The 275,268-nt window shown below is 43.0% G+C and overlaps 8 protein-coding genes, 5 long non-coding RNA genes and 7 other non-coding genes across 42 annotated transcripts; 12 read left to right on the forward strand and 8 right to left on the reverse strand.

The window, feature by feature from the left end:
- The first annotated feature begins 12,867 nt into the window (after nt 1-12,867).
- On the forward strand, nt 12,868-21,944 carry LOC140577670 (interleukin-21-like). Its single transcript, XM_072697723.1, has 7 exons — nt 12,868-12,948; nt 13,189-13,277; nt 13,417-13,455; nt 14,850-14,960; nt 15,057-15,095; nt 15,292-15,375; nt 19,748-21,944. The coding sequence occupies exons 2-7, from the start codon at nt 13,218-13,220 to the stop codon at nt 19,835-19,837; spliced, it is 423 nt and encodes a 140-aa protein (XP_072553824.1). The 5' UTR covers nt 12,868-12,948; nt 13,189-13,217; the 3' UTR covers nt 19,838-21,944.
- Nucleotides 21,945-23,665: 1,721 nt separating this feature from the next.
- LOC111835520 (uncharacterized) lies at nt 23,666-32,861 on the forward strand. 2 transcript variants are annotated; one of them, XR_002836245.2, is made up of 3 exons: nt 23,666-23,830; nt 24,287-24,363; nt 30,798-32,861. It is a non-coding gene; the product is annotated as an uncharacterized lncRNA (long non-coding RNA). The 2 variants fall into 2 exon arrangements; XR_002836246.2 differs by lacking the exon at nt 30,798-32,861 and adding an exon at nt 25,976-26,808.
- On the reverse strand, nt 28,028-28,101 carry trnat-agu (transfer RNA threonine (anticodon AGU)). Its single transcript has one exon. It is a non-coding gene; the product is annotated as a tRNA-Thr (tRNA).
- Nucleotides 32,862-50,332: 17,471 nt separating the features above from the next.
- On the forward strand, nt 50,333-51,755 carry LOC111835536 (uncharacterized). The gene is made up of 3 exons (XR_002836250.2): nt 50,333-50,502; nt 50,610-51,091; nt 51,241-51,755. It is a non-coding gene; the product is annotated as an uncharacterized lncRNA (long non-coding RNA).
- Nucleotides 51,756-59,900: 8,145 nt separating this feature from the next.
- adad1 (adenosine deaminase domain containing 1 (testis-specific)) lies at nt 59,901-69,454 on the reverse strand. The gene is made up of 12 exons (XM_023795960.2): nt 69,297-69,454; nt 68,875-69,058; nt 68,267-68,401; nt 67,638-67,844; nt 64,757-64,840; nt 64,199-64,321; nt 63,768-63,891; nt 63,471-63,641; nt 63,150-63,382; nt 62,148-62,379; nt 60,967-61,099; nt 59,901-60,143 (listed from the first exon to the last, which is right to left on the reverse strand). The coding sequence occupies exons 2-12, from the start codon at nt 69,047-69,049 to the stop codon at nt 60,030-60,032; spliced, it is 1,731 nt and encodes a 576-aa protein (XP_023651728.1). The 5' UTR covers nt 69,050-69,058; nt 69,297-69,454; the 3' UTR covers nt 59,901-60,029.
- On the forward strand, nt 69,395-71,980 carry LOC111835528 (uncharacterized). The gene is made up of 3 exons (XR_002836247.2): nt 69,395-69,430; nt 70,341-70,516; nt 70,622-71,980. It is a non-coding gene; the product is annotated as an uncharacterized lncRNA (long non-coding RNA).
- Nucleotides 71,981-72,062: 82 nt separating this feature from the next.
- On the reverse strand, nt 72,063-149,995 carry LOC111835526 (bridge-like lipid transfer protein family member 1). 4 transcript variants are annotated; one of them, XM_023795952.2, is made up of 87 exons: nt 149,816-149,995; nt 135,762-135,888; nt 134,822-134,938; nt 133,989-134,067; nt 133,461-133,525; nt 132,046-132,220; nt 130,625-130,706; nt 129,492-129,685; nt 128,670-128,749; nt 128,425-128,569; nt 127,598-127,754; nt 127,295-127,373; nt 126,973-127,064; nt 125,684-125,801; nt 125,050-125,205; nt 124,319-124,416; nt 124,068-124,234; nt 123,703-123,803; nt 121,854-121,999; nt 120,899-121,126; nt 120,038-120,175; nt 118,162-118,338; nt 117,477-117,605; nt 117,055-117,174; nt 115,234-115,514; nt 114,812-115,059; nt 114,303-114,495; nt 113,356-114,193; nt 112,732-112,802; nt 112,469-112,639; nt 112,238-112,358; nt 112,001-112,135; nt 110,489-110,616; nt 110,212-110,414; nt 109,402-109,599; nt 108,220-108,428; nt 107,299-107,447; nt 107,042-107,192; nt 106,089-106,241; nt 105,684-105,918; nt 104,999-105,141; nt 104,175-104,403; nt 102,506-102,667; nt 101,825-102,000; nt 101,400-101,575; nt 100,553-101,250; nt 100,152-100,397; nt 99,641-99,734; nt 98,577-98,627; nt 97,779-97,985; nt 97,143-97,381; nt 96,698-96,939; nt 96,510-96,615; nt 96,316-96,413; nt 94,656-94,841; nt 94,265-94,433; nt 93,816-94,027; nt 93,412-93,610; nt 93,264-93,323; nt 91,715-91,929; nt 91,096-91,284; nt 90,554-90,684; nt 90,205-90,328; nt 90,005-90,114; nt 89,679-89,745; nt 89,133-89,189; nt 87,317-87,561; nt 86,785-86,994; nt 86,455-86,632; nt 86,058-86,247; nt 85,701-85,862; nt 85,366-85,505; nt 84,441-84,603; nt 84,010-84,201; nt 83,394-83,567; nt 82,786-82,923; nt 82,366-82,581; nt 80,619-80,772; nt 79,786-79,943; nt 78,089-78,281; nt 76,699-76,916; nt 76,319-76,573; nt 75,908-76,111; nt 75,376-75,576; nt 73,978-74,112; nt 73,637-73,802; nt 72,063-72,655 (listed from the first exon to the last, which is right to left on the reverse strand). In XM_023795952.2, the coding sequence occupies exons 2-87, from the start codon at nt 135,856-135,858 to the stop codon at nt 72,439-72,441; spliced, it is 14,919 nt and encodes a 4,972-aa protein (XP_023651720.2). In that variant the 5' UTR covers nt 135,859-135,888; nt 149,816-149,995; the 3' UTR covers nt 72,063-72,438. The 4 variants fall into 4 exon arrangements, with proteins under 4 accessions (XP_023651720.2, XP_023651724.2, XP_072553826.1 ...); XM_023795956.2 differs by lacking the exon at nt 89,133-89,189; XM_072697725.1 differs by lacking the exon at nt 98,577-98,627 and having other exon boundaries at nt 125,684-125,816.
- Nucleotides 149,996-150,199: 204 nt separating this feature from the next.
- Nucleotides 150,200-175,570, forward strand: trpc3 (transient receptor potential cation channel, subfamily C, member 3). 13 transcript variants are annotated; one of them, XM_072697731.1, is made up of 15 exons: nt 150,204-150,254; nt 151,730-151,824; nt 152,859-152,964; nt 155,020-155,359; nt 159,498-160,281; nt 163,812-163,997; nt 166,235-166,399; nt 167,053-167,269; nt 171,394-171,627; nt 172,076-172,340; nt 172,960-173,155; nt 173,710-173,919; nt 174,453-174,542; nt 174,642-174,717; nt 174,805-175,570. In XM_072697731.1, the coding sequence occupies exons 4-15, from the start codon at nt 155,205-155,207 to the stop codon at nt 174,945-174,947; spliced, it is 2,721 nt and encodes a 906-aa protein (XP_072553832.1). In that variant the 5' UTR covers nt 150,204-150,254; nt 151,730-151,824; nt 152,859-152,964; nt 155,020-155,204; the 3' UTR covers nt 174,948-175,570. The 13 variants fall into 13 exon arrangements, with proteins under 13 accessions (XP_023651747.1, XP_023651748.1, XP_072553830.1 ...); XM_072697732.1 differs by lacking the exon at nt 150,204-150,254 and adding an exon at nt 150,272-150,289; XM_072697733.1 differs by lacking the exon at nt 150,204-150,254 and adding an exon at nt 150,671-150,687.
- On the reverse strand, nt 173,011-178,700 carry LOC140577671 (uncharacterized). The gene is made up of 2 exons (XR_011981821.1): nt 178,166-178,700; nt 173,011-173,997 (listed from the first exon to the last, which is right to left on the reverse strand). It is a non-coding gene; the product is annotated as an uncharacterized lncRNA (long non-coding RNA).
- trnaa-ugc (transfer RNA alanine (anticodon UGC)) lies at nt 175,727-175,798 on the reverse strand. Its single transcript has one exon. It is a non-coding gene; the product is annotated as a tRNA-Ala (tRNA).
- On the forward strand, nt 176,339-176,410 carry trnad-guc (transfer RNA aspartic acid (anticodon GUC)). The gene has a single exon. It is a non-coding gene; the product is annotated as a tRNA-Asp (tRNA).
- Nucleotides 178,701-180,922: 2,222 nt separating the features above from the next.
- Nucleotides 180,923-180,994, reverse strand: trnad-guc (transfer RNA aspartic acid (anticodon GUC)). Its single transcript has one exon. It is a non-coding gene; the product is annotated as a tRNA-Asp (tRNA).
- Nucleotides 180,995-181,003: 9 nt separating this feature from the next.
- LOC111835514 (uncharacterized) lies at nt 181,004-191,830 on the reverse strand. 7 transcript variants are annotated; one of them, XR_002836240.2, is made up of 4 exons: nt 191,808-191,830; nt 186,832-191,526; nt 185,185-186,051; nt 181,004-185,089 (listed from the first exon to the last, which is right to left on the reverse strand). It is a non-coding gene; the product is annotated as an uncharacterized lncRNA (long non-coding RNA). The 7 variants fall into 7 exon arrangements; XR_011981823.1 differs by having other exon boundaries at nt 185,185-185,349; nt 185,894-191,526; XR_002836244.2 differs by having other exon boundaries at nt 185,185-185,349; nt 185,643-191,526.
- LOC140577672 (uncharacterized) lies at nt 185,084-187,779 on the forward strand. Its single transcript, XM_072697738.1, has 4 exons — nt 185,084-186,091; nt 186,221-187,301; nt 187,404-187,467; nt 187,562-187,779. Exons 1-4 carry the CDS (start codon nt 185,094-185,096, stop codon nt 187,777-187,779), a joined length of 2,361 nt encoding a protein of 786 aa, XP_072553839.1. The 5' UTR covers nt 185,084-185,093.
- Nucleotides 191,831-192,369: 539 nt separating the features above from the next.
- On the reverse strand, nt 192,370-192,441 carry trnad-guc (transfer RNA aspartic acid (anticodon GUC)). The gene has a single exon. It is a non-coding gene; the product is annotated as a tRNA-Asp (tRNA).
- A 437-nt stretch (nt 192,442-192,878) lies between these two features.
- trnad-guc (transfer RNA aspartic acid (anticodon GUC)) lies at nt 192,879-192,950 on the forward strand. The gene has a single exon. It is a non-coding gene; the product is annotated as a tRNA-Asp (tRNA).
- Nucleotides 192,951-194,092: 1,142 nt separating this feature from the next.
- On the forward strand, nt 194,093-194,164 carry trnap-ugg (transfer RNA proline (anticodon UGG)). Its single transcript has one exon. It is a non-coding gene; the product is annotated as a tRNA-Pro (tRNA).
- A 1,074-nt stretch (nt 194,165-195,238) lies between these two features.
- Nucleotides 195,239-198,904, forward strand: gstp1.2 (glutathione S-transferase pi 1.2). The gene is made up of 7 exons (XM_023795818.1): nt 195,239-195,338; nt 196,172-196,207; nt 196,807-196,913; nt 197,194-197,281; nt 197,806-197,909; nt 198,034-198,135; nt 198,563-198,904. Coding segments are annotated over exons 1-7 (627 nt in total). The 5' UTR covers nt 195,239-195,337; the 3' UTR covers nt 198,752-198,904.
- A 1,026-nt stretch (nt 198,905-199,930) lies between these two features.
- On the forward strand, nt 199,931-208,228 carry fnta (farnesyltransferase, CAAX box, subunit alpha). The gene is made up of 9 exons (XM_023795996.2): nt 199,931-200,170; nt 201,032-201,117; nt 201,368-201,482; nt 202,566-202,670; nt 202,996-203,122; nt 203,797-203,945; nt 204,465-204,527; nt 205,792-205,963; nt 207,537-208,228. The coding sequence occupies exons 1-9, from the start codon at nt 200,037-200,039 to the stop codon at nt 207,684-207,686; spliced, it is 1,101 nt and encodes a 366-aa protein (XP_023651764.1). The 5' UTR covers nt 199,931-200,036; the 3' UTR covers nt 207,687-208,228.
- A 17,193-nt stretch (nt 208,229-225,421) lies between these two features.
- LOC140593526 (transmembrane protein 271) lies at nt 225,422-228,368 on the forward strand. Its single transcript, XM_072718451.1, has one exon. The coding sequence runs from the start codon at nt 225,662-225,664 to the stop codon at nt 226,451-226,453; it is 792 nt and encodes a 263-aa protein (XP_072574552.1). The 5' UTR covers nt 225,422-225,661; the 3' UTR covers nt 226,454-228,368.
- Nucleotides 228,369-275,268: the final 46,900 nt, after the last annotated feature.

Genomic DNA, 275,268 nt, shown 5'->3' on the forward strand with positions numbered 1-275,268 from the left:
GGCCCAATATCGGCCAACCCTGTTGTGAGGGGGGGCGTTCTGTAGGATTTTTCAGGGGTCTGGTCATGTCTTGGTGTAGCCCTGAAGACAAATATTATAACACTGAAAGGTTCTTACATTAAAACACATCCTGACACCAACCCAGCATGCCGTCTGGCTGCCCGCATCCACAGATGAGTCGAAAAATCCGTGAATGACTAGATGTCAGTGAAAGTGCCTTATGCTGCATCTGCAGCAACCAGAGGTAATAGTCAGATGGTGCACAATACCCATCTGCTTCAGGTAACCCGCACCATCACCAGCGTACAACAACAGCTTCCACCTATGAGGGAAGTTGCGGTGTAACCAGGACAAATATTCCAGAAAAGGATTTCCTAAACATAATTTCAGATGATACCGAAAGTATTGTCTGTGTGTCCTTTTGAATTCAAGTACAAAGATGGTCTCGCCGTTAAAGCAGGGTGAAAACGCGCTGGAAAATGTGAAGCTTCATACAATGTGCTGTGTGCGTCACAGTATGGAAAGTGCAGCGGTAGACATCAGGCTCAAAAATGTAAACACATACCCACTCAGATATTTCATTTATGCTCGTTAATGACACAGTAGAGTATATCAGACAAATCTGAACTTTTAGTCAAAATGTGAGTAGTATATATGTATATGCACCAATTAACCATTACATTAAAATCATCAACCTAATATTGTGTAGATCCCACTTGTGCTGCCAAAACAGCTCTGACACATCAAGTCATGGACTCCACAACCTCGCATCATCCTGCTGAAAGAGGCCACTATCATCGTGGGAATGTTGCCATGAAGGGGTGTACTTGGTACCATGAGTCTTGGGTGCCCATGACCCCATTGCCGGTTCACCAGTTGACCACTTTTGGTAGGTACTGACCACTGCATACTGGGAACACCCCACAAGACCTGCCATTTTGAAGATGCTCTAACCCAGTTATCTAACCAACACAATTTGGCCTTTGTCAGAGTTGCTCAGATCCTAATACTTGGCCATTTTTCCTGCTTCCAACACATCAACTTAAAAAATGTACTGTTCATTTGCCTAATGTTTAATGGCACCCTTGAGAGGTGTGATTGAAATGACATAATCAGTGTCATTCACCTGTCAGTGATTTTAATGTTATGCCTGATTGTTGTATATCAGTGCTTGTGTTACAAATATATAATTATACGCATGATGGGATAAGGAGTGAGGATGGCAGGTTTGTCCAAGAATTGTCCAAGTTTTGTCCAAGGTCGACTGAGGGTCCTCAGAATTTGACGTCCAAACCGGGGATATTACAGAATGAGTTCAAAAGGAGAATCATCTGTACTTAGTCAAAGCTAGTTTCTTTCTTTGATGAGCACAAGATAAATAAAGGAAGGACAGAGGGTTGGCTATGCAGAAACAAATATGTGAAGTATGCAAATAGTAGGCACATGGAAAGGGAACTCCCTAATCAATGTTATTCACTTCACCTGTCAGTGGTTTTAATGTGATGGCTGATCCGTGTATATATAACATAAGCAGAGACACTAGTCAAAAGTGTGAGTGTATCTTGGGTGCGCAAAAGTATACACACACACACACACACACACACACATATATATATATATATATATATATATATATAGATAGATAGATAGATAGATAGATACACACTCAATTTATTAGGTATGCATGTTTTTTAAATAGCAAATCATGTACTACAACACAATACATACAAAATGTAGGCAACTTGGTGTTCGACTTGGGAGTAGAACGACTAAGACGCCTGATACAAGCCTTTATGAATGTGGTATGATTGTACGTGATTGGCGGAATCTCAAAAATAGTCGAAGGCCTGGGATTTTGACGCAGTAAAGTGTACAAAAACATCAATTAGCCTAACTGCATGCTCTTGGACTGCAGTTACGTGGCATATGATATATTGTATATAGACAGTGCATGCATGAAGCTCTCCCTGCAATGACATTAAAACTATGTGTATGAGTGTTACTGACACACCCAAGGATCCTAATGAGTCATGTGTGGCTGAAGCCACTTTCTCTGAGGTCACAGCTGGTAAACAAATAGGAAACAAGAAAAGTGAGGCACTTTACCACAAGACCCCTTGACATCATTATCATTAATCTGCTCTAAAGATTGTACTTAAAGGGGCTGATTAGCTATTTTAATAGTTAATGCTCCCTTTTTCCCACACAGGTATGATAGATAAGATGTTGACTAAGCGCTGATGTGTGACGTAAATGTTTCCTGTTCAGATAACAGATACAAGCAGAAGCTTTACAGCTGCATAAATACTTAATCTACATTGGAAATATTTACCCCTACAAGTGGGTACAAGATTTCTCTCTCACACACACGCACAGGTTTGTAATTATATCTTTGTGGGGACTCTCCATTCAACATGATGACCTTAACCTCCACCCAGCCCTAACCTTAATACGAGACTTTTGGCATTGTGCCAGAAAAGTGATACAGTGTTGCATCAAATGACCTGGCTGCCTGACCTAAACACAGCAGAAATGGTTTTAAAAGAGTTGGACCAGATAGTGAAGGAAAAGCGGCCAATGGGTGCTCAGCATATATGTGGGACCTCCTTCAGGACAGCTGGAAAAGCATCCCAGGAGGCCACCTCATGAAGCTGGTGTAGAGAAGAAAGCAGGGTCAGCCAACACCTGGAGCTGATGGGGTTAAGGGCCTTGCTCAAAGGCAAATTGGTGGCATCACTTTGCTGACCCAGGGATTTGAACCAGCAACCTTCTGAGTTCCAACCCACAGAGCTGCACCCCCCTTTTTTGCGGATGAATAGTCCTAGATATGTTGTTTTATAGTTTTTATATCTTTATAATATTCTGAAATGTAGAAAACAAACCTTTCTATGGGAAGGTGTGTCCAAACTTTTGACTGGAACTGTGTTTGTGTGTGTGTACATTTGTAAGTACTGGTTTAATCCTTGCTTTTGGCAGAAGTCTACGCTAAGCGGCAGATTACTTCCAGGTTCAAATTTGCTACAGAAGAATAAGGTGAATCAGGAGACATTAAAGTTGCTCATGAACCGGAGGTCATTAGATGACCTTGAAAAAGAATTGGAAAAATTAAGTGACGTGAAGTGCATTGCTAGGACAGTTCACAACAGGCTTCTAGAAGCAGAACTAAAGTCCCATAAAGCCAGGAAGAAGCCCTTTATTGATGAGAAACAGAGAAGAACCAGGCTGCAGTTTGCAAAAAAACTGTGTGTGTGTGTGTGTGTGTATGTGTGTATATGTGTGTGTGTGTGTATGCATATAATGAGGCACACGCTCATAAATTGAGAAAAGAGTGAAACAAAAAATGTTGCTGCGGTCTCTTAATTTTTTTCCAGAGCTGTATACCTGGGCAAATATTGGCTTTTGCTGCATTATTATTAGCTGTTGTCTTTTCAGTGACCATATACAGAACATTTTCTCTCTGTCTTTCTGTCAAGGGCTTCTGGCATTCCACTAGCTTGACTGTATTTATGTCACTCAGAATTGTATTTCTGTAATTCACTATTTATGTAATTCAGAAAAACGGGAATCTTGGAGTATTGTCAACAAGCTTGTTCATTATACGATAAGGTTTATCTAGGCATGAAGAAGAAATTTTTCTCAGTGTCATTTTCTGCCTCTGACATGTAGATCCCCACTAACATGCTAATTAGAAAAATAATATATATATATATATGTATATATTTGTTTTTCCTGAGACTTAATGTTCTTTGCTATGTAATGAATCTCTAGATGGCAAACTAGACTCTGTTTTCAGGCTTATTTAAGACATAACAAGAAGACATTTCAAAAACACTACATATGATGCTTCACCACCAATTTCCCTCCTACATAATGGTGTGTAGGTACATGTTGAAAAGTTCATGACATCTAAGCACAGCTTTTGCTAAAATAAATAATTCCAGTTTGTCGGTATGGCCAGAGAAAATGTTCCAAATTTTGGTCATAACGAAACCGGAGCTTCAACTGCAATTTAAAGAAAGAAAAACAGTTACACATGTAATTTGACGTCTCAAACTGTATTGTACACGCAATGTGAAAGTCTGTAAAATACAGTTTTAACTGAATTTTTAGCATACATCATTTTTGCACAGTTAGTGTTTTCACAACATTGTTTTCCAACTGTAGCCAAATGCGTAGAACTTGATGCAGAAAGAGGTTTTCATTCTAAATGAGACAAATGTATTTTCATGGAGTGCTTCATGAACACAGCATAGTTAGCATTTCTATGTTTTAAGTCAGGACATCCAAGGCAAAAGCGATGTGAGAATATCTGTAGTTACCATCATCATTCAATAGGAATGCCCACTCTTTCTTATAATTCTCGTTATAATGCTTGGCTTTAAGAAACCACTTTAATGTAGCCCTTTTCATTAGTCATTTCCCTCTTTTATAAATAACACTAAATTTAAGCCAGGCATCTATAAAGCTACCACAATGAGCTTTTTCTTTGCCCTTTTCTGTTAAAGTTAAGGCACGTCTACTTCTTCTGAAGGAGGACAGTCGTTTAATCCTAAAGGTCAACTGCATAGAAGAAAGGCCACTTTGTTCACATGAAACTTTTGCTCATTGGAAAGCTACTTATATTAGCCCGTCTTGGCATCTCGCTATGGTTTTCTGCAGAAAGAGTCGATGCCAACGGTTTTCGTTTGGCATTATTTTAACACTGCCCAAGAAAGGTAGTTGGATTTGAGGTTAAGTTCATTTTCAAGGTATGTGCTTGATTTCGTTTGCTTGTTTAATGTGATTTTGTGATATATTACTTAAATGGTTACAAAGCAGCAGTGGCATGACAGGGGAAGCTCATTAACCCAAAAGCAGATGATGAAAAATTGATAGGTAGGCAGGTAATGCATTGAAGGTTTATTATTTTTGACTCTCTTTTAGCTGCTACTATTATTATCATTATTCATTATATCAGGTCTAACATACTAGTAATACTATTAATTGTACTACTTTGGAATGAAACAATATGTCCCAGGGATAAAAAATACATTGGTTGACATTTGGGGATTTGTAATTTGCAGAATGAAATGTGGTAAATTGAGATGATTTTTCTGTATTATACCTTCCACTGTATCTTCACACAGAAAATTTCAGAACCATACATGCCACATTCTTATATTTATTACCAGTGATCCTGTGTGAAAGAAGCAGTTGGAATATGGATGGAACGTCCATCTATAATAATGTCCATCCATCCATCCATTGTCTAACTGCCTTTCCTAGTCAGGGTAGCACAGGGCAGTTTAACACAAGTAATATAAACCTTTTTTGTCTGATCTGAATTTGACAATTTATTCAGCCAATATGTGAATATTGGTTAACAATTAAAGGCTCAGCAGGAATGAATGAGTGTGACTGGGAGTTTTCTGCTCCTTTCTGATGAATATATAAAATTAAGTAATTGCACATTTTGCTATGAATTAATCGTGATTAATCACAATTAAAAACTTGTTTTCCTTTTTACGAATAAAGCTTGTTATAATGCATACTTAAATGTAAAATCAATCACCAAATTAATGTAGAATAATCACAAAAGATGAATATTTCAGATAAAACAATGTAGTAGGTGATGAATGACAACAGCACAAAAAGGTGTCTCTTACAATCATTTGTATGGTTTATATGGTTGCCCCATAATGCACTGCGTGATCATGTTAACTGCATTAATCGTGTTAATTGCACTAATTTATTTTAATGCATTAAATATTTTTAATTAATTGCAATGATTAACATGTTCATTTTGACAGCCCTGATATGAAGTAAATTAAATCAGACAATATTTAAAAATAAGTCATGTCACTTTAACTGAACAGATTCATTGGTTGATTACATATAGTTAATTTTTTATTGCACAAATAATAAAAAATGCTTAACATTCATAAACAATCTTGTTATTAGGTGTGCAAACTTGATTCTTAACATAACATTATATTGTATTCATATAAATATAAATATCCTGCAAAATAAAATGGGCATGAAATGTTATCACTGTTACTGGCCAATTAAACTAAGCAAACCAAAATATATTCCGTTAGTTGTGTATTAAAACACTTAGTGGCATGTTGGAGTTCAGACTTTCTAATATCATATTGTACATATAAAAAGTGTGAGAAAATTTCAATGCAATCAGCATAACTGGACTATAATTAAAATGTCATCGAGGAAACTCTTCCAAATTACATTATAAATGCGTTTTCCTCTAATTACTTCTAAAAGGTTATACCTAATTTTATGGTGTTTAATATTTAGTATACGCATTCCAAATATGTATTTCCCCCAAAGGGAAACTGACATGACACCAAAGGTCTAATTGTGTGATTACAAGTTGAATCGTGTTATTACAGGGTGACAGACAAGAATGAAATGAAAAAGATAAAAGTGTGCAAATGATAATACAGTCGGCATTCAATATGAATAGCCACTCTTTGTTATAATTCTTGTTATAATTTTTACATTACGGCCCCTGGAGGATGGGCTTCCCCGCTGAGTCTGGTTCTTCCCAAGGTTTCTTCTTTCCAGGGAGTTTTTCCTTGCCTCTGTCATCTCTAGCTTGCTCACTGGGGGCTTTGGGCAGTAAGGTAATGTAAAGCGCTTTGCAACAATGTAATGTTGTGAAAATGCGCTATTCAAAATAAAATCGATTGACTGATTGACAATGCTAAACTGATTGTATAATGCGAATTATAAGAATTTTCTTGCTAACACAAAGAATGCCCTGTATATGATGACAAAACTAAACACTAATGAAATGATTTGCTGCCATTGATGTAGGCCTTTCATTATAAACAACCTTCGCAGAGCGCTGGTTCAGAATTGACAGGTTTCGTCCTTTTACTTTCATATCTAGGTCAGGTCTGAGCGTCCCGGGGTTCCGCAAACAAATCCTTCCTTAGACTGTTACAGGAGATCACACAGGAGACCTTCATTTATCTGAAGTAAATGCCGAGAGGGGTGACAGCCCTTTGAAACTGGACATTCCCAACAAAAGCTACGCGCACAGGAAGGCTGGGCCATGTAAACACATATGTTGCCATGCGAGCTACTTGCGAGTTGCACCCGCACATTCAGATTCAAATATGGATTCCATCCTTTATTTGTGAAAGTAGGGCAAAATGGATGATACAGAGATAGCCTATATGTTGACACAACATGAAAAGAAAACACTACTGCACGAGCTATGACATCGACAAATCCCATTAGCTACGAACAACCAAGAAGGCCATCCCCCACCTACAATTTCCCTTTTCCTGTACTCTTACCGTAACAACTAGCAATGGTTGTACTTAATTTTTTATTGCTTTGAATAATCCTGAAAGTGTTGCCACCTGACTTATTTATTGAGGTGAGTTATAGGTCCTTTCCAAGCCAAATATATAAGTTGTAAGCACTAATGCAAATATGTTTCTGCAGCAAACTGCAGAAGCTTATCAACGATCGCATGACATGAGAACAGAAGTACGCCTTTACTAGACCTCAGGGTGTCTCACATGCATCTGTCGGATTCCTGCACGACACCGAAAGCTCTTAAAGAGAGAAATCAATTCAAAAATAATATTAAGAACAGCAACCTGACTCACTCCTTACTCAGAAAGTACCTTCGCAGTTTCCTTGTTAAACACTGATGTTCCTGGTTAAAAATGGAAAATTTGTAGCGATTTACTTGGAAGACCAGGGATGCTTCTTTGAAGAAAGTACCAATCTGTTCATTCCATTTATATTTATGGGAGGTAATACATAACTTGCTAAACAAGAAATTGTCTTTTAAATTGTACTTCAATTACCCGCCAAAATTTTAAATTTACCAAATTAACAAAACACCCACTGTCCTTTCATCTGTACCTCCACAAACTTTCATACTGCCATAAATATAGATAAGAAATATTATGATTACTAGCATAATTTGTAATCAAGCGTGGCTGCAATGCAGATAAGTAGTATGGCTTGAATATTTTGTTATATCAGTGCAAAATAAAATAGCAAAACACACACACACACACACATTAAAGTTGACACAAACATGCTTTCTAATGTGGGATCAGTTACACATCACACATCAAAGCAAACCCTCTCCATCACTGTGTCACTTTTGCAATAAATCTATCCTTTCTAGCAGACCACTGTTACCAGGAAGAAAATGAGCGTACTAAATATACAATTTTGTGCCCAAAATGTACTTAGATGGCGGTATGAGTTTACTGACATACTGGTGGATGGAGCTTCAAACTGGCTGCACGCATCTTTCTAACACTCCCTGCAAACATTACCCCTGCAGGTCAGCAAAGGGCACTATCAAAGGCAGCCTTACGCTAAGTAGTAAACAGCTGTGTGCTTTGGGCCACAAAACACCTTTTTTTTTTATTCCTTCCACTTAGATGGCGTACATGTAAAACTGGAAAAAAACCATGACCTAGCATATTGTAAAATGCTAAATAAATTAGGAATTAGCTTATCTTTTTAAAAGACAAATAAAACACTGAATTAAAAACATTTCCAGGACATTCCAGTTGATTCAGTCAGTGTGAAGTGTGTACACTGGTACAAAAACAGAGGCACAAATATGCTGAAGTGGCTGCGGAATCAAACAATATTGAGTTGTTTCTTTTGTGAAAAAAGTGTCAATGAATGGGTCGATTTTCAAGAAAATGGTGACTAACACTTCTGTGCAGTCACCCACACGTTACCCCCTTTCTCACTCCTTAGTCAGTTAGAAACATCACTTTAAGTGTGCTGCCAGTGGATCTGCTGTTTGGGATAAAAGTGCGTTCCCGCAAAACAACATATTTTGCTACATTTTGAAGTAGAATTTCACTTGAAAATATTCAAGATTAAGGAGTTAATTCTGTATTGTCATTGTACATTACAGCACAACAAGACTGACCTCCAAAATCCCTTTTTGAAATGTATATCAGATGATTAAAAGAAAATATATATTTTTCTTCAACAGACCTATTATGTTGTATTGGTACAATGAGGTACAAAGCTATAGGTTTTATTTCAAAAGCATAAACAGTGTAATTTCTATAAATAGGTTAAGTGCCTTACCAGGTACAAGTAGATATAGCCAATATTACTAACATACTGTATATTTTAGCAACATTTATGTTCAGTTTTGATTGATTACTACTGTTATATAAAAAGCTGAGCATTTTTGGCAATGTCTACAAAAATGTTATGGGGGAAAAAAAATTATTGTCATGTATTCTGATCTATGTTTATTACTCGACAACAGACCCCAATGCAACACTTTGCTTTTTGGCTCAATAAAATAGCGCCATCCATCCATCCATCCAACTTTCAACTGTTTATCCAGTATAGAATTCTAGGAGGGTCATAGAGACCATGCCAGGAACAGGAAATACAGGAACACCATTACATGCTAGTCCATCACAGGACATACACATGCACACAGGCACACAGACATACACACACAAGCACAAACTAGATCTGCCCAAGTGTATATTTTTGGACTGCTGGATGAAACCAGAGGTAACCAGAGGAAACCAAAAAGGGGATAAACACACAGCTCCATTATATGATATAATTCTTAAATATGAAATAATTGGCGGTAATTGAGAGGCACAAGCAGGCTGCTGACATCTGGAACCAAACTGAAGATAATATAAAGAAGTCAATGTGGTTAAATTCCAGGAAAGCTAGATTTTACTCTTTTATTCTTTTCTAGAAAGAATAATTCTAATTGTTAATATACTTAGTTTGACTATGCAGTATTCAGTATTGAAAGATGGATAATGGATGTGTGGTGATAGAATGTTCAAAGAAATGCATAACATTTAACATTTCAGTAACATTACAGCAGCCAGTGCAGCATGTTCCTACTATGATGACACCATCCACACGGCACTATAAACTCCTTACGAAGGGAATCCCACGAAAAGTGACTTTTCCCATTTAATGACACCATGGACCAAAAGCAAGTCTACTCACACTGTGCAGTGTAAGAGAAACCTGAGGCCCATTCCCCACCCACTGTTTCCTTTGTACTACGACATAGAAGTCAGCGGGCGGGGGGGGGGGATGGGGATTCTATGGGTGCTGTGACAGACCAGACTTCCACAACTGGCCGATCAGGGCGCTGATAGGGCTTCTTTCAAAGAACTCTTCAGAATGTTTAGAACCACGGGGTTCTCTGAGTTCTCTGAATGGAGGCGGTAAACATCTGATTTACCCCAGGAAGGAAGAAGGTCTGGCCTGAACTATTTCGTTTTTAAAGTGCATTTTTTTTTGTACACTGGGCCGCAATTTTTATCTATATATTCCCCCATGTAAAAACATTATGAGGTGGGGAAAGCTGTCATGGCAAGCCAACGTATCAAAGAACTGTCCTCCACCAAAGATTCTGGGCATATCGGGATGTGACGCACCAAAACCCCCTTTTTCCAGTAAAGAAAAAAGTGTACCTTTTACTTATCAGCCAGACGGGCAATGCTCTCCATTTTCCATCGACTGCTGCAGCTTTGTGTATTAATTTAAGTTTTACCTTTCCCCCACAAAAAGCGCTACCAAAATTCCCCACCAAAGCATGACACTGCAGGAAAAAAATAAGAGAAAAGGGGTTGCCAGATATTCACACAATGTTCCTTTCTGCAGAGGCTGGCTTTCTAGAAAACGGGACTACAGCACACATATTTAGCGCGATCTAGATATCAGCACCCCAGCATACTAAGCTAGGTCTAATTAATTTAATTACTGATACTAATTAATATATCTGGGGGGGTGATCAACAAAGCAGTATTTCTTCATTAGCCAGATACCTTAAGCCAAATATAAGTATTTTCCAATAGGAATGTCACTTACCGTTCTTCTTCAGTTTTCACATTTAGTTTAAGTTATCCAGCTAACTGGGAAATCCTGCTTTGTGGAATAGCCCCCAGTTCTATTGTTGGAAACAGGCAAATATATTTATTATTCAGACTTAAAATGGTTGCCAATCCTCATGTATATACACACACACACGCACACACACATACACATACAGATTAAATAAAACTAACACTGTGCAGAAGTCCGATAGGTCAATACAATCTGTGGCAATGGGAATAAAATGCTGAAAATAAAAATTTGTTATTGCAGCTAGTTTAAAACCTGGCTAACTATTTGAAAAATTTCACCACCTTTCTTACGAAACAAATGCTAGATAGCAAGTTATTAGCCAGACATCATGTGCTATGTATTTAGTATAAATGAACTGACAAAATTTGTTTTCAGCTACTCTATATTGTGAAGTTCGTCAGTTCAGTATGCATTGTATTCATATAAAAGTCGATTGATATAGAAAAATGTATGGAGCATAAAGACAAAAATGTTTATAACCAGTATCAAAGAATGCCACGTTGTAGTCGTAAGATTTCAGCACTTAACATTCTTCACTACAAGCCCTGGGACAGAATAATCGCTCCATTTTTAATATGCATTATATTTTTAATAAAAATGGCCAGGGGGGTTGTTAGGCCTATCTTAGGAGGGCTTTAACCCCCCTAAATTGTTTTTCACCCCCCCCCCCCAATAAATGTCTATCAGACCCCCCTCAGTAAAGACTGAGCTCCTCTATCCGTTCATCTCTAAATACCCTCCTGAAAATGGCAACATATTGTTATTCAACAGATTTGGCTGTTTTTGGTCTTATTGTATTTAATACGTTTGCATTTTGATGGTGTTTTGAATAAACAAACAGGCTGAGAATAATCTTGTATAGATGGAATATGTGTGGTGTTATGGAATTTGTTGTGTTTGGGGGCAAGATTTAGGAGAGCCCTGGGGGAGCCCTGTCAGGTACGGGGGGGGAGGTATTGCATAACATGTAAATGAAACATAACATGTAAATGACACTTAAAAATGCATCAGAATAATGGCCTACCAGTACAAGTAATATCCTTGCATATTAATTCTAACATCCCTGTGAAAATATCAAGATATTCACGGATTGCTTCTTACACCCCTCTTACCTCTCTCTAGCAGTGTATACCTAGTATGTGAAGTTCTGGCAGTAGTATGGTTGTATTGACTCGTGCAATAATTTGAGAAATTTACCTGTACGACGACGCAACATATACCTGCATCCAGATGCACTAAGACATAGTATCTGACAGTGTACTCTGCTGTGCAAAGCACAGAAGTTCAGCCAGCAACCATCTGGCACCTCCCACACTTCGACCAGAGCGCCACACAGTTAGGCCACAGTGCCACTCTCGTACTGTACGGCACATCTCCAGCAGACTTAACACCCTGCTGTATAACCTACTACACCACAAAGTTCCCCTAAATATCTTTTGCCTTTGGGAAAGCCTAAGAGTGCTTTCACCTCATTTTCACACAAAAATATATTTTCCACACTTCTTATTCACATAAATGAATGCACAACTGTGCATGTATAAGAGAAATCATGGGTAATTTCCTTTTGTCTGCATATTTACTTAATTTTAATTTATTTTAAAGAGTGTGTGTATGTGTATATATATATATATATATATATATATATATTGCATATGTATATTGATTATTTTGTAATCAATATATTATTTTCAAATAGTGTGCAAAGCAACAGGGGCCTTTTCTATATGGAATGACACCTAATCTCTGTAGGAATGGAATATAGATCAGGTACAAAGAAAAATTGCACCTGCGAGAAAGTCCTGGGCGCCTTTCTTACTCATTGCGGTAGTGCTCAAATGATTGCATGATGTTTATGTTACATCAGGTAGGAGCTGGGCGGTGTGGGAGGACGCAGAGTAAAAAAAAATGTTTAGATAAACTTCAGGTACGGTACCTTCTTGAATCAGGAAATAGTTGATTAAAACTGAAAAGGGAACTTGCAGCTTTTTTACTTTTCCTGCCCGGTGTGCAGAAAGTTTGTTTCGCTCGGGCGCACCCCACGCCCAAAAAATTACGGTGAGTCGGCCACTGGAAAGAAACATGAAATTACTCATTTACATTTTACGCCGTTTTCCAATGTCGAAGGAGTGTTTTTCCTGTGTCCAGGTGGATACCTATGTATATAAGCAAGGTACTTACCTATGAAAAGTATCGGTAAAGCATTTGAAAGGCATTTCCTGCAAATATCACTTCAAAATCCAGGCTTGAAAATGAAGTTGTTTGTCTGTTGCCTTATTGCTGCTGTGTTCAATGCAGTGACCTGCGCCTCAGTGGAGATCAAATTAATGAAGTTCAAAGTAGAAGAAGTTCTTAAGGAGCTCAACCGGTTGAAGAAGGTAGAACAGGTAGGTTTTGTATCTGTACATTTAATTTAGGCTATTTGGTGCATTTTCAAATTCTTTTTAAATAGTACAATTGAGATTTTTTTTTAATTTGATTGTGATTTTTAAAAATGTAAACTGTTTTTATCCTCTGCCATTGTAGGACACAAAGTTGATTCTGAACGTTCCAAGTGATTATGACGTAAGTTTTTTACCAGTCTTAAATATACACCTGGTTATATTGCTGTTTGGGTAACATACATAGCAGCATTGCTTGCATTTAAATATGTGCACGTGTAAGACTAAAATGTGTTGAATGTTACTGGTGCAGTCTTAGAAAGTCAATGACTCATAGTTTGTTATGCGCCCACATACACTACAAGAATGCAAATTTTTGTATGGGTTATTAAGATATAGTTTAAATGGCTTTGGGATGTGGTATAAATATTTCCATTCAGACATTTTAACTTTAGTCTTTTTTAAAATTATTCAATGATGTGAATAATATTAAATTGTTACAAAATATCATCTGATTGTTGGCAAACATATTTAGGTCGTTCACGATATTTAAAATGATATGTAGTCTGAGCAAAAATCCTGTTTTGTTGCAATTTCCATAAATAACCATAACGGTATAGATACAACTATTCAGATAGTGACTCAAAAAATGCAGCTTGACATTTGAAAACAACTCATTTGTGCATAAATAAGTTAAGGCAGTTACAGTAAATGGATCATACATACTATTGTATCTCGGGAACCTCTTCCAATGTGTCAAACTGAAAAGGAAAGAATGGCAACCTCAGATAATACTGGGCCACTTTCTGATTCCAGAAACTTGATGAGTAATTAAAGAGCTTCGACTTGAGCTTACATGAACATGTTGTCCTTTTCATTGGCCCGGTCCAGAAGCAACCATTTTAAATCTAATATCATGTTTATTGTGGTTATTTTATGCATCCACACCACTGCTGGGGTCATCTAAAGTAATTTGATGCGACTTAAGCAAACTCAGTTACTTCCTTTGCTCCTCCCCTCCCCCTGAAAAAAAACAGCTTATTTTTCTACAACCTCGGTTAACCAGTCATCTGTTTTTTATCAGGATGAGACATATATACATTTTATTAATTCATCTGGAGCTTTTATCCAAAGCAACTTACAGAACAGGGAAGGGTTACGATTTATGTCCCTGGGATTATAAAATAAGTTACACAAGTGTGATACACAAGGGCCTTTGCAAGAGTTTCTGGATTTCATTGCCCTAAAGCTGGCTACATTTGCAATAGATTATAGTGCTTCAGCAAGAGCTTCAATGTTTGAAAAATAAAAACAAGACAAAAAGGTATTTAAATTATATGTAGGTATATATACCATCGACCCTGATAGAAACATATGTTTAGAGGATGGATGGGTGGACGGCTATGTTAGATACATTTTCACAAACATATGGCAGTGTAGTGTCTTCAGACATAGCTACACTCACTCTTACTTCTCGACCAGAGTTGACACTAAGCAGCCACATCCTGAAAACAGGATGCCTCCACTGTGTTACTGCATTGCTGGCGGTTAAATTAACCTTCTTCTCTTTCCACATAGGAAAACTGCTCTCTTTCTGCATTGGACTGTTTCGGGAAGAACCTGACACTTCTGCAAGGCCCGCAAAGACTCATCAGTAAAATCAGTACCAGCCTTAAGAGTACATTGATCGTAAGTCGCTTGGCTGCCTTAAACCACCCCAGACATCTTTGCATGCTGTGCAAATTGTGGTCGGTTTGTTCACACTGTCTTTACGTATCGTTTCAGGTGAAAGCTGTCAATTTCAGACACAAAAAAGATGGGGAGGTGAGCAATTATAGATCGATAGATATTTCATATACTACTTTTTGTAATACTATTTGTGACAGACAAAAATAACGTGTTATTTTTAATAAAAAATTTCCATTTTCTTGTTTTACGTTGCAGACATTACGTTCATAGCTGCTTAAACTTCAACTGAAATTTTCGAAATCAATACATCCATTTTTCGTTTATCCCCTAGGTTGGTATTTGCCCGGACTGTGGCTCTTACCCAAAGAATGACGGCAAGAAGTTTCTAGAAGAGCTTGGATCAGTGCTGCAAAAAGTATGTATTGCTAACATGTCTACAGCATATGTGTATATATCTATGTATATATAGATTGATAGACAGATAGTAATGTAGGTTTGTATATACCTACCTTGTATATACCTATCGTGATAATTCTAAACAATTAGTATGATAATATGAGTGAAAAAGAAAGATAAAGATATGGGACAGAACAGTATAATGCAGTGTGTGGTACAGAATAAGCTTTTCACTCTTTTTGTTTTATCTGAAAACGTCATTTTACACACTGAACGTAACACGCTGCACTTATATAAACTATGTAAGGTAGCACGTGCATGTGTGTCGTTTTTAAAGCAAACTGTTCTTGGCAAATATTTCATTATGGAAATCATTCTTAGGTAAAGAGGGAACGGTAGGTATATACGAATCTACATTACTATATAGGCCATTACTACATATATAGTATAGGCCTATATAGTAATGTAGATTAGTATATACCTACTGTTCGCTCTCATGTACTGTCAGTTTACTATAAAGTGAGAGGAAAACAGTAGTTTGTTACTGCAGCTAAATCAATTTTATTTCTTGATAACTGAATGGAAAATGAATGTGTGTGTGCCATAGTAATGAATCATATAGGTCTATATACTCATTTAAGTCACAAGAGTGTTGATCGTGATAATTATAAACAATTAGTATGATAGTATGAGAGAAAAAGAATGATACAGATACGGAACAGAACAGTATAATTAGCAGTGTACGGTACACAGCAAGCTCGTTTTCATTCTTCTTGTTTGATCAGAAAACGTCATTTTACACACCAATCTACATTGTGTAACACGCTGCACTTATATAAACCATGTGACGTAGCACGTGCATGTGTGCCGTTTTTAAAGCAAACTGTTCTTGGCAAATATTTAATTATGGAAATCATTCTCAGGCAAATTCCCGGTTGATGGAGACAATCTGAACCGTCTAAGAAGGATGATGTCTGACACTACCACGAGACCCCTGGACACAGTTTTCATCTCCAGTGCTATTTATTTATTATTTATTTATAAAAGGCATATTTAGTCGTTTTTAAGCTAAGTTGCAATTTAAAATTATTTTTCTACAGCAGACAATAAGTAAGGATTCTTCAACAGGTCTCAAAGATAATACGGTCTTAGGTCGAATTACGCCTGATCCAGTAGGACGTTAGTGGGCGTGTCGCTTAGTGTAACAGGTGCGGGAGAATGGGCAGTGCTCCCAGCCGCATACTGTAACAGCTCACTCTCCATATCTAACTTGTAATAGAGCATGCTTACAGTAATGTATTTGTGATGGACAGCTACAATATCGAGATTGCTGAAATTGCCCAAATTGACATGCATCCGGTGATCTAGGTCCCAAATGAGAACAGAAGTCGACAAAAGGTTGCATTCACTTTTCAACAATTCAATACATTCACGTATTGAAGGAAGTGAATACATAGTAAAATAAAAGACACAAATTACGGATAAACTTTTACATTTCAAACTCCATTTAACTTCAATAGATACAGAAATGATCAGCTCTGCAAATAAGTTACACCGTTGTATAGCTTCAGCATCATTTATTGTCTGGATTCCTGAGCTCATTTTGCTATAAGATGCTTTAGTGCCATCTACAGGTCATTGTGCGCATTTGCACAGCTTAGACCAGTGGCCTACCACTTCCGCCTTAACGCGCGTCTTTTTACATACAGTATTAAGTTATTTATTGTCGTGGAACTGTTTTCTTTTGACAAGTATGTGCTTCAAAACAGTTTCTCAAGAGTTATTTATTGAAAAATGTCTCATACTGAGATATGTTGTTTGTATCATTATACAAAAAAATGGAATAATATATTTTATAATAATTTATTAATAAATCGCTCTAAAATTTGGAACTGTGTCTTGTGTTGACATTTAAAAATTCTGATTTGAGAATCTTGGTCAGGAGAGAAAGTGAATTGTGTGCAAAAGGTGTTTCTGTCCTTAGAGCAGCTTGTTTTTCGGGCCCGACTGAAAATTCCCCCACCAGCGTAGTGCCTCTTTGTGAACAACAGGGGGCCCCAAAACCTCGAGTACCGTAACGAATGTCTGGTTTGAGTGGTACTGTACTAAACACTATAGTTATCCCAAAAATCTTCACAGACATTTAAACACTATAGTTGGTTGTTTGTTCTTGGTTTGTTCTTTGAAATGAAACTCAGTTTATGCCATAATCCAAAATTATTTAGCATTCATACACCGTCAAAAAAGGGTATCAATTTATATCTTTGCTGTCATGGAGCTATACCCACAAGAGTCAATGTACCTTTTAAGGTACATTAATGGAGTATGAGGAACATGTTTGTACCACTGGGGATACATTGATGTTGTTTGTACCTTGGGGATGTTCCTCATAGTCCATTTCTGTACCTTAAAAGTACATTTACTTACAGCTATAGGGTATAATTGGCAGACCCTTGAGGGTACAGCCCCTGTGACAAGCTAAGGTAGAAATTGGTACTATTTTTTCTGAAACTGTAGGGCTGAACAATATAAACTGACCAATATTCCTGTTGGCCACAAAACAGGGATTTTCCAAAAAGAAAAGATATAATTTCAATTCTGTTCACATCTGAAAATGCCTCGTTAGTGTGTTAAAAACAACATGTTATTTTTTTGAAACACAAATTGAAGTAGTATATGAAATATCTAGAGGGGACATCAATAATACTCACCTTCAAATCTTTACTGCACCTAGAACTGACAGCTTTAACCTGAAATGATGCGTCATGGTGGCGTGACCTACCACAATTAGCATAGCACGCAAAGATGTCTGGGCAGTTTAAGGAGGCTAAGCTACTTGCAATCAGGTCACTCTTAAGACTGTTACAGAATTTATTGATGAGTTTATGCAGGCCATGCAGATATGTCAGGTTTTTGCCAAAACAGTCCAATGCAGACAGAGAGTAGCATTCCAGTGTAGAAACAGAAGAAAGTTACTGTAACTTAACCACTGGCACTGTAGTAACAGTGGAGGCACCCTGTTCACTGCGCACGGTAGGTGAGCATCAACTGCACACTGCCACAGGTTTCTGAATATATATTATATCATTTATATACACTATATGGACAAAAGTATAGGGAAACACCTGTCAATCATTAAATTCGTGTGTTTCATTCATACCCATTGCCACAGGTGTATAAAATCAAGCACCTAACTATGCAGTCAGGATTACAAATATTTGTGATAGAATGGGTTGTTCTGTAGAGCTTAGTGAATTCAAGTGTGGTACTGTCATAGCATGCCACCTTTGAAATAATCAGTTTGTGAAATTTCTTCTCTGTTAGATATTCCATGGTCAACTGCAATGGTATTATTGCAAAATGGAAGCGTTCCCCTCTATGAATCGCCACCTTATTGTGGTGGAGGGGTTTGTGTGCCTCCATGATCCAAGGTGCTATGTTGTTGGGTCTCCCAAGGGAATTTGGTCCTAGGTCAGACTAAGTGAAGTTCAAACAGACTCCCATGAGGGTTAATATATAAGGACCGTGTTTCCCAGCCCGGACTGGGGACTCCAGGGCCTCACCCTGGAGTCAGGGGTGGGAGCTTGAGGGCAAGCACCTGGTGGCCAGGCACAGCCCAAAAAAATAACATGAGTCTGCGCACCTGTGGGATGCGTGGGGGTCGGCTGCAATGTGGATTGGATGGCAGTAGAAGACATGGGCCTCTGTGGACTGATCATCAGCTACCAAAAATAGCTTTTGGCACATGGAATGTAACCTCTCTGGTGGGAAAGCAGCCTGAGCTGCCATGGGAGGTAGAGAGATACAGACTAAATATAGTTGGGCTCACCTCGACGCACAGCTCGGACTCTGGAAGCAAACTCCAGGAGAGGGGCTGGACTCTATTCCACTCTGGAGTTGCCCATGGTGAACGGCGCCAGGCAGGGGTGGGGCTACTTATACTTATATTCATTGGAATTTACCCCAGTAGATGAGAGGGTCATCTCCCTTCGACTTCATGTTGGGGGACGGACTTTGATGATTGTTTGTGCATACACACTGAACACCAGTTTGAAGTGTCTGGCCTACTTGGAGACCTTGAAGGGGGGGCTGGAAGGCACCCTGTCTGGGGACTCCATTATTCTGCTGGGAGACTTTAATGCTCATGTGGGACAGTGAAACCTGGGAAGGTGCGAATGGAAGGAATAGCCTGCCTGATTGTAATCCAAGCGGTGATCTGTTCTTGGACTTCTATGCTAATCATGCATTGTCCATAATGAACACCACGTTCGATAAGGGTGGAAAAGGGTGTTCATAAGTGCAACTGGCACCAGAGCATCCAGGGCCGTAGCTTGATGATCGATTTTGTAATTGTATAGTCGGATCTACATCCATATCTTTTGGACACACAGGTGAAGAGTGGTGCTGAGCTGTCAACTGATCACCACCTGGTGGCGAGTTGGATCCAGCGGCAGGGGAAGATGCCGGATAGACCTGGTTGACCCAGACGCATAGTGAGGATGTGCTGAGAGCATCTGGTGGAGGATCTTCAACTCGCACCTCCAGCAGAACTTCACTTCTCTCCCGAGGGAGTCAAGAGGACATGGAGACTGAATGGGCCATGTTCCGGGACTCCATTGCTGAGGTGGTGGTGTGGAGCTGTGGCCGTAAAGTTGTTGGTATCAGTCGCGGCGGCAATCCCCAATCCCAGTGGTGCACATCTGCGGTAAAGAGAGCTGTCAGGCCGAAGAAGGAGGCCTTCAAGGCTTGGCTAGCTTGTGGGACTCCAAGATCAGCGGACAAGTACCAGCGGGCCAAATGGGAAGTGGCTGTAGCAGTTGCTTAAGCAAAATCTCGTGCGGGCTGTTGACCTCAACTGGGGATATAGTCTGGCGGTGGAAGGAATATTTCAAGGATATCTTAAGTGCCACTGATACACCTTCCTAGGAGGAAGTAGAGCTGGAAGACTCAGAGGGGATCTTGCCCAGCTCAGAGGCTGAGGTCACTGAAGCAGTCAATCAACTACTCGGTGGTAGGGCTCTGGGGGTGGATGAGGTTTGCCCTGAGTTCTTGATAGCTCTTGATGCTGTTGGGCTGTCTTACCTGACATGCCTCTTCAACATTACATGGACATCAGGGACAGTGACTTTGGATTGGCAGACTGGGCTGGTGGTGCCAATCTCTAAGAAAGGGGACCAGAGGATGTTTAGGGGATCACACTCCTCAGCCTCCCTGGGAAGGTCTATGCTGGGGTTCTGAAGAGGAGGGTCCATCTGTTGGTCAAACCTCAGATCCAGGAGGAACAATGTGGATTCCATCCTGGTCACAGTAATGTGGACGCTATACCATTCTGTTTTGATAAAAATGGAGGCTGAGCCAGATGACAAAACTCTCAATTTACCGGTTGATCTAGGTTCTTACCCTCACCTATAGTCATAAGCTCTAGGCAGTGACCAAAAGAATGCGATTACGGATATTAGCGGCCAATATGAGCTTCCTCCACATGGTGGCTGGGCTCAGCCTTAGGGATAGGGTGAAGAGCCTGTACATTCACAAGGGGCTCAAAACCACTGCTCCTCCACATCAAACAGAGTTAGTTGAGGTGGTTCAGGCATCTGTCTCAAACAGTTTCCTCTTGCATCTACAGTTACTCCTCTTGGATGTAGTCCATCCTTCATGGTGGTATGCCAACATTATCCTGGATACCATGGCTCTCGATATACCACAAAGACTTGCTGTCCTAGTCATAGATGTGCCAGCGATATGCGTACCAACAATTTTTCCTCTTTTGAACTCAGATACGTCTCCCATTATGTTGGGTCGATTGCAAAAGTTTACATAAAGTTGTGCTATTGCTGTGCTATTTCAACCTTCACACTCTGCTCTTACTGATGAAATGTGTGCCATCAATGAAGATTGGCCATATATATATGTGTGAAATCTCAAACCCTATATTAGCCAGTGTTTCAGATTCTTTGTCCAACCACTGTACTACATTATTATAAAGTAAATAGCCTTTGTATTTAATAGTCTGGTAGGTCTTAAGAGACACACTCTTATAAGACAAGTTTTTGCATTCCAGAAGTCTCTCCAGAATCAATCAAAAAGTAATTAAGGCAACAATAAATCTATTAGAAAAAGGAAAGTAGAACTCCTTGGTAACCAAGATATGAAAGAAAAACTAAGATTAAGGTCATGGATGAAACAAGCAGCTAGGTCATAACAGCAGGACGAATCCCCTCCCAGCAATGCATTAACTATGTTGTCTGTAGTGCCTATGAACTATACTGCCCAAGCAGAAAGGAACAGAGAACTTAAATTGACATGATCCACCTCCGTTATGACTCCATTTGGCCAGCAGAGGTTGCTGGTCATCCCATAATCACTTAATTGTTCTCAGTCTGATGCCTGATGTTGTTAGTCCTTTGTTAGTTGTGTATATGTGTACTTGCCCTCACTGTGTTCCCCACAGCTCAGACATTGTAGTTGCTAGAGATGGTATTCTGGATGTGTGCCTGTTTCCCCGAGTTGCTCTCTGAGCTGTAATTAGACCCCTCATGGTCCTTTGTTTTCCAGTTTGAGTGCCTAACCATTAAATAAAGCCCATGCTTTCCTCTCATCTGGCTGTATCTCACCTGGATTGTGTTCTTATTGTTTTACTACATATGATTCATAGAGAAGCCCTCACTGCTAAGAAGATGCCCCCAGAACTTGACCAAGTAATGAATGATACCGCTTATACAGTTAAATCCATGACAACAAGCACACAACTTTTCAAGATTCTCTATTAGGAGTAAAGGTTGATTAGTACTTCTACGTCATAGATAGTCACATACCCTGTGCTGTACTTGCACACTTGTACGTGCACCTCCCAAGATTCTTCTATGCAGAAATATAAATCACCCATTAGGAGGTGAGGTACTGAATCACCTTTGCAAGCTTTGGGATGAGGTGAAAACATTTTTATTTGAGAGGAACTCCCAACTAGCCAGTAAATTTTCAGAAGACAAGTGAATTGCACTGGTAGCCTACCTGGCTGATGTGTTCAAACAAGTTGAATGTGAGACTACAAGGGAGAAACACTTCTATGTTCAATCTTTTTGACTAAATTGAAGAAAACTGAAGGATTGGGAAACTACGAGAATGGCAAACATCTGGAAAATGAAAATTTTAAGGCTTTCCTGCACTGAAGGAGTTATCAAACGACAGCACATGCAGTTGGGCTCATGTGAACATGCTTCATCAGGCTCATGTTGGGAATACAACAGCTTCGAGAGTATTTTCAGCAGATTCTTCAGTTTCCTTCCACTGCCCAAACCATGCAACTTAAGTGAATTGGAGTGCCTATGTGTGAGTGTCCACCAATTGCGATGTATATTAAATTATATCATATATATTTGAAACGATTACTAGATAAATCATCAGTATATTATTTGATTATTGATATCGATAATGACAGCCCTATTCCAGACCAAGTGACTCTTTATGTTCAACTGGTTGACTGAAACTAAATTTTGGTCTGGATTTCTATTTTCTGGATTTGAAATGTCCACCTCTGCTCAAAACCAAATACAACACAGGGACCAGGACCAGGATCGCCACCTTTGGTTTGTGAAAGACTAGGATATTCTGAGACTTTTTTTTTTTTGGGGGGGGGGGGGGGTGGTTATTAAATTATATTTGCAAATACACTATGTTAACAGTTTCAGGATTCCCTACTGCCTCTCCCATCTATATTTGCCCTGATGCAGTAGACTCCTTTGTCTCCTTCTGTCCCTTTCTATGTTAAAGACTATTTTTTTACTTTAACTAGTGAACATATAATGTTATATATAATATTAATCCTAATATGTCCAAAGGTATACTCCCTTTAGCAATGAAAACATTACTAGATGTATTATAATACATTATAAACAACAGGGCTCCAGACTAACTTTTCCAGTGGTAGTTCTGCTGCTACCAGCTTTCTCCGTTAGTCACACCCTTCTTTTTGGTGCAGCATGGTATTAATCAATGACCTTGCAAATGAATTGTTGTTCTAATTTGCATTCCTTGGTTTTTATTTTTATGAAAAATTGACAGCGAGTCAGGACTTGATATAATGTTCTTGCAAAATACTTTAATACCCTACCTCTCGTCATCACCTGTTTCTGTCTCGGGACCTCTCTTTGACTCTTCTTCTCCACCAGCCTCTTTCTTCTAATTTTAAAAAAATAATAATAAGCTACAGACCGCTTCCTTTTTTAACACTACAAAGATATCGCTTTGTTTTATCACCAGTGTGCGTATATGTCCTATTCCCGCGTGCAGGAACGCGGGAAAAACATGCTAATGATTATCTGGCACAGATGCGACCAAGTGAAATTAAAAATCGCACACTCTCAATAAAAGGTGGCATATGCCACATTTTTGGTACCAGTCTGGAGCCCTGAACAACATTTGAACAATGAAGTTGGGCAGCCTAACGCTGATATTTCCTACCTCTTCTTCAATGTGTATGTCTCATCCCGTTTTGCTGCCCGCAGAAGTCCCTGCTGTCTCAAAGAATGCTTTAAATTCCCAGCATGATAATTCGAAGTTTAATCTAAGTTGACGTTCTGCTTTGACTAAAAGTAGCAAAGGGAAGATGTTTGCGTTTGCTTAATACAAAACTCTGGTGCTTCTTTGTTCAGGCATGATTTTCCAGCACTGTTTTCCTTAATATTTTAGTTGGACTCCAGGCACAGGTGGCAGAGAATGGGCCTCCATGGGCGGGCCTTACCCTTTCAGAAAAGTTCAATTTTTGCCCAGTCTGAGTTGTACGTTGTAAATCGTTTTTTCCTTCGATTCTGGTAGCTCGTCCTATTTTGTTTTGTCGTCCTCCTCGTCCGTCTCTCTCCTCATTTCACAAAATCTACAATATAAATAAGTTTTATTTTTACCTCTTTTAAACTAACGTTTCCTCTGGTTAGCAACTAAAGTCACGGTGGGACCTTGGATGTGGATGCGCGCGACAGACCGACAGCCCAGGTTGTTGCTAAGCAATAAGGTAAGCTTTTGTGTTTCTGCTACCAATCAAGTATAGACACCGTTTTACCTGTTTTTAACCGACTGGTGAACTTGACGCTGCATATCATATACTGTTGGTTCCGTCTTTGTTTTTTAAGTGTATACCTAAAAAGTTTCTTTGAGTCTGTGCATGTCCGGCACCCTATTTTAAGAAAAAGCGGCTAATTCACGCAATACGAGAAATTGTTGTTATGCCTCATTGCGCGTGTATTTCGATTTTATGGTCAACTGTGTTGGTAGATTAATTCCTTCAAATGGCTCAGCCCCTTTTGCATGAACAAAATACAGCATTTTATGGTCCTGAGTACTCGTTATAAAATTTTGTTTATATGAAACTTAAACAAATTGAAAGAAACATAGAAGATTCTATATCCGGGCAACGTATATCTTCCACATTCCCTAGTAAAATGGCCGCTACACAGAAACTGTGACGTAATACTCATTCCTGTTCCAGGCAAAAATATTGTAGCCCACTAACAGTGCGGACCATGCTGGGACCGGTATAAATAGCCTCTTGTCTGTGTCATGGAAATAGCTGTACTGTGGATCCGATTGTTGCATTTGCCCTTACCTGTGTTGTACTCGGTCCTTGCTGGTTCCTCGTCGGTCTCTGTGTAAATCTCTAGTTATTCACCGTGTGTGCGACCTACTGTGTGCCATGAGACCTCCCTGTGTATCATGGTTGATCGTATTTTGGGGGGCGGGTTATCTCTCTATACCGATTAGCCATTTTTTGTATTACCCCAGCACATGCAAGCAATTTAGTTTAGTTTCATTTATTTGACATGTGTACAACAGATGTTCAACATTACAATGAAAGACAAGAGAAGAAACAAGTCTCTCACCACTGGAGAACAAGAAATAAAGTAAAATTAGAGTTATAAATAAGGTAATGTTAGTGTATGTTGTTGGAGTCACCACTCCGCCGGAGTCCGTTGATGAGAAGATTCACTGCACAGTCGAGGAGTGGTTGCAGGTCACCAGTTTATTCTGATTAATCAGGGAGCAACGATCTGACATACATTCAGCATGTACAGGAAGATGCTCGAACCATAGGTGTCGGCTCTAGGTCTTTATAGGCCTTTTGGGGTGTGGCCCCCCTTTTCTGTACTTTTCCACCTACGTGATTACCACAGATTTTGACTTTTGCTCTAGTTAGTGTGTGTGCCTGTCCCCAGAAAAGAGTAAAAATAAGTGTCAGCTACATGATCGGTTCCTGTTCTCTTACTGTCGGGAACAAGGCCCTCCTGACCTGCTCGGTTCCTGTTCTTTTACTGTCGGGAAGAATTATCAGTTGCATTCTTAAATGATTAACCCCTCAATCTATTTAGGACGAGGTCATCTTGACCTGTTTTCTTGTCTACCAGTTCCCGTTTTCAGTGTCTGCATTATATTAGACACTGTGTTATTAAACATTAGTAAGTTAATATTTGGATTATAGTGAAACTACCCTGATGGCCTGGTGGTAAAATCTGTTCTTGAGTCTGGTAGTCTGAGCAGCCATGCTTCATCACCTTCCAGCCAGTAACAGACTGAACAGCTGGCATGCTTGGGTGGCTGAGGTCTTTGATGATGCTGTCTGCCTTCTGCAGGCACCGTTGGAGGCTGGAGAATGGCAGGCGGACTGTGTTGTGCCGCCTCCACCACTCTCTGTGGTGATTTCCGGCTTTGGGCAGAGGAGCTCCCATACCATACTGCAGTGCAGCCCACCAGCAAGCTCTCAATTCTGCACCTGTAGAAGATTGAGATGATGCTGATGTTCATGCTGAACTTCTTCAGCCTTCTCAGGAAGTAAAACTGTTGGCAATCTTTCCTAACCACAGTGCCGGTGTGTGTTGCCCAGGAGAGGTCCTCTGTGATGTTCACACAGAGGAGCTTGAAGCTGCGGACACTTTTGACCTCAGTATCCCTGATGTAGATGGGCTGGTGTGTCCCCTCTTGCCGTCTCCTGTAGTCCACTATAATCTCCTTCATTTTTCTGGCATTGAGAGAGGTTGTTGTCCTGACACCAGCTGGTTAATGTCTTCACTACCTCTTTGTATTGTACTGTCTGTTATGAGGCCCAAGATGGCTGCATTATCAGCAAACTTGAAGATGATGTTGGAGCTGTGTTTAGGAGTACAGTCCAGAGTGAACGACAAGTATAAGAGAGGACTGAGCACACAGCTCTGTGGAGCGCCCGTGTTCAGGATCCACGAGGAGGAAGCGTGGCAGCCAAATCTCCCCACCTGGGGAAAATCCATCTTCAAACGGACGTCCCCAGTCTGAGTCAGTCGGTTTAAAGTTGGAAGTAGCTGATGATCGCAACTCCAAAAGTGTCGGGCATACCGAACGTGTGTTGTATGTTCAAAAAGAGTCTGTAATAAAAAGTCAACAAACTATTTTACCGGGATGACTTGCAGAGCAACTGGAAATATTCAAATTGTAGCGCAACAATTTTAATTGAATTTTTTTGTAATGTCTTAACAGAACCATATAGCTGTCTGTAGTTACACTGCAGAACATCTTAAATCAGCATAAAATAAGAGATACATCTGATAGGCCTCTATCAGGTTTTGGCAATCAATTTCAATCATGGACCATTTTTTCCCCAACCAGTGCTCAATAAGGGACCAGTACAGTTTTACAGACACATGAAATTGCAGCTCGATGTTTTAAATAAATAATACTCAAACAAAACTTAAGAATGACGTTTTTAAAATAAATCAAATTAAAATATATTATTTTTCCAGCTTCACGATCCCTAGCATGTTATAGACTATTTCTAACTTTTGGGAGATACCATCTTACATTTTGTAGTCCTTTTGCCTGCACCCCCTATTTGAAAGTAGCATTAGCAAATGGACTTTCCCAAAAAAAAAAACACTTAAAACACCCAAACAACTTGCACAAACATGCCCAAACATGTTCTAATTTAAATCGTGATAGAGTCAGGAGATGTTAACCAAACCCAAACTGATTTCTAAAAGCTTTACTTACACAGATAAACAAACCGGAATTGTAAGCAAACCTGCAGTCACAGACATACTAATGTGGGTTTCCTTTGGCATTACAAGCATTTTGGAGACTTCTGTCCCCAGTCAAACACATTATTTTGAAAGGTCAGACCCTTGGGTGGGAAGAATCGATATAAGTCATGTCTCAGTTGGTTTTGGCCACAGTGACATCACCAGCTTTTCCCACGGCACCTGCAGTTTACCCGGTCGTGAAAACAGCAAATGAAAAGTTTCGAAAAGTGCAATGCCTGTATTTAATTGTATTTTTTTCAGCTTAATTCCATTCCTGGCTTTGGATCCTAAGTTTTAAAAGTCATTCTCAGCAAACTGCCATTTGCCAACCTAAGGGCTATATGTTAACAAGAAATCAACATATTCACCCTTTCACATTTGCAAGGGTTAGAATTAGAATTTAGTGATCAGTAATCATTGTTGTCACACGACAGCACAGAATGCACAACAACGAAATGTGTCCTCTGTATTTAACCCATATGTGACATCGTGACATAGCAGGGGGCAGCTAATTCAGCACCCGGGGAGCAGTGCTTGGTTGTGGAACCTTGTTGGTCAGGGATTCAAACCAGCAATCTTTCATTTACAAGTGTGCTTCCCTAACCATTAGGCCACAACTGCCAACAAAAATGCCCAAGGCACCGCTGGGATTCGAACCCAGGATCTCCTGTTTACTAGACAGGCACTTTAACCAACTAAGCCACGGCACCTCTTAGGGGTAGAACATCTCTGGGAATGTGAAAATTTGCAAACGAAGCATGTCCTACACTAACGATTATTACGTATCACTATATTTATGTATTATAGGAATTTGTGTGATCTGAATCGTTTTCAATATCGTTTTTGGCTTGGGTTACTGTATTGTTTGAAAATACTATCAAAATGCCGTATACTGTAGTATAAATGCCTGGATGGTATGAAAAACTAGCGAAACTAAGTGTGACAGAAAACAACAGGAAACTTAAGATGCACCCCAGGGTGGTAAGAGTAAACGCAACATGAACTACATAAAGTAGAGGAGCAGTCTAAGTTGGCTCCCTTTCTTCCTGTTCCTGCAGTGCCTCTCTACCATCCAGCTACCATCCCAGTGAAGGGACGAATCAAAATCACCTATATTTCGGGTTGTCCCGGACAATTCGGGACGGTTGGCAACCCTACATCCGGCACCTCTTGCTGGGCCGGAGGATGTTCCTGTTGTGTCACCTGTTCCTCCGGTGCTGCCTGCTGCCCCAGAGGCTGTTCTTGCTGCACCCCCTGGCTCTGTGGCGCCACCTGTTGCCTTGGAGGACGTCCCCGCTGCGTTGCTTGACCCTTTAAAGGCCACTGGCTGCCCCGGTGGCTGTTCCCATAGCTCTGCCTGGCCTTCCTGTGTCATCTGGTGTAGGGATGCGCTGATCCAATATCCAGTATCGGTATCTGTCTGATCCTGGTGTAAATTACTAGATCAGATATCGGGGACAGATAAAAAAATGTAATCCGATCCATTAAAAATCATTGAAATGCCTAGCAAAACTTGCAACATGCCGTACGCAGATGGATGACTTCCTCACATAGGAGCAGTGTGCGTTATGTCATAAGATATTCCGTTGTGTGTGACACCTGCTGACAGTTCAAACTCCTTCAACTTCAAACTTCCTTCAAACTCAAGGAAGAAAAAGGCAAGACCGCCAAATCTAACTTGTGCGATACAAGTGTTTTACGGGGTGGTAGCAGCATTGAAAACATTCAAGATTCAAAGCTTTTATTGTCATATGTACAGTAGAGAAGTGCATTTCTCTGTGCAATGAAATTCTTTCTTTGCTGTCCACACAAAATTCCAAGGTACAATAAAATAGAAAAAATAGTAAATAAATACTTTGAAGTGTAATATGCAGATGTTGAGAAATATTAACTGTGCATTTGTGCAAATTGAAGATGTGCAAAAGAGTGTAATGTGCAAAAATGTAAGTATGAGGTAGTATGGCATGGTATGGTAGTATGATGTCCATTATTCATACTCCTGTCAACTGTTAAGGAGTCTCATGGCAGTGGGGAAAAAGGAGTTGTTAAGTTGGGAGGTTCTAGATTTCACACTTCTGTACCTCCGTCCTGAGGGCAGAAGTGTGAATAGTCCATGTTAGGGGTATGTGGGGTCTTTGAGTATGGAGGCAGCTCTCCTCTGGACTCTGTGGTGGTAGATGCTCTGCAAAGAGGGCAGCAGAGTCCTGATGATCTTCTCCGCAGTCTTCATCACTCTCTGCAGGCGTTTACAGTCCATAGCAGTAGTGCTGCCGTACCATGCGGTGATGCAGCTGGTCAACACCACAAACCTGAATAAACACACAGAAATACCATGGAAAGGAGTACACCGAATTTATTCACGTCACGAGTGCCCAGAAAAAAAAGTTTCACATCAACACACACTGCTGGAAGCCATTCAGAAGCTTGAGAAACTCTCTCCAGAAAGCAACAAAGCTAAGCTGATACCAGAGAAAAAACTTGTCAAATTTGTTGACTGTTGTTCAGGGTCAGGCAGCTACTGCTATGTCTCATCTTAGAGGACAACTCAAAGCAAATATTTTAGGTAATGTCTATTCATCCGTTGATTCTGGAATTACAATCATACTAATGTTAAGTTTTATACAGATGTTTCATAAAATTCAACAGCAGAGGTTAAATGTGAGAAAAATAGCTTGCAATGACAGCCGTATTAATACCAGTTCTGAGTGCTAAAAGAAACCATGTTCCCAATACTTTGCACTTCTTTCCACTGTATAGTATATAAGTATATAAGGGTATATAAGGGTATATAAGGGTTCTACAACTTTTGTTTTTTGAAAGTTTTTAAATACACACAGTATTTCATGCCGATATTGCAGTTCCTTTGTTTTTCAAAACCAAAGTTGCACTTTGAATTTGATTTTGAATGTTTCTTTAGATACTCAGCTTTAAAGTTTTGCATAATGTTGTACTTAAGATTTCAGGATGATTGGAAGGTGCTGACCAGTCAAATACTGCGAAAAATGATAAAGTTTAAATGAACAGAAGCAGTGTTGCTGAACTGAGTTACGGTTCATGAGGATTATAGTTGTTTTACAGATTTAGAATTAAGCATTTTATATCTGAGGGTTAAGGTATGCAAAATTATCCATTTTTCCAAGGTATCATGTGTTGTTGTTTAAAAAAAAATACCTGCATCGGATATGTATCAGTATAAGCAGATATCAAAATATGATACCCCAGAAGCCATTCCTGTGGTACCATCCATTCCTGCTGTGCTACCTGTCATTCTGGAGGTTGTTCCCGCTGTCCTGCTTCACCCTCTGGTGCCACCTGCTGCATTTAAGTGTACCTCAGAGGACAGAAGAAACCAGGGCTAGAGAAAGGCTGTCGTGCAAATCTGATTTGGTTTGTTTTCTTTTCACAGTATGTAAATAAACAGCAGTTGTGTGCACCCGCCCTTGCATCCGAGTGAGCGTTCCCGAATCTCCGCTAGGCACTCCAGCCAGGGTCCTCAAGCCGCTGCCACATGAGAGGTGACCATGAACCCGACGGCTGAGGTCCAGTGATCCCGTAAGAAGATGGGAGAAACTTCCAGAAGGCCATCCGTCATTGCAACCGATTTGTGCTTCGCAAAAGCCTCAGAAGAAGACTCAAGAAAACCTACGTAGAGTTTGCAACAAGCCACCAAAAAGACTCCCAGACTGTGAGAAGCAAGATTCTCTGGGTTTGATGAAACCAAGATTACAGATTAGTGTGGCCTCAATGCCAAACTTCATGTCTGAAGGAAGTGGCGCACTGCTCATGACCTGTGCAAAACCATCCAGTGGTGAACTGTAGTGGTGACAGCCTCTTACTGTTTGGGACAGGAGCAGAGGAGGGGTCTCACAGCAGGGGGGGGGCTGCTGGGAAGAGGGCTCAGTAATATTTCCAGACCTGGGGAGGAGAGGTTCTCGGTAAATTTCTGCAAATCGTTTGCGATCATCTGTTATAAAAAGGGGCACTTGGTAATATTTGCTGGCTTTGGGGAGGGGGGGTGGAGAAGGAATTAATAAATTTTGAAGAATTTATACTTAAAAAATTTACATGTTTAAGTGTAGTTCTGTATAATAAATTATTTAGATAATGCATAAGTAATGCAAAAACATTATGAAACAGAATTTTTTTTTTCTCGTACAATGCGCCTGGTAGTCAGCATTCATTAAAGATTGGTTCCAAATGGTCAGAGTTTTGAAGGGGGAATCCCCAGATGTTGTTCCTGTCCCTCCCCAAATACCAAAGATACATGGGCTGCATCCTCGCCAAGAGAGACCAATCCCATGATTCACTGCATCCCAAGTTCATTGCTCTTGCCAAGACCACAACTCCGGTCTTTGCATTCTTGGTATTGAAAGTCACCAAACAAAATCAGCATATGTTATGCACGTGCAGAGGCAATAGATACTCGAACATTTTTACCCTCGATGGTCATGATGCTCTTTTTAGGAAGGCCTGCCCATGGCCCTTATCAAACAGAATTTTATCAATGAGTAATATTTAAACTATAACTTAAAATCCCAGTCTGGCTGCCATCCATAAGCTTGAGCGTGAAGCAGCCGGTAGTTGTGGGTATTTTATTTCATCTGTTCGCACGTCGCCCTCTTTGAATGAACGGCCTATTAACCAATAGTAATGAAGCGCACAGTGAACAGCATATGAAAACCATATCAAATGTGCATTTTAAAAATCTACGGAGGGCTGTCGCTGCATTGCGCCATGATCTCTCCGACACAAAACAAATAAACATAACAAATAAATGTACGATATGTTCCCCATTTGAGTACCTTTATTAGCAAGAAAATATATATCTTTGATTGATCAAAATAACCACCTCTAATAGTTATAACAGCAAAGAAAATTCATGGCATTCTTTCTACAAGGGACATTAAACGTTACTGTTTCATTGGATGAAACAGTTAGCTAGTGCATTTAAAGTTATAGGACAGCTTAGAATTTGACTATGCCATCATCACACAACCAGTTAATAGGATGTCAGACATGCACTGTTACATACTCTTCCCATGTTATAAAGGAAATTTGTTTTGACATTTTCAGTTATAGTTGTTCACTCAACTTTTCAATGCTTAAGAAAAAAATCCAGAGTTTATGAAATAAATGTAAAAATGGTAAAAACCTGTGGTATACAAAAGCTTTTGACTGGTATTGTAACTTTAGTTCATACTGGACAGTATTTTACTAAACCTCAGGAATTTTACCATTAAACCGGTAACCATTTCGTCCTTAATGTTGTTGCAATATTTGTCAGATTGTTTCCAGTCCACTAATAAGCATATTGTATCATATGAAACAGTCTGTTTGTTAATGTGATAAAACTACACTAGACTGTCTTCTTTCATCGTTCTATTCAAGCTGTAGATAAACCAGTGAGTGTTGTAATTAGGATTTATTTTGTTGTTTTGTGTCTATTTGAATAAATTACAGTTAAAATATATCATTTTGTGCTGCATTTGCTTCATTATACATTACACACAGTATGCATTCATAAGGGGGGGCAGTGGTTAACACTGCTGCCTCACTCCCCTGGGACCAGGGTTCCAGTCTCTGCCGTGATTCCATGTGTGTGGAGTTTGCATGTTCTCCCCATGTCATTGTGGGGTTTCTTCTGGGTACTCCTGTATCCCTCCCACAGTCCAAAAGCATGTTAAGGTGAGTTGGCATTTCCAAATTGGCCATAGGTGTGAATGATGTGTGCACACCCTGTGATGGATTAGATCCCCATCTTGGGTAGTTCTCTGCTTTGTGTCTGTAGCCTGCAGGATGAACTCCAGACCCTCAAGTGGTTTCAGGAGATGGATGGACATATTAATAACGGAGTAGTCTTGTGCATTCTCAGCCTTACCTAACTTATTTGGAACTGCTCTTTATACAACAGCGCTATCCAACATGCATTTCTGTCTGCTTACAGCCCCAGGAGACACTGACAAGAAAAAAAACCCAGCAATGTCCAGATATACCAACTTATCATGTCCTCTAACAAGCTGAGTAGGCCACAAATAATAGATTTCAATAAATGCCAAACTCTTCTAAGGTGTGATCATGAAGTAAGATTCCATATTACAATCTCTTTGAACTTACAGTGGTGTGAAAAAGTGTTTGCCCCCTTCCTGGTTTCTTATTCTTTTGTATGTTTGTCACACTTAAATGTTTCAGATCATCAAACACATTTAAATATTAGACAAAGATGCCACAAGTAAACACAAAATGCAGTTTTTAAATGAAGGTGTTCATTATTAAGGGGAACGGTGATTGCCCATTAAACCTAATAACTGGCTGGGCCATCCTTAGCAGCAACTGCAATCAAGCGTTTGCGATAACTGGCAGTGAATAACTGGCAGTGAGTCTTTTACAGTGCTGTGGAGGAATTTTGGCCCAGTCATCTTTACAGAATTGTTGTAATTCAGCCACATTGGAGGGTTTTCGAGCATGAACAGCCTATTTAAGGTCGTGCCACAGCATCTCAATCGGATTCAGGTCAGGACTTTGACTGGGCCACTCCAAAGTCTTCATTTTGTTTTTCTTAAGCCATTCAGAGGTGGACTTGCTGGTGTATTTTGGATCATTGTCCTGCTGCAGAACCCAAGTGCGCTTCAGCTTGAGGGCACGAACAGATGTCCCGACATTCTCCTTCAGGATGTTTTGGTAGACAGCAGAATTCATGGTTCCATTTACCACAGCAAGTCTTCCAGGTTCTGCAGCAGCAAAACAGCCCCAGACCATCACATTACCACTACCATATTTTACTGTTGGTATGATGTTCCTTTTCTGAAATGCTGTGTTACTTTTACGCCAGATGTAATGTGACACACACTTTCCAAAAAGTTTCTCTTTTGTCTCATCAGTCCACAGAGCATTTTCCCAAAAGTCTTGGGGATGATTAAAATGATTTCTGGAAAAACTGAGACAAGCCTTTATGTTGCTTTTGCTCAGCAGTGGTTTTCGTCATGGAACTCTGATATGCAGGCCATTTTTGCCCAGTCTCTTTCTTATGGTCATGAACAATGACCTTAACTGAGGCAAGTGAGGCCTGCAGGTCTTTGGGTGTTGTTCTGGGTTCTTTTGTGACCTCTTGGATGAGTCGTCGCTGCGCTCTTGGGGTAATTTTGGTCGGCCGGCCACTCCTGGGAAGGTTCACCACTGTTCCATGTTTTCGCCATTTGTGGATAATGGCTCTCACTGTGGTTCGAGTCCCAAAGCTTTAGAAATGGCTTTATAGCCTTTTCCAGACTGATAGATCTCAATTACTTTGTTTCTCATTTGTTCCTGAATTTCCTTGGATCACGGCATGATGTCTGGCTTTTGAGGATCTTCTAGTCTACTCCACTTTGTTAGTGAATCTGAGCCAGACCTTCATGTCCAACATCAGTGTCTGACCTCACAAATGCACTTCTGGATGAATGGGCAAAAATTCCCACAGACGCACTCCAAAATCTTATGGAAAGGCTTCCCAGAAGAGTGGCAACTATTATAGTACAAAGGATTGATGTCATGACTGTCTAATACACTGTCTACTTGCTGTTGCACCGATATTCTTGGATCCTATATTGTGTCCTATATTACTGTTTGTTTCGTACGGTATTGCTTCTTCTTTAGTCTTTAATTACTTATGGTTGAACCCTATACCCCCATCTTGTACCAGGCTTATAGAGAAACTACAATTTCATTCTCATTACCTTGTGCTTTGCAGAATGAAAATAAAATGTATCATCGTAACTCTTTTAATCGTGTTTGCATCCAGTCCATCAAAAAATAAATAAATCTACCGTGAGATCATTTAGGTTAGAACAATTTGGTTTACCCTCAAACCACACTATGGAAAACACACAAAAAAGCCTCTTTTAAAAAAATCACAGACAGAGGCATTTAAAGTTCTTGACTGTTTCACCGCCTAAACCTTCAAAACAGAGAACAAAAAGTTTGAAACCACACACCTGCATTTATACATTCCACTTGCAGTGGGAGGGTACTGAGTCAGATAAACTGACACACTCTACATTACAATAACACACCCCCCAAATATGCACAGTACTTAAGACTGCATGTGCTTAGTTATACAAGTATCAGGTTGCTTCAAGGCCTCCAAATTCATTTAAATTGTCGTTTGCCGAACACGACTCCCCCACTCCAATCCAAATCACGGTTTCAAAGTATGTGTTTCACAGGTTATACACCCACGAATCATACACGATTACCAAAAAAAGCCAGCATTTCAGGGTTCATTTACAGTTGCATACCTGAGGTGTACTATGCATTTCACATCTACCTGGCCCAATTAAGATGAATAAGACCTCCAAAATCCAACCGGAAATGTAACTTAAACGAATGTTTACAATTGTTCACCAGGACATGCTGCCAGTTAACCGTTACGAAAGAGAGAGAGAGAGAGAAAAAATCACATCATGCTTAGGTAATTCCACCGTTTACATTACAGGGAGATATGTGTAATACATATAAAATAACTGCCACTGCTTAAGTACTTTATTCATATGTTATTTTGCATTTTCAAAACGTCTCAATCATAAACTACAGTATGCTGCAAGTGCCGCTGCGAACGCTCGCCTCTAAGGAAGCTGCGAATAAGTACGTAACTTAAACCTCATCAATAAACGACAAAGATTTTTTTAAATGGCGAAAAGCATTAAGACAGGAACTAAATCAATGAACATCTTAATGTGCGGAATTAATACAAGCAAGTTCCATCAACGCCATTACGGAAAAAAAATAAAATTGTAATGCAATAAGAACTGTATTACTATGTAACTGAAGGGGTTAAGCTTTTTTTTAAAAAAAAAAAAGTTTCCGGTTGGAGCCACGTTGTGGTAGGCCACCTAGCTGCACATAATGGCTAAGCAATCAGCTACAGCCAAGCAAGTGAACGTGTTAAAGACGGAAGGGAAACCCCGTAGCAGCCCGATGTCTGAAACTAATGAAAGCTTCACAAAACGAAAACACACACGCGCACGAGTCTAGATGCACAAGGGCAACCGGCCAGCAGGGACGAGCGCGAGCTGCAGCACGGCGAACCGCAGCGGGAATTCTGCGCGAGACGGAGGGGTTTCCCTGCCTTGAGAGCCCGTGCCAAAGCCGCGTGTGAACGGTGAACCGCAGACACCTGCGCTACAACTGCTGATTAATTAGGTCCGCGCGCGCTGTCCGTGCAGCGGCTTGCGCTTTGAAATGTGCCGTGGATGAAATCACTACTGCTTTAAATACACAACTATTTCATATATATATTACATATATGAGTTTACTGAAACTACAATATGCTTTCACAAAAATAGGCTGTATATCTACTATCAGATAAAAACTTAACATTTGCTACTTACGAAGGCTGCAAGAAATAAGTTTCACCGCCTCAACATTGGTGGCCTTCCTACACAACCTAACACGGTCGTTAGAAATCTTGGTCTTCTAGTTGATTCAGATCTATGTTTTGATGCTCACATAAGAAGTATTACTAGAACTGCGTTTTATCATCTATGGAGGCCAAGCTTCGTAAGACGCTCTCACTTCGTGATGCAGAAAAATTAATACATGCCTTTGTAACTTCTAGACTGGACTACTGTAATGCCCTCCTTTCTGGTTGCCCGTCTGGATCCTTACATAAACTTCAGCTGGTACAGAATGCAGCAGCCAGAGTTCTCACAAACACAAAAAAATTTGATTGCATTACACCGGTCTTATCTTCCCTTCATTGGCTACCAGTTAAGTCTTGGATTGACTATAAAATATAAAATACAATCCTCCGCGCTTGCTTCGTTCTCTAGGCGCGGGATATCTGTTAGGGTAGAAAGAGCTACAGCAGGCTGCAGAGCTTTCTCCTATAGAGCTCCTCAGCTGTGGAATGGTCTTCCACCAGATGTGCGGGTTTCAGGCTCACTTTCAACATTCAAGTCTAGACTAAAAACACACCTATTTAGTTTAGCTTATAGGGACACTAGTTCTAGCTCTAGCTAACTCCTCACTCCCAGTTAGACCTATAGTGTGAGGTGTAGAGCTGGGTGGGGATTGGTGCCACAGGCTTTGGATAAACTGAACTGTCAGTCTGTCACTCTAGCTTCACAATCACTTGTGGGATTGGAGTGCTGACATTTTTCGGACTTCCCATGCCTGCATTCTCACTTGCCTCTCCCTCCTACTTATGCTGCCATAGCCATGTCTGCCGGAGCTTGCACATTGCACTTCATATTGCACTCATCTACCCTTTAGCACTGCCTATAGTCTCCCCTACTTTGCACAAATAAAATTGCACATTTTATTTCCCCTACTCCTCCTGGGGGGTGCTGCCTGGAGACCTCAATCTATCAAGATGTCCAGCACACCCTGCAACATGTGACGTCGCCACTACCAATGACGTCCGTGCATCCAGCTCGCCGTTCTGCCTGTGTCATCTTCCATGTATGACCCGCTCCCTGCCTTCTGGCTGCCTGGAGATTGGAGGGAGCGTCGGCACCGGCTTGTCATCTCCCCCCTGCTCCCCATTTGTGTCTCAAATTTTATGATTCGGACAGTATGACTCTCCAATGTGACTCTCCCTGCCGGCCCCTGGAGGATGGGCTCCCCCTTTGAGTCTGGTCCCTCCCAAGGTTTCTTCCTTCTAGGGAGTTTTTCCTTGCCACTGTCGCCTATGGCTTACTCACTGGGGGCTTTGGGTGGGGATGCTGTAAAGCGCTTTGAGACGATGTAATGTTGTGATAATGCGCTATACAAAAATAAATTTGTTGTTTGTTGTTGAATAAGACGCGGGAAGATAAGCTTTTACAAACCTTATGCATGTCAGTAATTACTTAATTGCATGTATGTAGTACGCGATTAAGTCTCGCTGGTACGTTATACATTTATCTATTTCTAAAATGCTAAGCGATCTGGAATAACCATCCAAGCAAAATCACTATTACAGAACTGAATTAACTTCAACATCGGATATACAACCATATAGATATTACAATTCCTTTGGATATTTACTATTAAGGAGGACGCTATTCCGCTTAATAAAACAGGTTTATCAACAAATCAAACCTGCCTTGACTTACCCTTTGTGACTTGAACATTTTGTCTTAGTATAGTACCATTAAAACTGACCTAATAGTAAAATTCCAACTCCCAAAATGTATTACTACAATTCATTACAATAAATCTAGGTGTATTGAACTATATTAGACCAACAGAAGTGAAATAAGAAAGCTCAGTGTGTGTCCTAACAGTATTATAAAAGCAAAGAGGGGAGAGGATATTTTTCATATCCATTCATGTTCCATAACCAATTGTTTAATACAGTGCTATGCAATGCTGCTCAAGCCATCAGGCGATATACACTATATGAGCAAAAGTATTGGGACGCACCTCGCAATCACTGAATTCCGCTGTTTCATTCAGACCCATTGCCCCACAGTGTATAAAATCACGCAAAGTGACAGACCAGTGGCCTGTACTACGAAGCGGGGTTACTGGCTTATCGGGGTAACTTGTTGGATTTAAGGTAGTCTGGGAAAAATGTAAGTGAGCGAATATGAAGTCCATTTAAACTGTGTTACCTTAAATCTGACAAGTTACCCCGATAAGCCAGTAACCCCGCTTCGTAGTACAGGCCACTGGGTCGCCAAGCGCTGAGCCTGGGCCCTGGATATGATGACAATCCACACAATCATGCACATTGGTAACAATTAATAGACATCATCTCACGTAATTACATGGCCTGTGATGGACTGGCATGTTGTCGATGGTTTTCCTCAGCCTTGTGCTCTGTGTTGTTTAGGATGGGCTCCTAGACTAGTGTAAGGGAAAGGTGGATGGAGTTCATAACAATGATATCATAATTTATTTGTTTGTTTGTTATTTATGTACTGGATAAAATCCCACGAAAACATGCAAAAGACAAAGCAGCTGTACAGAACAAGCAGAGATACGGTTTAAAGATATTGTCAGAAGGTAATATAAACTAATAATATAATAAAGGAGAAAACTGTGTCATGCAAGGAAAAAAAGAAACACTTCACCTAATGAAAAACTTCACCGAACGACTTGTTTTTTGTGTGTAGGAGAAAACTGGGCTACTTGGCGGAGAATCATGTGAGCTGTACACACATTCAAAGAGGGCTTTACTTTCCAGAGAGCTAACCTAAAGTACTCGCACTCAGCAAATTTACTAGCAATGTAAGAGCATTTTTCTAAGCAAATATAGTACATGTATTTTTTTACTCAAGGAAATTCTGACTTTTTTGCCAGTTAAGTGTTGCGTGAACCTGAAGACTAGATTATTAATGCAAACCAGAGACTGATTTATATGAAACAGGCATATTGGTCATTCATGCACAATAAATTACACATATCCATTTTTAATGAATTCTACCTAAGTACTCACACTCTCTGATTTCATGTGCATCTGCATAGATTCCATTAATGAGCCCCCAAATCAGCTTTCACAAATGGCTTAGTACTTGTCACGTCACTTGTGGTGAGGAATGTGGGTGACACAATGACTTTGGAGACAGCCGTGAGAGGCAAGGCAGCACCCGGTCACCCTGACCAGGATAACCTGCTGGAAGACTGAAGGACGATTTATCTATATTTAAACATAATATGTCTGCCATTTTAAGATTTAACATACAGGTGCAGGAAACCGGCAGGGGAGGGGGTGCTCAGGCTGCGTTTTGACAATGCAGACATGTCAGGATCTTTGAAAGTACAGACTTGTGTTTGCAGTTCTTTTGACAATATTATCTTGCCGAACTCTGCACAGTGACCTAATTAATCAGCAATTCTGTGGCATTTCTGTGGTGTTTTGGTGTTCGTATGCGGTCTTGGCAGCAGTGTCAGGGCTGAGGGATTTCCCTCATACCCATGTGCTGAATTCCCACTGTGGTTAAAGATGCTGGTCCCGTGTCTCTATGGTACAGTACTTTAAAAGGTGGTAAAAAAAAATCTGCATGATTATAATGTCTGACACAGAATAAATTCACGTGTTAAAAATAGGTTATCCATCCATCCATGAATCTTCTAACCACTTAGCCTAGTCAGCATCATGGGCTGGGGGGGGGTGGTTAGTGCACATTTTAAAAGGTGATGCACAATTTAAAAAGTCATGAAGCACTAATTAAACAAATTAAATAATGTAATAGTAGTTATGCACCTTAATCAAAATTTCTAAAAGCCGGGATATACCATATACTACCATATATTGCATTTTTTCATAACTGGCAAAAACGAATTACTCAAATGATGTGTAAAATAAAGTCCCTTTTCCGTTTAGATGGTGAACAAGCAAGGAAAACCTGTAGAAAATTTTACACACTCCTCTCCCCAGATCATACTGAAAACACAAAAACATAACCTTTTAGAACACCCACTGAAGTTGGGAAATCTATTCAAGGTATGCTTTTCCTGAAACTAATCTTGACTCTCAAACAAATATTTTCCACTTGCTCCCCAAAGCTCATCCTATTAATAACTGTTAAATACAGTCAGTTTGTGTCTAAAGCTCAACATTTCACGATATGTGGTTTTCGATCCGCTTTTAGTAGGCTGGTCGAAGTGGCATGAAATTAGTAGCTCAGTTTTTCCAGAGCAAAATATCCATTGGGGACAATAAAAAAAGTATAGTGCAAGATTAAATTAAAAATTAGTATTTAGGTACTTTAAATACACTTTGCTTCAGTTACTAAAAGCAAGAATCAATCATTGAATTTATTGTCCATTTTCACATATAGGGACAGATGGGTGTCCACAGGTATCCCATTAGAAAGATTATGTTACATTTTTTTATGGGTCTACATAGCCTCTGTTAAAGGCTTACGTGTCTATGTATTATGTTTTTTTTTTATTTTTATGAATCCCTCCCCCCCACACACTTTTTTGACCTGTTGTCCGAGGCATATTGTGGATATTCACATTAAAAAATTAAATAGTTAATTATTTGTAGTTAAGTTTTTAAAAGACCATGCACCTCATGGCAACTGGACATTAGCCATTGATCAGAACCCAGATGTGGTCAGAATGACCTGCTGACCTCACTTCACCTTTTGTACTGAACTACCAACATTGATAACACCAAAAGATTCATTCTGCTGTTCCCATAATAACTTGTTTTCGACCTCAGCTTTTGTTTCACTGTATTCTTTTCACATGTTAAATGGAAAAAATTAGCAAGTCTCATGCAGATTGACTTCCAGTCAGAGGTGCAGGCAAGGCAGCTGGGAGGGGGCCCATGAGCTGGGAGGGGGCCCACGAGGGCGACTGATTACATAGGACATTGTTTTTTTGTGAAAATGAAAATAAAGGTGTTCATTAAATTCTCTTTGGCAATATTATTAGATTTCACGCTAAAACAGTTGGGAGAGGGTCAGTTGAAGGGCCCCATGGTTTTTGGACGTAGGGCCCCCAAATTCCCTAGAATTGCCTCTTCTAGCAAGTCTACACTGCTTTAGTTCTTTGGTCAAAGCTACTTTAGAAATGTTTTTTTTTCTCAAGACAGTTGTTCTCATAATGATTGTTGATGTCTGTCTGTGATTAAGGAGCGCATCGTGCAAGGGGTTGAACTATTCTCATATCTGTAGGATGTGGTTCCGTACGGATGCAAATTACTCCATGCTAATCACGTGATGATAAAGTGTGGCTTTCTGTTATCGAACATCGACGTGCCCAAAAGCAGCAAGGGATGTTCCACTCCGCCCCCACCCCTGTTTACGTGGCCCAGAGGAGAGGAGGGGGACAAACCACGTTTTGCCATTTTCGGCAAACCACAGATCGGCGTGAGGCACAGGGTGTCATGTAGAACTTAAGAGAACGACTTCAACAGACACATCGTATAGAAAAAAGAAAGAAAAAAATGAAGAATGCTCTTCTGCGAAAGACACACTCTCTAGTATTGTGGTAAGACAGAATTTTGACAGTGGAAAATAATGTTGATCTCTTTTTGTGATCGGACAGAATTGGCATTTTGCATGCGGTGGGTGTCATGGGTACAGATTACTCACAGACAGACTCTTCAGGATTGGAAACTGGCCCAGTCTCTATTAACGCTACGACAAGCACGTCACAGTCAGGAGCGTGAGCCACGAATGAGTCGCACGGAGATTGTCACTGCTAGCCGTTTTTTTTTTTTTTTTAACCGCAATCCCAGCAATTATTTGAATTTCCCAAAGGGCTGCTATCACTGTCTATAAAATATTCGATCTTGCAATTTTGACAATGTGAAGTAAATCATCCACACGCAGCTGATTTTCCCCCCCCATCCATCCGTTTTTTCCACCACGTGTCCTAGTTAGTGTCAAAGGGGGCTGAGACCCCATCCCAGACAGCACTGAGGACGAGACAGGGAAATACCAGTTCATCACATACATGCACTATATATGCAATTTAGAGACATCAGTTAATGGCTACATCCACTTTGCTACATTTTTCGAATCATCAAACAAAAATTATCTCCATCCACATAGGCGTTTTCACACAAAAAATATTTCCATCCACACTGAAATGAGCAAAAACATATATTACTTAGCAATTAGCCTACATTGGGCATGCATGCATTGATAGTCACCCTTAGGTTTCTTTTTGCAAATATGCAGCAGTCACACTGTGTAACACGCTGTTTGCCTGGTAGTGATAGTCATAGATGGCGACAGTGATGTTGAAAGCAGCTCTTCTATATCTGCCATGCTGGAAAACTGGCACTGTAGCTCTGCATTGTAGGGAATGTAGCTCAGTGATAGAGTGCAATCCCAGGTTCAATCCCTTGCTATCTCCATGTAGTTTCCTGTATTTCCTTCAGGATCAATAAAGTGTCTATCTGTTTACCCCTGTGTGGGCTGATCAGGGGTGTGAATTCACATCAGGAACTAGTGTTGTAGTCAAGATCGCCTAAGCCAAGACCAAGACATTGCCGAGACCGGAGGGTGTCAAGACCAAGACACTGCCAAGACTTGAGGGTATCAAGACCAAGACACACTAAGGCGAGACCAAGACCAAGACTGGTCGAGAACAAGACCAAGACCGAAAATAGACTAGGACTAGAATCATCATCACATTACTCAGACCAACTGTAGAGAAAAATGGCATTTCTGTAAAGTGTCATTACTCGTTAAATCAAATTCATGTTATCTTTTCAATTATATTGTCCATATGTCTCTCATTTAAAATTTCACAGATTTGTCATAGTTACGAGGCCTGATGGAAAATAATATTCTCAGCAATCCTCTCCTATAACCATTTTATCAGACCTCATCAAGGGAAAGAGATAGGATGTACCAGAAAGATGTTCATATTAAGTCTCTTATACCAGGGACAGAGGCCTCGGGTAAGCTATGAATACGGCTATGTAATGATCCTTTGCTTTGAATCGAAGAGAATGAGCCTCCAGATTGACTTGCACCTCCAAGACCGTGCTTTCTAATGAATGTAAAATTCCAAATTTATTTGAATTATAATTATGCTATAGACTTCGTGGACATTTTCGGACATTTCTTTGCTGACTTCGCTATGATGTGATGTGCATGATGTGTGTGGACTGTGAAGCACTGGCAGTGTCCGTTAAGAAAATGTATAAAATGTAACATTTTAAAAATAGATGCATCTGACTGGTTGCATTTGAACTGAGGCGCGTAATAAATAATGATACTGTTCTGTGAGGATGTGCTGTTTTCTGTTTTTTTCCCCATCCCATCGAGACCACTATGTCCGAGACCAAGACAAGACCGAGACCAAATAGAGTCGAGACCAAGACAAGACCGAGACCAAATAGAGTCGAGACCAAGACAAGACCGAGACACAAAAAAGTCTCGAGAACTACAGCACTACCAGGAACTCAAAGAACATTCTCATCAGGAGTTGTCTTGCTAACTTGCCTCCCAAGAATCAACTTGGGACATAAAGAGTCATCGGATTGTTCTTGCTGGCGAGAATGCAATTGCTGCATTCTTGATATTCGGGGTGGGGCAAGAGCGATATCCAGCGACTTTCACCGTCCTCTGTACTTCTGTGTTTGAGCATTGGAACTGTACTTCAGCAGTGGAAGGTGATGTTAAAGAGCTATGCAAGAACACAAGAACGGTCAAGTAAACATATTGATAAATACCCCAGTTGACCAGTCTGTACCTTTGCTTGTCACTGGGGCTGTACCCTCAAGGGTCTGCCAATTATACCCTATAGCTGTAGGTCATTGTACCTTTTAAGGTACAGAAATGGACTATGAGGAACATCCCCAAGGTACAAACAACATGAATGTATCCCCAATGGTACAAAAATGTTCCTCATACTCCATCTTAAGACGTATGTTGACCCTTTGAGGGTACAGCCCCATGAGAGCAAAGGTACAAATTCATACCTTTTTTTGACAGTGTATGTATGCTAAATAATTATGGATTATGGGATAAACTGAAAGTTTAAGATATGAATGGTCTTGTAGCTTTTTTTGAGGACGACTACTAGTGTGGGAATGTATGGCGGCACAGTGATTAGCACTGTTGCCCCACATCACCGGGACCTGGGTTCAGGGCTCCATGTCTGGAGTATGTATGTTCTCCCCGTGTTGTCATGGGGTTTCCTCTGGGTGCCCCAGTCTGCCCCCCCCCCCCGAATAGGACAAGTGGTTTTTGAAAATGGATGGATGGATGGATAGATGGAATCCCAGTGAACAGAATACAGTTATTATAACTTGGACCTTTGAATGACAAAAAAAATCAAAATCATTACCCGCTGTATCTTTGTACCACAATGATGACTGTAACTATTATCAAATTTCAAAACTCTATAGAACTGAGTTTTAGTAATAACAATAATCATCACTTTATTAATCCCCGTGGGATTTTACACCTCCCTCAGCTTGATCTTTGTAAGCAAGATGTTCACAAAGGGCAGCCACCCATGGCAGTGCCCAGTGAGTTGGGGGTTAAGGGCCTTGCTCAAGAACCCACAGACATGGGTTTGAACCTGCGACCTTATGGTTACAAGCGCATAGGCTTAGCCCACTGAACCACACGCTGCTTCATCCAAAATTATAACCCAGGAAAATCCTTGTTTCTGGGATACCAGTCCTTTGTGTATTGAAATGTCTCCCATATCTCACTGACTGCATCTGGGCTACTGAACCAGTCTTTAGCAAAGGAATTATTAGCTGTTAGTTTAGCAATTTTTAAAAAAATTGACTTGTCCATAACGAAGGCTATTAATAAGAATTCTAAATATTAACAATTTTATAAAAACCATCTGTTAGCCAACCAGAATGCTGTCCCTGATGTCCTGCCTTGTGCTCTATACCACAGATTCCAAAGTGGGGATCGTAACCCGTCCTAAAAAACTGAAAACGTTCCATTGTAACCCTAACCTGGGGCACCCCCACGATCAGCGAACTCTACCTAGGGGGGCCCTCTGCTGGCAAAATGGGTGTTTTGAGTCTCTGGTACTATTTTGGGATGCTCTAAGACCCATTACACCTTACTCATGATTAGGGGCTTGAAGACACATGGATGGATAGATGTCAAACATCAGCATGTCTCCTTGGAGCGTTCTTACATAATAAGATTGTGGTGGATGTTTTGGCTTTGATTGGTCCTTTCAAGGGAAACACGAAATGAGGTGGTTATTATCTAAAGCCCCTATACCGTGTGAACTAGCTCATCCAAACAGCCGGATGTTTCACTGGGGTATGCTTGTGGTAGCAGTGGTGATATGGAAGGGAAGGCGGGGGGGGCAGGGGAGGGGAGAGGAGAGGGGGGTTTCCCAGGATACCGCCATGTTCCTCTCCACCTACATGGATGGCATGGAAAAGCCAGAAGAGATAAGCATCTTACGTCAGCATCTATAGATTTCACGCCATCGTTGCTGTGGAAACTAGTTTGGTGTTACGGTGCTCGTTTGTACCTGCCATGAAATAAAAATCACAGACATTTCAAAGAGGTATACAGAGATGGTACAGCCACCCCGCGGGGCCTGTTTCAGCTTACTTATGAAGTAAGGCAAGAGCAAAGCGCGACCTGTTGTCATGTTTGTGTCATCTCTGAGTGACAGCAGGTGAAATGGGGAAACCCCTTTAATGGCTCAAAGTAAAAGTGACGCGAGTTACTCCTTCAGTCATGAAACCTCTTTACATTTTCAAAACCACATCTTAAGGAAAATGAAGTTGTACTACAAAACGTACAAATTTCTTGGAGGTTATTCCTTCCGTATCACATGTCATTACATTGACAATGAACTCATTTCCATGTGTATTCCATTCAGTCCATTGTCCATTCAGTCCTTTCAGAACTACACATGGGCATAACTTTGGGTTCAGCATTGGGGGGGGGGGGGCAGGGTTGAGGTCTTTACACATTTAAGAGGTTCAGGGGGTTGAATTGCCTGGATTTCATTATTGTTTGTTGCTTTGGATGAAAGTGTCTGCTAAATGAATAAATACATAAATATTGTGAGTCAGTAGAGCATGTGGTCATTAGCACAATATTCTTGGACCATTGATTTCACTGCTGGAAGTGATGTGGAAATGACTAGATGAACTTGATGGTTTTAATAGAGCCCAGAGTCAATAGAGTTTAGTGCAGATGGTCTTGGGTGCCCCCTGTGGGGGTAAAATAAACCACAAGCTTACGTCATAAAAGTGAGAACAAAATGTGGAACTTACAAGAAACCTTGCCGTCTCATGACACCACAGTCTGCTTACACACCTTTACCACGAACAAAGAGAGTGACCAATACCCTTCCCTTTTCATTTTTTGCTTCAGCAAAAAATAGGCATAGATCACATTAACATTTTCTATGCAGGTTGTAGGTGGAGGATGGAGGATGTCATGTTTCCTCTGCTTTTCCTAACAAGGTTGACCAGTTTGCAGCAGAGTGCTACCCCCTGAAAGTCAAAATGAGATGAAAATGGTGACCTTCTTTGGGGGAGTCTAACCAAAAGTCCCCCTGCTGAGAGTCACTGGGTCATTTTTCCAGTGCAGTTATATACAAGAAATTAAGTTCAGAGGGGGGGGGGGTGCATTAAATGTTGCACATTACTTATATTTTAGGAAAACTCAAATTTATGATGACTTCAGAAATGGGAAATGACCATTAATAATGGGCTCAGTGGTTTAGGGATCTCTACCCCTGTTCAGGAGGTTGTTTGTTCAAACCCTGAATTGTGCCACAGACACTGGCTGAGCCTGCTCTCTACCCCCAAGCTTTCCTCACTTGCATATTACTTTGGACAAATAATTTGCTAAATAAATGAACGGACATCAAATTAGACCCAACACAAGCTAGTAGACCTCCTGACCCAAGTAGTTTTAATCATAATGTATTGTACTGGCACAATCAGATATAATTAACTTCTGAGATAATTTGTAGGGAAAAACAATGGAAGTTAAAAATAGCCAATTAACAAATGAATCCCCTTTTTCAGAACAGACATTATTCAGGGTGAATATGACACTTCAGCCTGGGACTTTCCCAAACTGGACAATCATGTTTGACATCAATGTTCTTTACATTAAGTTACATGAGTCAATCTATCCAGGACCTCAGCACTGCATGATAGCATTTTATGAATTGGCACAGCATGATAATTTGCATATACACAATCAAGACCTGATGCTACCTGGGAAGGATTCCCCCAGCATTACATCAGCCTGTCATCAGACTGTTACTAGTTATTGTATCAATACTTAACTAACTCAAGGAATAGTGATAATCACAAGCCTCTTTACAGCCAACTATACAAAATGTACAATACAGATACAGCCAGAGGAACTTTTTCATCTCAAAGCACATCATCTGTGAATCAGAACCCCTTTCCCTGTTGAAAATCTACAATGTATATAATGTACTTTTTAATAAAAGCAGAAAAAAATCCACCCATCTATCCCTCCATCCATCCATCCAAGGCTGTAATTATAATGGATACATCCCCACCAATATTCAGATGAGTTCACAATGCTCCCCCCCTCCCAATATATACTGTATTATAATCACGGTCTTGGTCCCCCCCAGTATTGACTTCATGGCTATGGCGTCGCATCCTTTTTCCTCGACTACTTATTCAGTGTAAGACCATTGTGAGCCATGTTCTTCATGGGGCACCACTCCCATTCATCAACCAAACTGCTTATCCGGGCCCAGGATGAAGGGTAATTGGTGTATTACATTGAACAAAAGTATTTTCTAACTAAAGAAATAGATGTCAAACAGGGATGCCCAAGTTAGACTTACTTTAGTGGTATAGTCAAATAGCAGTTAGTTTGGGGCACACCCTGGATGGGATGCTGGTGCATCGAAGGACGTGCGCGCACACACACACACGCACACACACACTAGTGCACGCACGCACACACACAAACATACATTTGTATTTATGTCATTGTGGGGACTGTCCATTAATTCCCCAACAATGACGACCTGAACCCCTACCCCACCCTAACCTTAACCATAAGTAACCAAATGAAATACAAGACTTTTGCCATTTTTAGTTTTTTGATTGCAGTCACAGATTTTTATAAATCTGAGTTTCCCCTTGTGGGGACTGAATAAAACAGTGCCCACAACAGCAAGATAACTGGTTTTTATCACATTGTGGGGACCTCCCTTAGGAGGCAGCCTGTGGCTCAATGGGCTAAGTCTCTGCACCTGTGGTCAAAAGGTTGCCAGTTCAAGCCTGACCTTGACTCATCTGCAGGTCCTTGAGCAAGGCCCTTGGGTCCACTTTGGGCGGCTGCCCTTCACAGCCAGCTTGCTCTCATCTACAGAGAGCAAGTTGGGGGAGAGGTAAAGAGAATTTCTTCATGGGGATCAATGAAATATCAATTATTATTTGGTCCCCACAATGTAATATACACATAAAACACACACACTCGTAATCACACATTTAGAGATGCCGATTAACTGCATGTCTTTGGGCAAACACAGCACACACAATTGAGTTGGGGGTTATACCCCTCTCCCAGGAGCTGTGAGGTCACAGTGCTACACATTGTGCTGTATTCCATAAATATTCAGTTACCCCTTATCTTTTTAAAATCACAATGCTGTGGCTTGACCAAGGAAGCACAGGGCATGAAGGAGCAGACAAGGTACCAGGTCACTGCAGAATACGCAAACATCCACTGATAATGCACCGGCTCTCCTGAATGGCATACCTTTGTTAGGCAGAGACCTAGATTCCTTAGAGAAAATCCAGACAAGCGAGAGGCAGCCGCACAATGTGAAAACCAGCTTCTTTAATACACACTAAAGTCGGTCTAGTGTTCTGATCGTCGCTTCCCTGATAATCCTTTCCTGCAAACGACTGTCTCAACTAAAACGATGTCACACTCTAGCTCCCCTTGGCATCAGCTCTGGACCATCACAAACTTAGCTTGAGAAGCAGTTACTAAAAATGGATGGATTACAGTAATAGTAATGTATGAAAAAGTATTCTGACCCAAGGATACATTATTTAACAATTTCTTCCAATAAATATATTTATTTTTTTGCTTGTTTGCTTGACATTTTTAATTACTTTTGATCCTTTAGTGACCACATCCTGGCTCACGAAAGTGACTGAAAGAAGACTCATATGTACTATTTGTGTTTTAGGAAATAATGCATTATCTAATAAATATTGGGCACGTGTTTAAAAAATAAGAGTATAGAAACCAAAAAAGGGCTCTCACTTCATTTTCGCCAGGAACATGGCTGGTTAGTGTCAGGTGGAACAAAGTGAAACCTTACATACAAACCCAGGTGTGGGACACCAGAGGGATTTTACCGATCTCTACACTCTTAAAAATTCCAAAGAGTCATCAAAGAAAAAAAAGGCACAAGGCAACCGTCTCTCTCTCTCTGCATTTGTAATATCTAAACCTTTACCTCTGCCCACCCTGTGATTTTCCACGTAGAACAGTATAAATACCATGTGCATCCAGGATCAGAGCATCTTGTTTTGCCCGTCCTTGACTTTAGAGAAGTATACAGTAGCTGCTTTCTGAGACAACATGAACAGCTGTATCTTGACCATCTCAGGAGTGCTATTCCTTCTGACTTGCGGACTTTCTATGCCGAAGTGTGGTATGAAAACACGTATAAATAAACTTTCAATTATAATGGACAACCTGAAGGAAGACGTGGCATGTGTAAGTAACTGTTCTTTATTTATGATAACTGATAAAACCTATCAATGCACTATATTTCTTCTCAGACTCTCCTAACATGTACCAAAATCTCTTTTTTTTCGTTTTAGGACAATAACACTGCGCTATTCGTCCTACCCCTAGAAAGCACGGTAAGCGTGATTAATTGTATTTGACTGTTTTAAAACATGGCTCTGGATATAATGCTTGCATATAGGGGGGATCAGTGCGAAAAGCTTCATGCACAGTTACGCGCAGCGTCTTGCATGACCTCAGCACTGCATGACAGCAAACGGCACAGGCAGAGCTTCGCTTCTCATTCGTGCGAGCAGCCAAAGCCAAGAACAGACCGCACTGCTGCAGCTGTCACCTGTGCCGATTTTATCTCCACTAAATCTGCCCTGGAGTCGCACTGAAGGACGATCGAAAAATACTAAATCATAATTATGCGGTATTTTTTTTTTAATTTATTTAGAATTGTTCCGAAACTGCGAAGTACTTTCAGAATGAATTGGAAACGATAGAGAGCAAATGCACCGTCAAAAAACCAAGCACCGTTCTTCACGTCAAAGGAATTTTGGAAAAGATAAGAGTAAGTACTGTTACTAATTATTACTAGTACTGCTAATTCTGCACATTACAAAAAAGTAGCTATGTAAGCGGCTGTTAGATCACTATAACTAAATGAATATTCATTTGTTATCCAAGGCAACACTTTTTAAATTTTCTCTCTTTCTTTAGGTCAAGAAGGATGCGAAGTGCATCTTTAAGACCAACGAGACGGTGTCTTACAAGTCCTTTCTCGACAAATTTAAGAATCTCGTAGAGCAATACAACAGCTCTCTCGATAACTGCACCACCTCTTAATCTAGTTTGCTGTACCAGAAAATACAGTTTTACTTTATCATTGGTTGAATAATAATGATAACGATAATAATAATCGCTCGTGCCTTCAAATTATTTTTGTACTTTTTATAAGGTTTACACTGTGCCTTGTATGCTTAAGAACATTATGGACTTTATTTATTTTGTATTGTAAATTAACATGTGTGCGTAAACTTGTTGAATGTTCTACTGCTGATGTGAAATACAAGACAGTTCTCAGGGTTTTACTTGAATGTATGTCATAAGCTCTAAAACATCTTACTAAAATATAATGTATTTATTTATTTAATTCTATTTATTTAAAAGCGTATTTATAAAACTGTAATAATGATTTTGTTTAAATAAACAATTGCACTGAAGGTATTTGCAAATGTGACTCCCATTGGTAGTATTTACTTCTGCAAATGAAAACTTGGCACTAAGGTGCTGTATGCTGTACTAGCGCCTTTTTTCTGTAAATTGTCTGATCAATATCTGAAACAACTGAAATTCTTGATATCTGTCCAAATCAGCCGAATACTGAACTGTAGCAAGATCGTGCAGGTTTTGCGGCTGCTGTCAGAACTGCTGGTCCAGCGAGGCCACGAGAGCCCAAATACCTATTGGTGTCAGGACTGCCTCGTGCGCTGATGAGGGGCATTCCCGTCCTGGCGCGATAAGACCGTGCTTTAATTCAGCGGTTTATGATGAGTGGAAAAATGAAGCTGTTACTCACAGGAGTATTTTCGTTCTGCGCCAGTTCGTTGTCTCCTCGCAAAGACGGCTTTCATTTTAGATGAAAAAAGCTGCTCTGACCACTTTGACCTAGAGCAAGCTAATTTTGGTTTCATTTTCAGACACACCAGAATGAGATGCGATTGTTAGATGTTACATGTTCTATACAGACCAAAAGCCTGCCTTTCACACATGAATTTTCTGTGGCTACTAAATCTACATAAAATCAAATTCTGCAGCATGCATCTTGTTGCTAAACATACCGCAGGAGAGGAAGACTGAACTACCAGGTGTGAAAGTTCATCGGGCCTTCCATCGATGCACGCTGCAGCAAAACAACTCACCAGGCTGCCTTCCAGTAACACAAAGCAAGAAACCACTTCAAAAGCCTGATCTGAGTGAACTTAGAACTGCAGCCCTTTTGTTAGGGCCAATTTTAACGGTGTGTGTTTGGTTTCACATAGCTGTGACCAACTTGAACAGGACCAGGAGATAAATTCACAATCATGATTTGTGTGTGTGCGTGTGTGTGTGTATTTTCAGGTATTTATCATAACTGTATTTCCATGGTAAATTGATATCAGGAAATGCAAAGGGAAAGATTCCCAAAGAGAAATTCGTTTTAACCTCCAGCAGATTAGTTATTGCATCTTCTACGTTAACATGCTATTACAACTGGAGTTACTATAAAGTGCTTTGGCAAAGGAGGTTCTGAAAATGTAGTAATTCAATACTGTTTTACTCTGGCTTCATAAACATCACAAAACATTTTAACCACTCCAACGTGAAACGGATAAGGTCAACGATATTGTAAAAACGCTGCATGTCAATGTCATAACAATTTGGCCCTAATTAAAGTCACTTAAGTCTTTATTCCTGCTCAATTCTTCTACATTCAGCACAATGACAAAGTACCAAATATTAGCTGACCGTCTAATATATCCAAGACCGTGATATGCGTTATTTTTACGAGATAGTTGACATCGTTCGCTTCAAGTGGGAGTGGACAATGCTTTGACTCATCGCTGTAAACAAATACACTTTATATATACCTAGGTAACTACAGTTAACTCTCAATGACCAAATGGATGAGTCTCTGGCGCAATATTTTTTCTGCAGCCTTAGAGGTCCTTTTATTGGACAATCCCATTCAGAAGATGCCAGTGCAATGACCCTGTTACCCAGCCTGCCAAACCCAACCCATCTTTTGGGCATATAATATCACAGAAGTCCCAGCACCACATCGGCCCACTATGTTCCCCACAGACCTTCAGAACCATACCAAGACCTCAGCTGGTCTATGTTCTTGGGTCAAAAAAAAAAAGGCCACTATGCCGAATTCCAGGGCAGTGCCAAGAGAAACCCTGCAGAGCAAAGCCTGAAGATACTCCTCTGTTGCTGGTAATCTTACACTATAACATTATAGCGTAGGCATCACTTGACAAGAGCGGGGAACCAAGAAAATCAGGAAAAATCATTCAAAAAGATATTTGATTTTATTGAGTGAGAGCTTACAGAATTAAACATGCATCTACCATAGTTAGGGCTGGCTATCTCCACTGATTTCCTGAATCGATTCAATTCTGATTCACAAGGTTGCAAGTCAATTCCATTCAACTCAATTCAAATTTGATTTAAGGAGATTTTAGTTACAATACCAATTTGCCGTAAATTTCACAAGGAACCCTTTGACTTGGTGCATTATTAAAAATATTAATATGTACGTTAAGAATTGACCAGAGTGGCTGCATTAACAAACGTTTTATTTAACATGACCAGTACAGTAAGTGCTAAGATTGCACATATTTAGTATGTCTCATTAAATGGTTTTGACTTCGTTTTTGTCCAGTTCCTCACCATCTTCCTATTTATAAAGTCCCAACAAAATACATCCAGACACCTGCCTTTAGGCTTGAAGGTACCTTCCGCGGAGCAGCTCCCACCATGTTTGTTTATTACTGTCTTTCAGATCTCATTGCAGGAGTTCAGCTGCACGAAACTAACAGGGTAAATACACTTTTAAATAAATCTAGTGTTAAGCTCCACACAGCCATGGAAAAACGGTCTTGGCATCGTACAATTCCATATCAAATTATGCAAATGATTGATTGATCAATCTGAATCAGAAAATCAATTTTTTTAAATCCAGCCCTAACCGTGGTTCTCTTTGACATCAAAGTAGCTACTTCACTGAATCAAAAATAGTCAGCTGTAGCAGATCAGACATCTATCTTGGATACCTTCTGGATGCCTCATTGAGGAAGTGCTTTGGGCACGTCCAACAGCATGAGATCCTGGGCCAGACTCAGGACATGTTTGAGAGATTATATCTTTCAGCTGATGGAGGAGTGCAGGGTTATGCCCCTAGAGGAGGGGGTTGGTGAGAGGCAGATTGAGTACCCAGAGGAAACCCCTTGAAAACACGGGGGAGGTTGCAAGCTCCACACACATGGAATTCGAACCCTGGGCCCAGAAGTGTGAGGCAACACTGCTAACCTGCTGCGCCACCATGCCGTCAGAAGAGAACGGCCAGACTTTTTAACGCTAACAGGAAGGGCACTAGTGGAATAACAGCTCAGTCCAAAAGTACTCTATTAAAATTTTAGGACTTAAATTCAAGAATTTAAAATGACTAATTACTAATAAAGACAAAAAGTCACACTATTTACGAAAAGTGTCATAATCACGTAACAAAAAAATGAAAAGCAAAGCGAAATTGTCAACCGGCATCCGTTAAGTATTTAAATAGCATTAAATTAGTATTTCGGGGGGCGTCTGCCTAACATTCCCCTCAAGAAACAGATTTTGAAGCTGTGAATGCCATATGACGGGCTTCCGGGGTGGAATTATTCTAACATATGAGCCAGTTACTTCTCTATTCCTAGATAATCTTAGCATTTCATTGCCTTGGTGTAATTACGTGCACAACAAAGTTTTCGCTTCTTGAACAGTGTTGGATGTTTCTCATAGATTTTTGGCTGCTGATCATGAAAATCACATCCAAATCACATCAGCGTCCATTCGGACTTGTGTGGTGCTGAGGAATCATCTGCCACATGGCTACACTCAGGTTCTCATCCCTGAGGTGGTTTGTCATGTGGGGAGTGCGACACCGCACTGAAATCAGTGCATGCTCCTGACCTCCTCCCCCCTCATCAGGTGATCCACATCTCATAACACAGTCAGAGTTAAATGATCTGGTCAGAGAGAATTGCTGGGTTTGAGACTGCAGGAATGGTGTTTGCGGTCACCAGGTATGAAAATTTCTGCTGACTACTGTTGGACATTGTATTCAATGTCAGGTGCATCACGTTGCCATCAAAAATCAAGAACAAAATACTTCTAATTAAGTTGAACTTTATAGCGTATGAGAATCATAAACGTGATTAAATACGTTATTACCGGTAAACGGTTAACCGTCTATTTCTGAGTTCCTACGTGATGCGGCAAAACCAAAACTACCCACCAGGTACCTGTCACAATCAGCAAAAACTTTTCAGGAAGCAACGCTGTCCATAACGTGACATTTTTAAGCCCATATTATGAGCTCATGGCTGGAAGATGACAGCTTTTACCCAGACACATTCTCCCCCACCCCACATTTCCACCGCAGCTTGACTGACACGTAGGAGCATCCCAGGTTTGCTCTGATAAGCGGTTTTTCACCCAAGCATCTGCTGTGGGCGTGTCGTCCCCCAGGAAGGGCATGTACCTCTCACCGCACGTTATCACTGAAATTAGTCTTAAAACCTTATTCGGCCGCGAAGCTTCCAGCAACGTAGGGTTTTGAGAGGAAAGGAAGAGGTGAAAGAGCTGTGACGAGCACAAACCAATGAAATCTCAAAAAGACAAGCAGAGACAACTAGAAAAAAGTCAAATTCAGAAACAACATGTTTATCCTGATGCAAAAATAAAAAACAAAATCAACCCACACATCATGAAGTGCATACATAAGAGTACTTCTGTTTGATCCCCGTCTCCCATGCTGGAAATTAGCAAACATCTGGTATGATGAGTTAAGGGCTGATACTGAAAAGCACTACAGGTATGCAGAAGTAAATGTAGATGCCATAAACAGAGTAACTTGTACAGGAAACCAACACGCTTCCTGTATGCTGACACTAGATGCAACCAAGCCACAAGCAATACTCTGCCAAAGGGCTACAAGGCGACCAGTCTATATAGACACTCATGATAAACAACTTTTGTAGGAGCGAAATCGGCAAACTAGACTTCAGGACTTGCATGCATCGTGGAAAGCATGTTAAAAACAAGGCAACAGTCCAAAGGATGACTGTCACCATTCCTAGAATCTCTTTGGTTCTATGCCAACTAAAAAGCTTTTCATGCCGTTACCCGAGTCCCTGTTAGAAAGCGCTTAGAAACCGCAGTATGATCTTATCTTTTATTCTGTCTAGATAATTCTGAAAATGAAACTTACATTTGAAGAAAAAAAAAAATCCAGCCAAAACAGTTTATTTGTATTTAAAAATCGCAGCCTAATATATCACTAGTCTTAAAACTTTTGGTAAAGCTTGAACAAAGTCATTTATTTAAGGAGATTAACCCCATTCACTCTTTTCCATCAGGTGAGGCTGCAGGCCCTGATGGGTTTGGTTGTGAATTTTATAAGGCCTTTAGTATAAAACTCCCCCCTCTTAAGAATGATAAATTATTCTTTTAAAAAGGAAAAAAATCCTAAAATCGCTATATGAAGCCAATATTTGTTTAATCCTGAAAAGAGTAAAAGATGAAGTTGTAGCCTGTAGACTAAATAATTATATTTCAACGATTATACATCCTGACCAAACTGGACTTATTCCTGGCCGCTTTTCATTTTGTAATGTGAGATTACTTCTCAATATCTTATATTCAGATTTAACAAAGGGGAACACTGCTGCAATTCTCTCGTTAGATGCTCAAAAGGCTTTCGACCAGATAGAATGGCCATATATGTTTGAAGTGCTCAAAAGGTTTGGATTTGGAGATGAACCTATCACCTGGATTAGATCATCGTATGCACGGTCCACCTCCCATATACTGACTAATACTGAGAGATCACGCCTTTTTGAATTGCATCGTGGTGTGTGTCAAGGAGATCCCAGGGCTATTCAAATCACGGTCCTCAAGGGCCGAGCACTGCTGTTTTTCCAGTTTCCTTTACCTGAGAGCCAGTTGTGAAGCCTCTGGCCAATTAGAGCCAGAAGTTATTAAGCTAACTACCTGGGAGACTAGAAAACAAGGCCTGGATTTGGAATCGAGGGCCAGATTTGAATAGGGGGGCCTTAGAGCCACTAGCTATTGGCATAAGGGAGCCATCCTGATATTCATGGCATTAAAATACAAGATGCTGAATGTCTTGTAAATCTATATGCAGATGATCTGTTGATCAGTGTTACTAATCCTGCTGAAACCCAATCTTTTAAGCTATATTGAAATGTAGTGCAATCTCAGGTTATGCAATTAACTGGAGTAAAAGTGAATTCCTGTCTATTACAAAGAATATATGTCCAACCTTTGTAAACTCCCTACCATTTAAAATTGCTAATGACCATATTACATATCTTGGTATTAATATCCCTAGAAACCCAAAACAGATTTTTAGATTAAACATTTTGAGTTTGATGGGCAAACTTAGGAGGGACATTGAAAAATGGAATTTGCTTTCTCTGTCGATGATAGGTCATATTAATGCGACTAAAATGGATATACTTCCAAGATTTTTGTATATTTTTCAAGATCTTCCTATTTATTTGCCAGCAACATTTTTTAAGCAACTTGATACAATTATGTCATTTATCTGGATCTGCAAGACTCCTCGTCTATCCAAAATGCACCTACAGAAACCTAGGTTGAGAGGAGGCCTCACCCTCCCAGTTTAGACATTTCTATTGGGCTGCAAATCTTAGGATCCTTACTTATTGGCAGTGGGGTAGCCACCCACCCCCCCCCCCCAAGAGATGCAAGACTTAAAACTTCCCCTTTGTGGCTGAGAGCCGAAGCATTATCTGTACAAAATTCCTCACTCCCAGTTTTGCTCTTCTGAAAACCCACGCCTGTGAAAATTTGTGCCAATAACTGGATCTTGAGAAACGCAGTAAGGATTTTAAATCAAATAAGGAGCTCATTTGAGATGCCGAACGTTTCAGTGTACACGCCAATATCATACAATCATTTATTTCAAGCATCTTTTGTTGATGGAGTGTTTACAATTTAGAAACAAAAGGGCCTATGTTGTATTAAAGATTTGTATATAGATGATAAATTTGCTTCTTTTATGCAACTGAAAGTAAAATATGATTTTCAGCAGTCTAACTTCTCAGTATTTACAAGTCAGACATTATGTACAAGCTAATATTCCACAATATTTAACTAAACCAAAGACTAATGTAATTTACGATTTGTTTAATTCCCATCCAGAGTTTAAACACTTGATCTCTCATTTTGTTTCTACATCAAGTCCAGTCAACGATGCCAACTTTAAAGAGGCTTGGGCCAAAGAACGGAATGAAATAGTGACGGACGAAATCTGGCAAAAAGGATTATTCAACATGCGCAAATGCTTGGTTAACTTTAGATACCAGTTGATTCAGTTAATGTTTTACATAGGATCTACTATTCAGAAACTAAACTCAACAAGATATATGACTATTTCTCCTCAATGTAATAAGTGCAACATAGCTTAAGGGACATTGTCACATTTTGGCTCAGCCCTGCTCTATCTGACTTTTGGTCTAAAATATTCGATTGGTTTTCAATAATCTTCAACTGGATCGCGTTTTAGCGATTCTTGGCTTCTGAGAAGTGGTAAAAACTACTGTTTTCAACAACAGGCTCTAATAACTGGTATGGTTGCTGCCAAGATAATATTCCTTCTTAATTGGAAATCCACTGATGCTCCATGTTTTAATCACTGGCTAAATGAGATGCTCTTTATTATTCAAATGAAAAAAATTACATTCACATGAGGTAGATCTTCATGACAGATTTTGGAGAACTTGGGGAGTTTTGTGGGATTTATTGAAAAGGCTTAATGTTGGTGTTTTGTTCTGTGGTGTCCCCTGTGCCATTTGTATATAATGATCAATGCGGTTTGTGACGTACGTTGCGAGCCAATATCTCCCCCCCCCCCCCCCCCATTTTTTTTTTTTATTATATTATTGTTTATCGTTTGTCCTTAACTGCTGAAAATTCAAAATAAATGGAAAAAAAAGGTGAGGTGGGGGGCCTGGGGGACCGCAGAATAAAATAAAATGTTTGACCCCCATGTTCAACAGCACCGGCCGGACCCCTGGGCACCGGTCAGGTCTTCGCTCTCCCTACAATCACATTTGCATCCTCCATAGCGCTCCGGGTTGCATGTTTTAAAACAAACAAACATTCAGGTTCAACCTGTTTTACCACCAAAAGCTTTTGGTTGCTGGCTTGTGTGTAGTTTTTGTTCATAGGTCAGGTTGAACCTTACCAGTGCCCCCCATAATCGGCATGGGAATACTGCTCACTTAACTTGGCCTTTTGTGCTATAAATAAGGATAAATCATTTACCAACTAACAAGGCTGCTCACAATATCTTTAGATGCCATGCCACAGTTCTACATGACATTAAAGTGTTAGAAACAAAAAAGGTTTACAGTTATAAGCTAAGGTCTGTGAGCATTGTAGACCTAAATAGTTGAAAAGTTCTCAGTTCTTCTGTCTCAGTTCAGAAGCAGCAAATGCACCCTGCTGTGTGTATAACTCTGCAAGTGACACAGGCTACGGTTTAAAGTGTGGTCATTTGTGCACGGCCTGAAAGATCAGAATCAAGGCTTGTTTTTTTTTTTAACTTTATGTTTTGATAAGGGAAGGCACTGCCCGTACAAACAAAAGGAGATTGAAAATTGGTTAACCCACAATGTCTAAACTATGACTGAATTTAAATCTTCTCTTATTTAAATACTGAAAGAGTCGCTTATGGGGGACTTCACCACCCAGGACCCATAGCTCTTCTGGGACAGGTAGGACTTCAGCACATTCTTTGCCTCTTGGTATGACTTTGACATCATCTTTAGGAAAAAGAAAAAGAAAAAAAAAAAAAAAAAGGCATTAAGATTGTTCTGCATGATTACCCAAAATTACTAGCAATTTTCTTCAATTGGAACAGGTAAACATTCAGGTGTTAAGTGTTAAATCTTGTACTGGGGCAACGTGTGGTTCTGCAAGTTAGGGCTCCGAGCCCACTACCAGAAGGTCATTAGTTCACATTCCATGACTATTAAGAGTGGTTCCACTGTTGCGGATTTGCGCAAGGCTCTTAAACTCTGGTAAAGGCTCTGGTATTATTTTTATATATCAAATGCATTAATGAATCTTCACTTGCGTCTCCATATTTTGGCCTTGGGGAAAAAAAAAATTAAATCTATAACAGATATATCTTTAGTCCAATATGGCCCAGGCACTCAGAACCAGGAACTTAGTTCCTGAACGGTCAGTGAATAAAGAGTAAGCATAAGTGTAGAGACCGGACCTTCTGTGAATTTGTTTTTCCTCCCCAGGTGTTATTCCGACATTTCTATCCAGCTTCTCACACTTAAAAGGAAGTTGTAGTGCACAAGTTATTGTTGCATGATTTGCTTGCGATTTGCAACCCGTTGCTTCAGTGTGTAAAAGATGTCTTGTCGGATATGCAGCTAAGTATTGTGAATACAGAATTCGTTGCAAAGCATTTGCTTCTCCTGTGGTTTTATTGATGATGATATCAGCAATTAGTCGACACTGACTCAACTTTCATATAAAGTTGAGTTATAAAAATAACAGCTGTTGTACAGGCTTTAACAACAATAAAGGCATTTCCAACGGGGGCTGAATTTAGGCCGGCATGGCAGCTACCTTCGCATCCCTGTACGAGACTGTTGCACACAGATCCGCCCGCTGGGCCTCCTTCACCACCAGATTGAAGCGGCTCAGCATGGCTGCTTTGCAGAGGCGACTCGCCAGGGCGGGGCCACTCTTGAAAGGCGAGCTAAAGGAGCCAATCACCCGAGATTTCAAAACAAGACGACATCCTATAGGCCAATTAAAGAATATACCTTAAAAGGATCAGTAACCCAAGGAAAGATTTCTGATGATCTATGCCAGGGTTCTTCAACTCTGGACCTCGATTCCAAATCCAGACCTTGTTTTCAGTTCTCCCAGGTAGTTAGTTTAATAATTACCGATTCTGATTGGTCAGAGGCTTCACACCTGACTGACAGGTAAAGGAAGACTGGAAAACCAGCAGTGCTCGGACCTCCAGGACCGCAAGTTGAATAACCCTGATCTATGCCATTTGGCTGTCTATTTGAAGACCCGGGGGGTGTTCCACAAAGCAAACTCGTAACTATATCATTCAGTAATACAAATAAAACATACCGTTCACATTGGCCTCAAGAACTAAGTTAGCGCTTGATTCCCCTGCACTTCCTGTTGTGGCTGAGCGTGCACCTGACGTTAGAGGCTGAAAGTGCACGTTCTGCAGCCAGACCCTTAAACTGTTTGCCTAGCTGCAGTCATCACGCAATGGGATTTGTAGTTTTATTACCACGCAGACACCGGCGCAGACCAGAAAACACAACCAACGGATTAGTTTTACAGCGATTTACTATTTTATTTTCTGTGGACAACGCTTTTTGGGAATGAATGGAGGTAAGAATTTTAAGACTTGGGTAAATTAAATTTAAGACCTAGGATGAAAATCTGGGCATTTAAGACCTTTTAAGGCCTTAAATTTAACTTTCTGAATTTTAGACTTTAAGACCCCACGGGAACCCTGCAATAACATGTTTGTTCTTAATGAATGACATCTTATGTAGCAACTATATTTCTTTATAAATTTGTACTTTAGTTAGTTTTTTTTCCTTAGCATTTGTGCCACATCAAGCAGAGTGTTATCAAGGAATGTCTTACTTTGTAACAACGTTCGTTTATCGCGAAAAATAACTGGCTGGCAGTGGGGGGTGGGGGTCACCCCAGTACGCCCCACCCTGGGCAGACAGAAGCACCCAGTTTTACCCAGACGGAACTTCACTTACTCCTCAGAGGCTCGTCCTTCCAGCCCATCCACGACCTCCAGAGACGTGTCGCCCTGCGTCCAGTTTACGCTGAGCGCACGGTACCCCACAAGGCCCTCTGGCCAAATGGCCGGCACCAGGCCCACGCGGGCCCGGTTCACGCAGTAGTACGTGGGCAGTTTGCCGGTGATGCCGTCCACACGCTGGTTCACCGCTATTTCCAATCCTCTCACGCTACTGCAGGTGGCATCTCCTGGCGGACGGGGACACAGACACACCCGGTGTTATACGGAGGTGCGTCCCCCAAAAACAAACCCCGTTTGACAACACATAAACCGTAACTTGAATGTCTTTCTACTCCAAGCTCAGCAACCAAGTGCTTTGGCCGTACTAAAGAAATGTACACTAATTCCTTTAAATTGTGTTTTCATTCATTTTAATAAATAATAAAAAAAATATATCAGATCTCCCCCCCCCCCCCTACAAGTCTTTGGTGATGCTCCTGGGAAGAGCATATCTCAGACTACCAACAAGTGCAGCAAGGTCAGCATTTGCTAATTTAGCACAGATGCACATAAGCCGTATAAACGCAGTATAATGCAGAATTCATATCAATGATGTGAAGCCATAAAACTGACAGCATTAGATATGCAGGTCACTTGATTAAAACATCTGCTCAACAGCAGCAATGGAATGATAGCATAGCGGTTAGCGAACACGACACCCATTTATATATCTAAATGACTGAATACGCAATGTAAGCTGGTCTTAAACCAAGATCCGGGGCTGGTACTATAAAGCAGGGTTTCTTGCTTAGCCAGACAACTAGTCGGATTTAAGAGTCTGGAATAAATGCAAGTGAACGAAGATAAGTTAAACATTAAATCCGACAAGCTAACAAACAAATCTTGCGTTACAATACAGGCCCCTGGGCTGCTCTTGGCATTTGTGATTATAAACCCACGGTCATAAGTCACATGTGATGAAAAACAGCCAATCAGAAGAGGGGGCGGGGCAACCTGCCTATGAGGATGCTGTCGACGTAGATGGGCTCTATGAAGTGACTGAGCAGGGCACCCTGGACACCGAGCACCTGCCACTGGGTCAGCTTGTCGCTGGCGGACATGCTGACCACCCGGGGGGAGGTCTGCTCCATAGTGGAGGAGAAGACAGAGAAGACCTTCCCCTCGATCGTCACATGGAGGCCGATTTGGTTGTTCACCTCCCATGCAGAGATGGAGTGGGGATTCAGACGCCTGGGGGGAGGGAATAGGAGACAGTGGGAAGTCTGGGGCCTCGTCTGCACCATGAAGGGCACCTTACTGGTGGGGGCGGTTATCTTACAGGTGGGAGGGAATCTGGGCAGCTCCTTTGGGCAGCTGGTTCAGGTAAAGGTGAACAGAGGTGTTGTCCTTGAGGTTTACCAGCTTCGTGGTCTCGTCCTGCTTAAATATCGACTCCTCCCTCAGAATGCCGTTCTTGCAGAAAAACATTAGAAGCTGCCTGTACAGATACCTGCAGGTTCCAAGAAGAGCGAGTGATCCCTTTAGCATCTGGTTTAAAGTCTATCCTTGCTGATAAAACGTAAAGTTACAAGCCAAACTGCAGGAAAGCCGTCCACGAAGTGCCTCATCTACATACCGCAAGAGAGACCTCCGGGCGGTCACGACCGCATGGGCATCATGAAGGAGGCGGCCATCAGCGGTGACGGTCTCTTTCGTGTTGAAGTCCCCTGTTCCTATGGCCACCACCTCAAATCCTGAACCTGGAGGGGTGGAAACACTGGTGTTAGTCTCCGCTAGCGTCACTCTCTCCTTGCGTCACCGAGGACGTGACCTAGGGGAAGGAGTGTAGCAAAATATATAATATATATATATATATATATATATATAAAAATAAAAATTGCATCCTGCGACTAACAGTGTACAGTACAAGGTACTTCATTGCCGCTTGCTGAAGAACTACAGGATTGAATCTTCAATGAAAGCAACAGTCATTTATCCATCAATGTATTGAAATAAGGACAGTTACACCACAACATACCCATGACAGCAGTTTGGCGGATGACTCACATGACTGAACAACGAAAGCCGCCAGGCTGCTTCCGCAGGAGAAGAACTGTGGGTAATTTTCCATGAGCTTCTCAAAGCGCTGCCTCACGGCTTCCGGAATCCGCTCATCGACGGGATTCCTCGCTTTTGGGGGGGAAAAACCACAAAAAAAAAAAAAAAGTTTGGTTTTCCACAGCAGTTTTCCGTAGGGCCGCCTTTCAGAATTGGTCAGTCCTCAGCCACGACCGGTTGTGCGAACATTGGGTTTGCAACAAGTAAAATGTAAGAGTTTGAGTGTGAGCCAAATTGATTTAAAGAATGTCACATGTGGGTGGGGGGAATTTTTAAAAATCCTCATTTATTAAGATGCACCAGAACCCTTTTATTCAACAAGCATGAGGATTTCTTTTTGATAGGAGGTAAAATGTAAACATTACCCAAGTGTGAAAAAGGGGTTCCGATTGGTCAGCATTAACAAGCGTACCAACACTGACTGTTACCGAATAGAAATGGCAGGAAATTAAGAAATCCTGTTTAAAATTTAAACTGCATCCCGCTATCAGAGTCAATTAGCCCTACCGTAGAACTTCATCCGTGGCTGAACGTTCTGCAAAGAGAAGCTCATCTCAATCTCAGGAAGGGGTGGAGGACACGCTGGAAGTGCTGAAAAAGGAAAGCAAGCTGATGAAAAAGGAAGTTACCCAGTCCTGGACCACTGGCATATGTTACAGCTGCCATGCTACGTGAACAGCACCCACGATAAGAACCAGGCGCCAAGCTGGTTTAGAAGAAAGAAAAAAAAACCACACACGACTCATTCCTACATTTCAGCACAGAACTGAACAGATTAACCTTTTATGGCATTCTGCAACATCAGCTTCACTATTCTGATGCAATAAACCCTCAAAAGCTAAACAAGTTTCATTCACTTCAAACCGTCAGATGGCACAGAACCCAACTGCCAGCTACAGCACCCACAGAAGCCAGTTCGCCAACTGGGAATTGGGGAGGACCTGCCTCCCGATCTCCACTGTGCTCGAAAGTCTATTTTGCCGCTTTGTGTGACAGACAGAAGTCCCTCAGTTACACAGTGCGCTAGAATAGCAACACGTCTTATTCTGAATGAGGCCTTTTCTACCATTTTAAGGGATAAACCCTGTACGTCTGTTAAGCTGTGGGACTCATTTCTCAACTATCTTGGCCCAGATAAGGCAGGAAAACTGTCCTCTGGGCTGAATCAGCAGAGCGTGGAGAACTCTGGCATTCTCCGCTCTTTTTCATAGGACCCAGCTGTACTGAAGTTGTTTTTCTATACAGACGCTTCCCAGGTGATGGGGTTACGTTCCGATAAACCTATCGTAAAGTGAAAATGCATTTTAAAACAGTACACCTAACAAACATCATAGCCTAGCATACCTTAAACATGCTTAGAACACTTAATTTTGCCTAACTGTCGGCTAATGTAACAAAGCCTATTATGAAAAAAAAAAAGTGTTGAATATCATGTAATTTATTGAATAAACATTTACCCATCATAAAGTCGTAATATTGATGCAACACAGGGAGCATCTGTATTTGATTTTTTCCCCCCCTTTTACAGATGGTTGAGTTTTTAAAGCCATTGCACGAATATATATTCTGTGATTTGCCTGCCCTTTTTCTGCCTCAAACTGCAATACAAGTACCCAGACAGAGCAAAGCAAAACCACGCCATGCATAGCAAACTACACCCAAATTCTCCTACTATATTTAATTCAATGAACATCCATTTAAAAAGTCACAGCACCCTCTATCATAAGAGGAAGTCTGGTAGAAGAAGCATGACAAATCAAATCAGTTACATCAGTCTGTGCAAATGGTCTGTACAGTAACACCCCCATACAGAACTATCAGAGAGACATCACAGGACTGAGCCATCCCACCAAAGCCAGCCCACATGCTGAAAGTCATCTCCAAGAACCCCATGTTAAACTTGACACATTTGAAAAAGAAATTTGGGACAACAGGAAGCAAGGGTGCCTGACCTCAATGGCGAGAATTACAAGTGACTGGCAGTCTACCAAGCCATCCCATAAATTCAGGCCACACACACACACTGGCTGAAAAATGCCGAATTTGTCTCCAAAAACCCAGATCAGTGGAAAGTCCAAGTCAGGAAGGAAGATGCTTCAGGCAAACAAACAAACGTTATAAATAAAAGTTAATTTACTATCATATTGGCACTGAAGACTTTGTAAATAACACACTAGGCATAGGTGGAGTCACTGGGCAGCAACATCAAGCTCGATCCAAACCAGAAGTTATTCTAGAACAGATGAACCAAACAGAAAAAGGTATTTAGGTGAAGGCAGTTGGCGCTTTGGCTAGCAGAGTCCACTGCAAAATCCTCTGGTGTAAATATTTTGCTGCTTCCTTACAAGGTAAAAAGTGAAAGAATGCTTTCCGTTTTGTCCAAAATATCTGGCTTTGTTTGCCATTGTGTGAATATTAAGACTTCAATTGTGACTCAAAAGGGGGGCAAAATGTAAAAAGTAGTGCGACTACGGCCTGCAAGTATGCAAGCGAAAGTGTAGGATGACATCATGCAGTTATTTAAAGACACTGGTACGTTCAGAGGACGCGTATAAAAGCAGTACCAAGATCAAAGGGCGCATATCTTTTGTTCAGATAATGTCAGCACCTGATTTTTGTAGGCGTGAGTCTTTCACTCAGCAGCTATACAACCAAACACCGAAATAAATGAATCAGCTAAGTACTGGCATATGACAAATCAATTCCCCCCCCTCCCCCATCTCAACTGCTACATGACAAAAACAACATTTAGGCACTTTATCAAGTCATTTTCTCAACTAATGGAGTTCTCTGTCCTAAGTAATTGGGGGGGGGGGATTTTTTTCCCCTCAGTCAATGTGCCCAAAAGAGAGTAGTCTCGAGATTATACACACATTTTCAATATAGCGTAATATTGCATGGAGTGATGTGCGTCTGTCGGGGGTGGGGGGGGGGGGGGGTTGCAGTAGCGGCTAAGATTTTGGTTACGCTGTTCGGTACACATGAGCCAAACACTTGCATGATGTGAGATTTCCCTTTAAGTAAAATAATCAATTTTAAGTAAAATAGCCCATATTATTCTAAAGCAGGGGCGTGAAACTGCAGTCCTGGGGGGCCGGAGCTCTGTGTAGCTCCACCACAAATGATTCAGCTCAAGGGCTGTGTGGTAATTAGCAGAATGAGTTGAACCAGATTTGTTAAATGAGAGAAAACATGTGCTGACTCCGGCCCCTCAGGACTGGTGCATGACAAGCCTGTTCTAAAGGGATCCAACTTCTTACACTATAATTTGCATTATTTCCATAAAAGGCTGAAATGGTCAGCAGTGCAGGATGCACCCCTACCGTTCCAGCAGTTTTCCAGATCTCCCACGACCCCATAATAATGCATTTGAGAAGTCTATACTTGCCATACGAAACGGGGTCACCAGTCCCAGCCTCATCCACAGCAGGGGACTGGGGGCCATCTAATGGGGGCTCCAGTGTAGGCAGCAGGTCACCCAGAGCTAGTTGAGCAGCCTGGGACCGCGCTTCCTTCTTCGTGTGGCCCACTCCGGTCCGGTACTCCATGCCGTCAATTACAGCGCAGAAGGCAAAATAAAGCCCCTGTACGTTCGCTGGGGGAGCAAGAGAGCTGAAGGCCTTGCCAATCGCGGTCACTCAGTCAGGCAGGTAAAGGCAGGGTACAGACCCCACAACCACAACACTGAAAGGTGTTCGAATCCATGGAAGGAAACGCTCATGTAATCGTTAACCACTCCACTGAAGGAGCGCGGTACTAACATAGCTGGCTAATAAAACGGGCGAATCTGAATTTCAAAACAGGCGACATAACAGACTTTGAAAATAACTAGCATTCACACAGAGATCTTAAAGAAACAGAGGCAGGTGTTTTCAACTCTTTAGATAAATGGGGAAGACTATTGCAAAATTGTGTACGTACACACACGATATGGGGTTAGACAACGATTATACGATGCAGTTACGGCTCTTCAGCTGGTACAGCGAGGTGCGAGGTGCGAGGTGCCCCCCCCCCCACCTGGTGTTACAGTTTCCTTGAGCTGCAGCTGGAACTGCAGGGCCTGGCAGAGTTGGTACAGGGCTGAGACGGCGTGGATTCCTCCATGTTTGTACGTTTCGATTAACTGCACAGGTATAACCCTAGGTTTGGGCTCTGCAAAAAAAAAAAAAAAAAAACTGTTACATTTTGAAAAGTTACGGATGGCCACAAAATTACACGATGAAGCTGTACCGGTTGAATCCCTATAACAGACTGTACATTATAAATCACTCCGGATAAACGCATCTAAAATAATAAATTAATGATCAATGTCCTTACTGTGCAAAACAAATACTACTGTAACCCTGCACAAGATATACGGTAATTGGGGAGGGCCGCTTATCGTAATTTAAACATTATCAGGGGAAACAACTAAAATATCCTATGACGGCAGTTTGGTGGACATGCAGCAGAAATAGGTACTGGATTGCCGCTATGGTTTGGCGCTTGCGCGTCGCATAACCGCCAGTCAGGGATGCACACAACAGCCATATATATGCTAAATCGTACTTCATATAAATGTTACCACTAATGTGCATCACTACCCATAGTCTTAACTTTCCTTTATCGCATTAATACCCGTTTACCTGTGTCAGTCTTCCGAGCTGCGCAGCCTATGAGCTCCCGTTTGCTGCTAGGAACCACCGAGTAGCCGGGCGACAGAGACCGGCTCTTCGATCCGTAAGGGGCCACAAAGTTGCGACTGAGAATCGGGGCAAGGCTGGTCCCCCTGAAGCCCCGCAAAGACCCCCCTCGGTCCATCGTCGCCAACTAGGGAACACAAACAATCCTTAGAAACTCTGTAGGCCTATCTGTACGCATTTTACAGCTCGGTTTACTCATTGCGCGGTACTCGGCCCGGAACCCACTAAAACTAGATTGAAAATTTGGATAAAGCATGCATGTGCATTGGCAAATTACAAATCACCCTACCATATGAAAACCACCATTTAAAAAGCACCACGCCCGTGCAAAGAAGCATCCAGCGATGTGCTGATTTGATAATTACCTTAAGCTAAGCAGGGAGTTAAGAGAACAGGTGAGAAGTGTGTCGGAACTAGTGTACTGTATAACTGCGTGTTAAAGTTTGACACGCCCAGCCCCCTACGGGCAGCCTTTTATATACCATCCTGTGCATGACGGGTAGGTCTCTGCAGCTCGATAATGCTTATAATCTTTCCCAAACTAACTTTCGTCAATTCGATTTTTATTTTTTCCATTTAGTATGTTGCTTGATGAACGCGAATTGTCATTCCTGCACTTTATTATGTTTATATAGTCTGTCTCACTACAATTTATTTAATAATTTGAGTACCTTTAATTATTGTTCATTTTTGTACGTAATTTACTCCATTTCTATATTGTGTACATCGTTTATGTACTGTTTACATATTTTGTCATTGCATCTGCTTGGGAAGTGGCTGGCTGTGTCCCAGTTCAGGTACTGCATCCTTCAAAAGCAGGTCGGAAAATTGAAGGACTGGACTGCTGACCTACTTCCCTGGTGTAGCATTACACTGATACAGTTGGGTGGGGAGTGTTATGTATGTCTGCATTGAATGCTCCTGGTAAAGCGACAAGTGGCAGAGCAGCAGATCCAGGAGATGGCATTGGTAGAAATCACAGAGCCCTACCAAAGTTTGTAAACGGATCTGGCAGAAGGATGGGTCATGGTGTTTTTGCATTGACTACCGATGACTGAACGCAGTGACGAGGAAGGACTCCTACCTGCTGCCATGCAATGACAATGCACTGGATTACATCACCGGGTTGACGTGGTTCAGCTCCTTAGACCTCCATAGTGGCTACTGGCATGTCAAATTGACCCCAGAAACCTGCCCCAAGACCGCGTTCGCCACTGGTCACGGGCACTTTCGGTTGATGCAGTTTGACCTGGTAACGCCCCGGCGACCTTCAAGAGGCTAATGTAGCACGTCATATATCAGGTCCCCCAGTGCATCGTCTACCTTGACGATCTGCTGGTCCACGCCGGTGATTTTGCCAGGGCATTGTGGAACTTAAAAGACAGTGTTTGTGGCAATCCACTTGGCAGGGTTGCAGCTGAACCTGCGGGAGTGCTCCCGCCACCGAGCGCAGGATGCACTTCCGAGGACACGGCCCCCAACTCCGACAAGACCCCTCCATGGACTGTAGCAGATCTGTGCGGCTTCCTGGGGCTTTAAGGACTTACTCAGCATAGCGAAACTGCTGCACCATCATACAGAGAGGGTAAGTGTTCTTGCGTCGATGGATACCTGCGGCATGACCTTTAACCAGCTCTGTGCGGTGCTTGCATGCTACCGTAACCAGACCCTCATCTCCCATTCATTCTAGACATGGATGCTAGCACTGAGGGACTAGGTGCGATGCCTTGCAGGCAGGATCTAAAGGGGAGCACATGGCTGTGTACTTCAGGCAAACGCTAAGTAAGCAGGAGCATAACTACTGCGTGACCCAACAGGAACTGCTAGTCACGGTGCAGGTCTGTAAGAACTTCCTGCCATACCTCTGTTCCCGTCAGTTCTGGTTGCAGATGAAACAGGCATACCTTGTGTAGTTTCTGAATTTTTGCAACCCAGAGGGACAGCTGCCCCACTGGTTGGAGGTGCTGGTGGAGTTCGAGGTCCAGTGTTGTCTCTATCTCATCGGCCACTCAGCTCTGCCAGCTGCTGGAATTGCTGCCAAGTGGAGGAGCAGGACCAGCTCTCGATGGTAGTAGCCGCCACCCACACGGCGCTGGGGAACCAGGCCCACTAGGAGCTCAATCACCAGCAGCTTGTCGTGGAGCAGAGCAGCTACTCAGTGCTGTCAAGGATGAGGGAATGGGAGGCGATCTCTGTCTTCAACCCGGAGATCTTGGAGACTCCAGACCGCCCCATTTGGAGTACACTGGCAGCCGGAACTAAGGAGGACGATGGGGAACCTGGGGCCCTGAGGTCACAGAGAACTCAGGTGACCTTCCAGGAGGGGGGCAATGTAGTGCTGGGGTTACCCATCGGACAGCAAGGTAGCATGCTGGACCGGTGCCAGCATTGTAAGTGTAAATAGCTCTGTGTATTTATCATGTATTATGTTGTTTTTGTGCCATACATAATGCCATGTGTAGTGTTAATGTTAGTTGTAAATAATGGTGCACGTGAACCCACCATTTGTAGTATGAATAGTCAGGATGTTTGGGATGTCCAGTGAATGTCTGGTCTCTTTCCAAACTATTTCCGTTTATTGAGAGGATTTTCGGCCATTAGAAATAACATTTAGACATGCCCACCTTTCCATACGCCCGCTATTCCGTCCTGCAGAAACTCACGTCACAACATGCAAGTCAGGCAACGACTTTACCGCCAAACCAGAAAGTGCCAAGGAAATTGTGTGTGGCTCCACCCACTTCACCATACTCTCATCCTGTTGTTACGCCCACTTTGAAACACCCACAGACCATTAGACACGCCCACTACTCCAGCCTGCAGAGACCTATACAAATTGGTTAGTAACCCTCCACTTCACGTCGGACCACATAATACAAGTTGCCGTTGATTTCATACAACTTCACAACTCGTCGTGGATTTTCCCTTAGTTGTACTGTATGATCCTCCTCGTTATCCTACTAATTTATTATATTTTCGAACCTAATTTTTCCTAATACAGGCATTTTGGGTTTTTCCACCCCCCATCTAGAAAAGCATACCTGTAAATCCCTTTAAACGTACCCTGAAAACTTGGTTAGATTCCACCAAGTCTACTCTCCAAATGTAAAAGAGGCACTGTAAAGTCAGCATTAGAACAAAAATAACTGATTTCAATTTTAATTACGTTAAGAAATCAACATACTTAGTAAATTCACATTTGATGGAATATAGCAATTTATACACATTATTCTATTGCACATCATAAAAAAAATTATGCTTAAGCATAAATTTAAATGCTTTACCCCAGTTTGATCAAAATATACAGAATGCGGCAGCTTGCTACACTGACGGTTAAAATTTAGTGGCAACATACACTGTAGTAAACATCAATGCCGAGACTCAGCATTACCATTGTGCAGGTCTATTATAAAATACACTTTACACGTTTTAAAAAAAATCTATACAATATGATTTTCACATTGGTAGGCTTTCATAAAGTGACACATGGGGGAGAAGCCCAAAAAGTTAATGTTCCTCTTTGCCTGTTCCGTTCCTCTCCTTCCCATCCTGTAGTGAAGTACCCAGTTTCTTTATCAGGACAGAAAGGACTTTGTCAAGAGGATCCATCACTCCTCTCTGAAGCCACTTTGGAATAGTAGTCCTTGCATGGTGGAATCCCAGTTTCTGCAGAATGTAGTCCACACAGACTGGGTCGATCTTCCGTCCCGTCCAGTCAATCAATCTGGAAGGAAAGATAGGATTGTTGTCAGAACTTAATTCTTCCATCCTATCTCACAATCAGCTTAAGAGCCTGGATTTCAGCTCTACCTCCCTAAATTTCCATAGCCCCTTAATAACTAGGAGTGAAGAACATCACACAGGCTAACACGTGTAGCAGTTTGCTACACACGGAGAAAGACTTTAGTCTCAAGAAACAGAACCTACACTGCACTGCCATCATTGTGGCCTGGCCTGTCACCGCTTCAGACATCAATACTTTGTACCATTTCAACACTTCTTCCTTGGATGGTGACAGTGGTATTCTACCAATGCTGTGCTATTGTCTCAGGTTATCCATTTCAGGTAACTAACAAATATATTCCATTTGCTTGAGGTGGAAGTTTCAGGTCCAGAAAGTAAAAATCCAGACCAAGGTTTTGTTTCAACCCATCAGCGACCCCGGACAAGTGGCATCAGTTGAGTATAAAGAGTCACAGTCAGAGTACTCAACTGGTTGGTTGAAACAAAACCTTGGTCTGGATTTGTACTCTCTCGACCTGAACCTTCCACCTCTACTATATGCATTTAAGCAGTATTCTGATATTATGGGTGCCACAGTGGCTCAGTGGGTAGCACCATTGCCTAACATCTCTGCTCTACACGTGGAGTTCCCCTGCTATTTCTCTGAGTATTACTGCAGCTCAAAGACACAGTAGGGAAGTGGTGTCTTTAAATCATTCACGGTGTGTGATTGGGTGTGTGTTCCCTGTGGTGGGCTGGGTAAGCCCATACCATTTATGAAGAACCTCCCGGCCGCCACGGCACTGTACTGGAAAATTGGTTGCATGAAATATGGATGGCGAGAAGTAAAAAATGATGGTGGATGTAAAGTCTTCCAGCAGATTGAAGTTCAGAGCATCGCTGAAGCATTAGGTCTGAAGTAGATCACCATGTGCTGTACAGGGCTTGTTTGGCATGGACGCTGCCTGTCTGGTGGTCTCACCGTACGGTAGGTTCCAGGTGCCAGGTGTTGCACAGGAATTCCCTCCAGTCCACAGCGGCGTAGTTCATTCCATCTTGCTTCTCCTCTTCACTGGAGATGTTCTCAGGTATGGTTCTGGCAGTCTTTTGTCCTGCCCGCCCTAGAGTGGACCGGGGGCCACGAAGAGCTGTGGACAAGGAGCACGGGCAGGTTACAATGGAGCTTGGAAAATATATGAACTCTCGAGTGACCTTATTGAAACTGCTGTAGTAGTTGAGGTTCCATTCTGGGACACTTGCTGTTGACTTCTCAGAAGAAACGGGCCCAGCGTGGTGGTATCAGAGGGAGTCAGATGTTCTTACCATTCTCCTTCTCCTTCAGGTAAGCAGATACCAGGTCATGCAGGAACATTATAAGCTCAGCATCCATGGTGACACATATGTGGTCGGTGAACTCTGTCACCACACTGCACTCCACCCTCGGCTTGCCGCTGGAGGCTGGAAAAAAAAAAAGCCCACAGAGTAAAACCACAGGGAAACTATTTCCACATGGGCTGGGGGGAAGAGGCACCTTCTGGGTGACCGACAGAACCACAGAACAGGGGAATCTGGAGGGGAAGGAGCAGGAAATTTATGGGTACCCCAGGCAAACAAAACGATATAAAACACCCATTTTCCTGTCAAACCTGGGACAGGCACACTGGATCCCTCTGTCACCTACACTCAGCAACAGGGAAGTACAGGGGGTTTTGTGGGGGCTAAGGGTGTCCGAGCACCAGCCCATTTTTGCCAAATGACTGAAGGTCTGTCAAGATCAAGACCACGTGCCTAAACAGTTGTTTTTCTACAGCAGTAGGCCCCATCAACAGCCAATCATTCTGTCTGCCCCCCCGCCCCTACCCATATAACCACCTGTTGCTACATTAGCTGTGCTATGCACATCACTTTATTTTTTGGCCAACCTGTGGTCTGTGTGGATCCCAATGCCCCAGTGCAGTGATGGGGACACTGTGGGCAACAGGTTAGCCCATCCTGTGGTCTGTGTGGATCCCAATGCCCCACTGCAATGATGAGGACACTGTGACCAACAGGTTAGCCCATCCTGTGGTCTGTGTGGATTCCCAATGCCCCAGTGCAGTGATGGGGACACTGTGACCAACAGGTTAGCCCATCCTGTGGTCTGTGTGGATTCCCAATGCCCCAGTGCAGTGATGGGGACACTGTGACCAACAGGTTAGCCCATCCTGTGGTCTGTGTGGATCCCAATGCCCCAGTGCAGTGATGGGGACACTGTGACCAACAGGTTAGCCCATCCTGTGGTCTGTGTGGATCCCAATGCCCCAGTGTAGTGATGGGGACACTGTGGGCAACTGGTTAGAATTCTCTCCTACCCCTTCACCACCTTAGCTACTGTGTGGTGAGCGTACTGGCACAGAATGGCTGCCGTTGCCTCATCCAGGTGGGGGCTACACAGTGGTGGGGGTTGAAGTGCCCCCCCCCCCATTGGTTCTGTCAAGAGCTTTGGATGTCTTGAAAAGCAGTGTAACATACATACATATTTTTATGTACAAAATTTATTTATTATCGTGATTGTTCTTGCTTGTTTTTCCTTGTATTTAAAAGTACTTGCCAATTAACAAACGATCCCGATTCAAAGTTTGACCCCTGACCCCACCCACCCCAAATAAACACCCAAACTTGTTGTCTTACATATTCTTAGCCCAGCTTTGCTTTTCTGGAACTCTCTACACAACTCATTACCTGTGACATAGGGCTCCTTGGGGTCCTGCACTTGGGTGGACTTGAAGTTCAGCTGCATTCTTGGCAGAGCGAAGATGGTCTCTGTCTCATGGTTATAGCTGGAGGAGCCTTTGCAGGCGTTCCTCTCGCTGGAGACCTTGGACTCCACTCCGCTTTCGGGATCACTGGTATCGGTTTCCACTTCCCTGAGTTTGTTCAGCTCTGAGAAACCAGGGTCACATCAACAAATTACAACTTGGACAGGAGGCTGCATTTATGTCACACCCAAAATGTCTCTGAGAAGTGGGCTCCAGTCCCATTGAATCAAAGGAGGAATGGTCTGTATTCTTTAAATCACTGAACTTAAAGTGCATGTCCTATATAAAATTATTTGTGCAGTCATCTTGATCAGACCACTGGTCAACAACAATGACTTTTTACAATAAGCATTAGTCATAACAGTCATATGGTTAAAGTCAGATCTACCTGAAACAGCTTGCTGAAGTAAAATCAGGACAGTTGTGGTACTTAAGTCACACATAAATATACAAACCTTCATTCCGCATAGCAGTCACATAGCTGAACCATTCTTTCACGGAGGCGAGGCCGTGGGGAGGGTTCTCGTGTCGTCGCCGGGTTATCTTGGTGATGGTCGCCATGGGGCTCTCCAATGCACCACAGGGCCTGGTCACAATGGTGTTGTGACCCAGATTAAAATCCAGCGTTTGAACGACGTATGTTGAGTCATCACAAGACCCTGTGTTAAAAAGTGATTAAAGTGAAATCCTACAAAGACCTTGATAACATCTCATAATTTTCTCATAAGCACTAATTATAATGCAAAAAAGAAGTCTTTATATAAATATGACCTTATTTTAAATAGATGAATAGACTATTTGAACTAATTTTATTTAAAAAATGTCAACGCATCGTGCAATGTATTTTTCCCTAGCTGGGTGTTTACCATCTTCCTCTGCAATCTTCTGGGCCTCGGTCAAGAATGTGATGTTAGGTTCCTCCAGGTGGAACATGGCCCAGGACTTGGAGCGGAAGTTAGGCCCGTGGAAGCAGGCTAGGGTCATGTGGTTGCCGTGGAGACTCATGGAGCCACCCAGCTGCACGGCATCCTCGGGCAGAGGTTTGGGGAACAGGGAGATGTGGCAGCCAGCGATGGCCTTCAGGACGCTGGGCCAGTGGCGGTGATGGTCTGCACCCGTGTCTGAAAGTCAGAACAGGGACACGGGGTGAGAGGAAGGTGGCCAAGACCTGAACAATGAGGTCAGGCATCCCTGAAGGTAGTACTTCAAATATTATAATAAAGAGCGATTTTTAAGAGGTGCCTACGGAGCTCAGCCTTGGCCTTCTCAGCGCTCAGGACTGGAGTTCTCGGTAGCATGTATGAACCCTGGCCCCAGGTGGACAGGACACGCTTGCTGGTGTCGAACTGCTGGGTGAAGAACTCCTGCAGCTTCATGCCGATCTTGATGAGGTCGGGCGTGGTGGAACGAGAGATGATCACCTGGAAGATGTCCCACTGCAGGTCGCCTTGGACAAAGATCACACTGGACGGGTGGGGAGACCCATAAAGCACCGTCAGTCATCTTAGTTTGAAAGAAGCAGCTTCGTTTATTTCAATACAATCCCTCTGGGGAGATATTCTTAGCTGAATTATGCAAGTGAGGTTAGTTCATCAATAAGATTTACCAGTAATAAAATATTACCACATCCAATACATTAAATTAATGAGTAAACTGATAATTAAATCAGTTTTGTTATAATTGTTTATGTACCTATTATTATAACTAGATAATTGATCACGCTATTAGGAGCACTGTATATACTAATGGTGTAGCAGTACACAAAATGCAGATTCGGTACAAATCTTGGTTTTTAGTTCACATTTCGGTGCAGTTTCAGTATAATGGAGGAAATGTAATTAGTTTTTCAACTGACTGTCATTAAAACTGCAAACACAAAATCAGTTGTAAGCCAAACAAAAGGCAACGTGTCTGTCAACGTGTCTTTAAAACAAAACCCAAGAGACGCTTATTTGCATATGTAAAAATCAATATGTGAAATAAATAAACATTCAAATATAGGGTCAAAACAACAAACTAAATCATGTTTTCTCTACTACCGAGTATGGTTGTATACCAAGCAATAGCAATATACACCCCTATAGCCTTAGTTATTTTTTAGCTTGGTCGGAATTTCCTGGCAAAAGAGCCTGTTTCTGCCTTGTTCCGATCATACAAACACTCCGGTGTGATGTCATATAAAAGGACTTGGCAAGCTGGATGTCTTTCCAGCAACAAATCCAAGTTCAGTATAACAGCCAATGGACAGTCTTGGTCTCATCAACTTTGATATTGGTGTTATTTACTAGGAAACCAAAATGTTGCCAAACTACTGATTTAAGTGACAAAGGAGGGTCTTTGAGCTCTATTTTTGCCGTTCTGACTAACCGGCACTAGCCGTACCCAGCTCAAACTGACAATTAGTACAATGTTTTCAGTGTGGAACAACTACTTGTGAATTTAGGTTCCATCCATATAAGGAAATGCATTTATTTCATTATGTGTACCGAAGGGAAAAATTATGCAACCGAACAATACATGATGCATATGTGTACCGTTACAGCCCTAGTATACTGTATATCACTGTTGCATTGTATTAGTTGTAATCTAAGTTTTAGTATGAGGAGGTGGCAAACAATTGGGCTGATGGCAAGAACCTTTTCTCAGACAGGCTGGGGTCCGCCGTCTCACAGAGGCTAACTTTCCACTCATCCTGCAACCGCAGGTCGGCGTTGCTGAAGATGCCCATGAGGATGCTGGAGCCCATGTAATCCACCCGGGCCTCTGTGGACCCCATGGTGACCTGGATCTTGTGTTTAGGTTGCTGGCAAGGATGCTCAGAGATGTGGGCTGCAAAGAGACAGGTAGAGGCTTGCAAACTTTGTCGCTTTGGTGTCCGTGCGAGTGGCACCAACCGTGGGACATTGTCAGTCAGATGCTACACCTCTTCAAACTGAATGAGTGCATTTTCCATCAACTGGGAAGGATTAACCCCATTGCCTGGGTTCCGGAAGTTGGAACAAACACCCACGAGTGATACAGAACTCCGGGAACTCAACCCCCGCAAATCACTGATATACGAGAACAGTGCTACTTATAACACGACGAGTCATTTCAAGAAATTAGACAATTTAAGATCCCTGATACCTGAATGCTAACATGTTTGACTAAAGATTACATATGACTAAAGATCATATGTGACTAAGCACTTACTTTCACTTAACCCTCTGGGGTCTAGGGGTAGGGAACACACTTTCACTGATCACACATTTCTTTCAATATCATAAACTTAATTCATGGCCAAAAAAATATTTCTTATATATTTGTTTTGGCATTAAACTCATCTTAATCTTAGTGTACTTTTTAAATATGTCAGATTTATGTGAAGTTTGTAATTTGACATCAAAGTATAGACATTGCAAAATGCAGTTTGGAACACTTGCAGAAACATTATAAAAGTACATAGTAAGCAATGCTGCCAGTTTGTTTTGATCCCAGATATCTGATCACCAAAGTCTTGGCTACATGAAGATGAATAAATGGTGTAGATGCAACATTCAGTTGGATAAATAAATAAGAAAAACCGAACTCATGTCACTATTTCTGGTCTCCTTCCGTTGAATATGTAGAAGCTCTCATGTGTATGAATGAGCCATTGACACCTGGACACCCCCCCCCCCCCCTTTCATGGCGCTGAAGGGGATGTATCTGGATCGCGTTTCACTGCTGCATTGTTCAAATTACCATGCGAATGCGATCTGATACGCGCTAATGAGGCTATTTAGAATGTGAATAGCGATCTTCGGGTGAGAGCGGTACTACACGCCCCCGATGCAGGTAAAACAAAGAAAGGTGACATGGTTTACTTTTTTGCCTATTTAACCTCATTTTAAAAACATTAATACTTCCGACAATGGATGTTTTGAAAAGACAGATTACGGATTTAGGCAGCATTTTTTCATGTTTGTACAATAAGATTTCAGCGAGTTGCGAACTGAAATACACGAGAAAGATACGTGGCATCGCCGACGATTCCGTCCACCCCAGAGGGTTAAAATAAGGAAAGTGATGTTTAACCATTTCTTTTGAAAACATGAACTACAGGACAATCCCCTACACCCGATATGTCATTAGCCGCAAGTCCACAAAATGTGCAATTGGAGTGATGTGTAAATTATTAGAGAATCACCATATAACAGAATCATAGAATATGCCACCTGCTTCAGGGGAATCAGATAGGAAGAAGCAGTATTCAGTGAATGAATCAAATTGGTAAAAATCTTTGACTAAAACATACATGGGGACAAAAAACATTTAGAGCTGAACAGTGGTTCAGAATGCAAGAGGCACTTACAGACCATCTCCAGTGTATTGACATCAATGGTCCCCCCTACCACGCCACCCTTAGAGTCCAGCTGTGACCTGCCGAGCCCCACGGACATGCTGATCTCCCGGTCGCGATTGCTGCCCACGGAGATCCGGCCCTGACTCTTCAGTCCGCTGGTAGTCCACCTGATCAGACACATCACAGCGGAGTTCATCATGTCTGCTAGCATCCGTTCACGGAACGGTTGCTTTGACACTTAACAATCATTTCGGTTGTCAAGGAAACACCTTCGGTTCTCAAGGGAATAATGGAAAATCCCATTTTCGGACACAAACCTTGTCAGCTACTTCTCAACATCCTTAAAAACTACACTCCCTGCTGCCCCTCAAGAAAACCCGACATTTAATGACCTTTGATTGATTATGAACTGTATTTCCCAAAGCTTTTCATTTATAGATTAAGAAAGGTCAGACTTAACATTGTTGAAGCATGGGGAGAGGGGTGAAATAAACAAAAATCCCCAATCTTTGGAAATGCTTACGCTACCAACTGCCCACCCTCCCAATGCTGTTTTTTTTTTATGGTTATATGACAAATACCAGAACCTGTGCTACTACTGGAGGTCAGTATAGCTCATTTTGATAGAGCTATCAGTGGAATTTCCCAAACCAGAACATCAAAAAATAAATAAATAAAAAAACAAGGAGCTGGTTCATCAGAAGTATAGTGTGTGAAATAGCATTAAAACAGCATTTTTATGGGCATTTACATGTGGTTGGTAAAAACCCACAGGTGTGCTATAAGGTCACATGACCACTGCCACGATGATGCCGACTGGGTTTGCGAGAGTTCAGCCTTACGTGTTGTTGCCCATGACGTTGCTCATGTTCATCTGAACATTCAGCTGTTTGAGGTTGATGGCGAAAACCACCAGCGTCTCCCACGGCGCCCCCTGCTGGCCACCCACTTTGGTACTCCTACTTACTGATGGGGTGGTTGTCCTGGTGACGGAATCTGGAAGGGAAAAAAATAAAAAGAAGTTTCCATTCACAATGGGAACATACCATTCTGTGACCGTTACAAAGGGTGGGGGAGAGGGCAAATGGGGCAAAAAATTAAAAATTAAAAATTAAAAATCAAGGACCGGTTGCACAAAACACCTTAAGTTAAGATTTTCCTTAAGGCCGAGTTAAGGTCTCCTTAAAATAAAGTCGGTAGCACAAAACACCCTTAAGTCTCCTCCTTAAGGTTTCCTTAAATTTTTCTCTTAAGTATTTAAGTTTTTCTCCTTATCTTGGTCTTATACTTAAAGGAATCCCTTAACGGTTGCACAAAAGACCTTAGCAACCAAACTAAGGAATAAAAAATATGAAGGTACCTCTAACCGTACCTTAACTGCAACATGGCCGAGTTTATGATAATAAATAACGAAAATGAATGCATCCCAAAAAGAGTGTTACGCGGAAGAACCTCTTAGTTACGCTTAATAATGAGCAATCGGTTTTGCTTTATAAATTTGCCCGGCAGTCAATTTCTGATTTGATCCGACCGTCTACAGTTGGATCACTCCACAATCCGAAGCCATGCTCTCCCAGCTGCGTTGCAATTAATGATTGCTCTGCGGTTTTAAGCTACGGGCTCGTTCCAGGCTGTAATAGGTGATGTATTTACGTTGTTACCCACCGTTACAGTCTACTTTATATCTATACCTTAAATACTTTAACGTGTAATAATAACTTGTTGAAAGAAGATGAGCAACTTATGTACAGAGATCTATTTCACTGTCAGCAACATAAACTAACGCTAACAGTTCCCTCAAGTCATGTTAGTAATTGATTCTATCTGAAGTTGTAAGTTAAGTTAACGTCAACTGGTAAGAGTTATCTTACCAGTTTTGTCACACTCTCTCCTGTAATTAGTGATCTCTTTTTTGGCCAGAACAGATAAGTTGCCGTATTTTTTTTGGAACTCTTGGATGGACCTTTTCACCAGACTTCTTGAATTAATTTTCATTGCAATTTCCTCCCACATTAGTTGTTTTCTGTTTGCTGTTATTTTTGGATCAAATTTACTTTTTAGTATGTTCTTTCTTTTATTGTATTCCTCCAAAAGTATAATCTTTTCCTCCCCTGACCAATTTGGCTTTCTTGTCTTCTTTTCTCGCATTTTTTTTTACTTTGTGAGGCGATAACGGGTATCACAAGCAGGCGCGAGTGCAAGCATATGAACGGTCTCCATGGAAACGGGACAATTTTACTGCTGTAAAACATCTTTCAATGTTGTAAATCCCTTAATGTTTTTCCTTAACTAAGGAAACCTTTTAAGGGGTTCTGTGCAACACCCTTAAATAAATTCCTTAGCTAAGGAGAAATTAAATCTTAAGTGTCATACTTAAGGGGAAAACTTAAGGTGTTTTGTGCAACCAGCCCCAGATCCTTTGCAAAAATAAAATGGCACAGTACTGTATAACGCTCTATAGATAAAGTGTTCAAACCCACCAAAACACTATGCAGCACAGTCTGTATATAAACATATCAACACAATGTCGGCTTAAAGAGCATGACAAGAAAGCAGACGGGCTATTGAGGAAATGGACCGGCAGCCTACCTATCCCATGGGCCGAAGTGGAGTCAGACGCTGCTTTGGAGCGAGTGGAAGACTTAAGGTGTCCCAGGATGCTGCTGCCAGAGTGATCCCCAAACCTCGAGGGGTGCTGCAGAGGGGGTTGCGGAGAGGCCTGCTTCCAGTGGACCCTCTGTTGGACCTCTGGAGAGAGGTGCTGGTTCATGCCCTCCGAAGACTCTGGAGTTCCGGGGCCAGGAGCTGGACGCATTAGTCGAGACATCAATTTGGTAGCTGTTTAGATAACTAAAGACATTATTCCTGTCATAACAGGTACTCATTCTCTTTTTTACCTTTGGGTTTCAAGTATAATGGATGTTGGAAATACATATAGGTAAATCAGGCTAAACTGAATCGAGTCTGTTCCCGCCAAAGGAGGGGTGTATTGACCATGCGGACTCGTACTGGGAAGGTTGATGGTGTTGTCTCCAAGGAAGAGGCGTCGGGCGATGCTGCGACGGTACCAAGCTCGGGGAAAGGCCAGGATCTCGCTCAGCCTACGCATGTCGTACCGGAATGAGGCCGAGCCGATGTCGCACACAGCTGGACAGAAGGCGAACAGGGTCACTCATGTCGGTCCCTCCACGCCACACAAAGCGATGTTATTTGTCAAGTACGGACCATGAATTATCCATCACGTATTTTAAATTTTGAGTCTTGAGAATTAATCATAGACCATGTGTGAATTAAAATACAACACGCAAGCAGACGTGCCTCGCTTTGCGATGGTTCGGCTCACGATACTTCAACTTAACAACAATGCGATAGTGATGCATTCATTCGGTAGTCACTTTTGATTCTTGATTTGCGCCTGGGCTAGCGATATGTCGTACGATACTTTCTACGGATTCTAGGCCATGGCCTGGTTTTTAAACAGATATTTACTTATTCAGTGACAATACCATCTCTGTTATATTAAAGCACAAACGTGTCAAGACATCCTTTAACGTCCAATTCAGTTTGGCTTTTATCCAGCACGCCCTGTGTGTGTATGTTTCCTGTACAGACCCAACCTGAAATGTTGATCAGGGTGGTGGCCATCTTGCCGCCCTTGGTGGTGACGAAGCTGTCGAAAAGGGACGGCACGCCAGTGCGCCGCATCCTGGACAGGCTGACCTTCACAAACTCGAGGTTGATGCTGAGGGAATCCTTCCGGCCTGTCACCGAGCAGGGCTCCTCATCCGAGCCTGAAGCACAAGAACGGGTGTCACCGCAGAGACCAGGCTCTACGACCTAGTCTCACTGCCGGGTCATAGTGTCACCTTGTTGTATGATCACTGTCACGTGGCAAAGCATGACAAATAAGCACAAATGGTGATTAATCATCCGCTAAAAATTGCTATAAGTAATTAGGGACGAATCAAACACAGTTGTTCCAAGCTCACAAGAGTAGATGGGGGTTAGGGTTAGGCTTAGTTTTAACCCACTTCCCACTGGTTAAACATTATATAGTACATATTAATCCCTCAATGGTTTCCCAGCCCTCTTCTCTAATCACTGGTCATTAGCAATTAGCATTAGCTAATACATCAGCTTAAACGGGTACAGACTATTTACACTATTAAAATCAAGAAAAGACCAAGCACTGCGTGTCGAACGCACGCAGTGGCGCAGAGCTCCGCGCCGTACCCGGGGGGAGGCCACCGCTGGCCGCTTTCTGCTTGCCGGCGCCGTACGGGTGGAAGACGTAGAGCGAGAAGTCAGACATGCAGGCCGTGAAACTGAGGCCGGAAGAGTTGGTGGAGGGTGATGCCGTGAGATCGGACAGGCTGCTGCTGTGCCTGCTTCTGACTGGGGGGCTGCCGTGCCCCGGGGAACAGCCTGGGGGGAGGGGGGAGAAGGGGTGGGAATGATGACATCAGGGTCACCTGCAGCACCTGGGACACTGCATACATACATCGGCATTTCCTTCCAAGGTTAGCATAAAATCCGGCAAAATCCAAATGGCCTTGGAAAAACAATAATACGCTGTGCTGATTTAACATAAGAAGAAATTAATTTATATAAAAAATTAGAAGATGGAAGAACATGATTGAAGCCACTAGAGATGCCTGCAGTACCTTTGCTGGCACTGTTCTTTAGTGTGGAATGGCTGGAAGAGGGACCGGGAAGGGATGGGTCCAGCTCGCCACGGTTTGAGGAGAAGACCAGGTCCAGAGAGGGGAGTTTCAGCATGCACTCAACCCGGGACACGGGCAGGCAGCTGAACCGGATCTGAGATGGCTGAATGAAGCACTCGGTATCAGAGCGAGGTCACCACACCAGACACACACACCTAGCTCTTCCTTAACAACATTTAGGTCGGAAAAAGCCAGTGACATTTTTCAAGTATAGTTCCCCGATGGTGGAATGATATGCCAAGCTGCATTTGGATATCAGACTCCCTTTACATCTTAAAGAAGTGCTTCAAAACCCATTGGCTTCAGGAATACCTCTACTCACCTGGTACCCCTCCATGCTCTCTTAATGCAACAAAGAGTTACTACAGGAATACACTCCAAAACCTACCACCTACCGTGGACTATAACAAACCATCTGCAGCATGACTTTTGTGTACTTATATATGATAATTGATAAATTATGCATATAAGACATTACCAATATTAAAGTAATAAAGTACATTGTACATTATTATACAGGACTGTACATTATTGTACAGTACTTATACAATAAAAGGGATTCTGATGTTTAATTCTCAAGAGATGACAGAGCAACGAAAAAAAATATATCATGTATCAAGGGATGACGGAACAATGAAGATTGTGCTTTTTTTTTACCCCTCAAAGGACGAAGGATCATGGGAGGAAAAGCATCTGCTACCTAATTGTAAATGCAAAGTAAGACAGCTCTTCATTACAAAGACTCGAGTAATTTTACTATTGAAGGGAATGTTATCATTTAGTTACTATGGTGCTTCAACACCGAATGGGAAACGACATATCCAAAGAGCATCAACATTTCAGCTTTTGTTTAAAGAAGATATACCTGCACTCTGACGTAGACCACCACGTCTACCGGGAAGGAGGAATAGGGAGAGCCCGAAGAAGACACCAGTGACATGGTGGACTCCTCAAATGGCTCTACTGGCTCAAACTGGCCCAGGTCGTTGTCCAGGGAGCTGGGTGCTGTGAGGACAAACAGGTGGTGAAGTGGTCAAGAAGTCGAAGCCGGAAAGGATGCGTTTTGCATCCCAGTTTATTGAAGCATACGAGCACATGTGGGGAGAAAGGCTATCGACCCCAATAAATGTAACCGGTAGGAGAGATCAAAGCTCCTGTTCTACATTATGGCCAATCACTAGATGAAGGCCAGACCCCTACCTGGACACGTCCTTTCCACTGGCGTGAGGGGAATAGTCTCAAGAGCCTTCTCCAGGAAGTCCAGCAAGCAGGGGCTGATCACCATCTCCTCAGGCAGTGTCTGCAAGGCTACCCAGGCATAAAGTTTGGCCATCTTCACAGCTCCGGAGCACCTCCCTTTGGCTGCAAGGTGACAGGACACTCGTCACTATCCACCAAGGAACCTTGGACAAGTTTCACAAATCCATCTGGTTTGGGATTTTCAAATGACTAACCATCAATTAAACCCTGCTGGGAGTTCTGGCCTTAGAATCCCTGAATCAGGAAGTGGCATGTCAAAACCCAATGAATGAAAAGGGGATTAAAAAATGGCAGTACCTGATTGGACTGGTACAGGAGTGGAAGAGAGAAGTGTGTCGGCTTTGTCTTGGCCTGGGTTCGGCGTAAGGGCAGAGTCGGCATCGTTCATGTCAAACAGCTTGTACTCCTTGGACAGAACTCGGGAAAGAGAGGAGCCACGGGATGTGCTCGGTGACTCCGTCTTCAGGATTTTGGAGTTGTAATGTAGCTAGGAAACGGTGAAACTCTGTCATTCTACACAATCAGCGACTAGTTGCCCTGAAAACCCGGTATCTATTATATCTGGCTGCAGGTCAGTATGGATAACACTAACTAGCAATTTCAAAAGCTTTGAGGTTTCACAAAAATCAATAGGACTATTCAATAGTATTCCTCTGTAGGGAAGAACCTTCACTGAAGTGAGATATGGACAGACCTTCACATCCACCCCGGGAATGTAGAAAACTGTGGTCTCAGAGTCGCTAGGTTTGGTCTGAAGAGAGGTTGGCACTTTCTTGCCACCCGGTGGGTATGAAGTTTGCAAGACTGAAGGCCTCTCTGGCTTGTTTTCTGGAGACTCCTGGTGCACGTTCTTCAGGATGTGTTCATAACTCCTACACAGGAAAACATCACCGAAAAAGTATTTAAAATGCAGGACTGAAGCATGGTCAGATGGGGGGGGGGGGTTAATTCAGTTCTTGGGATCCTTAAGATAGGTTACTGAGTGCCCCAGAAGCTCGGTGACCCAGGGCACCAGGGGGATCACCTCATGAATGGAGCATCGTCCTGCTCCGTCTGTATGGTGGGGTGCAGCATGCACTTGCCGCTGTCGATCTCCACGCGGACGTCCAACTCAAAGTCGATGTTCCGCTCACTGGAGCCCGCCATGCCCCGTACAGCCGACGTGCCTGTCCAGCTGTTGCCCAACAGCTGGCTCACTGCGGACAGGCCGGACGATTTCTTCTGGGATTCCGAGCTGAAGATGGGAGGCAACGTCTTCATCAATATCAAAAGCTATTCAGATTACCACTTTTTCCTTACATTTAAGCCTAAATCATAATCACGTACTTTCATGCTGTAAATAAACAGGGTAACATTTGTTAGCTGTCCTTCGCCATAAAATGGTTACTCCTATCCTAGCAATATTTCCCCTGGTTGGTTTGGCTACAATCAACAATATGGAAACTCAACAGCCAATAAATTTTCTCTGATGCAGAGTCAGGCCCTGCCTTCAACTCCAGGTGTCTCCCAGCCTTGCCCCGCCCACCTATGGATATCGAGGAAGCGGCGGCACTCACACAGGCTTTGCGAAGCATGGGGGCTGCCTCTTCCGGTTATACTCCTCCTCCCTGTCCGAGTCAACGGAGGACGAGGAGGAGCTGTCGGCCTGCCGGCAGAGCCCAGGGCCAGGTGGGTAGACAGCAGGGGTGGTGGGGGCACTAAACACGGAACTTGGGCTCTCGCTAACGAATGGGAAATGAACTTGTGGGGAAGCTTCATCGGTGGCCATGTTCAGCTGGTCCATTTTGGCCCCCTCTGGGAACTGATGGCGGGATGGGAAGATGAGAGAAGGCAGCATTAGAGAATTAGCAGTGGAGAGTAGCTGACCGTCTAGCAGATACCAGCCAGGCAACGTAATAGGTCTAAAAAAAACAAACAAAAAAAAAGCACATGTATATAGTAACCCCTTCCCATTCGTGCAACTGACATTTGTGGTTTTGATTACTTGCGAGTTGGCAGTGACCAATTAAATGGGAAAATTTTGCCGAAAGGTCGCAGAAATTTGCAAACCACAAAACAATGCCGATATATATGTAATACAGAAAATTTGTTCATGTAAGTGCATGCTATATATATCTCATTAATGTTAAAAGTCTTGGATACGTCACGCATCTTCATCTAAGCAACCAGCCTCAGTCACATGTGGGATCTCATGTTTCTTGCAGTAAGTTTTAAACTTTTCAGTGCCGTTTATTCTGCATTTAAATTTCCAAAACATAGTGCTCCCCGTGCATACAGTAGTAACTTTGTACAGGGGAATAATTTAAATGGTTTGTATATTATATAAAAAGGTCTTGACTGGGAATGGCAAAGCAATTTAACATGCAAAGTGTACCGTACTATGCGTTTAGAAATCGGGAATAGATTTTTCTATGCTATCGTATTCAGCCTAGCAGACTGTTATGAGCTGCCTATTATTCATTAAGCTTGGATGTGATGCGAATACCAGCCATTTTATTCGGTTTACACACTTAGTTGTTGAAGTAAAGTTAGGACTGTACCATTCTGCCAAAGATTGATATTTGATAAATACTATTTATCGTAGATTCCCTGATCATCTTCATTCGTTTGTTTTTTTTTTTTAACAATGCATATTGTCTAGCTAGGGCCTTGGCTGGTAGGTGCCAGACGGTAGGTCACTCTAAACAGGCAGGATCATGCATTTTCCTGCAGCATGAAGAAACAGAAGGAGCAAATCTACTCCACACAGAAGGGAAAACCCCAGGAAAATCAGGCACCAGCTCAAACATTCTGCATTATTGGCTCCCTAATTGTTGTACACATATATACATTTTTTTTCTAAACAAGAACTCCCCTCCGCTCACTTTTTTCCCCCAGAATGCACCTCACCAGAAAAGAGAATGTTACTTTGCTAAGAAAGATATCAGGTTTTCCACCTAAAGCAGGCAACACCAAGAGCCTGTCTCTGCTTTGCTGCACTGATACACAAAGATCAGCTGTGGGCAAAGGCCGCCACCCCTGGAGGACCCCAGAGAGGACAGACCGCCGTAAAAAGATGCATTTGCAGTGAGGACAAGAGTCTCGGGTCAGAGCAGAAATGCAAATCCAATGACTCTAAGCTACCTGAAACTTTTAAACCTGCACAACCAATTAAAGGGGTTAATGACTTACAAAAATAAAATTAATGAATTATTAATTAAATAAATGTATTAATTAATAACTTATTATTATTATTATTATTTGTGTTTCCCAGATGAGCAGAGGAATGCGTCTTGAATTTGCATATTGCTCCCAAAATGAGTCAGATAGCCGTAAAGTAAGGAGAAGCGTTAGGAGAACCGATTCATCTTCCAGAGTCATCTTCATAGATACCTGGAAAAACAAGCCTCCTGGGCTCACAGGGTGATCGGGAACATCCAGATTACTAATCTGTTGTTGTGTTTGAAGAGTAACAAAAATATACCAAAACCAGAACAAAAACGTCAGCAAGCAAAACATCAGTAAACATATTTCTCCCTTTAGTCAGAGCATTCATCTTAATTTTACTTATTTTGTTTTAGATTGTATGTAGCTGAATGGTAAAACAAAAATACTTATCGATGTGAATATTAATGGCTACACTATGATTCAATAACTTCATTACATTGCTTGGGCAAACAAGTGCTTGACAGAGTGTGATGTTTCACCTTCTAACCATGAGCCCAGAGGAAACAATCAAGTACTCTTCAGCTCTAGATAAACAAGCCCTTGGTCCGGGAAAACCATTACACAACAGCTTTAGGGTTTGACCAAGATCCGAGGTCTTATTCAAACCGTCAAGTCCACGTAATGAATCGAAGCACCATGTGAGTGTATCACAGTGGCCACCATCATGGAGAAAGTAAGTTCTTGATAAGGCAGTGACTGGAAAAACTGTACCAGATCATGCGGCCCTGGGGAGACTGCATCTACCCGAATTTCAGGAAGGTCATCTCCATCCCCTGGCCTACAGTCAAAAAGAAAAAAATCTGTATTGACCTTTACAAATCTCCCTGAATTAATCTTACTAAAAGCGACCACATACACACACACAAACACACCCATATAAAAATCAAGCAGAAGTCTGGTATTTTACTTTAAAGCATTGCTCGACTGCAGGGTCGATTTGAAGAATGAATGACTCATCGCCCCCTACAGGGTATTTGGAGAGTACAATGTCTTGCAACCCAACACATTAAGAGAAGGACAGCCAGGTGGATGAGTACCTCAGTCGCTCCATCCTCAGCAAAGGAGCCCTCCCAGGAACTGATATACTCTTAGGTCGGCTATTGCTGGGTTTGTAACTCAGGCCCCACTTGTCTTTTAAAGACGCAGCCTGTTGGGAGAGCAGTGAATGACCTCTGCTTGTTTGTTAACAAATGCCTGAAGTGTTTACATTTTTCGAGCATGTGCACAACCTACACACCCTCATGCTGGACCTCCTGAGCTTCTTCCTGACATCTCTCCTCACATCGTTCACAGCGAAGGACTCCAGCTGCTGGAAACGCTGGATCTCCTGGCTTATCGTCCCTTCACTTGCACCCAGTTTCCTAGAAAAGATGCAGCAAGACCGCATAAATCTGGGATCATAATTTTGGTTTTGGTAACACATTCTCAAGAGATGGTCATGGAGCACTATTACGGATGTGTGGATGCTGTTCAAAATACTATATAATATTGTATACTTCTGCATATGGTCATCCTGTTAGCATAGCTATTAGCTTTTTAAAGATATTATTCAAGATGATATCATCATCAAATCAATCACGACATACTTGAGATCATCAATGAGTTTGGCTTGTTCGTTCAGCTCTCTGATGTCCACTATTCTCTTGGAGAACTTGCGACCTCGTCCATCACTAACCATGTTCCCAGCCACTATTTGACGTTTGTAGTCAATGGGCTCCTGTGTAAAGGTATTAGAATAGTCAGTATTACATCCCAACTAGTCCACAATGTCTTTAGAGGGAAAGCAATTTTCAATGACTGATTTTTCTACAAAAATAACCGCTGCCCACCTAAATCTAAAAAGATCCGTGATTTTTTTAATCAAAAACCAGAGTTCAGACCCATTCATTGTTCCCTGAACACCGATGTGATTCTTAAAGAGTGATTACGGTGCTGTGAAATGATTAGAAAGCAACCTGAAAAAGAAATCTCCTGGCTAGCAATTCCAAAGATCAAAATGTTGGCCGAAACACCGATCGATGCAAGATGACCTAGCCCCATGGAAAGTTCCAAGCCCAGGGGGAAAAAAACACCAGATAAGAGAAGAAGACCGTTTAAACAAGATCCTGAGGGCCAGCCCTGTACGTACGCATCCCCATGAGAGTGGCCGCGGGACCCTGGCCTGGCAGGATCTAAGCAAGACGCGCTCGGGGACAGCTGACGAGCTCAGATATTCCACACGGGATGAGCAATTCTGGGAACTAGGGCTCAGTCCCAGAAGGTGGTTTACGAGGCGTTTCTTGAATGTGGGCTTACAGCTGGCCACTCCATCCGAGTGCTGCGAACAGCGGAGGGCAGAGGTGAAGCTCAGCTAACCTCGCTACTTTCACATGGGTCACAGTAGACACAACTGTATATCTATCAACTCAACAAATTATGTTGAAGTATATTAAACACAACACTAAATGAATGGAAGCAGGAAGCATTCTGTCAAAGGCCAGAAGAGCTGGCATATCCCCATATAAGTGCTGCTATCAGAAAATAACAAAAGCAGGTATTTTGTGAAGCAAAATATGCTGGTATTGGTCAAAACAACAACACGCCACCCACTGTTATTACATCACTTCCCATTTGAAACATGTGTAGACTTATTCTGGAATGTAGAGAAACTAATGCAAAAAAATATAGCAAAAAAGAACTTGTTGAGCTTTGCCCAGAGTGAAATAGAAATGATAGAAAATGTGCTAACAGAAACCGTGAAGCCTGACCGTCAGGATGGAGTCCAGCTCATCCTCATCAGACAGGTCGACCACATTGACGTTGCTGGGATCGGCAGCGTCATCAACATCCTCCTCGCCAGTGAAGGAAGTGAGCGTGCCGCCCAGGGCGCTGAGCCGCTTCCCGATATTGGGATCCATGTGGACGTCGATGCCACACATCTTCCAGAGCACGTTCAACGTCCAGGTCCCCGCACTGTTGCTCTCTGTGTGCGAAACACTGGGATCACAGATCGGTCTTCTAATCACAGAGGGATTCTACAGTATTGTGTGAAAGTCTTTGGCAGTCTAAGAAAATTATTTTTAAGTGATCTTCATGTAGGGGTAAATCTGCAATATTAAGTCTAAGTGTGTCAGCTCAGCGATCTCAACACCTCCCCCTAAAGTCCAACAAGATATCAGTAACTTTTTGGAGAACAAATAAAATTCTTGTTCACTCCATGAAGTTATAATGTGTGAGAGTTTACCATACCTACACTGCCACGCTTACAAACGGTTATATGACAGTTGTTCTGGACCCCGACTGATGTGTAACTTACTTCAGTAAAATCATTTTCAAAATTTTGCCCTAGGCCACGAGCCTATAGCTCGACCCTTGACCGGACACTGCCCAAGAACCAGAGTTTGGGATGATTCAACCCTCACAAGCTGCTGCTCAAACAATCAGCACGTAACTGAGGTTTTTGGACAATTCCTATTTGTAAACCCCCCCCCCCCCAAGGAAGTCATTACAACAACATGTTTGTGACCAGAAGCGGTCTTTCCGGACGGGCGAACAATCTCCTCACTGGTGGGGAGATTGATTTCGGCTCTTTCACGAGGGCTAGCCGACACCGATGACTGGGCCCGTTTCAGAGTATACATTGGGATTCCTTTCATGGGCCGCCTTGGCGCTGCCCGTGGCCCCCGGTGCACAATAGCCGTCTTGTTTGTCGCCGGGACAGAATGGCCCTTGTTCGAGGCGCTTTCCCTTCCTGACTCGAGGACCCAGTCCACAGCGGTGGCCTTCCAAGCGGCCCCTGCCTAAATCCCAGAACTTACATCTAATCCACCTGTAAGCAGCTCTTAATGCGCCGCTGGGAAGTTGCACAGTAGTGGGCTCCTCTGGGGTGCATGTCACACAATTAGATACCTATTAGCCACCCCTCCCGCCCAGACAAAGAGAATGATGTTTAAATTATCATATTGGTATAAACCTGAGGAGGTTTGAGAACTGAAGTGGAGGTCATCGGTAAGATATCGGTAACTTTTAGGATAACAGAAGAATCAATACCCAGATAAATAGGTTTAAACATTGTCTTTGACTGCCTAAGACTTTTACACAGTACTGTACATCATAAGGCTCCTCCCACTTTCATTACATCACTCCAGATTAAATACAAAAGCAATTTTCTCTTCTAAAGGCCCTTATCTTAAAAGCAGAAAGCCAGGGCAAGACAGTTAGGTTTCCCTTACTTTGCTAATTCCTGATTTACTGACAATGCAACCAGTGGGTGTATTTAAATGGCACCTCTGACCAGTCCACCTTTGCTCTACTCACCTGCTGATGCTTGGCCTGTGGTCCTTGAACATACTTCATATGTACCATCTGGGACAACACCTAAGAGGGAGTCCAGATCAAATTCAGTCACTGCACAGTCAAAACCGGCAAGTACCAGTCCATCACGAAGCTTCAGAAAAGTGCTCACAGGCATTCATGATGACGTCCCCCCTCTCTTGCGGCTTCCAGTCGTCCAAGGATATCTCAAAGCCCTCGGCAAAGCGGAGGCAGAAGTTCTTGAAGTGGCCCTTGCTGACCAGTGACTCGGAGGAGCAGGCGGTGATGAGCGTGCTGTCGATGGTCAGCACCAGCGAAGAGCCAATGTCGGAATCCACGTCGGGGGTGGCCTACGGGAAGCAAAACGGACAAGGAATCTAGTCACGGTTATTCATTCGCCTGACGCTTCAATCCAAAGCGACTTACAGTTCATGGAAGGGCTACAATTTCTCTGCGCTCCCTGGGATTTGAACCCACATGAACAGTGTATCATTCTCAGGATAAAGAGGCTTACAGGATTATCACCAACTGATAATATTGGCCTCTGCAGAGTACCTGGAGAGTGCTGGTGATAGGCAGGCATATTCCCAGGTCGTTGACGGTAAGCTGCAGGAACAGAGTGCTAAAGGCCTGGGCCGAGGTCTGCTGGATGCCGGGCAGCTTGTCCACCACCTCCTTGGTAGCCATGTGGATGTCCTTGGTCAGTGCCAACCGCTGCTCATTCCAGTTGTCATACGCGGCCTTGTAGTTCAGCCAGAAGAGCACGGCTGCCAACAGACCAGTCATAGACCGTGATTACGATCGTTCAGTTAACTATGGGCCTGAGGTCGAATGGGGCCAAGTCTTACTGAGGCCATTCCTATTTTTGGAAAACAGCGTAGTCATTTCATGAATCATCTAACAACCAACTGTACAATGAAATCTTTCAAACTCTGGAGATCAGGAGAACATTTCCTACGATCTGCAAAAAGTGGGGGGGGGGGGGGTGATGAGGCTGAGCTCACCTCGGTCGAAGGCGACTGGCTGGGCGAACACAGTGGGCCGATTGAGAGTGATGAGTACAGCCTCTTTGTCCACAGAACCGCTAATTTCTTCCTGCAGGGCGTTGCGAAGGCCGATGCGCGTCCGGAAGTATGCCACCTGGTGAAAGTCCGAGCCAGCCTCCTCGTACACCTACAGACGCACAGCATAGATGGATGGATGGATGAATGAATGGATGACTGCTGATCCCAAAGAAAATTTTGCAACAAGACCCACCACTTTCTGCCCACCACTGACAAAGACCTCGAAAAGTCTACTGATCAACAGAAATGTAGAACACAGACAAGTAAATTCTGACCTGAAAATAAACATTCATTGGGATTGATCTATACTATGCAGAATTTCTATGCTCACCTGGTGCTTGACAATCTGGCCCAAGGCCAGATTCAGCTCCACCTGACACTTCCCAAAAAGCTTCAGATAGCTGCTACTCCCGGGTTTGGCCCTGGTCTGAATCCGATTGGAGAGCCTCAGCTCAATCAAGCCCGTCTCCAGTCGCACGGCCTGCATGGAGGGCGTGGTCGCTGTCACCTGGATGCCCTGTGTTTATTGGACAGAGAGTTGAACGTGACCACCCAATCCTGCTAATGGACTAACAGTGAGAGCCCCTTGGTCACCGCCTACCCAATTGCCATTGGCTATCAGTGAAGTCCATTTCAGAACAGAGAAACATGGAACCCAAATGTATAAGGCAAGAGTTATTGAAAGGGAGAGAGTTGGTAATAACTGATAGTTAACAGCAGAATCACATGCATATACATGAAACCTACATTTAAAACTATATTTAAAAACTACTGTTACAAAATGTATCAAGTGGGGGAAAATATTCAAGATATTTGAGGCAGGGGGAAAAAAAACAGAATTGACATAAATAGATGGAAAAACATTCGATAGATATAGATTTGACAAAAATTAAACTGTATTTTGGAGCCATTATATTCAGCACTGAAGTCACACAGATATATATATAAAAAAGTTAATTCTGTAACACTTTTCTGGTACACAGGACTGAGTTCACAATATAGATAAATGAAAAGTGGGACTAGGAAAGTAGTACTGACGGTATTTGCATTGCTCAACGGAAAACATCATCTGATAAATGGAGAGAGTTTTGCTAGAAGAATATAAAGCCTGGGTCAAACTAGCAAACAGCCGCATATAACCAGCCAGGAACACACCAGCACCCAGGGACTTCCAGGTGAGATATTCTCAGGCTCACATTACACAGACACGCAGAATGTTTCACAGCGTGGTCATTGTGACTCATAACAAGGGGAAGTTTTAAGACTCAAAACATCAGCCATTAGGGGAAAAGGAGAAAGCCACCTTGTACTTCCGTGTAAACAAGTCAAACTGTTCAAAATGAAATTCTGGAGGTGCTAGCAGAGATAGTGGGGGGGTTGATACTGGCCAAGAAATCGCAAAGAATTTGGTGGTTGACTATTTCGTTGCGTTTGTGTTAATGTTCATGTCTTAAAATATAAATTATACTACTTATATGCTTTATATCTAAATATTTCCCTATGTCTGAATATTTCAAAGTCAAAGTCAGCTTTATTGTCAATTCTGCCACATGTACAGAATACACAGAGAATTGAAATTACATTACTCTCAAACCCTTGGTAGATAACAGAAAACATTAAATACAAAATTTTTTTTTAAAAAAATACAAATAAGAAAATATGAATAAGTACAATATACAAGTAAAGGCACATGGGAAATTGTGCAAACCAGACTTTGTCATCCATTTAAATATTTGTCAAGAATTTCCCTATAGAGTCATTGAATCGAATCGAATCGAATTTAACCTTTAACCTAAATGGCCAACATTTTCCGTGAGATAAGAACTGCGACAGACACACCACTGGTATGTAACTAACTACCATGTAATGTCAAACAAACACACATAAACCCCACTGTGATTTTCTTCTGAGATCAAATTTTACTGTTACCTAGGTGGACTTAGACTGTACACACAAGCTCCTGGTATCTGTCAAAAAACGGTAACGAGTACCTTAAATTTAAGGTTGACAGAATAGAGCAGAATCTTGGGTTTGTCTCCATCTGTTGAGATGTCAGGCTCATTCCAGAGTGGGATAGGCTGTTCTCCACCTGAGGGATCAGACACGAGTCAGCTTCACACACCAGAAACTCCTCCCCCCAGACAAAGAACACACGACAACTTTATTCATCTGCTCCAATTCGAACCTGAGACTTTCTGGATGACTTCGTTCACTTCCTTCATGAAGACTTTCTGGAGGAACACCAGGTGGTTCAGCAGATCTGTGGTCAGGCTGTGCTCAAAAGAACCGATCTGCAAATGGAAAGTGTCCAATTAACTCACCCCGAGAGACAGGGAATACATGAGAAAATGAATAGCTGTGCACTTGGTCTACCTCTGCAATGCAGCATAGGTAGTTGCCTTGAAGGTATCCCTGCTTGCTGGGGATGTCGTCAGATGCCCAAGCCTGGTCCGAGTGGCTATCAGCCTCCTCCATGATGTACTCGCCGGACATGGTGATGGGGGGCAAGATCAGGGTGGCACTGGGGGGTGCCGTGGACATATCCACAGGAGACACCTTGGACGTGAAATGCAGCTTGTGGTTGGGCAGTTCGAAAGTGAACCTCGTCTGAGCCCCTGTTGAGATTAGAGAAGGGAAAGAAAAGTTGGGCATCACGTTGACATACCAATAGGATTAACATGACATTGACATCAAAATCAGACAATAGAAAGGGCAGGACCTTACCAACACACCTATATAAAGCCTGTCTATCAACACTACGGAGCTGCACTTAGATACATAAACTGTGGATTTTGATGAGACACCCACAAGGACCTACCAGTCATCCCATGGCTCTTCATGGGTCCCATCTTGTACTCGGCCTTGAGCGATGGCAACAGCGCGGCTCCGATACTGAGGCCGTCCAAGGTGGCACTGAATTTGAGCACGATAGGCTTTTTCTCCAGCCCTTCGGGCAGCTGGGGGAAGTCAGTGGCCTCCACCGGGGTCTGGCTGGCGCTCGAGGACATCTTCTCTGAGGCCTGGGGGGTGGAGGTGTCCTCCCGGTTGGGTGAAGGTCTTGTGGAAGGAAAATTGGACATTGGTAGGCCCGGGTGGGGAGGCATAATGGGTCTGTTATGTCTTAGGCCTTATGCACGAAGAGATTGTTTTGAATACTGCGTGACCTCACTTCGTGTTCTTTGTTACATTAATCATACTAATCATATGTTAACCATGTGTTTGCAGTGATTCAATGACAATACGTCAATGTGTTAATCATTAATCAATGGGACACCCAAACATTAACACTGATTCAATGTCATGTAATCATATCTATATACATATCTCAAGTAGAGTCTATGACAAGTTACGCCCGAAACAGCTTAAGGCAGAACATAGACTGATTCAAGTGTATTATGGTCATTTCCTGCTAGCTGCTAACAGAACGGTCCTACTTCCTGTCCCTCGGACTCACGCTGTAGAGGGCTGGCGAATCATGTCAGAGATCTGCTTGGAGAGCTGATGAGAGCTGCGGACCATCATGCTGTGCAGAGTGGCGGGGTGCTGCGGGATGTCGATGAATATGGCGCCCACGCGCCAGACGGCCGCGTTGTTGGTCTTCAGGCCGCGTTGGGCGCTGTACAGCGCCTGCGACTTGGCGATGTTGCATTTAACCACCATTCTGGGAGAGGGGAGCGAGGCGTCAGAGACGAGAGGTCACCAATACCCGCAGGGGCCCGGAGCGAGCCTCTGCAACTCCGTGTTACTCTGGCAGTCTGCTAAGCGAGCTGGTTAGCAATAAACATAACTGCCGAACCACAGACCAAGTCCGATGCTGCTGACATTCACACAGGATGATCATGTGGCAGAAAACTACAAAACAAGCAGTGGATGTTTCCTGGGTCCTAAAGAGTCATGGAGTGATAAGGAAGCTCAGATGAAGCAAATCACACTGGGATGGTTTAAGAACTTTAAGGAATGGGGCTCAGAAAATGGCATACGGGGTAAGTCACTGAACAAAGTTTCTGCTGACCCCTGAACACTGTAAAGAATTTTCTTCAGAAGACTACAAGATTAAGATTAATCATGCTATTATGGTAATGCCGTGATCAGGAGCTAGCACAGGAAGACAAGCGGAAGACACGTAACGTCAGGTACGTTACGAAGGTTAACGGTGATGGGATGGATGCATACTGAGCCACAGCGCGCCGACACACGCAAACATTTAAACACGCGGTGGCGTGACAAGCGGTCGTGAGGAGTGCGCACATACAGGAATTCCTGTTTGCCCGTGCACGTGGGAGACATGGGGAAATCCTCCAGTCTATCCCGCCAGATGGCAGAAGAAAGCCAGGAAGAGGGAGGGCGTTAAACATAAAGAGAGTAAAAGTGAGGACTGAGCAGCGATGCTGGGGCATCATCACATGGCTTCTACCGGCCAATCACATTTTCCGGTCACCTTTTCAAATACAAATACAGTAAAACCGGTCTAAGTCGACACTCGCGGGACCAACTTAAAAGTGACGACTTAGGTGTCAATTCTCTAAGTCGACACTTTGGCGACTTATGTCTATCTCGCCGTTTTGTCGACTAGTAAATATAACTCGCCGTTTTGCCGACTTATAAAATCGACACTTCGGTGACTTATGTCTATCTCGCCGTTTTGCCGACTAGTAAATATAACACCATACCTCTACTACACCGCACTATACATGCGAGACTTAAGACCAGGGAGCGAGTAGTGCGATAGGTGGGGATTCCCCGTTTCTACGTTGCCGTGGTGACAAGCAGGCGGCGGGAATGCAGCAATTGGGGTGTCGACTTACAGGTAGGAAAATCCATTCATTTGTGTTGTTCGGGACCGGGATTTAGGTGACGACTAAGGGAATTTGACGACTTACAAGCGGCGAGTTACACAAGGAATTTTAAAGGAAACATCATTAGGAAAAATCGGGACTTTTGCTTGAGCGTCGACTTGTGCACATTGACGAGTTACAAGACGGCGACTTAGACCAGTTTTACTGTATGCAAATTGTTTAGAAATATCAAGTTTCTTTTTAAGAATAAGTTACGTGCTCAACTCATTATATAATTTACAATGCTTATTATATGCTCTTCAAAATTTGGCTTTGTTTACTGGGCAATTTGGACACATAATTATATTATACTGTACTGTTACTACATTATACTACTCATTAAGAAAACAGTAAATGAAAGATCGAAATCCAATACATGGCATATGGCAAAAAGGTAATCAAAAGCATGACAGCACAAAAACCAAAAGTCCATGTGAAGACAGCACGGTGAAGAAAGTCAAGGGAAAAATGAAGTACTCACTGAACATTGGGGGTGATCCCCTCCAGCAGGACTATGTTAACTCCCCCTATGTGGGCTGTGGCAGAGGTCTCAGTCATCTTCTGGTGCAGCATGTCTGCACAAAGACAGACACCACACTGAGCAAAGTGGGTTATATCCGCGAGTGGATGCCCTACATATACATGGGTACACTATACTCCCTTTGTGAAAAAGGATAGAACACGTCGATTCAATCTTCAGGAACTTATCAAATCAATTACCCGACTGATCCAGAGTGAAAGGCTAACAGGATGGATATCTTAGGGTGCAACCTGGATGATGGGATAGGAGGACAATCACACACAGCATGCCTTAAGGGTAGAGACGCAGATTATTATGGGGGAAGACATACCAATTGTAAGCTGTGAACCAATACGGGGTGTAGATGGGAATGAACGGGCAATAAAGTGGGTTCTTCAAATGAGAACCATTTTCATGGAAAGATCAGGCTGTGACAGTGTTCTCCATTCAGGGTAGAAGGTGTGGAGCTCACCCTTCATCTTCTCCTTCAGCATGAAGCTGCCATGAACCTTCTTGAGCTCCGTCTGCATCGTGAGCCCGCCAATATCAGCCTCTAGGTGGACGCGGTTGACCATGCCCACGCCGAACAAGACGAAGGTCACGTGCTGCGCGTCTGTGCTGCCCAGGCTACGGCTGCGGCTCAGTCGGGGAGCCGTCGGGGCCTCCTTCTCGTTCTCAAAGACCACCCGACATGAGTGTTCAGATGTGCCCCAGCCACCTACAGCGGAAGGATGCAAAAGAGCCGGTTCATCATGTAACCCATCAAGAAGACCAAGTGGAATGGGGCAAGTCTCACAGAAAAATGAAAAAAAAATGGGAACGGACAAACGTGAGCCTCGGAGGATCCCAGCAGAGGAGAGGTGAAGGACCTACCTGCGAGGTCATTCCCAAGACAGGCTCTCTCCAGGATTCCTCTGGGATCCGAGATTAGGGAGTAGAAGTTGAGTAGCTTGTACATGTCTTGCCAGCACTTGGCGGACGGCTCACTCTGTTCTGAGTCAGAATCGTCCATCTGGATGGTGGTGTGGTCGGTGCCGTCCCGAGAGCCCTTTTGTGAGTGTCTGGAAGTCCTACGGTCAGTCCGGGCCGGCAGGCCCCTGCTCCGAACTTCCTTCCTGGATGGGAGGGTGTCCGAGCCCGAAGCCCGCTTCCCTCGTTGGCTGTTGGTGCGGCGTGGTCCACTGGCGCTGCTACGGGAGCCACGGCTGCTACGGAAGCTGGCAGTGCCGCCGTGGGGCTTGTAGGTGGGCGTGGGCGACGCCGAGCCGGCCGTGTAGCGGTTCAGCTTGATGTCGGTGTGCGTGGCCTTGATATCATCGATCATAGTACTGAACTGATGCATGAGGCGCACCAGGGCCATGTCCACGTGCTGGCTGATGGACTGGCAGGAGATGGTGAAGTTGCAATGGAATGTGTTGGAGTGACGCCGGTTGAGGTCGTGGAAGGACAGGGCGTCGGCGGAGCTCTGGGGCGTCATCACGCATTTCTCCATAACCACGGCGTCTAGGCTGAAGGTCTCGATCTTCAGGGCAGGCTTGAGCTCCAGAGATGGATGCTGCACAGTACCCTGCCTGAAAATCAAACTCTTATTCATTATATCTTACATCACATGTTGGCTTCACTCTCAAGCAGATCAAACTGCAACATGATTAGTGACCGACTCTAAAGTCATGCTGACAGGGATATGGGGGCTGATTCATGAGCCACAGGAGTATCCAACCTTCTCAGTTTCTTGTTCTTGCGCTCTTTAGAAGTGTCGGAGTCCACGATGTCGGCTCGCAGCCGCTCCAGGGTCCCCGAGAGGGACAGGTGCTCGCCGAAGTACATTCTGTAGCTTAGAGGGGTCGTGTCCTGAGGCTGGATGCCAGTGTGGCTCAACAAAGGCTTGAAAACAACCTGAGGAGAAAACTGTGATATTACTAACACAGCAAGACCAAGCGCTGGAGATACTGATTCTCCAGGAGGACTGCGCAAACCAAACTGGGCCAAAGCCTTAAGCACCGAACAAGTCATTCCTTCAGTTTCAGCCCCATGGACCAGAGGGGCTATATATATATTAAAGGACACTATACTATAACAGTGCAAAGACGCTCCCTCATCCATCAGACAAGAGAGAGAGCTGTGCGAGGAATCGCCGGGAAGCACCTGGGCATCAGCCAGCTGCACGGCCACTGGGCACTGCTGGGTCTCCTCCACGTCCATCAGGTCCTCCTGACTGCAGCTCCGCAGCGATGGGTTGCTGTCCAGCGTGTTCTGATCACTGGAGAGCACGGCGTTGACGTCCGACACTGATGGGATGGTCTGGAGGTTCTGCGCCGCTGCTGGGCAGCAGCAGAAGGGTTTAATTAAGGGATTTTATCGGATGTTTAGGCTCTCTGCAGGTACCAAGCAGTTAGAACTAGACTAGTACTAAGTTTATAAGTGATGTAATGTTTGTGTTGGAGCAATTAGAAAAATGACCTAGTCAAGGACTGCGATCCAGCAACTTCTCTTTTACACTGATCTAATATCAGTCCAGATGGAAACTCACACAGTGAATTTACTCGACAGGCAGGCCATTCATATCAATAACCATCTTCAATCCTCCAATGCAGCCCCACCCACCAGGGTCAACTCTTTTAAGATGAGGGAGGGGGCATAAGAGGATCCACTATTCATGCAGAGGGGGGTCAAGCTTATTATTAGCCAATGACGTGGTCTGAATTGCTGATTGACAAGGAGGGAGCACTCTAGGGGCCAGTCAGCTTTCAGCTGGGGCGAGTACCCCTGTGGTCCCACCCCCGGTGGTCCCGCCCCCCGGTATACACCCCTGACGCTTATGCTCACCTCTTTGCAGGCTGCCGTGCTGGGGCTGGTTCATAGCGGGGACCTGTACTGAGGCAGCTCCCCGGTTTCCCACGGCGCTGGACATCCAGTCGTACAAGCTGACCGAAAAGGGCTCTGACAGCACAGGGTTCTCCGTCAGCGGTTCCAGGCCCAGGCTGTTGCCTGTGGGGTAGCCCTCACATTGAAAAGCTTGCTCCCAGAAAACATGCCTTTTTGCTAAATAAAAATGCTAAATGCTCAAGCTAAAAGCTACAATATAGAATGGACCAGGTATTACTGTGAATGAAAGCAAAATAGCTCTGTGACAGTTTCACACCTGTGAAAAGCTGCATACAGTTAGATAAACACGATATTTTCAGCTTACATTCAGACTCGCTCACGTTAAATAGGGGCCAGCTGGTCTGACATTTATTCAGCATTTCTCAGGTGTGGCGCCTGCTTCTGTGATCTCGCACGAGACTTTGCTTTACCCAATATTTGCCTCACTGTGAAGAAGCATTTAATAAAGGATGCACAGACCAAACATCACAAAGCAATTCTCAACGTGCCCATAAATTTCTCCATGAACACAGTACAGAACAGTTTGTATAACGAGCTCTAAATTGGCTTTGACATTTCAGTATTCAAAGAACATAAGAAATAAATTACACACAACAGGCTGGAATGACGTCAAGGGCTCAGGTTCCACTTCTCATTTTCAGTTTGAAGCCGCTGTTATAGTTGAATATCCAAACAGTAGTTTCCCTCTCAAATGGCCCAGTTTAATTACACGCTAAACAGATTGCGGACATCCTAGAGATTAAAGTTCTGTAGTACAGTACATTGCGTTATTCTGTTCTGGACGTACAGAGATCGCCAAATAGCTCGTCCTCAAACAATGCTACTAAACAACAACCGTTAATTTTTAAGTGACTATAATGCGTCAGACATTATTTCCCATTTGTTTTTTTCATTTATGATTAGCAGTAACATTAACTGCAGTTTCACCACCTGCCTTTTCCAGCTCATTAAACAGACATCCGCACAAATTTTAGTCTTTGATCTCAAGTTTGTACATAAAACTGTAATTGTATCATATTACAGTGTTTTCATGGTTTTCCATGTGTTGTTCCACGTGACATGGAAGCCTGACCATTTTTTGGATCTCCTAACTTTTTCACTGCTCTACCAAGACTACTTAGAATCTTCTGTATGACACAACATCCGTTCCACTATTTTGTAAAATAGCTTTTAAATAAAAACCCCATTTTCTCAGTTGTGCTGCTTCACATTTCAGATGCGTCAATTTGTAGCCAAATGTTTTTCAGTTATATTAATTTTTAAACCACAGTGTTTTTGCAGTGTTTTATGAGTTTAAAGGTTTCAAACACAGCCATACCTAACAAATTATTATTTTTTTAAATTACTTAAATACCAATTTTAATGGTTTTCTTACTCTGCTCATTTATTCACCTGACTTTGAGATTTTGAGATAAAAGTCAAAATTGTATCCACTATGTTGAAATTGTATATTATTTGAATGTACTGAAAATATACTCACATTAAAGAGTTTTCAAACAATTTTGGTACATATATATTAAATATATGTATTTTTTTAAATAATAATGGACACAAATTAGGCATGTTATGTCATTCACCCATATACGCACCCACCCACTCTTCCACATACCTGTGCGTGTCAGTGAGCCGGTCTCGCCCGTGGCTCCGCCCCCGCGCTGCGGCACGCCTTCCAGCAGGCTGTGCATGCTGGGTAAGCTGTCCGTTAGGTAGCTGAACAGGCCCTCCTTGTGGGGACTCTCGCTGCCCGCTGCCGGTGCCCCCGCCTGGCTGGTGTGGGCCGGCGATTCGGCCACCGTGTCCCCACTGACGTAGTTCAGGGACTGGTAGGGGTGGGACCCCTGCAGAGAGGCCGGGAGTCACCATTTAGGGGTCACAGTGATGGTTCATGAACGCCATGCTCATCCTCAGGTCTCTCACTTACCAGGCCCAGAGAATCTACAGGGTGCTTTACATTATTAAACTACTAACATCTAAATAAATACATCGTGATTAATTACAGAACCATTGGAAGGACCAGAGCTGAATGGAGGTTCAGAGTGAGTAATGTGGATCTGAACTCGACATTAGCTTGAAAAGAAAGACAAGAAGCAATAAATTGCTTATAATCTGAAATCTCTCACTACCAAGCCTGTTAGAGTGATGACACACAGGGCAACGTTTTGAACGTTATTGCTGATCAATGATACTCAGACACTTTCTACTGATACTGGGCCACAGATTTCTATTTGACAATGAGCAACTTTCCACAGTCATCCAGAGGCAGATAAGTTTCCGTTCGTCTTACCTGGTTGGTACTGTAGTTGCCCACCAATATTGCTGAAAAAGTTGCCCGTGTATCATCACCTTTAGAGTAATGCTGTCTTCGTAAAGGTGGACGTCCCACACTCCCCGCGTGCCCCCTCCCCCCGCGTGCTCCGCCCTCCCCCAACACACCCTCAACTTGAGAGCAGTGTGGCGGTGTGTCCTGGAGATCTTCTTCATGAACTCCGAGCCGCCGACATGAGCGGGGGCGCCCGCCATCTGGCCGGGCCGGGGACTGGTGGTCTCCAGCAACATGATGTGCTCGCCTGTGGGGGCTAGAAGTGAAAAAGAGATAGGGGGAGAGGGGGGGGGGGGGGGAGAGAGAGGACGGGGAAAGGAGCAGCGGAGGCAGAGAGCTCAGCACGCCATGCACAGGATACAACAGCCTACAGCACAGTGATTAAAACTATTAACCCACACACTGCTGCAGACTGGTAGGAGGTTCTGCAGCCTCCACGTCAAACCAGTAAGGACAGATGGACAGAAAGTAAGTAACAGCTTCTTCATTCCCACTATCCCACTGCTGAGCTGTCTGTCTCCCAGCCTAATAACTCTGGGCACATAAGTCTGTATCCAAAGTTATTCATTTATTGTACAGGTTGCTTCCATATCAAACTTCCATACCAGGTTTGCAGAATCTTTCCCCACCAATCCTGTGGTTTACTGTATCTCTATCTAAAATGTCTTAAAATGTGATGTCTATATTATGTTTATATGTCTCAGTAGTTACATTGTATTTATTATTTACTCATTACTCATTTTTACAATGACCAACCACCAACAATGTAGCTGACAATACAAGATACTCGCTCCCAACCTGCATCGAATTCCAAGTCGGCGCCGTCGCCGCTGGTATCGCTTTGCGGGCGGGCTCCACCGCCGGGGTCCAGGGCCTGGCGGGCAGGATCCTCCGGAGTCTTCTCAGGCACGTGTGCGGAACGCATCACACGGATGGCCTTGAAGCCCTGTGTCACTACGATGAACTTCATCCACTGCCGAGCCAAGGCCACCAGGCCCTTCTTCAGTGTCACCAGGGCAGGCCGTTCCTCACTCTGCCAGTAGGGGGCGTAAAGGGTGACAAAGAAAATCCCGACCTTAGCCATGAAGCAGCTGCAGCTAGTGAGGCAAGACTACAGGCATAATTACCTGGCTTTCTTCATTAAGGATACCGTCTAGCTAGCTGACCACACCTGAAAAGTGAACAGGCCCAGCGAAGCCTCACCATGATGGCGTCCTCTATGACGCCGTAGTCGGCCTGCTGTAGGTAGCGGTGGAGGATGCTGCAGAGGAGGCAGGACGGGTCATCGTGCAGGTAGCGCGAACGCTTGGTCACCCGGGAGAACTTGCTGCGGAACGGGATGTGGATGGACTTCTTCTATAGAAAGGAAAATATAAGATGGAAAGAAAGACTCAGATACAAAGAAAGAAAGACAGAACAAAAAAAAACAAAGACAAAGAAAAAAGAGAAAGAAAATAAATAAAGAGAGAGACAATATGAAAGACAGACAAAGACAAAAGCAAAAGAAACAAAGAAAACAGATGGACAGAAAGGAAGACAATTAGACAGAAAGAAAGCCCAAAAGAAAAAGACAAAGGCAGACAGACAGGAAAGACAGAAAGAAGGAAAGAAAGAAAGAAAGAAAGAAAGAAAAAGGAGAGTGAACATTTATGCTGGAAGACCCTCAAACCTTCTACACTAGAGAACTATAATGTGGGATATTATTTAAAAACACGAACATGAAACCCTAAACACGAGTGGGAATTACGGGACGCTAAGGCAGCTGTATTTTTAATACAACCTTTCCTCAGTACCCAGAACAAATATTACTCTGCTCACACTGAATGCAAACTCTAAGGGGTATGTAGAGAAGCAAAGCCTTGATCGGTCTCTTAATTTAATCATAGGGCAAGAGCAGAACATACTGATGCTTTCATGCCTAATATATTTGTATTATTAAGGCTCTTGCTTTATTTGTTCCATGAAATAACCTTAAAGCACCAAGAATAATATGAAGTATTAACTAAAGGCAAAACTTTCATTTCGACTTTATTGAAATTCATATTATGACGGGGACCACAGCACAAGCAGGGACACACATAATGCAAAGACCAAAGGGACCAATCACAGGCCGGGGTCTGCTATGAGCCCACACAGTCAGCCAATGGGCCTCTGACCTCCAGGGCCTCGCTCATGATGCAGGCCATGATGGCACAGACACGCAGGGTCTCCACCGTGTCCAGGGAGCTCAGGGAGGATTTCAGCTGGTCCATGGGGACCAGCCAGGCGCCGATGGCCGGAGTCGCCGTGCTCAGGAGATTCAGCTGCCTGGTGGCAAGATGAATGCGATTAAACATCTCCGAGAAGAAACCAAGGCCCGAAAAGAGGCAAAAAGATACCAGTAATTTCCCACGGCTCCCGCGCACGGACGCACCTGCACGCGGCTTGGGCGGGAGAGCGCACGTTGGTGGGCGCAGCGAAGCTGAACCAGACCTCCTTGATGGTGAGCTTCATGCTGCTGGAATCCGGAGGTGGAGGCACCAGCGGCAGGTTCTTCAGATTATCAGACTCCACCCCTTCGTCCTGCGGGTGAGGGGCGCCACAGAGTCAGATACGCATTTTCCTCCAAAGCAGAGAAGTATAAATAGCACAGACCAGAGAGTGACAGCGGCGATATGCCATTAGCGTGATAAACTGTCGCACGCACCGGCGGTCAATAACTGCCCAGGCAAACAAACAAATTAAAGAAAAGTCTTCAGATTCTCTCATTTAGAGGAGCCATCTCTAAGCCTTAATGTCTGTTCAATATTTTCATTTGCCCCAGGCTCCTACTTTATTCCTTCACTATTTTTAAATTTACTGCCTGTTGCTCTAATTGCAATCTTAGTCTTTTATTCTAATTTCTGTCTTCATTAACTGTTTTTACTGTGTTGCAGAAAACCGGTCCCCATAAGGGAAAAAAAACGGATATTTATCACGTTATGGGGACATTGTGTCCCCATAAGGATAGGTAAACCCGCTCACACACACACACACACACACACACACACACACACACACACACACACACACACACACACACACACTCACACACTCACACACACCTTGAACCTTCAAGCTGTCATCCATGACTTTTTGATTAACTGGGGTACAAACCTGAGGTGACACAGAGCCCAAATTCCCTTAGTCATCCATCAACATAGCAAAGATAATAGAACATACAAACCAAATGAGAGAGAAGTGTGTTGACCTTCATAAGTCAGGGAATGAGTATGAATAATTGTGGAGGGCGCTGTATATATACACTGTTGTTGTTCATGACGTTAACAAATAATCCCTGGGGTGTCCCTCTCACCTGTTCATCCGAGTCGGACTTTTGGCTCTCGGAGCTGAGGCTGGAGCCGGCCGTGGGATCTTGGCCCAGGTGGTCTTCCGACACGTCAGTGCTGTAGCCGCTGCCCGTCTGCGAGGCGGAGGAGCCGTTGGACTTTGGGCCTGTTCCCCCGTCCTCATTACCCATCATGCCCAGAGGGCTGAAGAGCATGGCGCCAGATTGCCGTCCGCCTGCACGTAGACATGGGAGACTGTTATTGCCAAGCCTCAACACTTAAAGAGGTGAACACCCAGTGTTTCAGCCAAAAGCCAAGATCAATTCATACGGCATCATGGAGAATCCGGATCATGCACACGGAATTCAGTACAGTCATTCAGTGCAGTGTTCAATAATATCTCCACTAGAGAGAGCTACAGCAGCAATATAGAATAAAAACAGGTTTAGTGGGAATGCAAATAGATCCAGGCAGAGGAAATGGTGTCAGCGGCCAAGGTATCAAGTGCCTGCATGAACACTGAACACTGTGGTGCCGACACTGAGATAAAAAGTCACCTCTACTCCTATAAACTCCATATCCATGGCAAAGGAAAACATATTCAATAGCAAGAGCTTCCAGAATTAAGGAGACTGGGAACAGTATCTGAATGAGGTCAGCTATTCGAAACGATACAGTAATCTTCCTGCATAGCTTAGATTCCCCCAAATGTTACTGATGTTCAACAAACTAGTGCAATTTTACTTTGAAGGAAAGGAAATCTTGTTTCCCTTGTGTCATTATTCTGAATTTTATTTTAAAAATTGTCCCTGTTCCAGAGTGCCCGCAGGATCCAGTCAAGCAAACATCAACTCACTGAATATCACAAGCTTGTCAATGATTCGGATTACTCAAATAATTTTGTTTACAGAGACTGGACATGTCTGAAAGTCCCCTCAAGCTCATCTGAGGAACAGGCAGGAACACTGGAGCACACAGCAAATCAGGAGGCAATTTTACGAGGGCGTAACAGATGCAGACTAAGGGGAGCACAGGAGCGGCCCGTCATCAATGCGGGCTGTCACAGACGTCGCTCGGCAAATCCATTCAAAGAATGAAGAATTTTAATGACCAACATTACGGAACGTGCATTTTACTCAGTGTTTGCCCTAGGCAGTGCCGCACTACGGCACCATCCAGACGGTGGGACTGTTGCACCCAGCTCTCACCCTTGACGGTGAGGTTCTCCATGCCGCACTCGAACATGATCCAACCCCACTTCTCCGGGCCGGAGGCGCAGCGGGTTGCGTCGGCGGAGCCTGGGTGTTCCGTCTCATCTATGAAGCTGAACTCGTCCGGCTCCTCCAGGCTGAAGAGCACTTTGGACTTCTCAAAGGGGATGGCCGTGATGGTGCAGGCGCCCAGGTCTGGCGAACACAGCAAGTTCTGGTCACCAGCAAGCCACAGGCGCATTCATACGCTACACGAGGTATTACACAGCAACTCACCTCTGCAACAGTAAAAATCCAGTGCTGTTTTTTCACTGGACAAATACCATTGCTAATTCATTATTATTAAAAATTTCATTTATTTGCTGACTATTCCAATATTTAGTTTTTCAGGATATTATATTTGTGTCCCGTGTCCCTTTTAATTTGAGTGCACCATGTTTACTTGCTTGCACTGTCCAGGCGTGGACTGGCCATCAGAAAGTTCTGGTATTTTCCCAGTCTATCTTCCCCATCCCCAGTATTATATAGCCTATAAACCCAAGATGTCCAACCTATCGATCATGATCATGAAACATACCAGAATGAACCCCGCAACCCCCCCGGTCAGCAGGACAATATCTAATCGGGGTGCCTTGACAGCCAATTCCCAGTTGGTTCTTGTTGCCAGTTCGCCCCTGGTACGGTCTTTGTTTTGCACTATATGTACGCGTGTCTGGGCTCTATGTCTGTAAAGACCATACCAGACTGAACCAAAGAAGCCCATTGGTCTGCTGTCACCATGACAACACTTAGGCGCGGCTCTCTGACCTGGGGAATCAAGGCCGCGCAGCTGCCCGTGTACGCGATGCACATTGAGCCTGGCCGCCATCTCCTTGCCCTTTTCCACGCTGGCGTTGGAGCGCAGCGACCCGGACGTCTGCGGCTGCATGTTGGCGGCCGAGGCATAGCGGTCGAATCCAACAGAGGGGCGGCCGTGTTCCGTCCCAACGGCCCCTTCCTCCACGATGCCCCTGGGGCGGAAAGGGCGGAGTCAGAAAGAGGTACATGGGAGGGGGACGTCAGTACGTGGCCGAGGCGGACGTACCGGTTCATGCGAAGCTGCGTGGCAATGTGCTCAAAGCAGAGGGCCACCAGGGACACTTGAATGACCTTCTTGCTGCTGCTGGATGGGCAGGCCTCCTCCACAGAGGCCTGGAGCAGACACAGGTTCACCTGCGAGAAAGCAGAGAACCAAAGGAGCAGCTTCCCTTAGAAAGGGTTCAATGTAGGGCTACAAGAATGATTCCTGGTCTTAGAGGAATGTCATATAAGGAGAGGTTAGCTGAGCTGACTCTCTTCAGCCTAAAGCAAAGGAAAATAAGGGAAGACATGATCCAGGTATATAAGATTCTAACAGGTCTGGATGCTGTTCACTCAAATAGTTCCTTCGATATTAGTTGAAATACTAGAACTCGTGGTGGAAATTAGTGGGAGAACATTTTAAACTGTATTTAAGAAAGCACTTCTTTACACAGCGTGTAGTTAGAGTATGGAATAGTCTTCCTGCTAGTGTAGCACAAGTTAAAACCCTGGGTTCCTTTAAATCAGAGCTAGATAAGATTTTAACAACTCTGAGGTATTAGTTAAGTTCTCCCCAAACGAGCTTGATGGGCTGAATGGACTCCTCTCGCTTGAAAATCTTGCTCTTAAATTCAGGGAAATGTTCTGACCTGTAAGCCGGGTGTGACTGCTAATACATGTTTACAAGTTATTTAAGTAATGGCACCTGTCCAAAGTATTTGTCACTAGGTGCTTTTATACTTGGTGAACTGACGTTACAGGACGATTTATGGTTTGGTTGGCACTCAGCTCTCATGTTCTACCATAAACTGCTCTGTTTATACAAATCAGATTAAAGTTTAATTTGTCATATATGCAGTTATACTTAGTACACGGTGGAGTAAAATGCTTGTTCACCTCACTGTAAGACAGTGGAAAAAGGCAAGAGATGCAAGACAAACAATAAACAATCATAAATAAAACAATAAACAATCATAAACAAAGATAAATAGTGCACGATTAGCAGTAGAGGTCTCTGAATTTGCTGGCTTTTTGAAGAGATACTGCAGGCCAGTTAACAGTGATCAGAAATTTGCCCTGAATGCAGAGATTAAAAGAAAATCCATTCAGCTAGTAATCAGAAACGACACAGTATCTTCCTGCATTTAAATTCACATTACAGATGCACCCAACCATTCAGCATAATGTGTGCCTTAGCAAAACAACATATGGATCACACTAAGAGGCATCATTTGACTTTAATCGGCTAAATTAAACTTTAAGATAAAGCGGAAAGACTCAACTTTTAAAGATTTCTATGAGGTTCTGAACACTTATGTAAATGACAACAAAATTCACAATTTGGTCTAACAAAATTGATATATTTAGATCCCTGTTAGAACCATTTGTGCCGCAGATAAGCCCGAGGTTTCAGGACATGCGACACACAGGATTCCATGAACACAAGCGACACCTCAGGGGAGCAGGACTCTGACATTACGCATCATTATCCCCAATGCCAGAGACTACCAGGAAGGATTTCCTGATGAGGAGCTACCTTAGGGATGGTCACATTGGCCTGCAGGCCCTTGATCTTCACGCTGTCCAATTTGGCTGAGATGTCGGCCTGGGCAGGGGCTTTAGTCGAGGAGCTTTCGGACCTGGACGTCTTGTGCTCGCTCCTCAGGGAGTCCTTCAGGAAGATAGGACAATGGATACCAGCGCTTCGTTGTTGCTTTGCACACATCACTGTTGCAGTGTTCACTGCAGTGCACTGTTCAGTGCCGCCACTTACGGAGTCCGACACCGTAGACTTGCTGATCTGATAGGCCTCGCTCAGCACTTTGGCGTGCAGCCCGTCCAGGATGGAGGCAGGGTGGCGGATGCTGGCAAAGTGAGCCAGGGCCTTTATGTACCTGGGACCAAACACCGGCATCTTTACCGTGGTGCTCGTTTCAGACGAGCTGAGGGGACAGTTTCCCAGAATGCCCTGCAACGGAATGCTTAGGGACCACCCACCGCATACCTGTCGAGCGCCTCGGCCACCAGGGGCGTTAGCACCACATCGATGGCCCCCTTCACCTCCACAAAGGCAGTGGTCCCAGGCTGGGAGGACGGCTGCTCCGGGTTCCAGTCCCCAGTGGTGTCCTCATCCGTGGAGTCTGCCCCGCTCGACTCCAGGGGGGTGTATGGTATGCTGAGAACAGAAAGGGGGCGGGGCAGGTTATAAAGTTGCATCTCACGTGTCGGATCTCAGTCCTCAGTGAGATGGGGGCCGGCCGGTCTTACCCGTTTGAGTCTCCCTTAAGATGGAAGCTTCTGTCCAGCAAGGAGCTGGCAGAGAGACCTTGCTTCACTGCCTAGAAAGAACAGCGACATTCTTTAGGAAACCAGAAAAATAAACATCCTGCCAAAAAAACACAGAAGCCCCACGGGTGCGGGTTCGAATTGAGCCGCACCCCTGGCATGGGCACGTTCTAATATGAGGAATGGGAAAAAGGTCAAGTTAGCATTTCCCAACCCAGTACTCGAGGACCACATTTTAGCTCCCTCCCAAGTACAGGCGTGTTGGGAGCTGGGAGGGAGCAAAAATGTGAACTGTCTGAGGGTCCCAGAGGACTGGATTGGGAAAAACTGTTATAAAGTAATATGGGAGCATGCTGTAGTATTGGAGTGACAGCTGCAATCACCTTTATGCCGCTCACACATTTTGTAACATTCTGTGGGGTATCCCCCAGAGGCAACTGCAAATAATTCACACAGAGGGGCGAACCTTATCATTAGCAAATTTTTTTTTTATGAATGAGTGAGTGAAAAGGGGCGGGGCCACTCTTGGAGCCAATCAGCTCCAATGTGGCCCCGCCCCTGTACATGCTCCTTTGTCCCCCCTAAATCTACACCTACAACACAGACCTTAAATATGGGGATGGAGAGATGATCAAAGGAGGAGGTGGACGAGGAGAAGGAGCTCTCCTCACTGGCGGGCGTGTCCAGGTCTAGGGGGCGCTGCAGGGAGGACCGGGACATCCTCTTATTGACGGGTTGCTTCGTTGACCAGTTGAAGACCTGATAGTGTGCCAGGTAGCTGTGGTAGCACGCCATCACTTGGGGCTCGGCGGTGTGGCGGCCAGATTGCGGGGTCTTCTCCACCTCGCTGGAGCCCACGTCCTCGGCTGCCAGGGTGGAGACGAAGGAGGTGTGGGAGGCGCGCCGGGGGACGGGCATGCTTTGGGGTTGGAGGCGGAGCTCTGTCACCAAGGGGGCGTCACTGCCAAACGCCGAGGCCAGGGGCCCCTCCATGCTGTGGTAGATGGAGCCACGGCTATAGGCCGCCTGGTGCACTTGAGGCCTACGCTTCTTCCTCCTCCCGGGGCAGGTGCCGGGGCACTCGTCGCCGCTGGCGTGCTCAAACTCCTCCGCCGCCGAGTAGTAGGCCTCGCTGTCCGCCACGGACACGCTGGACCCCGCAAAGCGGTACTGACGGAAGGTGCCGGAATCCGCCGACGGCATTACGGGCAAGGAGCCGATGCTGCGGTGCTGGGGCGAGTTCGAGGCGTGCGGGTTCAGGCGGAAGGCCCCCAGGCTGGGAGCAGCGGAGAGGTTGCCCGTGCTGCCCAGGAGGGTGGAGGAGGCCGAAAACTGCCGCATGAGGGACGAGCGTAGAGGAGAGCGTAGTGGGGAGCGTAGTGGGGAGCCCAGCGAAGAGTACGGCTCTGCCTGCTCCTGGCTCTTACTGCGAGACACCAGCTTTCTGGTGGGAGGAGGGGATCAGAGAGGGACGAGAGAAATTTCAATCAAACACATAATGGATGAAATGCTGCGCCGCCTTCAGGGGTATCTGGAAAACAGGAGGGACTCACACTCTTCTGCTGTCCGGCTGGGTGGCCAGACCGTCCTCAGTGCTGAATGAACTGCTGTCCCCCTCGCTGGCCAGCAGGGGCAGCGCAGCACTGGATGAGCTGTTCTCCTCCAAAGAAGAAGCCGAGCTATGGGGGCACAGGCTCAACTGCTGGCTCCTTTTCTCCTGGCTGTCCTTCAGCATGTAACACCTCCCTGGCGGGGCAGGGGGCAGCATAGAGTCACGCTAATCTCTCTCAGGGGACCAAGGACTCGAAAACCAAATACACAAATGCAGGCTTTGATTCAGGGGAATTCTATGGTTTATTTATTCCAAATTCCCCAAATAAACATTCCCCAGGACAAAATTCACTAAGCAGGGGGCGGGTGTATTTAAATGTTTTGCATATTCAGAAAATCACCTCACATATCTTGCTGATTATTTAGTGCCCCCAAGCCCCAGAGGACACATTTTATGTTTTTTTTTTTGTGCCTGGGATTGCGTGAATAGCGCTGCCAGGTGGGGGCGCACCTTCCAAAAGGCTGGGGACCTCCTTGGTGGCGATGTGCTCGCCGGGCCGCAGCAGCGACTGGCCGTAGCAGGCGTCCGACTCGCCGGTGACGTCGGAGCGGGCAGAGGTGCTCGAGGATGGTGTCTCTGCCGGCCGGAAGAAGTCGGAGGCCAGGCCCCCTGCCCCAAAGAAGCGACAGCCCCCCAGGCAGCCACAGCGGCCCTGGCAACGATGTTGCGACGCCTCCTGCAGCCACAGGAACCACAGCCTGGGGGGCGGAGCCCAAGAGAGGGGCGTGTCATGCATTACTAACAACCAATTGATTCGCTGGATTTAACATGCACCTGGGAAACTTGCTTTGAAGCAGTAAACTATAGTTATTCAGTGTCCGCGACCTACGGACGACCTTGCGGGGTCGCGATGGCATGGAACCGGGCCTCACCGCTTTGTACGCGCATCGAACAGCTCCAGGAAGCACCTCTGCACCTCATGCGTGGCCGGGTGGTCGGCGACCAGGGCGACGTCGGCCGTCAGGAGCGCGAAGACCACCGAGCCGGCCTCCAACCAGAGGGGGCGCCGCAGCTGGGGGAGCCGCACACTGTGACGGCCCGTGTCCTGCTGCTCGATGTACTGGTGCACCTGGATGTCCTGCACCACCATGCTCAAACCCTCACCCACAGTCTGGCTGTGCAGGTTGCAATTAGCCAGACGGATGGCACCGGTCTGATAAATAAATAAAATAAATAAATAAATAAAACAATACCAATACAGAGATTAGGGCTGCAACTAATGATTATTTTGATAATCGATTAATCTGTCGATTACTTTTCCGATTAATCGATTAATCGGGGGGGGGGGGGGGGGCAAAAACAAATTTGATTTCCAGCAATTTTTAATAACCCAGTCTGTCTTTGTACAAAGGTTGTTTCCAGCAACTCACATAAAAAACAAATGTATGCTACATTGAGTACGTAAAAAAAATTAAAATTGTAGCAGCTGAATCAATGTAATGAAATACACAAAATCTTGTTTTATGAAGTGCAACCAGCATGGTGCTTTAGATAATGTATTCAGTACTCCAGTTTTTTTTAATGTAAAAGCACAGACTACCGCTGCTGCTACTAAGAATGTTATTAAATAATTGTCTAATGTTATTTAATGTTGATACACATATGTGACGGGGAGAGAGCACGCAAGCGAGTGTGTCTGCATTTATTACGGACAAAGTAAACATTTATAGTGGAGAAAAAGCCTTTTCCGCATTTTACGCTAAAAATGCGCCGGCTTGCACTCTCGTGAAACGCCATACACTTTAGTGACTGAGCGATGCAAACAAGACGATTGGTGACAAAAAACCCATGAACGGCAGGCGGCAAATTTAGTTTTAAAACGTGTCCGAGGGTTTCAGCATAATACAGTGATGAACTGTACATAAGATAAATAACATAAGGCTATTTAATTTGTTTAATAAAAGGACAAGTGGGTAACTATTTATATCCTTAACATTAGTGATCTCAAAAAAGGTGAGTAAATACTGTTTTGTAAATTTAAAAGGTGCGTAAATGGCGTTTATGTGCATTTACCCTCCACTACACCACTGAATGAAGAATTTGCATAAGTAATCTGAATAATTGCATAAAATAATCCAAAAACTCCACAACGTCACATAATATATCAGTGTCTCTCCGACCTAATTTCAGCTAATTATCGTTAAATTCTGGCAGAATTAAAACAAGATTCTGTTGTGTCCGCCGCCGCCATTTTTTAAATGTTTTTTTTCAGTTCTCCCAGAATTCATCACGTAAGCTACTCAAGGCACGCCATTGGTTCTCGTCACCTTTTTCTTTTATGGCGGTCGGCGTCCAGCTTAATGGTACTCTACTTCCACCGCGGCTTTGGTTAGCTTACTACTCCCAAATTAGGAGGTAGCCACTGTACTTATGTGTATAATAATGTAGACCCAACTAATCGATTATTAAATTAGTTGCCGACTATTTTAATAATCGATTTAAATCGATTAGTTGTTGCAGCCATAACAGAGATATAAACCATAAGGGTATACCTGTTACGGAAAGGATTATTAGATTCAGGGTGAAATTTATGCTGACTGCAGTAACGTGCTCCAGGGCACAACTGTGCAAACTGCCATTAAGTGCATTAAAGCCAGATTAACGGCGTCAATCTGCATCCTGGCTGTTCTGGGTCCGCATCACTATGACGACACCATGGCCGTTCGGAGTGTTGGAAGCAGGTGGCTTTGTACCTTTACATTTGCGGCACAGCCCTGCTCGACGACAAAGAGATCCACCCCATCCACGGACAGCCGATTCATGGTGTACTTCAGCTCCTCTGAGGTCCGGCAGGGGCCTGGCAGCAAGTACATCTGGGGGGGGGGGGGGGGGCAGTGGAGGATGTCAGGGCACCACACTCACACAGAGGTGTTGGATGAAAACCACAAATGTCCACAAATACAACCCCCAGCTACACTGAAAATAAGGCTTCCTTTTCTGATACATGACACCCAAGGACCAAAATAACAGCCCAGTTTACAGTCTTGATTAATGCTCTCATTCTGCTTCTCTACATACTCTCCAGGTACATATCAGTTACTGTGGCCAGTGGTATCGGCGTGTGTGGGTCTGGGAGCCGCAATATGGTGCAGACAGCGGCAAACTGGGGCGTCACCTTGGAGGTGCAGAGCTGTCGGTCCACCCCGTGCTGACACTTGACTTCCTGCCTTGGCTTCTCCAGCTGGAATTCGCGGGACATCAGGTGGAAAACCAAGGTCTCGGCCCACTCCGCCAAGGTGGCCAACTGACGAGGGGGGGGGGTATAATGAATCTGAGACATAAACTTCGTCCACACAAAACGATGAATGTGCCAACACTCATTTACCTTAAGTGCACGATACTGGAATGCCGCCTGTCCATAAGCAGCCATGAACCCAACTCATACTACTAAAGGGCTCCTGAACTGAGAGGTGCATGCTGGGAGGACACTGATGCCTATTCAAACAAGTCTCGCACTGCAGAAAGCTGATATGCGGGAGGGGCACTCATTCCCCCCCCATCAATGTTTGTCTTTAGATGACATTTTATGAGGGTAAGTATTTACCGGTTCATATTGACGCAGCTTTGCTTTAAAATCCAACTAAGACTAACGAAACTCTAGTGGTCCCAAGAGGGTCAGTTTTATATATCAGACAGATTGAGAACTGGAAGCTGACAGTTGCAAACAATTAAAAAATAATTACGCAACCGTGATAAGCTTAATTTAATATCAATTATTCCAGTTCTATTCAATATGTTATCCTGAAATGTTGCCTTTCTAGGTAAAATAAATGATGACTTATGGCTGGAGGAGGATTTACCTGTGGTACAGTGACACTGCCCATGAGCGCCCCCACCTGGAAGTCCAGCAACCATGCATACTCTAACGTGTCGCTGCCTGGTGGCAGGCCCTCCGCCGAAAACATGGCGTGGGCACGCATCTGTAGACCAGACAGGCTGATGTAGCCGTCCCGTAGGGGGCTGTCTGCAGCGGCCCGCTGTAGGGACAGAGCACGGGGGACAGGGGGCGATCACACACAATGAGATTCTGCACAGGCGTGTCCCATCCTACGCTACGAAAGTACAAAAACGCCGAAGTAAATAGGAAAGACATTAGGGGACCGGACTGACTCCTCACAGATCTGCCAAGCCTGGAGTAAAAATTAAGTAAGGAATAATTGACGACGGGCCGTTGAATTATTAGAAAAATAATGTACACCCGAGGTGGTGATGCGGCCACGACGCGAAGCTTATACTACGGTTGCCACACCTCAAGACATCGATCAGATGATATATTTCAAGGGATTCGTCCGGTTTTTCTACTTAAATCGCTATTGTAAGTAGGATTATTTCTTCCGCATCTCATCCAACGACTCTTTTGCTAGTTCCAAAACGTCATTAGCTGTTGTTTTGGTGTTTTCTTCGTGTTTTTCTCCCTCGAGTATGTCTAGCTGTTCTTCGCTGATCGTTTTATGTCTTTTGTTGTTGCCGGCTGCCTTTGATGTCCGCTTCCGTTTATGTTGTTTTTCATCTGGATACTGGTAACCAGTGGATACTGGTTTTTCATCTAATACTGCTGCAGCCCAGTTGTTGAAAGTTTCATATTCACCGTAAATATTAAAATTTACTTTCGGAAAATCGTCTGTCATGTTGTTGTTTTTGTTAGTCCTGTGTGCTGTATAGGTACTGTATGCTAATTTCCGTTATCACAGTTAACTATGCGAAGTGATATGGAACTGTAATGCGGTCAAGAGAGCTGCCTGGAACTACGTTCACCGTGCGTTTCCCTGAAAACAATTGCACACCTCAGAACGTTCGTCAGCCAATCAGATTCAAGCATTCGTAGTATAATCACAGATAATGACTCAAAGGCTTCTTCCTGACATGGCAGAAATGACAATGACAGGAGAGTCTGAACGGAAAACTGTTTCCCAGCAGTGACGGGAAGCTGACACCCAGCTGTCACAGAACCTGGGACACCTTCATACCAAGCATTCCAAGAGCAAACCAAAACCTATTAGTCTAAAGTTAAAGGCTTACGGAGTTCAACTTTCTAATGACAGTAAACAAAAGTATTTTAAAGTTAACGACTAATTGGACGCAATTAAGTTCTCATTTTCTCCCGGCTTTATAAACTTGCCGCCCTAGTTTAGGAGATGTTTAATGTACAGACAATCCCTACGTTACGAACGAGATCCGTTGCCTGAGTTTGTCTTTATGTTGAATTTGTAGGTTAGTCCGAAAAATAACTCAGTAAATAATTATACCGTAATAAAATATAATAACTACTGTAGTTTACCTTGTGCCGGCAATACAATATTTTCATGAGCACCACTAAGTAGTACATGTGTTTGTTATTATAGTCCATTGTATTTAATGCAATTTTTTTATTTATTTTTTTACATAATAGGCTTTACAGCAATCTGTTCGTAAGTATGAGTTGTCCATATATCGGACGTTTTTAACCCAGGGACTGTCTGTATTGAAAAAACCTTATTGACTGTTTCTTAAAGACGGAAAGTGAGGTCTGACTATTTTCTGTGACCATAGGCAAATGTGTTAAATTACCGATTTTTGGTGTACAAGATGACTTTGATTACATTCATAACGTGAAGCCTGACAGCAATGTTAAACCACAGGGCTAAACTTAAAGCTGGGATTAAACCTTAAAGCTGCCACCCCATAATGCTCGCTCACCTGACAGCCTTCGCTGACGAAGACGTGTATGGGAGAGAGAACCAACTGCAGCAGCGTCTCCCTGTAGCTCTTCTTCATCTCAAAGCAGAAGCGCTCCATGTAGCCATGCGGACACTCGGGCTGCCCGGCGTCGCAGTGCTGCAGGTACGAGGGACGAGAGAGAACGCGGTCAGGGACAGAGACTGTCCGCGTGCTCAGACTGCACCAGCAGACGACCCCTCCACAGCGCCAGCAGTGCAGGAACAAGAACTCCCTACAGCTGTGATGTTTAGGCCGTAGGTAATCCTCAATTACAATAAAGTAGCAGACGCAGGATTTGAAATTCTTTTCACACTTATTAAATAGCTTCCTTGTGCTAAATGTCCCTTCATTTTCCTTTGAAATAACAGTTTCCATCATGAGTCTAACAAGTAAGTACTACATTATAGTGACAGTAACCATATTAGGAATAAAAAATAATTCCACTCAGGCATCAATTAATCTCCCCTGGACAAACACAGCATAAAGATGCATGTGGACCTGCCTTTAACCTGGCTGCACCATCCATCTCCTCTCACCCACTCAACAGGCCCCAGACCATGTAATACCTCTCATTTACAGCCTCCGAGCCCCGGCTATGCGTGGACGGAAGAGAGCAAGGACAAATGACAGGTTGTTAGTCCTCCCGTGAATGGTAATTTGTAATCAGGGGAAGCTCCCACCTGCCTACACCTCAGGTACATGTGGCAATTATAATTCAAGCTTGGCAGAGAAGCAGCTGATTGTGAAGGCAGCTTTTGACTATTTTAGTTTTTTGACTGCATTCCTGACACGCACGAACGCGCACAAACGCGCACAAACGCACGCAGCACCAGCGCTCACCACGGGCAGCCGGCCGTGCACTTTGTACATGTTGACGAGCACGGTGATGTTCCAGGGCCGCAGAGCCAAGGGGTTGAGGGGGGCGCGGCCCTGGCGGCCCCCGCACTCCGGGGCCTGTGCGCCCGGCGCCGTCCAGCCTGAGCTGGAGGAGGGCGAGCGGGAAAGCGCAGGGTCGAGCCCGGCCTCCTTAAAGTCCGTGTACATGTCATCCTCCCCAAAGTAGTTCTCCTGAAATCACACGAAAACAATAATAATAAAAAAGGTTAACCAGCCCAGATCTCACTTACATTACAAATCACAGAGTAGACGGGACAGAGAAAGGGACTGACGCGGACAAAAACTAAATATTAGATGATGAAATCAGGACCTGTTTGGCCTTATCGTGAAGAACATCATCAAGGAGCAAGTCTTTTAGTCTTTTAAAACAGCTACATAAAACACTAATACTCCAGAGAAAAGTGATCCACTGGTTACAAGTGGAAAAATGATTACCACTGAAACAGCCAGACTCATACACATTAACCTCAGGCACAACTGCAAAACAAAAGCCTTCCAGTTAATCCTGTACATTACTGCAGGGCAAAACAATGACAGGCCAGATGCAGCCAATACAGCTCCCAGTTATGGAGGGTGGAAGGAATGCTCAGGAATTCCAACAAAACAAACACACCAGAGTGACACTTCAGATACATAGGGCTGTCTGTCAGTGGGGGTGACTGAGTCCGTGTAGCTCCAAACTCATCACTAGGGGGCCAAAGGAGTGGAAAACCTTCCAGAAACTTTCCTTTACATGGAAAGTTAAGCTGGGGAAATCTGGAAATATTCCAAGTTGGAAACTTTACATCCCTACTCATCACCCAATCACCATCTACCACCGATTTCGATTGCATTAGTGCCACCGCGACAGAAACACTAACAGGCTAACGACGCTTTATGAATGGCTGTGTGGTAGCACCTTGATGGCATAGAATGCCCTGAGCAGAGGCCCGTAGAAAGTCATCTGGGAGCCGGGTGACATCTCCATCTCCACATGCAGGCAGTCAGGGGGCAGCTCTGTGGGGTCTACTGTAGGGGGCACTGTGCAGTCCCCCATCTCGGGACCTGGGGGTACAGAGGTGAGAGATCGTAAGGGAACCCGCCCCCCTGAAAAACATACATAAAATTACCACCAACGACACACAACCTCCTCAAAACATCGAGTGCTGTTCAAAGCCATGAAAAAGGATTTTCAGACCAAAACTGATGAGAACTCAGAATTCATTCATTGCAGGGGTGTAAAGATGTATCAATCCATTGTGATGAATCGATTTTTCAGGTGACGATTCAGCTGCATCAGTCTGTAACTGAATTGATTTTTGCCAGCAAAATAAAAATAAAAATTCTTAGAAATAAAGATACTCCTACAACCATGTTATATGCTCTCGCATTCATGAGCTGTAGGTAGATCCTTTGCGCTACATTGATAATCACTTTTGGGAAAGAGCCATTTTGCAGCACAAAGCAGTCTAATGGTTAAGATTTGAGAAATGCTTCTCTCTTGAACACTGCTAATGTATGTAGCAAAAACAGTTACAAGACCAGGTAGCCAAGTCACTAGCTAAATAAAAAGCAATCTTAGCCTCAGAGATGAACGATATATTGGTTAACATACTGTACCTGTATCGGCTGACATTTGTTAAAACAATATCGGCATTGGTCTGATGTGTCAGTTTTGGCTGATATTGTTGACCAATATTTATACTTTAGCTCTGTTGCTGCTAATTTTGAATATTGGTAAAGACAAAATTACTGAAATGGAAATAAGGATGATTGCATTGTACGCTCAGCCGTTTCCAGCAGAGGAGGACGAGGGATTTTGTCGCCTCATTACCCACTTATGTATAAGAGGATGTACAGTCCCTCCAAATGTTTATCATTCGTTATCAAATCTGGCCCACAAATTTTTTAATTCTGTGGAAAAATGTATCTTCCACCAATCTGCGTCGGACAGCTTGGTAAATTTCATTGCCAGCAACCACCCCCCCCCCACCCCAATGATATCAGTGAGGTTAAAAGAGTTTGAATTCAGGTTAACAAAATAAACGAACACATATGTCCAACGAGTTAGACCCCTGATTTATATATTAGGAACAATATTTCAACACTGTTATTTTCCATTTACCACACTGCTGGGAGCACAATATGGTGCATGACCACCCATAATCAGCATACATAAACGACAACAAACAAAAAATAACAAAAAATAATAATAGCAATAAAAAATAAGCGCCTTATATTACTACAGAGTACGAAATAACCAAAGCAGAACCTTAATAAAGACCAATAAGGCATAATAAGGTTTGCCATCTCTAGATCAGTCTCTTTGTAGAGCAGGATCTGGGTTATCAAATTAGCAGGACGGTGACGTTTGCAGGGAGTCCACTGCAAAACGGATGGGGACCAAGCTTGACGGCTTTGCCGATAAGCCAACGCCTTCCTGCATCATTGGCCCAAAGTGGCGTCTGATGTCACCGTAAGGGATGTAAAACAATAAGGCTTACACGTAACAGAGCACCTGCGTCACACCAGCTGTGTGCCAATATGAGACTTAGCTATACCCAGCAAACCTTAAATTAAACCCTCCCCCACCCCAGCCTGACCACCTTGGGCCCCTTCTCAAAATAAAAGCAAAGATTTGGCATCAGCGCTGCCTGGGCAAAGCAGTCAATAGATGACTTAACTCGTACGGCCTGTTTAAAAGCTGCGGTTAGGACATGCCCATGTACCGGGTAGGAGAAATCGCAGAGGCGGGGTACGACACTCACAGGACAGCTTCGGCTGGGTCTTCTGCTGGTAGATCGGGTGCCAGGTGTAGGCGAAGGTGAGCAAGAAGCTCGGCACGTTCCAGCAGTCCACCCAGCTGTCTCTGCAGGACACGAGAAGCCATGAGGAAGATTAACGTCAGGGTGGTGGTCAGTGCCAACACTATTAACAGACACCTCACATTTAATACCTGGGAAGAACCTTTACAGACCTAGGCAGGAACTGATGCTCCTAAAGTAATTTTTCTGGGACGGTTATTCAGATTCGGGTGTTATCATATACTTATTTATACAATCAAATTACAAATGTCGGTATGGGTTTTAATCAAACGGGCCTGGTTCAGCTACACAGAAGGGGCGATACTCACTCGGGCTGGGTCATGTTCCTCCAGCGGGGCTTGCCGGGCTTGGCGGCTCCCGCTTGGCCGTCCGGGGGGGGTGATCGGAAAGCCTGGCAGTCCTGGGCCAGGGTGAGGAAGGGGAACCTGCTGGGGTGGCAGTCGGGCAGGCAGAGCCGGAGGTCCATGTCGTCAGCCTGTCCGGACAGAGAGCCCATCACTCGCCAACCCTCCTACATCCTACTCTAAGGGAGGGCGGAGTTCCAAGGAGTCACACTTACTTTCAAGGAAAACTTCAAGTCACAAGTGGCTGGGACGAAGTCGGTGAAGGGCAACATAAAGCTGATGTCGAGGGTCTGTCCACAAGCGGCCAGGTATACTGCAGGGCAAGAGAGGGACAGGGAGGGGGGCTCTCCGGTTATTTCCGGGGTATCGTTTTTATACTGCTGTCAGCTACCGGAATCACAGGCTGCTCAGATGGGGAGTAAAGGTTCACCCTGGAAATGGACTGAAAATGTCGATGCCCTGATATTCACTGCAATATCAATTTCCAGTTATGCTCTTTAATTCCCTCATGCAATGTCAGATTCTGGCATCAACAAAACTGGACAAATTCATTTCATTTCCTGCAACGGGCTCAAAAACTGGCCATACAAATGATGTCACCCAAGTACCTCTCATGGGTGAAGGAACAGGTGGGCAATTTCATGCAAAGGTCTGTTTGATGTCACATCCATGATTTGATGCCATGAATGCTGATAAAATGCTATGCATTTCTAGCCGGTACATTTTGAGAATTGGTCTATACTCAACCCAAGATGTTACATGAAAAGACATGCAAACTGACTCATTGATACTAAGCTTTTCCATGCTCTAAAGCATTTTGTTTGCCAATACAAGTCTACGGATGGATGGGTAGATGGATGGATGGATGGATGGATGGATGGTCACGTCCATAATTTCTGGACCTACATACAGGAATCCAAGATAAAAACATGTATAACGTTCTGACCATTTTCTTGTTGTTTGGTAGAGCAGTCAATCCAGTTGTGCTGATTTGCAGCCCAGATCATCTCAAATTGGTGGAAGTGCAACTTGAACTGCCAGGTGTAAGGGACAAAGGAGTAGATATCTGGAACACTGTCACTCGCCCAGTCCTGGATCAGGTCTAAGGGAAAGCAGAGGAGAAGAGAGGTCCTATTTAAATCTTCACAACAGTGAGTAGGCTGGCTTACAAACAATGCATATCAATTACCATTGAATTATAGTCAACCCACAGTTCAATAAACTTATTAAAAACAATCCATAACACTATTAAGGGATCGTAGTGAATGAGCGAACAAGTGCTTTTTCAGGTCCTGGAACTCCTTTATTTTCTTCAGTGCATCATTTCCTCCAGGGTGAACCTCCCTCATATGCCATTTTCATAAAATGTTCTCAAGAAGATCCCAAAACGACAGCCCATAAACACCCACACTTCTTTCAGCAAAACCGCCCCGTTTTCCTCAATTAGTCATTTTCAATTAAATCTATTCCGAAAAATCCGTTTATAATTCCAACAAATTAAGGCGTGTCCCTTTTTTTGCGCACATCACGTGTCATCAGGACGGCCGAGGGGCGTCCAGAACAAACTGCTCCAAGCTCACCTGCAAAGAAGTTCTTTTGGGCGTAGATGAAGTGGTAGGTGGTTTTGTACACCTCAACTTCACATTCCCAGCACTGGGGCATGTTCCACACCAGGGGATAACAGGCGTTGATGTGAAACTGAAAACAAAAACACTGGTGAGAAACAGAAGCCTGATGCCAATGATTTATATATTGTTTTGCACAAAATCCCACCTGCTCAAATAGATCATTCACACACATGAAGTAAGGCGATCGATTCATGATTGATTATCTGACTGCAATTACACAGAAGTGAGGTTTCAGAAAAGGACCACTTGTCAAAAAAAAAAACACAAGTAAAACAGGAAGCACAAACTAATTGTAATTGTAATTGTAGACCACATGGTTATTCAGGGACTGGGATCATCACATCTAGAGCTTTTGATGCAAGAACAATTTAAGGAACAATGGCAGGACATAACAGTTCACGGCTCAAGAGCGTGGGGTGTCACAATCCAGCATCCCACCCTCCGTGTGCAATGTGACATCCCCCCCCCCAGCTCTGAGGCACCTCCAGCTAACGTTCCTGGTTGCGCACCACAAGGTTTTGAGTGGAAAGCTCAGGCTCCTTAGCCTGGAAGTGACCCTCCTTCACTGGAAACAGCACAATTATGGGAATTTAATTTCCTCGATCACTTTTTCTCCTGCGCAGTTCAGACATACCCATTTATTGTTAAAAAAAAAAAACACTTTCTGATTAAAGTCTGATCTCCAAGATAAAAGACTCAATTTACCTACAGAGCAGTGTATCATTGATCACCCATGACCAGGGCCAGTCAACAAGAAGGGACACGGGTACATCACAATCGATATTTGCAAACAGAAGCGTCTAAGAATACGGACCGGGGGACTGGGCTGGGGTGTGTGTATATGTGGCTCTGAGATGGGTCTGCAAATTCCCACCACTAACAGCAGGACTAGGACTCCAGCAACCTGAGCACACTGATTACTATTAATTCAGTGGTATATAGCCAGTTCCTGGCTATAAATTAGGGTAATCAGAAGTCAAGCATCACAGACTGTTTCTCCATTACTGCCTACACAGATCATTGCAAGGAAAGAACAGCTATAAATGGTGAGAGTTTAAGGGGCCTGATTTGGCCCCAAGGCGAGCCAGACAACCTTATTGCAACAGAAAGTCTCATCTGATGATGAGAACGACCTAAAAGCATGACATCATGGCAAAATGACACGATGGCAGAACGCATGCTTTTAAACCGTAATCAACGGCACAGACCAGAAGGCAGTGGTGGACGACACTCAAACTCACAGCCAGCATCTCCGTCTCCAGAAGGGTGCGATACTGCATGCTGCTCGTAGTGTCCACGTGCAGGAGCTGGCCCTTGATGGAGGTGGTATAGTCTGGGGGGGGGGGCATTTGGGAAGGTGCAGAAGAGATATCACTGATTAGTGCCAAACTCAGACCAAAACATGCAAGCAAGACCCTAGAGGATAGGAAAGTTAGCAACCATAATGCTATTAGCCAACAAGGAAGAGAAAGCATGAACCATAGTGATAAGAGGAGAACATGATGCCTCATGTTCCTAAAGCTTAGCCAGGCTGGTCACGTGGCCTGTCTTGAGAACACTTGCCATTCTCCCCCACAACCATGGGCACGTTGACTTCCAGGTAGGAGCCCGCTCCGACGTTCACGTGGACCACGCTGGTTTCCTGCGACACACCCGCAGAATTTGCATCGGTCAGGGCAACTTTCCATGCTACGATTAAACATTTACAGGTGTCATCACGGATAAATCGGCGCTAGGCGGCCGATAACGCTTCTGATGCATTAATCCCGAGGACTACAGCCTACAGCAGCTATTAAACCCGTCTTTGGAGATAGCGAGTCTCAACCCCACGGACCTTTTTCTGTCATCCACGGACCTTACACCCACCTTGTTTTTGCTGAAGAGCAGATCGATGGTGGCATCGGCGATAATGTTCATGCGCAGCTCGAAGGCCAGGATCTGCCGCAGCTGTCCGGGGGGAGCCGGCTCGTTCGCCTTCATGGGCTGATAGTCCGGCGGGAAAAAGAACTTCCAAAGGCAATCCCTGCGACAGGATCATTGTGTTCCACTCAGAGGGCTGCCAATCATATGCATGATGTCTTTGTTGCTCTTCTCTGCCTGTTCTAGCACCCAGAAAAACTGGACACAACCCTGGACAATGTTGTTTTTTTAGTTCTTGAATTTACACACTATTACCGTAGATCTGACCAGGCAGAAGTCAAGCTACCGTGTTGGGTTTTGAATGCAAGTTACAGGAAATAAAGTAAAAGAGGACGTTAAAGATCAGCTGATAATATAATCCTGAAATACAGTAAGAACAGAAAAAAAATTGGAATAAAATCCCTCATAAGAACAGGTCATTCAGTATTAATATTACCAATGCAGTCCAGAGGATATAAAATGCTCATCATTTACCATGTAGCAAAAATCAATCACTGAATAAGAGTCCAATGCCGTAACCGGTCTCTAATTTAATTTAAACCTTGGCATTAAACGATGAGGGATTTCCTTACTGAAGTTTGACACATTCCCATTCTCACGGGTATTAAAGCTCACAGCTCTCAGTCAATTCAGGACGGGCCCCGTGATGCTGAAAATCAATACCTATCTGCTAAGTTGATAATCTTCATGGTCTGAGAATATATCACACTGAAATCTGGTGGCTTGCCATTGGTTCAGAAACGGAGACCCCGCCCTCCCACGTAGACACGTACCTCTGGCGGTCGACCCAGGGCCCGTAATTGAAGCTGGTGCCTTTTCCGCAGACGACGTCCAAGCCCCAGCAAGGGGGCAGGTCCTGGAGTTCGTCCTCATTGCTCCCCCCCGCGGCTCTGTTCCCTTCCTCCTCTGGGACCAGGCCTATACACACACACACGCACACGCAGACACACACGCACACACACACACAATGAGATACCTGCTTACCCAGAGTGCAGTGCATAAAGTAGCGTTACAGCACCTGCTTCATCGGTGTAATAGTAGATGTCGACATCATTTGACTGCATGACCACAAAGCCCTCTCCCATCAACCTTGGAGGCCTGAAGAAACACATTAAACTCATATCATGGTCTGGTCCACAGCTTCCAAACACGAGGAATGAAACTCAACACAACGTCCATCTTAATTACATATGAATTCTTTTCTCGGGGATATTGTAAAACAAATAAAGCACGTACAAATGATTTATAAAGGACGTCAAGCTGACAGTGAATTCTAAGCAGATCAATAAAAAACACTTTTCATAAGGATACTTCATAACATTAACATCACCGTACTTTTAAAAGACATCTTTCACTGAGGAACCTTACTCTTCCAGGCATATTTTACAGGCCTTCAGACATTAATGAAAACCCCTTAAGCTGAACGTGGGTTCTGAGTAGAATTACTGTCATTTACATTTGTAGGAACAGTGGCAGAGGACAGGAGCTGAGACAAAGATCAGACAGATTTATTCTCTTGAACTTGTGCTCCTAAAGAGGGAAGTGACTTCGGAAAGCAGGGTCATCAAAGTGGTTTTACATGATACAAGTTTCCTGTGTCCTGCAGACGTCAGCTATGTGTAACAGTAGGAGATTGTGTATGCACAATACGCACACGGGTAAACACAGTCAAACTGGTTTGGCAGGAGGTCCCAGTGCCCGCAGCTATAACAAGAAACCACATGACAACCTTATTTTTACACTCTCACTCCATAGCATGAGGAACTCCTACCTTCTATCCTTTGAGACAAAACACCATATCCCATCATGCAATGTGGGGAGTGGCGGGGGAGGGGCTTACTCATCATTCTGGGGCCCTGTATTTCTGGGGCTGGGCACCAGCATCACCCGAACGTTCTCCAGCGTCCCCTTCAACATGTGCATGAACTTGTCCAGGCGGCTGGATGGTGGCTTGGTTGCGTAAGTCAAGAAGGCGTCGTCAAAGCTTAGGCAGAGGGTCTGAGGTAGGTAGTGGTTCCCGAAAGCCACACGGCCCTGACAGAAATGAAAAACATGGCGGGGATCGGTCATGCTTGTAGGGCGGGGTCTCCGTTTCTGAACCAATGGCAAGCCACCAGACTTCAGTGTGATATTCTCAACTGTGCGTCAAAGCAAGCAGGGAAAGTTGACGTTAATCATGGTGCAGTGGCTATGAAAACTCACTGCAAGCTGGAACAGAGAAGAAGAATTATGAAACCAGGAGGGTGGGCAGAAAATGCTGACACCATCACCACGAAGACTTCAGGGGACGGAAACAGCTGTGCATGTAGGCGTACTGCGTGATAAAGCCAAGTCAAGTCACGGTTATAGCTCAACTACGCCATTTAATCAGACCACTGTCCTTGTCCCAGTATACATGCATGGGAGGGGAATCGATTTATTGACCGAAGTATGTTTGACTCTGCGACAATAGGTAGTGATATGGCTCCTTTCAGCTTGTTAGTATCGGGATTTTTCCGGGTTGACCTATTATGTCACAGACGTAAAAAAGATAATAAAATGAATAATAATGGATGCATGGACAAATGAAGTGACACAAGCTTTAATTACGAGCTGGTCGAGAGAGATGGATATAAAATCAGGATTAAACAAGAACATGAATTTTGTATAATATACTATGACAAAACAGTATTTTTAAAAATATTTCAATTATTGCAGTGTGACTTTATTGTTATAAATACCGGGGTATTTATGAAACAAAAAAAGGACAAACCTGTCTAGGAGTGATTTAAACAACAAGGATGAAAATGATTATGATCGCCTCGGAGAACGCCTGCAGCGCTCATGCAAAAGCAAGCAAACTTTAAACTGATTTTTAAACATATACTACATAATCTTGTAAATGTGCTGACTGCCGAACACAAAAGCGATGGGCCCCCGTGACTCTGAAGTGGCTTCAGATGGTTGTGTGGGGGGAGGCGGAGTATTACTCACAGTACTTATATTAACTTTAATGACAGGGATGAGGGATCTCCAAGACGATGCAGGGTCCTGCGATTCAGTGTTAATATTAACCCTGAAAAAACAACAGCGGAAAATCAAATAAACATTTTTTATGCGTTTCCTAATCGGGTATTTAGTTATGGGCCTTCTAGTCATGTTTATTTCTTTGATTTGTACATAGGTAAAAATTTGTGTCTGGTAACACAGAGATTTAAACCTCCTGCCTTAGTATCTCAACGGGGTCCTTGGGGAACCCAGGCCATCCACATTGTTGCTCCCTCCCAGCTCCCAGCGCAAAAAACGTGGACTGTCTGGTGGTTCCCGAGGGCCGGGTTGACAAACACTGTCCTCAGATATGCACAATATTAGATTTATGTCGATGTTTGACATGTTGGGATTTTGAAACTCGTTTTGCCAAATGCTGATATATACACATTTTTTTTTTTTTTTTTTTTTTTATCTCGTTGCAGAAAAGAACACCAAGTCTGTCCGGTACTCGAAATCACCTATTATTCTTATTGTCATGGCCTACTTGTATACAGACATAAAACAAGACCAGTAACATTTAATTCTACCCTAAATGTTTCATTTTACAAATGCAGACATTCACTCATGAAAAACAAAGAAATTATTTCAACTTGGACTAGATGCAACTTATATGCCAGTGCCGTACTTTATTTACGCAAAATAGTAACAGCCAAACTAACACTAAAAGCAAGCCAGTGTATTTTCCTTCGAACTTTTCAGACTTTAAGTCTTTGTGCTGTTTTGGATGACGGCTCGTGAAATGTGTAATTAAGCGACTGTAGATTTTCCCCTTCCTGCATCTTTGGTGGTTTACAAGCACTGCAAATAGCTATCCTGTTATCCATCATTCCATCCATTCTCCAAACCGCTTATCCCTTCTGGGTGGCGGGGGGTCTGGAGCCTACCCCAGAAGCTACGGGCACGAGGCAGAGAACAACCGAGGACGGGGGGGCTAGCAGCTATCCTGTCATCGATACTTCAAAATACTTTGATATATCCGACATTGTGAAGCTCGCTGCTGGCATTTGTAATACATATTCCGCATTGTCACGTGCGCATAGTTAACACGTCATCTTACGGGAAGGGGTGCACATAACTGGTAAGCAAGTACGCATTCACCTTTAAGAACGACACATTATATTTTGTTTTCATAGCAGCGAAATTGCACATAAAACAAGTACGCATTTGCGCTTTTACGAACAATCGATTGTCGCACGTATCGTTCTTAAAGGTGAATGCGTACTTGCCTACCAGTTATGTGCACCCCATTTATGGGCCAGTTTCATCAGCAGAAACTTTCATATCTGTCGATACGATAAACTTTTTATGTTTTTATTGGCTGTTACCGACGTCATGCCGATATCGTGCATCCATAACGGTCCTACCTGTTCAGGGTGTTTTCCCTGCCATCTTTCCTTTCGTCCTCATCGCTCCTAGAAGGAATGAGCGTCGCTTCCAGTCCAAAGGTCTCCTGCAGCCGGGTGTACAGGGCCGTGCGGTTGTATGCGTGAAACTCAAACCCGTTGAGAGTGATGTGTAATCGGGTTTCAGCACGGGGATCTAGATGATGAGACATTAACTCAGAAACTGTAGGAAACGCTCGGCAATACAGCAGTTTTTACTCTCTGACACTTTACTCCTTGGGATTAACTAAACGTTGTTTTCGAAGCTGTAACACAGCTGCTTCATCCACTGATGTTAATGTAAAGGAACGAAATCATACAATGTACCGGTACAATGTAATGAAATGATGCTTTTCCTGCCATTTGCACAGGCTTGCACAGGCTCGCACAGTACAGGTACACAGAAATTCTTGGGTTTATGCACAACCCATCTTGCTGTTTTTAGACACACACACACACACACACACACACACACACACAAACACAAACACACACACACACAACTGAGATTGACTCTTGGGATCTGAGCACAAGGTCGGCCATTTGCCTGGCACCCCTGGAGCATTTTTTTGGGGGATAAGGGCCTTACTCAGGTGCCCAACGGCGATGTGACTGTTCTGCCAACCATGAGATACAAACCGCCGACCTTCCGATCACAGGCACAGAGGCCTAACCTGATAACCCACTTTAAATACAACCAGCAATGACATAGTAATGCAGTGCGAAGACAAATAAGCTAAGCATTAACTCTTTATTAATCAATTGATCACTCGATGCCGAGGTCCATTTTGTGTTAGGGTTCCACTAGGCGTAACTAGCTCTTACAATAATTATGTTACTATGAGTAGTCACCTGACATGTATCTTTGGGGTGAAATTCGACCCTAGGGTAAGCGTGAGAGCTAGGCAGCATGTATAACAATCCTGTTTGAGCCGCTAACAACTAGGGATGCACGTAACTGGAAAGCAAGTACGCATTCGCCGTTAAAAGCCATACATGCGGCAATCGATTGCTGTAACATTTGCGGTATGAAGGTTAAAATGCACGGTAATTTCTTGCCATAGCAGTGCAAATGCACATAAAATACGTACGCATTCATGCTGTTACAACAATCGATAGCCACACGTCGCTTTTAAAGGTGAATGCGTACTTGCAGACCAGGTATGTCAATCCCTGCTAATAGCTGTCATCATCCGATAGACACCTGTTCACTACATAAATGGAATTAATTACTAAACTGACCACTGGTCATAACAAACACTGCTATGCTGCCTCATATTGCTCAATGCAGACGAAATAAGTAAGGGTTAGCATGGTCAGAACTCAAGGACAAATGAAAATTGTGAAATGCTGTATTATTGGCCTTAAAATTAAGTACAGACAGTGTTCACACTTACCATGCTGCTTCTGTTTGGGACTGTACATTTTCCACCACCGGAATATAAGTAACCCATCCTGAATCCTGCAACGGACAGCAGGGGATTTTCAATTTACTGATGCCGAAAGAGGCTAATTTGCAGACGATAAACCCTTTGACTGGTCGTTAGAAACTAAAAACTTTCATTCTCAGAGTATTCTTTGATAACCAGAGGAGCATGACAAATGTCAGCACAGCACAATGAATGTATTCCTGATTTCCGTTTAATTCCTAGATCCATTATTACATAAACTATTTAGTTATTCAATAATGTATTTATAGCCTGAGAAAGGCTGTCACTTTGAAATATTATGAGTGCTTCACCTTACACAGGAATCTCTTACTTGTTTACAGTAAAAATTACACAGAAAAGCCAAGCAGTATTCAGTTAAGCGGACTGTGTCCTCCGGAAACCGTTTACCCTTTTTCTGCCATGGTCACATCGTGGCATAAAAACCACAAAAGCCAGGCTTTCGGATCCATCTGGATCTGGCCTAGTGGTACTCACCGGATGGACATGTCCGCGTTGATGTAGTACACCTCACGGAACATAACCTTCCCTGACAGCACCGAGAAGGAGAAAGATCCTATTGCAAAGTAGAAAAGGTCATCTTATTAAAAAAAAAACCTGCACACACCATGAAAATTCTCTCATCCATAAACTGTAGCCTTCAAAAAGAATCTAAACAATAAATTATCAAGTCACATGTTGTGTGTCTGTAAATAGGTATATATGCAGGGATTGACATAACTGGTACGCAAGGACGTATTCACCCTTAGAAGCGATACGTGCGACAATCGATTGTTGTGACAGCGTGGATGCGTACGTATTTTATGTGCATTTGCGCTGATATGACAAGAAATTATCGTGCATTTTAACCTTTATATGCTAATTCGTACTTCACGCTGTTATAACAATCGATTGTTGTGACAGCGTGGATGCGTACGTATTTTATGTGCATTTGCGCTGATGTGACAAGAAATTATCGTGCATTTTAACCTTTATATGCTAATTCGTACTTCACGCTGTTATAATAATCGATTGCTGCATGCACCGCTTCTAAAGGTGAATGCGTACCAGTTATGTCAGTCCCTGTACATATGGGCATTATGCCGTGATAAAAAGACTGAAAAAATGTATGAAAGGACATCAAGGATTACACATCATTTGCATATGTATATGAAAGTAAATAAAATGAGACTAGCATCCTGAGAAATGAAGGACAAGAGAAATTTTATACATCATATTAGTCTGTCGTTGTAACAGATTATGAATTAGATTTCTCTCATCGTAATTCAGCTCAATTTTCTGATCTCCAAAACCTGCCACTGCCTACTCACCAATGTGGATATATCCATTTTTGTAGAGCCGATTGATGATCAGGGTCAGAATGAGTCCGATGTTGCGGGAGTTGTAGTACATCAGGTATATGATCCACCCACAGGACAGTATGGTTGCTGGAAGACAATGGTCATCAGAAGACTGAAGCTGCTTGTGATATCTGGCACAATAGAGGAGGTTTTGAACACCCATGCTTAGCATTGCTGGGGAAGGGGGCTGGGGAGGGGGAAGTGTGAAGAATCCTCCGGTGCTATTTCCAAGACATCTACTTGCAGCTGCAACATAATGCCAGGCTCCAAAAAATTCAGAGTGAATGGGGGTTGCCTTCAAATAAATACTTTTTTGAGCATTTCCACAAACAGTGACGGAACAGGATGTGACACGTGCACCAAAGGTGCCAAGAAGGACACATCCCAGTTACCCCAGAAGGCATACCGCTTTAGTAGATATACAGCACCTCTAAACTGCAAGACTAACCAACCATGATGACGGCTTATCACGCCAAACAGTGTGAAGATCTAACAGGAGTGAAAGTGAAACCAAACGGCTGTATTGCCTGACTCCCACATCCTGGGTGATGAGGGTCTAGGAACCTGTCTCTGAAAAGTACAGGGATCTGCTGCTGTCAGATAAATAGTTATACAGGATGGCTATTACAGCATAACTAGGAAATGAATTGGGTTTTACAGTCAAGTACATTACTTTGACAGTAAGCATTGCTACAGGAGAGAGAGAGAGAGAGAGAGAGAGAGAGAGGTAAGGGGCGTGCACTGAGTACAGTAAGTTGCCGCACCCATCACACAACAAACCACCTCAGGGATGAGAGTCTAACCATCTGGCAAGTGATACCTCAGCACCAATCCTGCTTGCCAAGTACAGGAGACATGGAGACAGAATCTCCAGCTGTTTACATCCTACATGTTCACCCACAACACTGACCTACAACCAGCCACACAACTGTGGAGTTGTGCTCTGAGAGGTAGGTGTCCAAGTCGTCCAGGTACGGGAAGGTGCTCTCGTTGCCTTTGGTCTCCATCTCTACCCTCTGCTGGCACCAGGACTGGCACTAAAAGAGAGTAAATGGGGATGTTAGCCCTAACACTAACACTGACAAAATAGTATCAAGGCTCAGTGTAGCTCAAAATGTGACATCACGTATGACATCACATGAAAAAAAATTATATGACTGAAGAGCTCATAGCATTAAAATTACAGATCTATATGACATTGAAATCTTTTGTTTTGGTATATGAAGTAGAGTTGCATCTTCATAGACACTCAACACTGTGTTTAAACCTAAGGAGTCTGATAAACACAGAGATATTGGCCAGGGCTCAGTGATCAATAACCCTTGTTTGCACTAAAGAGGAGGCCCCCCAGCAGGAGTAATGACTGCGTCGGCCGGCTGAATGCTTGCTCTGCCTCATTAAATTACTGCTGCCCATAAAGCCGAGGAATAATATTACAATTCAGTCTACCCCCCATATGGCAGCTTCCGTCATCCACGATGAGCATCAACGGCTAGGGTCAGGAGGCTACTGCAGATATAATTAAAAGCCTTAACCACAAATCAAAAATGTTCTAGGATCCCACGGCAACCAGAAACCCACTCAATGGCCCAGCTGTCTGAAACTGTCATTGACGTTTTTGGGCATTACTTTTTTTTCCAGAGATGTTAAATAAAATAAAATGATGCTTTATTTGTCATTCGCATACGTACAAGGAGAGGTACCTTGGAATGCTTCTTTTCACATATCCCATCTTGCTCTCCTTTGAGACATACACACGTATACTCAGCCATTTACCTGGCACGCTTGGGGTTTTTTGGGGTTCAGGGCCTTACTCAAAGGCCCAAAGACAATGTGACTGTTCTGCCAAACCACAGGATACAAACCGCCGACCTCCACAGAGCCCTGATCCAGAACAAGTTTAAAGAGAACCCATCAGTCATTCATGGCGCCCCGTTAATTGTGAAGCAGCCCGTCCACAACCCAAATGGATGGAAGTTTAACTGGTTAATTGGTGAAAACCATATCTTGCAGCAGAGCTACGCGAGCCGTAGAAAGGTTGAGGACCGGACCGACCTTCGCATCAGCCAGGCGCCTTTATGATGTAACTCAATCTCAACAGGCACTGTGATTGTCATGAGAGCACTCAATGGCCACTTGAGGCCCAGACCGCTGCAGCTGATAGTTTGCCGCTGTGTCAAGCACCATGGGTGGGTGGGTGGCTGTGGGACTTAAGCAGCGATCATCGACCCTGAGTGCCAGTGAGCGGCTGAAACGTAGCACGCTCTCGCACTAGGACTTGCAGCTTCAGAAAAATGGAAAACTCAGGCATCTACGAGATACAAGATTTTTTATTTGCCATTTGTGCATAAAACCAACATTCCAGGCACATTGGAATTCTTGTGCGGAGCTCTCTCAGATTCAAGTAAATAGAACACTTATTTACAGAAAAAAGATGGTAATATCTACACCAAAGGGAAGAAATTTAAATACAAGTACTGATCAAGAAAGAAGTATGAAAGAACTTTATAAATAAATACAATAAGTACTGCAAATTATTGCATAGCTGCATAGAAGGCAGATGTTGCCCATATATAATATTGCACATTTAGACTATTGCACATCTTGTCCTGTTGCACAGTTAGGATATTGCACATCCATTGCACATTCATCCTATTTCACAGATTATTATTTTACATGTTCATTTGTTTTGTTTTGCCATCAGTCTGACTGTGGCGGGGAAGAAGCTGTTGAATTACCTTGTTTTGTTAGTGATGATGCTGTCCGCTCTGCTGAGTCTCAAATTGTACATACAGTTTTTGTGTCTGAGCAGAGAGTGAGCTGGATGGAGTGAGTCCCTGATAATTCCCTCTGCTCTTTTCCGACAACGCTGTGCACACATATAGTCCATGGAAGGGAGTTTTGTCCCTATGATCCTCTCTGCAGTCTTTATGACTCTTTGCAGAGCTTTCCTCTCTGCCTGTGTGCTGTTCCCATACCAGACAGTGCTGCCTGCGGTGAGGATGCTCTCTATCAGTCCTCTGTAGGCCTGAGTGAGTGGGCGATGGTTCAGGCCAGCTTTCCTTAGCAGCCTAATGAAATAGTCGTCCCTCGTTTATCGCGGTTAATCCGTTCCAGACTCTACCGCGCTAAATGAATTTCCGCGAAGTAGGATTCTTTATTTCTTTATTATTCGGCTGCACCTGGCGTTGAAGGATTTGCGGGGGTGCTCGAATACATAGGCCTACAGTCCATACGTATAGTAATTTTAATTGTAATACAGAGGTGTGTAATTGACTCAGACAACCGAGTGCAAGCTGTATCATTTTCACTGTCTATGAACTTTTTAATGAATTTGATACATTTATTTGAGAAAAAAAAACGCGATAGAGTGAAGCCGGGAAAGTCGAAGCGCGAAATGGCGAGGGACGACTGTAAAGCCTTTGCTGCTTTGCGCCGGAGCCCTCGGTCAGCTCCTCCCCGTCTGCCGCGCCTCCACTTCAGCTTGTTGTTCTCAGGGGAGCTCCCTGGTGGAGGCCCGTCTAGCATCGAGGTATCATAGCATGCTACCTCAGGGTAGGATTCCAGCGATATCGGGTCGAAAAGTCAGAGATGACTGCGCTCTCTCAGTTGTAATAAGGTTGCCCGATCATAGAGAATGTTCGCAGAGTGTGTCTTAATTCTGCACAGAAAAGTAAGAAAGAGAAGAAAAGAAATGAGAAACTTGACTCGATGAGCTCCGTAACGTCGCCCTCTGGGGAGCGCCATCTCAAGCAAATGACTCATTCTGACTAGATTACTTTTGCTGGAGAACCACTAGAACATAAACCTTTTCCATTTCCCCCGTTTACCTGGTGTACAACATGAACGACAACAGCAAAGTTGCTGGCCACCAAAATTTGTGTTGTCCAAGATGAGTAGCTACTCTTGTAAAATCTCAGGAAAACAACAATTAACATCACATAGCATTTTGCTGGGCTTAGCCTATCAAAAAAATTCAGAATATGACTTTTGAGAAGAAGGAGCAGTTGTCAGAAGATGCAAGACTACTTTTAATATGATTGACAGAGGAAACACATTAGCAGGACCTTAGTAGAAAGTTACAGATAAAAGCAAGTGTAAGCTGCTTCCTCACATCCCCAGAGCACGATAAATAAGCCGACTTAAAATTGCCTTCTGCATTGTCTTAATGAGTCATATTTGGAAGTCTCAAACTTTTGGAGTAAACGTCAGCTCTACTTTACCTTAGCTACAAACTTCTTGAATGCTTGACCTTGGAGCGATATGAAGACTTTTAAAAATGGATACATTAATTTGAGCATCAAAACACTCATGATGTCAGAGTCAAAAGTATGAAGCCATCCAACCAATCCAGGGCTGCTGGGATTGCTGGGATTGCTGAGGATTGCTGGGATTGCTGTACTGATCGGGAGTGGTGTAGTCGCTGTGTGCACTTGTGTTGTGTTGTGTGCCTGTTGAAGCGGTTGATTTGATTTGAATTATCTGTAAAGGTATATTTGAGCGTTTGTGTGCCAGCACGGTTACGTGGGTGGTTGTTGTTGTTTTCATTTTTTACTCTTATTTTTACGTGTGTACTTGTCTGTCCTTGTGAGTGTTACCGACAGCTGCGGGCGCGAGCGGCGTTTCTGTTTGCGTCCTTCGCATCAAACACCCGCGGGTAATATTATCGAACATCGGTAACATTAACTCTAAAAGGTCAGTTGCTCCGGAGCTTTGCTCGGTCGCCGGTCGGGGCCGGGAGGACATTTTCCACTTTTTTTTCCCGCTCCGGCAGTAGCCTGCTTTGAGAGGGTTTTTGTGGTTTTTTGGCCTCCCTAGAGCAACTTCGCTTTAGTTTAGCTAAACGTGGTTCAGCAGGAAGTTAATCTCGGGTAAGTAATTGTAAATTTGGTTATTTTAAAAGTAAAATTTAAAGGTTGTTATCGCTGACGCTGCCGGATAATTTATAATAAAGTACCGATTTAACGCAAGTGTTAATTTAGTGCTTTAGTGTACTCGGCACTTTGTTTTAACTATACGTTAATTAGATCAACTAAAAGTTTAAATAATCTCTATTAATATACTGGGCTGGGAGTAAAGGACGGGGACATAGTGAGTTAGGTAATTATGGGGCCAACTCAGTGTTGTGTTTGCAAGATGTTTGCCCTTCTGGATGCTTGCGTCCAGTCGGACTTCGTCTGCGAGCGATGTGGGTTAGTTGACTCACTCATGGTCCAGGTTCGTGACCTAGAGGAGCGACTGGCTCTCATCCAGCATAGCAATGAGTTAAAGGAGAGAGTTAATACGCCTTCTAGGGAGACTATGTGTACGTCACAAGCGGGGAGGGGGGAGAATGATGAACAGGTAGGTCGAGAGAGCTGGGTGAACGTAGGTCGTAGACGTAGAAAAGGGCGTACACAGTTCACAGAGGCGGCATCACCTGAAGTAACGGTTTCTAACCGCTTTCAGGTGCTTCCAGCTTTAGAGCCGGAAGAGACTGGGGAGGCAGGTGGGCCCTTGGGCACCAAGGAGCCACCTAACCCCAGTAGGAGGGAGGTTGTGGTAGTAGGGGATTCAATTATAAGAGGTGTAGATAGTTATGTGTGCACCCGTGATAGAGGGTCCCGTACGGTGTCTTGCCTGCCTGGTGCCCAGGTAGGGGACCTTCCAGATCGAGTGGACAGGCTTTTGGCCCCAGCCGGGGTGGATCCAGTGGTCGTGGTGCATGTTGGCACCAATGACATAGGAAAGGGCAGAAGGGCTGTTCTGCAAGATAAATTTATAGAAGTCGCGGATAAGCTTAGAAGCAGAACATCCACGGTGGTATTCTCTGGAATACTTCCCGTGCCACGTGCAAGTCAGGCAAAATTAGCTGAGATAAGGGGATTAAATGCGTGGCTAAAATGGTGGTGTAGGAAAGAGGGGTTCAGGTTTATGGGGCACTGGAAGACCTTCTGGAACAGGTGGGACCTGTTCAAGCCGGACGGGTTGCATCTGAACCATAGGGGAACCAGTGTATTGGGGAGGCGTATGTGCAGAATAGTTGAGGAATGTTTAAACTAGGGACTGGGGGGGCAGGGAGGTCAGTTATGAATTTATGTGGGGAGAGACGGAAAGCCCAAATAAATATTAAAAGTAGACAATGTAAAAGGCCTACCATTAGTGGTCTGTATTTGAATGCTAGGAGTATTAGAAACAAAATTAATGACTTAGAGGCTTTAATTTCTTCAGACAATTACGACATTATAGGAATAACTGAAACATGGATGAGTGACAATGATGGTGATGAATATAATATGGATGGTTATACGTTGTTCCGTAGAGACCGGATAGGCAAGAAGGGAGGTGGTGTTGCAGTATACGTAAAAGAAAACTTGCAGGCAAGGGAACTCACTGATAAAAATAAAAATTCAGAAGCTGTATGGATCAAACTTGATGCTAAAGATTCAAATGGCCTAATTGTCGGGGTTTGTTATAGGGCACCTAATGTAGCTGTAGAGGAAAGCAGAATATTATATGATGATATCAGGATTATGAGTAATAAAAATGATGTGGTGGTTATGGGTGATTTTAATTTACCTGGGATACAGTGGGACACAGTCTCTGGCTCTTCTGTAAATGAACTTGAGATGGTGGAATTAGTACAGGATTGTTTTTTTACTCAGTTTGTTAATACTCCTACCAGGGGAGAAGCCCTTCTTGATCTCGTTTTTTGTAATAACCAGGATAGGATTGGAAAATTAGAGGTTTTAGACCCATTGTACGGTAGTGATCATAACATGGTTAAATTCGAGGTTAATTTTAGTGTCCGAAGAGCAAAGTCTAAATTAAAAGTATACAATGTTAGGAAGGCTAACTTTAATGGTATGAGACGGAAATTAGAAACTGTAAACTGGACAGAGTTAAATAGCAAAACAGTTGAAGAGGCATGGGAATTTTTCAAAAGCACATTGTTGCAAGTGCAAGAGGACTTCATACCTGTTTCCAGCAAAACTAAATCTAGGAAACGACAACCAAGGTGGTTTACTAAGGAAATTAAGAATAAAGTCAGGAGGAAAAGGGCTCTGTTCCACAACTGGAAAATAACTAATGATTTCAAAATCAAGCAGGAGTATCTAAGTCTACAGGCAGAGTTAAAAAATGACATTAGGCTATCAAAGAGGGATGTAGAAAGAAAAATTGCATTGGAGGCTAAGCATGACAGTAAAGGTTTCTTCCAATATTTTAACTCTAAGAGAGCACTAAAAGCTGAAATCACTAATTTGCAGGATAGTAAGGGCCTTATAATTGATAACGAAATTGATATGGTAAACGAGTTTAATGATTATTTTTCAAGGGTGTTCACAATAGAGAACACAAGTAATTTACCACCAATTAATACGAATACAGCATCGTCTATGACCAATATATGTATAACTGAGGTTGATGTGATACTAAGCCTAGCTAAACTCAAAATAAATAAATCGCAGGGGCCTGATGGCATCTTACCTTTAGTCTTGAAAGAGATGAGGGATATTATTAGCCAACCTTTGACTTTAATATTCCAGAAATCGTTATCTGCGGGTGTGGTACCATCAGATTGGAAGCATGCTAATATAACACCCATATTCAAAAAAGGGGATAGAAGTAATCCAGCAAACTATAGGCCAATCAGTTTAACTAGCATTACTGGAAAAATAATGGAAGCTATAATTCAAGTGAAAATGGTAGATTACCTAGATGCAAATAACATTATAAAGGATAGCCAACATGGATTTAGGAGAGGTAGATCCTGCTTAACGAATCTGCTTGAGTTCTTTGAGGAAGCTACAAGTGAAATTGATCACAAAAAGGCCTATGATGTGATTTACTTAGATTTCCAGAAAGCCTTTGATGTTGTCCCCCACAAACGGCTCTTGTTAAAGCTTAAAGCTGCAGGAATTTTAGGAACTGTGGCAGCTTGGATCAAAAACTGGCTAACTGATAGGAAGCAGCGAGTAGTTATTAGAGGCACTATGTCACAGTGGGCCTCCGTTTATAGTGGGGTACCGCAGGGTTCAATTTTAGGACCACTATTGTTCCTAATTTACATTAATGATATTGACACGAATACATACAGTAAACTGGTTAAATTTGCAGACGACACTAAGGTGGGCGGGGTAGCAGATACTAATCAAGCAGCAGAGAGGCTTCAACGGGATCTGGATTTAATTAGCGAATGGGCTGATACTTGGCAGATGAAATTTAACACAGATAAATGTAAGGTAATCCATGCAGGGAGCAGAAATATACAGTACAGATATTTTATGGGTTCCACTGAAATAAAGGTAGCTGATTACGAGAAAGATCTCGGTATGTATGTTGATGCTTCCATGTCCCACTCTCGCCAATGTGGGGAAGCAATAAAAAAGGCGAACAGAATGTTGGGTTATATCTCTAGATGTGTGGAGTTTAAGTCAAGGGAGGTGATGTTACACTTATATAATTCCTTGGTAAGACCCCACCTAGAATACTGTGTGCAGGTTTGGTCACCATACCTCAAGAAGGACATTGCTGCCTTAGAAAAGGTGCAACGAAGAGCTACGAGAATGATTCCTGGTCTTAGAGGAATGTCTTACGAGGAGAGGTTAGCGGAACTGAATCTGTTCAGCCTTGAGCAAAGGAGACTAAGGGGGGATATGATTCAGGTCTATAAGATTCTAACGGGTCTGGATGCTGTTCAGCCAAATGACTATTTCAATATTAGTCTAAATACTAGAACTCGTGGCCATAAGTGGAAATTAGCGGGAGAACATTTTAAAACAAATTTGAGGAAGCACTTCTTTACACAGCGTGTAGTCAGAGTATGGAATAGTCTTCCTGCTATTGTAGTGGAAGCTAAAACCATGGGTTCCTTTAAATCAGAGCTAGATAAGATTTTAACAACTCTGAGATATTAGCTAAGTTCTCCCCAAACGAGCTTGATGGGCCGAATGGCCTCCTCTCGTTTGTAAATTTCTTATGTTCTTATGTTCTTAACCCACAATTTGTTTAGAGGGTAATTTCCAATGCCATCAAAACCTGCCTGGCTAGAGAAAGCGCTTACAATTACAGCGAACAGCGGCCTGCCATTCCTTACTCAGGGCAATGATGTACTTATATTCAGAAGAGCTTTTTAATGTGATGGATTTCCAGCAGTAAGGAAAAGATTGTTCTTGAAATGTCCCTATAAATGATGGAAAGTCAGCATAAGGTTTGGAGCAGTGAGCATTTTATTTAACGTCACAGGTAAACTTGGATTATCCAGCACCATGATAGGTTTCTAAAACAGAAGTGGCTATGTTTTCTATTCCCCTTTCTTCACTATTCATGTATACAGAGTACAAAATTAAAGAAGCTAATTATATACACTGATGTCAAAGCCTTAACTGGATGATTGTGATTTTACCAGTAACCAGCCTTTCTTAATGAGCTTCATGAAATACTATTAAGCATAGCTGGCTAACATAAAAATTAAAATTTCAGCGTTTCTTTCATCCAGCTTGCAAAAACTCCAGTAGAGGATCAGAAGATGCTGGAGAACATCTCAGGGACCATTAGGGCACGAGGCAGGAGTTCACCCTGAATGGAATGCCATTCCATGGCAGGACACAAACACTAGAGGCAATTAAGGATGCCATTTCACACAACAACATGTCTTTGGACCGGATGAGGAAACCACAGCCTGTTTCATAACACAACAGAAAGGCCATTTATCTGCATTGTGCTAGAAGTGTCTGGAGTGTCGCTTGAGCAAGGCCCTTAACCTCAATAGTTCCAAGGACAGGCTGCCCCTGCATTCTCAAATGTATTTTGTTTTGCATCTGATAAATAAATTAATAGTGTGCTTGCATAATTACAGAACATACCAGGTCGCTCTCTATTTGGATGACTGCTGTTCACCACGTGTTAACATTTATTAGCACTCCTCTTCAGACAAAAGTGTGGGCCTTCTGGACCCTCTGAATCAATGTTAGGTGTTGCCAGCTGACGAAATAGCAAGAGTTAACAAGCATCTAGGTCAGCCTTCAGTAACTATAGCTTCCCCAATCACCTAGCATCAGATATCGTAGCTTCACCTTCACGCACACAACATCTCTGGTAACCAAACGGAGAGGGATGCTTTGTGCATAATGTCCGTTTTACGTTTTCATTATAAGCAAAGCTACTAGTTTTTTCAGTCTTTTTACAATGCAAATGCAGTTTTAAAGTAGCAAATCTTTTGGCAGATAGTATGATTACAACATTTACAATGAGCTGATAATAATCCAAGCCATTTACCAGTCATAAATTTAACACTTCGACATCTTTGCCACTCCTTAATAACACAGAAAAAAAAAAACTGTCAAAACACTACTTCATTCATTCACCCATAAAACCCTTAGAAATTTGACAGATCAATAGATAAAAAAAAATGTTTCTATCAAATCATTAAAAACCCTAATTTCTTCAAATTTACATACTGTATGAACAGGCTGTGGTTTGAATCAGTGTTAACAGATAGTTTTGGTATTAGGGGAAACTTTTGGCTACTAAAAATGAAGGCAATTTTATGGCCTTCCTTCTAACCACATAAGCCTATGCAACACATTCATGCATGCAGCAACAAAGAAATGACCACATGTATTTCCATGACAATATGCAATGTTCATATACTGTACAGCTGGAAGGTCATACTGAAAACTGATTCCTTTTTCTGGCACTGCTAGCTAAATCGGCGCTTCACTTTGAGAAGCACATACAACTAGATCTTCCTATTAGTTCTACTATTTCAAAAGGTTTCTAAAAATTGACTCACTGAAACAGAAGGGCAAAACCTAAAAACAGAAGCTGCACGCTGGTCCGTGCAGATTGCCAGCACCTGCTAGGACAACATTCACTTCTTCAGACTTCGGTGCTGAACACATGGGTCCATGCAGGTTTGGCTAGCAGCTCCCAAGAAACGGAGCTGTGACAGTGCCAGATTTCGCTCTTTAAACTGCGATCTTTGCACAACAAGTACAAACCAGATTTACAGTTTCTACAAAAACATATTGCAACCCAGTGGCATCTCCACCAGTTCATCTAAATAAAGTTGTCAGAAGTTTAATGGCACAAGACACTGCGCAATGTATACCATATAAACCATTACCAAAACCAGTCACAATGTTTAAACAAAGCAGCAACACAACTAAGAGTCTATTTGCACAGTGCTTTACTCATTAAGGTCTGAATTGTGAAAGCTGCAGTGCGATGATTGTAACTTCAATGCCCTTCCTTCAGTAAATATCACGGCACTGACCAAGCCATGAATCTCAGAATGAAGTGGAGCACTAAAAAGCTGTGTTGGATTGGTACAGTTAAGCAGACACACAACTCTGCTTTTCAAAGGACATAGAAATAAATCAAAAATACAAAAAAGGTCCGATCAAACGATCCCTTATTGGGCCACAGTAATACAAAACCATGCTGAGAAGCAGAAAGCACCCTATATTTTATTTATCCATTGCTTTTATCCAAAATGATGAATGTAACTACAATGACATGATTATGAAGAGAGGGTTAGACAGTTCCTGGAGCACTTATGGGTGAAGAACTTTGCTCAAGGGTCCAACAGTGAAATCACTCTGCTGACCCTGAGATTTGAACTAGTGACCTTCGGATCATAGGCACAGCATCCGAACCCACTGAGCCACACAATGAACTGAATAACACATTTTAGTCTTGTAAAAGCAAAACAATTGTGTGTTTGATCTGTTACAGCCAGCAGATCTTCATGCATTTGGAGACGCTGTGCTGACAGTATGCCAATGTCTTACACTGGGTTATGTAGGTTAACGGGTTGAAAGGAAGCTTTGGGTGACCTATTGTGTTAGTAGCTGCCCAGTTTGGGGCAGAACCGCTCTTTCCACTGTCTGTCTCAACAGCTTCAGGCAATAAATCACATTTGAATGCTCTCATTACATGGCAGCGACCCAGTTTAAAAGTCCATCACAGATATATGAAGCAGAGGACAGACACAGGGAAAGCTCCCCCAATTGACATGTTCATTCAAAATACTATTATCGAGACAAAGCGAAGAGACTGCATGCAATCCAATACATTTACTTGGTTTACAGCATCACAGTTCTGCTTAATTTCTATAAAAGCCATTTAAAACATTGCAGAATACCTTGTTATCAGCAGCTGATTGTTAGAACCATATATGTTTAGTTTGGGAAGATAACTAAAGGACTAGAAAAGGTTGGAGATATGAATGAAATTATAACTCCAAAGAGGAAGAAGCAGGCGATAAAGTGTGAAATCTTACCAAAAGAAAGAGATAGTAAATACACTACAGATCAGTGTGTAGCACTGGTGCCTCACGCCTCGTCTCCTGCCCGTTTGCACGAGTAGCATAATAAAAACTAGTAAGAATTTTTTCTGTTCTCCAAGAAGCTGCTGATATATAGTTGGATGGCTATATGAACACAGCTTCAGTTCCCTAACCTCTCCTCTGGGGCACCTCAGCCATTCCATATATTTAGTAAATTTCACCACCAGCTCATGTAATTAATTAATCAGTTTAAAAAGCCAATGAGATATTGAATAGCTATATGAGGTCTGCTAGCGGTCGAGTCAAAAAAAAAACAAAACATGGCTGCATTGGAAAGTTGCTGCAAATTCTGGGGTGATTTTAGCAGAAGTTTTTTAACAGCTATGCTAACACACTGACAGGCATCATAGTTTTACACCAACATAAAGATCATCTAAACATCATTTTCTTTGGCTGCCTAAGACTTTTGCACAGTTCAAGAGAAACACCGTACTGAAAAATGTCTGCCGTCAATTAAACAAGGACAAAGAACAAGGTTTGAAATCAGAGACATCCCATTTAGTTCTGTTTCATTTTAAGAGCACAGTGGTGGCATGTATAAATGATCATTTAATGGGCAGCCTTTAAACAGCAACAGCAGTTTAACAGAGATACTTTAAACAGCAGTTCACCCCAGTTATACACAAAGGTGGGCCTTTTTCACAACCAGTAGTCTATTTAGTCAAATAATGGTCCGTTGCTTCGGCGGAATTCTAAGACAAACCTTTGATTCTTTACTTTTGTCTCCTAAGAAAGGAATTACCAAAAGGACAAATCTTATAATGAGCTTCAAGCTGCTAGTTATTAAATCCATGACCTCCGTCTCTGAATTCATCCATCTCCAGCATCTCACAATCGTACAAACAACACAAGTACATAAATAGCCTTTCAATGGTCAACATAAAGTGAAAAAAGCAGCATCAGGCACCAGTCAAGCTACATTCTTTCTAGGGAATTGCTTTTATTGCCGTCATGTGGCACAGTGGCAAAAAGGTGGCTTTGCTGGTAGCCATTCCAGAAACTTCCAGGAATGTTGGTTCCAATCTAGCCCCAGCTGAGTAGGTGCAGACTTTAAGTTTCACTGCACACGTTTCACACTTGTCCACTAGTTTTCTCACTCAACAGGAAAAGGTGCTGAACTGACTGTCTTAGAAAATGTGCATAGGGTGTCCCCTTAATTAAAAAGAAAATTGCATATCGAAAATTCGTAAGTACAGCAGAAAATTCTTATCAAACACAGTCAACCACAAATAAGTCTTATTTTGGTATTTGAATGAAACATTTAAGCACCTTGGTAAAGGAATAAAAAATAAATAAATAAATCAGGCATGCTCAAGGGAGTTTAACCAGCGAGTTTTGGTTACAAGCCTGTCCATAAACTTTATCTTCCCCCATTCCTCTGCTCATATGAAGTGTTAACATGCCCTTCAGACAGTCAACTGCAAGGTTAATGTGGCTCACCGTGGCATTCACCTGTCCTCACTTGTCTCATTATAGGATAAGCTAACATACATATTTATCAAGATACTTGACTCTTCAGCTGTGAAACAGAAATTTAACACCTACAGAGTCGCTATTTTATCACTTCCCAGAAACACTTCACCAATTCAACAATTTTGCGTGAAGTGGTGCAGCAGAGAAGAGAAACTACTGCTTGAGGAGAGGGGAAAAACACACACACATACAGGAGCACATTTATGTGCATAAACCCAGCCAAATATGAGGAACTTAATAATTTGTACAAGCACGTTACTAAATTAATCTATCGGGTGCATTTAAGGTGATGAATATGAAGAGACAGCACATCAAAACCTCAAAAAGCTAAAAATAATAATAATTTCATAAAATTAAAATTAAACATACATAAAATATGGCTTCCTCACAAGTATAGACCCGTACAATTACGTATTGTATTAAAAAATTCACTAGGTAGGCAGTCGTACTATTGCTGGGACAGGGCATCCTAGACAGCGGTTAAACAGGCAAAGAGTAAATTCTCCAAACAACTGTGACACTGCATTTAGCTTCTGGAAGTTTTTTTTAACTCACTAAAATATTACTACTGTGCCGAAAAAAAATGCAATACCATTAACTGCGAAGAGACATCCAGTTTAATGTGAATGCAACTTCAACTAAGAATGGGAAAATTAGAGTTTAAATGCAGCCCAGTTGAGAGCAGAGCTGGGCTGAATGTAACAGTGACCGCTGAGATATTGTAGTGTTAGGTCAGCCGCACTTAGACGATATCACTAAACCGAACACAATCATACACCTGACATGTTCAAATGATACAGAAATACCAAGGCCCTGAAGTTTATGTTGTCTACTAACTAGTTTCGAATCGTATTGTGTTTATCCTAATACAAAGGTGACAGTTAATCCCGCATTACAGTTGCTCCTAGTGCTCAGCGAAGCTCCTCTGTTTGTCGGGAGGGGGACACACTCAACACTTCCTGGAAAGAGCACCACTGTCTTTACAGGAGTGCCGGAATAATCGCTCACCGGTATGCAAGTGGGTGAGCAAAAAGTAACGATCCGCCGGACTATGTGTAAAAGTTAACTAAGCGAAGGCCGCACCCCGGGCTGGTGGCTCCGCTCGCGACAGTCTGAGCCGCAACGCTGGTGCAGCGACCATAAGCGTGTGTGAAACTTACCTCCTCATATAAATGAAGTTATTCTGTCTCATCGTCCCCCAGAAGAAGTCCCGGGGGGGCTGCCCGTTTGTCACTCAAGAGGGCGACATTTCGATCCCCCAAAAACAGCCAAACGTCGCTACCGAGAACGTTGACTATTTACACCTCTCCGATCTAATGGCAAGTTGCTGCGCCGATTGGCATCGGACCAATCGGAAAACGCGAGGGTTCGGAGAAACGACCAATCAGTGACCGGGATGACGATACAACATCAACGAATGACATCGACTTCAGTTACGGCCAATGAAAAAATAGGTTATTTTTCTTATAGCCAATCACACATCGTTGTTGTGTTCACAAAGAAAACATTTGGCTCGAGCGTTCAGAAGCGCAGCGCGAGCTGTCTGAAATTGTAGTAACTATCCGTGACAGACGAGGAAGTTACTGCTGCCAACTAACTGTAGATATTTTTTTCGCTCATAGGTTTTATAATATGTATGTATGTATGTGTGTGTGAGAGAAAACTTTTGGTAGTTGGTTATTAGTATACTTTTGCCGACTAAGTTACAAAAAAGTACTTTTTTGTTTTTAGATTTAAATTTTGTTTAGAGTTGTGAGCTGTAGTATTCACGTGACCAAATCTAAACTTATCAGCCGTAATTACCACGTAAATCTCAGTGTAATTTAATACCTCAAATGTCTTCTTGCACTTACGATATCTATGTAGTTTGTTATAATGACCGTGTTCATATAGTTTCTGTTTTAGTAAGGTCGTATTTGCTGAAATACGCCTCGATGTGCGTGAAATTGTGTGCTGCTGTTATTAATCGTATGATTAATGTGGCACTCTCTTCCGGTTCCAGTTTTTTAGCTGTCGATCTATTTTTGTTGTGGTAAGGATATCTCCGTGGCCGGAAGAAAACACTAATGGATGATTATCTGCCTCTATATAAGGTTTTGTTTAGTGTCGTTTTTGCGTAGTTTTATTCATAGTGGAGTTTGACACGAAGAATTGAATCAAGAACCGCATCTCTCTCTCGTACAGTAGTTGACAGCTATCCCTCCGCTTAATAATTCTGGCAAAACAAATCTGCGGGTTTCACTCGAAAATAACACTGCAGATGTTATTTCCATTCAGAGTGCAGTCTACTACGCCAGGCACCCACGCTGCTAGTACTTTGTGAAAATATCCCTTTAATCTCCGCTCCACAGACCAGATGCTTTGAGAAAATTCAAAGTTAAGTTTCAAATGCCCTTAGATCAGGGCTATTCATTCACGGTCCTTAATGAAGGCCGAAATCCTGCTGATTTTCCAGCCTTCCTTTACCTGTGAGCCAGGTGTGAAGCCTCTGTGCACAATCAGACTCAGTAATTCTTAAACTAACTACCAGGGAGAACCGAAAACAAGGCCTGGATTTGCAATCAAGGTCCAGATTCGAAGAGCCCTGCCTTAGACGGACGCACATGTTAAATAGGGCCGTGCAAGAACTTTTCAAGGGCCGAGGGGTGTTCCACCAAGTGCAATTTCTCAGCTAGGTTAACTTAAGCTTACTTTAGGTAAGGAGCATTTCTATTGTACTCAGGCGAGGGTTTGGGGTTTGACTCCCAGGGAGCTGTCACCATTCCCTCTACGTTGCTCTGCATAAAAACATAGGATTAATGAATAATATGCTTCTGCGCCAGTCCTGATCAACTGAGCTTCAGTGGTCAAGTGTGTGGACCTAAATAAAACACACATCCCTATTTGTCTCCTTCCAACACAGCTGATTTATGAACCCTCTCTCTGGGGACTCGTGTTTACTTTCTCCTTTAAATACCACATATGTTTTTATTTCTTCTCAAGTGTTTCCTGTTCTTTTCACACTGTTCTTTTCACACTAACATTAAATTTCTTAATGTTAACTGCAGTCCCATCGGTCCCTGGTGTCATTTCAGTTTAGCATCTGTCAGCTTGTAATCCATCCTTCCACCTCTGATTGCTTATCAAGCACAGGGTCGTGATGCCGGTCTGCAGTCTATTCCAGAGAAAGGTAGGAGACCACCCTACGCAGAATATCAGTCTACTGATTTCTGCCTAATAAATATTAATGTCAATAAATGGAATATGAAAAATATTTCTTTCAAATTGTCATATTGCCACAATAGAGCATTTCCTTAACAATTAAACTATTATATAATTATATACTTTTTTTTAAAAGTTCAAGAGGACCCTAACACTGACTAGAACAAAACAAACATTACATGGTAATCTAGTAATGCATTGCCAAAAAAGTATCTTGGTGATTATCAACCAGGCAACATTGAAATTAATAGTTAAATTAATCAAAAATTTATGGGGGAAAGCTTTTATTGTCATGCCGGATGGGAGTCAATGGATGTTAAATATCTATGTGAGAGATTGAATGTGTATTGCAAAGAGTAGAAAGAATGAATAATAACATTTAATGAGTTCACACTGAAGTGATATTATATGTGCAATATAAAAGCAATAAATTCTTACCAATGATTCTTCAATTGCTTGCACAGTAAGGCATGATTGAAAATAACGACGTAATTCTGTCGGACTATGATTTTTCTATGCACAGCACTAAAAATCCAACCAACATCATGGAATAATACGAAAAATAGAAAGTAGGTAGAGATGGATCTGTGTTTATGAGTTTCAAATCACTTTATTTTCATGTTAAACATGAGATCAGCTCCAGTGGAATGTTCTGGTCATACAGGGATCAGTTTTATACACAAGAATTGCTTTATATAGATAAACAGTCTGCAAAACCTTAAGAATTGATGCATAGTTCAGAGAATTCAAAAGTGGCATGCTGAAGTTAAAGGTAACCAAAAGAACTGGAGTTTTTCTGTCTCATTCTTTTGACTATAGAGGGAGGGTTAAAATGTGGATCAAACTATGCATTGAGGTTTCAGAAACTTCAGGGTGGACGTTACCACTTACCATTTCTTGTCTTGCAAACAATAATATGTTATAAAGAATAAAATAAGCTTTGGTAGTGAAAGAAAGAGTGAGATTGCAGATACAGGCAACGGAAATGAGTTTCCTTTGCAGGGTGTGTGGCTTCAGCCTTAGAGAGCTTGGACATTCGGGAGGAGCTCGAAGGAGAGCCGCTGCTCCTCTGCATAGAAAGGAGCCAGCTGAGCTACCAGCGGTTTGGGTATCTGACTGACATTGCAATGCATGAAATATTAATGTGGCCGGAGGCAGATATAATGTGTTTAAATTGTTCTGTGCAGATAAAATCGTTTAGTCCCTGACAGCAGCAAAAACTCCTTGCGCTCATTGAGCAGTCTTTGAATTATGATTACTTTCATTGTGCTGTTTCATACAATCTCAGTGTTACAAATTAGAAATACCCCAAATTAAAAAAGTCATCAGCATGAAGAAAGTATAATCTAAAGGTTTATTGGTGAGTCATAAAAGCCTTGAAAGAGTCTCTTTAGTCACTTCCCCCATTTTCCCTGGAGTAGAAAACTATATCATGGAGAATAATATCATGAAGTGGGAGCAGAATAATTAAACTATCCATTTTTTTAAGATATCTTGGAACCACAACATGTGGTGCCCAATGAAAGCCGGGCCTAATTCTGGGTCTTGAAAGCCCATTGGTGGAAAACTGATAATGGACAGCTTTTCGGCAGGTGGCCAACAGATAAAAATCCAGTCATGAGTATATTAAGATATTTTTCATATTGAAAATGGTCCTTTAGCTGAGAAATAAACTTAATACATCATGAATATATTATTGTTTATTAATGTAAAGTGTATAGGATGTTTTAATCTTGGTTTCTACTATATTTATATATTTACATGTTGCTGCACCACACACCATCCAAAAAAAAAACTAACCACAAAGGAACTCAAAGCCTTATTCTTTTGGTCCAAAGTCAGACACCTTATACTTTAGGAGACACGGCCAACCAGGCCTCACCTCTATGTCTTAGGGATTTTGAATATTATACATTGAACTGATTGAAGTCCAGGGAGCTGTTTTAATTTATTTGCATGAATGTGTTTCCCAAGTAAACAGAACAATGATAATAATTCATTTGAGTACCAAATTTATGTAATCATCAGACAGATAATACTTTTTTTTTTAAAATATTGTTGTTGGGTAGGACTTGGGGAGCTTTTGTTTTAACTTAATCTTTCATAGCCTACAGACAATTCGTAATGGCAGTTTTAAATATAAATCTTGAAAGCTTAATAAGATTTTCAGTTCCACTGCTTCTACAGACTCAAGACAGGCCTATACACTAGTGGGCAAAATTGTGGAAAGGCTTAGCATTTTAGGCATTACACTTTAAAAATTACTGCACGAATATTGCAGGTAATGTTTATAAACAATCAAAGAATGTTACAAACATTATATATCGGACGATGAAATGAGTAACTGGACCAACAGTTGAGTAAAGTTCTGTGCTCTAAAAATTGGAGGTGTTTTCACAATTGTGGCCACTAGTGTATAGCTGAAATTGCTAGGACTTATTCAATATACCGGCTATATAATATAGGTGAAATGGAGTCTGACTGAGTAATATTACTCTCCAAGGTTTAAATTACATCCCCGAATAATCTATGTGTATGGTTCTTAGACACCTCTGTGTCAAGTGGGTTTTGTTAAAGAATTAAGTAAATTGGTCTCTCTGAATGTCCTATAGTGTGTAATGGGGGGGGGGGTGTACCCCTAATATTTAATTTGGCTTCATTTGTCCCCCTATAAATAGAACTTTGCCTTTAAATTATTATATTAAGTTCAGCCCCCCAACAATACAAAATTCTCTACTACGCCATTGGTGTGGGTCCTATGTTTGACTGACATCCTGTCCTGGTGTTACCTTGTACTGCATGAAACAAAAAAGTGCTCTATTAGCTTTTCATACAAAATAGAATCAGTACTGATTGCCCTTATAGTTTTTCTTTAGAACACCTTCATCAGGAGGACCTGAGAAATCTCAACAGATAAAATGGTGCTTTTGTGACCTGATTAGCAATAAAGTCCTGCCGTATGGTGTATTTTGAAGCATCATAGTTTAATCTGACTACACATTATGGTTGAACCCCTGTGTTTGCCTTCCGTTTTTATTAATTAGCTTTGGCTCTGATCTAATTGATGATGTACTGATAACTGCATATCTTGGCTGCTTTTTGTTTGTGTTAAACTGACACTGATACCTACTTCACAAGCCCACGTTTCTTTGTTTAAACGCAGGTGGAACTCGACCTGGTTTTGCTGCTCGGGGATGATGCTGGTTTAGTCTCGCGCTTCGGGGAGGACGGGCAGGGCAGGATGCTCCATCCCCCTGCAGCTGACTTGGAGAAAGTACCGATCGTGCGCCTTCCCTCTGCCTCTGCAAGGATTCGACACCCTCCTGCGACAGGAAAGGGACTGCCTGCATGTCAGAGAAAGGAAGAAAGTACCATAAGTGCGTGTCTTTTTCCGAGCAAGAGAATGAACGAAGGCGCAAAGAGGACAGCGGGGCAGTGGAGGCACGTTACATGAAGTCAGTGAAAACGGCACGAGAGTCTTCAGGATACTATCAGTATCATATGTAAGTATTGACCAATACTCGCAAACACTTGAAAAACACTCCAGCGTTTAATATATATATTTTTTAACTTAAACAACTTTATTAATATTAACATTGCCATAAGTAAATTTAAATTTTTGAAATATACTTTTGAATATATAATATTAGTTTAAAGGAAAAGCAATACAGATCATTATATAAACATTCTGAAAATGAAGTGTAAGTAGTGATGTGTTAACGGCTTTATCTTGTCTTTTAGCGCCACCCAGTGGTTACTTATTTATTGATTTATTTAAATAAATATAATATTATTCTGTTTTATTTAACACTAAAGACAAAAACGCTTGTTTTAAATGTTTTTTCTTAAATGTTACTTTTATCAGAACAACGGATTTTTTGTTTATTGCATTGAGGTATGAGTGGCTTCGTATAAATGTAACTTGAAGCTGAAGTGAAATAAGCAGGTTTTCTGCGCGGTGACAATGATACTCAGACGGCGAAGATACGAGATCTGTAGCTGCTTTCAACAAACGGAAAGACAATTATACTTTTATTGTCAGTATGTCACACAATACGTAGATGAATTAGTTCAAAGTAAAAAAAGATATTTACGTGAACAAGTTTAGCTAATTTAACGCAATCATATTAAATCGATACAGAAGACCGGATCTTTATTAACAGCAGTGTGAACTTTAAAATTCAAAGTAATTTTAAGACCTGCACGTATAAATTTACGAATCGCAAATTATTTCGGTGTTGCTGTGTGGGACATATCAACTGCCGAGAAAGAATATTAATTAACCAATTGGATAAGCAGCCATCACCAGAATATTATGAACATTACATTTCATGTTCATCTGATTTTGCAATCAGCATTAAAAAACGCTGCCGAAACACACATTCCTGTAACTTGCTTTTAACTTAAATAAATAAAATAAAGTAATTGTAAGACTCAGCACTCTGTTATTAACCTGCATGTAAAGTAGGTTTATATTAGCTTGCATTTGTAATAATGATATTGCCAGTATTTTGCGGGGTATAGGACTGCCTTCCTGTCCATGACTTAATGACATAAACGTTCGGTCCGCTTTTGGGATTACGCCTGAAGAAAGACTGAGAAAGACGCTGTCAGAATGGAAGAGGATGGGCTCTCACGTATGTAATAAGTGTCAAAGTGATTTATCCGCTGTTTGATTCTAAATGCTGGAGATATACCCAGTAATAGTAATCGTGTTTATGGAAAATAGCGTGCTGGATGGGCAAATTGCAGGCGTATGTGTATAATGGACATGTGGACTGCGGGAGCCGGGTGCTGTGATTTCCAGCCTGTATTTGATTTGCAGCAATGTGGCGTTTGCTTCCAGCTTCACTGTCTCTGTTCATTTGTCGGTTGGCTCCTGAAGCGTCTGTCACGTTTGTAGGCTGTGTGAAAAACCTGCGTCCTAACTGCCGCTACGTGGAATTGACTGTTTCTCTCCTTTTGTACTATCCGTTTTTTCCAGGGTGTGTGAATTACCATTGCTTAATATTGACTAAGTATTTCTCTCCTTTTGTACCTGTCATGTTTTCCTGGTGTATACAAATGAGCGCCATAACTGCCGCTGCTTATAATTGACCATTTTTCTCAATTTGTAGGCTGCCTGTCATATTTTCACGGTGTGCGCAAATGGGCGCCCTAACCGACTTTGTCTTCATGTCGTTTCATGCTAACCCTTGGGGTACAACGTCAGGCTTAACTTAACCGTTATGCGTTACAGTGAGAGAAACCCAGAGGTGGAGATTTCAGGTCCAGACCAAGATTTTGTTTCAACCAACCAGTTCAGTATAAAGGGTCACAGTCACGGAGTACTCAACTCGCTGGTTGAAACAAAATTTTGGTCTGGATTTGTACTCTATGGACCTTAAATCTCCACCTCTGGAGAAACCACACTTCCTGCTTTGGGTTACTGACAGTGCATGATTAACCCTTCGACAGTCTTGCCAACTTTAGTCAGCTAACTGGAATGAGATTTTCAATGTAAGACAAGTCTGCACACACATGCACACGCATTTACACGTGTGTAACAGTTTTATCACCTTGTAAAGAGTCTTTAGGGTTTGCAAACTACCCCAACACTTTTGATGTAGCTAATTTTAGGTTTATAATACAGATGTCTAAACGTGTTCTTGGGAGGACCAGACATTTGTTGACTATTGCTTCACGGGATTCCCTTTGATTAATTAATCCAAAACTACAACTAAATGTAGAACTTCTTCAATATTACAAATAGCTGTAAAATTTAAGATCTTCAAATGAAAAATATACAAATCATATGCATCAACCATGACTGTGAAATAATTAGATGCCCCACATCAATAGTGAAAGCAAGATAATTTATATATTTATGTGCACAAGTTATTTATATCTGTTGATTTAACCAAATCTGTCTCAAAATACACCCAGTGAGTTTGTTGACCCTGTAGTGTATTTCTTACCAGGGTTGATAATGATCATCATAACATTTTGAAAAGCAAACCCAAAATTCCATCTGTATTCCCTCCTTGACGTTTAGGGTTGTGAATATGACTGTTGCGTTTACATGTGACAGTCTGTTGAAAAGGCAAAAAAGCTGCCAACAGACTGTGAAAATGAACACTAAGGTCTGCATGATGTTGAAACGTATGACGCTGCCCTTGGAACACAAAAATGGATGATGAGAAAGCAATTATTCAAGAAGCGTCTTTCTGGCCTGACTTATCACTTAGAAGCAGTTACTGTAATGAGACCTGGTTCAGATAACTGTGTTTTATTATTCAGTAGGACAATCAGCAGCCCTGCAGCATCCACTTGGTAACAGTATATTGCATAAATCCTAGCAATCTAAGTTAGTGGCCCCAACTCTGTGATGCAGCGAATATCAAGCAATTAAAGCAGGCTGTTTCTGTATCGCCGTGTTTTTTTGGCCCACTTGGGTACTCATCCACAGCTGGCTACCTGAATCTAATGAATTTCACAAATTAACGTCTTCACTATCTTATCCTGAAACCCAGGGTTTATTTTTTCATATGACGCATTCCATTGTTTTGCATTAACTTACATGTATGTGTATTCCTTGTACTGATAACCTAGCGGACAGTCGGTGATGCCGGAAGATTGTAAAAAACGGCCTTTATTAAAGCTATAGCCTCGGCTGTTATTTCTCATGAGAATAGATAGGGGAATTTCAGTTGCTGACTTCATTCCAGTTAATGAAACACTTTTATCTTGTGATTATACTTTGAGTTGTGACAATGTGCTACTCATTAACTATGGTGAAAGTTCATTTATTGAATCTATGGCTCCAGTTTAATCTATGTCCAGTTAGATCCAGGACAGTATATGTTTTTAATTAAAGAAACTCTTCATTGCTAATTTTACCAAAGATGATGGGCGAATATATATCTGGATTATGACCAAATTAATTTATGGACCTTTGGGAGGATAAATCCCATTGTAGATGTATGTAATGTCTTAAAAAATTAGGTAATCGATGTCTTAAATCTGGAGAAATATATAGGAGACCAACAAATGTGTAACTCTTGTAAGAAACTTGCCATGATAGATTAGATGTTGAAAGCAGCTATCAGTACCATTGAGTAGAAGTAAACAGTAATTTTATAGATAGCCTTGTGTGTGTAATACCTCTCTTATGTTTGATATCTCTATTGCAATTGTATCCACCTTGCTGAGTGTGTAAATCTGGGCACTTGGCACAGAAATCATCCTTCTATTGTTGCAATTTCCAGCAGGGAAGTGTCATCTGTCGCGTTTCATTAAAATGCGATTAAAGGCCACGCCGGTACATGCCATCCGCAGGGCATCCTCACTACGCATCCATCTCTCGCTGACGTGTGATGGGAAGGAAGAACTTTCTACTGTGTGGGGAGAAAAACGGAGAATGCTTTGAGTAGTTGCTGGATGTAGATGTATGAAAGCAGCATTGAAAGCAAGCTGGTTTGCTTGTCCCATTGCATCCTAAAGTGCATGGAAGGCTGCTTTTGAACACGGAGTAATAAAGGTCTGGTAATTAGGTAGAAATGGCAAAGGGCACCTATATCGAACGGCACTGGTTTTTCAGTTCATTTTGGCCACATGATTTTACAACTGTACTCCTATAGCAATGGCTAATTTCAGTCCCAGTTCTGTGGGCTCCCCTAGGATGAGCATGGACCCCCCTACGCAGCGTCGTCTCACCGTGATGCGGGAGAAAGGACGGCGGCAGGCGGTGCGAGGGCCTGCCTTCATGTTCAACAACCGAGGGTCTAGCCTCACCTCATGGGAGGAGCGCTTTCTGGAGGCGGCCGAGTACGGGAACATTCCCGTGGTGCGCAAGATGCTGGAGGAGACGCGGGCACCCAACGTGAACTGTGTGGACTACATGGGCCAGAATGCACTGCAGTTGGCGGTGGGCAATGAGCACCTGGAGGTGACGGAGCTGCTGCTGAAGTGCGACAACTTGGCTCGCATCGGTGACGCCCTCCTGTTGGCCATCAGCAAGGGCTACGTCAGGATCGTAGAGGCCATCCTCAACCACCCGTCGTTCACCGCTGGCGAGCGCCTGACGCGCAGCCCCTGCGAGCTGCAAGACGACGACTTCTACTCGTATGACGAGGACGGCACCCGTTTCTCGCCCGACATCACGCCCGTCATCCTTGCCGCCCATTGCCAGAAGTACGAGGTGGTGCACATGCTGCTGACCAAGGGGGCTCGTATCGAGCGGCCGCACGACTACTTCTGCAAGTGCGCCGAGTGCGCCGAGAAGCAGCGCAAGGACTCCTTCAGCCACTCACGCTCCCGCATCAACGCCTACCGCGGGCTGGCCAGCCCTGCCTACCTCTCCCTGTCAAGCGAGGATCCCATCCTAACTGCCCTGGAGCTCAGCAATGAGCTCGCCAAGCTGGCCAACATTGAGAAGGAATTCAAGGTAGGTTCACAGATTGAATCGATGCATTTACTGTTGTTCTCTTGATGTGGCGCGCAACCCATGATTTAGCTCATAGCGGACAGTCTACGGCGACCTCGGTATGGCATCTGCTGTGGACAGTACCATCTTGATTAGGGTGTTTGTCGACAGGCTAGGGTACCTAATCACTATTGCGTAACGTATACCCCTGTCGCCACCAGGACAAACAGAACCACAGGAGAATCAACTTAGCTGCTTCCGCCTGGTAATTACAGTTGATTACTTAATTGCGCTAACATTGATTAAGACTTCTGCGTCACACTTACTAATAATCTCATTACTGCAAGTGGACGCTGGGTTCTGCATTCACTGGCAGGTGCTCAACCCGTCGATATAAAGCACAAAGAACAATATTTCAGATTTTAGGTTGTGCTGCTTTTTAAGATCTTTTATCAGCCATATCTGGAACATTTTCTGTCATTTTTTGTTGATAAAAGACAGATTGTTCAGTAATTTGTGAATAATAATTGCCTTACTCTCTGATCAGATATTGAGAGCTAACTTCACATACAAAGCTACAGTTACTTTTCTGTGAGCTTGACTGATTGCCATGCGGGAACATCAATCCAACAGTCTCGTCGTTTAAATACTGTTAGCTTTCATTCAATTCCAGTCTCGTTTTTGGAACGTCTCTTGTACGTCCCCCCACGTTGCGAAAGTCGTGAATGGAAGGTTATTTTTGGCATGGTCAGCTTGTTTGAACAGCAGTCAACGGCCCACGCTGTGGATCTAATGATAAGATTGACCAGCGGGGGACGGTGACGTTAAATTTCACCTTCTTTTCTGTTAATGTTGAGGTCTACTCTCTTTCAGAGATTGAGGGTGCAGGACAGAGCACCCAAGGTCTACTGAGTTCTCTGACTCTAGTTTTCTGAATTAGGTACAAAGGTGAAGCTAAAGGAATAGTTTGGAGATTTGGTTTGAGAGGTAATGGAGTCTTCCAACGTAATTTGCAAGGCACATTGCCTGCATCTTGTAAATGTGTTTATCAGTCTGTAAGTACTGAGCGAGACCAACTCCCCCAGAAAATGGAGCTTAAGTGTTTGCATTCAGAAATTATTAAAGAGTTTTCAGTCAGCCAAAATACCTTGAAAACGCACTCTCTAAATTCTGAGTTTCCATACTCGTTTCACTTGTGACTTCATTTTTGCAACCATTTAGATGATGTTCAGAGTGGTGACTCAAGCGGAGAATTTTTTGTCAGTGCCTACAAATAATAGAGACACTTCACAGATCCTGATCACAGCATCGTTACCCCATCAGCACCTCCTTTGACTGTTCTGGTTACACGAGGTAGATGGGAGAGATTCTCCCAGTCCTTGGTCTTAAAGCAAAAGAATTCACAAAAATTCTAAATGTTGATCTGGTGGTTTAATTTTGCTTTGTTGCACAACACTTAAAAAGTGCTTTGAGATCAGGAACAAAGATTCAGGGCTTTTAAATGGTCGAGTATAAATAGATATCCAGATGATACCTGCAGATAATCAAAGGTTTCCTCCTCAGGCTTATTCCACCTTTTATGTTACCCTGTTATGCTTTGTGTCTTTAGCGTTTCCATTAGCAAGCTGTAACACGTTAAGTGTGTGTTTTTTCTTTAATTACCATAAGGAATTTATCCTGCAGGTGGTAATAGTGCAGATGTACTTTGTTTTTTTCTCTGTGTAACAGCTAAAGAGTAAGTCTGTAGTAAAGAGACACTGCGGCAGGACTCTTAAAGTAACAGATTCTGCATATTTCCATTATTTTACTTAGGGACTGCATTCACCCAAAGAAAGAAGTTTTACCAATTCATACATTTGGATATTTCATCATAAATTCTATAGCAGAGTCGCTTGAACTAGCAACCTTCTGGACGTAATAGCTGCAGACGTAATTCCTGTGCCTCTTGCTAATCCATTGTTAGTGACTGCAGTCCTTGCAGGTTGTGTGATTGCAAACCTTTCGTTGATTTTTAAGCCGCACAGCTTCATAAGTGCTGTTATTGAGTTTTTCTCAGGGGGTATCAGAGACTTACTGCGTCATATTTTACCCATTCTTGGATGTGTACAAATTATAATATGAGATTTAGATGAAGATTTAATGTATTTAAATGGACCATTATATAATTCCTAACATATCCCCAGTAATTTTGTGAATTATTATTTTTTAATATTTATCATATTGTTAACATTCTATGACCCATTATAAGAGGAAGCAACTAAGCACTGGGTAGGGTACAAAGATCATTTTTTGAGGCTTTAACTGGTATGCCATCTTCCATGCCACACCTATTCCATACATCACTGTAACTGCTTAATCCCAACTGGGGTCGCAGGGGGGGACCGGAGCCTATCCTGGGGACAAGGGGCGCGGGTGGGAATCAACCCTGGGTGGGCACCAAAATGGTGCAGGGTGCACATGCTCACACTGCCAACTTAGAATTGCCAATTAACCTACCATGCATGCTTTTGGACTATGGGAAGAAATTGGAGCCCCCAATGGAAAACCACGTGAAGACGGGGAAAGCATGTGAGCTCCACACAGGAAGGTCTTACGCCTGAGCTGGGGACTGAACCGAGAACTTTCTTGCTGTGAGGCAGCAACGCTAACCACTGCACGGCCCCCATGCCACCCCTCCCCTGTTGGGCTTATTTGTGTCTGTAATTTTGTCCCAAGAAAGACCTTTACGATTCATTGCACATACTGTTCCACTGGTGCAGCATTCAGAAGTTCATTCTGAATTTAGAAAACACATTTAGAAAAGCTGGGCACTAGTGCAATAACAAGCTAGAGAGAGCAATCTGACTCAAATTTCAGTGAGGGATCATTGGTTCGACAACAGATTCCTCTCTTTCAAGAAATGAACAAAAAGCCCCCCAGTGGAACTTGATGTGAGATTTTCCCCCAACTGTTCTTGCTGCAGCTGTCAGGAAGAGGCTGTACAGTATTGGTTACATTGATCAATCAATGCAATTAATCCGAAATAGGATTAGTAGGGAACAGGGAGAAAAATAGAGAAGCTACTTGCGTCGATGCTTGCATTCTGCTTCTGAATAAACATCACCCAGTTTCTGAAACTGCTTAACACCATTATTTGGCAAATATGCTGTTTTCACTTTTATAGATACAGTTACAGGTGTTCGGTATGTATGTTAAATACAGATCTGACTGTTGTTGACAGTTAAAAAAAATGGAAACACTGGAAAGAAAATATTAAAGGGACCAAAATGTTGGGAGAAAATAATTAACTGCCTAATATTATTTGTATTTCTAAAGGGCTGTAAATATTCGGTAAATGTTTAAATTGTTTTCCGGGGTTACAGATTTAATTTAAGATCTTTAGAGGCTCTGTATATGTTGAAAACCACCCCTAAACTGTCAATTAACACAATAAACTAAACAATTCAGAAGCAGCGTAAAAGGGACTTTGCTGGTGGTTGTTCACAAATGCAAAGGCATCCAGATCGCCGGTTTTACAGGCCCTAACAAGCCCTTCTGCACCCTCTGCACAGAATGACTACCACAAGCTGTCCATGCAGTGCAAGGACTTCGTGGTGGGGGTGCTGGACCTGTGCCGGGACACGGAGGAAGTGGAGGCCATCCTGAACGGGGACGTGAGCGCGGAGCTAGAAGAGGGGCAGACGCACCGGGCCCTGCTGAGCCGTGTCAAGCTGGCCATAAAGTATGAGGTGAAGAAGGTAATAGCTACAGGTGGTCCTGTTCATTGAGGTCCCCCATGGTAATTTTTTTACACACATGGGCTTCCTCAAGTCACTTTTGCCAAGCGATCGAGTTTGCCAGCCCAAAGGGGCAATGCTAGAGATTTTAGACCCCATCACATTGGCCCCCCAACCCAGATCAATAGAGTTATGTTCCAAAATTTTTCAACACCCCCCATCCCCCAGCTAACAGGGAACGTTTCTTGAACTTTAGCCAATGTTATGTGAAAGTCTTCTTGAAATTGGTAGAGAGCATCCATGCTGTAACATAAATGGAAAGTTACACCCACATTTTACATCCCTGCAATTAATGGTGAAAAATATTGCTTTTTAATAATATTGTTTCATATTGTTTGAGGCTGTTCAGCCTCAAACCCATGACCGCTGAGGTGTAAAGCGACAATGGTACCCAGTGCCCTTCCGCTGTGTTTGTTTCTATTAGCCTTAGTTGCATTAGTGGATGTAGTACTGGGATAACATTCTGCGAACATCAGGAAAACAGCAGACTTTGAACATTTCTATATCTTAATCGTAACTTATGGTAAACTACCTCAGAAAAATTGTTAGCGGGGCCTTTACAACACTCCTGCCAGGCCACACCCCCCTCTAGACAATTTAAGATAAAGCACCAATCACAAATTTTACTGTCATATTGCATTGTGGGTATTTTAATCTCTGGTCCCTCTGGGCCAGACTCAATAATGCAATGCACTGTGAGGTGCTGAAAGCTGCAGAAATAGCTGCAGGGGAGGATGTCTCAGAAATATAGTCCTCTGACAGAGGGTGGCCCTTTAAGGCGGTCGCCGAGCCAGTTACAAATGTGCCTGTTCATCATAAGCCTCTGGGCATGGAGATATTAAGGCTGGAAGCTGGTTTGCATACAGGAAGAACTTGAGACCACGATATATCTCAATTAAACTGACCTGCTTGCTTAACGTGTGCGGGCTTGCCAAATGTGTAGGCGACCTCTTAGGCATTAAGGCACAACGACAGAGATGCTAACCAAGAACAGCAGTGGCAGTCAATCTCTCAGACGGCGTGGCTGACCGCACGCTCTCCCCAGTGAGAGTGTCAGGCTTTAATCTCCATATTTGGCAGCAGAATCACAGGGTACGCTTCAAACGGCGGAGCTCACGCTGATATCCTTTGGACTAGCAAATGAGAGTCACCTTTCAGAAGCACTGTGGCCGTCCGACTGTTTACCAAATGCTGGCTTTTCCGCTGCACGTCATGCTCTGTTAAAATGCTGTGCAGGAAGGCCCAGTTAATTAGTCGATGTTTAAGTATAGCTATACTTACTGATCTGCATTTATGAAAGAAGATCGCCTCTATTAGGGAGAATGGACTTCTTTAATTATTAACCCCTTGGATAATTATACTCAGAGATGCAGAAATGCACATTCACCTATAAAAGTGATATGTGCAGCAATCAATTGTTGTAACGGTGCAAATCTGTACGTATTTTATGTGCATTTGCATCGATATGACAAGAAATTTTAACCTTTATATCGTAATTTCTACTGCATTTGCGGTATAAAGGTTAAAATGCATGGTCATTTATTCTCATAGCAGCACACATGCACATAAAATACGTTTGCGCTGTTACAACAATTGATTGCTGCATGTATCACTTTTAAAGGTGAATGCGGTCATGCGTACCAGTTATTTGCATCCCTGATTATACCCTTAACTCAGTTCCAGGTTTGAAATCTTATTATCATGTTACTAAACCTGATTGGCAGACCTGACTCTGAATTTGATTAGTGGTTTTGATTGAGAAACACTTTGTCTGACTCACCATGTCTATGAAAGCACCTTAAGACACTGAGTCATTGTTCATGGTTCTTTGGGATGAATTAGACTAGGAGTGTCAGACTCCAGTCCTGGGGGGCCGGAGTCCAGCACATTTTTGGGTTTCCACTCATTTAACAAACCTGATTCAACTCCTATCACACAGCTCTTGCACTGAATCATTTGTGGTGGAACAGGGAAAGAACTAAGCTACACGGGGCTCCGTCCCCACAGGATTGGAGTTTGACACCCCTGAATTAAAGGATTTGGTTTCCTGTGATGGTTCTGTGCTGAAGGCACATCGCTGACCGACTGCACGGTGCCCTTAGGCCTTTTCACACAGTCGCATGTCACCCCTCCTTGCATGGTGGCCTTCATGAAATGCACTCAGGTGATGGATCACTGTTGTCCCCCCCCCCCAACAGTTTGTGGCCCACCCCAACTGCCAGCAGCAGCTGCTGTCCATTTGGTACGAGAACCTGGCCGGCTTGCGGGAGCAGGCCATTGCCATCAAGTGCCTGGTGGTCCTGGTCGTGGCCCTAGGGCTGCCTCTACTTGCCGTCGGCTATTGGTTTGCGCCATGCAGCAGGGTAAGACGCCCCCACCCCCGTTCGCTCCTCTCAAAATGCCACCTGGTCATTGGTTACACAATTTCAGACATCCCACCTTTCCCAGAAGTGCCGGGAAATTGACAGCAGCTCCCCGACTCCCATGAATGATGTCCTGGAAATCTACCATTCCTCTATTCAGCGGTGTTAAATACGATACGATACGTTACGATACGATACGAAACAATATGACACGATACAACTTCATTGTCATTCATGGACTGAAATTCTTATTGCATCCCTGGGTGGCTCATTTAAGACAAAGACATAACCATATATGTAGCAAAATTTCAAGAAGCTTTCAAGAAGTTTTATCGCTGCAGCCCCCGCCTCACCTAGATGTTGCACCATGATATACGGTATTTTGACGGCATTTTAAAAAGCAGCGATATTTCGATATTTCCCGATAAAATTTGCTGCCGGGGAATTACCGTAATACCTCTAAAGTCCAACAAGCACGCCCTGCTCCCGGTTGGCCCTCATCCGCCTCCATGAAATCGTCTTGCCTAAGGTGGGATGTCTGCAGTTTGACCACCACCTACCCACTATCAGGAACTGTAACGGCTACACAGAGCACTAAGGAGCTCCTCTCTCCCCGATCCCTGACCTCCATGTTCGTATTCCTCACCGCCTAGCTGGGCAGCATCCTCCGCAGCCCTTTCATGAAATTCGTGGCCCATGCTGCCTCCTTCATCATCTTCCTGTGCCTGCTGGTGTTCAACGCCTCCGACCGCTTCGAGGGCATCAGCACGCTGCCCAACATCACCGTCACCGACTACCCCAAGCAGATCTTCAGGGTGAAGACCACCCGCTTCAGCTGGACCGAGATGCTCATCATAGTGTGGGTCGCAGGTATCATACCTCTATCGTGTGTCATGTGCCATGTGACCTTGTGGCGCAATGGCAGCGTGTCTGATCAGAAGGTTGCGTGTTCAAATCACGTCGGAGTCAGTTGTAACTTTTCTCAAGAACTTCCGCCTGGGGTCAAGGCAATATTAATAATAAAACTTTATAGTTTCATAAAACATTTCTCACTGCTTCCCTTATATCATGAAGCATTGGAGGACCATCAATATAGCGCTCTAAGGCAAATGAAAAACAGAAACGTCATAAATTTGTATGAATCTGTCACACAACTTTAATCATTCTCCGACTGTTTTAATATTTGGAACCATTCCCATTTTATAAAGGGCAATTAATATTCTGAGATTATTCTAAATTCTAATTTCTAATTCTAATTCTAATTTACAATGTTTGTCATTTTGAAAACTCAAAGGCCTTGTCTCTGCCCAGTTGAATGCTTGAAGTTATATAATTTGAAATAAGCAGCGGTTCTTGTTTTGTGTTTGCTCCTTTGTGCTGATATCAACTGGAAGCCGCTGTGATCCTGGGAACTGTAGATATCTTATCACAAAAGCAGTAATTATTTCTGATTTCACAGCAGTTTGCTTACTTTGAGTAGGTTAGCTTTTCTTCATGACTGCTGTGTGGGTTCTGTTTGTACCCACCATTTATATATATTCATTGTCATGCTACTGCTTTGTGAATACATGCTGATTCAAGTTTGGATGGTATCAAAGTAGGGCTTTGTGAGTTTTGATTTTAAATCAGAATTTCGACCTGCAGGGGGGGGCAAACCTGATCCACGGATGGCCGTTGTGGGTGCAGGTTTTTGGGAAGACCTCCCATTCCCTCCATGGAGCAGGTTTCACACCCCTGATATACTGTATCATAAGAATCACTCATTGCTATGACGACAGGAGTTGAGAGAAAACTAGGTACAGCAAGATTGAAATGAACTGGAAAGTATTTGTATTAATAACACAGTTCGTTAAAGTATGTATGGTTTTAGCCTTAAACTCAGTATTCTCAATAGGATACTTTCCATTATTGACCTGCTGTTTTATTCAAACACAGGAGATTATTGTAATACAACGGCTTTTAAAATGATTAATGTAAATGTGGAAACAGGAAGTTATCTTGGAGCAGGTCGTGTGGCTGGCTTGATTCCACCCACTCGTTGTTTGTACATTAGGAAGCATGTTGTTGCTCATTTTGTCTCAATAAGCGTCAGTGTTAAATTGACATTGTGATCTGCAGTATCGCTGGCATCGGGCGACGGGTCATTAAGGAGAATTTTTTCACGGACCCTGCAGCAGAAACACAATCACAGCTTGATCGGATGCAAAAGGCTGGCCCATACATTTCGGGGTTCCTTGGCAACTTGGGAAACTTCACATTTGGCAAATTTGATTTCAAAAGCTAATTTTATACAATAACATAAAAAACTAATTTTAAAAAAACATAAAAACTTAAAAAAAAACCCCAGTAATATGGAAACAAACATGCTCCTGCAGGCCAAGCATGTTTTAAAGGTGTCGTGACCATTTAAAGATACATTTCAGAGTAATGTGAACATGAAGTGTCATTATGACACAACTTCATTGACAGTTTGATCCATAGAAATCTCATACATTTTAATTAATTTTAAGGGTTCAACACCTGGCCCTCCTCGAGACTATAGAAGGACCTTTTCAGATTACAGTATCTGCCCTTAACGTTTGTGTGTTACAAAGAACAGATTAGGTGATTTAACCGGGGGTGCAGTGGGTTGCAATTGCACCCCCTACTGGTCAGATGAAAATGCTCTTTGATCATACAGTATCAAGTTCAATACAATTATATTGTAAATTTGTATTTGAAAATGTAGCTAATGTGTAATAATAATGTATTGTAAATGTATATACCACTTTTTTCCAAATTTATGGTTGGTTGTCTCATCTTATACACCCTGAGAAAAAAGTCTAGAGTCAACTATGGAGGCTTATTCTGCCTACAAGGGTCCAAAAGTTCATTCAGGTTCACTCACCATTACAAAGAGCTCTCAGGTCTCAGGCTGCTGGCTTCATGTTCATTCCCATTGATCTATTCTGTGGAAATGAAAAACTAATTTATTCATGAGTACAGCAATATATGCTGGTGATTGATATAGCCCCTCTGCTCCAGTCATTTTCTTTTATTTGACAAATTAACAGCTGTTTTATGTTGCTGCGAAGATTACAGACCTGGTTATTCCTACCACTGCAGTGACAGACATTTAATTAGCTAATTTAGGGTATAGGGTTAGTGTAGCATAGATTTTAATCAGTCATTGTAAGTCAGCAACAGGTAACTATCAGCGGGGACTGCCATTTAAATGGTTCACAGAGTTTTTGAACTTTATTTCCAACAAAAAAAAAAAAAAAAAAATGACTGAAACACACGAGGCTGCAGGGAATCTCAGCAGTGCAGCTCTAGGGTGACGTGGCAGATTCAGGCACGTGTCGACGTGATGTGTGGCGTCCCTGTGGGAGAAAGACCAACCATCGTAGGTGTTTATTAGCAGGACCAGTGGATCTAGTCAGAGAAGCTGCCAGTGCACTTCATCACACTCCAGCGACAAGGTCATTTCTTCCGGAAAGACAGTTTTGACAGTCCTGGTGATGTAATTACCACCTCGGCTCTTTGTAAACGTGTAATCCCTTTGAATTATCAGTGTTCATTTCTATCCCTTTTAGGGTTAGCCTTTTTAAGGGTAACATTATACGTCAAGTCATGTGAGCGTTACAGTCTTACCATCTATACACTGTGGCACGAAATATTATTTCCTCGGGACCATGGTGTGACATACAAACAGGAAATGACAAGGGGAGGGTTTTCACAGAATTTAAAATGCAAAAACACAAGGCAGTGCTAAACAGGCTGGTTGGTTTATATGCAGTGCAATGTGTATGTAAACAATAGATATAGCAGCAAAAATAAAAAATAATAAGTGAATATGACCAGTGCCAGTGGGAGGGGGGGGGTGTCAGTATTTCTCAGGAGTAGGTCGGGGGTAAGATGGGAAGCAGGATATTTAGTGTCCTGACATCTTCGGGGAGAAGCTATTGCTGAGCCTTGCAATAATCACTGGTGTCATGCTGAGTGTAAATCCACTTTACATGACAGCAAAATCAAACACTGATCATCACTCGAGGCTTTTAAGAGCAGTGCATTGAGTGGTGGGGGGGTGGGGGCCGCAGACTGCACTCCTCAAGCTGCCTTTCCCTCGGTCGCTTCAGAATCACAACACGCTGTGAGGTTCCGGCTCTGCCCCGCTGGTCCCATGACCTTTACTAACCCTATCGCAACATGGCCCAAAATAGACATGGGCTCTGAATTCATTAACTTTTTAAAATTTGGGTGTTAAATTTACACAGAGGTGTTAGCAACAGTTAAAAAGCATTTAAAATATTTTTAAATAGTCAAGATTTTAACATTTTGTTACGATAGTAATAGTCTAATAGCACCTTTTCTTAATTAAATGGATGTTTCTTTACTAAAAGCAGTAAAGGTGCTTGTCAGTGCTCTTGATTACAAGGTTGCATAATTTATTTTAATAATTACAGGCAGGGGTGCCCCCCCCCCCAACACAGACCAATCCAATCCAATTATCTTCCAGATTTAAAAGGGCCCCTGTGACTCAGTGGCCCTTGGAATCCTCCTAATCACCCCCCCCCCCCCCCATTTACAGCACCCCTGATTACAATTAATGGACAGATTTCGCCTGGCATGCGTTCATGTTTTGTCCATGTATACAACTGGATATTTACTAAAGTAACATATGCTAAGTAACTTCCTTTGATGTACAAAAGCAGGGCTTCTCTGCTGACACCAAATGCAGGTTCCTCTGTCTGACTGCCAATCTGCCTGTTGCTTCTGCTTCACTGCTGACACTGGTTCTGCTTCACTGCTGACATCAGCCTCAGGTCCCTCCATCTGACCCCCATTCTGCCTGCTGCTATTGCTTCACTCCTGACACTGCTTCTGCTTCACTGCTGACATCAGCTGCAGTTCCTTTCTCTCTGACCCCCATTCTGCCAGCTGCTTCTGCTTCACTGTTAACACCAGCTGCAGGTCCCTCTCTCTGACCGCTGATCTGCCTGCTGCTTTTGCAGGAATGATGTGGTCAGAGTGCAAGGAGCTGTGGAGCGAGGGGCCCAGGGAGTACATCCTGCAGCTGTGGAACGTTCTGGACTTCGGCATGCTCTCCATCTTCATCGCCGCCTTCACTGCACGGCTCTTCGCCTTCTTGCAGGCCAGCAGGGCCCAGCGTTACGTGAACGAGAAGGTTCACGCTGATGATCTCTCCCTAGTCACTCTGCCACCAGATGTTGAGTACTTCACTTATGGTAACGTGTTTGCCACTGGCTTCAGCTCTGTAAACAACACTGAACATGATCTAAAAACAACTTAAATCTAGTCATGGAGTCCAGCCATTGCTGGATCATTGCACAATAACTATAAAATAACTCTTAACTTTAAGAAAAAGTCTTACATTAAAAGCAATAAAATGTGTACTGTTTTCAGTTAAAAACACAGGACCTCAAACCCTAAGTTCCCTTTGTACCCTGTAAAACAGGGCTTCCTAACTCCCAGTGCTGAGGGCTTTTTGGGGGACTTGGTTAAGTTCCAAAAATATACTATGTATTTTCAATTATTTATGACTCCTCGTATTTGTGTGTTCTGTTCACATCTGAAAAAGACTATTTATGGTAGTTTCTACTTGCATACCCACAATGCACTGCTGTCGTTTGCACAGTTAGCATACCTCAGGCATATGTCACCTCTTTTCTGCAGCAAGGGACAAGTGGCTGCCCTCAGACCCCCAGCTGATCTCGGAGGGGCTATATGCCATCGCCGTAGTGCTCAGCTTCTCCCGCATCGCCTACATTCTGCCCGCCAACGAGAGCTTCGGCCCGCTACAGATCTCCCTGGGCCGCACCGTCAAGGACATCTTCAAGTTCATGGTCCTCTTCATCATGGTCTTCCTGGCCTTCATGTTCGGCATGTTCATCCTTTATTCCTACTACCTGGGGGCCAAGGTCAACTCTGCCTTTACCACGTGAGTGTGTGCAGACACCCTTCTAATTGTATGCTTCAACTTGATAGGGTCTGTAAAATGTAGAATGAAAATTAAAATCTGGTGCCTTGTGCCACAAGAATCCAATGACACCCCAACCTGCAGGTTCCTATATCTTCCTGAGACCCAAGGAAAAAAGTGTCCTTCAATTTTAGGTTATTTGTCTTTGGATAAAATAAGACATCTTACAATTTCGATTTTTTTCAAATTTATTTTTATTTTTAATTTCACAGCATGTCCTCTTTAGTGTACAACAGGAATAAATATGTTTCCTTACATCAGTGAAAAGATAGATGCAAAAACAACAAGTCCACTACAATGGACATAAATGAATGGGTGGGGTCTCAGGCGGCTATGTAAAGAAAGTTTATAGAGTCAATCACAATTGGTTGGAGACAATGAATTCTGCATGATTTCCACATGCACTAGTACTATTACTGTAACTGAATGTTGCCAGTATACATGAGTGAAGAAAATCTGGGATTGTTTACTATTTCCTGTGACAAGGCCTTTTATTCAGAAAGGAAACTGAACTGACGGACTACAATATTCTCTTAAAATGTGTCCCCTTCCTGTAACCTCTGTCTCTCTTGTGATTCAGAGTTGAGGAGAGTTTCAAGACTCTCTTCTGGTCTATTTTTGGGCTGTCCGAGGTGTCGTCAGTGGTGCTGAAGTATGACCACAAGTTCATAGAGAATATCGGCTATGTCCTTTATGGGATATATAACGTCACCATGGTGATTGTTCTCCTGAATATGCTCATTGCGATGATCAACAGTTCCTACCAAGAGATAGAGGTGAGATGTGGTTGTTGGTTAGGGTTGCACCGATGCCATTTTTTTCAGGCCGAGTACAAGTACTTACATTTGTGTACTTGCCTATACGAGTACTTACGGAAGTATTTATACCATTGAAAATTACAACGAACCAACCTGGCATAACCTGTCCAATACTTGACTTGGCATATCCAGACCAATATGGTTGACAAGTCTCTCGCTAGATGCCAAAATCTGACTGGGCAGCAGAAAAAAAAAAAAAAGACAAAACGCTGCAGCTCTCAGTTTTAATATAATCTTGCAATTAAGTGGTATTGGTTCTTGGTATCGGAGACTCTTTACATGTATGAGTATATGCGCGCAGTATCTGCCCAATACCCGATTCTGGTATCGGTGCACCCCTAGTTGTTGGTAATCTAAATGAGTAACTGGGAATTGTCAGTTTGCGTGAATCTCAGTGAACGTGTGACAGACATTATCAAGAGGCGTGCTAAGTCTTTTCAAAGCAATAAGTGGTGGTCATTTAATACAGAGACCATCTGAAGCTGGAGCTGGGGTTTCTGGGTCTCTCGCAGGACGACGCAGACGTGGAGTGGAAATTTGCCCGTTCTAAGCTATGGCTGTCCTACTTCGACACGGGGAAGACACTGCCACCACCATTCAGCATTGTGCCCAGTCCAAAGACCCTCTTCCAGAGTATCAGGAGGCTGACTGGCCTGCTCAGTCACCGCCGGCCCAGGATGAGGCAGGATGTGGAGCTGGGAATGGACCACTCCAAATCCAGGGTAATGGGACACACCCTTCTGAATGCCTCTGAAGGTCTGTAAGAGTGGCCCGTGGACCAGGCATGTTCACTTCCAGCTCTGGAGGAAGAATACAGAGATAAGCCTAAGACTACACCTATACCAGGACTTAACAAACCTATAATACTCTCATCTAAAGAATGGGCTACATTGCAAGATCCAAAGTAAGACTCACAATTAGGGTCATTACAGTATAGCTTATCTGACGTGTTTCCAGGGAGAAGGGATAATCAATTTTGGAATATCAGTACTCCAACTAACTATTAAGCCACAAAAATTCAATGGGTATTATAATTAAATAAACCACTGACTCCCCCAGTCAAAATGATTTGATATAATTTGTGTATATAACGTTTGCAATGGCGTCCTCAGTGGATACCGTCTACATCCAAGTGGCCTTTTCGAACTGTTCCTTCAGCTGTAGCCTACCTGTAGCACATAACGCTCCCGATTTTGTCTTGACAAAGAGAGTCATTTTCCAGTTTACTTGTGACAAAAGACCTTTTGGGTTGCAGCTCAACCTCTTCAGTCGGACCCAGTCAAGCCTGCGCATTGCTGAGTTGCACAGTTTTGGTGGAGTACCAAACCGGCCCACACGCTATCAGGCAAGGAGCTCTGTTTCCCGCAACTCGGTTGCTGCCAGTCGGGATTCTTTGCAGTGGGTCCATCGCTGACATGGGTAATTGTGCCTGTTTTTATTTCAGCAAATAATGAAACGTCTGATCAAGCGCTACGTACTGAAAGCACAAGTAGACAAAGAGAACGATGAAGTAAACGAAGGTATATGGCTTCCCTTTAATATCCATGAAAAAAAAATCACATCGCGTTTCTTTCCACCTGTGCAACCGTTCGAACCTTTTTCCCCAGGTGAGTTAAAAGAAATCAAGCAGGATATTTCCAGTCTTCGGTATGAGCTCCTGGAGGAGAAGTCCCAGGCCACTGAAGAGCTTTCCCTACTGATACAGAAGCTCAGTGACAAGCTCAGTGTCAACGTCAGGCGTTGTGAGTGACAGCGACAAGGACATCTACCAAGACTTCACCTATAATGAGGGAACTAGATCAAATACATCTCATTTCTTCCACTGTCCCAGCACAAATGATGTTGATATTCTAGTGAAACTGGCGATCCAAAAATACTTACCGTTCTTTAAAAAAAATAAGATTAAATATAACCTCATTCTTGTACTGCTATGGCTGTACGAGTTACTTTGCTGTGTTTAAACATTTTTAACATGCATCCATCAACATTTTTACTAGCCTATTGTGAATGAACATAAGCCACATTTGTTCTTTTCTTTCACGGCGTGTTTGTTCATGTTGAACAAACGCACTGCTAGCCAATTTTCAGTTCCCATACTCACTATGGAACGTTTGATGGCTTTGCGATAGTTTGTGCATGGTTAAAAATCCTTCTGATGTTAACAGCACAAATGACAGCAATAACAGTTACATTTTGAGACTGACTGCTGATGGTTTTAATTTATTTAAAATGTTTAACTGGTCAGCATAAGACATATTTCAGTCATTTTATCTTTGATTTATGAACACTTTCCTTTATAGGGTTATGCAAGACTACAGACTATCTTGAACATTGTTCAGACATTGTGTTAATAAAAAAAAAAATTTTTTGTTATTCATTTTCTCTGCTGAAGAGCCAGTGGTGATAATTTAATTGACATATATCATATTTTGTAATATTACGTGGATACTTAGACCATTTGTAATATATATATATATATATTTCACTCCGAGACATTTCTCTGAATTATCGGTTGGAAAACATGAAAAGTGGAGATGCCGGGGATTGAACCCGGGGCCTCATACATGCAAAGCATGCGCTCTACCACTGAGCTACATCCCCTTCCGTTGTAGCGTGCACATATTACTCTTAAAATGGTTAGTACAAAGTGACATTTAAACACAATGTTAAAATTACTAAATATGTGCATTAAATATGATAATGGTCTGAGTTGGCATATCACTGACACTTTAAGCAATATGATTGTCTATAACTCATCGGTAACTGAGTGACGCTTACTCTGATCTCGATTTCTGGAACAGCGATTGATTAGGTTTGCGCTACTAATCTGCTTTGTGGAATACCCCCTGAATTTATCAATCAAGGCCACATTTATGTAATTTGGCAGACGCCCTTCGCCAAAGCGACTTACATAAGTACTTCGAAGAAAAACTAGTACTATTTTCCTTTCAATGGTTAAAAAGTACATACTACGTGAATAATTTCAAAAGAGACCCAGTTTCAGTGGACCGCGAGTGACATTTTAAATATAAAAATATAATGTATTTCATTTAACTAAGCATTTTTAAAGTCCTCCAAAACATTTTTAATGTCCTCCATAATTCATGAAAAAAAAACTGATTAAATAATAAACACACTAGCTCCTCGTTAGTATAGTGGTTAGTATCCCCGCCTGTCACGCGGGAGACCGGGGTTCGATTCCCCGACGGGGAGTAAGATAACCTTTTCTCGAGCTTTCGAAACTTTAGTGTTTTACAAAGTTTCACCGTTTTCCTTCAAGCATTCTCCTTATTTTGCCCCAAATTTAAACGCAACATTTAAGGGGGGGTACAAGATATAATACACTGAACGACCAAACACGTATGTTTTAATCTGCTTACTTCCGGTTTTTCCGAAGTTCCTCTGTTTTCTTTAACCATTCTCCTGATTTTCGCCCAAATTTAAACCCAACATTTTGCTGTGTTTATTCTGCGGACAGGTTGACGTGAACAGACGCCGTAAGGACTTTACTTGCTGAGGTGGCCAAGGCGATATTTTTTCTTATACTTATTTTGTGTTCGAAAGATTGAGCATTACAACACCTTATTAGCGCAATACAATCCAGATTTCTGTACTTGTTTTTGTTAAAACCAAAAGAGCTTTTTCCAAAACCAGTGGACAACTCCTTGTTAGTATAGTGGAGACTGGGGTTCGAATCCCGGACGGGGAGATCGAAATCCTTCTACTGCCCTCTTTTCAGCACTCTCTATTTTCCTCTCAATTATTCTGCTAAGCGCTCGCATACAACACAATACTGAATCACATACACTATGAATATACTCTACAACAAATTCCACTGGAAAACCCCTTGAACCACCAATGTTAGGAAACAAATATAGTAGTCTGAGAGCAAAGGCGCAGGAGACAGTTTGATATTGGCGGGGGGGATACAACTTAACAGTCTATTTATTGGGGGGGATTAATGAATACGAATTAAAAAATGGGAAGGGGGGGGAAGACATGTCCCTTGTCTTCCCTGGTCCCTACCCTGCTGTCTAAAAATTAAACTCGATGTGATCAGACACTGTAAACTTATTTGCAATTACATTTAATCAGCCCCTCCCCTTTCCCTTTAACACTGTCAGGATTTCAAGCTGATCTGCAAAATGGAAAATAAGAAGCATCTCTCAAAAATGCAGAGAGAAATGATTGCAGTGCACAAAAAAAGGCTACAAGAAGCTTCCCAAGGCAATTCCAGCACCCAAGAGACAATTTACAGCATCATACACAAGTTTAAAATGAACGGTACAGCAGAAAACCTACCTGAGCATGGAAGAAAGAGCAAAATTTCACCTGGGGGAGTCAGACATTGGGGGTTTCTGGGACACTGTTTTGTAAAACTAAGCCAGAACCGTTTGGACCCATGGACCAGGGGTATTTCTGATATAAGAGATGGTAAGTGTATAAGACACCACCCTTAGCATTGGGATTCTTTGAAAGGCCATTCTTGAGAAGAAAGTGATACCTTCAGTGCGTAAATTGAAGCTTGGTGATCATTTAACTTTCCAGCAAGACAATGATCCCAAGCAGGAGCATTTGGATGAGCAGGGGGACTATGGCGAAATCAGGGGGGGCCAAAGCACTTCATACCACACTCAGCAAAATCTGCTGAGGGGTACAGGGTGACATTTTGTCAGGGCACCAAGACTTTCCAGCTATGCCCCTGTAAACCAAGCACAGCACGAAGTCAACCACAGCTTGGTTCAAGGCTGGGTCCTGGAATATCCTTGAGTGTTCATCTCAGTCCCCAGATTAGAAGGTAGAACTTTAAAAAGAAATAAATTGATAGATTTAAATCTCATTCAAAATGAGGTTCTCATGATTGTAGTTAAAGTATCTTTAATTGGAGTAGCTCCCTTATTAGGTTATTGCCGTTGGTAACGTATTATATAGCTAGCTCTTGCTACAGTGCAAACTTGCTCTACTTACTGATCATTCAGTGGAACTCCAACGTCGCTCATTGATAGCAGTACTCGCGTAATGTGACTTGATTGTATGCCGGTTTGGACAAAGTGTCTATTAAATATGTGTGTAAATGTTGAAAAAATAAAGATCATAGGTAACTATTTTTTGTCTTATGTCCACAAGTACAGCTGTCACTGTATTTTGAAGATGTTGTGTGAGCTGCATAGCGTTAGTATTATAAGTACCATCATTATTATTTCGCTCAGTTCTGTTACTAGTCCTGACAAGAAAATGTGCTTATGGATATCCCTGCTTTGCTACTGGATGAGCTAAAATACGTATGTGCTCTGTTTGAAACTCAGTGGTAAAGGAGGAGTTAACATCAGACGACGCTGGCGTAGTCCTAAGTGTACGCTGACAACTTGTCCCTGCCTTTGTGTCTTTTAAGCAAAACTGCAAACGTGCCTCGGGCGAAGAAACATCGTTCCACTTGCTCAGTGACTTCCGTCCTGTCTTACCCTCCACTATAATGAATTATCTGGAAAGATTAAGACGACAAAAAAATGAAAAGATGCATTGGCCGGGAATCGAACCCGGGCCTCCCGCGTGGCAGGCGAGAATTCTACCACTGAACCACCAATGCTGAGATGTGAGCCCACTTTCTTTCCTTCGAAGTGACATTTCATATCCTAGGACTACTGAAAACGTGGGCAAGGAGGTACAGACGATGGATGGATGGATGAAATTCCTTTTCAAGAACATAACAGACAAGTTCACTTGGACTAAACCCCGTCAGGGATCCCTTTAGCTAAACATCCCTATACAATTTCCCATTCATTTTCTATAGTATTGCTAAACCACTACGGATGTAATATACTTTCGGCCGCAACTGTGTTAATGGCGCAACAGCACGCTTCTGCCAACCCCCGCAAGCGGAAAGTTCCTTAGTCCACGTGGTTACTGAGCGGTATCGCGTACGTACTATAGTGTAGGCCAGGCCTGCCCAACCTGCCCTTGGAGACCTACCGCCCTGCAGAGGTGCAGTCTAGATTTAACCAGACTTGCCAACTTTGGTCAGCTGGCTGGCCTGAGATTTTCAATTAGAGTCTGCACACGCATTTACACGCATGTAACAGCTTTATTACCTTGTAAATAATTTGTAAGGTTTGCAAACTACCCCAACGCTTCTGATGTAGCTAATTTTAGGTTTATAATGGAATAACATAGATTTGCCTTAAGATTTCTTGCGTGGGTCTGAAAGCGGAACATCGTAGTTTCAATATAGTTATCTCTAATACTGAGATAATGCTGAATGGTCTTCTTGTCTCTATCAGGTGTTTTAAATCAGGGCCGCACTTAAGCTCTGCATAGTACAACCTGCGCTTCTGCATTGCGGCTTCTCCCATCGTGGGGTCGGCATAAGAAATTAAATGGGATTTTGTTTTGTTTATTTTCTTTTAAGTTTATGGAAGTTTTACGAAAGGCGTAGACGACACTCGAAGGCCAGCAGGCGGACATACAAAAAGTTTAGTGACCCCTAAATGCATAAGATACGTACAGCGCTGGTTCGCAGGACGCCGGTCGTCTTTGTGGCCGCAGCCTCTCGCGTGATTCTCACTCATCGTTGCATCTCGCGTTTCTAGGATCTTTTCGGTTCGTTTCTCTCCGCTGACGAGGACGAAGGGGACCGACACCTATCACTTAACGTGGATGCTCGGGCAGTCCGATTGTAGACACTTGTTTGCACTTTTAATTAGAACTTTTGATGTAGGTTTTTCTATTACTTGCCATTTTTATTCCCGTAATAATAACAAAGCTGAAGGAAGACTCGCTTTTCTGGGGTAAGTAATGTGTGAATGTCATCCGTTCTTTAATGCACCATAATTCGATGAAACCGCAGCAGAATTAAATTCGCTTTCGAGCTGCTTAGGCATCATATTGTTTTCACTTCCTGCATCTTTTATATAAGATCATCCCCAACTTGAGAGGTGATCATAGTCGTTTGAAAACAGGCATGGTCTTATATATGTATCATAGCTGTAGCAAAATAAGTATCAGTATTGCATCCGCAGATACTTCATTATTTAACCACTTGAGTGACATATTTTAATCAATAATGAAAATGTATACTGTCAGAAAAAAGTGTACAGCCCTCTTACAGTTTTGTTCCCCACGGTACAAGCAACATTAGTGTACCCGCAATGGTACAAAAATGTTCCTCAGAGTCCATTTCTGTACCTTAAAAGGTACTTTTACCTACAGCTGGGGTACAGTTGGCAGACCCTTGAGAGTACAGCCCCAGTGACAAGTCATTGTACCCTCAAGGTACAAATTAGTACTTTTTTTTCTTACAGTGTATAACAAAATATTTCTGTGGCGAGATATATGTACTACAGCACATAAGGATGTGTTTTAAATCACTACAAAACTTTGTTTGAAGAAGTACCTTTGTAATAATGTTCGCCTTCATAAAAGGGACAGGGGGGCATGTACACCCCCAATTTTTAAATTGTATTTATTAATCCCCCTCAATAAATAGACTTGTATTTCAATTGTTAGTTTTATATTGGGGGGCATACAACTTGTCTCCTGCACCTTTGCTTTCAGAAAACTATATTAGTTTCCTGACATTGGTGGTTCAAAGGGGTTTTCCAGTGGAACTTGTCGTAGAGCATATTCATAGTGTATGTGATGCAGTATTGTGTTGTATGCGAGCGCTTAGCAGAATAATTGAGAGGAAAATAGAGAGCGCTGAAAAGAGGGCAGTAAAAGGATTTGGATCTCCCCGTCGGGGAATCGAACCCCGGTCTCCCGCGTGACAGGCGGGGATACTAACCACTATACTAACGAGGAGGTACAAGGCAGTGTTGAAAAAAGCTCTTTTAATATCAATAGATACAAGTACAGGAACAAGGATATCGATTTGACACTTTCAGACACAAGACAAAGTTTAAGACAAAATTTCGCCTTAGCCACCTCAGGAAGTGAGCTGCTTACAGGTTGTCATGAGGCTTGGTACATTGTTCTCTGTTCACCTCAACAAAAATGGTGGAATTTGATACTGCACTAGTGTTTCTCAATATGCACATTTGACCGTACTTGTATTCTCGCGTAGCCGTTTTATGTCATCTTCCATTGCCGAAGACCAGTTCCAATACTCAAGAACAGAAAGAAGAGGATGGTAAACATTCTCAAACACAAAAGTTAAGCACAAGAATAGACACTCACTCCCTTAACTTCCCTTAACTTTTCCCATTCGTTTTCAATTTCAAGAAATAGGGGACCTCATACACCACCTGTCAAAAGTGAGGATGAGAATTTGGTTGGGTTTGGAGTCCGTGCTGGCAAGACCTGGAAGGATATTTGGGACAGCAGGGATGATGGGTATGCAGCATTTATCCTCAGACAGCAATGTGTACCAGGCAGCAAAGTGTACCGACTACAGCAGTACCTGAGGCTGAAACACAGCAATCTTCAGATGTCACTGGATGCATCTGCTCCCTAAACGACCAGCACTTCCAGACACTTCTACTAATCCTCCAGGTTGGCTGACAGATTCATATATGGGGTTTTGTGTGTTCATTATGCCTTTTATTCATATCTGTTTTGTTTTATAGAAATAGAGGAAGATGAGGAATTGGAGAGGATGATGCTTGGTTGGTCCCCTTCCAAAACCAAAAGCCCGATGAGTGAGAATCCTGAGCACACACACAAACAAACAGTCACTCTTCAGGATTCATATACTAGGTATTAAAAGATATGTTTTGTATGCTTTCAGTAGATATAGCACCCTTTCTCTGTTTCTAGATTTGCTCAGTTAAATTGTATTTGATTTGCTAAAGTCTGTTCATCCTAATTTAATTTTCACTGAAATAATCTTGTAATATCTTCATAGGGATGTGTTGCCTTTAAAGTCCTTGGTCCTGCTCCACATGGACATTTGCAGTGGGTTTCATGGAAGACCACAGAGGATATGGTGGAAGAGGCGACTTCTGGGAACGTGACCAACACGTGTGCTTCACGCAGCCAGTATAACAACGACATCGTCGGTAAACTTGATTTGTTCCACTGCATGAGGCGATTTCTATGTCAATGTGTTTCAGAGCTTCATTCACTATACAGCACATTCAGCCAGTTTCTCTCTGCGGCTTTCTCTGTGGTTGATCAAGGTGACCTGGAGAAGTTGAGAGAAACATACAGATTCTGTGGAACTTCTCCAACTAACCCAACAAAACACATCAGGGAACATTGTAGGATAAAAATCCCACAACCTTTGGAGCTGTTGAAGAGAATGGAAGATGTCCTGCACCACTTCCACTTGGCCCCAGATCCCAACGGTCTGCGTCTTCTCAAGCCTTCCATGTTAAAGACATGGAGAATCCAGCGCATCCATATCCTGAGAAGCTGCTTGAGTGATCCTCAGGTGGAGGAGGGTATTTTATATGAACTTTGCAGCTCAACCACGTTCCAGGTGAAGGAGCAGCTGTACCTGTCTGGATTCCAGTGAAGGGTACCTCCCAGCAGGAAGGCTTCCATTTCCATCAGGCTCAATGGGTGACAGGTATACGTGCCTGGAACAACTCAGGAGAGACACAAGGCATGACCGGAGTGGTGCGCTGGAACTTTCAGAGGCTGGTTGACCTGAAGTTACCAGATGTGGCCTTACCATTAGTGTTCAACCCCCTGTTAATAGTGGAATTGAACAAGGCTTCTGTGAAGGTGACTGGAGAGGCCAAATATCCAGTCCTTCAGACATCCAGCCGAGATACCGGGGAGAGGTTTGGGCTTCAGTATGTAAAGCCAGGCTGCCGTCCAGCCCCCGTCAACTGGGAGAAGCACAAGACCCAAAGAACAGTACAGACCCCAAAAGCTGTAGAATCCGAGGGACACTCTCCTTCAGTCTCGCAGCCCTCAGCCCTGAAGATGTTCCACTATCATGTTTCTTCAGAAAAGCCCATGATGGAGGACACTGCACAGGTAATAACTTCCATAACTCTTTCACTTTCTTTAACTCCAATCGCTGGCAACTTAACTGACTTGAATGTTTTTTTTTTCTTCAGGAGACCAAAGGCAATTAGAAATCACTGCAGAGGTCCATTCATCACTGGAAGGCCAGATCCTGCAATCCCAGCAGTACATGCCTTCAACACCAGCATTGTCATCTTCTGAAATTAAAGAGGTGCATTTAAATATCAGTTTGCCAGCATCTCTGCAAGCTGCCCTCATCGGCCCAATTAAGACAGGTGGTCGCGTCTTTGTCCCGGATCACAGCAGGTGGACACAGCCAATGAGAGATGCCATAGATGCTCTCCTTGTTAAGTATCATGGAGAAAAAGACATGCTGAAGCTTGTGGATGCTGATTATGCCACCATGGTGCATAGTGCCTGCACCGATCCAAACAGCCTTCTTTATCCTACAACAAAGCAGCATATCGCAAGGTATGTTAAGCACCTGGCCAAGAAGAAGAGCACCAGCTCAACACTGAATACAAGTGAGGAGAGACTCCAGGAGACGAAGCACCTTTGACTAAAGATGATGTGGAGAGGATAGTGAAGGAAATTGTGAAAAAACAGCAGGCATTACAGCAGCAAGGGCAGAAAAAGACCATAAGGAACTGTCTTGCATGCGGCCAGCCAAAATCCCGCTTCCTTGGCAATGGCTCCCACATTAATTTTTTTTTATCAGTCAGCAGAAGTTAAATACTTCTACTGCTCTCAGAAGGTCTTCCAGACCTATGCAGCCAAGGGTCTCACTGGTCCCAGGATGAGCTTCCAGGACTTTGCTGCTACTCCCTTCTTCCAGCAAGAACTAAAAAGCTCAAAAGATAGGGCAGCTGAGAAAGAGAGTAATGGAGGAAAGAGGAAGTCACAGGAAGAGCATCCCAGTGGTCGTCTGTGTACATTCTGCCACTTGCCATTGAAGCAGAGCCCAAACAAACCCCCATATACACACTGGCTTTACTGGTGTCACAGGAAAGTACATTTACTGTCCTGCAAAAGTCTTCTCTTTGAACCAAGCACAGGGTATGCAGGCAGAGATGACCTGGAGGGAGTTTCAAAAATCTCCCTTTTATGAGGCTGAAAAGCAGCATTGGTCGGGGGAGAGAAAAAAGTAACACACTACCTGCTACTTCAAGAGCAGTGTTATTTGTAAAAATTGTAATAGGGATTAAATTAAATTTAAATATATATGTTCATTGATACTTATTTAAATGCAGAAGACAGTGTGAAATAGTCAAACATATCAGACAAGACAAACAAACAAAGCAAAACAGAAACATTCACATGTACATTCACAGATGCAACTGTCTCAAGAATTACAAAGTAAAGGGAAATAAGCAAAGCTAGATATGTTGGTGACACAGATGTACTCAATTTAAACCCTAATAATAAAATAAATATTAAAACCAATAAAGGATGTAAAGTGGTTCCCATGTATGAAATGTGCCCTCCTTGCAATGTATAAAGCATGTGAAAGTGTCCCGGGAAACATACTGGAATGTGACCTTGTGCTTTGAAGTGTTTTGGACGGAACTTTATCCAATCTCCCCACTTTGACCAGTCCATTAGTGTTCTGCCAGTGACTTAGTGCTGCATTATTATATACTTGGTCAAATTTAAAAATTATTAAAATTGTTTAATTTTATCTGCTATTTGAATATGTATAATTCTCAACTGTGAACATTATCACCCATGTCATTGTGCAGCCGTCATCCCAGAGACTTCTTTGCAGTCTTCCTCAGGGCTTAATGCAGCCTCTGCTCCCCTCACTGTACCCCCCGAATCCTCTGCTCCTCCAACCGCAACCCCTGCAGCGACTGCTCCTCCCACAACGCTCCCTGTGGCATCTTCTGGGTACACCTCAGCTCAGGAAAAGCCTTCTGCTCCACCACTCCCTAGCACTGAGCAGGACGTGAGCCGATGGAAGTGCTCTCAGCAGCAAAGAACCTGGATGAAAACAGAAATGAAAATGTTGGGACTATGGCCAGGCTCCCGACCAGTGAGACATGCAATGAACATGATCTCCTTGTGGCGGTACCCACCACAGCCTGAGCTTATTGATTCTGTCTATGAGCTCCCATCACCAAAATACTTTCAGCTTCATCCATTTTTCATTTGGAAACCAGACCACCCCATTATGGACAGAGTCCGGAACAATTACTCTCTTCCATGTCTGTACGGCTGTCCCAATCCCCATGTCGTCTCATCTGGAATTGGACGACCACGTGTCATTATTGGTACAAGTGGCCAGTACTACATACTAGCTTCTAGGCTCAACTGTAAAGTCTGCAAAAAGTACTGGTTTGCGGACAAACCTCAGTGGATGGACTTGCTGCCTGCACGGTTCCACAACATTTTGCCAGCTTTTCTGACATACAGAAAGGCCATATGCAAGACTGTGATGGATGAATTGCGGCGCACAGGAAAGTCTCCCAATGACATGGCCAACCAGTTAAATGAAGGTCTAAACCTCCGGTACGAGCGTGCACACCTGTCTTACCTGACCACTGTTAAGAATGTGCTGGATGGAGACAGTGGACTTTATGGTCAGCGTACAATCACAGGGGCACTGAGAGCAACAAATACTCCTGCTCGATTTGGTAGATATGCTGACCTGGACGGCTGGTGTGGAGTAAGAGTCTCAGCCCACTACCTAGTTGATTGTCTCATTCAGGAGTACCACCGGCAGGAGAGCACACTCAATCTGCTCCTTCAAGGCACTTTTGGACAGGCCTTAAGGGCTGACCATACCCGTAAGGTGGCCCGGAAGGTGGTGCTCGTATCAGGCACCATGTCATCCTACACCATTATGAATGAGAACTGGATGATCTTGTCCTGGGTGATGCTGCAGTCTGAATGTGACAAATCTCTGGAGCCAATGTATGAGGGGCTGTCCCGGCGTTACGTTTCTGCAGGAATACCAAAAGCCAAGTATCAGTGGGTTGACAGGTATAAACCAACCTTCACATTTCCCTTTTATCTATTTTATTTTACTTTTTGTATAGAAAGTTAAACAAAATCTACCAGTATGTATATGTATATATGTCTGACATTTTAAATATACTTTTTTGTGTACAGGGATTGCTGTTCTGCCTTCAGGATCCCAAACTCAGGGCCCCAGGAACACCATGTTTGGGACTCTTGGAAGACCACAGAGGCTATAGTGGCTGAAGCAACCTCTGGGAATCACACCAACATGTGTGCCTCTCGCAGCGAATACAACAGCAACATCAGAATCAAGCTGGACTTGTTCCACTGTATGCGCCGTTTTACAAGAGAGTGTGTGTCAGAGCACCATCCACTACACAGCTCTTTCTGCAAGTTTCTGTCTGCGGCTTTTAGTGTTGTGGACCAGACAGACCTACAGAAACTGAAGCAGGCCTACACCTTCTGTGGCATAGAACCTGCAAATCCAACAAAGCAGCACATAAGGGAACACTGCCGCACCAGGATCCCATCTCCCAAAGAGCTACTGGAGAGAGTGGAGAGCGTTCTCCAGAGATTCTTTTTAGAATGTGACCCAGATGGTGTGCTGCTTTTTAAACCATCAATGTTAAAGGTCTGGAGGATTCAGCGAGTCCACATCCTCAGAGGCTGCCTGAGTGACCCAGAGGTTGCAGAGGGAATTATATACAGATATGGTGGAACACTACAACTAAACCATGTCAAGGGTGAGGGGGCAACTGTACCAGTGTGGATCCCTGTGAGAGGGACTTCTCAGCAGGAGGGGTTCCATTTCCATCAGGCAAAATGGGTCACAGGGACACAGGTCTCCACAGAACTTTTCCAGGCACAAGGCATGATTGGGGTTGCTCGCTGGAATTTTCAGCGCCTTGTGGATCTGAAACAGCCTGGTGTGAAGCTCCCTGCAGTTTTTGATCCGGTCTTAATCATGGAGCTAAACAAAGTGTCAGAGCAAGTGACAGGCCAGGCCAAGTATCCTACTCTAATTGTCATGCACACAGACAGAGGAGAAAGGCTCGGACTGCAATACGTGGAGCCTGGCTGCCGACCTGTGTCCCTGGACTGGCATAAGCACAAGTACCAGAAGGTTGCTGCTGCAGGGGAGAGTGGGCACCCCTCTTCAGAGCCGACGACACTTGGTGAGAAAGTCACCGATTACACAACTGAGGAGTTAATGGAGGTACACTTTGCTCAGGTCAGCTTGACAGTTGTACTTACAAATATCATCACTTATCAAACAAAAAATGCAACTATGTGATTGTGGATTGTAACACAAATGAATAACCCTGTTTTCCAGGATGACACCTTTGATGTGGCTACTAGTGGCTCACAAATAATGATCCAGCCTACCAAAGTAAAAGGTAAGCATCCCTTATTTAGTCCTTATTTATATGAACACTACAAATATTTTACAGTGTGTAAAGTAAAGGTTATTTGCCGTTTTCTCTTGCTTAGATGTGGTAGTGACGCCACCACTGCCCATTGCTGCCTCTCCACGAGCTGCACGCACAGGTCCTATCAAGGCAGGTGGCCTTCTCTTTGTCCTTGACCATTCTCGGTGGACACAGCCTATGAAGGATGTCATTGATGGCTTTTTGGCAAAACACCATGGACAGAAAGACATCCTCAACAAAGTAGACAGAGTATGCTGCCATCGTACACAGTTGCTCTAAAGATCCCAACAGCCTGCTGCACCCCACCACGGAACAACACATCTCTCGGTACGCAAAACATCTGGCAAAGGTGACGAACACAAGTTCATCTTTAAACACTAGCCCCGAGAAACTTCTGGAGACCCAGCAACTGTGGCATCACCTGACAGAAAGCCGAGAAACTGTTTCAGTGGCACTCCTCCCACCTGCCCCAGTCAATCCACCTTGCAGTACAGCCCCAAGAACCACCCTTATCCAAGACAGACATTGAAAAAATGGTCAAGGAGATCGTGGAGAAGCAACAGCAACAACAGCAACCTTTGAAAAAGAGGACAAGGAACTGTCTTGCTTGTGGCCAACCAAAGTCACGGTATCTTGGAGATGGTTCCTCCATTCACTTCTTTTACCAGTCTGGGCAGGTTAAGTACTTTTACTGCTCTACTAAGGTGTACCAGACATATGCAGCAGAAGGCCTAAATAATCCTCGAATGCCATTTGCTGACTTTGCTGAAACACAGTTTTTTAATCGAGAGCTGGAGGCCGCAAAGCAGCGTTCGGCAGATACGAAGCGCATCTTGGAGGAGAGGGGAAAGAGAAAGCGCAAGGAGCAGCATCCCACTGGTCGCCTCTGCAGGTTCTGTCATAAGCCACTCAAACAAGGGCCAGAGAGTCCTCATTTTCATACTGGATTCCCTGGAGTGGCTGGTAAATATGTTTATTGTCCTGCCAGAGTGTTTTCCTTCTATAAGGCTGAAGGAATGACTCGTGAGATGACGTGGAGAGAGTTCTCTCAGTCTCCCTTTTATGAGGCTGAAAAGAATAGATGGACAGTGGAAAAAGGAAAGTGACTGCTTTTTTTTGTAACTGTCTCTTATACATAATTTATTTTATTTTAAGTAAAAATATAATTCTTTGTCCTGTTTGTTATTAGATAGTAATTTGCATGCCAAAAGCTCAGTAAAAGCTCAGGGGTTTGTTAAAGTGCCCTGTTTGACTAAACTGTTTCAGAGATTTATTTTCAATTTATGTCTTGTTGATATATTACCAATATGTGCAGTTTTTATGTAAATAGTTAAATGTTTAAATGTAAAATGTATAATTAACAATCTATCTTTATTGTTAAGGGCTGATTATTGTTATTTATAAGGGAAGAGATTAATCCATTGTTGTTTTTGTACATATATATTCAGAATTTAATATTTGTATGTTCATATTTTTTTATTTAAGAAAACTAGCTATTAAAACTAGTTAGTTAGAAAACGAAGAATTTGTTTATAGTTTTGGATTTTTGGAATATTTAGTTATTATTAAAGTATTATTTAACTGAAAATGTCTCTCAAAGCCTTGACTGTTACTTTGCACAAACACTAAGTTGTATGACCAATTGCCCCAGTTCTTTTATAAATAATACAAGTATTTGTTAGAAAACAAGTTTCAAAGGCTATTAGAAATAAAATATTACATGATAACTGTTTCATATTACATTAAATCTTCAAATGAGTGAGTGGGTCAAAAGATGAAAACATTTTCAGTTGCACCTTCGAACCAGGACTGCAGTGTGAAAAACATGAATGAAACCTCAGATCCACCCTCATTTTTTCCCTCTCTTCTGATTGGCTAGTCGTTGCTCTACAGCTATCCGCGGCTGGCCACAGCCCTCAGCCCTGAAGATGTTCCACTATCATGTTTCTTCACAAAAGCCCATGATGGAGGACACTGCACAGGTAATAACTTCCATAACTCTTTCACTTTCTTTAACTCCAATCGCTGGCAACTTAACTGACTTGAATGTTTTTTTTTCTTCAGGAGACCAAAGGCAATTGGAAATCACTGCAGAGGTCCATTCATCACTGGAAGGCCAGATCCTGCAATCCCAGCAGTACATGCCTTCAACACCAGCATTGTCATCTTCTGAAATTAAAGAGGTGCATTTAAACATCAGTTTGCCAGCATCTCCGCAAGCTGCCCTCATCGGCCCAATTAAGACAGGTGGTCGCGTCTTTGTCCCGGATCACAGCAGGTGGACACAGCCAATGAGAGATGCCATAGATGCTCTCCTTGTTAAGTATCATGGAGAAAAAGACATGCTGAAGCTTGTGGATGCTGATTATGCCACCATGGTGCATAGTGCCTGCACCGATCCAAACAGCCTTCTTTATCCTACAACAAAGCAGCATATCGCAAGGTATGTTAAGCACCTGGCCAAGAAGAAGAGCACCAGCTCATCACTGAATACAAGTGAGGAGAGACTCCAGGAGACGAAGCACCTCTGACTAAAGATGATGTGGAGAGGATTGTGAAGGAAATTGTGAAAAAACAGCAGGCATTACAGCAGCAAGGGCAGAAAAAGACCATAAGGAACTGTCTTGCATGCGGCCAGCCAAAATCCCGCTTCCTTGGCAATGGCTCCAACATTAATTTTTTTTTTTATCAGTCAGCAGAAGTTAAATTCTTCTACTGCTCTCAGAAGGTCTTCCAGACCTATGCAGCCAAGGGTCTCACTGGTCCCAGGATGAGCTTCCAGGACTTTGCTGCTACTCCCTTCTTCCAGCAAGAACTAAAAAGCTCAAAAGATAGGGCAGCTGAGAAAGAGAGTAATGGAGGAAAGAGGAAGTCACAGGAAGAGCATCCCAGTGGTCGTCTGTGCACATTCTGCCACTTGCCATTGAAGCAGAGCCCAAACAAACCCCCATATACACACTGGCTTTACTGGTGTCACAGGAAAGTACATTTACTGTCCTGCAAAAGTCTTCTCTTTGAACCAAGCACAGGGCATGCAGGCAGAGATGACCTGGAGGGAGTTTCAAAAATCTCCCTTTTATGAGGCTGAAAAGCAGCATTGGTCGGGGGAGAGAAAAAAGTAACACACTACCTGCTACTTCAAGAGCAGTGTTATTTGTAAAAATTGTAATAGGGATTAAATTAAATTCTCTCAAAGGTCCCCGGACCATCACGCTGCCCCTACCACGCTTGACTGATGGTATTAAGTACTGTTCTTGCATCTTTTCATTTGTTCTGTGTCTCACAAATGTTCTTCTGTTTGATCCAAAGACCAGAAACTTGGAGTCATCTGTCCACAACACCTTTTTCCAGTCTTCCAGTGTCCAGTGCTCTTTTGCTTATGTCAGTGTTTTCTTTTTATTGGCCAGTCTCAGATGTGGCTTTTTCTTGGCAATTCTGCCATGAAGTCCAGCATCCTGAAGTCGCCTCTTCACTGCTGATGCTGACACTGGTGTTTGTCAGGTACTATTTAGTGCAGCTGCCAGCTGAGGACCTGTGAGGCGTCTGTCTTAAACTGCACACTCTCGGATGTTTGCCTTCTTGCACAATTGTGCATCGGGGCCTCCCGCTCCTTTTTCAGTCCTTGTTAGAGCCAGTTTGTGACGCTCAGTACTGCACTTCACATCCAACGTGTTATCACTCCTCAGAGCTACTGTCACAACATCTGTTGCCTTTCCCAACAACCTGGGCTGTATTTTTTCCGCCTGTTAGGCCTTTGTGTAAGCCTGTTTACTCATATGGGCCTTAGTCACATTGATAGTTCAATTGAATACTTATCAGTCTTTACATGTACTATCACTGGTGTTGTGTAGGGTTATGCGTCACATCAGTCACTGACTCCTCAGTCGCCCTCGGCGATCTCCTTGAAGCCGATCTAGATGATTATCCGGGTCACGGCACCAGTGTGACGGGCCTCTGCTTCTCTCGATTTCAGGTGGTGAATAAAGGATAGCCAGCGTAGGAATTCCTCATTGACTTTACTGTTCTCTGCATTCACAAAATAAAATAATTCACTTATTTAATTACACGTACGACTGTATTTGGGCCTATGGAAAACATAAAACAAAGTTAATAAAAGCAAGTTTTCTTTTCATTTTGTAGTGCATAGATAACGTAACGCGTAAAACCAACACGTCAATCAATTCCACTTTCCAACTGTATCGGTTGTACAACTTACATATATCTATGTATTCAACAATTTACAATGAAAAGTACTTTTTCATGAAAGATATAAAGTTATTCACCGAGCGCTCGCACGCCCAGCTTACCTCCAGCAACCTAAAGCTCTGACTGGAGTACGGGAAGCGCAAGAGCTAAAAAAGAAGAATAAGTCACGATTGCAGTCGCGAAGCTTCTTATTTAATCTGGAGTGGATGGGTATGACTTGAAAACCTTATTATTATTTTCTTTTAACATGTAAGAAAACCAATGAAATAGAAAAATGTAGATTACAATAGCATGACTACAGTAGTTTTGGAAGAATTCACTTTACCTAAATAGGATTCTTTTTTTTTACTTTTTTTTCCCGTTACACTTATAGGTTGTCATGAGGCTTGATACATTGTTCACTGTTCACCTCAACCTGTCTACAGAATGGACACTGCAGAATGTTGCGTTTAAACTTTGGCCATAGTTTGGAGAAAAACGGTGGAACTTGATACTGCTCGAGTGTTTCTCAGTATGCACACTTGACCGTACTTGTGTTCTCGCGTACCCGTTTTACGTCATTCCATTGCCGAAGACCAGTTCCAATACTCAAGAACAGAAAGCACAGAGGACGGTAAACATACTGGGAAACACAAAAGTTAAGGACGAGAAAAGATTAACTCACTCCCCGTCGGGGAATCGAACCCCGGTCTCCCGCGTGACAGGCGGGGATACTAACCACTATACTAACGAGGAGTTGTTTGGTGGGTTTGGAAAAAGCTTTTTTGGTTTAAAAAAAACAAGTACAAGAATCTGGATTGTTTTGTGCGAATAAGGTGTTGTAATGCTCACTCTTTCAGGCACAAGATAAGGACTATAAGAAAAAATATCGCCTTGGCCACCTCAGCAAGTAAAGTCCTTAGGGCGTCATGAGGCTTGGTGCATTGTTCTCTGTTTACGTCAACCTGTCCGCAGAATAGACACAGCAAAATGTTGGGTTTAAATTTGGGCGAAAATCAGGAGAATGGTTAAAGAAAACAGAGGAATTTCGGAAAAACCCGGAAGTAAGCAGATTAAAACATACGGGTTTGACCTTTCAGCGAATTATATCGTGCCCCCCCCCCCTAATTTTATCACCAGGGTTTTGAAAATACCAAAAAAAAAAGGCTTTTCAGAATTTCGTAATGTCCGTCTCCTCGTTAGTATAGTGGTTAGTATCCCCGCCTGTCACGCGGGAGACCGGGGTTCGATTCCCCGACGGGGAGTGAGTTAATCTTTTCTTCAGCTTTCGAAACTTTAATCTTTTCCAAAGTTTCACCTTTGTTCGTCAAGCATTCTCCAAACTATATTCAAAGTTTAAACACAACATTCTGCAGTATCCATTCTGTGGACAAGTTGATACTGAGACATGTAAAATTCTTTTCTAAAATTCGAAATGTTTGTATAGAGGGGGCATGACACATTACTTTCATCCTCAGAACCTGACTATTTGATTAGACTGATGATTTTTATTTGGGTCAGTCAGAGGTTAGTGTCAAAAATAATTTCAATAAATGCATCCGGGATCCTCATGTTTTGAATAATTTATCCCACATTTTTAACAGTGTTGTCATGAGTGCGATGATGACTGGTACCTTGGTGCATGTCGGAAATATTGTCATGTTTTGCTAATAAAGTTTTCATTCTTTTTTTTAGTTTTTCCTGTTTCATACCCGCTTCCTGTTTGTAATTTAGGACTTGCTCTTTGTCCATGAAACTATATTATCAATAAAATTGACATTTAATTGAAATACTAGACGCTGCTTTATATATATATAGCCGTTTCTTTTCTACACACGACTGCTTTTTCGCAACTTAAGTATGCCATTTAGCACGATAGGTTCTGCGTCATATGAATATTCCAATATGTTGGTTAAGATTATTTAAGCGTTATACATCAACAATCCTTGTAGGGGATATTAATGATAATTTGGAAATCTGGTGTAATAATGTATTATGTTCGAGTAGCAACATTCATCCAATAAATCTGGCATGAAGTACTTTTAAATTTACAACTAATTTACAGTTAATTAATTTTAAGAGCTTTGGTTAAAACGGCTGCCAAAAATGCGGATATGAATATTGTGATGCAAAACAATGCAGTAGAAATGTCGGGAAACCGCAACCAAACACCATTCATCCATTATTCAACCGCTTATCTTTCTCGGTGTCTCTTGTCTCCGTGAAGACAACGTACTCCTCCCTCATACAATTACCATGCAGAAATGACAAATAAAGGCCACATTTCCGAAAAAGTATAGCCTGTAGAGGGCAGCACCACAGTGACCTGTAGAATATTCGAAACGCAATGTAGTGACGAACATTCTAATGTGGTTTATGAAGGAATCGATGGAAGGTTCTTGCAGCTGGCTCGTTGGTCTAGGGGTATGATTCTCGCTTTGGGTGCGAGAGGTCCCGGGTTCAAATCCCGGACGAGCCCGGTTTTTGCTTCCTCCAACTTTCATTGGAAATGACTTTCTCCATTGTCTGCGATAGTAGCTGACTGGATAAGCCAAGTAAATACACCCCAATATTATTAACTTTGTATGTTCCTCGGTCTCCGTGAGGAGTCCATTCTCTTAGTTTCGCATGAAGATGTGATACAATTTTATCTATTTTGACTGAGCTTTAAGTCTTAGTTACCCAAACCCTTTTGCCTATCTAAATGGATGTATGGAATGTATAAAATATACATATATCGTTTTTTGTTCGTAACGCAAAAGGAGCCCTAACACCTCTGTCTCAAAAGACCGACGCAGCCTGATCCCCTTTGTTCTGATTTTCAGTCTTCGTCCGGCTGACTTGCATACTGAAAGCCCTCAAGCTTTCATGCTCTGATGTCATGACAAACAAGATCTACTGCCAGCAACCCTGATGACACGCTACATCGGCAGCTTAGCCAACGAAACACACCACCGAAAAAAATGTTACGTCTTTTTCTCTCCATTTTGAACCGCTAACGTTATTTGTAATAAAAAAAAGTATCTGCATTTATACGCTTGTGCGGTCCTACACAATATATCCGTAGAGAAGGATCAGTTCGTGTCCCTTTATACTTCATTTTAATTACTAAAATAAACTGTTTAGTTGAACTTAGCTTAAGTTGATGATTGTGCAATTGTCCCGCAGTTTCCAAGTTATCCACTTAGACAATATGGAGAAAGTCACAGTAAATACTGATAGATTAATTGCATAACTTTAAGGGGACTCCTAGAAGTGACACCAATTATTCAGTGTAAACAGCGCGTTTCACTCTAAACGATTCTGCCAAGCAAGAACATGAAATGTGATATGGTGAAGTTGAGGTGTATGTAGACACGATCGAGACAAGCTCGGGTTGTACCTCCTACAACATCTTGCATTATGTTTGTATATTGTTAAAAAAAGAAAAACAAAAAAACAACTTGCATTATGTTTGTATATTGTTAAAAAAAGATAAAAAAAAAAAACATCTTGCATTATGCTTGTATATTGTTAAAATAACAATAAAAAAACCACCTACAGGGGGGCGTGTCTGTCGTGTGACTGTCACGGTACCGCCGCCCACTGACTCTTAAAGCGAGCGATCGTGTTTCGTTTCCAAACACTATTCTGCTAGCAACACATTTTCGGAAGTAAGTATATTTGCTCCTATAAGTTATAATAAAATACATATTTTTCAAGTAATTCAAGTTGACGTACATTTACAAAAACTTAAATTGCATCATCTATGCAATCTGCCGGTTGCTTTGCTGTTTTTAATCTATACATAGACTTCTGTAGCTTACCATATTGGCAGGAGTTGCACTGAGTTAATTATATTGTTTAAACGCATTAATCTCGTGTTACATGTACGTTTTATTTCATGTACGTCCCATGCAGGTTTTATTTTCCATTTATGTAGAAAAAACGTGTACTTTTGAAACTTTTGCTGAAACTCGAACGATTTTCATGCGTTACGTAACAGCACAATATAAATGACAACAGCGAGATTTGCAGAATTCATTATTAATCTAAAGTAGCACATCAGTACATTTTTCGCAGATGATTCTGCACTTTAAATAGTCGAAGGGGAAACTGAGAATATGCTAAAATACAAAGTCCGTGTTTGCGGACTATGTACCGACATGCTTCGCTTCAGCTGGTCAGTGTCAGATCCGGAACTTTAAAAAAATTTGCATTAAAGTTTTGTATATCGGATGTTTTTCATACGACCACAAAATGGAATTTCAAATGGGTGCATTTATTTTGCAGAGAGGGCATCCAGATTTTATACTGAATCTCAGTGGAGCGTACTTATGTCGGATGTAATCGAGATCGACGCGGGAGATAAAGCGATTAGTTTATCTCCAATGGAGACGACAGGGAAAGGAATGTTGTGGGTTGTTCAGATAAGCCTGCTTGGAATGAACTGCGCTGCGTCGTTAATACGAGATACACCAGTAACCGTCATTCCTTCTCATTTCAGTGCCTCCTTACACCATTACCTACTTCGCTGTCCGAGGTATGTGCAAGATAAAGAAACGGTGTCATGCCCCCCTTTCAAATTTTTTGGTCTCCCCACCTAACATTTTTTCCTGACTTTGTGTTTAATAAAATAAATACTCTCACATAGAGACTAATCTGGTTAACATTGTATAAACTTCTCGAAATACTGTCCCGTCCGAATATTTTACCTTTGGTATTATTAATTGCAGTTGTTTGCACTAAAGTGTTCACAGCTGATAGGCCCTGTTCAGGCGTCTCTAGCCTGGGACACTGGGGGCCGAAGCCCCGAATGAATCCTAACGAGCCCCTAATGGTTTTAGCTCAGATGTTTTTACAACCGTACTATCCCTTAGAGAACTGGGACCAAATCCCAGACGTTATCCCACGATCCTAGCAACAATCCTTTAGTAAAGTCATTAAATTTATAATCAGAGTTTTTGTATTAGTAGTATTTCTGCCTATATTACATATACAAATGGTCATCACCTATACAAAAGATATTGCTGTATCCTAACATTTTACTGGAAAGGAAAGGAGTTAAAGGGATCAAAAATCTAAAAGACAGAATTGGACATGGTTGTCATGCACTTTACATTGATAATCTTGTGTGTGCAGGCCGATGTGGTGCCATGAGGATCATGATGGTGGACCAGGGCCAGAAGTGGAAGGAAAACGTGGTGGCCTTTGACGAGTGGATGAAGGGCGACCTCAAAGCCACCTGTGTAAGTGGAGGTTTGGTGACGATCAGCAAAAATGGCACCGTATGAGCTGCAGCGACGTGCACGAACAAGTACCTGGTTTCAGCTAAAAATATGAAAATATTCTGTGCACATCTGGAAGGCTTTATTCACCCCATGCAAACTGTAGTTCTTTGAGAATCATAGTAGCATTACCCATATCCACTGGGTCTAAATTTACAGCAGTGTATTAGTGACAATGGCCATTTCAGAAATCCATCCCATTTTATCTATAGGTATTGTAGTTCAACTTTGATTTCTTCAGGTATTTGGACAGCTTCCAAAGTTCGAAGATGGTGATCTTGTCCTGTTCCAGTCAAATGCTGTTCTGCGTCACCTGGGTCGCAAGCATGGTAAGTTGCTTTGTCATTCTGATGAAGCAGAAATGCTCATGCTTTGTTATTTGGTTGCTTGCACAATCATATTCAAAGCCTTCCAAAATTTCTTTATGTATTTCAATATTTAATTTTAACCACAAGTTGCTCAGTTATTGAAGCATTTCAGATTTTAACTGTCATTTAACTGATGCCTTTACATTTGTTTATATATCAGACACTTTTGTCAAAAAGTTGTACAAGTGTCCAAGTTTTATCGCATGTTTTTTAATTTATATGTTTACTTGCAGTTGTATGATTCACTGGAGCAGTTCAGATTAAGTTCCTTGCTAAGGGGTGTTTTTGCAGTATCCCTTATGGAACCTTTGTTCATATTTTACACAGCTGCTCCACCTGCTGTCCCAGAAAATAATGAAATTTTTTTAGGCGTCATGTTCAGTCTTAAATCACAGCATGGCCATTTGCGGAAATTTCCCAATAGCACTGTGGTCTATGTTACTGCTTGGCATATTTCCGGAAGGGAAACTGTTTTTGTCCTACAGGGGCGTATGGCAGTAATGACAAGGAGGCCGCCCTTATCGACATGATGAATGATGGTGTTGAAGACATTCGTATGAAATACCTTAAAATGATCTACCAAGACTATGTAAGTATATGTTAAGCAACTTAGCTATAACTATGCCAAAAGCCAGGAAGAAGAATACTTATTTTTTTACAGTGTTGAATGTTCAACTTTCTTGTAATGTGCTACATTTTTTTACCATGCTTAGGACACTGGTAAAGACCAGTATATCAAAGACCTGGCTGGACACCTGTCAAAGTTTGATGCTGTCCTAGCTAGCAACAAAAGTGGCTTTCTTGTTGGTGACAAGGTAACTGATCTTGTTAGTCTTAAACACCATCCTTGCAAAGCATCTAAAGTTCTTTAAAAACAGCCCTTGAAGCAACTTTAAATTATTAAAGTAAATTATAGATTAGTCTTCTGATTCTCCACGATTGCCCACAGTAAATGTGGGCAATCGTGAGCAATACTGAAACTGATTTAGTACCCTGAAAACTAAATCTGGTTTAATACCGAGTACAAGTGAATTTAAGTGCCAAAAATTGTTCTGAAAATAATTTAAAAGCATTTTAAGTAAAATTTGAGTGAGTCTGAATTTGTAAATCAATAACGTGATGAGGGAGATATTTTCCTTTTAATCACATATAGCCATATAAGCTTCCTCCTTCCTTATCAAGGTCTTGTTATAACTTTGTCAACTGACACATTCCCAGCTTTATTTACCTTTTTCCGTTTAGATTTCCTTTGCAGATTACAGTCTCTTTGAAGTCCTGCTCAATCACCAGGTCCTGTGTCCCTCCTGTCTGGATTCCTTTCCTGCCCTGAAAAGCTTTGCAGCTATGATGGCTGCTCGTCCGAATATCAAGGCCTTCCTTGGCTCTGATGACTACAAGAAACTTCCAATCAATGGCAATGGGAAGCAGTGATAAATCATATTTTTTTTGTCTAGTGCACTTAATTGGCTACTGTCTCTTTGCAAGTAACCTGCATCTTCTGTGCAGCTTTATGCATTCCTGATATGAGAACCTGTACCAGCAATAGCTGTCTTAATAAACTGAGTTGCATTTGGCAGACTACTATACACGCATTGATCCTTTCGTTGTGGCTACGGAAATTCTCAGTCTTAGGTTACTCAGAACATTATTTAAAGAAGCACATCTTACAGTCTTAAAAAAGCTTTCAACTACATTTCCCATGAAAAGTAGTATACATGTATTGTAAACCAGAACATTCCATTTTCTAAAAATGAAACTTAATGACACAAATGAAACTATTGTTGGAGTCACAACTCCGCCGGAGTCCGTTGATGAGAAGAGATTCACTGCACAGTCGAGGAGTGGTTGCAGGTCACCAGTTTATTCTCTGACAGATTGCAATCTGGGAGCAACTATCTGACATACATTCAGCATGTACAGGGAGAAGCTCAAAACATCAGCATCAGTCCTGTACGTTTATAGGCCTTCTGGGGTGTTGGCCCCTCTCTTTCGGTACTTTCCACCTACGTGACCACAACAGATTTTGGCTTTTGCTCTAGTTAGTGTGTGTGTACATGTTCCCAGAAAAGAATAAAAATAAGTTGTCAGCTATATGATGGGTTCCTGTTCTCTAACTGTCTGGTACAAGGTCACCCTGACCTGGTCTCATGCTGACAGTTCCTGATTTTTCCCATCTACATGGTGAGATCACCTCATCCTAGTATCGGTTCCCATGTCTATTTTCTTCATTGGGTTAGAGGTCATATAGTTATAAAATTATTAGTTGCATTCTTAAATGATTAACCCTTCACTATCAAGTAAGGTTCCAGAAAAGCAAACAAACTAATATACAAATAAACACGAGCTACCCATAAACTCCAGACTGGTCATCATTATAAAGCTTGTTTAAAAAGCAAAATAAAGTGTGAAACTACAGCCAACTTTTCACAGGGAAATATGACTTTTGGTAGTTAAAATGTAGTCAAGGATTTTTATATCTTATGAAAAACACTACTTTCAATTCAATACATTACGAATAACGAGACTAATATTCTTTAGCACGAACGGCTTCTTGGTGCATGTTTCTAATACGACCACTAAGCGTGTAACGCCGCCTTAATTCCATTGGAGGAGAGCGAAGGAAGTGACGCTTTCGTTGCGCCAGAATAACAGTCCCGTATCCCGGTACAAACAGAACTAGACAAATCGGTTAAAAATACAATAAGCAAAGTACAGAATGTCGGTGGAAGAAATGGTTAAAGACATTCCTCAACTACAGGAACAGGAGCAAGATAGGGAAGAAAGCGAGGGAGAGCCAGAAACAGAGTATTACGGAGACAGCCAGTCGAAGGGCGGATATGTGTTTTACAGGTTTGCCGTTGCCGTCTCCATTCTTGGCATCTTCTGCGGCGCAAGTCGCTTTAGACACATCCCGTCATTTTTGCTGATATTAACGCTTTACTCGTGTCCAGTAAAAGTGCTTTGACTTGATTTCCCTTCCGTTTCAAAAGAGGCAATAAAAAAAGAAACGATCAATCAAAACTAGTTTTGCATGAATTCTTAATGGTGAAGCAGGGTTGCAGTTTCACGCATCTGGCGTGACACTTGCGTTTTCAGATTCTCACGCTCACGCCGGAAATCTTACAGCAAATCAATATTATTCCATTATAAACCTAAAATTGGCTACATCAAAAGCGTTTGAGTAGTTTTCAAACCCTACAGACTATTTACAAGGTGGTAAAACTGTTACATGCGTGTAAATGCGTGAGCATGTGTGTGCAGACTTGTCTCGAAATGAAACACTCACGCCAGATCGCTGACTAAAGCTGGCAAACCTGGTGAAGCGTTTATACAGTCCGAATTACTTTTGTGGAGAAAGTTTTAAATATGGAATATGCAGTTTTACGTGACTTATTCATGGGGTAATTGAATGCGTCCACCTAAGCAGCTTAACTTCTTTGACATAAAGTGAAGTATTGATGTTTACTGTTGCAAAGAGGTCCCTAAGAATCCTTAAGAACGACTTAAAATGATTAGTTGAGTACCTGCTCTATGGCATTTGAAACATGGGGTATTTCTCAAACCAAGAACAAGATCGTACTTGTGATCTTGGCAAACGTGGTCTTGCTAATTTCCTCCTAAAATTGTGAGCATGCAGTAACCTATCTGTAAATTTTGGACTACGGGATGCGCTTGATGACGCGTTGAATGTGGCTGCTAATGTAATTTCAGAGATCGGAAGGAATGGGCTGATCTTGAGCCAGTACCGCAAGACGATGGCCCAAATCCCGTGGTGAAGATTGCATACTCAGAAAAGTGTAAGAGATTCTACACTAATTAAGGTCACATGCTACGACAGTAAACGTGTTTCTTTTAAACCGAAGTCAAGCTAATTCGCTTGGTCTTGCGAAGATTTTGACTACTGACAACGATCGGTCATCACTGTAGTATTACAGTAATATAAATAGCGATGGTGCTTTTATCCCAACGCAAACTACGTATTTTGGTTGCATGCCATTTAATGATGTGATTTGTAGTTTCATTTATTTAGCATAACTTTCCTTTCAGTTTCGGATGTGTATGACTACTTCCGAGCTCTGCTGAAGAATGACGAGAAAAGCGAAAGGGCGTTTGAACTGACCGCTGATGCAATAGATTTGAATGCTGCAAATTACACAGTATGGTAAGTTTATACTGTACACAGTAGAAGGGTGGTGATCTTATAGTGGATATAACGTCTCACATTCTGATGTTTAGGGTGCAGGCAGTGGAGCTTCCTAAGTAGTAGCGTAGTTGCTATTCAGTTGCTGTCGCATCACAAATTGCTTTTGAAGCAGCATTACGGGATGCCAGGTGTTTCAGTCAGCAGCTGTTCACTTTGAAGTCTACAGCTGATGTTGACATATGGCTTGTTTTCTACCAAAGCAGTACAGTTGATATCTAAATGTTCAGTTTTTTTTTAGTTTTTTTTTTATTAAATGATATATGGAAAAACGCACTCAAGTCAAAAGGAGTTATTGCTCTGGCACGATGCTGGTTAACCAAACGTCTGGACTAGGAAAGGATTGGGCTAAAATTCTATAGTACAGATGATTGCAGCCATTGTTGTAGCTGAACCCAGAGAAACTGAGATGATTTTACTATTGAGGCTCAAAGGTCACACTTGAGGTAGTATAATCAAACCCCACTCCATATATGTAGTACTATATATTACTGAAGGCAACACTGCAGTTTTCTCATTGTCTTTTAACATGTTTGGACTCCGTTAAATAACTGTTAATTGCATCTAAGTATTAAGTGTCCCCCCTCTCCCTCCCCCCGGTCTCATGTCTTTCACTGTCACCCAGGGAATCAATGGGACAAAAGTGCAATATCTTGAGGACTCATTGCAATTATTGTAAATAGAACCACTCCAATACTATTTAATCTCCCACCTTGTGTATACGTTTGCACGCAGAAACACTCAAAATGTATTAACCCGTATTGCTTGTGTTCTTGCTTTGTATGTGTGTGTAGCTTAATATGCAGAGCTATGCTAGAGTTGTGTTGAATCTGCTTCAGGGAACACGCCTAATTTCATGGTACATTCCTGCGATGACAATAAAAGTCATTCTGACTGTAATTCTAATGTTGACTGGGACAGCAAGATGAAGAACAAGTGGCTATGAGTTAGATATATGAGTTATATATATTTTTTTCTTCTACACAATTAAATGCATGACCAGTTATCTTTATATATGTATTTTTGCTTCCTTGGTCCTCTTAGGCATTACCGCAGAGTCTTACTGCAGGCTCTGAAAAAAGACCTGCACGAAGAGTTGAGGTACATCACCGCCATCATTGAAGACCAGCCCAAGAACTATCAAGTCTGGTAAACGCCGTCTCCTTATCTTCTTCAACAAAAGTGACTTATTTGTCTCTGACTATCTGTGACTTCTGGATCTTCGCAAAGGAATACAAGGCTCCCTTTCTTGAAGGTTATTTCAATGAACAAGACGTCTCTTCCACATTAACAATGTTTAAAGGTTGTTGAATTGGTAAATTCTGCGGTAATGAGCCAGAAAATCAATTGCATACGGCAGTTGAAACGAGACTCTCCGAGGGCGCATCGTGGAGCCTGGACTGACCTTGGCGATTGACCGTAGCTGGTAAACCGATTTGTATGTGATGTGAGCTGTAGTCTCTCCTTGCATCAGGCACCACAGACGCATGGTGGTCGAGTGGCTCCAAGAGCCCTCAAAGGAGCTGAACTTCATCGCGGACATCCTCAGCCAAGATGCTAAGAACTATCACGCTTGGCAGCACAGACAGTGGGTCATCCAGGTAAGGGTCTCGTCTCTGGACTAGGATGGTATCGCTGTTGCTTTAGACGTGATAGGTAGCTACTTCACAGCTTACATCCATTACCTCTTTATTTAGGTGACACTTATCCAAAGTGTCATACGATGAAGAAAGTACGGTCATCCAGTGCCTTGGACAATTGGGGTTGAGTGCCTCTGTTTGAAGTTCAAACTGTAAACCAATGCAAATGGAATTATCCCTCAATAATGGTATACGTGATCTAATTCAGTGGACCTACACTTTGCCCCTGTAGTACTTTTTGTTTGTTTAAAAATAAATGATAAAGATATTTCAAAATTCAAAGGACCAATCAGATAGCTGCGCGGCGTCCGAGTAGCACAGTGGCCTTTCCCATGAGGTCGCTCTCGTATCTTGTGTAAATGAGCTTAGAAATTTAATCTTGTCTGGCTGTATGCTGAAGGTTGCGGTGGGGTTTAAATGTAAGGGGTTCAGGTAGCAGTTGATAAATACTTTAAGCCAGGCCCACCCTTTTGACAGCGAAGTTCGTTCAGATACGGCAGTCTCAGGTTGTCTGAACGCCGGCTTTTGTGAACCTGGTGTTTGTGAGAGTACAGCCTGAGGGGAGGGGGGTCTGATGTATTGTGGCTGGGCCTGGTTACTAGGGGGCTGGGCTCATCGCCACTGTGTTTGGCCAGGAATACAAGCTGTGGGACGGGGAGCTGGAATACGTGGAGCAGCTACTGGAAGAGGACGTGAGGAATAACTCGGCCTGGAACCAGAGACACTTTGTCATCTCCCACACCACAGGCTACTCGGACCCGGCGGTGCTGGCCCGAGAAGTGCAGTGAGTCCCAGCCCGGGGGCCCAGGTTCCCATTTAGCTCCCCGGTTGTCGCTGTAACCTGCAGTGGGATCTGTGCAGTTAGTCAGTTCGTTCGCATTTGGCATGAACGTTAAAACAAAAAATGAGAGATTTCAGTGAGAACATTCTGTCCCGAGATATAATTCACATGTTTGACTATGTTGAGATGAAGCCCAGCAGTGTGGTTATGTCCCAGAATTCCCGGTTTTTACTGCAGATGAAAGAGAAATGCAATCGCTGTACGGTTCTGACATCCTCTCTGACTCGTTTAAGGTTAATGAGCCTTTAATGGCTGTGGCCAGCCTCCTGCTTCATTCTCAGTGATTATACTATACATAAGCTGTATGAACATGGTCTGCTTTGCTTTTCACTGACTTTTTAGAGCCATTTACTTCCATAATATTTTATCTAAGATCATCAGGGGCCCTATTTGAAATGAAGCTTGTTTTATTTTCTTGTTTTTTTGAGGGAAAATAGTTCCAGAATTTGCGTGTCTTTGCAGGTACAGCCTAGAACAGATCAAAAAGGCTCCACACAATGAAAGTGCCTGGAGCTACTTAAAAGGGTACGTGAGAATGACTTTTTCATAACAATAATAAATGAATAATACCAAAGAAGTATTAGAAATCGTGCATAGATGTGATGTAGTTCCATATGTGAACAGTAGATGCCGCAATTGTCCTTATTGCCGTGTCTTTGCTTAAATTGCTGCTTGGAAGCCCCTCAAGCAAAATACGCTTCAGTAAGCCTAAATACTCTGCTCTAATAAGGCTTGTGATATTTCAGACTTTATTATACTGTATAAGTATGTATGATGAGACAGAAACACCTCTTTGATATTTTAATCTACAAAACATGCAATAACTCATTGCAAGTGAACACATTTGCTGTTGTAAACTGCAGGTACCTTTGATTCTCATCTTACTCAGTAAATTCAATATGAAAATGGAATAGCCTTGTTGAAAATGGAAGCGCTTTGGAGGCTTGTGATGCATTTAATGTGAATACACATTAAAAGTGTTTTTGGAGAGCATGGTATGTGGTGTGTGTTTGTGTGTGTGTCTGTCTGTCTGTCTATCTATCTATAATAATAGTTTCATGTACTATAAAAATATAAGTTAATGTTACCTAAGTGGAGTGATCATGATCATTGGCAGCTGCTGACAAACGTGTATGTCATGTAATGCATCTCTGTCAAAGCTTTAAAATGATGTGGCTCATGTGCTTAAAATAAATAAATGATAATACACTTCCAGACATGCAAGTAAGATCTGCTCTGCACTGAGCGAGTCTGCTAAGAGAGACGAAATTATCCCCCAGAGAAGACTGATAATCAGCATTTTAAACGCAGTGACTCATTTGTATTGCGGACGGAACTGAATTAAATTCAGCTTTAATGACCTCTTTTGTGAATTAGTGTCTTTATATACTTTGAAGATTGAACAGTTTGGTCAGGATGCATTTTTGAAGAGATGAACGCATGTGTTGGGAGACTTTCCCTTTCTGAAGAGCTTCTGTAAGGGATCAAAGTGAAATTCACGATTGAGACATTACTTGTCCATTAGTGTGGGTTTTTTGCAAGTGGTACAAGGTGGTCTAGACTCAGTGTAAAAATGTATGGTTTTCTGTATAATGTAACCTTTTATATCATTTCCTGTAGCGGGTATAATTCAGGGTTGTTTGGTGATGGGTTATATGTGATTCAGTGTTTTAGTTTGTGTGTATGGCAGAATACCATATGACTTCTGACCCAGGAAGGAGGCTGGCTTTTTTATGCAAATGTACTGGGGGGCGTGGCCTGCTGATTGGTTTCCCCACCCCCTGCTTAGGATTCTACAGGACCGGGGCCTGTCCACGTACAACGGGCTGCTGGAACAGCTGCTTGAGATGCAGAGTAGCTTCAGCTCTCCCTACATGACGGCCTTCCTGGTGGACATCTACGAGGACTTGCTGGAGAGTGCCAGCGGAAGCCAAGAGGACACCCTCAAGAAAGCCTTGGAGGTGGTGGGGGTGGGAGGGGGCTGATGAATCTCACGGGGGTGGGAGGGTTAATGGTTTTCCTGGAGGAGATACCTTAGAGGGGATAATATACAATTTCTCCAACCAGGAGTGCAGGTGCACTTAGGCAGATGTTAATACAGCATAACAAAAATGTTGCAGAAATGTTTTTGTCTTTCTGTTTATTTGGGATCATCCATCCATCCATCCATCCATCCATCTTCTAACAGCTTATCATGGTCAGGATCATGACAGATCTGTGCCCAGTCAGCATAAAGCACAAGGCAGGGGTACACCCTGGATGGGATGTACTTAGATACATGTTCTATTAAAGAAAAGCCCTAACGAGCCCTTGTCCTCCATGGGGTAGAAGGTCGAGATGAGGGCCTGCTATCTTCTGTTCTACCGGAGGATTCTATCGAGCTCTGCTGGGCTAATTTGAGCCTCGGTGAGAACAGCTGCATTAATCACCTGCCCGGCTGCTACGGAATGTCATCAATAACTGCCCAGCTGAGATTGCGTTGATGTTTTTCTGACCTCTGGTTTATCTGGAGGTGCCGCTTCTGCTTTGGGGGGTTAGGGCTGGGGGGGTGGTTCTTGCACGGTGACCCAGTTTAGGGTTCAGTTCCGTCACATACAGTTATTTGGAGACTCACTTAGCGAAGATTCTTTTAGAAGAGGAGAGTGGGATCCCCCAAATGGGGGTTTGTGGAGGAATGTGCATGTCGACCGATGTCCCCAGCCGCTGGTTTAAAAATCTTGTTGTACTGAAAAACAAAGTACGTATACCTAAAACAAAAAAGGTTGTCTACAGGGGAATAGCGTGTGCACGGCTCTGGGGCATCCTTGACAAAAACCGAATGCCAAGGATGCTGGGAAGAGATCCAGAATTCGAAGGAACGCTCACATTCACTTACCGAAACATGCATTCCTGCGTGTTTTGAATATCTCCCCTCCAGCGGTCGGCCGGCCGTCTCCTCGAACGGCAGAGCGAAACCTCGCGTGTGCCGCACGCGTCGGGCTTGATTGGCTTCCGTGGGAGGACGCCTCCGTCACGGCGCCGTCCTCGGGCCTGTCTGCGCTCGTCATCGTCAGCGTGGGTCAGACGGCGGGCCCCAGCCTCAGAAATGTATCACAGCGGCAGACAGGCTCTGTATAACTAAGGCTGAGGGGTTATTTCAGTTCGTCGTTAAAAAAAAAACAATCTTATTTTAAGAATATCATCTTTACGAAGCACACGTCTATGGAAAACTGACTTGTTTAAAGATTGCAGTCTGGATTTACTGTCTGTCACTTATCGACATGATTTTTCTCACTGAAGTCCACAGTCTGTTGAATTTAATGTGCTTTGCTTGTCCCTTTAAATCATGGTCTATACTATAAGACTCCTCAGGATTTGATTGGTCCCATTCTGTCCTATCTCTCTCTCACCTCTCTCTCTCTCTCTCTCTCTGTCTCTCACTCTCTCTTTCCTCCTCCTCCTCCTCTCTCTCCCTCTTTCCTCCTCCTCTCTCTCTGTTTCCTCCTCACTCACTCACACTCTCTCTCTCCCTCCCTCCTACCCATCCCCCAACAGCTCTGCGAGCTCCTGGCCACGAAGGAGGACACCATCCGCAGAGAGTACTGGCGCTACGTTGGCCGTTCCATGCAGAGCAAGTATGGCGCCAGAGAGGAGGCGGGAGAGCCGTCCCTAGCTGAACCCAAGGAGAAGGCCGAAGACGATTAAAGGGGGGTGGTACACCCCCGACCCCCCCAGGCCACCTGCCCCACTGTCACAGTGGGAAATGAACGAGGGCCTTCAGTGAGGCTAAAGATTTTAAACTGGCAGCAGTCTAGTTACCACATTGGTAATACTACTCATCCTGAAGAAGTGGGCGGGGGGGGGGGCAAAATACTTAAGTCAAAGAAGCTTCTTATGTCTTTAGGCTGGGGTGTTGAACGCATCCATCATTTGACTTATCTGCTTATCAGAAGTAACAAAAACCGTAAGTCTGGAGTTGCGTGCGGTTCAGGGATGGGTCCACATGCTCGCGTGTGTGATCTGGCAACCCGGTGTCAGGTTGATTACAGCACTTAACCTTGAAGCGGAGAATGACTGTTGTGAGGGCATCTAAGAACGTCTTGTTCAAGGAAGGGGCACAGTGGCTCTAACCGTTAACTGAAATGAGCCAAAACATTGTATAATCGAACTGCATTGCTTAGACTGTGATGTCTTTTGTACGCTAGAAATAATTATAATTGTTCCAAACAAAAAAAAAGCTAATCTTGTATTTTTTCCCCCTTTTGTTGTTTTTGGGTTTTTATTCTTAAACGACATAGAGAACCATCTCAGATACATCTAATTAGGGTGGTGTCAATCCCATTATGATTTTCAAAGCATATTGGCTTGGATTGGGATTAAAAAGGGTAAATGTTGCCGTCCCACATGCCCATTGACCCACCGGGAAAATGCCCGCTATGCCATGGTTGTAATCAATCCAGCCAGTGCATCCCCTGGAACCCTTTAAATGGGTAGAGCCCTCAACCCCCCTCCGTACTCAACCCGAAGTAATGCTCTTGCATTATGCCAGATTGCCAGCTCAGCCCTGTGTTGGATACAAAGCCATAGAGGTATACAGGTTTTCGTAGCTGTATTGTATGACAAAAGTTATTATTTTAAAAGCAAAACCTTGTCTGATTTCAGATTATTTTTTTTAATGCCAAGCTGAAATCATATTGCATGCATATATGTGTGCACGCACGCACACACACACACGCACACACACACGTGGGGACTCCCAATCCGATTTCAAACCCCACTCTGAATCTAGGAAATTAACTTGTGAGGTTAAAAGCTTTATAGCAAGAAGCTTTTCAAATGCTAAAAGTCCCTGTTTTGAACACCATCAAAGGAGCACCTGATTCTTTTAACTTGAGAAGGTTTAAAGGATCACGATTGAATGTAAATAACCTGCTTATGCACTTATTGCAGAAGGATTATGTGAAGCATCTCAAAAGAGCTGATTACAGTAATTTCATTAGAAGCCTCAAGGGTTACAGCATTCAACAGTCTTTTTTTTTTTCCGATTCTCTGGACGCATTATGCTAACGGAAAACAGAGGATCAGGCTACAGAAAACTGTTGGGAAGATGCCAGTGTTGGAATAAGTGGTGAGTCAACACTTCACACTCCAAAACACAACCTCCGCTTCTCTGCATAGGGGTTAGTGGGTGGGGCTAGGCACTCCAGCGCTGTGCGTTCGCATCTGCTTCTGTACGTCTGCAGGGGTGGATTTATTGCGCTGTTTCTCTGCATCTCCTCAAATGACTGCAGCATTTCACCTGCTATTTAAGCAGGGTCGGATGTTTGAAATTGACCCCTCCCCCAGGTCCCAAAGCACCTCTATTTACAGTCCCATTTTCCTCTGTTTTTTTTTTTCTCTGTGTGGTTTAGAATTCACTCAGGATCTTATCCAGAATCCTCCCCCATTGGGGGCTTGTTTCAGAAAGCAGCATTTGTTAGCTGGATAACTTGTTGGGTTTAAGGTACCCCAGTTTAAATAGACTTTATCTTCGTCCACTTACATTTAGCCCAGGCTACCTTAAATCTGACAAGTTTTCCAGCAAAGCAGGAAATCCTGCTTTTTGAAACAGGTCTCTGATGCTAATGGTTTTAGCTGCTCTTGATTCAGCCAACAGATTATTAACCATCCTGTTGCATCTCAGCTCTATCTACACCATTAAACTAGCGAGGTCTTCCCAGTGTTTATTTCTGACCCTCCACATTACATCGACACAGTCCAAAACAAACACAGAAATCATTTTGCAAGTTGCAAAATGCTTCCCTGTTTTAGGATAGATGATGAACATGAAGATCGAACATGTTAATTTTCAGCTATTTCTCAGTGGTACTGAGTATGACTTTACGTGGTTTGTTCCCTTAGAGACATGTGGCCCCGGAGGAGGGTGATTCCCTGTTTCTCCAGTTTCCTAGGAGATGTTGAAATCTGCCATGATGTTTTGCTGGTGTGCATGGTTAGCTGGTCATGTGCTAAATAGGCCGGGTGTGGGAAGGGACGTCGACTGGTGCTGTGCTAATGGACTGCCTGCTTTTATGCACCGAATCGACCACAGCAGTCCCCTTCGGCACCGGTTGCGGAGCCTGAGAGCGCCAGCCCATCTGTCAGTCACAAAGGGTGGCAGGTCTACCCAATTACCGTTATACCATGGAGACCGGTAATGAAAACCAACATTAAGGTTCGTTGCATACAACACAGACATTTTGGAAAATCACCTCAGCCGGTTATTAAATTCTGCGCCCACGTGAAAATCCTATAAAAACCTAGTAATAGTATGTAACTTAAATATTTCCTTTTCTCATTTGATGAAGGACATAAAATCTGTGGATGTTCTGTAATGTGCTACTCAGAGTCAGTCTACAGATTTTAGATTAGGGCTTTACGGTCTTCCTGTCAAGATCAATATTAAACTAGATGGGAAAACATCATGCTGAATGGCCTGGAGATTATTGTAGACATTCCATCTTTTCGTTTTAAGGGTTTTATTACCATAATTTCAGCCAGGTAGGCTTGAGTTACGTACTTTCACTTTTTCGCATCAAAGGGGTTTTTTTTTTTTTTTTGCAGTTAATATTTTCCTGCAAATGGAAAGAGATGCAGGTGCTGTGGAGCCCATTTAGGATGCATCACCCAGGCTAATTAAGAGCTTCCTCCCATAGCGACTACTGCTAAGAGACAAGTGACCACGTCATTCATGGAGGAACACGGAAAGAGTGGGACCTGGCTCTCGGGTGCCTGCGCAGAGTGAAATTACCACCAGGCTGCTTGACAATATCTATAGAGATCATGTTGGAGTCGGCGGTATTTTATTTGACTGGCATCCTGTCCGAGGTATATGCGTGTTCTGTGCCCTGTGGTGCTTGGAACATAGTAACATGTTAGCACGTTAGACATGACAATAGAATAGAATCGAATCCATCCATCCATCCATTTTGTATACTTGCTGGTACTATGCAATAATGTAACATTTCTTTTCTTTATAATACAACAATTACTATGCTGAGTAAAGTGGGTCATATGTAGACACACACACACACACACACATTATATATAAACAGTAACTCATTACTCGAGGGGCCAGAAATAATATTGTAGTAAACCCTAAAAGTTTTAATTAACCAGAATATAAGTGCTAGTTACATACTGATCCCTATAACCCTATAACTATTACTATAACTATTAATGTATTTCTTGCAGGTGCTACATTCGTTCATGATTAGTAATTGAGAAGCAACTCAGCTCTTAAGTTTTAGCCTCTATAAGTAAAGACTTACACATGTACTCTATTGGCCAGTTTCCCAGTCAAGGATTAAGCCTAAGCCTAGACTAGCTTTGAGTCACAATGGTGAATCTCCATTGAAACGGCAATTTAGTCCAAGACTAGTCTTAATCCTAGTTTGGGAAACTGGCCCTAAATGTATGTTTGTATATCAGGAGTCTAGCAGGGCGCAGGGCTGAAATGAAATGGCTGAGGAGCCCTTATGTGCAGTATGGAGGGGTGTAGCTTCTTAAGGGTGCGCAGGTAGACTGACTCCGTTGGTATCTAACAGCTGAATTTCCAGGAATATTATCTTACTGCTACTACAAGGCTCTAGGTGGGACTCAAAGTAACAAGGCAGACTAGATGTCTGTTTCCTGGGGCTGTACTCAGCACCGTGTACAGCTCAGTATAGCGGACCTTCGTGTCAAAGGGCGGCAGACACAGCGACGGGCTGATCTTAGCGTCTGGATTCGGCCCAGCTCTCCATTAGAAGGCATGTGATTCTGGCGGACCGGGCCCAGACGCCACTCCGAGCTGTCTCATACTCAGCATGTCCGGGAAATCCGTCCAGCGTCTGCCTCGCTCGGGGTGCCTCTCTCCGTACGCGGTATCGAGTTTCCACGGCCTGGAGTGGATGGCTGGCCCGTGGCAGAAATTCAATACAGATTGGGGGATGGCGTGGGGGCTTCATCATCTGCCCTCCAATCTTGAAATGCGTACAGATCAAAAGATGTGGTTTGCAGATTTCTACACCCACAAATGGGAGATGAGTGCAGATTTAAAGGCTTGGCTTGAAGTATCAACATCCCGACGGGAGCCGGAGCTGATGCACTGGAATCGGCACTGGAAAGGGCCAGACTCACGCAGCCACTCACTGCATGTATTTTTAATGAAACAAAACTGTGAACTCATACCCACCCCCACCCTTAGTAAGGCAATAAAGCAGGCAGCTCCAGGTGTGTCACTGGGAATACTAGCAAGTGGAATTCTTAAAATAAGCCCAGGGGCAGAGTCTTGCAGAGAGATGATGCATAGCTATACGTAGTGTGGTATTCGTCAGTCGTCCACGCTGATTGGTTAGGGCACCCCCTGAGGAGTAACAGGCCAGCAGGGCTTCGGCTCGTTCATGAATCCCCAAAACAAGAGAAGACTTTAAACTACAAAATGTTTCGCAAAGCATATTCAGCCAGCGACTACTCACCTCAAACAAAACCTTTCTGGTTCTATAATTATACCATTATTTAGCACTAACTGGAAGCTATGCTGTAGATCAATTCTTCTAAATGAAAAGAGTGGGGGAAAAAAGGGGGGAAAAAAAAAAACAGTCTTAACGTCTCATCAATCCTGTGCACCTGAGCGTGGTCTCATTAACTCAAGCGTTCTCAGGTGCATAAATCTGTAACCAGCTAATTGGATTGTTCCTGGCCATGGCCGAGTACTGGAACGATCCGGGATCTTCTACTCTGTGACATTAAAATGGTTCTCTTCAAGCCAGAGAAATTCAAAGGCACGTTATTGATTAAAAAAGGCTTTCCTGTCGGGCAGTTTGTTTCCTTTCCATGTCAAAAAAGTATGTTTTTTACTTTGACTCAAAAATCACCACATATAAGCGGAGCTGTCAGGTGTCAGATCCAGCCACGAACTGCACTGCCGAGCAGGGAGGGGAAGTTCCAGTGACGAACGTAACAGAACCGCAAGCCCCCTCCGCACGCTTCCATTCAGACGCTGCAGTCTGCTCATAATTAACCAGAGGCTTGTTTAAGGCTTTGTACTGCAAACAACGTAAAATCCACACAGAAGGTATGGGTCAACTGGCTGATTAACTGGATCTTGTCGATATAAGAGGAATACTGGCAGTGGCAGATGTAGGTACCAATGCTCTGGGTATTATAGGTCCTAATTTTGAAGTTTTGGTACCTGTGCAGGAGCAGTGGGGGGGGGGGGCAGTGGTTAGCACTGTTGCCTCACACCCCTGGGACCAGGGTTTAAATCTCTACCGTGGCTCTGTGTGTGTGTAGTTTGCATGTTCTCTCTGTGTCATCATGGGGTTGCCTCTGGTTCCCCCCCCCCCGAGTTCAAAAACATGCTGAGGTTAATTGGAGTTATCAAATTGCCATGGGGGTGAATGTTCCCTGCGATGGGTTGGTGCCCCATCCTGCCTCATGCCCATAGGATCTAGACCCTACATGACCCTTAACAGGACGAGCGGTTTCGGAAAATCGATGGATGACTACTAGTGCAAAGCATTTTATAATTGAAAAAAACACATTTAAATATTTTAATGTGAGATGAAAATTAAAAGTCATAACGTTTCAAAATGTTTTTTTTTTTTTTTTTTTATGAGCTGAAATAAATCAAGCCCTGATGGTTTTAACAGTGATAGGTTCCAAGAGTTACTAACCATGAGTATACGAATCGATTTATGATCCAAGCAATGCAGATGTATTTCCATTACCACTGGGACGGTGTTCGCCTGTTACCTTCCTTTGATGTCTTTGAGATGATGTGTGGCTTTCTGAGAAGCAGAACATGCCCCCTTAGTGTATCTGCACTAGAGAGAGAGTTTATTTCCATTCTTCAGTGTCCTCCAGGTGACGCCTATGTACTGGTGCTTGGCCTGCAAATATCCGTGAGGGGAAGCCTGGTATCGTAGCCACGGTGCTTGATGATGGCAGAGGTGTCTTGATCTGCAGCCACAAGAGGGCACCACACAGAACTTAATTTAGTTGGGGGGGAAAATTAGGCTTTGAAAGCCATGGTGTTTGGGGATTTACAATTAGGGCCAATAAAATAAGCAGTGGGAAGTGTTACAGCAGTGGGTGACTGATGCTTAAACTTCCCTTAGGAAACTAGCCAGACATAGCGAAGGGCGTAAAAGCCACAGTGATGCCATTTCTGTAATGTGCCAGCTGTTCATACAGTTGTTTAGTCTGTTTTATAACGTTAATGCCCTAATGGGGCAACAAAGCTTAGCCTCCCTGAATAGACATGAGTCCCAACAGCAGCCTACAACCCAAACAATGCAGTTCTCTCTCCACTAGAATTTAGGGCTGCACGATATCAGATTGCGATTTCCTCGCGATTAAATGCCGCTTGTGCAATAATCGTCAGGCCTTTAGATAACAGACGAAAACATTTATCCGGATGCCAGCTTTGTAAGACCCTCAGTTTTGTAAGCAGATTAGTAGTATGCGTAAAATATTAATGAGCCATATTATGAGGCCCAAGAGTTAGTAATATGTATATATGCGCCGTATTCTTACGCTTCGGTTAGCGGAGCACGCCACATGCTACTGTTTTGGTAAATCACGGAAGCAATATGCACTGAAGTGGCGGTGAAGAAAGGGACAGCCCAACAGCCACAACGTCTTTTGAAAGAGGAGATATTGTGGATAAACAAGGTAAAAAGACGTTGGTGGTGTGGCGGTACATTTTGCAGTTTAAAGTCCCGCACGTTTATTAAACGGAAAGATAACCCGAATGCATAAATAATACTAATATTTTAGCCGTACTACTAATCTGCTTACTAAATTGTGGGTGTAAGTAAATGTCCGTATAGTACCAAAAAATCCGGCGTCTGGCCAAATGTTTCGCCCATCATCTGATGCCCTGGTGATTATTGTGCATGCGGTGAATAATCGTGAACAAATCACGATGTGATATAGTGCAGCCTGACTAGAATTCCAGTACTCCAACCACGGCCCTCCCTACCTCCAGTTACCTGAAGCTTACTTGTCACATCCATGACCTGCTGTCTGAACATCTCGTCCTTGTTCTCCCTGGGGCGCGATGCCCACAAACCTAATTCATGGTTTTGATTCACTTCTGGACAGACTACAAGTGCTCTGGAGACTGGAAGATGGATGGAACATGACACTTGTCTCGGTGTAATAACAGATGTGAGTATGTACTCTGTGACAGCAAATGCATTTGTCAGTATTCTTGTCTTTTAATCTGGGTGTAGCTGGGTGTCATGTTAGATATTGTGTGTTTGGGGACGGTGACAGCTGTAGGGTCTGAGATGATAAAAGCCATCCCGTGGGACACGGGTGACACGGGCTGCGTCACTCTCCGGTCAGCCGGCGTTGCCTTCACCGCGGGCAGCGCTCTGAGTCACGGTAAGCCGCTGTGACTCTGACAGGGGAACAGGTATCATTTCTGTTGCTGCGATGAGAGCATCAGGGTCCAGCTGAAGAGCAATCTCTGCTCAGTAAATGTAGTGAGAACGACAGCCCCGGTTCGAATCGGGCCTTGCTCCTGACGGGTCATGCGATCGAGCAGATTTCAGGAAGTCTCTGTCGCGTGGCCTTGATCTATTCTGCGTGTCAATCAGCTGCGTCGCAGAGCCGGAGGAGGGCAGAAGCCCACCCGGCAGCTTCCGGAAAGTCCTACCTTTGGCATTTTCCAGTCAGTCCATGTCACAGTGACTGCTGTTCATATCTCAGCTGAGGGTCGGGCTGTGAACCATGCTGCCAAGATCTAAGCAGATGAAATACCACATTCCTCCCTTCCACCCCGACTGCAAACTTAGCTTTCCAAGCAATGAGTAAAAACATGGTGGGAAACGTGTGTAAGAAAAGCATCGTTGTTATAAAAAATAATGTATATCACTTTGGCTAAAAGTATCTACTAAATAAATAAAACATAAAATGATTATTATTATAAACAACAGCAATAATAATATAACAATCATGATGGCCTTATTGAACTTATCACACTTTAAATTATGTTCTCTTTCTGCTAGTCACGCCCAGAGAAAAATAAACAACAAATGTACATTTTAATTATTTCCTGTCAAAGTTGAAATTATCTACGTACAGGCAGGTTCTTGACTGATGTACGTAATCTGTTCTACAAACTCTCGCATAAGTCAGATTTACCTCACACCATTCAAGGCACCATATAGGACATAAAACACACAAGCAAAAAATTTACTAGCAATGCATACTATAGAGTGTGCATTAAATAACTGAAGACAAAAATCTAAATATATTTATAGCACATCTTTTGCATTAGCATTCCTGTGAAGTCTGCATATAGTACTGTGCAAAAGTGCAGTATTAGGCAGCCAAAGAAAATGAAGTTTAAATGATCTTCATGTTGATGTAAAACTATGCTATTGTATCTTTCGAGGTGTGTCAGCTCAGTCCCTTCGAAACTTCTGCTAAACTCACCCCAATATTTTCAGCGACCGTCCAACACACCGATGTACTTCTTGGCTTGACCACTAGCACACCTCATACAGCTAATCAATGTCATTGACTTTTTCTTTTGACTAATTAAATTAATTGATTAAGTGAGCTGGTGGTGAGATTTAACAAAATGGCCGAGGTGCCCCTGAGGAGAGGTTTGGGAACTGAAGCTGTGTTCATCTAACCATCCAAGTAGATTATGGCAACTTTCTGGACAACAGAACAAATTCTTACTAAATTTTATCGTGTTACTCTTAATTTTTATATACTACAGTCTTACATTGCACTTACTACCCAGATAAATAGCAGTAAGCATTTCTTTTGACTTTTGCACAGCACTGTATCGCAGATATTTTTTTTGTATCAGTCAGAATTACATACGTTGGGTTTTACGTAAATTGAGAGCCGCATGTATTCTCATGCCATTATTTCCAAATAAAGCCGCGTAATTAATCTTTTGGTTTTATTTAACTGAAGTTAATTTAACTGTAAGGTAATACCGGAGAGGAAAGAGCGAGGCGTTTGAAACAAGCCCCTGTTATTCTCATAAACTTTACAAAGGCAGCCTCTTGCAGCTCCTTTAAACTTCAGTGAGATGACGGTTGCTTAGCGACCCCGAAGCCAGGCTCACTTGATGCGTCCCTCATTAGTGCGGCGTGACAGAGCCGCGGAATGACTTTATGGGATGCGTACGCGGCTCGCTCTTCACCTTGTCATGACACAGGTAAGCCTTCATCAAACAGCGGACTCAGCCGGGAGGCCAGAGATGAGATGCCTTCTCGCCTTATTAAACTCTGCATTCGCCGTTTTGGGATGTAAGTGCTCTTACAGCGTGCGATTGCTGTAAAGGGTGTATGTGTGTGTACTTATGGAAGTAGAAGTGACTGGTGCTATTGAAAAACAGGCCAAATCCATTTATGCTCTTATGTATTATGGTGTATGGTGAAAAGAAAATCTTTTAATAACTGTAACAGCCCCGTATTAATCACAAATATGACCCCCCCCCCCCTTTTAATGGTTTCTTTACGTTACTGAACGTGTGGCTCAGGGGGCTAAGCCTCTGTTCTTGTGATCGGAAGGTTGCTGGTTCAAGCCCACCCTTGGTATGTCTTTGGGTCCTTGAGTAAGGCCCTCAGCTGGTGGGTGCCGCTATGGATGGTTGCCCTTGGCTGCCAAGCTTCCTCTCACCTGGGAGGATGATGGCAAAATTGCAGACGAAAAGAGAATTTCCCTACAGGGATCAATAGAGTGTCATTGTTACATGCTCAACAATGTTGCGGTATTTTCCTGCCTTTCCTTATTGTACTGCAGATGACATCAGCACGAACGATCATTACCTCTGAATTCCAAACCCCGCAGAGGGGTGGGATTATTTAACACTGTCAGTCGCTGACGAGTTTAACCCACTTTCCCGTTAAGTTCTCTCATGGTTCTCACCGAGTTTAACCAGGACGATTCCAGCTGCCGTCATCGCTTTCAAAGGCTCCTCTTTGTCACTGACCAGTGTGTGGTGAAGACGCGTCGCTGGCATCTATCGGGCACCCAGGCCGGATCCAGCCGGCCGCTGGGATAGCAGCACTCGTGCCTTGCGGATGGATAATCAGGGCTTCATAGGCGTGCTACGTCCCAGACCTAAACATCGACAGGAAGACCGCCCACTGCCACGACGGGAGGCACCTTCAACAGCAGTCAGCGTTAGAAGTAATTCTCATCATTTCGTTTTCACACCTCTGGGTATTAAGTATACTGAAAACAACCTGCTCTCCACCAGTTAAAGTCGCAGAACAATGGAGACGTAGCCATAAACAAGGCTCTTCTGAAGGCTGCACCGCTAACAGGAAACGCCGCATAGCCAGCTTCTCAAAGCAAGCAGTCGACCCAGTCACTAAACAGGAATTATATGAATAATTAAAAGGGAATAAATTACAGCGCTGTTATCCCCGGATGCTGCCCTAAACACCTAAAGTGATCACACATGCTTTCATGACATTCTCTATTGACTGCGGCCTTAATATTAAAAACTCAACAGCCCAATTCCAGCCAGCAATGTCTGTATCTATGCAAAGAGTGTAGGTTCCTCCTGTCCAGCTCTTATCGAGGGTACACAACCTGCTCTCACTCCCAGGGTTTCAGAGTATCGTTTGCTCTGCAAATTGGTTTGTTGGTCCAGTAAATAAATTAGAATGAGGGGAGCACGCTGGTGGTCTTGACTGATATCAGCCTGCCTCTGTCGTCGACTGACTGGAGTAAAATAGAGAATTAACACAGAAATCTCCACTTGTGTGCTCCGGTTGAGGTTCTGAAACGGTCTGGACTTGCCAGCAGTCTGTCCACACGTAAGATGGATGGCTCATTTAAAAAAAAAAAAAACTTCTAACCAAGGATGAACCTGTATATGGCTATGAGCTATTCTGTACTCTCGTATCTCCTGTGCCAGCTGCTGAGATGTCTATGTGCATCTACCGTTAAATAAGCACCGTGTCGTCCGCCAGCATGTGTGGATGGGTATTTTTGCCCTCATGCTAATTTGAACGTCTCTTAATTCTTCTGCTCATCCTAGTGCAGCGACTGTCTGTCGAAGGCAGCGATGAGGGCAGAGATCATGTTCCTCCATGCGCCCATGTCCAGCTGTCAGCCAGGCTGGGCGAGAGGGTGAAGGTTACAGGGTTTGTTTGTAAATCCAGGGAACCGACATTTCACAAGAAGCTGCGGAACTCCTGATCGTGACCAGCTGGTGATCTGAAATGTTTACAGAACTCCTGATCGTGAGCAGCCGGTGACCAGAAACGATTATAGATCCTCTGGTCATGACCAGCCGGTGACTGGAAGTGGTTACGGAACTTCTGTGGCCGCGGTTCTGACTAAAACCGCGTCATGCTTTTTTTGCTCCGTGACGCCAGCTTTGCATTTTAAACACCTGCTCTGTTGCAAATTTCGCACCCTATTCGTTTATGGTCATGGTCACCCGACAGCGAGCTGCACGAACGTGACACGTCCTGGAAGATGCCAGAAAATCACTGCAAATTGTCCTTGTGTGCCTCCCTGCTCGCCTCAACACAATGTGGAACGTAGTTCTACAAAGGAGACACGAGGGGGGACAGGAGGTTAAAGGACCTTATGTGTATTATCCGTAATATCAAAGGCAATTAAACGAATATTAACCTTGCCTTTTTTTTTTATTGAGTCGTGTGTATCGGCGGTCTGATAAATCTATTGCTGCAAGGTGAAGACAATTATGGCAGAGGGGGTTGGTGTGAAGGAAGATAATCAGAAACGGATTAGCAGCTACCCCCCCCCCCCCCAGAAACGCTGGATCTAACTTTGCTCCCGAATCCTATGGCTCCCTATGAGAAACACAGCAATGCCGCCCCCCTCTTTGCAAAGAGACTCATGTTGAAGGTGTATTTGTAGATCACACACCAGTCGACTTCCATTGCTCGCCAACATTGGGTACTGAACATACAGGCCAGTGACAGAGTAGAGTCCACTGTTACCAGTACATGTAATCAGCACTCCATCCCAGCAAAGCAACAGAGGGACCCGTTGAGATGCTGTCAGACCTCAGAAATGTGGACAGTCTTGTATTGTTAATGCAGACGCTCCTTGCGCGAGGGGATCCATGTTGTTGACTGCTTGCTGTACCCCTGTTCCTCTATGCTTGGGTAGAATCCTATTTTGGGAGCACGCTGGTGCCGTGATTTATATATGCAGCGAGCAATATGACAGACTTTAGCTGTTCTCTTAACAGGAAAAAAAAAAGTTTCTTTTGCACTCTGCCACCATGGCAACCCATCTTAGATTCAAAAAATAAAAAGGCAGACATCTTCATATCTTGTTCCTCTTTATTGTCCCTACCCATACCACCGACACACATTGTGTCGAGTCGAAGGCACTTTGCGGTCTACGTTCTGAGGTCGCAGACAGCTCAGGCCAGACCAAAAGGCTACAGATGCTGGCAGCTTAAGTGGCAATATAATTAATGGGACATAAGTTTTTTTTTGCCTGAGTTCGATTTACAGAAAGCCTTGCAGGAAACATTAACGGGAACTGTCGCTGTTCTCAGCCGAACATCCATCCATCAATTTATTTCCCATAATCGCTTATCCAAAGCAGAAAGACAGCAAGCTTGACGCTTATCCCAAGACAAACTATGGATGTCAGTCCATCACGGGGCACACACACAATAAGGACAACTGAGTGGTGCCATTTGACAGTCTATGAAGGGAGTGTAAGTAACCAAAGAGACATACATACAATCCACACCCTGAACCATGAAGATGAGAGGGCATGATGTTATCAAGTCAGCCATCATGGTTCCATTAGCTGTGTTTATCAGACAAAATAGATCTGGATAAAAAATGCAGGATATAATGGAAGGCCGAGGATATTTTTGGTCTGAACAGTCTGGAGAAAACAGCTGGAGAGCATAATAAGAAATGACCACATGGTCAAAGTATTGAAAAGATCTGGACGATGTAAGTGTGCGTGGGATCGTGGAATGAGTAAGGCAGAAGGCAGAAGATTTTAAAAACTCACAAACAGTAAGAGAAAAATGCCAGTGTGGGCAAAGGACAAAATCCAGAACCCATTTCAGAGAGGCACATGAAGAAACCGTGGGTCACACAAAGGACGATAGCCTGCCATTCTAAAGTAGTCCGGTTGGGCCTTTTGATGTGAAGTTTAGGGCTTTGCAGCTGGAATCTAGCAACTGTACACAGCGCTCCAACGTCGATGGCTCCTGCTGGACCTGTGTCATGGCCTGCATGAGGTCTTTGCATTGTGAAAGCAGATGGAGGAACATCTCTGATCTCTAGCCTGCTCACGACTTCCTCTTTACCAGCTGTCACTGGGAACAGACATCTGCTTGGAACGTTGTGGAACAATAAAAGTTATTCGAGTTGATCAAACCCAAGAGCTGGGGTAAGACACACAATTCTCATCTACAACCCACCCCAACCCTCCCGATATCCCAGTGACAGAAGGTTGGTATAACAACAGTGCGAGAAATGTCCTCAGAATGTGGTTAATATCATTGAATAAGGATCAAAGAAGGTCTGCAAGAGTCGATTTGACTGCAGGGCAATTGAGACGTCACACTGCAGGCACTAACAAGTCAATCTGACATGAGGATCAGCAGCTAATTGCTGCGATTATTTGCTCAGTAGGGATAATTGTTAGTTCCACTTGCGGAAACTTGGTGCTTCGTGCATTTAGGGGGGTATTATTGAAACGAAATGCCTCAGTTTGTCACCATACATCTGTCTCCAGAAAGGAAACATTCTTCCTTCTCATGAGCAGCTTAGCCACAGCTACTATCAATCTGGACCATTTTTCTGCTTGTATGATCTGCTATGCGCTTACATCATCTGGCAGAGACTGTAGATGACCCAGTGTCATTAAGCGGCCAGGGGTTTATGTTAAAACTGTCATATTAATAAATCATGCAAGAGGAAAGTTGGGTCATGCATGTGAGCTCTTGGCTTGAGTGCTTCAAAGTTTTGAGGAACACCAGGGGCTGTACTAACACGACAGCACAGTCCCGGACACGGCTGATGTGTCGACATCAGAAGATTACGAGCAAGAGGCACTGCGTCGTGTGTCACAATTTAAAATGCACGGAAGCCACCAGCTGCTTGTTGGACGCATGAACAAAGCCAGGGTCGCTGCATGCCGTGTGTCAACTTGTACCCGTTTGTACATCTGGATTATTTCAGGGTCAGATTCAATTTGCACTCAACAAGTACAACTCTGCAAGGAGTACTCTACAGGTGAAGTACTCCACTCAGTGCTAGAACTGGAGCACTCTGATGCATACTTCAACCACCAGTCATTTTTTATCTAGACCTGTTACTCTACAATTCCTATTCTGTCCTCCTTTTTACACCACAATGGGATCCATCATTATGCCTTGAGGTTTGTCGGACAAAATTCATCCATCCATTCATTCATCTTCTAATAGCCACTTATTGAGATTAGGGTCATAGGGGGTCTTGGAACCTAAAATTCTGTTAGGGAAGCCAGACTTTCCATGGTTCCTTCACACCATTGGTACTGACTGTAAATGCTTTAGGTATTACACTGTTATGGTGCTTTTCCACTGGCATACAGGGACCGACACATTTACAGTGCGGTTCCAGCTCGCTTCGGTTTTCCACTGCAAAAGGGTCGGCTCGGTAAAGGCGTTGTCAGGTTTGGAGAGCAACAGTGATGAAAAACTGAAAATAAGCTAATTTACTGTTGGTCTCGTTTTTGGCTCTGCTAGTAACCAGGGCTACGTCAGCGCGGTTGCAGTTTGGGTACGGCTCGCATACTTTACAATGGAAAACCGTCAGTTCACAGTATCGGTTGGGTACGGCTTGGTTCTTGGTGGCAGTGGAAAAGCCCCATAATTATTATGCCTAATCCCATATGGCACAGTGACTCTGTGGGGTGCACTGTTGATTTCCACCACTAGGGCTCGGGGTTTGAATCCCACCTCTGCTCTACGTGTGGTGTTTGCATATTCTCCCCAAGCATGTTGTGTGGCTCCAAAAGCAAGCAATGGGGATGATTTGGTGTCTCTAATTTGTCAGTAAGGTGTGACTGTGTCTATGGACTTGGCATCCTATCCAGGGTCTAACTCAACCTTTCTGAAATAGGCTCCATGGCTGCTCTCTTTGTTAAAAGATGGATAGATTACTTGGTCCATTAACGAAAGACAATCACTTTCAACAATATGCCACTTTGTTGACCTGTATCTATATGATAAAACCCTTTATTAGACATTCTGTTACAATCTGATTTTCAGATATAATTATCGTTATACAGACTTAAACAGGGAGCACCGTGTGTAAAATGTCACTCCTCTGAATGTAAGCATCTGTACACCGAGTTTCTCGCAAGTATGAAGCCCAAGTAGTTCTGTAAGAATAAAACACACATGAAATAGAAAAGCTACACTCACAAGCCCTAATGCACCGTTTTTCATCAGCTGACACAGGAAGGCACTGACACTTAGAAGTGCAATGAAGGCAATCTTTGGTACAAATCAAGTCCAGGCATCTAAGCAAAAGCCTAAGCTCCGGACTGTGAAATGCTCCTGATCTGCTTCCAACAAACCCTTGGGCGTCACTCTTCGCCAGGCACAAAAGCGATCCCCAAAATAGGATACTCGTTCATTTCAAAAAGCGGTAGCACAAGATGAATCATCCGCACATCAGAAGCGCGAGCGGAGATATACAGCACGCGGCCACCAGACGCACGACCGCTCGCACGATATACAGCGAACTTACGGCAGCCGACTGAGGGGCCTCGACCCCGCAGTCAGATCACCGGCAACACCGATCTCTAAAAATGCAGCGCCATTCTTTCGATCTTTGTACTCTTGTAATTTAAGGAGCCCATCGATCTTCTAACCGCTTGATCCCGGTTTGGGTTGCAGGGGGGCGGGAGTTCACGAAGCAAAGTGGTATTTTGCCCCAGGGTTCACCTTAGACGGACAACATAGAAATGGCTCTGACAATATGAATCGGACTTATTTGTTCAAAACGATTGATCGCATAGAAATCACACACCCGTACCCACTTGATTACAAAAAAAAGTAAGTCTATCATCAAACAGTGCCTGACTGCATTAATGTATATAAATTAAAAGACGGACGTATTATAGCATTATGTATTATGACCTCATACATTTGGTGTACTCATCTATTCATAAGTATTTTAATACACTGACCTCTAACAATAAAGAAAATGACAAAACTGCAACCATGGGGTCTATCTATGTGCGACAGACATTTGTGAGCCCGTAAAACTACGGTAGTTAAAAATGTTTAGAGTACACTAACTGGCAATCTCTACATTTCATTGACCATATATAAACTGCCTGTTCTCCATTCTGCTCCACCCTCACGAATGGACCAGTAACGCGGCATCACTGAAGAGCTCATCTCATTCGATTATGAGCAGAAGAGATACCCAATTCACTGTTTATAACAGGGGCGTCCACTAAAATGCCATCTGACGCCTGGCATCCGGGCGGCATAAATTATGAAAATCCTTATTGATTACCTTAAAAGGTATAGCCTATAGAATATGCTGATTACAAATACCTTTAAGTGCTCAAGAGCTATGCTCAGAGTAATTTGCATTATGTAATCACGCTTGTCTATTTTAAGTAAGTATCGATCCACAAGCCTATAAAAAATAGGCGAGTAAGACCCAAGTTAGCAAATAAGTAAGAAATACAGAAAAAGTAAAAACCATAACAAAAGCCAACTTTTTTTCCACCTCCCGTGGCCATAGTTTAAATACTAAAAAAAATATTTAATATTAAGTATACAACACAGATGATATTAATGTAATTGGCCCAATCGTCTTTCCAGTCTGGCAATAATTCTCAATAAATGTCATAATGTTTTCCTAAATATTACATAAATACAACTCAATCTTACACATTTTTCTCCTTCAGATCGAATAGTATACGAGAATATTTTATATACTGTAGTAATATATTAATAAATATATATATATATATTTGAATTTGAATAATTCAAGTTTACAAGTAGACCAATTTTCTCATGCTTTGTGGGGGCATTAATTTGTGTTCTTGCCTGCCTTGCATATTTCTGAAATTAAAACGTGACGGTTGTTCCACAATCTTAAAGTTTAATTGACTTTACCTGAGAAAGAAAAGAATTAGAAGTTAGTTTGAATCCGCGACTTGCATGCAGAATCAATGGTCTAGCGCCGGTGCAGAATTCGACAAGTTTAAATGCGCGTTTTATGAGTTATTTTAGGAGCATAGAGGCCCTTTTCTGCACCACGCAGTTTGCACCGTATGTTACCTCATCGCAAATTAACCCTCTTATTCAGAGAATGGACAATTTTCCTGAAGTCGTTTGCAACCGCCGATATGCATGCTTATATAACAGCGTGGATGGGGGAGTGGAGGTCATGAGGGTAATCGTTACCTTTAGGTTTGATTTCGGGAGTTGGTGCTGCAGAAAGAGCACGCTTTTCCTATCAATAATTAATCCAGTTCTGGAGCAGCGGGAAAGGGGGAGAGAGCGTGCGGCTCATGAGATCCTGGTTTTGAAGAGCGATCATCGGCGAATCATGTCACAACCTGACAGCACTTCGAGAAGGGCTGATGAGGAGGACAAAGGAGGATGAAGGAGGGAGAGGGAACGGGAGAGGTAGAGGAGGAATATAATGAAGTTGAGTGGGAAAGGACTGTGTACCATCGTCTCCAACAGCCTCCTCTTCATCTGTGCCATGAGCTCGGTTGCCGTCGGATTCAAATGCTTCTCGCTGGGCTCCAAAGTAAAAGTGCATTTCCACCTGGGTACGGCGGCCGGGGCTTTTTATTCGGGGATACTTGTCGGGCTGGGGCAGGTACTGCTCGGGTTCGCCCTGGTTTGTTGCAAAGGGAAGCCCGGGATTCGGAATTTCTTCCTTGTGGGAATCCTGGTGTTCATGCTGGGAGTTCTTACTGCCTTCTCCGGTGCCGTGGTGGACGGCGACACCGTGTCGCTGGTGGATCGGAAATATTCCCACTATTGCGTGGAGTCGCTGGAATTAAATCCCATCTGCGCACAGCTGAAGGATTATCAGAGAGGTCTGGTTATATCAACTATCCTTAACACTTTGGAGTGTCTACTAGGTCTCCTGAACCTGGTGATCATTAAGAGATATCAGGCGGCGCAGTTTTACAGAAGGAGATTAACGCAGCGGCAGAGCGTGGGGGCTATCCTTTTCAATGAGGAGCAAGACTTCACCGTGTCGGAAATACAGCCGGTTTCTTACATTAACCTGGGGGTATTTCACGTGTTCGACGAGGCGGGTGTGGAAGTACAATGTGGAGGTCACCCCTCAATCGAGCTCCCGGGGTACTCGCCCATGGATCCAGAACTAAACCAGTCCTATCCATTTTCTTACCCTCTTCCAAACGAACTACCGCCAGCATATGAAGACATTTTTCCCGGAGAAGCGAGTAACAAATAACCACTCTGAGAGAGAGCGAGAGAGAGAGAGAAAAAAAACTTTAGACATGGGATGTAAAACCTGCAGTGACAATCAATCCCCTCCAATCTGGACTAAGTCATGCTATAAAATTGTTGGGACAATTGTGTTACAAGATCTATTCTAGAACTCATTATTAATCATAACCAAAAAACAAAGCATACATACATTTACATAACTTTTAAAGTGGTTTCTTTCCGCAGCAATGTGTATTAGTTTACCAAAATCTGTCAACCAAACGATCTTATTTCAATGGGAATGAAATAGATCAAGAAACCTAGTCACACGTGGTAAATACTGAAGCGACGTTGTGATCTGCGTTTACACTCTATTCACATTACATCTCATTCAAGGTTTGTTACTGTATGGTTTACCCTACATAGTGCATCCGTTTAAAATATGAATAAAATGTGTGCTACTCCTTGATGTTACTAAAGCATATAGCCTACCTGTAAATTCTGCAATAGCATATTAGATTGTCACATTTTTTTTTTATCATAGTAGGTAGGTCAGAATGTTTTATAGTGTCCGTCATACCCGTTTCAAAAGGACAAAAAAGAGTGAGCAGAATTGCCTTCAGAACTTTTCAGCACTCAGAAAGTACAATTAAGTCACGTGAGTGATTTAAACAGAAGCACAAAGCGCTGGATTATTTAAAAAAGTACGTTTTTGTTATAAAAGTCGTGACGTTGATGTACGCAATGCAAATGAACGGGGCTCCCGTCTCAGATAAAAGCTACACCCCTTTTTCTGCACAATATAGCTGGATGGATTTTTGTATGGGTTCAGTATATCCGAGCTGGTTCTGTTCTGTTATCCATTCCCCCCCCCCAAGGTGATGGTAGCAGTATGGGGATTTACTTCATATTGGCAGCTACTTTTTCGCCTCTGTAATATACTGCAAGTGTTTTCGGATTGACGTATAGCGACACTAATGTCGAGGACTAAGTTTTTGTTATTCAATTTAAGACGGAAAAAGGAGCAGGCAAAAGACGTTAAATACAGACATCTACCGGGCGAGCATTGCATGTATAGTGAAATTATGTTGGAGCTTGATTTACATTTAACATCTGTGCACCATATTTACCTAAATTCTTAATTTAATTATATTATGATTGCCCTGATCAACATATATGTATGTGCAACCAAACAGAAAAGCTTATTAGAGGTTAATTTGCATCGGGAAGGCAGAAGTAGATACAGGAAGGTTAAACCACCGAAAAGACCCATCGCAAATATGATTTAACATGCCGCTATAGCTACAGAAGTATATATCATAACAGTGGAGATTCCTTTGCAACACGTGCCTTGTCATTATGGTACAGAGAGAACACTGGAAGTGTTTCACGTGTAGTTTAAACACATTTGTATTGGTTTGATCTCCATCTTAATAAGATAGCATCCTCGCATTTGGGGGTGCGGTCATTGGTGAGATGAACTGAATATTATAATAAAAGACACCGCACTTATAAAAGGTTTTAAAAAGCAGTCACAAATGCTAAGGACCACAAGTATACAAAAGATTCGAAAATCCCATAATGAGCACAAAAAGTGTGTGATTAAGTTTCCTGTTGTGGCATGAATCTGTGCTTTTTAGCACAAAGGGCCCGAGGTCTTCAAACGAAGTCAGGAAAAACAATAAACAAGGTTGCAACGTAGCAGAAGAGAATAAATGCTTGATTCGTTCTTTTTAGAGACAGATCCCCCTCCGGTAATTTCACTGATGTATAATTTAGCTAATGCCATGTAATTCACTTTTTTTTCTGTCTTCACCCACTGCTCTTTGCAATTACTGAAGTGACCAGAACGAAATTGTATTGGACTGTTTTAAATTTATTTTTAGAGGGATATTCCAGCAGCTTTTCAGAATGATAATTAAATTCTCTCTGAATCATAAGCTTGAGACTGACTTCCTGTGCATCTTACCAATCAGAATACTAGGGCACCAGTTTTGAGCATCTCTTAGTCTAACTAGCCACGCCAAACTGCAGGGAGTAGATACACAAGGAAGATCACTTAATGACTGTAAAACATGATGGAGGACTATAAAATCTACCTGCTCGCTAACGTAGATCTTCTGCATTATTATCCTTGCATCCCACTGTTGACGAGAGATCTTCCTCGACGGAGGTGCACGAAACAGATATCTGGGGGATGAACGTCAGGCGAGATCCCGATTTGGTTCGGTATAACTTTCAGGTAGGCATTCTTCGGGGTGGGGGGGGGGGAGGTGTATAATTTCTTAAATCGCAGACCAAGCCCGGCAGAGTCACACAGTGCAGACATTGGTGGCTCAGCGCTCAGGCTTCCAGCCTCGCACAGGAGGTAATCCTCTTAAGCCACCGATGCCACCCGCGCCTGGGTGTCCGACCCTAACAGTACTGCAGAGCTTTCCCACCAAAAACCATCAGCCGAGCTGATCCTGTGTCTCTCAGGTTGCTGTTGTGCTGTGGGTTTTTAAAAAAAGAGCTTTTCTCATTGGCCTGACACCAGATATTGTCTGAAAGGCAGCCGGATATTCTAGAAGGAAAGCTGTAGCACAGGCCACCAAGTGTCCCCATCTTCAAAAACTCACCTACAGGTCCTCCACTGTTTCTGAAGTGAAGAAAGAAAAGAGGGGCATCTGGTTATTTTACAAACATATGAACAACGTGGTACGTAAACTGGAATTACTTTATGTCTGTGAACTCACAAATTAATCAAATTGTTGATTCACAACTTCAGACATGTTACTCAGGCTCTAGTATTTTCTGCCAAGTTTAAGAAAACTACAACATTTACAACTTGAGATTTTTAAATTGTGTTTTTTTTTTTGCTTTTTTTTTATTATTCAGGGTATGGTTCGAGTTTAATGGTGTTCTTCATTTGTCCTATTTCTATATTGCTGCTTTACAGTGCTGTGGTACAGACAAAACAAGACAGACGTTTTGGGCCTGATGTTTTAATTAAACCACTTCCATAAGGTCAGGACGAAAGTACATCATTCTGACCAGATAAAAACACAGAGCTCAGCATCAATCTGAGGCCACGATGAAACAAACAATTTTAATTATAAAGATTAGAAAACTTCCCCCTGGGGATATGGGGTGGTTATTCGATGGAAGAACTGTTTGTTTGTTTCGGCTATTCATCTGTGATGAGCTTCCACTACGTGATCTTCACACCGTGAGTCCATGAATGGATCTCCGTTGTGACTGCACACTTATATCAAAAGATCCTCTGCTTGAGACATGAGATCACTTTGGTGTAAGCATGGGAAGCCTGTAAGTTAAAGGTGGGGTAGGCAGGACTGTTTGTGGTGCAGATTTCATCTGGTTAAGTGAGTACCCAGTTGGTTACAAGTTAAAGTTCTTGAAGGGGCTTGTCCCGGGTTACTTGCTGAATTGCAGGGTTGGGACTATTCTGGAATACATTCATCAATTCCAATCCAAATCAGGAAATGGGCCTGGAGTTGTAATTAAAATTTCCCTGAAATTTCATTCCAATTCTGGTCCACATAATTTTTTCCCAAACCCAACTCCAGTTCTACTTCCCGATTTGGATTGGAGTTGATGAATGCAGGCCCCAACCTCGTTGCCTTGTGCCTATTGTTTCTAAGATAGGTTCCAGACCCCCAACCCTATATAAGACAAACAGTATATAAGATGAATGACTGTGTCAGGGGGTGGCATGGTGGTGTGGTGGTTAACACTGTTATCTCACACCTCTGGGACCTGGGTTCAAGTCCCCACACTAGCTCCATGGGTGTGCCACACAAAATGTTCTCCCAGTGTCATCATGGGGGTCCCTAAAGGTACTCCGGACCCCCTCTACACTCCAAATTCATGCTGAGGTTAATCAGAATGACCAAATTGCCTTATGTATGAATGGTGTGTGAGTGTGTCCTGCGATGGGTTGGTACCCTATCCTGTTGTTTCCTGCCTTGTGTGCATAGGCTCTGGACCCTGAATTACCCTGAAAAGGACAAGCAGTCACAGAAAATGGATGAGCTTCAGCTAAGCGATGTAGTAGGATGGGATGTTATATGATGTTATAAAATGTATTACATAGCCAATACTCTGGTTATAACATGTATTACATAGGATACCAGGATTCCATACTTATCATATACGTTACTGTGGGATGTTTATCATGAAAAAGAACATTTTGTTAGTAGCCTTGGAGAAGGGCGTCTAATGCAGCCAAATAAATAACAATCATGAATAATTGATAGAAGTTGCCTGTTCCTGACACCTGTTGAGGGATGAGTCTGCGTTAACCCAAGGCCCACAGAGATGCACCAGAGTGGAGTGTATTTAGAATGCAATAGCTCCCCTGACCCTTTCTGGCTTAAAGCCCCACAGATGCAAATCGCACGTCTAAACCCATGCATTCGAAAGTAAATCTTGGCTCGTTTGCAGTCCGGCGAAGAGCGGGGGGGATTTGCGTGTCTCTTTACTTTGTCTCGCTTTGAGCTCATTGGTTTTCAGGGCAGATTTTTGGGTATTTTCTCACAATGGCCAACACAATGACCGCCAGACTTTGCATCTCAGAATGTGTGTCTCTGTGTGTATGTGTGCGTGCGTGCAAGCAATGAGGGTATAAACGTTTAAATTCTGAGGTTCCTTGAGTTAATCACCACAAACGCCGCTTTAGACAAGCTCTGGAAGTCTCTGTTATGGAAGTCTGGGGCAACGGTGTGGGGATGGGAGAAATATTCACAATCTAATCCTATTGAGTGTCGCCAAGCAAATGTGAGAAGAAATTAAATTCCAGGCAAAAGCTACTAAGGTAGTGACCTTAATATTTTGGGCAGAGTGGTGGCTCTGGATCTGTGCCAGCAATTGGAAGGTTGCTGGTTCGAATCCCGTGAAAGCCAGGAGTGATTCTACTTCGCTGGTCCCTTCAACTGCAATTGCTTCATCCTGGATATAATGTTAATCTACATTCAGCCCTGCAAGCAAGTCCTCCAATTTACAGGGATATTTGGGGGTTGGTGGTAGGATTGGCACTCCAGCCACCGGGAAAAACCTTACACTGGTCCATTCGATCATCCCTTAGGTGGATTGTTGTGTGGTGGGTGCCGCAACGCACTGTAATCAGCAGGGTTGGGGCCATTCTGGAATGCATTCATCAATTCCAATCTAAATCAGGAAATGGAACTGGAGTTGGGATCTGAAAAAAACTATGGGTAACAGAATTGGAAATGAATTTGAATTTCAGGGAGATTTAAATTCCAGCTCCAGTTCTATTCCCTGATTTGGATTGGAATTGATGAATGCATTCCGGAATGGCCCCAACCCTAGTAATCAGCACATGCTCCTTACCTTAATACTGTCAGGTTTGTTGTATTTGTTAGCAATAGGGAAAAATACATATTGTCTTTCAGGATTCTCTGCTCCCGACCTCCTGTTTTGCAACAATAACAGGTGTTGATTACCGCGGAGAGATGAGGACACTGCGAAATCAGGCCTGCAGGAAATTAGTCTGAGAATGGGCCACCCTCTTGCAGTATTGCCCTCACCTGATTTATTGTACATCTCTCATATCTTCTGTCCTTCTCCAATGCTTTTGTGATGAGTGGAAATCTCGGGTGTTTATTGCTCTGCCCCGCATTTTACAATTTATTTCTTGTTGACCGTGCGTTTGCTGGTGCGGTCGGCTGTATGCCGTGGGTTTGCAGAGAGGCTGTGTCTCTTCAGACCCTCGTTCACACGGACAAAACGACTTTGCAAGACATTTCCTGCTGCTGTGTACAACTGAGACCTTGGGAGATGTATGGCATACAACGGTGATTCTACCACTGGGACTAAGGGATCCCACTGAGCTGAATAAAAGATCAGCCACTTGTCACCAGTTGTTTCTGTGAGAAATAAACCAAAATGGCTGGCTCTTTTCGTACTTAAGCATTTTAGTTTTTTATTTTTGGGGGTTATTGGTTCTGCATCCCTGAGATGGAGTGTGGGGGGGGGGGAGATCATCCAGGGTTTCCTCTGCCTTGTGTCCCCTCTATGTTAAATCTCTGGGCTCACTTTGGTCCTGCACTGGATAAGTAGTTGAAAGATACATGGTTAGTAGAGCTCTCAATGCCGCTCGATATGCCGTCGTGCGAGTTGTCCCATGGCTTATCAACAGTCACGACGCAAGATTTCAAAGTCATTTCTCTGGCATATAAAGTGCAAGGACAGCAGAGTGATGTAACGACTAACAGAACTGAAATCCAGAGAGTTACAAAAAGATGCAAAAGAAGAAAAAAAAAAAAACCCGACATGACTCTCAAGTGAAGTGCAGTTTGTGTTTGGTAGATTAGCAGAGGTGAGAGACATATGGGTAATTCTCATGGTCTGGAGATACCAGCCTGGTTCTGTATTTGCAGCCAAAGGCACAGGAGAGGTTTTGATACGGGGGGGGCACAACTTAATTTATTAGAGGGATGAATGAAGCCAAATTAAATACTGGAGGGGGTTACACGTCCCCCATCCCCCCATTTGTATGTCCTTGCTCGCATTACCTTCAAACGATCTGTGTTTTATTGACAAAATTCTGTCATTTTTTAACCCGTCTTATCATTTTAATACGTTATGACCCCCTCCAGAGTAAACTGCCTGCCATGCGGCCTGAACATGATATTCATCTTGCAATCAATAGCTTCTGCCATTTTATTGCCATAGTTAGTAATTGTTTGAAATTGGCTGGCAGGAGGCAAAAAGAGACAAAAATAACAGATTAAAAATCAGAGCTAATTTGCCTTTTTTTTCGATATGCCGTACCTCCCCAGCGCTGAGTTAGGTGTATTCTAATGAACAGGGGCGGTTCTCGTCACGATCAGCTTCTCAGAAGCAGAAGATAAACATTCTGCAAATATTTAGATGTATTACCTTGGGAAAATGGCAAACATGGGCTGCAGAATATTTTAAATAAAAATTTCAGAGCGCTTTCTCTTTCAATTATTTGGAAACTAAGCCATTATTGCCCGAGGGACACTTGGTTTCATGAAGTCAGTTGACACAAGACAACCTGATTCAAAGAAATGGTAAATAACAAAAGCATAATATGGGTGACTGCTCAATTAAATTTATCAGAGTAATACACAGGAATACACTGGTGCTTCCTTCAGCAAGAAACTATGGTGTGTATGAACCTGCTCTATCCAGCCTCGTCTTTGCTTTAATGCTTCTGTTATCTCTGGAGGAAGAATAAAACAGGATATGTAACCTCCTTGCTTAGAAATGTGGCAAGTAATGAGAACCACAGTCAGGGTCCATTAAAAAAACAATAATGCCAAGAGAAAGGCAATGCGAGTCAATGAAATGAGCCACGGATGTTTCAGATAGGAAGTTGACAAAGACAGTACTGAAGACTATAGGACATAATGTTCAGCTTACAGATATCTATTGTGTGGCATTTTTCTTGGTGAAATAGAATTGTTCCTGCTTCACCGGTGTAACACAGAGGAAGCACTTTCTGCTACCTTAGCATGTGGTGTAATCAGGGCCGTAGCTAGAAATTCTGGGCCCCCTGATAAAATGTCACCTTGGGTCCTCTGCTTGGGTTGGCGCTTTCAGGGCCCCTGTAAAGTGCTGGGCCCCCTGAATCTGCCAGGGTATCCATGCCTCTGTAACACCCCTGGGTGTGACATTTAGATCCTGACATATTTTCATGAATCGTAGGTTTAGACTCGTCGTTGGATCATCGCCTCAATTTTTTTCTTGTTCTGGTTGATGTTTTGTTCTGATTCCATGAAGCAAATGTGTTCCTCGTATTTCTTTTGGATCTGCTCTCCCATATCAGAAAGTGGAAGTTCTCAACAGTCTGTTGAAGTCACCTCTTCTTTAGAATCTGGATGACTGCTGCTTTCGTACCTCAGTTTTCCCTAGCAGAGTGTACGGAGCCCCCCCTCATACCAAAGTGTTAATTTCATTTGCTGGAGATCTACATCAATCAGCATTAATTAGCTACATCAGTTAAATATTTTGAAATGAAAAACACAGTCCAGGCAGGCTCCTTATTTCATGAGTTTATATTTGCACAATGGCCAATGAAAATAATATCAGAAGTGTTTGTACGAAATGTAGTAGTGATGTAATCGGCATCATTTTATGATACGTGTTGGTTGGTAATGCTGGATCCTTAGTTCAGCACGCTGTTCTCTGTCATTAAGTATAGCTTTCACTTTTATAGAATGAAACGACTAAGCCTGGAATTGGTGCCACCAATTTAGGCCACTAATTAAGGTATTGCTGAGCTGCTATGCTATGGCAATTCTTAGTGCAGTCTTTTCTAAACTAATCTACAATTAAAAACAAAGTGATTATTATTATTTTTTTAATTCATTTTTTATTGATATGTATCCAAATACACTTCAAATTATGCATATCAATTATTCACATTTACATATAGCAAGAGTGAAAGAGAAAAAAAACATGCATAAAACTATATACAAAAAGGGAGTAATCAATAAGATACCACCTAATGAAATATAAAAATAAGGTCAGGCCTGTTAGATTTTACATATTTAACCCATTTATCCCAATTTAAGGTAAATTGTTCCAATGTCTGATTAACCAGAGCTGTTATCTTTTCCATTTTATAAATGTCCATTGTAATGTCCGTCCACATGTTTAATGTTGGGCTTTCCTGTGATAACCATTTCTTGGTAATAGATTTCTTAGCAGCTGCCAACAATATATTCATTAAATATTTATCTCGCTTCAACCACTCTTGATCAATACATTCAAAATATATTGTTTTGCTTTCTAGCGGTATATCACACATAAAAATGTTTTGTAGAGCATTGTGGATTACTTTCCAATATTCTTTTATGAGAGGGCAGTCCCAAAAAATATGGCAATGGTGAGCTTTTTGATACGCACAATTTCTCCAACAGGATTGTAACTAGTTTTGTTATTTCCTAGTGAATTTAAAATTGAAAGCTAAAGGACTTGAGTTATAATCAGGGGTGCACGTAACTGGTAGGCAAGTACGCATTCACCTTTAAGAACGATACAGTACGTGCGACAATCGATTGTTTGTAAAAGCGCAAATGTGTACTTATTTTATGTGCATTTGCGCTGCTATGAAAACAAAATATAATGTATTTTAATCTTTATATGCTAACTAGATTTCATTTGCGGTATATAGGTTAAAATGCAAGGTATTTTCTTGTCATAGCAGAGCAAATTCACTCAAACTCCATTCACTCACACGTCATTCACTCCTTCAGATAGTTTGGCAACTCCGATTAGCCTCGGCGTGTTTTTGGACTGTGGGGGGACACCGGGGTACCTGGAGAAAACCCCACGACGACACGGGGAGAACATGCAAACTCCACACACACGGAACCTTGGAGGAGTGCTGATATCATACATTCCTTATTAAGAATGCATGGGCATATTTAAGAGTGATTTAGGAAAAATTATTTTATTTCTTTTTCTGAGCATGTGTAGGACTTTACTAAAGAGCACAAAGTACTACAAGTTTGTTTTGCCAGAGAATACAGACTGTAGCAAGTTTTGACATATTTAGACTGGGTCCTGCTCGCTCTTCAATATGGAAAATGATATCAAGCTGAGTGTAGTCCCAGTATGCTGGCTGACTTCTGCTGGGCCCTTCGAAGGGATGGTCCTGAGGCCAAGTACAGCCGAAACTCATGCATTTCTACCTGACTTTGAAGATGAGTCACCTCCACCATGCACTCATGCTGTAAACATACGTATAGCATAAGGTTTAATTGCGTGTCCCTCAAAATCCTTGCGTGAAAGGCAAATTCTAATTAGATATTTGAATTCAGCACAAACAAAACTGTGGGATTCACCTATTTTGATTTATGTAACAAAAAGAAAGTAAAAATTTGTTGACCAGTGTAACCAGGAGCTTGCATTGGGAGCTTAATGCACATTAATAAAATGTGGGCACAGGATGAAGTGTTCCCCAGTAACGTTAATCATGACAATATGGTTGCTTAAGCCACTGCTTCCCAATCCGGTCCTTGGGGACCCCAAGACCTTACCGGGGGCTAGGAGGGAGCAGAGACCATCCGGGGGTCTCAGAGGACCGGATCGGGAAACATTGGCTTAAGCCGTATGCTTCTGGCTAGCAGTGATCAAGGTGATGCATCTCCTGGCAAGCAAGGTGATACGAGAACGTGAATAAGGGCCCAAGCAATGCTGATGTGCGATCAGTCTTGTGCGTAGTAATTTAATATTTTCTGTCTGGTAGAGCAATTTTTAGATGAATGCTTTTGAAAAGAGACCACCAGACAGGCTTTTGTCCTCCAGTAATAGTGATGATCTAATTACATCATCGGTACTAAAACAGCAGAACAAACTCTGGTAATTGGGCTTCTCTGTGTCTGTAACACAAACAGCCCCGGATTGCTTAATACCATCTATTCACGTACTGCAGCGGGTGCTTGATTAATTGCTTTGCCCATATATGCTCTTAGCCCCCTAATTGATTGTCCATGTGAGGGGAACGCTCTCGCTCTTTCTAGCTTGCCATTTAGGCTGGCTGATGTAATGTCCTCCTCAGCTGTCTGGTGGGGGGGGGGGGGGGGTTTCCGTCAAGCACCCACATCCAAGCTGTGTCCCTGGCTGACTTGGTTTTTGTGCAAGCAGAGGGGGGGGGGGGGGGACCACTGTGATGCATCTATGCCGACAGGCCCATAGCCAAAATACATTTCATGGGGTGTCTGGCAAACCAACTGATAGATTTCCCTAATTACGATTCCCCAGCTTGGGAGTGGGGATCCCCTCAGTAGATTTTGTTGGCCAGGGGGGTTAGTCCCCTCTACATTTTGCTGACTAGGGGAAGACCCCTACTCTTACGACTTGACTATGTGCCTCTTTTCTAGATACCTGTCACATATGCGTTTTGCCAGGGTGTGCACGCAAAAGTTTGATTGCAGAAAACCAAATTCTCGATGGATAGGTTCTCCCAGATTCTTCCACCTCACTGTGATCACAAAGTAGAAGCGTGGTGAATACTTCAATGACCCATTCGTGTTGCCATACCCAGTATGAATGGAAGTCAAGCAGTGCTTCAGCGTAACTTTATGAATTACAGTTTGCCACAGAGGATTCTGGTCCAAGTCAATTATTAAAATGCCCTGAAAAGGGACATGGGGAAGCTTGGTGGGTAGGCAGATATAGTAGTCTGTAATCACAATTTGGATTCTGCTGCAAAGTCATATCAGGATTGAACATGGGGTGAAAGCCATTAGCTGAGGGATATGCCGTTTTTTTTTTTTCATGGCAGGGTAGACCTCAGGCCCCATTGCATTCTGGGAGGCTTTTTGTAGGAGTGCTGCATTAGGTTAATCACACATAGCATTTCCTGCATCTGCTGACTCGCAGACCAGACCAATCCACGCCCGGCTACTTTCATGGAAAATGGCCCGGTGGAAACTGAGAAGGATTGTATTGATGCATTAAATGGAAATGAAAACAAAGTCTGGTAAATTTATTACATATTATAGTAGTGAACAGAACACTGATTTCGCTAGTGTTGGTGAGAGAATTCACAGAGTCAATAAAACTAAACTCTGACATGAGACTCATAACAGTTATTCATTTAATCAAAAACCTTGATGATTATATAATGCATTACTAAATAAATTACAAGGACACTTGTCAAATCTTACTCACCAGCACTGAAGGTATGCTATTAATTAGGTATTGATTAGAATGAATGAAATATGGGCCAAATGATGAAAGCTGTTTCTGCCATTAACCTAACCTAGTGAATTCTAACATCCAATCTGAGCAGGAACACACAGCAGACCTTGAATGTGCATCAAAAATTGTGATACTTCTACATAGTTGCAAATTCCCCCTCTCGGGCTATAATAAAGCTCTTGGGTAAAATCCTGCAACATGAGCAAAAAGGAGAAATCGATAGCTCTAAAGGGCTTTCATCAAACACGCATCCATTTGTCCAAGCCGAGCAGTGGCAGCAAGCAGTGTCTGGAAACTTTCCCAGAGGATTCAGAAGCCAAGCTTGGTCACAGTGTGGACCAGCATCACTGCTGAAAATCCAGTGGACCGCCACCCTAACCAGAACATTTCACAGGATTATTTCCCAGGATATACACAAAACGCATTCTATTCTACATACCTGTATCACCTTTCTATCTCCCCGGGGGTGGCCTGGAACCTATTCCAGGTAGCTTAGGGCAGTCCATCACAAGGCGCACACACAGCCGAATACTATGGGCAGTTCAGAGATGCCTGATATCCTAAATGCACAACTCACTGGAACTGGAGTACTTGGAAGAAGCCCGCGTGACACAGGGATATCTCCATGCGCAGAGAGCAAAGGCACGATCGAAACACCAAGCTCTGCAGCGGTGTTTCAAATGAAAGATTTTAGTAAGACACTGAAGCTATAATCAGTAGGTTGCTGGTTTAAATCTTAGGGTTGGCAGAGAGATTTCACCAGAGGAATCTCAACCCCAAAATGCTCCAAGGAGTGGCTGATCCATCCATCTATCCATATTCTGGAACCAGTTGTTCTAATTAGGGTCCACAGCCTTGGGCACAAAGTAAGGAAGAACCCAGGGTGGGGTGCCAACACCCACTGCATTGCACACTCACTCCTGGCCTTTCGGTAACTGCAATTAACCTCAGCATGTTCACAGACTGTGTGGGAAACCTCCCACAACATAGGAACAGCATGCAAACTCCACACACCTGGAACTATGGTGGGGACTCAAACCCTGGTCCCAGAGGGATGAGATCACAGCACCACCATACTGCCCGGGGCTGACTGACCTTGCAATCCCAAATGTATGTTGCTTTGGATAAACGTGTCTGTTAAATAAATGGGATTCAAACGCGAGCTGACATTTCTGCCATCATGCCATGTGTTTGTTTTGACCAAACAAGATCTGTAATAGAAATCTGTCCTGCGGCTCCCTGTTCCACGCCACAGCCTAAGGGCCCCACTATGTCGCTTTTTAATCCCTCTTATCAAGAATCCAGCAAAGACCTTAAGAACTACATATAGGTATATCTGCAGGTAGGGACAGGGATATAAACATTTCTCGGTTGTTACAAGGCTTAAATAAAGCGAAGAAACAAAGTCCGCGAAGATTTGCAAGAATAACACGCAGTTTGCCTGACTGGCCTATAGCGACACCGCACGTGAAAAAGCCCGTGTGTCTTTGTGTGTGAGGATGTTATCCTGGGAAAGACGCATCAGCTAGCAGGTGAGACATTGTGTACCGATGTCTGTGCCCCCCAGTACCAATACTAAACACTAAATGTGAAGTACACCTCAAAGCTCTGTGGTTACGGGACGGTTTACATCACCAGGGCGCCTGGCATGCGGGCAGCTGTATTCCAGGGCTGGCAGAGATGGGCACAATGGTCGGGGTGGGGTGGGGGGGGGGGGGGTGCACAGGTATGGGTTTTTAAGTCACCAGTGTCTGTATGCTGCTCTGCAGCCACCAAAAAGCTGTGATTGGAAATATGCTGTACAGGGAAAACATTTACAATGTAGCAGCAGTGTGTGACTCAGTGGGTTCAGATGTTACGCTTACAATTACGGAGAATATCTGATGACAATAAAGTACCTTGAACCTTAAACCAGTCGGAAGGTTGTTGGTTCAAATCCCTGGGTCGGCAGGGTGGTTTTACCATTGGGCCCGTGAGCAAGGCCATTGGATAAAAGTATCTGATAAACAAAAAAAGAAATGTAAATATGTAAATGTAAAAATAACTGAAATGACTGAAACCATCAGTCTGATTTTCTGTATTAATTTCATCAGATCCCCACCAGGAATTTAACGCAACGTTTCAGCACTAGGCCTATATCAGTGTGTCCAAGTTCGGAGTCCATATTCGTTTTTAAATACAGAAAAGCATTCTGCCGATTTTAGCTCCGCATATTTATCGTCACATGTATTCCAAAAATATAGTGAAATTCTCGTGCCTACAGGATGGTGACAGGACAAATCACGGTGCAATACAAGACAAGATATGAGAAATAAAAAGACATAATAATAAATAACTAATTAATAAATAGCATGATATGGGGACGTCAACAAAGCGTTATACAGCCATGTCCCAAACACCTATTCAGTTCAGCAGTGCTTCCCAATCCAATCCTCAGGGACCCACGGCCGGTCCACGTTTTTGCCCTTTCTAATCTCCCTACCAGACAGTCCGCATTTTTGCTCTCTACTGGAGATAGGAGGGAGCAAAAATGTGGACTGCTATTGGTCCACAAGGACTGGATTGGGAAACACTGCAGTACAGGATCGTAGGAATTCTGGGATCTATTCTAGGAGCCCGAGGCAGTGGAACACACTGAACTTGATGCCTGCCTATCGCTGGGCTGTATGTGGGGGCACATAGTATGACACCAGGGAGGAAATCAAAGTACCAGGAGGAAGCCCACGCGACACAGGAAGAACATGCCAACTGCACATGCAAGCAGCGGGCGGGATTCAACCCCCCTTCCAACTCTGCAGGTGAAAGGAAACAGTGCAAACCAGCGAGTTACTGCTCACAAGGGCATGTGAAATACTGCATTTACAAGAAGTAATAGATAGAGCAATTAATAAAATTTTGACCATTCCATAAAGTCAAAGGTTGCGTCTAATAACTACATACATCTGACAACTGATCTATTTGCTTGCCAGTGTCCAGTTAATTACAACTAATTTACAATTCATGTCTTTGGTAGAGACTCTTATCCCACGTGGCAAAATATAATAAACTCAGAGCATTAGTAATGGGTCTATTTAGCACTTGAGAGAGATATTTTGTATGATAAAACGTGACCCGTATATAATTAAGTGTATGATTAATCTTGACACCGATTAACATGATCTTTGCATAAAGATTCTTGGAAATAATGATAAATGTTAGGGAAAATGGATTTTTATAACCCGTTTATCCAAAAAAGAAACACGGAGTAGTGGTACGTGTGCGAACTGAGGAAGCAGCTACAAGATGACGTCTCTGACTGCACTTTGCCTGTCTACTGGAAACGAAGTATTTTTAGCAGAACAAATTCAGAATTTGAAGTTTTGGTGTTTTAAACGTGGGGGGAGACCACACGGCGGCCCACAGACTGCGAGGTGGGGAGCCCTTCCTGGGAAATGCGAGGTGCTGGCAGCTTGATCTCCGATGATCTGATGTCACGACTCCCTCCAGCGTGACAGCGTACTTGTTATTCAAATCGACGGCGTCAAAGTCTCCGTAGCTAAACCCAGAAGGGAAAAGAAGAGAGAAATTAGCTTCGATGGGGATAATGAATGCTGCCCTCGCTTAGCTTGGTGTTTTCTTGCATTCTTTTGGAGATGAAATTGATTATGCTCATTTGTCCTCGGTGTAGGTGAGATTTTATGGAGGAGCTGTACGTACCGTTTAGAAAACAGGTCCATCTGTTGGACCCTAACGTGTCGGGTACTGCAATGTCTAAGGGACTTACTCTTGACCAGTGACGTTACCCGGATGTCATCCTGAGATGGGCGTTTGGGTATGTCAGATGGCTGCCAATGTTCGTTATGTCTTGGGGGCATCATCGGGGGGGGGTAAAAGTTGTTGACCAGAGGGACGATGGGTGGTAACGGGAAAAGTTGGTTGACCGAGGGTGGGAGGGACAGGATGATCTGTAGCCACGCCCTGGAAAATACATTTTATTGTTTAATCAAGGAAGTATATTTGTGAGCATGTAACTTGTGCTGTTGTGCCTGTAATAGTATTTAAATTTTAAGTTGAATCCAGGCAAGGAGGCTCAACATTCTTCTTATAAACCTATGAGCTATTTGATCAGGCTGCTTCCAAAATGACTGGCCATGTTTGTGTTAAAACATGGGGCCTGTGATTCCCAGGAATGAGAAATCATTCCTCCACAGGCCCATAACAAAGGGTAGCATCTTTCATTTCATTACCGGGAAAATGATGGATGAAATGATAAAGCAATATAATTCATTTTCAGCGAACAACCCCTGCAGAACAGATAAACACCTGAGACAGGGGGAGGATGAGAGAGAGAGAAGGAGAGGGAAAAAGATAAAGAGAGCCTTAATAGGAGACGACTCATCAGCACAGGAAATCATTTTCTTATTTCTTAGTGCTTTTGCTTCACTGCATGACTGACAGACATGTAAAGAATCTCATAGATGGGACAGAATAACCAGCCACCATCTCCCATTTTCCATAATACATAATGTAAACACACCCCAGAGGAATGAAGCCTGATGTTACGTAAATGAACAGGAAACACATTCTGCAAGTGCAAAGAAAATGATTTAATTTGAAAAACATTTTTCGTTGTTTGAAGTTGCTTCCAGTTAATCCCCTGTGTGCCAAGATCACAGAAAAAAAAACTTTATGCAACAGGCAAATCAGAAAAAAAGCTTTTATTAATTAGAGGGGAAATATTTATCAATGGAAGTGCTTAATGAAGCGGACAGGTGTGCAGGTATGCATACAGTTCTTTGCTACAATACAGAATATCAGACTGTACTCACAAATCATCCATTAGCATATTCATTTTTGCTCTGGAAACTGCAAGTCTGATGTAGCAGAGATGAGTCAAAGGCCAGAAGATCAAGACACATTCTGAATTCCATTTATTAGTAAACCAGTGGGCCTTTTCAGGTTGCAAAACCACCTGGGACTCGGAGAGTCCCGACAGATAATTAAATCACTGGCATGCACTAAGTAGAGCATGTCTCTGAGAATTCTCCATTGCACCACAGGACAGAAATGCCATGATAAGGCAATTAATTCCCCATAACGGTTAGCTAACTCATTTTCCCATGGCTCAGCAGAGAACCTGAGGGCCCTAGAGCTGGAAGCCTGGCAGATATTTAATTACAGACCTTTAAGTTGTCCCTTAATTCCTGCCATGAAGAGCGTGCTTAAAACAATGCCATGTAGAGAAGAGCACTGTATAATCATCAGTCAGTGCCAGAGGTTAACAATACAGGGTGATTCAGAAGTCTGGGATCATCCGCATGGAAGTAATTGTTATGTAACCTTCATTGTTGTTGCTGGTGTGTGATGACTTGCAGTGGTGTCTCTGTTGTTTGAAAGATCTATTCTCGCATCTACAAACACATTGATGACTTAAGCACACATCAACAACATGGGATTGTGCTTAGCAGTGCTAACATGAATGTTCCCCTTATAACGAGACCTATGAAACATCAATGTACCTCATTCCTTGGAGTTGGGGAGGGAGACTGCTGACCCAGGGCATTGATTGAATGTCCGCTTCTTCGGTTCGGTGGACGCTGCGTTCCGGACGGAGACCTCCAGACTGTTGTCAGGCAGCGCGTTTTGAATTCCGGTGGCGAACGGTGTCATGAATCCGGTGAATCTGAGCTGCCCAGCAAAGGGCAGGAACACCCGTTATCTGTGACACTGCCTCTCTGTAAGAAATCTCCCACAGAAGGGAAATCCAGAGACTACAAGAGGTGTAAATAACTGTCTGTACTGATAAGTCACACACAACACCATGTGTACGGTTATATGCATTGTAGTCCTGAATCCCGATTAATAATCATACAGGATTAGTAGATAATGAGAATGAGAAATATATTTAGGTGTTCCTAGGCAACAGGACCATCAACATGACTAAGGCCTCCATTTTGACCTGTTCAGACCTTGTAGTTGGGCCTTTGTAAACTGGCCAATAAGGACTTCTGCCACTTGAGATTTGAAACCCCACTTGATAAGCCCTTCAGGAGCTCTTGATTATCCGGACTACAGCATCAAAGGTTTCAGCTGGGAAAACCATCCGAAAGCTCTTGGTTGTGTACCTGACGGCTTCCAGACAAAGATGTCCTGCGGCACTGAGGGTCAGCAGGAGAACCAGCTCGTTACTTGTCCAGCTAAGAGTTCTGCTAATTTACCACCAATACCAAGATAATGCCCATGTCAATTTGCTTTCTTTCTGTGGTCTAGTAGGACACGGTTGTGACACTCACGCTTCCACACCCTCACGCTCACACAAGCAATCTCATGGCAAATTTATATTATTCCATCATAAACCTAAAATTAGCTACATCAAAAGCGCTGGAGTAGTTTGCAATCCCCACAGACTATTTACAAGGTGATAAAAGTTACCTACAAATAAATGTGTGTGCATGTGTGAGCTGACTGAAAATCTCATGCCAGCCAGCTGACCAAAGTTGGCATCCCTGCTAGGAGCTGGTTGTGTTTTACTCTCACTTGTGCGCGAGATGCTGAGAAAACTCCAGCAAAGCACAACAACAACAACAACCACAGCATCAACAACAAAAGCCATGAGGCTCCAACAGTCCAAAATCTTGACTGTTGACTTGTCACCTCTTTTGGTATAAATGCAACCACAGGCATGGAGTGCAGACATGATGTAAACACGCATTATTGTATGATGAGAGAAGTGTTCCGCTTGTCTTAGCACAACACACCCTCCCGCACTTGTGTAGCACTGATTGGGTGTCTGCCTTCTCATGCTGTCTCATCTTTTTTCCCTCCTGTCACGTACATCGCTGACACCGGAGGTTACTCTTCAGAATCTGACACCGCTGACCAAGGTTCCCCGGCACCTTCGACAAACAAAACAAGCCGAGTCGACTCCTCGGGCTTACAGGTCATATCCAGTGTGAGATCTGACAAGATTTGGAGAGATGTTTACTCTCCCATCTCCTTGAAAGGTGAAGAGCTGTTAGCCACAGGTAGCATCTGAAGTGAACTCACCAGGTACTACTGGGGTTTTATGAGGGCTGGTAGTGGAATAAACAACTTTCTACAGCTGTTGTCCTTTGTCGGGGGGGGGGGGGGGGGGTGGATGTTTGTTGCTATATAATGACAGAAACAAATTTTAGCTGCAAGCTAACTTAGCACATGCCTGTATTAGTTGATGACTTTCAGCCTAGTCTTATCAAGAACTTGATAAATGACACTCAGCTTGGAAAAAATTGGTGTTTTTAATAACCTAATAGAGTGTGTCCAATTACTCTAATGTTCCCATCTTGATAAATAGGCCAACTGTGAGGATTAGGCCTCAGGTCTCAGTGTGAGGAAGCGTCACTCTTAGATCAGCCTGTTTCCTTGGTGTGTGGGAGTCTGAATACTGTCTGGCCTCTAGGCGTTGGCTGCAGATACTTCCGGCTCCCTCCTTTGTTCCACTGCAGTGCCGCCCCATCCGCACCTCCAGAACTGTCCAGCAGCCGCATTCCTGGAAGGAATCCCCACCCGCCAGCCCCCCTCCAACCTGCCTGTATATCTCCTTATTGCCTTCCTCCAATTTTTGGCACCCACTTACAGGCCGATAAGTAGGACAAGTGCCGCTTCTTTTACAGATCCTTCTGCTGAGCTAGCAGTGTCCCGTGGTAAAACAACCACATAGCCATGCACCCCTACATCTGTGTTCATGGACTCATCCATCCCATATGTCTCCCTAGTCTATGAGTAGAGGGGATGGCGCGGTCCATTTGAGGTGGGGGACTCCGTTGACCTGAATTATTCGTATCGATTTTCTCCAACTGGTGGCCCGCAGGGCAACAAACCACAGCTGAAATTATATAAATGATGGAGGAAGTTTCGCTTTTCAGAGCCTCAAGAGATGCAACTGATTTCCGTGGCCATCTCGTCTATCCGCGGCAAATCCCGAAAGATGGTGAATGATATTCCCCACCGCGTGCCACACCTCGTCGCTGACTCTTCTTTCCTTCAGATGCCAGGACACCACACAAGCGGCGAGCAGGATGAGCTCATTCCTCAGGCCAGACCGACACCTCTACTTCGGCACGCCAGGACAAGGCCGCTGTGCCCAATGCACGTATACATGATAATGGACATACACATTCTGTAATTAGGCATGCACTTTTTTCCATTCCATTTTTCTATTTTTCCATTTTTCCATTCCGGATGTCATTTTAAGATACATTCACTGTCAGACTCATTTCTGGCAGCGATGGAGCTTGTGATTTGAGGTGGAAGCACTGGGGGTGTTTCTGGTCCTTTGGCAAATGGAAAACCAAATTAACTGTCTCACACAGGAGACCTAAATGGTGCTACGAGTGTGTATGTTACTCTCAGCTGTTACATCCAGGTGGTGTTTTTCTTAGTAATTTCCTTTTGAGACTCCTCCCTTTCCTTGGAGTCTTGTCCGCCTCTGTTATTACATCTCTGAGGGCACCAATCTGGCCACTGAATGACTGACTGCGGCTCCTTTATGTATCTTAACGCAACAGCTGCTTATTCTTATGTTTACAAAGCACTGGACAGCAAAAACTGCTTTTTGGTATGTTTTTAGAATAGCTGACTGCATTAGCCTTGCCCTTCTGAGCCTTAGACATTTAGTTTTATATATTGGTGTCTGGTGACGTTTATGACTTCGGTGAACCATTGGGGAGTGACTGGAACTGTCCAAATTTCCAAAGTTTCAAATTCACTCATGCCTCTTTAGAGATGGATGTCGTTAAACTGCCTTGGCAAGTTGAAAGTAAACAAACAGGTTTGCAGTAATTCGCCAGTTCATGACGTGTAATTAAAATCTGCCAGGATTACATTTCAAAGGAAGTTTTGGGCCTTCTCCCTTCTGGAACTTTCAATGAGTCACCGCATAGATGAAACAGATGGAAGAAATAGGGAAAAAAATCCTATTACACAGCATCTGGGCTTTATTTAGCTTGGGCAGCAGACAAATGAATAAAAAAAAAAATGTCCCGTTGTAAGATCAGCTTTGTGTCGTGGGTATATGTGTGTGGCCTAAGAAGATGATCACAAATGTGTGGGACTCTCTGGGGTGGGGGAACCTCCACTGTCGAAAAGCATGATGCTATTATGGGGGTGACTGGGGAGATTGCATCAATATACTTATGAAACACATGTCCAAATGTTTCTAGATTAAACAACTACTAGATAACTCATTTCTTGGACTGCGGATCTCACAGCACTTGCCTGACTGACATATTGGACTGTAAATGAATGTAAACATTTTGAAACCAATTGAAGCGTTTTCATGTGTCCTTCTCTTCAAAAGAAATTGATGCTAATCTGCTCTACCTCAGTATGATGGCTGAAAGTAAAAAAAAATAAAAAATGGTTCCTTTTTGCTCTTTGAAGCAATGGGCCAGTGTTATCCTAAAAGAACCTCAGAAGGAAAGACATCCGATTGGCCCGCCAACCTGTGGGTTTTGTCTCTGATTGGCCCACCAATCTGCAAGTTTTGCATATCATTTATCGTCATTCCAAGGATCACTGAGCTACCCTCTTACAAAGAGCCTCCAGGGGCCCGAAGTTCTGCAGAAGAACATACCAAAAGCCCATACTGATTTAGAACTGCTCTCCGTAGTTCCTTTGACGTAGGAAAAAGGGGTCGAACTGCGATTTTGGGGCAACCGTGGTTAAAATGGTCCCGGGCTCACATGCTGATTAGTGCAGCTGGCAGAAGCAGGCAGCTGCTGCAAGACAATCGGTTGCCAGGCAACAGCATGTTGGAGCGGCAGGTATGTCACCCGGCCATTCGGAGACAGCTCAAGGGACCTGTCTGTCACCCGCTCCTGCCAGGGCTTTTATTAGAAGGCAAAGTGGGGCGTTGAGGGCTGCAAGTGTAACTGTACGACGGGTACAGGGAATGCTAATGGTGGCCCGCAGAGAGAATTCATACTGAAAGTGGCAACATTTTTCAATTTCCTTTACAAACCTTTATAAAACTGGCAAGACACAGACACAAACACACACACACACACACACACACACACACACACACACCAAAGAGTCTCATCCTAAAAAACCACACATGATCACTCAGACTTCTTCATGAAGTGTTAGATCCAAACCCATTCTACGAAGTTCTGTCCAAAATATGGTAACTGACCCTTAATAATACATGGATGTCTTTCTATGCAAAAAAGAAAAGGAATGTCTGGGATTGTAGTAATATCCATCTGAAATATACATAAGAAGATAAGACTCATGGTATAGAATTACTTTCCCTTAATAATACATGGATGTCTTGCTATATTAATGTGCAGGGTTAGGGTTGGGGTTAGGGTTGGGGTTAGGGTTGGGGTTAGGGTTGGGGTTGGCACAGTGGTTAGTGCTGTCGTCTCACACCTCTGGGACGCGGGTTCAAGTCTCAGTTCTACATGTGTGGAGTTTGCATGCCCTCCCTTTATCTTCATGGGGCCCCCTCCAGCCCATCCTTGCCCCCCCCCAAAAAAAGATTATGCTAAGACAAATTGGAATAACCAAACTGCAAAGTGTGTGCCTGCCCTGCACTGGGCTGACCCCCCCCCCACCCCCCCATCCTGGGCTATTTCCTATCCCACGCCCGTGACACTGCTCAGTACAGGCAGCTACAGAAGATGGATAGAATGCTGAGCTGTTTCAGCCTGGTAAAGGCTCCAATTAACCAGCCTCCTGTGTCATAGATGGATCCCTGTATGTCACCCTGAACCTGTGGTGTGGGACTAGAGTGCAGGGGGGGGGGTCTCCATTACATTAAACATGACCAGCTAGTGGATAAGCATCACCCTTTATAGCTTTCATATATATATATACAGTGGTACCTAGAACTCAATCTGAATATGAGAAGTGGAACCGTGAACGCTGACCTAATATAAATTGTACGCGCCAGGAAATGAGTCATACTACAATGCAATTCTTACTTGAATGACTTCTTCACAGACTGGACGATTAACCAAATAAAGCAGCGCAACATTGCAGTAACTAACAATAAATAAACCACTAACTTACGTGTACTATTAGAGCATTTATGTCATTTATTTAAACTTTATTTTACCAGGTAAATTAACTGAAAACCAGTTCTCATTGCTTTACGTGATATTCGGGAGAAATAGCAGAATACGCATCCGAACTGCCTGGGATACAAACGTCATGCGTGTAACTAAATTCTTCAGCCAATAAGGGCAAAGGTGTGTCGTCACGGAGGCGGTTCCAGTTTGTGCAGCCGGATGAGAGGTCGCAATGCATCTAAACGTAATGCATTGTGTCAGGATCAGAATGCGTTGCTTTAAGCCAGTTTAGCAAGAGTTTAGTAAGCAAGTCGAACACACCCAATGACCGGACTGGGGAAACAAACTGAAACGCGGACTTAATACAGAGGACTAATGACAACAACCAGAAACAGCTGATCACATGTGGATCCCACACGAGGTTAACAAGGGGGCGTGGCACACGGAAGGAGTGGACGATTGGGGCAGGACAGGGGTAATGTTGGGATAAGATATTTATCGTTTTGGAAGCCATCCATCCATTCATCCATTATCTCCCGCTTATCCGAGGTCGGGTCGCTGGGGCAGCAGTCTCAGCAGGGAAACCCAGACTTCCCTCTCCCCGGCCACTTCATCCAGCTCCTCTGGGGGAATCCCGAGGCGTTCCCAGGCCAGCCGAGAGACATAGTCCCTCCAGCGTGTCCTGGGTCTTCCCCGGGGCCTCCTCCCAGTGGGACATGCCCGGAACACCTCACCAGGGAGGCGTCCAGGAGGCATCCTAAGCAGATGCCCGAGTCACCTCATCTGGCTCCTCTCGATGCGGAGGAGCAGCGGCTCTACTCTGAGTCCCTCCCGAATGACCGAGCTCCTCACCCTATCTCTAAGGGAGAGCCCAGCCACCCTGCGGAGGAAACTCATTTCGGCCGCTTTTACTCGCGATCTCGTTCTTTCGGTCACTACCCACAGCTCGTGACCATAGGTGAGGGCAGGAACGTAGATCGATCGGTAAATCGAGAGCTTCGCCTTTTGGCTCAGCTCCTTCACCATGACAGACTGATGCAGCGCCCGCATCACTGCAGACGCCGCACCGATCCGCCTGTCGATCTCCCGCTCCATCGTCCCCCCCACTTGTTTTGGAAGCCATTAAGAAAAAAATGCTTTTCTTGTTTTCTTGTTTTATTTAGGTGTATTTTTGGGGGCCATTATTTCTTATGGGAAAAATTCGATCAGAACTCGAACTTTTTAGGAGTTGATCCGGAGTCTGGAATGGATAAAGTGCGAAAACCGAGGTACCACTATATATATATATATATACACACACACAAACAGACCCTTTTATATGTGTGTGTGTGTTCGTGTTATATTTATATTACATTCTGGGGGCCAAATGTCCCCCACAATGTGATAACAACCTGTCATTTTGTCATGTGGCAACCATTTCTCTGGTCCCCACAAAGACATGTGAAAGTAATTAAAAAAGCAAAAATGCCTATTTGGTTACTTATGGTTAAGGTCATCATGTTGGGATTAGAGTTTTCCCTATAGAAAAGAGAGTCCCCACAAAGGTATAATTACAAACCTGAGTGTCTGTGTGTTTGTGTGTAATTCTATCTCTGGTCCTTTGTTTTGTCTAGCTGATCTAACCTGATCCTCACCACATTCTTCTCTTTTTTTTCATGCCCTCTGTACTGTATGTCTGAACATATTTTCGGGCAAAGTTTTACATTACTAGAATGCTGACACGTTTGTTACCGGGATGTTTTCCACAGCACCAGGTTCCAGATAATGTCCCCGAAGAGAGCTTCCCTCGCACAGGTACAACTTTGTAGTCAGATGTGGTTTATTTCAGAGGCAGGCAGCTGTCTGGTCTATCAGCATGCTGTCCTCAAATGCAAAATGCAGCTACTGCTTCAGACCACCCTCGCTTGGGGCTCGTCGTGGATGCTCCTGGAAAAGCGCACCCGTTTTCCTGTCTAGCCCTTTCAGGAAGGTCACATTTGCATCGGCACGCCGTTTTCTCTGGGCTTAGTGGAAAATCGCAACCTCAGTCGCTCACTTAAAAAGAACGGGACCTTCTTTCGTGGGAATTATTTTAAGTGCAGCCAGAATTCTGTACCCAGAAACAAAACAAAGTCAGACTGAGGATCGGGCTCAGCGGGAATAAAAAAGGCACCCTAACCCTAACCCTAACCCTAACCAGTGTGGCCCTTCAGCTTAGGCTAAAATAAGGAGCAGCCCACAGTAGCTGTGTGAAAATGCTACAAAAAAAAATCCGGCCCCGAAATATATTGAAATGGATTAGATCAAACTACGGTTCCTGCTCAGATAAAAAATTAATGCCTAATGTAAGATAAAAACTGTCATTCTCAAAATCCGACACACTCCTTGCTTGCACATCTCTTTATGCGTAATATCTTTGACAAGAAAATTCTTATGCTAATCAAAGATTAGCTTTACATTTGATCTTCAGAAAAATGGCAGACATTCATGAATGTGACTATACCACTAAACTGTACTACGCTATACTATACACTACACTACACACACACACACACACACACAGGTTTGTAATTATATCTTTGTGAGGACTCTCCATTCATTTCTAAGTGGAAAACTCTAATCCCAACATGATGACCTTAACCCCTACCCAGCCCTAACCTTAACCATAAGTAAGCAAAATAGGAGACTTTTAAAAATTTTTGATTGCATTCACAGATCTTTGTGGGGACCTGAAAAATGATCCGCACAACGTCAAAATAACAGGTTCCTATTACACTGCGGGGAACATAAAGCGTTTATCAAATCTGGATGGTTGGGTAGATCAGTTCCGGACATAATAACAGGTTTTCCTGCTCTTAGGACAACATGGAAACTCTTTTCTCTTGTTGAATAAAAATACAGATCAGGATAATCTGCTGTGGAGGGGGACCCAAGCTGAAGTGCCGCTTGGTAGCTGAACACCATAGCGAGGAGGTGCAGGGAGCAGGAGGCAAAGACAACAAGGATTATTGCAAGACCCTACTAAGGCACAGCAGAAAATCAGATGGTTGCTGAGCTCAGCGGGTTTTGTCTTGAACCAATGAAATATGGAATTCTCAGAATTCCAATTGGTGGAAAAGACAAGAAAATGGTGGTGATTCGTTAAAAAAAAACAACAAAAAAACACCCCAAACTTCTGGCAGAAAAAGAAAGAGAAAATGCTTATGGTGGATCTCCTGCCCCTGTGAATCCATTCACACTCTCACAGCATGTGAGACTTGGAGAGAGATGTGGAAATGGTTGCTGAGTTGGTGGGCGGGACTCGCAACGGCACTGAGAATCAGTGTGAAATGTGACATCGGAGTGTTACTCGACAAGGCTGCTAAAGCCCACCTCAGATCCATCAATCCCTCAGTGCCTTTGAGACATGCTACCCAAACCGTCACGATTCTGGTCCCACACGTGGTCGACATCAACACCACACACGCAAGCTGTGATTAAGGAGCACAAATAAGTATCTCGGCAGATGGAAGCTAATTTGTAGAGACCAGGTGTTGCCTGATAGCTGGCAAGAACAAATTTGATTCATGTACGCGAATATGAGGGGGATACGTTATTTCTGTCCGCCCCAAATCTCACATTGAGGTCATTATCATCAGGCCCACCGTTGTGGAGGGATACCAGGAGAATTTGTCCCAGTTCAAGCCCAGGTCTGCATGTCACGAGAGCCCGGATTAAGTCATTTTGGCCCTGGCCCAGGAATTCTGCGTGGCGGGCCTGATTATCGTGTCTCAATGAGTTTTACTATCGCCGTCCCATTGGTTATCCTCATTGGTAGGGACTCTTCAGATAGCTGGACCCTGCACTGCGTGCATGCGGCCACAATTTTAGAGCCACGGCCATCTATAGGAGTCAGGTTTGAGCTAGGATATTTTGCCAAGTTGGGGGAGGGGAGTTGGCGGAGTGCCCTCTGCGATAAATTTTGCCCGGTGATAGTTTTTGCTGACCAGGGAGCTGAGGTGCACTTTGGCAATGCGAGGCCTTCAGTGGACTAAGCTAATGGTCATTGACAGCAAAGCACCCATGCGTCACAGCTGGACAGGGGCCAGAACACAAGGGGGGGGCAGAACACAAGGGGGGCCAGGCTGCCATCCACCTCTGTGTCACAGATCATCGTGGAGAGCTTTTCTGCCCAGAAGATGAAATGGAACAGGGGGAGATAAAACAGGAACACCGTGAGTAGTATCACTTGTCCTCTCCCACTGCCGTAAATCCTGGATGACACTGCCTTCAGATTCGGGAAAACAGAATCAAAGTAGCGTACGTGATGTACTCTCCCCCCCGCCTTCTCAGAGTGGTACATCCGCTAATAATCTCCGTTGAAACGTGTTACGTGCTGTACAGCGCCCCCCGGAGCACGCCTCCGCTGACACGCTGTGTGCCGGGCACGTGTGGGACCAGATGTTGTTTATGGGATCCGGCTCCTTTTGAAGTCGAAACTTTGCCGCCGCTCTTCCTGCCTTCGGCCCCCAGAGGGCCTCGTCAGCCCCCGGCGCCCCTGCCTTCTAAGCAGCGGGTTATTAGCCACTGCTGACGGAGAAAAGGACATGAGATGTGCGCCACGGGAGCGGACGCTGAGCCGGTGTCACTGTGGTTATGGGAACGGTGCTCGCTGGTTCAGATCTGAAGGGTTGTTCTGTCACAGCCTAGAAAAATATTGGGCTGTATAACTAGATTAGTAAACACAGGGGCATCGCTAGAGATTTTGGGCCCCAGGAAAGCATGTCATATTGGACCTTCTCTCCAGATCAATCAAATGTTCCAAATATTCACTCAGGGGCCCTTGGAATCATCCTAACCTTCCCACTGCACAAGCAGGTTGGGACAGTGTGTGGCTCAGGGGGTTAGGCTACTGTGTCAATGATCAGAATGTTGTTGGTTTAAATCCCAAGGTCAGTAACATGAGAGTGCTTTTTCAGAAAGCAACCCACTTTGGGTAAAAGCATATGCTGCATAAATGTAACTATTTCCACATGAAATTCAATTGCAAATTTATGAGCAAATTTTTATGACCTACTGTAAAGTCAGGCTTCCTTGTGTTACAGGACTGGGAACTGAAACTCACTCAGTCCTCATGTAATCCAACAAAAAGCATTTGTTACATTTTTAAAATTACTTTTAAAGTTACTCAGAGAAAAATTTTCAAAAACACACCCCATGGACTGACTGAGTTTTGGAAGCTTGCTCTTCAGTTATAAGCAAATGTCTGCTCTTACAATCAATAACATTGCTGTAAGATTGCAGAGATGTTATGATGGTGCCTCCATAGAAACAACACGTCAGCTGATAAAACAGCGTCATCCGTCGCCTTCTCAGAAGTGCTCCTCTAATGCCTCTTCTCTCAGCCCCGCCCCTTTAATCTCGCCAGCCACCCTCCCCAGCGTGTGCCTATCGGGCCGCTGGGCCTTTATGTCCTCCTCTGCTTCTCTCTTCATAAAGGCTTCCACTTCAAAGCCATGTTTACACCTTCTGAGTCGTCTATTCAGATGCCTGCTCGTCTGTCCTTACTCTCAGCTGCCTCTTCTGTCCCTGCTCCAGAATACAGACCATCCTCTGCCTGCCAGTCTACATCCTCACCGTCCAATTCTCTGACTACTTCCTCATACATTTTTTCTCTCCCCTCTATGATCTTCCTTCACTCTCTCTCCACTATTATTTGTATCTGTTCTTCATTTTCCTTTCTATTTTTTTTTTTATAAAGTCTTGACTTCTCTAGAATCTCTCCTTTTTTGGGACCAGTCTCGTCTTTTTGAGTTCCATTTTCTCCTGTCTCCATTTATAATTTATCAATGTATCATATTGATTTATTGGCCTTGCCTTCTGCACCTTCTCTCGGCTGCTCTAAGGCCTCTGCATGTTCTTTGCTGTCGTATGAGTGTCTGTCCTCTTTTCATGTGGCTGAATTTTAAAAGGAATGAGACGCAGAAGTGTAAACGGCTCACGCGGAAGCATTATAACCTGATGCGTGCATGGCTACCACTTGTGTGAGACACGGAGCCTCCATTATCCAGCATTTTCATTGGTGAACAACAAATTTGTTTCATTATTTACATCTACCCATCTATTTGCCATACACACTTATATACATTCCTGTGAAGGGTCGTGGGGGTCCGGAGCCTTATCCTGGATGCTGTGGGCACAAGGTAAGGAATAACTGTTCACAGCTTTGCACAAAATGGGGGGGGGGGGGGGGGGGAATGGAGTACTTGAAGGAAACCCTTGGATAGAGCAAGAACATACAAACACACGTAGAGCCGTGAAGGGGACAAGAGTGTGTTATGTTGCGATAACAGATGAAATCAGGTGAAACTTTAGCTATTTAACCCATTTAATGAGCAGTTCCGCTAACTACGTTCACTTGCTAAAAATGTAACCGGGGAACTTGGAGGGAGCAAAAATGTGCCAGATTGGGAAAACAACCCTGTACTGGTTAAGCGATTATGGAACACAGTCAATTACAAAGTATCCTAATTCTTCTGCTTCATTTCTTTAATATAATAATTGTAATGTCACAGCATACACTGTAATTGCTTTGTGTTTACTACTAACTGCTATTTATGCTTATAAATATAAATGTGCTGTACAGGGATTTTTAAGGGGGTGGATGCACGGATGGATAAGAGACAAATTGTTACACGTCATATATAACATTCAAGACTTAAACTTTCAAAGGGCTATTACTGGAAAGAATTTACAATCCAGCACAGCTGGGAAAAATGAGAAGCTGTACAGAAGCCAACCAACCTGAAATAATCCATAACAAGTAATACAAATATATGGGGAAAATGAACAACCACTTTTTCGGATGGTGTTAGTGAAAGGAATGTTATTTTTTGTAGCTGTTTTTATAATGCGTCCGTTTTTGGCCAACAGATGATCTCAAGAATCAAGAATGGACCGTCCTGAATCGAGATGCAGTTAAAGTTGACGTTTTCTCCAGCAGGACCAGTCACTCTGCTGCTCCTGACATCCCAGCTTGTAAATGCTCCTCAATGGAAGTCAGAATTTCATTTTAAACCATTACATATTCCTTGTATAGCTCTTCCCACTCATAAATCTTGAATTATTAATCAAACCTCCCAACCTTTCCTTGCTTTTATTTATGCATTGCTTTCGGTCCCAATTCCTTTAGGGAAAAAATAATTATACAAGGACACGGGCAACCAAAAATCAAATCAAGACACACGTGAGATAATCAGCGGTGCCCCGCTTTCCCTAATCAGCGACTGCTTTTACATCTTAAAACCCTTATCGATAACAAAACCCGTGTTGGCATATCTCCCGCTGGATTTTCTCTGGGTGTAATTCTCATTGTACATGTTGTATAGCTTGATAAGACTGTTGTGATGTCATAGCTGGATGTGATATCATGCCTGGCAAACATTGTTTAATGACAAACATAATAAAACCGGCACCCATACATTAAAAGCACATGTGCGCCATAGTATCTTAAATCACTTCATTTTATTCATAAATTAAACTGACACTGTAAAACTTTCTAACACAAGCTTTATATCTGCAATATATTATCCATTTTTCTGGCCTACACATAACTCATTGATACATCAGTTTTTGTTAAACAGTTCTCAAACAACATGGTAGCAATTCAGAAGTATGGCTTATCTCAGCTGAAGATACGTGTCGATCTTTTATCCTGTCAGTGCAGGTGCTGTCTTCTTAGTTGGTGGTTGTTATGGCAAATTGATCACTGTGATGTTAACAATTCACCAAGCCAAAATAAACCTTGCATAGTGTTTGTTTGGTGCCTAGAAGCATCACACCTGCAAAATGCTGTTTTCATTTGAGGCAGCAATCTAGTTCAAACAATGATGAAATATGAAAATAACATGTCTAGAATCTACTGCATTTGGGGACCCATGTTGACTCATTTTATTTTTCACGAGGAACGTGGGAGATCATGTGTGAACTGTAACACGCTGGAGAAATGTTGTTACAGTAGAATTAATTTACATCTCCCCATGGAGAGAAACACTCCAAGAAAAAGTGCGCAGATTTGTTTATGAGGAGGAGAGAGTTTAAATCTGGACACGAATGTTCTCAAGTGGAGCAGGCTGACAGCGTTTCACGTTATCTGCTGTGACATGACGCAAATGTGGAGGTTATAGACTTGAAATCAAAGGAAGTTTGATTCCGGGGATTTTTTTCCCCAGATGTACGAGATGTGGGAGAAGAGGGAAGTTTGACGGACAGAGCGTTCGTCTGCTTTGAGAACGCACAGTTTTGTCAGGAACTGAATAGTTTGAATAGTTTGAATTTCATCCTTTCCAAAGCCCTCAGGTGCCAATACACATGTCCTTGATACCCATTTTAACACCATAAAGAAACAAATTTCTCACCTGAATTATGGTTCCACTGAGCAGGGAGAGTTTCGCTAGTTACATTTTGAGACAATTGCAGGTCTGGAAAAAATTACGAGACCACAGCACAATTTTTTGTTTCACTCATTTCTCAATCTATTGCTGTGCGTCTGTGAATAATATGTATCTATACAAATATTTTGCAAACTGCAGCCTGGTTCTTCTCTGTTTCTCATTGAAGGGCTTCTTCCTTGCTTTATGGGACTTCAGCCCTGCTTCTAGGAGCCTGATATGAACTGTCCTAGCAGTGCACTTCACACCTGCACTTAATGTTTCCCATTCCTTTTGAAGGTCCTTAGATGTCACCCTACGATTCATAAAAACCGTCAGATAAATTAAGGGTCATCTCTGCAATTAGAATGTGGCTTCCGCCCTTTACCTGCCTGATTTCTGGTCGTTCCCAGTGTCTCCTGATTCACCTTCTTGTTTACTGCTGTCCTAGAAATTTTGAGCCTGGAAGCAGCCTGCTGCTCAGCGTAGCCTCTGCCAGCATTAAACCAGGATTAAACCAGGATTTTAAAATGCAGATTTAAAAAAAAAAAATATGTAGTGGTCTCTTAATTTTTTCCAGCGCTGTATGGATGGTAAAGCAAAATCATATGTAAGCATCAAAAAACACTGATGAAAATTCTTTACATAGAAAAAAAACAATTTAATTATGCCGAATACTCTTTTAGCTCTATTGTTCTATTGCAAAGGACACTGTCAGCCTGGTTCTCTCATGTAAGAACTTCCATACACCTAGTGATACTAACACGCGATGGGCCTCTCAGATAGATGTGGATATCCACACTCTCCAGAGCCCAACGAGACACGGCCGATACATAAAGTCGTGGAAGAGCCTGCAGGCAGCTCCTTCATGGTCAGCAGGGCCCTGGAGCTCCTGCGGATGGGTGGGATTCATCTCCTTTTGTGTTCCAGCATCATCTTGATTAGGCCTAGCCACAAATGGCCGCTCATCCCACTCCCAGATGATGCAGTCACTGTCACTTCGTATCATATCTTCCGAAAGCCACCAAAGTAACTCAGGACACGTCCAATCCAAAGTTCAGAAGCTGACCCAAAAAAGAATGGTACCCTCTACTCTATCCCTTGACATTCCTTTTAAAGCTAAGCCAACCCTCAATGGACCCTGTTGGTTTCTGGAAGCTGAAGCCTTAAGTACTGCTCATAAGCTCTGCACTCTGCTCCCTTCGTATCAGCTGTTTTCTTGTACTGACCAGCTGTTGCTCATTTACCTGGCCTACGTTTCTATCCATTCACATATTGTGCATAACATCTTGTGATAAAAACACAAAATCGCAAAAGGAATCCGAAGTTCTCCCGTAATTAAATCAGGACGGTAAGCTCTTCACACGCTGGTGAAATCAGCTGCAGCTCTGTGGAATGTTACAAGCACCACAGAGGAAGATGTGCAACACAAGAAAATACAATAATGAAAACCAATTTTTTCACCGGAAGGTCCATCGGCACTGACAGCTTGGCAAGCAGGTCTACAGAGGGCTGCAGAGCAAGTCATTAACAAGAAGGCTCTACCAACGCATTTATCAAGGTCATACGCAGGGTATTTAAACACAAATTATATCTAGTGCTCTGCCCAGGAGTTAATTTGTCTTTCTTTCTATCTATCCATCCATCCAAGTACATCCATCCATCCATCCATCCATCCATCTTTCACTGCTTATCTACTTTAAGGCCCTAGAAAGCTTGACACCTATTCCAGGATGCAGAGAACACCCTAAACAGGATGCCAGTCCATCACAGAAGATTCCTACACAAATATCAAAAAGGTTTCACATTAAAAAATTAAGTTATAACTGGCTACCTCTTACAGCTTCAGTAAATGTTCAATCCTTCCGCCACTATTTCAATTTCAGCATATAATAAATGTAAAAATTATTACATATTAAGTTGCTTTGTGGACTTGTTTTAAAGCAATTAAACTTCTAAATATAAAATGTCAAGTTGCTAGGGGAAAAGTCTTGTTCCTGGCTTGAACCATGCAGGGGATCTGAGTGTTATAAGAGTTATGAAAGAACAGCACAGTATGAGAGCCCTAATACTGATATTAAAAAAAAAAAGAAAATGCAAAGGAAATATATTACTAATTCAGCTAACATTTCAGTATTTAACCACAGGCATTGAAACGAAAAATTTGAAAATGTACATTATCACTTTAATGGGCACAATTAAGCATTGTTCATTTGCTTAGTAGAACCTGATTAGAAACATTAAAAACAATTATGAGGCCCTCTGGAAAACTCACAGTATGGTTTAGCATTTTGGCCTGGAAGGGTAATACTGTATTTAGATGAGGTTGAAGAATTTACAAAGTGCATATGTGAATGGTGCAGAGTGAGGAGGTACGATTTTCACAAAAAGCCATGCTGAAAAGTAGCGATTCACAAAGACAGGAAAATGTCAGGGAAGTTTTCAAAGAGCATACTCTGACACGCCGTTTTTGAACAGTAAAGCTCCCCGCTGATTGCATGATGAAAGTGCAGTGTTTTGTGTGCTTGTATGTGTCAAATAGGAGTTAAAGTTCCCACAGATTTTCCTGCAAAATCACAGAGAGAAAAAAACAGTCCATCTTTACATGCCACATTATCTAATTTCTTCCAGGGCAATTGAGCCACCAGTGGGAATCTCTCCGTACCTCTGAGCTAAACGTCACACCACAAGGTTACCAAGAAATAGCTCTGATGCCTTGATTCTGATTGCAGTGGGAACAGTCCTGGGCCAAATCAACATATTTCCATATCAGTTTCCAGAAATTTCCCTGGGTCACTTTCAGGTGGGTGACTGACACATCGAATGAGTCAGCTGTCTTTCTAAGATGCGGCAATGCGACAGGAGAAGATGACAGGTATCCTTCAGCTCGGCTGAATAGTCTTTGTGGTATGACACACCAAAGATTCCGGTTTAAAAGCCCGGAATGTTCTGTTGAGCAACGTGGACAAGTGGAAAATACCTTCTTGACTGGTTATTTAAAATTTAATCCCAAACTCCAGCAAAAAGTTATCTGAATCACATACTTGAATTGAACTCTCCCATTTTGTGAAAATGTACTTCCAGAATAAAGGTGTGATATGAGTTTGGGTAGTTTACGTTCTGTTGGGAGAATTGCGGTAATACTTCCTCACTCCTAAATCAGGGGTCTAGACGTTCCCAGCTTTGAAAGCACTTTCTCCAGGCACTGCAAGAACACAATATGCCATCTGAAACCTAATTTTTGTCTGATGTTCCTTAATGACAACGTGCTGAATTTTCTTACTGTCATTGTAAGGGTACAATTTTGTGTGTTTGTTTCCATCAGTCATAGTGCTCCTTCTGGATTACCTCTTGTACTTTTGGTTATGAACAGTAAGGAATTACGAAATGATACTGAATGATACAATTAGGGCCGTTCAAAATAACTTACTGTTGTATTTCTGGAGATTCTCGGTAATGTAGACATTAAAATCCTGGGATCAAAAATTGAACTCATCAGCCTGCACTGACAGACAGCATAATCTTCCGAGAGTTTGCTGCCTCCTTCCGATGCTAATTCCTCTATTTGTACAAGAAGAAAGTGACTTCTTAAAATCTGTAGGTCCGTAGGCACTTCGTAAGCTCATCTTCATGACTCCTCTCCTCAGCAATAATGTCACACAGAATGACACAGTACGCCCTATCTTCAGAAATGTATCGATCCCTGCGACCACGGTTAATTTAAGATCCAAAAAAGATCTGCATTAATCGACTTCTTTTGCTCATAGATAAGTGCACAAGAGGTCATGTACAAAGAACAAGCTTTGCAGCTGCCCGTGCCCAATGATTACAGGTCTCAGATGAAACAGGTGCATTTATCTGTACTTCAAATTGTATCATATTTCTACGTCTTTGAAGGGCCCATTTCAGCTAGTAATCATAAACACCAAGGGAGCACAGGTATGCTGGCATATTTTATGCTTCCATCACAGTCAACAACAGTGTTTCCCAATCCGGTTCTCTAGGACCCAGACAGTCCACGTTTTTGCTCCCTCCCAGGTCTGTGGACAGTCTGGCAGGGAGCTGGGAGGGAGCAAAAACGTGAACTGTCTGGCAGTCCCCGAGGACCGGATTGGGAAACACTGAACACTGGTCTACAGCACTTTAGATGGAAATCACACAGATATTCATGGCAAATTTTTGTGCAGCGTATGAGTTCATTAAACTGTTTCCTGAAAGTTCCTCGATTATTCTGCCTTGGTGGCTGTCAATATTTTAATGTTTTAATAGTTGATGATATAACAACATAAATGATTATAAATCTGGTATGAACTTGGCAGATTAGTTTGTTTTGCACTAATATATTTAATAATTTTTAATATTATTATAATAATTGTAATTAGGTAAATTCCTGAAAAAACTGGAAAATATTCTATATGTTGTGTTGGCCCTGTGGTGGAATGCCGACCTGCCCGGTGTGTACCCTGCCTTTCATCCAAAGATGCTGGGATTGGCTCCAGCTTCCCTGCGACCCAGATGGGTTAAGCGGTATAGATAATGGATGGATGGATGGATGGATGGATATTCTATATGTGTTAGAAGTGTAAAGGATCTGGATGTCTGTTGTCAGACAAATCTCTCGTGTACAAAGTTTTGAGGCTTGTAGATAAGAGGAAGAAAAAACTCAATTCAAATTTTAGACCGTAAACTGACAAATACATCCAGTCTAAGGGGAGAACATGTCCGATCTGTACTGGAAATAGCAACAAACTTATTTTAAAGGGGGAAATTTGACAATAAGGGCACAGTTTCTGCATTTCCATCATGGAGACTAAGGCCTCAGTGGACTTTGAAATAACAAGGCCCCCCCCGTAGCGCCAAAACCTTCACCTCTCCCACATATGGCCATCAGTGCTGTATCCCTTTAGCCTAATCAGAGCAACAATCAGCATGTGACCTGCAGCGATGGGTCACCATGGAAACCCCTCTAACCGGGAACCAGAGTCCAAATTCCCGCTTAAGGCATGAATGGGCTCAGGCTAAATCGGAGTCTCCTATAGGAGGACGTCAAATGCAAAAAATGTTGATGTAAAGAGTGCCCCAGCTGAAACCAACAAGTCTGACCATGGACAGATGCACTCTGCACTATTCCTGTATTTCCGACAGCCTGTTGTCACATCATGTAATGACGATAATGCTTTACCTACCCTGTGCCGAGGCACATTGGAATGCTTCTTATCACATATCCGAGCTTCTCTCCTTTGTGACACACACTTCACAGCAGAGCTTAATGCCTGAGCATAGGGTCTGCCGTTTATCCCAGCACCCGCGGAGCATTTTTCAGAGGTTAGGGGTCGTGCTCAAAGACCCAACAGAGATGGGGCTATTCTGCCGAGCATGGGATTCAAACCGGCGACCTTCCGGTCACAGACGCAGAGGCCAATCCCGCTGCGGCACATGCCTAATTTCTCAGAGTTGTCTCAACAAGTCATGGCAACTCTGTCACTGGTAAAGAAATTTACTTCTTACTGACCTCAAGGTGTTTTATATATACATACAGCACACAGACTGGGTCAGGGGGTTCTGTTCCTGTGCGGATAAGCATTAGGGTGGCTGTGAGTTGGAATGTGGGATCACCTGGTGCTTCTAGCATCTCAGACACAGCCCCCTTTCGAGGAGTTTCTATGCAATTCAGTCCATAGACTATTACAGTATGTGATAGACAGCAAACTTTTGGCATTTTCACTTTTTTGATTGCAGTAACATATTTTTTTATAAAATAGAGGTTATCCATATAGGAATGAGAAAAATGTAAAAACTTACAGGTTTTTATATGGAGAAATCTGGTCACAATGTAATACACATATAACCCCCCCCCCCACACACACACACAGTATATCACCACAGCACGCCATTCTTGAATAACTTTTTGTTTATGACTGTGTTACATAACAGGCCGTACAGATAGGGTGGAACGTTTCTTCACTGTATATTCTTCCCCAACGTATGGTGGGCTTTCTCAAATTAAAACCACTCACGTTACCAACCATCGGAACATCTGCCCTCAGTCTGCGTGGTGTCTGGGCTTCCGATCGCAGTCATGCTGCGCGTTATCAAGCACGCCTCCAGAAGTACATTTAAGCTCTCTGGACAATTCAGGGCTGTCGACTCAAATAACTCATTTGCAAGCGCACTGACGACAGAAATGACTTAATTCTGCTCGGAAAATGTGAGGGGGGGATGAAGCTATTCACCACAGGCAACTCAGAATACATACATCAAAATACTGATTTCACGACGAAATAACAACAACAATAATAATAAGATTCTAATTAATCGCAAATCGGCTCAGGTTCAGTTCAAACGTTTTTTCCCCTGAAAGCTTTCACATGCATCAAACTTCTGCATTCCCTGCAGAAATAAGTATTGTGACACATTAGCGCGATGCGGGGATCAAAAGCAAATGATCGAAAAGAATCAGGTAGCAGATGTACGTAAAATATGGCGATTCAGTCGACACACAACCTGCAAGTATATTAGGAACTATTAAGATTTGTTTATTTTTAATGATGTAAAATATGCGCATGTATAATTTACATCTCATCATTCATTATTAATTGCAGGAAAAGCTATTATTCTGGATGTTGTTATGTTTTAATGATTGTTTTGAGGAAAGAATAAGGAATTTGGTTTAAAATACAAAATTCAAAAAGATGCATCAACATGAATCTTTTAGAGGGTATATGAAGTATAGTTATACGGAAAAACATTGCAATAACAAATAAGTCCGAGAAGCGGAAATTACTGCATCTGTTTCATCTCGCAGCGCAAGGAACACGCTGTGCTGTACCGGCAAACCTGGAGGATTCTGGGTAGGATCTGACTGCCATAAAAGTAATGACAAGAAAACTAATCATCAGCATAACATCCGCTCATCAATCTTCCAACACAAGTCGTAGTGGGACTGAAACATTCCCAAGCACCAGAGGACACGAGGAAGGGGACACCGTGGGCAGCATGACAGTCCTTTACAATAATAAAACACTCCCTTTAGTGTAAATATGTAGTGATGATTGGGTGCTGATTTCTCATTAATGTGCTTTTTTTTTGTTTTTATAGTCACAATAATTACACTTAATTGGTATTCTGTGTTAAATATTCTGAACAATTATACAGCCATTAAGGTTTTTTTCCCCCCACAGATGAATGTGTGTACAAGAGAATATTACTGTCAAACTTCAACCCCAGTTTTTTCTGACCCCAACTTACATATTCACATAGAAAAAAAAAGTGTTTTCCACCCTCTATAGGCAGCGTAAAATGCTGAAGTGAAATTTCTCAGGCTAATGAGGGCATTTTGTAGAGGCAGTAAAACAGTAATTACTAAAAAAATTAGCTGACTTTGCTAATGAGAGTACAAATTGAGTAGGAAGGACACTTCACCGGAGAGTGGTAATACCTAAAAAAAATCACACAGGAGGTATAATTTTTTTCTTTCATAATGGAAGAAATGTCAGTGCGATTTTCCACAGGGTAGAAACAAATCACAGAATTAACTGCATTCTAATGAAGAACATTTTTTCTGGAGGTCAAGAGAACATTTGCATGTGGCGGCACCAGTCAAGTGGAGTCTACGAAGGATCATCACACCATTAAATAACACACGCCCATGAAGGACTCACATCCCTGCACATCTAGCTCTTTCACTTTTTGGATGTCCTATCAGCCTATCACGGCCGCATGGCTGGACTTTGGTGGTCCATACAAGTTGGCTTGTATGTGTGTGCGTGGTTAGATCAGTCGGGAGAAATAAGCTGTAGACAGGCAAATAGATTTATCTTTCTTTGTTCATTTGGTCTTGGTAATGCCACAGGTCATTAAAAAGCGGCTAAAAAAAACATGTAGTTGAGTCTTTAGTGTGATTTTGTCACCAAGTGGCCCTCTTGATTTTCTGCCGGCGCACCCACGCTATGTTTTGTGGCTCCGCTATTGTACTATACATCAGAGAGAGGGTCATGATTTGTTCCTCTAGTGACATCAAGCCAAAGAAAAAAAATATGATTAATGGAACAAGCATTTTATGTGACATAAAATTTTAAAACTTCTATTGAACTAGAAGACTTCAAAACAACATCACAAGGTTGAGAAATGCAGATCCGTCTTTCCGTTTCTTCCATAAAAACCATTTGTTGCATTTGTTGACCCTGCTTAGTCTTGTGGCATGCAGGCATATCAGGGAATAATGTGTTTTCTCCCGTTTGAACATTTGTCTGCTTGTCTGAATGTACCATTGATCAATTGTACTACAACCTCTCCTCGTTTAGTGACTCCTCGAGTAATGTTCCAATGACCTGGTCGTTAAGTGAAAATCATGGTAGCCAAGCATCATACTACTTTATTTCAATCTTCCATGCTATGTTTCTTTTATCCAAGGACACATTTTTAACATTTCATTCTAACAACATTTTGTTTGGTTATTCTACTAAAAAAGATCTCTCCCACTCCGCCGTGCAGTTTTCAGGCATACGAAATTTGGTTGTAAATGCCTGTGTTCTGTCATAAAATCCTACCTAACGAGACGTGCTATCGAGCCTTTCTGCGCATGTGCGATAAAGTAGCTCATCTCGACAAATCTTAATGTACTTCTGGAGGCGTGCTTGATAACGCGCAGCATGACTGCGATCGGAAGCCCAGACACCACGCAGACTGAGGGCAGATGTTCTGATGGTTGGTAACGTGAGTGGTTTTAATTTGAGAAAGCCCACCATACGTTGGGGAAGAATATACAGTGAAGAAACGTTCCACCCTATCTGTACGGCCTGTTATGTAACACAGTCATAAACAAAAAGTTATTCAAGAATGGCGTGCTGTGATGATATACTGTGTGTGTGTGTGTGTGTGTGTGTGTGTGTCTGTGTGTGTGTGTGTGTGGGGGGGGGGTGGGGGGTGGTTATATGTGTATTACATTGTGACCAGATTTCTCCATATAAAAACCTGTAAGTTTTTACATTTTTCTCATTCCTATATGGATAACCTCTATTTTATAAAAATATGTTACTGCAATCAAAAAAGTGAAAATGCCAAAAGTTTGCTGTCTATCACATACTGTAATAGTCTATGGACTGAATTGCATAGAAACTCCTCGAATGGGGACTGTGTCTGAGATGCTAGAAGTCATATGTATATTAGAGGGAACTGTACAGCTATTGTGTCTTCCTCTCATATACTAGCGTATGAGAAATTTCCCAATACGTGCTGCAGACACCAGCCTGTATAATAATAAGCATCAGAATCCTTATTACCACACGACTGAGGCCGGTGGAAATTTTCGTCGGCACAGCTCGCCACGGTTGGATACACCATGACAACAGACAGCTGACAATTAGGGCAATAGCGCGAACAGAGAATAAACACAATATACACAACAGGGAGAGGTAAATGCAATGTATAAGTACAGTAGTTTGTGCAAATTCAAGTAGTGCAGTCTGATAAATACAGTAGTCTAGCAACCTGCTATACCGGCTTCTCATTTTCCGAATATATTTATTCGACACAGTTCAGAGTCGTCCACGCTATGCGGGCGATGCGGAAGCCTCCGGAGACACACCTGTGACCCGCTGGAGGTTCCCGTCAGAACTGACGCCACATTAAGGCTGAAGTCTCCTTCCCGCCACGGCAGACGGAGGACGGAAATAAGCAGCGAACGCCGTCAAGCTGCTGCCAAGGGATTCCCCTCGCGCGGCGAGCGCGTGTCAGCACCGCGCGCCCTGCCAGCGCGGCATCCCGCCGCCGTCGAGCTGGTCTGCGGGAGGAGCAGATGCGGCGGCAGATGTTTGGAGATGGGCGGGAAGGATATGTGAGCGGCCACCGCGGATCCGAGACGCCCCCCGGCACCCGAACCCCCGTTTTCGATGCGCTGACAGGCTGACGTGTAGTGAGTAAACAGGAGCGCACAGTTGGCTGATCCTACCCTGGGGACTGGATTCTGCTGAAGGTCCAGCATGGATGTGATCCCATCGGTTGGAAGCGTACCAGTGAGATCATCCTAACCCTAGTGGTGCCAACGGAGAAGACAGTCCTACTGTTTATCAGTGAGGTTTTAATAACCAGGTGTGACGGACAAGGTGTCATGAGTATTATGGTGCTTTTCCACTGCCACCGGGAACCGAGCCGTACCCACGCTATCTGGTCCTGCTTACTAAGAGGGCCAAAAGCGAGACCAAACTGGTTGCGTCACTCTCTGATTAGCTGACAGCACAGATTATCTGAAGGAAAAAGGGCATATTCTATATATAATGCAAATTTACGCAAAAGAAAGCTAATTCCGCCAGCGTTTGATGTCAGCATAATGCAGCGATTCTCACAGATGTGCTAGTGGAAATTAGCACACAGTAAAAATCAAAAAGAAAAAAAAGACTGCACATAGTAAATCATTATGTACACCTTGTGGACGGTATATACGTGTCCCTTCGGTTTTACATCAATGTCGCTCTCCAAACTTGACAATACCGTTACTGAGCCGACCCTTCTGTAGTGGAAAGCTGAAGCGAGCTGGAACTGCATTGTAACTAATCTCTTGGGGCGGTTTCCTGTATGCCAGTGGACAAGTGCCATTAGATTCAGCGGGTGACATTAGCGGCAGATGAACTTATCTGGGGGCCCCAGCAACGGTGATGGGGAGGGGGTGTTGATCAAGTGGTCTGGGGCGAAGGGGGTGCTGGCGGCAAATTCTGCCAATCAGGGCCATCGGTATTGCCAGATTTAATTTAATTTAAAAACTGTTGTAATTTTCCTGAGGCGAAGCCCAGTTTTGCCAATCAGGCCCCCTGATGCTCGCTGGGGCCCTAGGATGCACCCTAGGGTAGCCGATGCATTAATCCACCCCTACTGGGGAGGCTGCCTGGAATCCGACAGAGAATCACAGGGGGCTTTGTTGTGTCTCCATAGAAACAAAAGCATCTTCTAGAAATGGCCATAGTGTTCCCACTCAGAGGCAGGGTTTTTTTTTTTTTTTTTTTGCATGAGAATAGATATATTTGTGGACTGTTGCTGTCCAGCCCCTCAAAGCCAAGAGAATAGAAATGACAAATAGTGCAGCGTTTGTCCAAATCAATCTTTCTGATCCTGACATGCTTCCTGCAGATGTGTGCCCGGCACAGCGGTATAGAGGGACGGCTCATTCACAGAACAGAACGTCATTTACCCACGTACAGTACAGTACACACCCTGCTGCACCCACACGCTCATATCATTCTTGCACAACTTCTGCCCATCAGTAAATTCACCATAACTTCCTACATTGACAGCAAACTCATGACTTATGCATGATAACTTTGAGTCGTAATGTGAATAAGTCGGAAATTTGTCTAGCGCACGACACATTTTCCCATTAATGAAAAATGAATTTGAGAAATTGCTATGGTAATTTTGGATATTATTATGTTATAAAAGACGGGGTCTCGCACTGTAATGTATGGGTGTTTCTGGTGAGAGTGAGCCATTCTAAAGTGTCTTGCATTTAAGCATCCTAGTGATGTAAAACCTGTTAGAGTTGGGCCATTAAAAGCCCAAGTTAAAAGGTTTAAGCCACTGCTTTGAGAGCGGAAACCCTGAACTGGAATGTTTTAGCCCATCCATACAGACCTACTTTCTAGATGCTTTTATGCTAAGGAGTTTACATTATTCTCTGGTTCTGCTATCCATGCACACATATTTCATAAATTCCTGGTTCTCAAAATCAAGCATTGAACGCTCATTGTTATCCACAATTCTACCTGCTATCTCCCACCTAGAATTTCATTCCTTAAAGCCTTTGATTCTGGCCTTATTCATTGCCTAGACAACCTGAGGTTTTTTTTGTTTGCTTTTTCACTAGTTTGTACCAGTTTGTATCAGTTTGTACCAGTGAACTTTTGTATTCATGATGGTCATTTGTATGGTCTACTTTTTTTGCTAAGTTTAACAACTTAACATTAATAGCTCAATAGCTAGCTGACTAACATCCTTGTTAATTGTGAATATAAAATAAGATTCATTTGTTTCTTGGTAACAATGAAATATTGGTCTAGCTGACAACAATCCACAAGTCTGTTTTGAAGTCGTTCGCTGATGGCTGTGTAAAAATACATTTCTATTTGTGGTGCTAAGGGAATCCATTACATTGTTTTGGGTTTATTTTGTGAAGTGAAAATGTGTTTTTTCACGCTCTTGAAATAACGGACTTCAGAAGACGCCTGGTTTTCTTTGGACATCGATTATGTGAGTGTGTGTCCTGCTGCACTGCCTTCCCATCTAGGCTGAATCTTGTGAGCCGCAATAAGTTGTAGATTTCCCAGAATGCCACACTGGATGGGCGGTTACTGGACTACGGTCAGATAGAAAATATCTATCATTGTTCAATGGTTCAATTTCTTAAATAAAATAACTGTAATGTCATTGTAATTGCATTGGGGTTCAGAAATCAGTGCCATTTATGTTTACAAATCGTGTTATGTGGCCATTATACTGTATTGGGCTAGACATGCAAAGCTATGTGTACATATAGCTTCCTGGGCAATGTGGTCTTTTGACATGGCAGTGGAGAAGCAGGCAAATAATTTCCATGGATCCAGATCTGGTATGGGATTATTTTCCAGATGAGGGAGCGGGGAGGCTTATCAGCCCCCACCCACAGATCCTGCCAATCAAATTGAAGCAAACTGAAGTTACTGACCTGTTACTGTTATCTTCACTGTTCGGTTGTTGTGCTAGAAGTTACACTGTATGCAGCTGTATCATTACGTAATTTATGTGTATTGCATACATTATAATTTCAATGCTATTATTCTAATAGACTGATCTAAAAAGTTTCATGTAGCATTACAGTGGGAGTGTAACGGTATATGTATTCGTACTGAAAATTTTCGGTACAGGTCTTTCAGTTTGGTTTGCAAATGTACCGAACGAATGCAGCAAACGCGGAATCTTTGTGTGTTTGTGTGTTTCCCTCAAGCAGCATTTGGAATGGGGCGGATGAAGCCACGCCGATACAGGTGTGTGCATAGTTACGTCGAACACAGATAAACCAGTATTTGAAGGTACAGTTAATTTTTCAGATGTGTGCAGTAATGGGTATTTATTTTATTTTTATTTACCTGAGAGAATATTTCTTTTTATCTACTTTTAAGTAATTTGACTTTTTTTATTATAGGTTGCGGCAGTATCGACAGAGATTTTTTATTTAAGAAAGACAGAAATACTTTGTTCAGCAAACCAATGTTTAATAAAGAAGAAAATAAGCAATTTATGTTTTGTTTCTTTTACCACCGCTGTACTGAAAACACGCAGAATCGTGACTTCAAACCCAAGGTATGGTATAAATCGTGATTTTTGTGTATTGTTACACCCCTATATTACAGATACAATTCAAGGACAAACAATAGCCCCTGCATACTCTCACCCCTACCTGGTCAAAGCCCAAAGGAAACTCCCCAACACTGAACCCACCCTCTTGTCCTGCGTGATTGCATTCAGAGGCAATAAACTCACAGGCCAATCACAGAGGCAATTGCAGGGATGCTAGCCAACCACAGCTCTTGTAAAAGTTACTGAGACCAAGGATGCGAATAATCAGCCAATGGAATTTCCCCAGCTTGTCTTTCCTGCCTTGCTGCACTTATGTGCATTGTGGGAATCGGTCCTCAATAGACTGGTAAATAAATGATTCATGAGATGAACCAAGATGGACTTAGATGAAAAAGAGTGGAATATTCTGAAGAACCCTGTAAAATCCTGGGAGCGCAGCATCTCTGCATCCGTTGTCCCTTATAAACGGGTTCTCTTTATTCCGCTTCTTTACTCTGTAGGCCGTTCCTCTGCACTCTCGCAAAAAAGCCAGGCTTCCCGTCATCAAACAAACACAGAGTTTAAGTTCAGCTTCCCTTTTAAATTAAATAAAGTGAAAGTGGCGTTTTTTAGAGAAACACGACACCAAGCGGGAGCATTGTGGTAGATAGAGTCCATCTCCAGTATGACTGAACAATCCCCCCCCCCCCCCACACACACACACACACACACGCACTCACACACAAAACACATATACTCAGCATTTGCTACTATTTTTTAACTGATAGGACAAAATCACTGGCTGAAATAATGAAAAACCCATGAGATTCAATTTGCTGGGTTTCGCCGATTTACAGCGTGACACCATCCATTCCGGCTGGGAGTGACTCACGCTTGGCGAGACAAAAATTGGGACCTAACTATCCGGAGTTGCTGATAATCATGCAGAACGCCGCAGTGCTGCCAAAAGGTAATGGGGAGATAAACGGGTGCGGGGAGGAGTCCCTCAGCCAGGAGCGGCTGAGAAGGGCAGACGACCTGCTCGCTTTCTCCCGCCAGAGTAGGTGTCGGGATTGTCTGCAGCGCCGTGATCAAAACGGCGAGCAAACGCTGACTCTCGTCTCATCATTTCCCGTGTCGAGGACACTGGCGACGGAAGATGCTGACTGTCCTCATTCTGACTGCATTCTACACCCCCACGGTTCAAATCCAGGTCAAGAAGAGGGATTTAAACATATTGGCTATATTTATCGTTTGTTTTGCTTTCAGCTGCCCTCCAGAGACATACCCAGGCAACACTGTGAGAATGTTGTCTGTGGGTCGGCACCCCTTCGTAGGTTGTTCCCTGTATTGCACCCATAGCCTCCAGGATAGGCTGCAGATCCTCGTGACCCTGCACAGGGCAGGTGAGTATAGAAAATGGATGGATGGGTGGAACTCCAGTAAACCACACTAGATAGGGCAAATTAGCATGAAAAAACAAAAACAAACGGCAGTGATATTTCCAAGTCGGGGTGTGACTCACTGGATTAGGATGCAGTGCCTGTGATTTGCCGGACTCTGGTGTAGATACTGTGGCCGGTGGTATGATGCCCACCACTGAGCCCTTGAGCTGGGCCCATAACCCCCAGCTGCTCCAGGGACAGGCTGATGCTGCGTTCTCTTTGGATAACAGCATATGCTATGTAAACAGAAGTGATTCATTCACTCGTGAATGTGGTTAATGAGACACTGGGATCACAGCTTTGTTTCACTGCGATCACTGCATTATTGGTTTAAAAGTCAGGTCATCAGGTCAAGTAAAGCTTTACTGTAATCTCAGCCATGTACAGCATATAGTGAAACTAGGGGTGCACCGATTGCAGTTTTCTGGCCGATCAACGATCACCGATCCTTAGGCAACCTTACCTGCCGATCTCGATTTTTTTTTGCCGATCTTGTTTCTTTCATAACTAAAAGACAGTTACTTCAATGTTTCCATTTTTATTGAGTAAATTGATATGAATACTCACAAAACATGAGGTAGTGTCCTCAAATATAAACAAACATATAAATGAGCATTGCTGTTTGAACTACAAAATCATATTTTTTCTTCCAGACTTTAATTTCTCTAATTTTGTAAAAAAAAAATATATACAGTATATAGCTGTTATGACACACTTGTCCAAAAAATAGGGAGGGAGGCAGCCTGCACTGCACCTCTCTCGGGAATGGGAGAAAAGGCTGATTTAACCCTCTGGGGCCTAGGGGTAGGAAACACACTTTCACTGACTGGGGCATGATCACACATTTCATCACACTTAATTCATGGCAAATAAATTATTTCTTATATATTTGTTTTGCCATTACACTCATCTTTATTTTAATATATATTGTAAATATGTCAGATTTTTGTTAAGTTTGAAATTTGACATCAAAGTATAGACATTGCAAAATGCAGTTTGGAACACTTGCAGAAACATTATAAAAGTACATAGTAAGCAATGCTGGCAGTTTGTTTTGATCCCAGATATCTGATCACCAAAGTCTTGGCTACATGAAGATGACTAAATGGTGTAGATGCAACATTAATTTGGATAAATAAATAAGAAAAACCTAACTCATGTAACTATTTCTGGCTCCTTTCATTGAATATGTAGCAACTTTCATGTGTATGAATGAGCCATTGTCACCTGGCCACGTCCCCAACCCCCTTTTATGGCGCTGAAGGGGATGTATCTGGATCGCGTTTCACCGTTGCGCTGTTAATCAAATTACCATGCGAATGCGATTTGAATACGCGCTAATGCGGCTATTTAGAATGTGAATAGCGATCTTCGGGTGAGAGCGGTACTACACGCCCCCGATGCAGGTAAAACAAAGTAAGATGACATGGTTTACTTTTTTGCCGATTTAACCTAATTAAAAAAACTTTAATACTTCCGACAATGGACGTTTTGAAAAGGAGACAGATTACGGATTTAGCCAGCGTTTTTTTCATGATTATAAAATTAAGATTTCAGCGAGATATTTATAAACTGAAATAGACACGAAAATTACGCGAAAAGTACGCGATGTCGTCGACGACATACTCGACCCCAAAGAGTTAAAAGCATATAACTAAGATCGGTGGATCTCATGGGAATATGGTCGATTTCTGATCCCCTCAAATTAACGTGATCGAGGCCGATCGATCGGTGCGCCGATCGATCGGTGCACCCCTAAGTGAAACTGCAACTTTTCCCCCGAGCAGCATTTATGACAGGGCAGACATTACAGTGCTAATGACGGAGCTTTGAAATATTCTGAAAAATTGCGATAGAGAAGTGCAGGTCTTACTGCTCAGTCTGTGCACACCTGGCCCCTCACAAGAGCGTCTGTGTGTTTTCTGCTGAAGACCCTGACGCTGGCTTTGCATTGATTTTCCAGGCTTGTGTATTAGTCATTGGGGGGGTACACTGTTTTTTTTTTATACTTTGCCCAGCAGGTGATTAAGTGGCACGGCAGCGTCTGGAGGTTTGGCTTTGCATATATATCGACACGATGAGGGCGTGCCCCCCTGCCTGCCCCCGATCGTAAGAGCAATGTGGGGCATCGATGGAATTTGAGACGATGCTGTATTCTGTGTCAGAATCATGCTCGTTACAGGCTGAATTGGAGGGCAGATGCACTCGTGCATTAATGCACGCACACACAGACACGCAGTGCATGCATGTTTCCTCACTGTTTGTGTGCTGCTTGTGAATTGGCATCTCAAAATGGCCCCTGGTTCATATCCCATACTGCGTAGGATTAGGCTCCAGTTCCCCCACACTGGCCTACATGACCCTGTACTAGATAAACAGAACGGCATAAAAAATAACTGCAAACAGGGAGGGAGAAAGGAGGACGTTGGGGCTAAAGGGAAGATAATCAACAGCAGTCTGGACAGAGTGCTGGAAAAACAGACCGTCTGGACGAAATGTAGATGAGTAGTCACTCTACCGCCAGCCCATACAGGGTAAAATTAGGTGGCATCAGTTGCGGGGTTTGGGGGGCTTGAAGTTTTCCTACGGTATCACATGGGCTTCAACCGCCGCTGGATGGATGTTCCCTTCATGCACCTCTGTCTGTCTTCTCCGAGCAAACTGCTGGGGACCAGACAGGATGCTCGCTTTATGGATCCAACCAAAGAGGAAATTCTCACTGCTCAGAGAATGACAGCCGAAGTTGATGTCCTGTCCTCACGTGACAGACACTCCAGGGCCACGGGAGCAAGTGAAATGGCAGCTTATTGAGCACAGGAAATCCTAGTTCGAGGATAAACAGAAACCAGCAGCTTCCATGACTATGTCAGGCCTGTATTTCCCAGGTCCCTCCCAGCGGATTTGCCTCTCTTTGTGCGTCTGGTATTCTGCCATCTACCAGAGAAAGGACACCTGCAAACTCACATTTCACCCAAC

The sequence above is a fragment of the Paramormyrops kingsleyae genome, chromosome 12 (genome assembly GCF_048594095.1).
Source record: "Paramormyrops kingsleyae isolate MSU_618 chromosome 12, PKINGS_0.4, whole genome shotgun sequence".
NCBI lineage: Eukaryota > Metazoa > Chordata > Actinopteri > Osteoglossiformes > Mormyridae > Paramormyrops > Paramormyrops kingsleyae.

What these genes read in the sequence shown, in the direction of transcription:
- LOC140577670 (XM_072697723.1), top strand. Translation starts at nt 13,218, where the DNA reads ATGAAGTTCAAAGTAGAAGAAGTTCTTAAGGAGCTCAACCGGTTGAAG. An exon ending in GCCTTAAGAGTACATTGATC is followed by an intron (nt 14,961 to 15,056) that starts GTAAGTCGCTTG and finishes GTATCGTTTCAG; the next exon opens with GTGAAAGCTGTCAATTTCAG. An exon ending in TTGGATCAGTGCTGCAAAAA is followed by an intron (nt 15,376 to 19,747) that starts GTATGTATTGCT and finishes TTGGACACACAG; the next exon opens with GTGAAGAGTGGTGCTGAGCT.
- adad1 (XM_023795960.2), bottom strand. Translation starts at nt 69,049, where the DNA reads ATGGACCGAGGGGGGTCTTTGCGGGGCTTCAGGGGGACCAGCCTTGCC. An exon ending in CAAGGAAACTGTAACACCAG is followed by an intron (nt 67,845 to 68,266) that starts GTGGGGGGGGGG and finishes TTGCTCCCCCAG; the next exon opens with CGAACGTACAGGGGCTTTAT. An exon ending in TCTCGTACAGGGATGCGAAG is followed by an intron (nt 60,144 to 60,966) that starts GTAGCTGCCATG and finishes TTTTTCCTAAAG; the next exon opens with ATGATGTCAAAGTCATACCA.
- LOC111835526 (XM_023795952.2), bottom strand. Translation starts at nt 135,858, where the DNA reads ATGGAGACCAAAGGCAACGAGAGCACCTTCCCGTACCTGGACGACTTG. An exon ending in ACGCAGCTTCGCATGAACCG is followed by an intron (nt 110,415 to 110,488) that starts GTACGTCCGCCT and finishes TTTCCGCCCCAG; the next exon opens with GGGCATCGTGGAGGAAGGGG. An exon ending in ATTCGCCAGCCCTCTACAGC is followed by an intron (nt 97,382 to 97,778) that starts GTGAGTCCGAGG and finishes TCCTTCCACAAG; the next exon opens with ACCTTCACCCAACCGGGAGG.
- trpc3 (XM_023795979.2), top strand. Translation starts at nt 155,205, where the DNA reads ATGTCAGAGAAAGGAAGAAAGTACCATAAGTGCGTGTCTTTTTCCGAG. An exon ending in TAAAGTATGAGGTGAAGAAG is followed by an intron (nt 163,998 to 166,234) that starts GTAATAGCTACA and finishes CCCCCCCAACAG; the next exon opens with TTTGTGGCCCACCCCAACTG. An exon ending in TGTTGAGTACTTCACTTATG is followed by an intron (nt 171,628 to 172,075) that starts GTAACGTGTTTG and finishes TCTTTTCTGCAG; the next exon opens with CAAGGGACAAGTGGCTGCCC.
- LOC140577672 (XM_072697738.1), top strand. Translation starts at nt 185,094, where the DNA reads ATGAAAACAGAAATGAAAATGTTGGGACTATGGCCAGGCTCCCGACCA. An exon ending in AAGTATCAGTGGGTTGACAG is followed by an intron (nt 186,092 to 186,220) that starts GTATAAACCAAC and finishes TTTTGTGTACAG; the next exon opens with GGATTGCTGTTCTGCCTTCA. An exon ending in CCAGCCTACCAAAGTAAAAG is followed by an intron (nt 187,468 to 187,561) that starts GTAAGCATCCCT and finishes TCTCTTGCTTAG; the next exon opens with ATGTGGTAGTGACGCCACCA.
- gstp1.2 (XM_023795818.1), top strand. An exon ending in GCGACCTCAAAGCCACCTGT is followed by an intron (nt 196,914 to 197,193) that starts GTAAGTGGAGGT and finishes TGATTTCTTCAG; the next exon opens with GTATTTGGACAGCTTCCAAA. An exon ending in GCTTTCTTGTTGGTGACAAG is followed by an intron (nt 198,136 to 198,562) that starts GTAACTGATCTT and finishes TTTTCCGTTTAG; the next exon opens with ATTTCCTTTGCAGATTACAG.
- fnta (XM_023795996.2), top strand. Translation starts at nt 200,037, where the DNA reads ATGTCGGTGGAAGAAATGGTTAAAGACATTCCTCAACTACAGGAACAG. An exon ending in GATTGCATACTCAGAAAAGT is followed by an intron (nt 201,118 to 201,367) that starts GTAAGAGATTCT and finishes CTTTCCTTTCAG; the next exon opens with TTTCGGATGTGTATGACTAC. An exon ending in GCCTGGAGCTACTTAAAAGG is followed by an intron (nt 204,528 to 205,791) that starts GTACGTGAGAAT and finishes CCCCCTGCTTAG; the next exon opens with GATTCTACAGGACCGGGGCC.
- LOC140593526 (XM_072718451.1), top strand. Translation starts at nt 225,662, where the DNA reads ATGAAGTTGAGTGGGAAAGGACTGTGTACCATCGTCTCCAACAGCCTC.